The sequence below is a fragment of the Tamandua tetradactyla genome, chromosome 7 (genome assembly GCF_023851605.1).
Source record: "Tamandua tetradactyla isolate mTamTet1 chromosome 7, mTamTet1.pri, whole genome shotgun sequence".
NCBI lineage: Eukaryota > Metazoa > Chordata > Mammalia > Pilosa > Myrmecophagidae > Tamandua > Tamandua tetradactyla.
Window position 1 is genome coordinate 47096497 of NC_135333.1, and position 268730 is coordinate 47365226.

General features: G+C 40.2%; 1 protein-coding gene and 1 pseudogene across 2 annotated transcripts; both read left to right on the top strand.

The window, feature by feature from the left end:
* The first annotated feature begins 19514 nt into the window (after window positions 1-19514).
* FAM171A1 (family with sequence similarity 171 member A1) lies at window positions 19515-164643 on the top strand. Of its 2 annotated transcripts, none has more exons than XM_077169329.1 (8): window positions 19515-19635; window positions 96184-96411; window positions 102796-102888; window positions 113662-113820; window positions 119046-119222; window positions 156007-156123; window positions 159009-159123; window positions 159740-164643. In XM_077169329.1, the coding sequence occupies exons 1-8, from the start codon at window positions 19539-19541 to the stop codon at window positions 161439-161441; spliced, it is 2688 nt and encodes an 895-aa protein (XP_077025444.1). In that variant the 5' UTR covers window positions 19515-19538; the 3' UTR covers window positions 161442-164643. The 2 variants fall into 2 exon arrangements, with proteins under 2 accessions (XP_077025444.1, XP_077025445.1); XM_077169330.1 differs by lacking the exon at window positions 19515-19635 and adding an exon at window positions 93030-93233 and having other exon boundaries at window positions 159740-164642.
* Window positions 164644-261203: 96560 nt separating this feature from the next.
* LOC143690437 (potassium channel subfamily K member 1 pseudogene) lies at window positions 261204-263041 on the top strand (annotated as a pseudogene).
* Window positions 263042-268730: the final 5689 nt, after the last annotated feature.

The following is a 268730-nucleotide window of genomic DNA, read 5'->3' on the forward strand; positions in this document are numbered from 1 at the left end:
CAAACAGATATTTTCACTCTTATATTCATGGTTGCATTATTCACAATTACCAAAAGATGGGAGCAATCCAAGTGCCCATGAACAGATGAATGGATAATCAAAATGTGGCATTTACATACAATGGAATATTATTCAGCCATAAGAAGGAATGAAGTTCTGATGCATGCTGCAACACGGGTGAACCTTAAAGATATCAAGTTAAGTGAAATAAGTCAAACACAGAAGGACAAATACTGTAAGATCCCACTTATGTAAAATTAGCAGAATATGCAAATTCATAGTCAGATAATAGAATACAGGTTACCGGGGGGGCAGATAGGTTAGAAGAATGGGGAGTAATGTTTAATTGGTATGGAATTCTGTTTGGGGTGATGCTGATGCTTTGTAAATGTATGCTGGTGATGAATGCACAGCTTTGTAAATGTAACTAACACCAGTGAATTGAATATTTGAAAAGGCATAAAAAGGGACATTTTAGGTTGAATATAAATTATCACACACACACAAACCATAGAACACAGAGTGAATCCTAATGTAAACAGCAGGCTAAAGTTAATAGCATAATTATAATAATAATATTTCATGAATTGTAACAAAGTTATCATCTTAATGGAACATATTAATAATAGGGAAAACTATGTGTGAGAAAGGGATATATAGGAACCCTGATCTTTACACACAATTTTTCTCTAAGCCTACACGTGCTCTAATTTAAAAATAAGAAAATTAAAAATAAGATAAAGAAATGAAGCAAAAAATATATCCCATTAAAAAACCAACATAAAAGAAGAAAAAAGCTTGTAAAAAAATCCTGCTGTTCTCAGCTAATTACTATCACACATTAAGGTATGTGGGTTTATTTTTCTATAGATTTGAAAAATGTTTACTAAGATGGAATCATACAGTGCTATTTTAAATGCTTTTTTCACTTAATACTATGGCTAGATTTCTATGCAACAAAGATCAATTTACAGCATAATTTTAATGCCTGCATAATATGTCATGGTAAAGTCATATCATAATTCATTTAACTGAACTCAGTTGATAGACTTCCATTTTTATGTTTGCTGTAGTAATCATTGCTGCACTGAATATTCTGGGCTTCTCTGATTATTCTCTTGAAATAAACTCCTAGGGAGAAAACAGAATATGCAAGTCAGAAAATAAAATACAGGTTAGCAGTAGCCAGGTAGGCTAGAAGAATGGGGAGTTAATGTTTAATTGGTATGGAGTTTCTGTTTGGGGTGGTGCAATGAAGCTTTGATGCATATTGCCAACCTATATGTGTCTTTCCTCATCAATAAATATTTCCAGCTTCAATGTAATGCCTCAATAGTATTCCATTTTAATAGGAATGTCATAATTTATTTCATCAATTCAACATTTAAACTATTGCTATTTTTTTCCTTTGCTGCAATGTTATAAAAACAAACAAACTTCCTGGACTGGACTGATTATTTTATTAGAAAAAATTTCCTAAGTGAAGTTATTGAACCAAAGTATGCAATTAAAAAAAAAGTTTTAATATGCTTGAAATTTTGCTTCAGTGTACACTTCCCTTGGAGATAATCAAACACTTGACAATTGCAGCACATCTGGATTCCTGGCATGTCATGCCTGGGTGTCTCTAGTAGAAAATGCTTCAGCGGCTATCTGCATGACCCCCACACCCATGCTCTCCTCTCCTATTGGTCATGAGGAAAAGCACTGCCATGCACAGTTATCTCCCCTGCTCCAGTAGTAGCAACAGGTGTCTGTTGCTGGCAGAAGCCTTTCTAGCAAGCTGCTTTCAAAAAATAAAGTCTGGGATGTTTTCTTACTAATTTCCTTGTCTACTGTTACTTTGTTTCATTTTGTTTATATGTTTAGCTTTGAGCTTTTCATTATGAGAACTTGCCTTGTATGTTGCTACTGAGTTGGTTTTAGGGAAGTATTTCTGGCCCAAGGTCCTTAACATTGCACTCGGAATATTCTTTGCTTATTTTCATTTCCATTTTAACTGTGAGGCCATCCAGGGAAGGGTACCCAACATTTGAGCTTCCAGAGTCTTTACAAAATTGTAACAAACGTTTCTGTTATCCAGAAATGCAAGGAAAATCACTGCAAATCACAACTTTCTGTTGTAGACATGAATGCTAGGATGTTTATTTTAGATTTCTAAATGTCTTTTCCCTTTTATTTCCTATGCCCCTGCCCAATACTGACTTGAAGAAGAAAATGAGACTGCTTGCCCTGGGCCAGATGTTTAAATGGACAGGGATCCTGGGAGCTGTGTTGGAGGCAACCCTGGGGAGAAACAGCAGCCTGGTACTCAGGTAGGTCTCTGCTACCGAGAATCAGATAACCAGTCTGGAGGTCAAAAGCCACATGATCATTAATTGACTGCGGGAACTTACCTCCTGTGCTCTTAAAATCTCCTCCAAGAAACATCTTGTTGCTGGTTGCATGTAAGAATCAAGGTGACTCATGAGTTTAGGTCTCTACTGTGGGGATGACAGCAGTTCTCCCTTATCCTACCATTAGGTGAGCTACCAGTGTAGCTCATCTTTTCACAGCATCCTTTTTGGTTTTGCCACATTGTCTGTCAGTGCTTGCTTTCACCTCATATTACCTGGACACAAGAGTCATTGGGGGTTTTTGTGGTTTGGAGCTATGTACCCCATTAGAATATGTTCTTAAACTTATTCCATTCCTATGGGGGTGAACCCATTATTACAGAGGACCCTCTGATGAGGTGACTTCAGTTAAAGTGTGGCCCACCTCAATCAGGATGGGTCTTAATCCTATCACTGGAGCTTTTTATAAGCAGAATGAAATTCAGAAAAAGAGAAATAGAAAGCCACAGAGGGAGCAGCCAGAAGCTGAATGTCAACAGAACCCAAAAGAAAAGGGAGAGACCAGGAGACGCTTCCATGGGCCTTGCCGTGTGACAAGCTGAGGACCAAGGATCACCAGCAGCCAGCCTGTCACCACAGTCTCATGGGAGAAAGCGTCGCCTTGATTTGAACTTTATTTTAGCCTCAAAACCATAAGCTAACAAATTCCAATTGTTTAAATTGACCCATTTCATGGTATTTGCTTGAGCAGTCTAGGAAACTACAAAAGGATGTGGGTGTGTGTGGGGGGACAGATGTTATGATTTACTGGGTATTCATCTGGAAACTGCCTTACTTAGTCTCACCAATCCCCCCGATGCTGCCTCCAGGGTGCTGGTGTTTCCAATCCCCCAGTGGCCAATGTTTATGGTTCGCTAAAGTGAGCACTTTATACCTCAGTTTACTCTAAAGGTCCCGACCCGTGGATGTGACCTCAGAAGGATGAAAGAAATTATAAACATTGAGATGTTTACTGTCCTGATTAGCATTTGTTTAGGGCTTTGGGTTATGAAGTGCTTTTTCATACATAGTCACACATCACTTCAACAACCACCTTGTAAGGTCCTTGTCATTCTCATCTCATTCTTTTTTTCTTTTTAGGATTGCAGGAATTGAGTCAGAAAGAGAAAGTGACTTGGCAAAAGGCTTACAGACAATGGCAGGAAGATGGAGGGTGGGAGCTGAGAAGAACTTGAGGTTGTAAAACTTTCTGTGTGTTGTGGTCACTGCTGTGAAACATGATTCTCGTACTGATTAGTTCAGCTTTGCCTACTATTTCCATTTGGTGGAGGGGAGGTCTGTTCTCAATTCTATTTTCTTGGCTATTAAATTGCTGCAAACCAGAATATTTGCTTAAATATTCAGATTTCTTCTTATATTCTTCTTAAATTCTCATCATAATTCAGTTTTTACCTTCATCTTCATTCCTGTGCATAAACATACCTGCTTGTTGGCCAGCTATAGAAAACTGGGGTTCTTTTTAAATGGTTCTATCTCCTATCACATCCTCTCCACTAACCTGCCTCTTTCTGTGTTTCCGGCACAGCAATAAATAAATATATCCTGAATTATAGTGGCAAAATCTCATTCTGTCCTTTTTCCTTTACAGATTTTCCTTTTGCCCCCTTCTCTTTTAAAGAAATTTGCTCCCATCTCAGCCCTCAGATCTCAGAACAAATGGTTATCTTAAAGATAAATTAAAAAATTATAGGAAATATTTTGTTTGCATCCTTTATTCTCTCTTAACCCTATGGTTTAATATCAGCCAACTTAGCATAAGGAGTTTTTCTAAGTTTTACTCCTTCTCTTAGTTTTCCAGGGCTGCTATGACAAAGTGTCACAAACAGGGTGGCTTGAAATAACAGAAATTTATTGCCTCGCCATTCTATCACACACACACACACACACACACACACACACACAAAAGAAAGAAACAAACAAACAAAAACTATCACATGTCACCAAAACCTATCTGGGTAGTACCTACCTGCAAACAGTGTTATGCTGTAACCATAACTGTGCCGTTTTATTCCATACAAATACAATTCCTTTATTTCCTTCCACACCTCCCAGATGTGGACCAAAACCTTCACAGAGGATTAAATTTGTGACTTTGCCTTTCTTCAATGCCAAACATAGCAGCCGTTGCCATGAGTCTCCTATTCTTCTCTTGTTTGTAGCTCTTTGCTGATTAGCCCTTCCTTCCTCTGTAATAGACGCTTTGGAGACAGGAAAAATAGTAGTTTCCTGTTCCGCCTCAACTGTTTATTATGTTTAATTAACTCCTCTCTGGTGATTTCTATTTTTATTGGACAGGATATCATTCATATTTGAAAACTTAAGTTTTCGGCTGTAGTTGAATTCTAAAATATTTACCAAATCAGGTCTATTTTTCCACGGTCTAACCCACAAATAAAACAGTGACTATCTTTCCATTACCCAGAAGGCAGATGATGGTGAGTTGCAAATAAGAACAAAATACATTACATACCCACTCTGGAAGTAAAGGGCAGGTATTTCACTACTGGTCTCTGTGATTAATATGTATATATGAAAAACTGAAAGTCAAAACTATGTTAGGCAGTTCAAATTTCAAAAAATAATAAAAATTTAGGACCTAGCACTCAATGATTCAGCATATTTTGAGATACTTCCTTTACCCCATAGGAAGAAAGCTTTAAAGCAGAAGTACAGCAGGTCCCAAGTTGTTGTTTTTGCTCTTATGTCTCTCTCATATGCTTATCCACATATGAAACATCTTGAAAGTGCCGGAGTTTAGGCTTCCAGGTGTTGCTCTCCACTGTGGAAACAGCCACAGTCCATTGGCATGGGGACATTAGGAGATACCACCTCATCCAGCAAACTACAGGCACCCATTATCCCTGTCCTCTAACTGTATCAGTAAGATTCTTTCAGATGTAAGTAATAAAAAGCCAAATTCAAAATGGGTCAAGGAAAAAGGAAAGGAGTTTAATAGTTCAACAAGTAAAAGTGTAAGGAGAGCTATCTTCAGGCACTGGGTGGATTCAGGGGCTTCTCTCACTATCTCCATTTCTTACTTCTGCTTTACTCATTTTGGAGTCCATTCTTGTGATCTTACCTCATGGTGCCAGAAGGGCTGCCAGCAGTTGTGGGCTTATATCCTTTCCCCTCATTAGTTCCAGCTAGAAATAGTCTGTCTCACTCTCAAGAGTTTTCAATAAAATAAAGTTCTGGAATTGTGTCTGACTTAGACTGATCATGTTCCCACTTCTGAACTGCAGCTAGAGGGCGAGGTGTACAGAAGTGATGGTCCAGCCCTAGATAACATGTTCACACTTGGAGCCAGCCCTAAACTACATGGACTGAGAGAAGAGTGAAAGTAGACCTCTCTGTTACCAAAGACAGGGAGTGAGTGCTGGGCAGGCAGAGCAACAAACACTCTGGAGCCTCAGAGGTGAGTAGTCTTACCTGGAGGACCAGCAGCTGCCTCTATGGTACAGAAGTTGAACAGTTCATGCTGAGAGATGCAGAGTTATTCCAGAACTTCTGAGGAAGATTGAAATTCTTTGAAGATCAGGAGAAAGCAAGAATCAACTCAGCCAAAGAAGGTTACCCTCACCTGCTTTCCTGGGTGACTGATGCTTGCATGTTTAAAGCTTATGGGTAACTCCTCAATTGCAAATTATTCCCACCAAGCTGAGTGGGAAATTGATCACTATCTTGCCCTGGTTTTAAAATATTTTATGCCTAGGCAAGTTTTACAAAAAGCTTAACCACGGGTTTATTTGGTGTGTGAGTGTTTGGGGAGCAAAGCTGGTAGGAATGTCCTGGAAGTCCATGATAAGGTACGCTGTTAAGAGTCACATTTGCAATTTTGTCACCCACAAACACCAGCTACTAGATTCAGGTCTTAACCTAGACTTCACATAGTTTCAAGGAAAAGAAGAAAATTAAATGCTTTATTTCCCATCACACTCCTTGCATTCCAGTTTTAATTTATAACTGTATTAATTATGTTATTTGTAAAAGAACCGATTTCAAATTAAATTTCCCTCCTGGTGACCTTTTTAAGATGGAAATAATTGACATATTTTGACAATTTAGCTATTTTGTGTGTCACAAAATTATAAATAAATTAACACTAAAGACTCCATATTGTGGGGCAAATGCCTCTCTTACTTCTGACTTTCCCACTGGCCAGCAACTCTGCACCTTGCTGAATAAGATCTTGCTAGTCTATCAGTCCATTATCCATGCCCTGGGCTATCTCTTCTCCTTCTGAGATCTGACCACTTCACAGGACTAGAAAACAAGTCTGGAGATGATTGATTTCCACCTCCGGTGGCCCAGGAGGCCGTTGCTTCCCTCTTTCCTGGAGTCCTCCATTCCCACGGAGGTGATGGTGGCTAGGGAAGATGCTGGGGCACACCTCTCCTGGGACTGCTGTAGGCAGAAGAGCTGGTAAAAAACATCTCATTATGATCTGGATGGTTCAAGACCACAGAAGTCTATGTTGCAGGGACAACCAGCAGCTCCTCGCAGCATGGGTTTGAGGTGAAGCAGAGCTGGCCCAGCACTCTTCAAGAGACTTCTGGTCTTCAGAACAATTCTCCACTGTAATAATAATAACCAGAAAGAGAGAGCCATTAGTTGAGCCAGGCAATGCCCTAAGCCTGTAGACACCCTAACTTCTTTGACAGAGCCATCCCATGAGACAGGGGCTTTTATTTATTTATTTTCTCTATGCTATATGGCAGGGGGTCACATTTCATTCTTTTCCCATGTGAGTATCCCCTGATTGCAGCACCATTTGTTGAATTTTCATTTGTTTGGCTTTTTGTTTGTTTGCGTGTTTGGGAAGTGCACGGGCTGGTAATTGAACCTGGGTCTCCCGCATGGCAGGTAAGAATTCTGCCACTGAACTACCCTTGTACCCCAGGGACTTTTATTTTTATTGTCATTTTACAAAGGTGAAAAACAAGGCAAGGAAAGATGTATTAACTTGCCAAGGGTGACACAGCTGAGATTCCAGTCCAGTCAGCCTGAAGTCAGCACTCAGGTGTGGTGGCAGATTTAATCCTGTCTCTACAAAGATATCAAGTCCTAACACCCTCCCACCTCAGGTGGGTGTGGACTCATTTGTAAATGGGATCTTAGATGAGGGGAAACTAAATCAGGGTGGACTTTAATCCATATGACTGAAGCCCTTAAAAGCAGAGGAAATCTAAGGCAGAAACAGACATGACTGAGCAGGAGAAGAAAAATCTAAATGAGGAAACAGAAGGCAAATGGCCATATGATGGAGGCAGAGATTGAGAGATCTCCAGCAAATCACTATCAGGATGTTTCAGATGTCAGACAAACCATGACCTGTCAATATTTTGCTTTTGACCATGACCTGTCAATATTTTGCTTTTGGACTGCTAGCCTCCTAAACTGTGAGATAATAAATTCCTGTTATTTGAGCCAACCAGACTGTAGTTGTCATAGAAGCCCTGGCAAATGAAGACAGGTATTTAGCCACCGTCTGCTGTCTACCTCCAGATATAGAGGGCTTACTGCTCATTGCACTGAGTGCTTCTGAATAGGATTCCCAACTAGTGAACCATATTTTTAGGAAGATTTTGATCTTGGGGTGGATGAAGGGAAAGACCCTCAGTTGTGGAATTTTTTGATTTGTTTAATATTTGTGTAAGCTTAGACATCTGACCCTTGAATGCTCCCATTTGAGGCTTTGCATGCAGAATTACTGGACATCACCTGCCAGAATGTGCAGTGAGAAACCCAGGCTCCCCACATAGCCATACCCTATTCTTCTCCCCTAGTGACTATATCTCTTTAGGTCTCTTCTCCCACCACCCCTCGCCAGAACAGATCATCCTCCCCAGGGAAATATACTCAGGATGCCTGCTTATAGAGTTTCTGCCAACACCCTCACACCAGATAAGGGCAGGTTCTCAGGAGGGGTTTGCACTGACTAGTGGTGAGGACAATGATCACTGTCACACAGTGTGGTACCTCATACACTATTTGAAAAGAAACTGGTTTTTTGCTTGTTTGTTTGTTTTTTGTTTTTGGCATGGGCAGGCTCTGGGAATCAAACCCGGGTCTCCGGCATGGTGGGCGAGAATTCTGCCACTGAGTCACCATTGCACTGCCCAGAAACTGTTTTGAATTAGACAAAATTGTTGATGGTATATAACAACTTTAATAACAGCTGAAAGAATAATTCTTGAGTAAGATGATATATGCGCCATAATCTAGGATTTCCCATGACATTTTACAGAAATATCTCTAGGATTGTCATCTAATCTGAAATATTTTCAATCAATCAACTATATTTTTATCAGTCAATAGGTAAGCCAATGGCAATACTGAATGTTAACTGTGAGCAAGGCATCAACGAGACTTTGAGGAAAGCAAAAGATGTAGTAGAGAAGGTAACTGCAAGGAACTTGTAAGTCTGGAAGACAAGAAATGGTTGTGGAAAAGTTCGCACTCAAATATAATATTTTGGATTTATTTCAAATGACTGAAGAATGTCATCTTTTGCAGAGAAGATTCTGGAGAGTTGTTCCATCATAAATCTTTACCTTAATTTCTTATGTCACAACCTAAGAATAGTCATTTACTTAAAATCTGGCTCTCCGTGTGTATGTATATCCATGTGTATGGCTGTACATGGGCTCATCTATATGTACAAAGCACTTATTTCCAGCATGCAACAGCATGTGATTGTCATGAGAACCAACTATACAAAAGATGAGGAGGGGAGTGAAACTTATCTGCCAGAGAGCAATGAGGACCGAGGAAGTCATGGCAGAGGTGACAGTTGATCCACGCCTCAATGGATGGGAAGGGTTTAAATGTGCTGAAAGGAATGGGAAAGGCTGTCCAGGCCCAGTATTGACATCGGCAAAGTTCTCAAGGTGGGAAGACTCAAGGTCAGCTCAGGGTTCAGGAAGTAAAGCCTGCATAATGAGATATGGTCTATGTAGGGTAGAAGTGTGGGCAGGTGTAATGGAGTCAGACGGGAGTAAGTCTTGAATTTTTAGAGTTTGAGTCCATGGTAGTGACTCAATAAATGCTTGCTAATTCATTAATTTAATGTAATGGAGACATACTTATACAAACTGGAAGGAAATAATTCTTCAAGGTACAACATGATTTTTCACTCCAGTCAATAGTTATTGGGCAACCACTTTGTACTAAATATTTTTTTTTAGGTCGAGTATGACAGTGAACTGGACAAAAGCCCAACTCTCATGGAACATATATTTTATTATTTATGAATAATAATCATTATTAATGAATAATTAAGATAATCCTGGGTAGTAACAGGTGTTTATGAAGGCAATAAAATAATAACAAATAATTTGGAGGAGGAAAATGAGGGTGACTTTAGATAAGGTGGACAAACAGACCTTTGAGGAGTTGATTAAGCTAAAGGTCTGAAGAACCATCAGAGTTATTCCTGCACTGTGGCCCTACTCTGAGGGTCCCCACCAACTCCATCTTCAGTGCATCCTGGCAGATACAGAAAGTGCAAGGGGCAATGCTGAACTCTTGCACAGAGTGGTGCCTCATCATTGGTCTTTACAGGTGACCTCAGGCTGCCCATCATTCTTCTATAGGTTCAATGTTCCCATCAGTGATGTGGAAGGGACCAACCTGTTCATTCAAGCTCCTTTGAGTTCTAACATGGCAGGGGAACATGACTACCTGTAGTAGTTAGGTTCAGGTGTCAACTTGGCCAGGTGATGATGCCCAATTGTTTGGTTGCTGTGGATTTAAATCATCAGCATGTGAAACTCATCTATGGCTGATTACATCTGTGGTTGGCTAAGGGAAGTGTCTTCCACAATGAGTGACATTTAATTTAATTAGCTCGAGGCTTAAAAGAGATTGGTCAGAAAAGAGCCCAGCAGAGTTCAGCACAACTTAGCTCAGAGTTCAGATATCACTCAGAGCTCAGAGCTCGCTCAGACCCAGACGTTTGAGATGCAGAAAGGAATCACCCCAGGGAAAGTCATTTGAACCCTTAAGCTGGAGAGAAGGTCAAAAAATGTCACCATGTGCCCTCCCTTGTGACAGAGAAACACAGATGAATGCGAGCTAACTTTTCTTTGAAGAACTGTAAGTTTATAACTAAATAAATCCCCTATATAAAAGCCAGTCCATTCCTGACGTATTGAATTCTAACAGCATTAGTAAACTAAAGCACTACCTTGCATTTCACATTTAGACATAAAAAAGATACTGGAACAATCATAAAGGGACAGCTGGGAGTATTTATCTATCTATATTTTAAATGCGTCATGCCGTTGCCTTATCACCTTCATGGTTTCTGATGAGAAATCAGTACTTACTCTTATTGAGAATCCCTTCTATGTGCTGGATTGGTTTTCTCTTACTGCTTTCAGAATTCTCTTTTTATCTTTGACATTTGACGTTCTGATTAGTATGTGTCTTGAATAACTCTATTAGGATTTATTCAGTTTGTAGGATATTCTGCTGTGTATCTTGGATATGTATATTCAAATCTCTCATTAAGAGGGAAATTTTTGCCATTATTTCTTTGAATATTAGTTATGCCCGATGTTCCAATTTGAAACTGTTGCCACATTCTTTAATTCTCATTCAATATTACTGAATGGGATCTTTTTGATTAAGTTCCTTCCATGGAGATATGACCCATCCAATTGTGGGGACTTTTTGATTAGGTGATATCCATGGAGATGTGTCTCCTCCCCCTATACAAGGTAGGGTTGCTTACTAGAGTCCTTTAAGAGGAACCCTTTTGGAAGAGCAGAGCCAACACAAGACCCAGAAGTTTGCAGATGCAGAAAGAAAATGCCCCTGGGGAAGCTATTTGAAGAAACTGGGAGAGAGAGCTAGCAGGCATCACCATGTGCCTTCCAGCTGATAGGTGTTTCAGACCCACCAGCCTTTCTTGAGTCAAGGTTATCTTCCTCTGGATGCCTTGGTTAATGGACATTTTTTCTGGCCTTAGAACTATAAACTTGTAACATAATAAACTCCTTTTTTAAGAGCCATTCCATTTCTGGTATACTGCATTCTGGCGGCTTCAGAAAACTAAAACACCTCCTTTCCTTTATCTTTTCTTTCTAAAACACCCATGACAAATATGTTTGTGCACTTCATGCTGTTATTCATTTCTCTGAGATCTTTTCTCCCATTATTTTCTTTCTCTGTTCTTCTGTCTATATGATTTTGGATGCACTGCTTTCTAATTTGCTGATCTCTTCTTCTGCTTGTTAAATCTCCTGTTGTATGCCTCTAGTGTATTTTAAATCTCTTTTATTGTGCCTTTCATTCCCATAAGTTCTGTTATTTTTCTTTACATGCTTTTAAATTTTTTTTATACTCCCCCAGTGTCTTCTTATTATATTTTATCTCTTTAACCATATTTTCCATCATATTCTTGAATTGATTTATGAAATTTGTTTGAACATCTTTGATTAGTTGTTCCAAATTCTATGTGTGCTCTGAAGTTTTAATTTGTTCCTTTTACTGGGCCATATCTTCCTGTTTCTTAGTATGGTCTGTAATTATTTGCTGATAGCTAGACATCTGATTGTATTAATGTATTTACTCTGATGGTCAATTTCTCTCTCTTGCCTAGGGTTTTATTGCTGATTGGTTTTGTGTGAAGGCTCTTTTTTGACACTTGATTCAATTTATTCTGGGCCTTTAGAATTTCCCATGTTTAACTGATCAAATAGGGCCAGGGATCCATGAAAGGGGTACAGACCAGGACCAAATGGCTTGGAGAGAGGTTCAGAAAAGATGCCCAAAAGCATTTTTTGTTTGTTTGTTTTTTGACTCCCATAAACTGTGATTTCCTTAGCTGCTAAGCAGATTTTGGTCTACTGCAAACCTTTCCCCCACACCTTAGTGAGGAGTGTATTTTCTCAACCTCTGCCAAGGGTGGGAAATAATGGCCATAGGGGTCCCTGTTTTGGGTGGGCTAGAGCAGCAATTTGGAGCCCAAACTCAGCAGTCCGAACTCACTGCATCAGAACCCATGCTCAGTACTTGACCATGTTTCCCTCCTGTTCCCAGGGAGGAAGACCTTCATGCCTCTCACCAATTGTACCAAGCTGCTTGCCTAAAGGGTAGGGGATGAGTGCTGGTCACTGCTGCAGGAGTGGTTATTTCACAGTCTTTGCTGTAGCTTCTCATTCTCCCTGTCCCACTCTCTCCTGGATGCTGCATGGGGCTCCCCTGGTTTCTGGAGCCCAGAGCCATTGATTCCAACAGTTTCTGCCTTTATACTGGCTGCTTTTGTAGGAGGAGTGTGTCCCTATATCTTCCTATTCCATCATTTTCTCTGGAAGCTATCTAGAATATTATTTAAAATGACATTCCCAGTCTTTCTTGGAGTTAGGCTACTGGATATGAGTTAAATTCTGTCAGGTAGGCAACCTTGGTAAAAACTTGGAAGGTGAAACTGAGAGAGGGCGGCCTCCCCGCTTCTGGCAAGGACTGGCCTGGATCTGCTGTCTGCAGCAGATTTCCAGTCTTAATGCTGACATGGAGGTGGAGAGAAGCAAGGCTTCCCAATCTCCTGGCAGCGAGAGGGTGGGTTCCATAATTCATTGTTTACAGTGGGGGTGGGTTCCATAATTCATTGTTTACAGTGGTAGCCTTCATTCCCACTCTGCTGACTGAGGCAGAGGTGGCAGCTCCTCATAGGCTGTGCTGTCCTGGGAGCGTCCTTGGATTTCCAGCCTTGGGATTTTCTAAGCACCGAATCCCCTGCAGAAAATCCCTTTGTGCTTAAAATTTTAGAAAGGTTTCTGTTTCTATAACTGACCCCTGCTGATGGAGGCTCTAAACTCCATGACGAAAAAGGAATATTGTCTCAGGCCTCGGCTATTAAAGTCTTTTATTTATTATTCACATCTTTTCCCCAAATTCAGTAGAAACACCCATTGCTCCCAAGAATTGCAGCTCTCTAGACTAAGAATTTCTCTCCTGCCCATACCACTACTCTCCAGAATAAATTTCCCTTTAGTGAAGGTACAGATTGTTTGGAACTATTTGCCGTACTTTCAGACACATTACTGGGTAAAGGGATTAATAATCAGAATTTATAAATATATGTGTGAGCCCTGAAATCCATTTGCAAAACTAAAAACTCTTACATCTGTGCAGAAACCCAAACTTTTCAAGTATTATGAAGGAATGACTTTTTGCCCTCCTGTCCCTTTTCAAGCAAACCATCCATATTCATGCAGTACTTCCCAAATAAGAAAGAAGGGATTTTCTTTCTTAGGAGACCAAGTTTTATTTGTACTTTTCCTTCCTTCCTTCCTTCCTTCCTTCCTTCCTTCCTTCCTTCCTTCCTTCCTTCCTTCCTTCCTTCCTTCCTTCCTCCCTTCCTCCCTTCCTCCCTTCCTCCCTCCCTCCCTCCCTCCCTCCCTCCCTCCCTCCCTCCCTCTCTCTTTTTCAGTTCACCATCTGAGGATTTTAGAAGAATATATGATAGTGTTACCCGAGAGGAATACTTTGGTGAAGGAGTGGCGAAAAGAATTTCGTTGGTCTTGCAGGTAGCTTTCAGAAATCAGCTTTATTAAGCAAGGACAGGTATCACAGGCACAGCACCCTTTCAGGTGGGCTCAGCCCAAGCAGGCTGGCCCCTTCCTCCCAGAGTTACACCTTTTTCTACTGCAGTGGTTGGGCACAGTATGCATCCTTAGGCTGAGCTGGCTTTATGTACTGCACATGCATATGCTGAGCGGGCCTTATGTCTCTATACTGTGCATGCTCCCCTTTGCTCCCCCTTGCAATAATTGACTTAGTCATCTTGTCCCTTGACGAACTGTGCGGCTCAGTGGTTTGGCTCAGAACGTTCTATCTCCAGTCTCAGCACGAACCTCACAGCTCCCACACCTCGACATCCTCCTCCATCCCTCCCCTACCTATTTTCTACTTAACAACAGGGGACAGGACTAGCACAGTCTACCACCTTTCCTTGGGACCCACAAATACATCCTGTTCTCTGGGCCAGATGTGTGGATCTGGAGAGATAAAACCCAATCCCCTAGTAGATAAGGGGTCTGACCACATTCCTTTTTCTATTGTCCTGAGCCCATATAAATATTCACTAGAGACCGTCTGATTAAAGTGAGCATGTTTTACGACATCTGGCTCACAGCTCAGTAATATATAGTGAGATAGATTGTCCCTGGCAAAGAGAGTATGGGTTCTCCACTACAGCAGCACATGAGCACAAAAGCGGGGTGCTGTGCATAGAAAGTCTCCCTGCATTGCCAAGGATTGAGATCCACTGGTCATCGGAAACTGGCACATGCTAGTGAAGCTGACCTTGCTCTGTCTCTTCTCCATAATGTTCTATCCAATGCTGCGTGAGTTGTGCTTCTGTTGGCGACCCCAGCATGGGCCAACTATGGGTGGTTCCCCTAGGCTGAGATCTTCTGACGCTCTTGCCACCCTCCACATGGCGAGATGCCACCCTGGAAGTGCTGATAGATGTCTCTATGACCAACAGAATTAAACTATAAAACACTTATTAAAATTTTCATGGAGCTTTAAAATATATCTGAATGAATTTCTTTGCATACCCTAAGGCTTTGTATTCTTCACAAGACAGTAATAGAGCATTCAAAGGCACTTCTGGTTAAGATTATGCAGAGAATTTCAGAGATGTACCAGCAATATGGCACATCCACCACTTTGTTTTACACAGAAAAATGACCTCTTCTGGCCATCTGTATTCAAAGCAAACACATCCCAGTCTTATTTGCCTAGAAAAATCACCTACTCACACCCATTCCCATGTTTCTGGGGACTGTAATGAAAGAGACAGAGGACACCCTTACTTTAGTAATTAAATAGGACTTAGGCATTAAAAAAAATGTTCTGGCAGCAGGTAGCTTTGGGTTAAGAGCATCAAAATTAAAGAGAGGAAGTGAAGAGAATGGAAAAAAATAATAAACAAAGTAGCACTCAAAGGCAGAAACTGTAAATTGATGGGCAATTAGGGAAAATTAGGGCCTCTAGCACAGTGACATTCCTTCCACCCCTCCCACCCCCCCTTTCCATTGTTTTTCAACCACAAAGCACAAGTTTAGTGCAAGTTAATCACTTTCTCCATTACCTTCCTCACTTTTTCATAAGTCCATAAGTTTACCATGAAAAATAAAAAAAACTTTCAGTTCTCTGCCTTGCTTAAACATCCCTTCTAAGATTCCTAAGGCAGACTTGGTAGTTACAGGGAAACAAGTCTTCCAGGGAGGGTGTGGAAGTCACAGGTGAAAAAGACTTCTCAGGAGGGTATGGAAGTCATAGATGGACATGGCTTCCAAATTTACCTTCTTCCAGCCTTCCTTGTCTCTGTGATGGTAACCGGATTGGGTTGAGCTAGAAATTTCCCCTTGCTCCAATGGAACAAACTCACCAAAAAAAAAAAAAAAAAATTGCCAAGAAATCCAATTCTCAGATATAACTCTAGCTTCTGAATATTCTTTCCAATAGCTGTGAGTCCCAACAAATCATGCAAGGCTTCTGAAATCACACTACCAGAGATTCACACAGGTAGTTTGCTAATGTACATTTGCAAATGTCACCTGAAAGTGAATCAGACATTCATTCACTGAATTTTTTTCCTTAAGAAGATGCCTCTGTTATCTGAGAACCTGAATGAGAGAAGGGAAGTTGTAGAAAAGAATGATGTCTAACAAAGAGTGCTCTTGTTGGGAGATCACAAAATCACAGAAACTGACATATGTGTCCCGAAACAGAAATAGAGAAGGTAGGAAGATTAGTTAATTTAAACATATTGATCCTTTTACAGCAACTTCCTTATCTCTTTTTCTTTTCCAACTAGATGGCAAACTTTTCCTGGGGAAAAAAAAAGCTAAGCCCTAGCAGTTTCCACCTTTGGCTACATTTTATCTAAGTTTAATAAAAGCCCATACAGCAGAAGTAGAAATGCCTACTGCACACTTTCCATCTGTACAATCCTCATAACAATTCTGTGGTTTCCTGGAAGCTGCTCACTTGGGCCTGGTGGAGGGTTGAAGGTGAAATGGGAGAGAGGTCAGGGAACTGGGGTCCGAAGGAGAAAGGTGTAAAAGGAAGGACTGAACTTCCAGTCGTAAATTCAGACAATTAAAATTCCACTGTAAGAACACCATCCTCAGGAAAGATTTCAATGGAATAAAGTAATCTTAGGCTAAGCAACCTTGACACAGAGCCTCTGAAATTAAGTTCCCTGGAAAATTCAGACAGGAAAAGTTCAGTATATGGCATCACTTCTTTTTGCAGGGGGTCCTCTAAAACCATGATCAAACACTGTACCGTTAAGCAACTTCTAAGCGGTTTAAAATGAGTTCAGCATAATTCATCTTTAGTCAAACAAAGTGAAGTTCCATGAGAGCAACAGGAAGCCTTCCACAAGGAAAGAACACTTCTGACTTTCATTGTTCTGAAAACACTGCGCCTCAGGCACAGAGTTGGTTTTTTTTTCCCCGTAGGCACTAAGTGGGCAACCGGATACAGGAACAGGAGAAAAGGCAAACCATTCTTTTATTCCAGCGTAGGATAAATGTGATGATTTAATTCTTGCATAATTCTGGGTACACATATGCAAATGTATTATTTATGTGATTTAACAGAAATTGTGCTGGCTTAGCCTTTCTCCAGGAACTGGAAAATATCCATGTATTGAGGGAATGCACATTCAAATAAAACACAGACAGAATTTCGGATTTCATCTCTAGAGTCCCAGCCCTCTTCTTGACTTTGGGCCTGACTTGCAAAGCATACAGTGAACTTTCTGTTTTATAGTATGCATCTGCATCATGAGAGAGGGTTGGAGGTACTGACACCAGTTATCAAAGCCTTAGTACTCAATGAAAAGACATAAACATCTTTGAATGTGCCATGGAGTCCTCAGAAGTTTTGCTACACAAACACAGAATAATGTTGACAACTATCATAGCTGAGCATCTACAGTGATGATTGTGCCCAAACTTGATTTGACTAATCCTGTGTTTATTAAGGCTTCTCCCTCCCTTAAAAGTTCAAAATGTTTACATTAGCATCACAAACACCAATGATTTAAGTGAACACTAAGGCGTAGAAAAATAGCATAGGACAGGGTTGGGGTTTTTCCTTGTTTTTTTAAGCTTTTTATTTTGAAATAATTATAGACTCACAAGAAGTTACAAAAATAGCACAGAAAGGTGCAATATATCCTTCCTCAAGTCTCCTCCAACTACCCCTGGCATCCTCCAATTGCAACATATAAATAACTATAGCGCATTATCAGAACCAAGATATCACATTGGCTTCATACTATTAAATAGACTCAGACCTCACTGGGGTTAGATCAGATTTTTAAAACAATTTGGACACAACTAGAGGTAACTTGAGTCATTTGCAAGAAATTTATTCTTGGAGGTAACATGGCATAGGGAATTTGAACTTGCTGTCATCAGATCTGGATATGTTAGGCACATTATTTAATTTCACTGAGCCTCAGTTTGTTAATCTGTAAACAGGAATAATAACTCCAACTAGAAACATTGTTATGAGGAAATATCTTGAGCCCAATGAGTGGCATATGTTAAGGACCCCCAAATTATTAGTCCCTTCTTCTCTCATGAGACTAGACCTTTTGTCTCACAGGGTTTTGTGGGAGGCAAGCAACCTGGTACTTGGTTATTTTTTGTTCCAGATAGTCCTGTTCCTTTTAACCAACATTCTTGACAATTTCCAAAGGATTTGAGGATAGAGATTTCAAGTCCAGGATGGGTTTAATGCCATTTCTTTCTCTTAAAAGCAGACTCCTATCTCCAAAAAAGTGACTTACAAACTGCAGGATCACCCTGCTGAGTGAAATCAAGCTCCAGAAGGCAATCGAACTGGCCTGGACTCTACGCTTCTGTGGGCCAGAGCCCAAGTTGAAGGTGAGTGCTGAGCGGGACAGGCATCTCATTGGCTTTCTTCTCCTGCTCTGAGGCAGACTCTAGAAGGACCCCAAGGCTGTGATGCTAGAGTCAGATGGAAGAAGGAATCAAGGATTCTTTATTGTGAGATGTCGTTCTGCCTTTCTGACTCCCCGCTGCCCTGCCTGTGCAGATGCACAATTTGCCCTAATGGTAGTGCTCGTCCTGAGGGTGACTACAAAGCCCACCTGGGCTTCTCCACCTCCCAGTCCCTATGTACTCACATGATCTGTCTAGTGTAAGACAACTGAGCAAGTGCCAACATTCATCCTCTTCTTGGTGCAGTGATTCTTGCTCAGGGATTCCGTTCTTGCTGAGCTTTAATGTACCAAATCTTTAACGCGCCAGGTCTATCCTAGGTAGCACCAGTGCACTGTGGCATGGATAGCTGCAGGATCGCGCACTGCTGGGGAAATCGAGGAAGGTCACAGCTCTCGAACACCAAGGCCTTTGAGGACTTCAGGTAGTCAAGTACGAAAGACTCCGTCCTGAAAGGCAGGTTCTTTTCAGGGGAGGGGCCTGGAACCATCTGGGTATCTAAGGCGGGCAATCTTAGAATTTCTGCTCTCAGAAATGACACATCCGGAGCGGGTCTGAAGCCTGAGCTTGCGGTGGAAATGGAAGGATAACCCTGTGAGCCCGGGTGGGGAATCTGGGCGGCGCCCACCCCTCCCCCTGCCTCGAGGTTCCCACCCGCCCCCCATGCACACATCCCCGCGTCCCCCGCGCAGCCCCATCCTGCCCCCTGCACATCCCCACGCGTCCCCTGTACATCTCCCGCTTCCCCTCCTCCGCGCATCCCACCTTCCCCGTTGCGCACACACGCACGGCCCCTTCCGCAAATCCCCCGCACTTCTCACCCTTTCCACCACCCCTCTGCCACCTCCCGGCGTATCCGCGTCCCCCGCTGCGAACATCCCCGCGGCCAGCAGGCGGCACCACGATCCGGGTTTCGGCGACGCGGCTAGGGCAGGGGCTAGGACGCTAAGGGGTTAAGTCCTTGGACAGGCGGCCGCGGCTCCTCGGGGAAGCCCGCCGGGGAGCGCCAGGCGGGGTGGGCGGAGGCGGTGGCGGGGGAGGGCGCGGGGGGCGGTGCCCCGTGCTCGCAGTGCCCGTCGTCCGCGGTGGCGGCGGCGGCGGCTGCGGCGGCCGAGCCCGCCCGGGTCCCTGCGGCGCGGAGATGAGCGGGGCCGCTGTGCTCCTGCTCTGTCTGCTGGGCTGCACCGTCTGCAACGCGGCGGCCAAAACGCCGCGGGAGCCCCGCGCAGGAGCGCAAGGTGGGCGGGGGCCGGGGGGGGGCAGCCGGGGGGAGCCAGGCCCGGGGCTTTTGTGTGGCGGGGAGCCGGCGCGGAGGCGGTGGCGGGGCGGCCTGGCGGAGGGTCTCGGCCGGTGATGGGCCCTGCCTGCAGCCCGGGGCAGGCTCCGAAGCGGGCGGCGCTACCCGGGGGCCGAGGGCCGGGGCAGATGCTCCTGGGGCTGGGCCAGGGGCACCAGCCCTGTGCCGCCTCGGAGGTCTGGCTGGGAGCCTCCGAAGGGCCTTTGCTTTACCCGGTGACATGGACACGCGCGCGGCCCGTGGCCTCCCGCGCCCGGCGACAGGGGCGCCCGGCGTTGCTCCCGCCTGCGCCCCTGCGGCTCGGAGAAGTGCGAACCCCCGGGCTGCAACTGGCTCTTTGTTGCGGCAGCTGGGGGGAGGCGAGGGGCTGCCGCCGGGGGTGTCCTGCGCCCCGGGACCGCCGGGCCAGGCGCCGGCCTGCTGCAGTTTGGGAAAGTTTCGGGGTCTTCTTTCCCCCTCCCTCTCCGACGTCTTTTCCAGACTGAAGGATTTGCCCGGCGGCCCAGGAATTATCCCCGGAAGGGGAGAAAAAAAAATGGAATGGGAGGCCCTAGTCACTTAAAAAGAATCATTTCCAAGGCTATAGGTTGCCAGCGCTTGCCTTTTGTCTAATCCTCGGCCTCTGCAAATCTGCTTTCCAGCCCTGGTAGTAACGTGGTCGCCTCTGAGAATGGTCACGAGCCTGTCTTTTGTTTTTATAGTCAGGATTTATTTTGGGGGGAACCCTGAGGCTTTCTTTGCACGCTTTTGGGGGGACAAAATCGAGCGCTCTCTGGTGCCTGCCTTTCTAAAGGAAGACTCTGTCCACCACCCCACCGCTGGGGGGCTCGCGGGGCTCTCTAGTGGGCTGCCCAAGGGAAGTTTGCCTGTCCATCCCCAAAACTGTTTACCCGTGGCCTGTGCCCTCAAAAAGGTCTGAGTCCTATAACGTCTGTCCTGCAGACCGAATGGTCAGGAGCGCTCCATCCCAGTGCCTGGCTTGGACGTTGCCTTACTTCCCTCCTGTTCTTCTGCTAACCCTATTCCCTTCTAACAAATACTCAGAGCTGGGTCCTGGGTGCAGAGAAGCCTACGCTTTGACTTCTGGTGTGGTGACAGAGAGGGGCGGCTTTGCTGATAATCTGTTTGGTTTTACTTTGTTACCTACCCTTTGAATTAAAGATTTTCAAATCCATCACTTGCCAGTCGCTGGTATCTCTTTAAGGCATTTGATTATTCTATAGCTATGATATAATATATGACCATTGTGAATTGTGTATAAATATAGTAGAAGGGGGGATAATGGCAATGTACAAGAAGACACGTATGTCTCTGCATGTGGGAAATGAATGTTTGGGCCTTAGATAAACTATTGAATTACAGCCTTTTCATCAATACTCTACTGCTCTGTGATTTCAGCTCTTTTAGTGAATATATTTGTGCTCAAACCCAGCCATTAATTCCAAAAAACAGGTTACATTTTTTGTTTTGCACTTGAAACCGCAATCTATAGAAATACTAAATTCATGCACTTATAAAATAGGGGAGAAATGGCTTCAATTAAAAAAAATGAGTCTTGAAAAACCTATGAGGTTGAAGTCTAAGACTATATTTTACAGGACAAACTAAACTCTTAGAAATGGAATGGTCTGTGAAGTGGGGGGAGAAATGGGCCACCCTTGCAGATATTTGTTCCATGGCTAGGAGCATCTTAGTTGTGATGTAGTTTGAGTTGAAGATGGAATATCCTGGAATGTATACCCCCTAGATTCCTTGATTATTTAGGGAAAGGATAGCTCATAAAGAGCTAAACCCAGGGGCTTAATCAGAAGTCTGGTTCTTACTACCTGGCACTTGATAGGGGATGGAAAATTTCCCTTATGACATTTGAAGGTCATCTTCAACCCACTAAGTCCTTCAGACCATGTTGACACCTATCACTTTCTATCTTAGAGCTATTGGATTCAATACGTCTTCTCTGCTCTTCTTGGATTGTGTGTAGAATGAAGACAAATGCTAGGCTGATTGAACTTTCTGTTCTCCACAACCGTTTGTGTGGTTTGCACATCATTGGTGCTCAGGTAGTGTTAAACGGGTGAAGAGTTGAAGATACATATGTGATGGCGCAAACAGCAGTCCTCTTCATTGGCATGTGTTGTAAGAAGAAAGATTTGATATTTACCTTCTCGGAAACTTAATTTGTAAATTTTGCTTTTGGTGTAGTAAGTGTAACTGAGTTGTGCTTTGAACATCCATTGTACACACACAGACATTGTGCATCAACGGGTTTGGATATTACTCTGTAAAAACTACTTAGGGACCTTGAACATATGGAAATCATAGACCATTCAACTAGATTTCTGGAACTAAATGACACCTTTATTAAATGAATTTTTACTACATCATCTGAAGAGACTAACATCCTAAAGTTTCCTGGCATTTCTTTATTGTTCATGTATTCAAGATAAAATATAATGCTTGGCTTCAGATTCTTCTTACTATAGCTGCTTTGAATTGCAGAGTGATTTCAGATGCAACAGTTAGTTGTCACAGTGAGGCTTTGCTTTGAAAATCATGAATCTAAACTAGATATAGTGCATATTTTTCTTGAGTGATTCATCTAATCATGTTCCATATTTTAGAAGTTATTCTGAAATATTTATATTATTTCACTTTTTTTCTGGGAATTTTGCAGAAGCTTTTACTCAAAAGTATTGACTAATTTTGGCTTTCAACCAGTCTTTGGAGGTCTGTCATCTTCACATTTGCAATACTGTGCATTGGGGCTAGCGTGATAGAAGGGGTCTCTTTGGACATCAGTGGGCTGTGCAGAGGTATTATAGAGGGGTGTACATTTGAAGCCAAGAACATTAGGGGCAGAAAGAAAGAGGTCAGAGCTAGGTTAAGGAATCTATGTTCACTTGGATATTGTATGATCTTTATTTCACTGTTCATTATCTAATAGTAAAGTATTTTGCAATCATATGCTAACATTTTGTTCATCACGGATAAACAACACTCTATCATAATATTGGCAGTGACTGATTGGCTTTCTGTCTTTTCTACCAGAGCCTGTTGTCTAATTTCAGTTACTGGAACTCTGTGATCAGTTGAAAGATCAATCAGGAGGTCCTCCAACAAGTATAATTTCTGCTCACATTGCATTGAGAGTATGACATCTAAGTAAAACTCATGGTCCGGCAACCTGGGACATGGCAGGATGTGGACTTGCAGAGGCTATGAGGCTTCCTTGCTAGTCAGGTGTGAGAACTCTATGCAGAAGCAGCAGCAATATAGGGAATTCTGACAGTCTTTGAGATGACTCAATTTATTTTGAACCAATGACTGGTTTCTCTGTAGATGTAACTATATGTATTTGTTATTGTTAGCAAAATACTATGTTTACTATTTTTAGAAAATATTAGTTACTAAAAAAAACATGGAATAAGTTGGACTAACATATATGTATACTATTAAATATTGAAGGGAGATTTAGATAAGAATTATTTCAGAGACCTGAATAGATGAGTTCGTCCTATGATCACAGCTATCTTGTGCATTTCAAGATAGAATGTGAAACATTTTTAAATGAAAATTATCGTACATATTAGTGGTGCTATTATAGTTTGATCAACTTATGGAAAAAATTATAAATGTCAATGTCACTAGATTTCACCAATACAAACTAAATTAATTAGTTCATCAAACATGGAACCAAATGTATTTTTAAGGTATTTTAAAAATTAAGCTTCAACACTTCGAATAGACCAATTGGTTGTACAAAATAATATTTTAGGAAATTCTACATTTGATCCAGTAGCATGCCCTGCATCAAGAAAACCATTTTTTAAATAAAATCGAATTTTAAATTAGCAAAACTTGAGAAAATTGATCACTTTAGGAAGGGCTGCAGTACTAAGTTGCCTTAAAATACGCAGTTCATTCAGCATATTTAAGATGATTCTACCTACCTCTATTCAAACCTGTTTCATTTGCTGGCTCCTCTTCCTTCTGATTCAAGTTTAGTGTGCAAACATTTGTTCTTTTTTCTCTTTTTTACCTCTTATAGAACTTTTTAATCCTTGCAGATTCCAGTAATTAACCCTTTCCATAGGAGTGGCTCCAGCTTTTCTACCTGCATTTCAATTTCAGTGCACAGGCTGTTCCTCAAACTCACCTTCACACCTGCTTCTCCTGGCCAGGGCACCTGCTTTTTTTTTTTTTTTTTTCTTTTAAATATTTTTATTGAGACCTATCCACACATGTACATTCCAGCCATATTATATAATCAGTGGTTCACTAGAGCATCATAGTTGTGTATTCTTCACCATGATCATTTTTAGAACATTTGCATCACTCCAGATAAAGAAATAAAAAGAAAAACAAAGAACTCACACATCCCATTACCCCTTACCCCTCCCTCTCATTGATACACAGTATTTCAACCTACCCAATTTTTACTCCTTGTCTCCCCCTATTATTTATTTATTTATTATCCTTATTTTTTACTCTTCTGTCCATACCCTGGATAAAAGGAGCATCAAACAAAAGATTTTCAGAGTCACATTGTAAAAGCTATATAGTTATACATTCTTTTTCAAGAATCAGGGCCATTGGAACACAGTTCAACAGTTTCAGGTATTTCCCTCTAGCCACTGCAATACACCATAAACTAAAAAGGGATATCTGTATAATGCATTTGAATAACCTCCAGGATATCCTCCTGACTTGAAATCACTCAGGCACTGAGACTTTATTTTGTCTCATTTCTCTCTTTCCCCTTTTGGTCAAGAAGGCTTTCTCAGTCCCATGATTCTGGGTCCTGGCTCATCCCCAGAAGTCAGGTCCCACAAAGCCTGGGAGATTTATTCCCTTAGGCGTCATGTCCCATGTAGGGGGGAGGGTAGTGAGCTTACCTGCCAGATTGGCTTAGAGAGAGAGGCCACATCTGAGCAACAAAAGAGCTCTCTGGGGGTGTCTCTTAGGGCTTATATTCTCCTTTGCAGGAATAAACTTCATAGGGGTGAGCCCCAAGATTGAGGGTTCAGCCTATTGAATTGGTTGTCCCCACTGCTTGCCAGAATAGCAGGAATTCCCCAGATGGAGAAGTTTAATATTTCCTCCTTCTTGATATTACTAACTAGACTCAGAATCTGGGAATCCCCTTAGATCCTCTCTCTTTCTTGCGATCCAATATTAAGTAATCAAACAGGTGCATTTATCCAGCATCTGGAAGGACCTTGGAGATCATTTACCCTACTTGTTATGGATACCAGGGAACCTGGTCTGGGAGAAATAAAGTGACCTAATGTATGGCTACTTTGTAGCACATAGACTCTATAGTTAGAAGACTATTGCCCCCATCCCCTGATGTCCATGTCCTAATCCCTGAAACCTGCGACTCTGTTAATTTACTTGGCAGAAGAGACTTTACAGATGAGATTAAGTTAAAGATTTTAAGATTGGGAGATTATTTTGGATTATCCAAGTGACCCAATGTGACCACAAGGGTCCCTACAAGAGGGAGGCAGGAACGTCAGAGTCAGAAAAGGAGATGTGATGGCAGAAACAGATCAGAGTCAGAGAAATTTGAAGATGTTTCCCTGCTGGCTTTTGAAGATGGAGGAAGGACATCATGAGCCAAGGAATGCAGGCAGTTTGCAGAAGCTGGAAAAGGCAAGGAAATGGGCTTTCCTTTTAGAACTTCCAGAAGGAACACAGCCCTGCCAACATCTTGACTTTAGTCCAATGAAATTGATTTCAGACTTCTGATTCCAAAATGCTAAGATAATAAATGTGTGTTGTTTTAAGACAGTAAGTTTGTGGTAATTTGTTACAGCAGCCTAGGAAATGAATACCGTAACCCCCAAGAATGAAAATGAGAAGCACCCACATGCTCCAGGTGAGGACCACTTCTCAGAACCAAGCTACTCAAGATACCATTTGGCTACACATATGGAGTTCTTGCATCTGTTTAATGAAATTCTGACAGTCTGGAGCTATGACAGGGATTCTCTAAGCCCTCTGTCACCACCATCAAATAACTGTTTTCCATCCAGAGGAGACCAGTGGGCTGTGGCTTTCCTTTTGTTTGTAAGCAGGATACATCAGGGCCTCTGTGTTCCTCCATAGTTGTGTCCTGCAAAGAGTGTGACCTTGCAGCCTCTTATGCCCTGCAAAAGCCATTCTTAGGAATCTTGCTTGCTTGCTTTTAAGTTTTGCTCTAATTGTGTTGAAACAAATTTAATGGTAACTGAATGACCAAAAAGAAAATTGAAATTGGATGTCACCATGGTTCCCCAGTGCTTTTATATAATGTGAAGATAGGGACTTTCCTGCTCCCCCAACTCAGAATGGCCTCCCAGTTGATTCAAGGGCTCAGCAAACTGCCACGAAATATTTCCACCTCCATTAGGCAAAGGATTCCCACTGGCTCTGGGGCCAAGAGCCATTCAGACCATTGAAGAAGCCTCTATTCTAACATAGGCAGGAGCAGCATGAGAGCATCTGGGTGATGCTGACACTGCACTTCTAGGGAATAAAGAGTCTCATTGGATTCAACAGAGAAGTTCAGTGTAGCCCAGTGAGTGGAAGCATGTGAAATTGGGGCTGGCGCAGAACAGCAGCTGAGGGGGATACTGGTGATTTGATAGACTATTTTAGGGACAAACCTGACGGGCTGGGGACACAGAGGGAGAAGGATAATGAAGTGTCCTGGCAGGGATCTGAACTCAAATGGAGAGAAGCTTGAAACTCCTCAAATTCAGGGCTTTGTCCAAAAGGTAAATAAATTAATGGAGAAAGGAAGGGAATCACCCAGTTATTTTAACACCAGAAAACTTGCTTACTTGAAAGGCATCATGTCTTCATCTCATGTTATAAGCATTCATTCATTTCTTCCAATTTGCACTCAGTGTAAACTTTATCCCTCACCAGGTACTTGCTTGAATACAATGTGTCTCTGTTTTAAGTCTGTTCTTTCAACCCTTTCTCTTTTCCACATTCTCCCTCTTCAAGCACTGTCTGATCCATGTCTTGCCTCTGCAGAAAGACGTGCCTTATTTTCTCGTTGCCCAAACTATGAAGTCTGAATTACTTTCTGGCCCTTAACAGCTGTGTGCACCTCAGCCTATCTCCTTTGATTCCCTAGTTTAGATTGGCTTCCTATCTAATGGATAGGCTTCCTATCTAATAGCCAGGCCATCCCATTCATCAACCTCTGGCTGATGCTGGTGCATCCCAATTCCCTTTAGCCGCCATTGTACTACTTTTTTCTGCTCCTAAAATCCAGCTACTAAATATTGAGTGTCTTCCATGTGAAGACACTATGCTAGATACTTAGACCAAAGGAGATAGTGGTTGGGATAATATATTTTGGTGTTAGCTTGTTGTTTTTTAAAAAAACAAACTTTTAAGTTTGAAACAGTTTCAAACTTACAGGACAGATGCAAAGTTAATTCAAATCCCATACAGAGAATTGGAACACCTCCTCCCCCAGGTACCCAGATCCACCAATTTTAACATTTTGCCACATTTGCTCTATCATTGTACCTGTCCATCTATCAATCCATCTGTCCATCTATCTGTATCTATATATCTATCCTAACCTATTTCCCTATGTGTTTTCTTAGTATTTGAGAGTAGGTTATGTACATCATGCTCCGAGGACACATAATACTTCCGTGTACATTTCCTATGAACATGTGTAGTCCATCTCCAAACCTAGCAATACAGCAATCCAATGCTGTGGATCTCTCTGATTTCCTCTTCTGCTGGGTTCCTCTGATGCCAGCCAGAGCAAGTTCTCTGCTTTTAAGGGCTCCTGTGATTAGGTTGGCTCCCCTGCCTCAGCCGTACGCACACCTAGATAATCTAGGATCCCCTTCCTGCTTTAAGGTCCAGAACCTTAACAATCTCTGAAAAGCCCATTTTGCCACGTATCATAACGTGTTCACAGGTTCCAGGTTTAGATCGTGGGCTTCCTTGGGGGGCCATTCTGCCTACCACAATGTGGGGAGTGGATCATGTCACCTCTAGTGGGCAGGGGGTTCAGGAAGGCAGGTTTCCCTACGGTGGACTGTTGAGGAGGGGAAGGATGGAGACTGCTAAGGGTGTTCTCTAGGGAAACCTTGAGAGTCTTTCCTTCCTAACCTGAGACTTTAAAGCTCTGAAATGGACAGATATATGAGGAAAACATAAGGCAGATAATGCAGTACCAAATGTTGTATTTAAACTGTTTTTTGTATTTTTACTCTAAGAACATAGAAGTGGAGCTTATTTAGATAAGTTAAAGAGTTATGATTTATTCAGTGCATTGAATGGTAAATATTTCTGATATCCCTCTTAAATTTAAAGTTAAATCACTGTAGTGGAGACAGGCACTCTCAGCTTCATTCACCTAGGGCATTCATACATAATAATGATGTTTAGTAAGTTTTATTGGGTGCCTACTCTATGTGGGGCACCATGCTATGTACCTTAAGTACTATCTTATTTCATGTGCACATCAGTCCTGTGGAGTAAATATTCTCATTTTACGAAAGAGGATTGGGAGGCACAAAGAAGTCCTTTCACCCTCTATGGCCAAAAAGAAGGAAGAGGCCAGTTCTACCAGGAGGTTCTCTGACCTCCACTCTCATGCTATACTGCTTTGTGACCTGGAGAATTAAATGATGATTTCAAACAGATTTGACCACCATGGCATTTTACCATTATAAAAAAGGACCTTTTAAAGGACCTAGTAGTTTTCATTAAGAAAGGCAAAAATACTCCTTTGTGTAGTCACTATTTGTCTTCTTTTTAAAAGAACATTTGTAGGTTTATGGAAAAATGCTGCAGGAAGTACAGAGTTCCTATATACTCCCCTTTAACAGTTTTTCCTATTAACATTGTGCATTAGTGTGGTACCTTTGTTACAGCTGGTGAACAATTATAATTATGCTATTAACTTTAGCCCACTGCTTACGTTGGAGTTCACTCTTTGTGTTGTACTGTTCTCTGGGGTTTTTTAGTGGCTTATCTACAACCTTTCATATGTACAATTCAATAATGTTAATTACATTCAAAGAGTTATGTCTCCATCATCACCATCCATTACCAAAACTTTTTCATCATACCAAACAGACTCCATACCAATTAAACATCAACTCCACATTTTCCTCCTCCACCTAGCCCCAGAAGCTTCTATTCTAGTTTCTGACTTTTCTGCTTATTTCATATCAGTGAGATCACACAGAATTTGTCCTTTTGTCTCTGGCTTCTTTCACTCAATATGATGTCTTCCAGATTCATCCATGTTGTAACATGCATTGAACTTCATTCCTTTTTATGGCCATAGTATGTACCACATTTTGTTTATCCATTCATTGACACTTGTGTTGTTTCCATATTTTGGCAATTGTGAATAATGCTGCAATGACTATTGTGTGCAAATATTTGATCAAGTCACTTCTTTCAATTCTTTGGGGTATGTACCTAAAAGTAGGTTTGCCAGGTCATATGGTAGTTCTATACTTAACTTTCTGAGTATATAAACTGTGTTCCACAGTGGCTGCACAATTTTACATTCCTACCAATAATGTACAAGTATTCCTGTTTCCTTACATTCTCTCCAATACTTACTTTCTGTTTTTTTTAAATAGTAGCCACTCTAGTGGGTGTGAAATGGTATCTCATTGAGGTTATGATTTGCATTTCCTTCTTGGGTAATGATGTTGAGCATTCTACCGTGCATTTATTGGCCATTCTTCTTTCAAGAAATGCATATTCAAGTCTTTTGCTTATTTTTAAAATCAGGTGTTTTTTTTAATGTTGAGTTGTATGAGTTCTTATATGTTCTGGTTTTGAAATGCTTTGCTTTCTCCTGTTCTGTAGGTTGTGTTTTTACTTCCTTGATTAAGTCCTTTGATGTACAGAGGTTTTTCATTCTAATGAAGTTCCATTTATCTTTTTTTCTTTTATTGCCTGTGCTTTTGGTGTGAAGACTAAGAAACTACTATCTAACTCCAGGTCCTGAAAATGTTCCCCTATGTTTTCTTCTAGGAGTTTTGTAGTGTCTGCTCTTATGTTTAGGTCTTTGATCCATTATAACTTAATTTTTGTATATGGTATGAATTAGGGTCTGTCTACCTTCATTATTTTGTATGTGGCTGTCTAGTTCTCCCTGCACCATTTGTTGTAGAGACTATTCTTTTCCCATTGAGTAGACTTGGTACCCTTGTCAAGTTGGCCAAAGGTGTGAGAGTTTATTTCTGGACTCTCAATTTGATTCTGTTGGTTTATATGTCTGTCCTTGTGCTAGTACAATGCCGTTTTGATTATTGTAGCTCTGTAATAAATTTAAAAACCAGAAAGTATCAGTCCCCCAACTTTATTCTTCAATATGGCTGTGGTTACTGGGACCCCTTACTCTTTTATATGAATTTGATGATTATCTTTTTCAGTTCTTTGAAGAAATCTGTTGGAATTTTGATTGGAATTGCTCTGAATCTGTATATTGTTTTGATTAGAACTGACATCTTAATACTATTTAGTCTTCTAATCCATTAATATGGAACACAAGCCAGAGATTCTCCCAATCTCCCAATAAAGGGGAAAAAATCCTTCCCTTTATTTCGGTCCTTAATATCTTTCAGCAATGTTTTGTCATTGTCCATGCTTGGTTAAACTTACTTCTAGGTAATTGATTCTTTTGGTTGCTGTTGTAAATGGGATATTTTTCTTGATGTTTTCTTTGGATCATTCATTAATAGTGCATAAAAACACCACTGATTTTTGTGTATTGATCTTGTTCCCTGCCATGTTGCTGAATTTGTTTATTAGCTCTGGTAGCTTCCTTGTGGATTTTTCAGGATTCTTTGTGTATAGGATCATGTCATCTACAAATAGGGAGAGTTTTACTTCTTCCTTTCCAATTTGGATGCTTTTATTTCTTGTTTTTGCCTAATTGCTCTGGCAAGAACTTCCAGTACAGTGTTGACTAACAGTGTTGACAGTTGGTGGTGCCACTAACAGTGGGCATCCTTTTCTTGTTCTTGATCTTAGAGGGAAAGCTGTTAGTCTTTCATCATTGACTATGATATTAACTGTGAGTTTTCCATACATGTCTTTGAGCGTGTTAAGTATGTTTCTATTCCTAGGTTTCTGAGTGTTTTTATCAGCAAAGGGTGCTGAAATTTCTCAGATGCCTTTCCTACATCAATTGAGATTGCCTATTTGTCTTTGAACCATGGAAAACAACCTGTAGCAGTTATTTACTGCATAGCTCCTAAGTACAAAGCTCTAGATACCTGATGTGGGATCTGGATAAGTATGAGAGACAAGAAGCTTGCGCAAATAAATAAGAGCTCTTGAGGGAGGTGCAGGAGAATAGGGTAAGATTTGGGGTTACACCCAGTTGGGACTGGGAAAATCTCTGGCTTGTGTTCAAGGCCATTAATATTTGGAAAGCTGTTTGTATAACAAGAAACTTGTTTGAACCCAGCAATTGGGGAGTTGGAGATAGGGAAGGATGTGGTTTTTGCAAAACCATGATTCAGATTTGTTAGGCTCATAAAACATAATGAGATGTCCTTATTCTCCTTTTGGCATGAAGTGAGGGCTTTATTCACTCTGAAGTAAGTGTGAAATATTTATTTAGTATTTAGGCTTGCAAAAGTTTAATCATTTCTCTCTTTAAAAAAAGGCTTCTTAGTTTCTCTTTTGCTTATACAATGATCCAAAAATTTAGTACTTTAAAATTATCATATTTTGGAACTACAACGGGATTTCCAACTTATTTTATGAAAAATTTTAGTCATACAAGAATGTTGAAAAATTTTACAGTGAATACCCATACCCACCCCTTAGATTCCATAATGAACATTTTACTGTACTTGCTTTTTACTTTTCTGTTCACATACAAATGCTTTTATCCATCAGTCAGTCCATCTTCTATTTGGATACATTTTTTTTGTATGCTGTTTGGCAGGGTCACGTTTCATTCTTTTTCCATGTGAGTATCCCATTATTGCAACACCATTTATTGAATTTTCGCATGTTTGGTTTTTTGTTTGTTTGCTTGCTTGCTTGCTTGTTTTTGGGGAAAGTACTTGGGCCGAGAATCAAACCCAGGTCTCTTGCATGGCAGACAAGAATTCTACCATTGAACTACCCTCATGTCCCCCTCTATTTGGATACATTTTAAAATATTTTTCAGATATGTCCATGTCCTTTTCCCTGAATACTTCAGCATGTTAGTCTTCAATATTTGTTTATTCTTTATAAAAATTATATACAAGGAGATGTGCAAATCTTGACATATGCCAACACCTGTGTAACCCAAAGCCCTGTTGATATAGAATATTTCCATTGCCTCAGAAAGTTTCCTCATGCCACTTCCCCATAGACCTCTTCCCTTTCCTCTCAGATGCAACCACACTTTATTTTTTCCTCCGTGGACTATTTTTTTTTTCCCATTGTAGAACGTCACATAAATGAAATAATACAGTATGTGTTCTGCACCTGTCTTCTTTTCACAGACCATCGTGCTTTTGCAATCCATCAGTGTTCTTGCATGTACAATAGTTTGTTTATTGGTATTGCTAAGTAGTCTTCCACTGTAAGGATATTCCACAGTTTATAAATCCATTTTGTTCTTGATGGGCACCCAGGTTATTTCTGGGTTTTGGCTTTTATAAATACAGCTTCTTTGAACATTTTTATACACATCTTGCAGGGAATCTGATTTTCTTTTCAATGCATTTCAATGGCAGTGTCAGGGTACATACTAAATGCTCAATATGTGAATAAAGGAATGAGTGAATGAATGAATGGTTATCTAGACAAATGTCTTCATTTCTCTTGGGAAAATATCTAGGAGTAGGATTGCTGGCTCATGGTATAGGTAAAGGTTTGTATAGGAAACTGCCAGACATTTTTTCCAAATTGATTCTATCATCTTATACCATCATCAAAAGCATGCCAATTCTTGTTATTGCACAGTCTCATCCACATTTGGCGTTAGTCTTTTTAATTTTGAACATTTTGATGGACAGATTTGTAGGTATATGAATTAATAAACAATAAAGTGCATGAATTTTATTTTCCCAATATAAATGGCTTTATTTTTTTGAAGTGTTGAAGCATTTTTAGAAATCAAAGTTGAGGTTTCACTATTATGTTTTTGTGTATTTTCAACAATGTTTTAATGCAAACTTTTAGTTTTCTTTCATATTTTATTAAAATCTACCATGTGACCAAATTATCTTTCTCTTCAATGAGATGTAAAGTGATATATAGAGCTATTTTATGATATACCTATCAGATAAACCATGGTTTGTGTCAGAGGAGGCATCGGGGTTGGTGTAGAGGGAATGAGAGAGAAAGAGAAATTAAAAATAACCTTCCAGATTCCAGGTTATACAAGACCATTTCAATGCTTATTCTCCCCTTTAAAGAAAACCTAAAGGTAAAAGCAGGTTGGCAGGTGTAAGTGTTGGATCTGAGCGGCTTTTAGAAATTACTTGGGACACTTTTTAACACTTTTGGGTCATTAGTGTATTGAGTCAATTCCTAAAGCATTCTAGTAGCCTTGAGATGTTAATAAAGATTTAAAAATATTACCAAACTCAGAACATTTGAATAGTTTTTGAATATACCCGGAGATGGTTTGCTGTAAAAAGTGAAATTCCTTGAGATTTAAAAAGCTCCCCCCAAAACGTGGGATATCGTTTAGAGAGTTAAGCAAGAGATGATTGTTTCCTTATTTCCTCCCCTTGTGCCATTAATCTGTTGTCTGTTGGCAAGTTTTAGTAGCAGTTGGAGTTTTATTCTAATAGCAGTACCTATAGTAGAACAAAAGTTGATGAAAAGAGAGCATTAGAAATAAAAGCAAAGCAAGGTTTTCAGTGGGAGCCACAGCCCACTCAGGTTCTCTCTGCATGAAGTACCAGTGGAGAAAGCACTCCCACGGCAGTTGGTATTTCCCTGGGCCTCTCCCAGAACCTTTCCTAGTGTCATGGCGAAGCAGCCGGCAGACACATGGCCACGTGCTCCAATTCTCACCCAGAGCTTCAGAGAGTGGAAGGGACCTAGGGTGCCCAGGGGAATAGGGTTTGTGCAGGGTTCCTCTGTGATCATAGCCAGCCCTCCGGCTTGGAGGGTGTGGGCTTGCTGTGTCTCAGTGCCACGCTTGGCTGCTGCTCAGAAACTGCACACCTGCACCATTCGTGTCCTGCAGGTGGCTTTATGAGGGCAATTTTGATAACTTATTAACTCTGAGTTGCGTGTGAGCATGTAAAGCTTTTTCAGAATTTGGTATTTCAAATGCATGTGCACACACTCATGCACGCCCATGCAGCTGAGCTGTGTTAGAGACCCATGTTTGGGATGGGAAAGGATGAGGGTGTTTAGAAGCTGTTTTCTGGTGAGAAGAAATGACAGCTGTACAATTTCCCTATGTATTACTATTGCCCTTTTGGGTAGAGGTATTTCCCAGTATCCTTTGTCAGGATTCTTTGAACTTCTACCTACACAGATAGTGGCATACCTAGTCATTCGGTTGTTTATGTTAAAATGGAAATTTCATCAAAGGAGGGTTTTTTCACAAACTTAAAGCATTTTCTTGCTTTCATGCTCTTGAGATATGCTTGCTCAGTCCAATTCCTGAATATGGAAGGTTAGAGCCCACATTATTTAATGTTTTTTGTGACAAAAAGTCATACTCTGGGACTTGCTGGTTGATACCTTACTATGTAAATATTTTTAGTATTAAGAAAATGCATGGCTATTCCTAGTTAGGAAAATAGCCCAGTGTTAGATAATGCAAATCTGTTACTTCCAAATATTGTAGTAAGAAAGGACAATATATGCTTCTTCAGGATGGAATAAAGGAAATTACTTTTGCTTGCTATCATTTGATTATTTAAAATCTTCCCATCTAATCAGAGATTGGAAATGATAGGTTGTTAGCTGCTTCCTTTAGAACAAGGCTTTTTACTTTCTGCTTGGCTGATAGATACCTTTTCTTTGTTACCTGTCACGGCATCAGTATTTTTACATAAGAAGGAGATGGAAAAGTTCACGCACTCACTGCGTGGTGGGGTGAGGACATAGTAACTTTGCAGTCTGGTTGAGCTTGCAGCCTGCCTGCTGAGGCACAGAGAACCCTTCACAGTGTGGCTTTGACTCAACATGCCACATCCCCCCATCTCCCAATCGTCTAAATCTTCTATGAAGTCCTTGGCCACTAAATGACTTCATCTGGCACACAATGCATCTATCCAGTGCACAGTATTATGGTACATTCTTTTTCCTTTCCAATAAACATACGACTGCTCCATGAAATTAAACTCAGAGCGTGATCCTTTTAGCGCCTTCACCTCTTGGCAGAGCAAGCTTTTAATGTAGCTTTTAATGCACACCTTGTATTTTCTTTAGAATCAATTCTCATGCTATAATTTGGGTTTTCGGTTGGATTTAAAATTGACAAAAGGCTTTCATTGTGTACTTTCCCTACTACATTTGAAACAGTTTTCTTTACCTTCCTGAACCTCAATCGCTTTTGTGTCTCTTTGTGTTAAGCTTTTTATTGAAGTAACATTTTAACCACATTCAAGTGTACAATTCAATGATATTAATTACATTCAAAATATTGTGCTACCATCGCCAACATCCATACCCAACTTTTTCATTGTCTGAGACAGAAACTCTGCACCCAATTAAGTTAGCTCTCCTTCCTTCTACTTTGGCCCCTGGTAACCTGTAATCTACTATATATCTATGGAATTTGCTTATTCTGACTATTTTGTATGACTGACATCATGCAATGTTTGTCCTTTTGTGTCTGGCTTATCTCACTCAGTGTAATGTCTTCAGAGTTCATCCACATGGTAGCATGTATCAGAACTTCATTCCTTTTTATGGCTCATTTGCCTTTTTAAATTAAAATATATATATACTGCCTATACTGTTATGATGTTTCTTTCAGTATCTTGTTGAAATCTATTAGAGGCTTTATTAAATATTAAATATATGCGTTCTAAATCAATACATGTTAAAGGAGTCCATAAATGCTAAGTATATGTGTGAGTGGGGTTCTTAGCATTCACCTGACGGGTATCCTTATGTACACTCATTAGATTACATTTTGTTAATGAGGTGGGGCTGTGCCCTGCTAAGATTTTCCTATTTTCAAACTCAGACTTCTTAGAGAGATGCTCATAAGACAGCCTGTGTTTGGCGATTGCCCCTGGTACTCACACTCAGTTTCTGCTGGGATCTCTGTGCAGGGGGGCTCTAAAATAGGAGCTACCAGGTCTTACTGCTCCCTGAACCAGCTCATGTTCATAAAGAAGTCAGCATTACAGGTCGCTCCTTAGGGGGCAAGCACTGGGGATGCAAATATAATGAAGACACACCCCTGACTTTTCAGGAACTCAAGCTCCGATGGGTGAAGCATAGATAAATAAAAATAATTAATGTGAAAAAATAATTAGTGTGAAAAAGCACTGTATGGGTGCAGAGGAGGGTGACTGGCTGTTTGGGCAATTGAGGAGGCTTCCTGGGGCTGTGGCCTGGGACTAGGGTTTGAAGGCTAAGAAAAAAGGAGAAAGGAATCCATAGCCCAGGCTCCCATCCATATGAATTGTAGCTTTTGGTGGGGCAAAAGATTAATAGCATCATCCACAACCAAGCCTCCTAAGTTGATTTATAAAGGACAAGATAGTGTTGTCTTTAAAAAAATTTTTTTTTCCAAAATTATCAGCGGCATTGCTGAGCTTGCTAGTAAGCACCTGTCTCCCTGGGAACTTGATGGACCGAGCTGTTAGTCTATGTCTGTGACCTGGTTCCCATGTCAAATCTGTCTTCCTCTCCAAGTTGTTATAAGTCCTCTTTCCAATTTATTCTGTTTGATTGGTTAATCTTCAACCACCTGTCCCAACATCAAAGGATTCTGCTTCACCAGTCTAACTTTCCCCCACCCTAGCCCACTCTGCTAATCTCATGTCATTTGCTAGAACACGATTAGTGTCTTTGTTCCTGATCTCCTTTACTTTCTTTCCCCGTTCTTGCTCTTGCTTTTTCAATTAAGTTAACAGAACAGTGTCCACTGCACTACAATCAAAAGGGACAGAAAGTTCATCCTCTTTCAGAGAAATTTCAGCTGAGGAGAAAATATGAAATTGTTAAAAAAAATGACCACGAATGCCCAGATCAGAGCTTACATCAGAGTTATTAAGTATTTGGTGTTCATCTTTCCAAGTCCTGTAAGTGTTCAAGATAAGGAAGTTGATATCAAATATCCTAGTGATGGGTGGGAGTGATTTCATTCCTGGTAGAAAAGGCACCTCCTGTAAAATCACTGGAAACTAGAAAGAAGTGACCTCTTGGCATTCAGGAGTGAATTGGAAATGCTTATAATGCTCTTCCCTTTTCAGGAACCGAAATGGGAGGAGCAGAGTGTTGCAGGGAGAACCCGTGTCTGCATACTGTCATTCACTCATTCTCAGGGTTTTTTTGAATGCCTCTGTGCCAGTTTGAAAGTATTATATATCCCTGAAAAGCCATGTTTTAATCCTGATCCCATTTTATAGAGGCAGCCATTTCTTTTAATCCTGATTCAACAATGTAGGCTGGAATTTTTTATTAGATTATCTCCATGGAGATGTGACATACCCAATCGTGGGTATTAACATTTGATTAGGGTGGGCCATGGTGGCTCAGCAGGTAAGAGTGCTTACCTGCCATGCCCGAGGACCCGGGTTTGATTCCCGGTGCCTGCCCATGTAAAAAAAAAAAAAAATTTTTGATTAGATGGAGTTGTGACTCCATCCATTCCAGGTGGGTCTTGATTAGTTTACTGGAATCCTTTAAAAGAAGAAACATTTTGGAGAGAATCAGAGCTGACAGAAACGATAGAAATGACAGAAGCTTAGAAGCCTCAGAGCCGAGAAGCTTCACAGCAGAACTGACACAGATGCAGACACTGGAGAACAGAGACACGGATATTTGGAGATGCTTGGAGCCCAGCAGATGTTGCCATGAGAAGTTAAGCAAGCCAGAACCTGGAGAGAGCCAAGGGAAGTCAAGAGATGAAAGCCAACCCTGGAGAAGCAAAGTGAGGAACCTCCATAGAAACAGAGGCTGAAAGCAACGGAGCCAGGAGCAAGGGACTAGCAGATGCCAGCCACATGCCTTCACAGCTGACAGAGGTTTTCTGGCCCATTGGCCTTTCTCCAGTGAAGGTAACCTCTTGTGGTGCCTTAATTTGGATACTTTCACTTCCTTAGAACTGTAAACTTATAACTTATTAAATTCCCCTTTATAAAAGCCATTCCAGTTCTGGTGTATCATGTTCCTGCAGCACGCAAACTAACACACCCAGCATAAAATACGTACATGAACATGGCCCTTCCAGAGTTTACAATTAGTGGATGCAGTTAGCGGTTTAGTTTTTTAAAAGGAGCTGAATGGAATTGCTGTTCCAGATGGAAAACTAAGGACATAGCTCTTGTAGAACACCTGACTGCAGTATGTGATTGTTTGCCTATAATCTTGTTCTAGGCTCCATATGACAGTCCTTGCCCCTTCTGTGTCGTTTTAATTACATGTCATTATTCTAGATAATTATCTAAGTGACTTCCTAGCTGGTTATGAAAACACAGGTTTGCTAACAAGTCACTTAACAACTGTGACAAAAAAAAAGAAAAAATATGTAATATCTAAAATGGAACATAAAAAATATTTCCCACTTCCCTTCCCCTATTAATGTAAATAATTTAAAATTGATGCTACTTTAGGTGGGAACATGAGGCTGAACAAACTACTTTTATAAATGAAGGCTTATAAATAAAGGGAACAGCTCGGTTACTTTAGGGAAAGAGAGAAAACAACTGAAAACTGTTATATAATGAAATGTACCCTAATGAAAGGAGGACACTTGCTTACTCTCCATGCCTGTGGGTGTATGGTGACGGTACAGGAACCAAGCCTGTCTTGTTCTCCTGGACACTTTCATGTTTAAAGTTGTAAGGTGCATCGTAACCCCCTGGGATCCTGTTAAATGCAGATGCTGATCCAGGAGATGCACAGATCACCCCTGAAATGGCAAGTGCAGCCCCACAGTCCCTATCCTAACGGAGAGAGACAGAGGTGGGAAACCACACCGGGCCTCTGGCTCCCTTCCTCTGCTGCTCCCACTCCTGCTGACAGGCGGAGGAGGTCTACATTGTCCTTAGGTTTTAACTTTTCACTTTAAGAAAGCTTCCTAGAAAATTCATTTCCCACCTTATTCAAAACCTGGCTTTGAGCAGGTTATTGAGGGCGGGGGTGAGCACGTCATGGAAAGGCTAGTGTATCTTTTTCTAGGTAAGCAGTCCCTTGGTTACTTCATTCCTACAGTAGAAATATCTATCATGTGCTTATTGTGTATGTAATAAAACTCTTCATGGCTCCTTGTGCTCCCAGTTGAGGATTTGTGGTTCTGTTATCTTCAGTCCATTTTTGGGCTGCCTCTAATCACACAGCACATATTTCCGGCCTGATGAAAACCAGTTTAGGGCTCAACAGCACCACTGATTGTGAACTGCCTTTTTGCTGCTTTTTCTTTTCAAATGGAGTGCTGCTGTTAATCAACTGTAACAGTTGACAGTGTTTATCAGGGTTTGTTACTGTGATTTTTAGTGTTGTGCATATGACATCGTGCAGAGGTCATTTATGGCAGGCTGTCTGGGGCTCATTTAATAAATAATTGTAGATTGTTAGAGATGCAGCATCTCTACTTTTTTCTTTCAGTTTTTTGGTTTTTTTTTTTTTTAGGAGTAACTCATTTTTAGAGTTTTGCATTATTTTATTAAAAGAGAGGCAGTTTTTTGCACATGTCTAGACCCAGCCCGAAGACTCTGCCAGCTACTCCCAGCTTCTTGCCCTCTTCTTTCCATGCAGATGGTGGTTCACGCATCGCCGAGGCAGCAGAATTAGTGGGTAACCTTTTAGTGATTTGTCTCCCTGGAGATTCTGGGTTGCCTGAAAAGTCCCAGCAGAACTTGAGGATAATGATGTGACTCCTCTTTCTCGTTGGCCGGGTTTTTACTTCTGTTTTTCAAATTTAAATGAATGAAATAGAGTCCCAGTACCATTCCTGTTGAAACATTCATTTTCCCACACCTTCTGTAGAAGAACCAGTCTCCAGATACAAGTTGACTGGAAATAGAGGAAGGATGTTCAGAAAAGGCAGCTGCAGCGCTAGCTCAGCCCATTTAAACTTTCCTGTATGAGCAGTTTAATCAGCATTTCCCTGCCCGCAGCCTGTTGGCTTCTTGTATAGATCTAGAGTTCTCCCACCGTGGAATGTACCTTGAGACAGCCTCTGTGTACTTATAGCCCTCCCCAGCTAGTAATTTCTTTTCTTCCCTTTGCCACTGCTGTGTACAGCTCTCTGCTTGTCACTGACAAATTCCTACTGAAACCCTCTTCTGTCCCTGTCATTCCCCAGGAGCCCTTTTTGCCAAATCCAGCAGGTGTTTCTCGCTCAGCTCTCCCCTGACACTGTGCCTCTTCTTCCATGGCAGGCCTCTGCCTCCTGGTGCTCCCCTCCTCCTGCCAGGACTGCTGTGTCTTAGTCCCCTTGGGCCCATCCTCTTCTCTGCTTCCCCAGAGTCCTGTCACTGGCCTCCCCAATAGCAGCCTCCCTGCTCAGTGGCTTCTGTTTCTAGTGGCATTCTCGACCCAAATCTCTCTCTCCCTAGTTGTTGGGGATTGAATCCCATCCCCCATAAAGACATTCAAGTCTTAATCTGCGGTCCTGTGGGCATTAGCCTATTAGCAAAAAGGAACTTTGAAGATGCTATTAGTAATTAACCTGTGGACTCATTTGTGAATAGGATCTGAAGATCCTACTTAGATGAGGCAACACTGAATCAGGGTGGCCTTTGGATGGAGTCTTTACAAGCAGAGGAAATAGGACACAGAAGTAGAAGCCAGAAGTCAGTGGAAACCAGAGGCTATGTGATGCCTTGTGACACCGTGTCACAGAGTGTTGCCTGACTGCTGCAGACTCTGGGAGAAAGCCAGCCCTGCTAATAATCATGATGTTGGACGCCCAGCCTCCAAAACCATGAGCTGATAAATTCCTGTTCTTTAAGCCAACTCACTAACTATGCAGCATACCCAGACCCCTCTCCAGAGCACCAGCTGTATTTTTGCCCTTTGCTGATGTCTTCACTTGCGTGTCTCCAGCTATCTCACTGTGTGGGTGAGGCTCCCCCCTGCCCATGTCTGTGTGCATAACCTTTGTTATTATTCAGCAAGTATCTATTGAGTGCTTGAGTGTCCCAGTTGGTGTCTCAAGGGTACAGCAGAAAATCTTGTCCTGACACTTAACCACGTTGTATTGCGATTCTGTCGTGCATCTGTCTCCATTGAGGACGAATGGCCTCTCACCCAACTGGACCTGTCAGTGTTTACTGAAAGCAGAGCTGATCCTCTCTCTCTCTCTTTTTCTCCCTTTTCTATTGCATGTCCCTCCTTCCGGCATAGGAGCAAAAACAGGAAATAGAACTTGCTAATTACAAGATTAAACAGATAAAATTTCATCATCATTTTTGGTTTCTACATACAGTTTAAATTTTGTGTGTGTGGCTGATGCAAGGTGTGCTTTGAATGCTTGTTTTGTTTTGTCAGTTAGCTCAGCTGCAGTCAACAACAGAAGTTCACTTCTGCTGTGTCCTTTGTTCAGAGGGAAAAACACAGTTCTTTGAAAACTCACTGAGAGAGGAATAGTCGGCTTATTTTGAGGAGACTCTCCACAGTGCATCCTTAAACTGGAGGAACAGGGCATGGGCATCTAGCTTGGGAAGGTGTGATACAAGTTGTTACAGTGTTGCAGCTTGGAGAGATGAGCTCACAGGGAAGCCAAGCCTTCCATCCCTGAGTCTTCTTGCGGGTTTTGCAACTAGAGGTCATCTGGAGTTTGTCAGGTTAGTCCATCAATTATTTATTAAGTATTCCATTTGTTAGGCAGAGAGGGCAAACTACGCCCTATGTTCAAGATGCTACCAATCTTGTGGGGGAGAAAAGCATTTCCAGTGGGTCTTAACCCAGTATGGAAACTATGAAATTACCTGGGGTGCTTTAAAAACTGCTCTGGCACCCAGAACCACCCAGGATTCTGAGCCAGTCAGTCTGGTGGAAACTGAACTTAAGTAACATTCTAAGTTCTCCCCATGCCTTACAGCATCAGGGGTTGTCGTGAAATGCGGCACTCCAGTGTATCATAGGACTGGGTGGTAAGTGCCAGAACCTTTGGAAGAAACACAGGACGGGTTCAATTCAGGGCTCAAAGGTGAGGTTTCCAAGGTTCTTTCAGTTGTGGCCAAATGATCAGAAACCCATATGTGTATACTCCATTTTTAAAGTCACAAGAAAGTGTGCTTAGAGGGTCAGATTTGCATACAATCATCTTCAGACCTGAGTTACACGTCTGTGGATGCTGTCTGTGCCCATGCTTGTTTTCCACTTGTCATTAATCCTTCGTGCTGATGTGATTTTAAGTTTTCACCTGGATAGGTGAAATGATGACATGTAAGCACTAATGGATAAAAGCTTAGCTGCAGTGAAACTTGCTAATAGTTAACAGGCTGCTGGTTAGACTCTCTTCTAGTTAGGGTGTTACCCAAGTAGGTCCACAAAGCTATCTCTCTTGCTAAAATTCTCCAGAGAGGCTACCTCAAGGGTAGAGCGGGCTGGTTTGGCTGGCAGCATGCCTGAGGTTTGTCGCCACAGGTCACTGTTTTTCGATGTGAACGTGGAGGACCTCCTACGTCAGAATCCAGGGTTGCTTGTTAAATATGCACCCCTCTGGAGGGTATGGGAGGGACAGGGTCTGTATCTGGAGAGTCACGGGTACTAAGAGTTCAGTAGGTAACCCATGGCATTCGGGTGCTGAGATAAAGCCTTTCAGAAACAAACCCCTGTGCTGGGTTAGACTGTCCATTTGGCAAGGACAGACTGTATTGTTTAGCCTTAACTTTCTCTGAAGTCAGGCAGGGGTAAAAGCTGACCTTTGTATCCAGATGAACATGTGGACTCTGACCTCCTCACCATTGCAGAAGGACCCCTTTCTCCCTGTGGTGTGAACATCCTCAGAAGTCCCAGATTTCTTGGTGGGATGAACACCAGGTCCGTCCCCCTGCTGACCACCTGGACGCAGCTTGTCATTTTGCTCTGCTGGAATGGTATCGCTTTTCCCTCTTTGATACTTTCTCCATATGGCTTTGAAGGCAGCTTGATTTTTCACCATGAGCCATCTTCCATATTTACTCTTAAATAATTCCATGTACCTCATCGTAAATCTTCATTATTGCAGAGTAGAACTGAAAATAGATCAGTGGCTATTAACAGCAATTGAAAAAAAAATGTAAAGAAATTTGAATAAAGTCTTCAAATTTTGTATTTTGAAGGTATTTTATTTTAGCCTTTGCTAATTTGGATTTTGTAGTGATTTAGGCAGAGAATGTCTTCTAAAGTTTATCCTTCAGTCTCTTGAAAACAGAATTTGTTATACAAATTATAGTGTGAGTCAGGCAGCTCTCAAACAGGACTTTCAGTAAGCCAAGCAGAGATGCTTTGATATTGAGAATGGAATATTTGGGGACTTTCCCCAGTTTGCACTGGGAACTATTATAATTTTAGATTTTTCCTCTGACAATTTTTTTCTTAAACCTCCAATCTATGCTGCTTGTCTCTATTGGAATCTCTAATAGGATGAATCCTATCTAACCCCAAATCAGTACAGATTTCTCTGCAAATCTTAGGTGATCTGACACAGGAAAAGTTTGGGATCTAGTGACATAAATAAGATTGATGATTTAAAAGTGTTATTTTGAAGGACCTTATGTACATTGAAAATGTTAATGTGGTTGCAAATTAGAAACCACCCCCGTTCTCCACTCACACTCTTCCCTATTGTTCTAGATTTTTCTCAGCTGTCATCTCCTCTCACATGCCATTCACCCTTCTCTGTGGGCTCCCCCAGCCCTTGCAAAACTTCCATTGTATCACCTGTCAGGGTGTGCAGGCAGGTGGCTCTCCTGCTCAGCCCTCATGTCCAGATACACCCACTGTAAAGACTTGCAGAAATGCTTACCCCAAATCCATGATCTGGACTAACACCCCACTTATGACACATGCATAAAGTGGGCACAAACCTGGGTGAGAGTCCGTAAGTGGGGTGGCGAGTCCCCGCTGTCCTGGTAGGACCCCGATGTGGGATATTTCAGCATGCGTAGGACTTCAGGGTGCTTGGATGTGGGGCCGAAGGTGAAGTTGGCATGGACATTGAATGGTCACTAACCACATGGCTGGCCTCTGGCATTGTGGATTCAGCATTCGAAATTTGGTAATTCAGGTGGAGCCTGACGTTCTGTAATGTGACAGAATTTATCATTTATTGAGGTGGAAACTTCCATTTTGTATGAGCTGACTGGTGTGTGAGACGCTGACCAGCACCTGCCAGGGAGGCCAGCGATGCCCTTGCGTCCACATCGCTGGGCCTCTTCCTTCCAAGTCTTCACAGGCTTTCTCGGGGTTGCTGGCAGCCCCCAAATCCCTTCGTACCTTTCTCTAAGATTCTCAGGGATCCATGAATCCATACTGTGCTGGTTTGAAAGGATGTATGGCCCCTAGAAAAGCCATGTTTTAATCAAAATCCCATTTCATAAAGGCAGAATAATCCCTATTCAATACTGTATGTTTGAAACTGTAATCAGATTATCGCCCTGGAGATGTGATTTAATCAAGAGTGGTTGTTAAACTGGATTAGGTGACAACATGTCTCCACCCTTGTGGAGTCTTGGTAAGTTTTTGGTGCCCTATGAAAGAGGAAACATTTTGGAGAATAAGGAGATTTGGAGAAAGCAGAGAATGCTGCAGCACCACGTAGCAGAGTCCACAAGCCAGCTACCTTTGGAGAGGAAGAAGGAAAACGCCTCCCGGGGAGCTTCATGAAACAGGAAGCCAGGAGAGAAAGCTAGCACTTGACACTGTGCTCTCCATGTGCCCTTCCAGCTGAGAGAGAAACCATGACTGTGTTCGCCATGTACCTTCTCACTTGAGAGAGAAACCCTGAACTTCATCGGCCTTCTTGAACCAAGGTATCTTTCCCTGGATGCCTTTGATTGGACATTTCTATAGACTTGTTTTAATTGGGATATTTTCTCAGCCTTAGAACTGTAAACTGGCAACTTATTAAATTCCCCTTTTCAAAAGCCATTCCGTTTCTGGTATATTGCATTCCAGCAACTAGCAAACTAGAACACATGCTGATGGAAATAAATGATTGAATGAATAAATGAATGAGGAAGAAGAGAAAAATCTAGGCAGAATTCCAAATAATTTCTGTGGATGCTTTGCCCTAAGAAAGGGGAGCACGGTGAGTTCTGAGGAGTGTTGCATGGCAGGGAGGAAAAGCATAACTCCCCAGTGGATCAGGATGACCAATTCACAGCTGTGGAAAGCAGGCTGATAGCATGTGCCCTTGATAGGATTGAAGAGAAGGGCATTTCATCTCTGAGGGCCTCTTCCCAATAATCTATAGCTCTCATCTAGTCATGAGAAAAGAGTCAGATAAACCCAAATAGAGATGCATCCTACATAATACCTGATCCTTCTCAAAACCGTCAAAAACAAGAAAAGTTGGAGAAACTGCCATAGCCAGGAACAGCCAGGGGAGACATGATGACTAAATGTAATGTGATGCACTGAATACAATGCTGGAATAGAAAAGGACATTAGGTAAGAACCGAGGAAGAATGAATAAAGTATGGACTTGAATTAATAATAATGTATCAATATTGATTTATTAATTGTAACAAATGTATCATTCTAATATAATATGTTAACGGTAGGGAAAACTGAGTGTGGGACACATGGGGACTCTTTGTGTTATCATCTCAGTATTCCTGCAAATCTAAAACTGATCTAAAGTTAAAAGTTTATTAAAAACATAGAATGAAATAATCCCAGGAAGAAAGCCAACTGTTAGAGCTGGTGACCAAAGTGAGGACTCTTAGAAGGTGGTGCTTATTAGCTAAAAGTACAAGTTTTAGGGAGAAAACAAATCATATTTGATTTTTAGGGATCTTATTTCTATCGGAATATATTCCATACAAATGTCTTTGGTTTCCTTTATTTTGATTTCACCTGAGATTATATATAAAATTCTAAATATCTATTGAAAAGTTATTTATTTGTGGCATTAACAAGAATAATAAAGGCAAAAAATGTTTAAAAAAATCATTAGTCATGGCAGCAGAAAGAAAAGCAGAAGGATAATTAATGACTTTGCTAATTGCTGTTTCCTCTATTAATTGGCATTCATTTTTTAGTCTGACGTGGACATAATGCATTTATTTTATATCTATGGTGAAAGAATTCAAAACAAGGACTATTCTCCTCAACTGTTCCAGGTCTGAATTAGAAGATGATGACATTCTGCTAGTGTTTGAGACATGCTATTTTAGGAATTTAGAATGCTTAGCATTTTCTCTGTAATAAATTCATTTTCTGAATATATGATGTTCAGGTGAGGGCTTTTACCCCACCACTGACCCTCTGATGATCAGGTCATACTCATCTGAGTCAGATCTGAGGATTAATTCCAAAGGGAACCTTTCAAAAAACAAAAAACATTTAAAAGGGGACTGTTTATGTGTTCTGTTTACTAAGAACAGTGTTTTGGTTTTTAAGTAGAAGCTCATTTATTTAAGACCATGAAAAGTGGGTCATAATAACCTCGAAAGAGGTTTTTTTATTAATCTAAATACTGTTTTTCTTTTTTTCTTCCCTGTTTTCCAAAAAAGCCCTTGATGTATTTCAACTAAAGATACACTTTGGATACCCTGTTCAATTTAAATCACATTTTATGGTGATATTAACTATAATTTTTTTTTCTGGAAAACCAGGAGAGTTTAAAGATCTAATATTAAGCTACAAATAAAATATCATTTGCTTGTAATTCTTCTTTAGGAGTTCATCCTCAGCTATTCCTTTGACCCCCTGAAACACAAACCTGAATTATGCTATAAAGATGACATCAAGTAATCTCATTGTAGTTCATGAGGTAACGTAAGGTTCTAGTGAAAAAAAAAAACTGTGGTACCATCACCACCATCCATTAGCAAGACTTCCCATGGCCCCAAACAGAAACCTTGTACCCATTAAGCAATGACTCCCCACTCCTTCCCCTTGCCCCAGCCCCTGGAGCCCCTAGTATTACTTTCTATCTCTATTAATTTGCTTATTAGTATTATTAATAGTTAACAATTATTGTGTTAAATATATTACATGTAATTTTTCCTTTTAACACTAATGAGAGTCAAAACTTGCTCCTGCTGGGCTCAGTCTCTGCATTGGGCGTGCATATCCCGGTCTGCTGGGAGCTGCCAGGCCGGCTTTCTGGGGGCAGCAGGTGCAGGAAGAGAGGGAACTATGCCCTTCCCATCTTTTCTGCTTGGAGGCTCTTTGTGAAGCCTGACACTCTCGGTCTGAGGCTTTTGACTAGGAAATGACAAAAGGCCAATCTGCCAGAACAGCTGGAAAGAACCAGATTTTGACAACGTTCTTTAGCAGCTCCGGCAGGCCAGCAACTGATGCCTCCAGACTCCTTTGTTCTTTGAGAAAATAAACTCCTATTTGTTTAAAGCACTCGTAGGCTGTTTTGTCCTACTTCCAGCACAGAGTATCCCTAACTGATGCAGCTAGATTATCCCAGTTTTACACTTGAGCAAAGTGAGGTTTATAGAACTGGAACAACTTTCCCAGGGGCACATGGCTGTGAGTGCAGAGCTGGAACTTCTATGCAGCTCTGACCCCAGGCCGTTTGCACTTATCATTCAGATCTTTCCCTGAAGATATACAGACTTGGAACAAACCAAAGGATAAATGTGCCTTTTCCCCAGGTGCTTGCATTAGCTTTAGGGAAATGTCTTCTGAAACCTGTCCAAAGCTGTGCCTTCATTTTTAACCAAATAATTGATATTCTGATAGTGCACCCAGATGCTGACCCAGGAGAAACAAAAGCTGTGGGAGTCCAGCCAAGCCAGGTGCTGGCAGGTTGTCCCTAAGCTTGGCTCTCTGGATCTGGCTGTGGCACTGGCACCTGGAGCAGCCCTGCCTCCTCTCGGGTGCACCCATCCCCAGCTGCTCAGCATTGAATGGGAACCTGGATTAAACGCTGCTCCTGCTCCCTAAACACACAGACACTACAAAATCTGGGGAGTTGAGGGTTTTAAAAATTATGACTTAAAGAAAAAACAGGGTGGGAAGGGTTTTTTTAAAAAAACATAGTAACGTATAATATAAAATTTCCATTTTAACCATTTTTAAGTGTATACTTCAGTGTTAATTATATTTGCAATGCTGTGTCACCATCACCACCATCTATTACCAAGATGTTTTCATGATCACAAATGGAAGCTCTGTACCCATTAAGCTGTAAATCCCTACTCTTTCCTCTGGCTTCTGGTAACCTCCAGTCTACTTTCTATCTGTATTACTTTGCATATTTTAAATTTGTTATATACGTGGAATCATACAATATTTTTTCTTTCGTGTCTGTCTTATTTCACCCAGAATCATGCTTTCAGGGGTCCTCCATTGATGCATTTATCAGAACTTCATCCCTTTTTATGGCTGAATAATAGTATCATATGTATATACTGCATTTTGTTTATCTGTTCACCTCTTCATGGACACTTGGGTTGCTTCCACCTTTTGGCAATTGTGAATGATGCTGCTATAACACTGTGTACAACTATCTGTTAGGTCCCTGCTTTTAGTTTGTTTGGGTAGATATCTAGGAGAGGGATTGCTGCATCATGTTGTAATTCCATGTTCAACTTTCTAAGGTACTGTCAGATTGTTTCCCACAGTGCCTGCATCTTTTCAAACATTCCCACCTGCAATGCAGAAGGGCTCCGATTTCTTGGGAAGTTTTTGTTTTTTGTTTTTTTTTTTAAATTTCGGCACCTATCTGGCCTCATGGGTGCTGTGCTTAGGTCTTTCCAGCATTCGGTCCAAGTGGGCCCTGGAGAAGACAGCAAGCACTGCTTCAGCCTGGGTGTTTTTTTGTTTGTTTTTTTCAGAGAGAGATTTCATGACCAGAGCTAAATATATTACAGGAATGAGAACGTAGAATGTGTCCACCATACTTAAAAAGTCAACCTTGGAGAACAATTCCCATATTCTTGAGAGTGAGGAGCCCATTTCTTATTAAAACGTTTGAGGAACCCCCATAGCAATTGCATAGGTAGGATTGTTAAATAAGGGGAAAGGTGAAAGTCTTGCAAAAGTAATAACACTTTACATTTAATTGACATTTCATTAACTAAAACTGTACTTCCCTAGAGCTGAAAACAATGGGAGGACATGCCTAGAGAGTCCGTCCATTCTAAGAGAATTTCTTGTCACAATATAGGTCACATTCATTTTAAAACACTTCCCCCTTTCATTAATATTAAAATGGAGTACAAGAGTTGCACGTGAAAATCAAAGAAATAGGTGAAACATTTTCCAGTTCACAGGAAGTGTATGTCGTAGTTTTGCACTCTTGCAAACCCTGTCTTCTGCCTTCCGGCAGCCCCTGATTTCACAGCATCAGCTCTGGAGTTTCCCTTTGTTATGGAGGTCAAAGACATTTTCCTGATAAAACCGCTCTATTGGCTTCTCCTTGTTTTGCCCAGTCTTCAGCCAACCTTGCCCCAGGAGAGATTTACACAAAAGACTGATGTCCCCAGTCAACCTGAATGTGACAGGTGCCACCAGATGGTGGACGCACACCCTGGCTGGTCCATCTGGGTTTTCCTCTCACTCTGCTTGCAGTGTGCCCTGCTGTGAAGCCTATCCTTCTCACTGTTGCCCCCTTCTGCCCCAGAGCTCAGTCCTGGGATGAGGGTGTGAAGCAAAGATCTCAGAGCTGTCACTCACTGGGGCCTCTGAGACCAGGTGCTCTCTGAGCGTCTGACTGTTGAGTAGGAATCCCAGGGCACTTGCAGAGATTAAAAGAACGTTTCCCATGACCAATCAAGGTAAATAATGAAAGCTTGAACCAGAAACAAACCTGGGTCTAGGTAGAAGAAGAAAAGGAATCTAATGTTTGTTGTTATAACATCTTAAGAATTTATTCCTACTTCCTCCTTTACTTTTTAATCCATTTTAGAGAAAAAAAAAAAAACCACCCAGTATATCTAAACACACACTTTTCTTCCTCTTTGATGGAAATGAAGATACAGAGCTTGCTTTTATTGAAAAGTTGATCTCACTTGCAAAGAATGTGTTCTCGAGTCTCATGCACAAAAGAAAATAAGGTTGAGAAACCCTTGTCACTTTTGAGTCATGTATTCTCCAACTCTTAACATTATTGCTAACTAGAAGCACAGGTCCTGTTAAAATGTTCCAATACTGTTTAAAATTTAATTATCTCCTTTGGCTGGCATTTCGTTTTCCTTAACTTTGAAAATCCAAATGAGGTGCTTTAGGACTGTGGATTTTTATTTTTTTCTTTATTAGCAGAAAACCTTTCCTTCTGTGGAAACATTTTGAAGAAATAGATGAAAAGCAGTGCTGTTTAGTGTAAGGTTATTATTAGTTCAAATGTGTATTGTTTTCTTCTTATAAAATAAATGAGAATACTGTTAAGTTGAGGTAACATGTTTGAGTGGAGTTTTAGTTTGCTAATGCTGCCAGAATGCTGTATACCAGAAATGGGTTGGCTTTTATAAAGGGAGATTATTAAGTTAAAAGTTGACTGTTCTGAGACCATAAAAATGTCCAAACTGAGGCACCCATTGAATCACTTGACTCAAGAAAAGCTGGTGGTGTGCAGAACAGCTCTGTCACCTCTGGGAGGCCATGTGGCTGACATCTCCTAGTCCTTTGGCTTCTGGTTTCATACAGCTTCCCTGGGGGCATTTTCTTTCTATATCTCCAAATGTCTCTGTATCAGCTCTGAGCTTTATCCAAAATGGTTCCCTCTTAAAGGACTCCAGTAAGTAGATGAAGACCCCCTTGAATGGGGGGGGAGATACATCTCCATGGAAACCACCAAATCTGAAGGTCCCACCTATAATTAGGTGGGTCACATCACCATGGAAAGAACCTAATCACAATGTCCTACCCTAAATAATAGGGTGTTCCTAACCACAAGACGAGGTTAGGAAAAAGAGCATGGCTTTTCTGAGGTACATAACAGTTTCAAACCAGCACAAGTGGGTATGTTGGTTTCCTATCATAGAGGTTAAATGTATTTTTCACTGGACCCTGAGGCAAGATTTTACAGACTCCCCAATGTGCATTGGAGAGCACTTCTGGAAGTGGTGTTCCTGAGCCAAGGGTTTTGAACTCATACAATCTTCTAGGAACATTCTTCGGTATAAAATGCATCCAACCATTTTCTGAAAGCAGACAACACATCTGAAACTGTTTTGAAGGCACAAGGTGGTATGACTGAAACTGCTTTGGGCTTTTTAAAAGACCTGATATTTCAGTGCTCATGTTCACATATTGGGGCCTCTCTGAAGTGACACCTTAAAAAATGACCCTGTTAAATGATCATGGTTATGAATATACTACTGTGTGATGATATTGTGAGCCATTGATTCTACACCATGCATGGAACATTTGTATGTTAACAATGTTCATGTTTGTATGTTGTTTTGGTTTGATAAAAAATAAAATAAAAAACAATGACCATGTTTAACCCTGTGATTCCCAGATATACTTGTGCACCCTCCCCTATCCCAGACTGCTCTTACTGGGCTGGGAACACACAGTAAGGAAACACCATTTTGAGGATTTAAATCTTACTTTTATGTGGCGCCTTTAAATATATTGTTAAAATCTGTAAATGCACTGCTGCGTTTGGTAAACCATTTAACTATTCTTAAGAATGTAAGGAAAAGTAAGGCTAATAACTAGTAATTAACCACCAAGTATTTTCATTTGCTTTGTGGAGTCTAGGAAAATAGCTGCCTTGTATCTCCCATAGCTTGGATATAAAATGAAGTTTTTGTGGATCAGTATTTAAGATTTACGAGGCTGCTAGCCCCTGATCTCACCACTTCCTGTGAAGTATCTGGGGAGAATTTACCGACCAGTCAGTACTTTTCTCTGATCACAGAAAGAAGTTCTGACTCTGAGGTTGGAGAATATTTTCTCTTTTTTGACTGTAATCCTTATAAAATGTGGTGGTCGTGGTGAGTGCTATGAAGTGTTAGAAAAACACCTCGTTGCAGCCAAGGCACTCTTCAAGGGGGTACGCAAAGAGAATCCGCTAGATTCATGGAGGCCAGAATGGTGGAGTTGTCAGTATCTGGGCAAGTTATCTGTGTGTCTGGGTGTCCTAGGGCAGCCATAGCAAAGGGGCTGGCTTAAAACAGCAGAAATGTATCATCTCAGTTGAGGCCGGACATCCCAATCCAGGAGTCGCCAGGGGCGTTTCTCCCTAAAGTCTGTCCAGTTCTGATGGCTTTCCCACAGTCCGAGATGCCGTGGCCTGAGGCATAGCTCTCTCTGCCTCTGTCATCGCCTGGCTGTTTTCGCGCGGTCTGTCTGTGTCCTTTCCTCTTCTTATAAGGATACCAGGTATGGATTCATATTCAGTGATAACGTCTTCAGAAATTCTTTCTCCAAGTAGGATCATGTTCAGGGGACTGGAGGCTAGGAATTATCGCTCATGTCTCTTGCGGAGGTGGGGGAGGAGGGCGGACACAACACTTTGGGTTAAGGAAAACGCGGGAAAGTCAGGAGCTCTGGGGCCTGGGAAGAGGGACTTTGGATATTCAAGGAGTCAAAATAGGAGAACCTGGGCTAGGGGTTTTGGTGGGAAGCCTGGTGATGGTGGAGCACTGAGCTTTGAAATAGACGCCCAGGAGGTGGGGATGATGTGGCTGCGAAGCTGTTCAAGAGAGATTTAAAAACAGGAATGGCTCCAAGTTCCAGGCCCCAGAGTTGGAGCCAGCAGGAAGATAGCCTGAAAGCTGAGAAGGGATGACCAGGAGAGAAGTTGTGGATTGCAGAGTGGATATCGGAATAGTGAGTCCTAACACACCTTGTGGGGTTGCTGTGATGAAAAATGAAAGTGCTGTCCAGTGCTGTGTGTGGTGGGTGCTCATGGGTGAGAGGCATAGCTCTGTTTAGAGGATGGACCCACTTGCCTGGGACACCCTTCAGAGGGTTGGTTCACTTCTCAGCACCACAAATCCTGTAGGATTGAGGAGTGATTCCAATCTGTTCCTTCTTGCCCATCTCCATGCAGATGAGTCAAAATACTTTGCTCCCAGCTTACTCCCAGTCCACCCATTTCCCAGGTCAACTTTGGAAAATAATTCTGTGAAGACGATCAGGAGGGAGGACAAATTGCAGTCAAATCTCTCCTGATAACTGGAGAGAGAGCAGTCAGTTGCTTCAGGACCACCGCCACAGGAGGGCAGGGAGCCTCTATAACTGGGTTTGTAGAAAACTGCTGCATTTATGAATCAGTTACTAACATTAACTCTTTCAAGCTGGTAAGTTGCATCTCTCATATGAAGGTTTTATATTTGTATAAATACCAGCACATAGGATTTTAAAACTCTTTATATATCAAGCAGAAGAAAACTTTACTCAGCCAGCACCCACATCAGAATTTTTCCTTCTGTAGAAGAATGCTGCCCCATCTTAAGCAGATCCCAACCAGAGTTAAGTATGAGAAACTCAGTGGTTTGTAGTTTGGGAATTACTGAAACTGAGGAAATCCCATGTAAATAAAGTATTCTATCTCATCCTGTAATGGATAGGTTCTGGTGTCAACTTGCCCAAGTGATGATGCCTAGTGGTCTGGTCAGGCAAGCACTGGCCAGACCATTGCTGCAAGGATATTTAGTGCTGGCTGATAAACAGTAAGTCGATTGCATCTGTGGCTGATTACATCTGCCATCAACTAAGGTTTCCCACCAGTGAGATAATCCAAGCAGTCGAAGACTTGTTATGGGATAAGAGAGACTTTTTCACTGCTTCGTCAGTCAGTAAGCCTCTCCTGTGGAGTTTGTCCAGACCTTTCATCAGAGCTACCCGCTTCACAGCCTGCCCTGTGGATTTTGGACTCTTCCATTCCCATGGTTGCATGAGACACTTCTATAAATTTCACTTTTATACATACCTCCTGTTGCTTCTCTTTCACTAAAGAACCCTGTCTAATACATATGCAGTAGAAAAAAAATGTCCTGGACTGGAGGTTAGTTATTCCTCTAAAAAACTGACCTTAAAATAGAAATACCTCAAAATGCTATTTCTACCTTTTTGGTAATAATATTTACCAAGGTTAATATTTGGTAATAGCTCAAGATAATAATATTGAGCTCTTTCTTGTATCTTGCTTTTGTTTTCTCCAATATAGAATCAGTCCATTGGTAAGCATCCATGTGACTTTTAAGTGTAGGGCTCTGGAACCAGGACTGTAAGGAAAGCACGTGTTCTTAGAGGTATATTTAATACTCAGACGCTAGTTGTTCCATTTTGGGGTTGTCTGTAGTCCCTGTTTTTCAGTCTTTGCTCTCATACAGTGTCTAAGGAACACATCTTTGGTGTCGGTGTGGCCCTTACGAACTTTGTCCCTTTTCACAGGCAGGGATGCTTCTAGTACTTTGGGGAAGCAGGGAGGTAGCGCAGAAGGCCCTTGGATGTGAGTTAGAAGGCCTGGGCCTTCCAACAGGCTCCTCAAGTTCTGTGAACTTGAGAAACACACTCGCCTTGTGCAGACCTGAGTTTCTTCACTTGTAATCCAGGCCTGATAACGCCCCTGTTGTTGCACCGGATTCTTGCTAAGTTCCAAGGCGTCTTTGCCTGTGAAAATCTGCTGCAGAGATTTCATCTGCTAAGGTCCGTAATGAGTAGTTTTCAGGCAACAGTGGGGGAGGTTAATAAAAGGCCCCCTGTGGGTGGCATCCACATTTGTGCCAAAAATAATAAATACACTGAGATGTTTTTGCCTTGTTGGACTGTTCTTGTTTTATTATTAGGTTGATCTTATTAAAAGTGACGGGAAGAAGTTTTGCAGCAATTTGTGGAATCTAAATATCTGTCAGCTCTCTCCCCTTGACTAGTCATAGAAGAAGCATTTCTGCTTTTTCTCTTTTACTTCCGGTTGCTTGTTCCGTGGCTCCCAAAGAAACGGCTTTATTTACATTAGAAAATATTAGGGAGGCATGATTGACGATGGAGTGAAATAGTGCCATCTGGATCAGACTGAAGTTTATCATTTATACTGTCTTAGAAGGGAAAAATGTTAATTTTTTGTGTCAGTTTGGCCAGGTTTGGTGAAAGCTTGTTTGGTAAGACAGGTGTTGCTGTGGAGGTGTTTCATAGGTGGGATTAGTATCTGCAATCAATGGAGTTTAAGTAATAATGTGGGTGGGCCCCACCCCATCAGTTGGAGGCCTTAAAAGAACTGAGGGTTCCAGAGAGAAGAAAGTCTAACTCAAGCCTACACCCTTTACACTTCCAGCCTGCTGGTCTCCCCTGTGGATTTTGGACTTAAGATTTCAAAAACAACTTTTAATATATATGTACATGTATGCTGCTATTATGCTTTACTTGAGAGTCCTGACTGATACACTAAGCAGATTAAACCTGGAAACAACACTCAGCAAAATGTAGTGCCACCGTATGCGATAAAGCAGATATTATCGTAACTGCATCCTGTGGCAGAAGTCTTTGGTGAGTAATAAGAAAGACAACTCAAACCCAGCTTAAACAAGAAAGGGAGTGCAAGTTTATGAAACTAAAAAGCCAAAAGGTGTAGCACCGCTTCTGGCAGATCCTGATGTGGCTTGGCAATGTCACTCTCTGCTCTCCTCTCTGTGGTGCCAACCTTACTCTAAGACTGGTTCCCTTGTGATCCTAAAATGGCACCCAATAAGTTGTAGGGACCACATGTGCTTTATCCCCCACACTCCCAGAAAAAGCCCCATCCTTCTTTCTTACTGGATTGACTAAGACAGAAATCATGTTGGCAAAGGGGATGGGCCATGCTGATTGGCTTCTGCAGATCACAGTCTGAAGTCAGGGGGAATCCCAAATGGAAACTGGGACTCAGCCAGAAAAGGTCTCCCAGTGGACCCCATCTTCTCGTCATAACTTCTTGTTTGTAAACTTGTAGTTTTAGTTTAAAAACTAAACTCACATTTGTGAGCATTTTAAACTCATAAACGAAGACTGTTAAAAAAAATTGTCATACATGATTTTTCATCTTTTTCTTGGCCCTGGCATTGTGGTTTCTACCTTGTTTCCTGCATCACTTCCCTAGAGGACATCCTTCCACCCTGACCATGCTGGAATCTCTCAGTGACGGTGGTTTTTTCAATGCTACTTACTAGTTTCATGACCATGAATTACCGAACCTCTTAGCCACAGATTCTTTATGTCATTTACCCTCCTAATGGGGTTGTTTGGGATATTCACTGAGATGACAGATCTGTGAAAAGGCGAAGTGCAGTGATGTACCTGTGGTTTCTGTTCTCTCTTCCCCTTTGGTGAGAGGCAGGGTAGGGACTGGCCAAGTCTGTCGGTGGCCTGGGGGATGCCTGGAATTGCTGCGTACTAAAATTTGGGGTGGAGATGCTTGCCAAGGCCTGAGCGGTTTGAAAACCAGCCTGCCAAATCCACTGGGCTAGACAGAAATTAGAGCCAAAGATAAGTGAGGAATTCAGGGAAGTTGATGACAGAAGTAGCAAGACACCCATACTACTTGAGCTCAAGGAGCCCCCAGCTGAGGCTAATTCTGCCCCAGAAGAGGCAGGGAGTTACATAAAGACACAGCACACAGCTTCAGCTGCTCTTTGGGGCATCTGTGTTGCTGTCCTTACAGCATTAAATTCCAAGGTACTTGCCTAACTCATTCAAAATACCCTTCCTGATGAAAGCCAATTTAATACTTAATTTTGAAAAATATTTGTCTTGAAGGTTGCAAAAGTACGTGGTAGATTTACACAATTCATACATAGTTATTCCTGTCTAACTATTCTGAGGCAAGTTTCCTTTCTGAGAGAGGGAGAGTGGCCAAATAGGGCATCTCTGATACTCTCAAAGAAAGAATAGTTGTAGCCAACACCTGGAAGCCCTCAGTTTGTACATGTGAATGGGTATGGCGTGGAAAGGACCAGGATTTTTTTCAAGGTTACACCGCTGGTGGGGTGCAGAACATAAGAAGCCTGCTCCTGAGATCTTGATCAGCAAACTCTACCATCGCTAGCAACTTGCTCTCATTTAATTTTTTTAAAGGAATGCTTGATCTGAAGCTTAGAGCTGATGTTGATATTTGATCCGTACTTAAAGGAAGAGAAGATGGTCCTCCCTTTCATAGACGTTTGTGCCACATTCTAGGGGTGAAAAACCACTGTGTGTGCCTGTGTCTTCTCGACCAAAAAACCAAGAAGAGAAGGAAGCCCTCATTCCCACTAGAGGCAGCCATTTGAGACCTACTTTTAATTACTTACTGAGCTGACTTGAACAGAAGAACCAGTGAAAGGGCGGGCTCACACAAAAGGCAGGGAGAACATAAGCCAGTCCTCAGTTAACTCTTACTAGCTATTAATAGAACACAACATAGAAGAATCTAAACTTTCCCAACAGATAAATTAGGAAATAATTAATGCAGTGGAAAATGAGTCTTTCCTTTACTGAGCAGTTCATCATAGATTTCCTAATATTGCACCTCCTCAGTGAATTTACAATGTGATTTTATGTAGATATGTTCAATCTGTATGTGGCTAGGGTCAGAGATGGAGTTTACGAGTAGGAGTCTGATGTAATAATTGTTGAAAACTGAATCTGAAAAGATAGAACGGTGGGGTTGTCTTCTTACCTTTTAGGACTCACCCTCATGCAGGTCACAGTGGAACAGCATTCACCAGTGGGATTCAGAACAGCACCAGCACTTGTCCTGCCAAAGCCCTCCATGGATGGAGATGAGCATATAGTTTGGAGATAAGAAATGGAAACGGGTACACAGTCAGGGATTTGTCCTCTTTGGAAGCCTAATTGCTCTTGATGGCTTCCACAGAATATTAAGTTTTTGCGAAGCTCTTGAGTTCCATCACCATGGGAAAATTCTGATATAGTGTGGAGGGGGTTGGGGTGGGGTATGGGGTTCACAGTGTTGGGTTAGATTGGTCTGCAACGGGGGCAAAGAGAAGTCTGGATGAGGAAGGCCTGAAGGGACGGTGGTATTTGGACCAGCAGAGCGGAGAGGAGAGGGCAGAGCAGGGCAGGAACTGGGGACAGGCAGGGAACATGTTGGGGTGCAGCTGGCGGGAAGTAAGTCTGTCTTGGCCTGAGCAGGCAGGGACAGGCCCCGAGGAAGCTGTGATGTCAGAGGGTGTTGCGCTGGAAGGTGATCTAGTCAATCTTTTGAAAGAAATCAGAAGCAGATGCAGGCAATCAATGTTACAAAGCAAACAGTCATCCTTAGTTCTGTAAAGAAGATTGAGGGGGATGGTCTTTAAAAGCTAGGAGTAGTCTACGTCAAATTGTTTCATAAGTGTCTTTAAATGTTCTCTCTTCACGTAAGGAAAGAGAGACTGGAACCTGCAGGCAGTGCTTTAGATTTCACAAGGAAGAGGACATAAAACTTCCAGGCAGCAATTGCACACTTGAAATAAAGGAAGGCTGTGGCCCCTCATCAAAAGTGTGAGTTGGAAGTTAAATGTTTCAGGTATTTATATGCATTTGTTAGCATGTAAGAATGGCAGCTTACCAGAGAGACCCCCAGATAACAGGCAGGGCTTTCTTTTCTCTCTGGGCAGTGTGGTCTGCAGGGCTGTCTGGGGACTGTAGGCTCTGCTCCTTTATTGCATCCCCATTCCCTTGGCCAGGTTCATAGTTGGCTCCCACCACCTGTCAGGGAAGGAGTGGAGAGCACTCATCTGGGCTTGTTGTTTTATTAATTGCAATAACATGTATATAACATAAAATTTTTCATTTTCACCATTTTCCTGTGTACAGTTCAGAGACATTAATTACGTTGTGCTACCATCATCACTGTCATCGGCATCTGATGTTAACCAGTTTCTTCCTATGTGTCATTTCTCATTAGACGAATGTCATAGGGGCTCTGCCTCTAACTTTCCTTTGAGCTCTGCACTCTCAGGCTTAGGGTTTGGTAGATGAGGCAGTGCAGATACTTTTACTTGGAGAATGGTTCGAGGTGCAAAGGCCTTGATTTAATGTGGGCTGCTCTCTCTGTGATTCCTTTTTAAATCTGTAATGAAATTGTGGTTCCTTTCATGGCAGCAAGGATATTGATAGGCTGGTTTGCCTTCCTGTTCCTTTTTTTGTGGACTCTCCCCCTAACCCCTCCAATCTGAGACTTATAGACCCTGGCAGTTAGGTAGATTTTAAGACTGTTGATAGAAAACCTCTTTTAACATTCCTTGGGGTAGATGTGTCTTATGTGAGTCAAGCCCCTATTGAAAGCAAACAGCATATCTTAGCCAGGTATGGTGGACATGGAGAGTGTGTGAGCAGGGAGGGTGATGGAGGTCAGTCCTTGTGTAGACCAGAGATGGCCCAGAGTTCATGGACTGCCAGGGAGAAGGAAGTAAAATTTTGACCATTAACTGTATGTTATTCCCTGGGAATGCTTTATATATTATATATAAAGCTATATATTCCCTGGGAATAACATAATTGGTTAGAATATATAAAGCATGTTTTCCCAAGGAAGAAATATAAAGGACCTATTAAAGAGTGTGTCATTTAAGGATGAGAAAAGGACCTGCATTGCCCCAGAACAGGGTCTACCATTAGTGACCTGCTCCTGAGGGAGTTTGCTCCTCAGCTTAAGTAACTTCTTCTTCTCTGAGGAAAATAATGGAGAGGAATAGACAGTTGGGTCCCAAGTGAGCATGTGAGTAGATGCCCAGGTATTAAACTCCATGATAATCCAAATCAAACACCACGCATATTAATTTCCATCTCAAATCTTACACATTCTGGGTTGGGGGTTAAAATTCAGATCTACGTCACTGTTGCTCAATTTGTTTGCTATCTGTGGTGGTTTGGAGCTCCATGCCCAAAAAACCACATTCTTAAACTCAGTCCATCCCTGTGGGTACGGACTTCAGATAAGGTGTGGCCCAGGATGGGTCTCAAAACTATGTACTGAAGTCCTTATAGGGAAGGTCACAGAGAGAAAGCCACAGAGGGAGCAGCCAGAAGCTGAAAGTCAATGGAACCTGGAAGAAAAGGGAGAAGCCACTATGTGCCAAGGATTGCTAGCAGCCAACCCCAGAACTCCTGTCTTTGGGAAGAAAGCATCCCTTTGATGGAGGCTTGATAGGGATTTCTCCTAGCCTCAAAACCGTGAGCCAATAAATTTCCATTGCTCAAAGCCAACCCATTGCACAGTGTTTCATTTAGCAATGAGGAAACTAAAACCATCTATTTATGAATTCCAAGAATTATAGTCACATTATGGTCCTCTTGCAAAATTGATTGATTGGTTTTTGAAATGTTTTTTTTGCTTCCTGTGCTTTATGCAGGTTTTTTCCATCTTACATTTTTACTAATACTGGAAGTAGACGTTTTTCCTGGCAACAGGATGGCTCATACTTTTAAGCTGTTAGCATTGCCTTTCAGGATTTTTTTTATTATTATTTGTTGAAACTAGACTCAATACCATGTCACCTTGGAATCCTAATAGCATGTTCCTTTCTTCTCAAAACTCAGAGGAATATCATGGGCCCTCTCATGAGTCTCTTCTGATTGTGGCCATAGGTACCTTGGCTTATTTTAGCCTGATGCCATTAAGCATTGGAGTCCTATAATTAGCTCTCCTTTTTCTAATTCTCTATGGACCACTGTTTTGGTTTACTAAAGCTGCCAGAATACAGAATACCAGAAATGGATTGACTTTTATAAAGGGGATTTATTAAGTTACAAGTTTCAATTGTAAGACTGTGAAAATGTCCAAATTAAGGCACCAAGAAGAGGTTACCTTCTCTCAAGAAAGGCTGATCACATCTGGCGTTCTGTGTCCATGGGAAGGCACATGGCTGCAATGTCTGCTGTCCTTCTCTCCCAGCTGCTGGGTTCACATGGCTCTCCCAGCTCCTTCTGTATCTCCAGCTGTCTGTGTGTGAACATCCCCCAATATGTTCTCCTTTTAAAAAACTCCAGTAAGCTAATTAAGACCCACTTTGAATGGGTGGGGTCACATCTCCATGTAAACAAGCTAATCAAGAGGTCCCAACATCTCCTGGAAACCACCTAATCAAGAGGTTCCACTCAACAGTGGTTTTCCCCCACATGATTGAATTAAAGAGCATGGCTTTTAGGGGGTACATAACAGTTTTAAACCAGCACATTGACCAAGCAAGTTTCTAATTCTAAGTTGGCTTCTTGGATAGATCTGCTTTTACGGAACAACCAGTCGTCCAATGAAAGTACTACCATCTTAACAAAAAGGTGTATTTTTCATCACAAGTTAATACTTTGGTATTTTGGTTTTGTATGTGAGTCTTGGTCAGATCTTCTTCAGGACTGAAGGCCAGATGCAGATACAGAGGTACATTTTCCAGAATGAAGCCCTCTCTGGGAGACTGCTTGGTGGACAACTTATCTGCCACTTCTGGAAGAACCTGGCTATCCTCCTTGTTTTCCATTTGAAATATTAATAGTTACTATGAAAGGATTTTGGCAATAGCAACTGATAGTGCCAATAGGGGATTATGAATTTGAAAGTGTGAGGCTTAAAGATAATCAACCAAAGCTCCACTGGTACCCAGCTAGTTTGGATCAGCAGAGTAGAAATCCTAAGGCTAACTTGTCTAACATGGATGGAGCATGAAGAGGAATTAAAATAAAAATCACCTTTTAAAATGCATTTAAGATAAATATAACTAGTTGAGTATTGGAAAGAATTGTGGAAAAGAAAACATGGTAATGAACCAAACAGAAATCCCTTGGCAGCTGACTTTCTATCCAGCTGTAGTCAGTTATTGAACGGCTGACAAAGAAAGCAAAGCACTATTTGTCCCTTTAGAACAATTTCGGAAAGCTCCTTTAACCCTCAGTGGTATGTTTCTGCAGCCTTCTAATCTCTGCAAAGGTTTTAAAAGATACATTAACCTGAGTTTGTATCAGTTCTGAGGTTACCACTGAGACACAGAGACATAGTTGATATTCGTGTGTAAGGAATTATAAGTATTAGAGTTTTATTTCCTGGAAAAGTTTGCACCATGTCACATAATCTTATATGGCTGCCTTGGCTTGTAGTTGGCAATAATGTCTACTATTACTTTCTCAACTGCATGATAAATAGTGTACGATAAAAATCAGAGCTAAATGCATAACTGAAGAGCTGGAAAGAATTATCAGGGTAATTTATATTCTACACATTTCATCCTACAGAAGGTCTGTTTCGGGGTAGTTTTATGCATTTACAGTACTATTAAGTGTAGTTAGTGTGATCTTTCTTTTTTGACTAGAGGCAAACAGAGAAACCTAATATTTGAATGTATCAGAATTTTAGACTTAGACAAATTAAAAATGTTTGTCTTTTGGCTTTTTTTTGTGGTGTTTTCCAAGAATGTTTTTATTTTATAAAAGTTATTCTGAATTGTAAGTGCACTATATGACTGAATCAGCTTTAGTGAAAAAGGGTTTTAAAGCATCTATTTGGTGACTTCCAAGACCCCGAAGCTAAAAACCATGGATTGCTCAGTGTTATGTGCTTGTAAGAAGTAATTCTGAGGGTGTCATTCGATGATGTGAGTGAGAGGACAGACAGCCCATTTGAGGAGAACTTATTTCTTAAGACCGTTGGACCCAGATGTGTGTTTGTTTTCAGTAAATCACAACCTGGGTTTTGATGGAGTTTCACATTTCTCTCATTTACCCAACCAAACATTTTCCTACAAGAAAGTAATGTGAGCTACCTGATATTTAATTTTACCTTTCATTTAAAGCATTTCATGTTTATATTTTGAATATTCAAAAAACATGTATATCTATCTAGATTATCTTTTTCAAGTAACAAAGTTGAACATTCAAGCAAATTATGTTATATAGTTATTTTGAGTCAGGCTGCAAATGGATCAAATGTAAAGTAAACCAGCATGATTGGGACAGAGGTGCTGGATTTGACTTCCAAGATCAACACAAACACCTGCCCATATTACATCACCATTGGCCTCTCTTTCCAAAAACAGTATCCACTCATCGTATGAGTTTAGGAAAATTAAAAGTGGGCTGAATTTCGTAAACGCTTTCATACTTTTCATTGATAATTTTCAGTTCTCTATTAATGGGAACTAGGAGATTGTTTCTTGTGCTGTATAGTATAAAATGGTTGATCTAATGTAAAAATTTAAGTAACTTCAACTGATGTTCTCATTTCTTTGATTGGGAGGGCTACTGCATATGAATATTTCATTTGTGTTTTGTCTTCCTGAAGTTCTTAGGATGCGGAACTGTTTTTGTCTTGTTGTTTTTTCTCCCCTTTAGGAAGGGTCTTCCCATGTGTATTGAAAACCCCTGGCCGTTTCTTACTTTCTATTGGAGGAAAATATATCCTTTTTCTTTTGTGGTTGTCTGAGTTTACCAGAACTGCTACAACAAATATCACACAATGGGTTGGCTTAAACAACAGGAATTTGTTGTCTCATGATTTTGGAGGCTGGAAGTTCAACACCAAGGACATGCTTTTTCCCGGAGTTTGGAGAGTTTGGGTTCTGGCTTGACTTCTGCCTCCATCACCACCTCCTTCTCTGGCTTCCACGGACCTCTCTGCCTTCTCCTACCTGACCTTTACCTGTCCATATGCAAATTTCCCTTGCTGATAAGGACGCCAACTATATGGATGAAGGCTCACCCTGATTCAATTTGGCCTCATCTAAATAAGATCTTAGGAGATCCTACTCACAAATGAGTCTGCACCTTAACTAATAATAATATATTCAACGATTCTATCTACAAATGGTTTCACTCCCACAGGACCAGGGTTAGGACTCAAACAAGCCTTTGTGGGGGACATGGTTCAGTCCCTGCAGTTCCATAGGGGGACTGTTGAGTGACCACTTGAAGGAGAAATGAGGCAGAAATATTGTGACTCAGCTTAATAGATGTCAAATCTGCAAGCCTGGGTATAGAAGTGGACATATTGACTGTCCTTCCCAAAGTCAGTTTTGAGTCTAGATCTCTCCCCAGAGGTGTTCCCACATCCTAACATCATTGGTTAATCTCTGAAGGCCTTGATGAGCTCCTGTGGGTGGAAGCGGTGGTGGAGTAATCAAACAGTGACTTGCTGGGTCTTCTTGATGTTTCTCTTTCCCTTTTATCCCCTCTGAAGCCTTTTATCCATCTTGGAGCCACAGAAAGGCCTTAGAATTTTTGTCTGGTGACCGTCAAAGTCAGCATATCCAAATGTTCTAAGAAATTATCATGATGGTGAATATGCAACTATGTGATGATATTGTGAATTACTGATTATATATGTAGAACGGAATGATCGTATGTTAAGAATGTTTGTGTCTGTTTGTTATATTTTTTAAAACAATTAAATAAAAAAAAATCAGCATATCAACTCTTCACCAGGAACAATTTGGAGCTGCTTCTCCCCTCTTTTTTTCTTCAATTTTATCGGAATATATATTCACACACCATGCATACCATCCCAAATATATTATCACCGGCTCATACTATCATTACATAGTTGTCCATACATCCTGTGATGGATTCTACAACATTTTCATTACTCCAGAACAGAAATAAGAATAAAAAATAATCCAAATCCTCCCATAACCCCTATACCCCCCATTGTTGACCCATAGTATTGGTGTAGTAAATTTGTTGATGAAAGACTATTAAAATATAACTATTAACTATAGTCTGTAGTTTGCAATAGCTATGTTTTTTTTCCACATACCCCTTGTATTAGTCACGGTTCTCTAGAGAAACAAAACCAAAAGGAGAGATCTGTAAATATGAGATTTATAAAAGTGTCCAAGCAGCCATGGACATTCAAGAGCCCAAAATCCATAGGGCAGGCTGTGAAGCTGGCAACTCTGATGAAGGGTCTCGATGAACTGCACAGGAGAGGCTTGCTGGCTGAAGAAGCAGTGCAAATTCTCTCTTCTTCCTTAAAAGTCTTCAACTGACTGGATCAAATCCAACTGATTGGATTAATTCATTTGTGTGAGGCGCGCCTTTAGTTGATGTAATCAACCGGTGATTTTGTAAACTAGCCTTTGTGTATATCAACCAGCCAAAAAATATCTTTGCCACAACACTTAGGCTAGTGCTTGCCTGACAGCTGAGCATCATCGCCTGGCCAGGTTGACACCAGAACCTAACCATTACAGCCCTCTATTTTTTTCTTTTTACATTTGTGGCGGTTTATGCAAGAATTTACTTACATACGTGACTTTAAACAATCACTTTCAGTCAAATTCACCTACAATATGTCACTATTTCTTATAATCCCAAGAACAAGCTACTGTCACCTTTCTTCATTCACAAATATTTAAGTTCAACCTTGTTAACAATTCTGTACATTTTAGGCAACCACTCCCCCTTCTCTATTTTCTATCTATCTCTAGGTACCCTGTAATCTACTTCTTTATTTTATGACTCATCTAACCATACACTGGCTAAAGGGGTATCAGTCACAAGGTTTTTACAATCACATGGTCACAAGATAAAAGCTATGTAGTCATACCATCATTATCAACAATCAGGGCTACTGGGTTGCCATTCAACAATTTCAGATATTTCCTTTTGGCCATTCTAATATGCTAGAAACTAAAAAGAAATAACAATATAATGATTCAGTAGTGATAATCATTTCTTAAATCTTAACTTATCTGTTTCAGCTCCTTCCTCTCATTTAATCATTCTCTCAATCTTCTGGGATTCCTGGGCAATGACCATTTTAACTTCTTCATGTTGAGAAGGGGTGTTGACATTATGGAGTAGGGGAATGCAACTGGTTAATGTACTTGGAGAGACTGGTACCTCTGGGTTTCAGGGCTTATCTGGCATAGGAGCCATATGGAGACTTTAAGTTTCTGTAAAGATAAACTTATATTAAGACTTTTATAGAGTCTTAGATAGAGCCCAGGGTATTCTTTAGCATTTTCAGCAGTACTGTTGGTTGGGCTTGGCATACTGTGGCAATTTGTAATACCTTGCTGAAGCTCCAGAAATGACCTCTTCATTTTATTTGAAATCTCTTAGCCACTAAAACCTTATTTTTTACATTTCTTTTCCCTCTTTTTGGTCAAGAATGTAGCTAGCTGCCTTATTCTTTGCTTTAGCCACAATGACAATGAAATAGTGATCCATAAGTTCTAGGGGTTCCATCTGACAGCAGGCAGTGGGGAGCTGCCTACAATAGCAGCCACACATTTAGAGCCCCATAAGGTCTTAAAGGAATGGGAAGAAAACAAAAATATTGAATACACTTAAAAGAATATGCATGAAATGAAAAAATTAAGCATGTTCTAAACGAAGAAAAAAAAGAATGTGTGTACCTCAAAACTCCTAAAAATAACCAACCACGTCAGTATTTTGAACTGATAACCAGCATTCAGTGACAGGAAACACTTTATGAACCCAGCTCCGAGATCCCTGTTCTGCAGGGCCTGGCGGAGTGTCTTGGAGGACATGGACCGCTTGGAAGAAGCGAATGGATTTATCTGCAGGAGGCTGGAGCTCAGTGCCTTTTCTTTAGAGCTGCTTGTCACCTTTCTCTGGGTGACAGTAGGGCGAGGTCATTGATCTGAGTAGCCAGTCCAGAAGGGCTGAGCTGGACCTCAGGCCCATCTGAGTGGATTCCCTCATCACTTTCTGTCTGCAGATCAGTTTGTTTGGGGAATTAAGGAGGAATGTGTCTTGGGCATCTGCTGTTCTTCCTGAAAACAAATCTAATCATATTGCTGTCCTGCTAATAATCTTTGGTTCTCCCTGTCACCTAGATCACTGTCTCTAAACTTCTCTTCTTTTTTTAATTGGAGCAGTTGTTGGCTTACAGAAGAATTGTACAGAAAGTGCAGAATCCCCATATACCCCCCATCAACACACAAAATTTTCCCTATTGTTAGCGTTTTCCGATAATGTAGCTCCTTTGTTATAATTTGTGAAACGTATAATGATTATGCTATTACCTTTAGCCTACTACCTATATTAGGGTTTACTCTTTGTGTCCTACAGTTTTATGGGTTTATGTAGATGTGGTAACTTATATACAACCTAAAATTTCCTTTTATTCCTTTCAAATGCATAATTCAGTGGTGTTAAATTACGTTCACAGAATTTTGCCTCCATTGCCAATGCTTTTCGATCATCCAAAACAGAAATTTTGTACCAATTTAGCTCATTCCCCTTTACCACTTGGCCCCTGGTAACCTGTATTTTAGATTCTGACCCTAAGAGTTTACATGTTCTGCTTATTTCATATCAGTGAGATTGTACAATGTTTATCCTTTTGGATCTGGCTTATTTCACACATGTCTTCGAGGTTCATCTGTGTTGCATGCATCAGAACTTCAAACCTTTTAATGGTTGAATAATATTCCATTGTGTTATAACCCACATTTTGCTTCTCTATTCATCTGTTGAGGGACAGTTGGGTTGCTTCTACCATTTGGCAATTGAGAATAATGCCACAGTGAACTTCGGGTGCAAATATCTGTTTGAGCCCCTGCTGTCAATTCTTTTGAGTGGCTCTAAATTTCTTGGATTGCATACCTCTAGCAATAAAATTGACCATGTACCCCTAAAATAGGTATATTTATTTATAAATTATGTTGTATTATCTACATAAAATATTCATAAAACCTAATTTTAAATGTCTATAAGTGGTTTTACTGTTAGCACCCACTGGCCTACAGGGTAGATAAGCCCATCCCTGTGGCATGACACTTCTCTAGCAAGGCTTTGTGGTTGTGCTACCCCCCTGTACTCGTGCAAGCCTTCCTGACTCTGCTTTCCTAAACCCTCTGCATTTCTCAGATGCCCTTCTTTCCCCATGGCCTCCCTCTTCTGCTCTCTTAGCCAGAGAAGGCCTGCTTTTCTTCCTTACGCAGCCATCACCACCCTGTAATTTTTCTTCAGCTTCCCCCAGGAGATACTTGTTTACACAGCTCTCTGTTCTCCCAGACACTGAAAATTGAGTGCACAGGAGCAGGGTTTAAGGAACCAGCTTAAATGGGACGGAATATTTACTCCAGCATCGTCCATGCCTGCTCCAGGACCTCAAAGGGCCAGAGCATCTTTTCTTTTGCTTTCTGCAGTAAATGCTTGAGTGGGTCTGGGGATAATTTCTTAAAAGTGGAATTGTTTATCACAGCACATATGCGCTTGGTATATTGTTAGGTTCTGCCAAATTGCCCTCCAGAGGGGTTTTACTCATTTCCATTCCCACCAGCAATGAATGGAAGTACCCATCTCACCACAATTAGGCTGACCCAGTGGGTCATCCAACTTTTGGATTTTTGCCAGTCAGAGAGGTGTAAAATGGGATCTCAGCCTTTTTCTAAGAGTCTGCTTAGGCCTTCCCTCATATCAAGGGTTGGAAGAGAGAGCTACCAGGTCTTCAGGGGAAGGCAAGCCTCCTTCGGGCACCCTGTACCCACCCTTACTTGATCACTAATGCGGCATCCTGCAGGCCAAATGTAAGTGCCCAGTTTCTTGGAATTACGCCTATCAAATGCATCAAGTCACATAGAGAAATGCTCTCCTCCAATGAGCAAGGCCAGAGAAGAAACCCTTCCCTTAATAAATACCAACTAGACAGTTTAGGAGGATGCCAAAGTACAGAGGCATGGGGACAACTGCTGGGGAGCACAGAAACCACAAGCCACCCTCTGCTGGGGCCACTTTCTGGGTGGGGCCTACACAGCCCACAGGCAGCCCAAGTAAACCAAGGAATGCCTGTCATTCACAGCAGATAAATCTCTATGCACAAGGGAGCTCACGGTAGTAAAAAACTGGAATCAGCTTATAGGTCCAAAATAGTGATTAATTATATATTATGATATATTCATCAGATAGAATGTTAGATCCTCCAACAGTGAGATTTGATGACAAGGGAAAATATTTGTGTGCTAAATTTAGGTTAAAATGTAAAATGGTACATGTAGTATAAGCTTACTGCTCTATGAAGAAAAATTGCAAAAGTAGGAACAAAATTGAGAAGAAATTTGCCAAAATAGTTAGATTTAGTTACCTCTGGAAAATGAGGTGATACTTGCGTGGTTTTCCCCCCTACTTTATGAGTTTTTTTTGTGTTCTGTTTTTTTTTTCACAGTAGCTATTCCTTACATTTAGGGTCAGGGAAAAATAAGGTAAACATCCTGCACCTTCCAGATCCCTTTTGTCCCCAACTAAAAGGACATCAGAGCTGCTTAAGGTCAGAGCTAGGGGCTGAGGTAACCTGGGATACTAAGTTTGTCTCAAGGAGGGGAGGGGATGGCTTGGCAGTGTGATCAACTTCTCAGTGGTCCTGGTTGATTAGAGAATGTGGTAAATTCTTTTAGTCAAGAGGGGTATATCCTGAAACCTTTGTGAATAAGTCCATTAGAATAATGGGATGATGTGGTGTTGTACTGGTTTGAAACTATTGTGTACTCCAGAAAAGCCATGTTCTTTAATCCTGATTTAATATTGCTCAGTGGGATCTTTTTGATTAAGTTGTTTGCATGGAGATATGACTCACCCAGTTGTGGATGGGGCCTTTTGATTAGGTGCTTTCCATGGAGATGTTTCTCTGGCCATTCAAGGTGCATCTTCATCCACTTACTGGAGTCCTATAAGAGGGAACCATTTTGGAAAAAGCTGGTTTCCAGAGCCAACACAGACAGAGATGTTTGGAGATGCAGAAAGAAAATACCCCCAGGGAAGCTGTTTGAAACCAGAAGCCAAAGGACCAGCAGATGCCAACCACATGCCTTCCCAGCCATCAGAGGTGTTTCAGTTGCTATCAGCCTTTCTTGAGTCAAGGTATCTTTCTCTGGATGCCTTAGTTTGGACATTTTTATGTCCTTAGAACTGTAAACTTGTAAGTTAATAAATTCCCTTTATAAAAGTCAACCCATTTCTGATATATTGCATTTCTGGCAGCATTAGGAAACCAAAACAGATGTTAAAGGTGATTTTCCCAGTGCCCTGTCACAGGCACTCTCTCTGTGAATGCCCCAGAAGATTCCATCTTAGAGAAGGAAGCTCAGCCCTCCACAGATGTTGACATTTCTGATGATGATTATCACACTTAAACATGGCAGCTGTGTGCTAAGGCAAAAACCTAAAGGCACTCACATACCAAATCATGCAATTCACCCCCATTGCCCAATGTTTTAAATACTATTACTGTACCTGTTTTGCAGATGGAGAAACTTAGACAGTGAGAAATGAGTTAGCTTCCCCCAGTAGCAAAAATGGTAAATGGCAGAACAGCTTGGCTCCAGATCTGCTTTTGACTATTCCACCATGTGCCTTTCCATTATTACATGGTCTTAGTGGATCAGAATAGGCCAGAGCACAGGGGGACTCGGGGAAATGCTCTGTATTTTCATTGTGGTGGTGGTTACATGGATATAAACATTTGTCAGAATCCATGAACTGTACCCTTAAGATGGATGAAGTTCGTTGTAGGTAAATTATACTTCAGTAGAGTTGATTTTTAAAAAAATACATGGCTGAGGATGACTCTTTCCCTAATTCCAAATGGGAGTCTGAAAATACACCATTCTGATAGGAGGAAGGAGAAGGCCATTCCCAGAAGAGAATGGAATGTCTTGAAGAGGCGAGTGTCCTGGACAAGGCTAGCTCAGCTTTTCCCCTGCTGCAGGTCATGCTTAGCTGTGGGGCAGGTCGCCTGGGAGGTGCTGCTAGCCTGGCTTTTCTGGGCACATTAGAGAAGGAAGAGGTATATTGCTCTGAGACCTTTCTCCCAGGCACACAGAAACATGGTATCCCAGTGGTTCCCTTCTTGAGGTTGAGATGAAATGCCTCAATCTGCCCCAGAGGTTAGGAGGGTGGCAAGGACCCCTGAGCACTTTCCTCCAAAATCAAGTTGAGTCTTGCAGAACCCTCAGCCGCATTGTGCTGTAGGTGTTGGAACCAGCAACTGGCTTCCTGATGCCAGCCTCCCTAGGAGCGTCACACCCATTCCAAAGTCTTGGAAATGGGCAAAACCACAGTAGTTACCATCTGCAAGCACCCGGGTCTACTGAGTTTTCAAAATCAACATTTGGTCTATCAGCTAAATGAAAGACTTTTCAATGGACATTTCTTTGCCAGACGTGACAAATCTCAGTGAGAGGGCATGCCAAAGCCTGTGTTTTCTTGGCACTGTGCATGTGACCTTCCTTGTGAAACCCCTGCCCAGTGTACAGGGATGGTTGTTCCTGTGGACAACCATGGTCAGAATCCCAGCCATCCACCCCTCCGTGTCACCAGGTCTGAGCCATGGAAAATGACTTTTCCGGATTTGATCAGGAAACACATTGTCAACAGGAAAAATCTGCCAGTGAGACAGAATAGGCTTTAGGGAAGATCACTGGGGGAGAGACCAGGTTGGACATGTGTTGTGTTCAGCCCTTTGACTGAGGAAATGGACCAGGGACAAGTCCCACTTGTACAGAAGATGGGCTCTGTGGAAGTACTGTTGGGTTCTGGCAGGATGCCAATAGCTCTCTTGATTGTTTCTACTCACACACTTGTGCAAATCCCAAGATGCTTTCCATGCATGCATTTTGGTTTTTTTCTCCTAATTAAGAATGACAAGTATGAGTAACGTAAGGAGGATGTACCATGGAGATATATATTTTTCTTCACTCTTGGAATGTTTATTGATGCATCTTAATTTTCCTTTTAGTTTGGCTATACTTAATTATGAAAAGACTTAATAGTAAAACCACAAAAGTTAAAAAAAAATCTGCAGAGGTCTGGGTCTACTGTGATTTGAAAATGATCAGTTCCTTTGTTATAATTGTTAAAGCATATGGAATTGTTTTATATATTTTTAACTTCTAAGTCTTGACAGGCTGGCACTTTAGAAGGGAGGATGCATTTTAAACTTTGACTCTCAAGGCAGGGTTAGGACCAGTGGGGGAGACAAATTTACAGATAGGAAATCTTAGGTCAAGAAGAGAAAGGATTTTCTATCATCCATGGCTGTCCAGGGGTGGACAGGCTGGCTGCCCAGTGTGAGGAAAGGGACAGGGACCCTAGAACATCCCAGCCAGGAGCACTGGAATGCTGCCTGAGCAAGGCACCCCAGGGTCTCTGCCAGAGGCCCAGACCTGGCATGGAAGGAAGGGAGAGTGTTGGAGGGTGGTGCCTTGACATCTTCAGTGGGAGTTAGACCAGTTTCAGGGCGGAAAAGGCCTCCCCTCCCCACTTATGTCATCAGGAACATCTTGTCCCCAAACAAAAAACACACTGAGTTTAGTAGTTGATTTTTACAGTAGTTGATTTACATTCTGGTGCTGAATTTTTTTTTTTTTAAACTAACAAATAACTCCATGTGCAGCCTGGAGTAGTTTGGAACCCACAGTTTGAGTGGCCCAGTTGGGATGCAGAGAGACAGAGGAGGGTTCCTGAGAAGGGGGGGCCCGAGACCATCTTGTGTAGCCTTCCCACCTCACCCTATCCCCTCCCGCCCCCTTGCCTTACCTCACTTCTTCTCACCTCACCATGACCTCACTGTAACCTTTGCTCCCTCCTCCCTCACCTCAACCCCACCGTGCCCCTGTCCTCGCCCCAGTGACCACCATCCTGTCCCCCCACCCTATCCCACGGGCTCTAATGAGCAAGCTACACTTTTACTTAGCTTAAGCATAGCTTTTTTTTTTAAGAAAAGATTCTATGGCTAAGAAATAGTTGAAATCTCCCCTCATAACATACTTCATAGTTCAGGGACAAGGGGGCCCAGGGCCTTCGAGGTGGGACTGTGCCTGCCGGCAGGAGCTTACCCAAATTCTAACCTCATTTCTATTTGAAGCTTGGAGCGTGATTTCTTCTCCATCCTTCCTCCCAGTGAACTTTTGTAAGAAGGGGGGGTCTTCAACTTCTTTTTCTCCTGGGACCTGAGTCTGAGGCAGCTTTGGTATAGCAGCATATGCACTTGACTTAGAACATGTGATCCTAGCTCCACTGAGTACCCCAGGCAGGTTGCCCTCCGAGCTTATTTCCCCATTTGAAAACGAGGCTGACCTCACCTGCCCCGCAAGAACATAGAATGACCCATTGACACAATGTGAGGGAGTGTGCTTTATGACTGCAAAGTAGAGCCCCCGTAGGACATGCCTTCAGGTTTCCAGGGCGTGCCAGCCTCTCCCCGGCTCTAGCCCTGTCTGGGCACCGGCTGTCAGAGATCGCACTGTAATCAAAACCACATCTTCTGCACCACGCAGGAGAGGCAGGGGCTACCCCCACAGCTCCCTCTTTTCCTGGGCCTCGGAACTTTGTTCTTTAGGGGTATGGAGGACTTAAATGTAAAGCCGAGGAGCCTCGTTCTTGAGGATCAAGAGCACCCACACCCCCAACCCCACACCTGGAGGGGGATAAGACATCTGCCCCTAAATATAAATTGGAGCCATCCAGAATTCTAGAGCACATTTAAGGGGACCCCTAGGATGCGTGGGGGTAACGCAGTATTTCTACCCTGTTTTAGGACAGGAGAGAGATCATATCTGTTCCTACACATTTGCATGGAAGAGGCAATGGTTCCTTTAAATGCCTATAAATGCCTTTCCCAATTGTATAGCAAAGGGGGTCAAAAATAAATAAAAGAGAATATGGGTTTCTTTTTTTTCCCTCGCTCCCTCCTCTCCATTTAATTGAAATGCTAAATATAGATGGAAATTTTTGGAATGCTGCGTTGAGAAAGGAAGGTACCATATTTATGCATGCCCCCTATTGTCTTATAAAAATACAAACGTCTGCTCATTTTTTTAAAACACAAATGCTTAGCCTCTAAGTGGCCCCTTTTTTTTCTTTCTTTCTTTCTTTCATTTATTTATTTATTTATTTATTTATGTGGACAGGCACTGGAAACCGAACCCCGGTCTCCGGGCACGAAGGCAAGAACTCTGCCTGCTGAACCACTGTGGCTGCCTGGCCCTTTTCTTTTTTACAGAGACAGGCAGTATTCAATAAAGAACATTAGGTTCACAGTCATGCGATTAGTAAACTGAGATTCAATTTAGGGGATTTGATTTCCAGTTTACATAATCACTTTGGGAAGTTATGAAGAATGTGTTAAGCTTTTTTATGTCATGAGCTTTGGATTCTTTAATTGTGATTTTAATCTTGGTTGTCTGGTAAACAGTTTGAGGATTCTTGTGCAAAAAGTGCACCAGACAGGAGAGGTGGGGACTTCACCCAGTGTTGTATAGATAGGTGACATACTGTATGTATACTTACAAATCTGAGAATATAGTGTATATTTGTTTTATTTTTAGTTGTTTTTAAAAGATGCATAAATGAATAAACAGCTTGGATTACCACTTTTCACTTGAAAAAAAAAAAAAAAACAGAAGACAATTGTAAAGTTGTGTTGTCTGGGAGAATGAGGAGAAAACTCTCTCCAGCTGCTTGGCTCAGCCTCTGCCCGCCACCCTTCCTGCACTCCTCAGCTTCCCTGTTCATAATGCCAGCTGTGCCCTCCTTTCAGGCTCCCTCTCTGCCCTCTCACACCAGAGCTCACCTGGCTGGATGCCCAGCCTTCTTTCCAGGCAAAGGGAGGTGGAGCTGAAAGGAGACCCTGGACCCCAACTGATGCTTAAACCCAATAGATCTTCATCCCAGAAGAAATATGGGGAGAGCTTTTGGTGAGGCGGGGGAGTCACTCTTTCTGTTATCATAAACTAAGGTTAGTAACATCTCTTCTGCCTTGTATCACAAGTGTATTATAAAAATCAAGTTAAAGAACCTGTATCATAGTTAGTTGGTAGCTGTTACAGCCCACAATCAATTTTATGCTACTCTTTTCCACCAAATTCTTCATTCCCCAACTCTTTCCCTGGATCCATGCCTGCCCTCTGCAGGGATTGCTGTAGGAATGGGAAACGGGTCATTCTTCTGCATATTTGGTCTTTCAGGGCCGGAAAGAAAATTTAGCTACCAAGTATAATTGACTAATTAAACACAGTCGCCTTTTACTGTCAGGCTGGTGGTCCTAGATCCAAAAGAGCTTACATTTGTTCCTCAAGTACAAAGAGCCCTCCAAAACTGAGCTCATGGTTTACAAACTAAACATAGCTTTGTGTTCTTCTCTCCGTCTTTCTAATTGAAAATTTACCCGATCATTAAGTAAACATAATTTGAGGACAACTGAAAGTTTTCTACATTAACATATTAATAGCATTTGTGTTTTTAATTAATGCTTTCTTCTTCACATTGCAGAAAGAAGGCATAGAAAATGCAGATTTCCTTCCAGCCTTTAGAAGTTAGGTATGATTAGATTCTTCACCTCCAAATATTTTGCTAGATTTTTTTTTGTATGTGGATTCAAATTCACATACACCATTGAGAATCTCATTTTATACCTGGAGAATTGTTAACTGAGATGATGAATATTATGATTTGCTTTAGGGAGCATAGGTTCAGCTTACTTTGAATATTGGTCATTTCAGTAAACATGTGAATTATAAAATAAGATAAACTAGATTTCTCGTTGTTCTTAATTTGTGTTATATTCATGTTTAAGTTTTATACATCTGTCAATTTATTGTTTGCAAGTTATATAATTGTAGGAAATGAGCAAGAAATCTGAATGCCCAAAATATAAAGTAGGACCAAGCTTTCAACAAGGAATAGCTGTTTGTTTTATGATTATTTTTGTTTTTGTAAAATTGAAAAACTAGAACAGTTATTTATAGAAATATTGATCCAAGTAGACTTTATAGAGATAACATGTCTGAGCAATTCCATATCTTTAAAAACTAGCTTCCTGCTTTTAAAAACTAAATGTTAGCAGATGTTTGTCTTTTTATAAGATTTTCTCTTGAGAACCTCCCCTAGCTTTTGTTAACTTTCACAATGAATTAACAGTTTTGCTTTCTGGTATTACAGTATACACCCTTCTTAAGTAAAGTAAAGTCTGTGGACTCTGATGGTATATAAAAACTTACTTGGAAGCAGCATATAAATGTATTGCTTCTGGATTGTGTACATAACAACCCCTAATTTTGAAAGAGTAATGTGTAGATATGGACAGTATGAGAATTACAAAGATGTTTAATGTTTTTTAATAACTCAGAGTAAGTTTCCATTACCCCACATTACCTACTGTCTACTAAGTAAGTTCTTAGTACTTATTGGTTGGTTTGTTGGAAAGGACATATCACAATAAATTGAATGAATATATTCACAGTTTTTGTAGTAGTTGTTGGTTTTCCCCAATTCTTTTCCTATTTTACATTGAAATGTTAACTGTTTAATCCTGGGTATAGCCCATTGGTTCACTTGTTAGAGCCCCATGTGTGTTCTGACAAGGGCATGTGTTCATCCCCACATCTGGTCCACGTATGTGGGACCAGGCAAGTGAATGGGCAGTTGTGGGAGTTTATGCCAATTCACAACTTCCTGAAAAACACATCGAAACACTGATAGTATCATCCTTGCACTCCAGGGCCAGCACATGTAGGCAGGAAATAGACAGTTCCCTGGGACTGAGTTAGCATGGGCACTCCTAAAATGTAATAACCCAAAACCACAGAAGACGGAAGCTTTAGGGTGGATCCCAGGGTTTGGGATTGTGGCAAGATGAAGAGTCTTGTTCTCGGAAGCATGGCCTGGCAATTGTGTTTACATGATGGATGTTTGCTAGATTTATTGCCAGAGAAGGCAGATATGATCTTTAAGTGTGCAGAAGACATGGATCCAGAAGTAATCACTGGTTTTCTGTGTGCAGATTGTTGTGCTGAAGATACAGTTTTTAACCACTGCCCTCATTTATATTTTTTGGGTCATCCTTGAAAGTCTTTGCCACAAATTAGGTAGTCTTGACAGTCTATTTAAAAAAAAAAATCTAATCCTAAAAAAAAAAAAAAAAAAAACTGTATAAACGACTCTAAATTTACTGATATTGGTGACAGGATGACCTAAACATTTTTTTCTCTGCATGGTTTTAGTATTCTAATGTGACTTTTACAAAGAAGAACCAGAATACTCTACCTGTGTCATAACCTAAGTGAACCATGTGAACTTAGGTCCATCGCTTAAAATTCTGATAAATGTATGTCCAACTATGAAGCTGGGTGCTAACCCAAGCAAGAAATGAATAGTCAATTTGTGAATTAAAACCCATGTTATAGTTATCATATTATACATTGATTATGCTTTATATGGGTGATTCCTTTGCACTTTGCTATCCAGCTGTCAGTCCCTTCCTAGGGGATATTTTGAGAATATCCAACTATCAGAGCCTCTGCCCAGGCTTCTTTCCTAACTTGTGTTGAAAAAGGGTCAGAAACTCAGGTTTTCTTCCTCTGCTATTTCTGCTCACACCTTCATGCTTGTTCGCACATGTGGATACATATGCACACATGTAGATACATGTGCACACATGTACCAGCCAGCTCTCTCTGTAATCTTATGCTGGGCTTCAGCAATGATCTCCTACCTGTCCAGCTACAACTGCCTCCCTGTTACAGTCCATTTTGCATGTAGTTCTAAAATGAATCACTTTACTATCCTGCTCAAAAATTTTTAATGACTCTCTGCTGTTGAAAGGTGTAATTTTTCATTCATCTCCTGAAAGGTTTGGTTATTGATGGATGTCTAGAGTCTGGAAGGTAGCATGGAGGTTCACTTGATTGGATACTGGATCCTCCTTTGTGTTTCCTTGACAAAGCATTTTCTTCTCTCTCTGCTTGAATGTCTTCTGGGATATAGAACTTACTGTTCATTCACGTAGTGTAAACTTTTAGTTCTTCCTTGTAGCAAGTGTAAATATAGCTAGTTCTACACCATAGAACTTTTCCTAAGTGAGGAAAAACTGAGTTACCGCCTCACCCATCTTGGTAAAGAACTAGCTGTGTAACCTTGAATAAGAACCTCAAGCTTCTCTTCTGTAAAACAAAGGGTTAGAGATTATTGCACGCACTAGCCAGCAGCCCATTGCTTCTTCCTTGTGGGGATGGAGCATCTGACACTTCCTCCAACTTTTTCCCCATTCCAAGTTTCTCTAGGTTCATATTCCTGGTAGGAAGGTGTGCTATCTGCCTGGGAACTGACTGTAAATGGACCAGCCCTCTCCATGTGCTTAAGTACAGGGAAAGCCTGTCAGAAACAGTTCATACTGAACTCTTAATGCTTGCACTTTTCTGCCTGTGCTTGGTTTCCTCACCCCTTTGGGTGATCTGCTCTCTTTGGGACATAATCATTGGCCCTGCCAACCCAATAACTGAGTTCTTGGTCAGAGCCAAATGATGATTCAGTGTGGAGTTTATATCTGTGAACCACTTGAAAGGTGGCATGTAATAATGCCTTTGTGAAGGAGAACTAAAAGTAGCATTGATTTCCAAGTAAATGACAAAATATGGCAGAACTAAGTTGTAGAATTGAAATGGAGTTGGCAGTGAAGAAGTGTGTGAAACTCTTATTTTTCAAGGCAAGAGAGGAAAATAAAATCCTTTGATTGAAATTGTTGCCGGTACATGCATTATAAAGGTTAAAATGTGAAAGTTAATCCCTTTGGCACAAATTAAGTACTGGTCTATAAACTTAAATGGTGTGGAAAATATTATATATTGGTGTTAACTATGAAAAAAATCATAAGAACTAGTACTTTGCTATTGAGAATAGTCAGAATTTTTTTCCCTCAAATGAGGGAGGACATTTAAATTGTATTATGAAATGTAATTTCTTAGAAAACTCCTATAAATTGGATTTCATAAATACTTGTTATTAATCAGAATATTATAAGGCTTTGTAACATACAAGAATGAGCATAGTTACCATACCATCTCATTAGTACAGTATTTATTCAGTTATAAAAGGCAGAATCCATATTTCACTACACAGATATAAATTTTTAAATTATAAAATGAATAGCAATTGACAACCAAAAAGAATCACATACTTTTGATTCTTTTTTGTCGTTGTTTGTGATAGCATAATGAGGATTTGCAACACTTAAGGTTTTAAAGAGTGCTGTAAAAGCAAACAAAACATCCTCTAATGCTTGGAGTGGCAGACCCTCAGATTCTGCTTTGCCTTCCTTTTCTCCTGTGGGGAAGGCTGGTCCCATGCAGAACACACTAGGATGACCATGTTAACCTAGTAGAGCAGAGTGGCTGGTAGGTAGAACAGGCTGTCTAGGAAGAGTGGGGGTGGTTAGAACTGCCAAGAGAAAAAGGAAACCTTGGCCAGTTCGAACAAAGGGCCATTTAAGAATTTGAAAATCCACTCATAAAAGGGAAAATTCATAAGCCAGAAATTATTATCCAAATCTGGGATTGTCCCTCCTCCATTGTTTCTCCTGTACCCTCTCTTAAGGCCTCCTGCCTCCACTTCTCAGACCCTAGCTCATTCCTTTCTGGTCTCAGTGGCTTCTTAATTCCTGGAGTTCCTTGAGTTCCTTAGTGGCTCTCAGGAGCTGTGAACTGGGGATTTGCCCTACATGTAAGACAGCACATTAGGCTGCCCTTATGGATGCTGATAGGAGACACAAAACTTCTGGGTCAGAATGGACTGTTCATTACTCACCTCAATAGCCAGAGCATAAGCACTCCTCTTTTGGTTCTCCAAGTTCCAGTTCCCACAGGGCAATGCAAAGCAGACCAGATGGTGCCTTCATACTCCGTGGGTGTTGTGGCAGGAGAGAAACCCTGAGCTTAGGGGACCTAAATCTTTTATAGTGGGCAGTAAGATTCCTTGCTCTTTGCTTCAGAGGGAGATATTATCTTGTTCTACCACTATAGCAAACATCCTTGATAAGACAGTCTGGGAGATGTACAGAAACACGAGAGACTCATGGAGAATTGTTTCCCAACATAACTGTTGTTTTAGTAGTTTCCTGGCTATCAAAAACAAATACCATGCAACAGGTTGCCTTGAACAATGGGAATTTATTAGCTCACAGTTTTGAGGCTAGGAAAAAGTCCAAATCAAGGTGATGCTTTCTTCTCGAAGGCTGGAGTTATGGGACTGGCTGCTGGTAATCCTTGTTCCTAAGGTCTGTCAAATAGCAGTGCACATGGCAGTGTCTCTTGGCCTTTCCGTTCTCTTCTGGGTTCCATTGACCTTCAGCTTATTGCTTACCATGACTTTCTTCCTTCTGTGTGAATTTCTTTCTCTTATAATGGACCAGAAGAATAGGATTAAGACCTATCCTGATTGATGTGGGTCACTCCTTAACTGAAGCAACCTCATCCAAAGATCCTACTTTCAGTAGGTTTGCAGTAATGAATTGTCTGGGTTACATCACTCCAAACCATCACAAGTGGCTTCTGCTATTCCACAGCTTTTTGTATCCTTGGGAATTGTTGGTGATGGGTGTGAATAAGAAAGAAGAGTCTTCCATGCATTCTAGGCAATCATGGTCAGCTTCTTTTATGAATCTTTTCAGGAGGTGTTTTGTAAACTTTCTATAGACCCTTGGTAATCCTTATTAAGCAATCAAATATTGGGAAGCAATAAGCTAATATTAACAATGACTGACAGTTATTAAACCCTCACTGTGTGCCAGGCCATATGCTAAGCACCTTATACTTGTTATCTCATTCCACCTGTATGAGATTTTTAGTAGGATTATTATTACCCCATTTTTAATTGTTGGGGGAACTCTGGTTACGAGCATTAAGCAACTTACCCAGGGTTACACAACCATTAAGTGGCAGAGATGAGACTCACACATGGGCTTGTCAGAGTCCAAGACCCTGTGTTGTGTCAGGCATGCTGTCTTTCCATTTCTAGTTTCCTTTCATTGAGAAGCTTTTGGAGAGGAGGCAGTAGTGGTGGTGATTTTGAGGTTTCGGTTAACCAAGTAAAGTCAGTGAGATGCTGGCAAGGAGGCAAGACCAGAAATAACTTTGTTTTATTTAGAAACATCACCACCCAACTGCCAACAAATCCTACAGTGCTTTCAAGGCAGTTGATATCCCTATTTTATGGAGGTTCAAGGAAGCTGATGGGCTCACCCAAAACCATACAGCTGGTACATGTGGAGCCTGAAAAGCGTGTCCCAGACTACCTGGCTATAAAATGAGCATTTTTTACAAACTCCCTAGTAGTCATTAATGTTCATAATGAAGACCCTAAGTGCCCTAAAATATTTGAGCTTCTTCTGAAACAGCACTATATATGCATATATAAATGAAAATAATTATGTTCAGTGTCACTTGTTAAATATCTCTGTTTCTTTGGAAATATAAGCATGTGAAATTTCATCACTGCATTCACTAAATTTCAACTGTTTCAAACTTTTCCTTTGTTTTCTAATCCTACGCATGTCCAAGAGCATAAGACACTTGGGCCATACCACTTCAGCTTGCTATTTTTTTCCTGTTTCTTTAATTCTAAAAGTAATCAATGAAGCAGCTTCCTCATTGCTGACTCCTATGTGACAGTTTCTAACTGACCTCTTCCAAAGAGATAAATGATTTGCTAAAAAATAATCACAATTAAAGTCACAAGCCTTCTCTATTCAAAATAAATGCCATATGCTTTTGCTCTTGGCCTACCACTAGACAAAAAACTGTTTAGAATGTGTATCTGCAGACACAGGTGGATATGGAAATACACACACAAACACATGTGGAATTTTCCCCCTCCAGTCATAAGGTTTCCTTGGCAGCCACCCCACCAGCATCTTCTAGCAGCTCTTTAAAGCTTGGCTAATGTGTGAAAGTTAATTTTATAGGCATGCTTAATATTGCTCATTAACTTAGCAGTTCCCAGATTCTCCCAGATGCTCTTAAGGGGATTTTGTGCTTTTGTGAACATTTTAAAACACTGAAGAAAATGGAAGCATTTTAAAGTGGTTTCTCGTAGGGATGTCCTTATGAATCCTTGTAAGTGTTATCCCACAGTATTTCATCATCAGAATTCTCTTATTCAATAGTGATGGGTACCCTGTGAAGCTTAATAACCATATTAATCATATTTATATTTCTGGGTTATGGTAGTCATATGCCTTACCACATCTGAGAAGATTGAGGATTTTTTTGAAAAGTTCTTAAAAGATGGGACCACAGATTTTTCTAGCTATAGTTAGCATCATTTTGGTATTCAATTACTGCATCAGTACTTATTTCTTTTGAACAATCAAAATATTATTTTATTTTAAATTGGCTTGAATATTTTTTTGGAGAAGAAATTTCCCCCCATAAGTAGGCATACTTTCATATATACATATGAAAGTATATATACATATAAACATATAAACATATATACATATAAAGTACTATATGAAAGTACTTTCATATAGTACTTTAGAGCTACATGTGATTCTTGATACCATATGAACAGGGTTGCTGTCTGATGTGTATCTGACAAGGCAACAATGTTTCTTAGGTGAGATCATCAGAACATTGTTATAAATTTTACTGTGAACTCTCAATTATGTATGCAAGTTGCACAATTGTGGCAGATAATTCCAGGAGTACTTTTTCTAACCCCTTGATTTGCTGCAAGAATGTAATGACTTTGTAGTTCTGTATGCCTCACTGTGCATATGGCACCATCCCCAGAAAGTCTCATTTGTGCCAGGTGCTAAACAGAGAATGACTTCTGCTGCTTAACTTGTGAATGGATAGATAGGACTTAAAAGGATTCTTTCCCCAAAAGCTCGAAGAAGCTGTTGGTATTTGAATATTATGTTCTCCATTTCCATTAAGGAGTAGAAGAAAATAAAATCAATGCGTGTGTCTTTGTATATATCCTAATTTCCTTCATTGTTATATCTCTCTGGATGCTTTTCATTGTGTATTTCAATGTTCAGCATTCTCCATGATGGTGGTTAGAAGGTATTGTTAATGGGATGATCATCAGTTTGATCTGCATGCACATTTCTTATAGAGAGGGGAGAAATCCATTCATCGCCCAGAGATCTCCTGGTAGCCTTGCTGAGACAAAGTATATGTATGGGAGAGACAGAGGGCCGAGGGGATTTAGGAGAGAGTTTATAGTATGCAGACCCTGCTGGGACTATGAGACTGAGATGGAGGAAAAGTTTAAAGCACATGCCCTGCAGTTGGTGGTCAACCGGTATCAGCAGCTGAGTAAAGAGCACCCGTCTCTTCCCTTCCTTATTCCACATGGAAGCTGTAACTGTTGAGTCTACCTCATAGCCGTCTTTTCAGGAGGATCAGAGTATAAGTCAATGGTCAGAGATCACAGAGCATGAAAAAGGCACAAAATGGTATTCTAAGTTCCCAGGCTACAGCAGCAAACTTAAGTGTTGTCAACTCAACAGAGAGGTTTTAGGGAGGTTCTTGGTACAAACAAGAGCAGAAGGTAAGTGAAAGCAGAGGGTTTAGGGGCTGATCACTGTATGGGGAAAGTCTCCAAAGCCTGGCAGATTTGTCTCTGTGAATTTGCCCACGTTTGTCCTTTCTCTACTAGTGATGGAACAGAAGTTTTGCCTTTGCAGAACACCATATTGAAGAGTACTTTTAGAATTAAATGCACCCAAGGATTGCCAAATGCTTTAGTGCAGGTGGAAATTGCATGTGATGGAATCCTGAGAAAGACATGTTGTATCAGGTTTTTATTGAGCAATATTGTGTATTTTTAAAAAGTATATAACTTTCTTGGAGGACATGATTCATTAAATTCTGAGAATAAAATAAAATTGAACAATATAAAGTGCATATTTAATGTGTGAAACTGGAGAAATAAATTACAGGAAAACTCTAGTATAGCAAAAGTGCATCCTAATTGCATCAGATTAGAAAGCAAAATGAATCTCTTATGTTTATAAGAGAAATGAAATAATTAGGCAGAAAGTTGCCTCTTAAACTGGAAGACAGATGTGGATGAAGGTTGATAAATATAAAGACATTCCAGACATGCCAGTATTTAAAATGGTAGCACCAAATAGCGTGGGGGTAAAATCTCCTCTGCTTTGGAAAACTTTAAATACAACTTCTCATTTGGAAGACGTTTTTAAATTATCAAATAACCTCTTATTGCGTTATTTAAGACATGAGAAGCCATAGTAACTGCCCAGAATATGGGTTAAATATCACTAATCATAGTGCTGGAGGCTAAGTATAGCAGCTTGCTTTCCAGCTGCTCTTTTGACATTAAGTGGTCCCAGAAGTCCCAGGCAGCTTCAGCTGAGAGCCTCTGCCTCATCACCTGGTGGAATTGGGCTTTCTTTCTGCAGGGCCCTTGATGATCACTTCAGCAAATGCTGGGTTCCCAACGTGGGGTGTGGTGGGGAAGTTGCTGTGGAAATGAACACCTCTAAAAAACAAGAGGACAAAATTAAAATCCCAGGCTAAAGGCCAATTGGACAGATGTAAAAGAGAAAGAGAAGTGGGCAAAGGAGGCCAAACACTTTAACAGAAACAAGCAAACCACACACACACACACACACAGTCCAGGAACTTCCCTGTCCCTTCCAAGATAAAGCCAGAGTTAGAGCAGAGAAGTATAGGATGTTCAAAAACAGGTGAAAGTTGTTCTCACCGCTCTATTCCCAGCAGAAACCACAAAGGACTTTATGTTCCGGAATATTCCATGTTAGCATCTCATTTTAAGAGAGAGATTGAGAATGTTTGCTTTGGAGTTTGGATAAGAAGTTATAAAATAAGTGTGTTGTCATTTGTAGAAAAATAGCCAAAGGTATAAACTATCATTTGAGATGGAGGGGGAGAAGAAAAGCAGGTGTGCTTTATATATGGTCTTTCTATGTTTTCAGGCAGTTTTGTCAAATATTAAGGGGGGGGGTCTTGCATGTGCCTGTGAGTTTTGCCTCGTAATTCCTTCCTTCTTTCCTTGTCATTATTCCTTCTCTGAGGTACCTTCTCCAGAGCTAACTGTTTGAAGCAGCCTGAATGCATTTAATTCTAAGTCCATGGCAGAGAGAAAGGAAATGACTAAAAGATGATGTTGGATAAGATATAGTATTCAGTTTTCTGCCCACAAAACGGATACTGTCTGTAATGACTTAAAATGGAATCATTTGTGCCAGTCTTCACGTTTGCCAAGAGTGAAGGAGCTCTGAATCATGAAGAGGAAAAGTTCCTGAGCACTTGTTTTTTCTTTCTTGGCCCTGTTACTGGCTGAAAATTTGAAAAGGATGCTCTAGAGGTGATGGCTGCATTCCTGATGAAATAATTCGCTGAGTAAGAGTGTGTGGTGAGAGGCCTGGCACATACTCAGGGCCCATCCACCTGGAGGAGGTGGGAAGAGGAGTAGCCCAGAATTGTATAGAAAGGGGCACCACAGGACAGCAGGAGGGCCGTGGCTCCAAGGGGATACTCCTCAGTCCTTGGAAAATGGTACAGACCTGAGGAGTGAAAATGGCAGCCTCACTCTAGTTACTTTAAGTAGAAAAGATGTTTATTAAAGCTTCTAAACAGCTCCCAGAATTTCTGGGAGCCAGAATGGTGCCCAAACCAGATGGAGGACGATGTCCAGGTTACTGCCTCCTCCTGTCCTGAGTCTGCACTACAGCTCCCAATCAGGTGCCTGACCTGGGGTTCCCTTGGTCAGAAAAAGCACCGGCTTCTTTATGTGGCTGTTTTCCAAATCAATGCAGCACGAGGCCATCAGATTAGCAGAGCCAGAGTCCATTCCACATCTTAGCCACGAGGGAGGCTAGGAAAACAAGTTTTTGGCTTCTATTGGAGGCAGAACACATGATGGGGGAGCATTCCTCAAAGAGAGGAGGGTGTTCAAAAGATGCTGGTTGGCCGCCCAGCCTGACAGATGTCTGCTATGTCACTCATCTTCCCAGGCTCCCCATTCTTCCCGTCTCAGCTTCAGTCTTCACCTCCTCCAGAAGCATCATCCCACTGAACTAAATTAATCAGTAAAAGGGCCAGGGTGTAGCCAGGAGCTGACGTCCATTCTGGTTCAACATACTCATGCAATGCTCTTTTTAAATATTGCAAATGCCATTCCTGCTTCTATGGAGGCTGTCAGTTCTTAAACTCCAGACCTCATTTAGTCTGTTCTTTGCGCTATTTTTTACTCTCCTCCCCAGTTTAGCCGTTTTTGCTTCCTAGTTCATTGTTTCACATGCATTGATCTTACCTTCTCCCCCTCAAAACTGTAAACTTAAAAATGAGGGCCATATCTGTTTTTCCCCTTCTTTTATTAATCTCCTACAGTAACTAACATCATGCTAAGCATACAGTAGCCGATTAACAAATGTTTTTTGGTTAATTACAGTTCTTTCTCTATGTATAGATATATATCTCTCTATGTAGATATAGTTAATTAATGGTTGTTAGTTATCAAAGAATTGATTAATAATTTTCAAATAAATTTTGATATCTACTTAAAGCAATAATGATGAAGAAATAAATGGAACAAAATACCAGGGATACTTAGGCCATGTACCTGGTGATGTCCAGAAGTGCTTATTTGTGATTGGTTTTAGTGATTCATTCAGTACATTTATTGAATGAAGAAAAAGGGACAGACAAAATAGCTCCTTGTAGCTTATATTCTGGTAGAGTGAGACTGTTAAGAAACATATACATTATAAGCATGTTAGGATTGATAAGTGTCATGTATAAAAGAAGAAGCAGGGCAGGATAATATTGGAAGTGCAGGGTGGGGTCAGTATTGACTTTTTCAATAGGATGGTCAGAATTGTAAAAAAAAAATGTTTTAGGCAATCAGAAAATTGAGCATATGCTGAGTAGAAGATTATATAAGGCAATTGATACTTTAATTGGATGTGATATTAAAAGTCTTTATTTTGTAGAGTTGCAAACTGTAATATTTATGTGGAAATAATATGATGTCTGGAATTTGCCTCAAAATGCTCCAGAAAAAAAAAAAACACAAAATGAGAGCAACAACGTGAAATAAGGTAGAGGAAGAATAGATGAAACAAGAATGACAGAAAGCTGATGATATTTGAAATTTGTTTATGGGTACAGAAAGGTTCCGTGTACTCTTTTCTTCTACTTTTATATATCTTGTAAATTTCCATAATGCAATTTTTTTTAATGTGGGCAGTGTAGGCCTCATTGAGGAGGTGACATTTGAGCAGAGACTTAAGAAGGTGAGGGCATTTGCCACAGGGAAGGGTATCTGGGGTGGGCAGCCTGCCAGGTGAGGGCACCATCAGCACAAAGCAGGGTCAAGGAGCCCTGAACTCCTGTGATTCCCTGAATAGGGGACAGTGTGGGAAATGAGGACAGGGTGGGGGTGGGGGGTCATTTGATGGGGTGGGGCCCTCTGAAGCCTGCTCAGGTGTGCTTCAGTCATGCTCAAGTAGATGTTCCTGGGAGTTCAGTGAGCCATTTGGATGCCCTGGATTCTTGACACAGATCCTGAGATGAGAGTTTGTAGTATGTAATCAACCCTGTCTAAAGGAACGTGGAGGGGTTCTGTCTGTGCCATCCAAAGTGGGCTCCCCAACCTTGCAGGGCTATTGGGATCCTGAAAGTGCCTCTTGCAACCAAGGAACTCAGGTTTTAATTCTGTTTCATTTTAACTCATCTAAGCTTACTTACACGTAAGTACCCATACACGGCTACTGGCATTGAAGATGGTTAGTTTTGCTCCAGTGTTCGTTCATTTTGCAAACTTTTACTGAATCACAGCTGGCTCTGGGTAACAGGCTAGGCCTCAAGGTTATAAACATGAATTTTAGAAATGAGACTCGACTGTTGAAGGGTTCACAGTTCCTCTGAAGAGTGGTAAGTGGGTGGGCTGAACCTCCAGGCATGAGGGCCTAGGCATAGAACTCCAGTGCTTGGATTTTTTCCCCTGGCTCCTATGTATCTTTCAGGCCTGAATTTAAAAGACATTTCCTTGGAAAGCACCCCCCCCCCCAAACACCCCATCCAACACCACAACACACACAGTCTCTGTTATGCTCTCTTGCAGTACCTAGTTTTCCTTTGGGGCTCTTCTCCCAGGTGATAATTATATTTTGGTATGTATTTTTAGTTTTTATGTTAAGTTTTAAAATAAAACTGAAAGCTCAGGATGAGACCTGTGTCTTCTTTGATCACCACTGTACACCCACACAGTAGCTGTTCAGTTTCCCATCAACTACGACAAATACCATACAATGAGTTGGCTTAGCAACAGGAATTTGCTGGCTCACAGTTTCAGAGGCTAGAAGGCTGGCTTCCTCCCTGGGGTCCGTACCTTCTGACTGGCAGACAATTTTTGAGGTTCCTTGGCTTTCCCATCACATGGCAACGCACATGGCAGTGTCTTCTTTCTTTTTTGGGTTCCATTGACAGCCAGATTCTGGCTGCTCCCCATGGCCTCTCTTTCTATAACCAATTTCCTTTGCTTATAAGGACTCCAGCCACGTTGGATGAAGGCCCAGCTGCGTTCAGTAAGGCCAATTAACCAATAATACCTTCAAAGATCCTTTTCACAAATGGGTCCACACAAAGGCCCAGCAGTTGGGACCTGAACGTGCCTTTTGTTGGGGACATGATTCAGTCACCAACAGTAGTCTAAAATAAATGTAGGAGAAAAGGAAGTAAAAATGAGCAGCATCAGTCAGTCCACATATATAGAAGAGTTTGTGGGAACAAAGATGAGGCCCATTTAACCCGAGTTGAGGAGGGGCTAGTGAAACATGAGCTGTTGCTTGAATAAACCTTAACTGGGACTTTTAACGAATGAACAGGAACTAGCAAAATGAAAATGAAGATGTAGAAAGACATTTCCTGTAAAGATGAGAAGGAGCAGCAGGAGAATCAGCCTAGATGAAATGGACAAGTTCCTCAAAACACATAACCTAAACTTACTCTAGAAGAAATGAGGAGCTCAACAGACCAATTACAAGTAAAGCAATTGAATCAGTCATCAAAAACCTCCCAAGAAAAAAAAAGCACAGGAACAGGTGGCTTCACAGATGAAGTCTACCAATCATTCCAATAAGAATTATACCTGTCTTGCTCAAACTCTTCCAAAAAATTGAAGAGGGAACATTATCTAACTCATTTGATGAAGCCAGTATCATCCTAATGCCAAAGTTAGATAAAGATATTATAAGAACAGAAAGTCACAAACATATTCCTTTAATAAATGCAGATGCAAACATCCTCAAAAAATATTTGCAAATCAAATCCAATAGTACATTGAAAGAATCATACACCAGAATCAAGTGGGTTTCATTCCAGGTATGCCAGGGTGACTCAACACAAGAAAATCAGTTAATGTAATACATAATATTAACAAATCTAAGGGTAAACACATGTGATCATCTCGATTGACACAGAAAATTCGCATGACAAAATCCAGCATTCTTCTTGATAAAAACACTTTGAAAGATAAGAATAGAAGGAAACTTCCTCAACATGATAATGGGCATATATGATTTTTCAGTCATCTGCAAATACTGAAAGCTTTCCCTCTAAGATCTGGAACACGAGAAGGTTGCCCATTGTCACCACTGTTATTCAACATTGTGTAGGATTTCTGGGTAGAGCATTTAGGCAAGATAAAGAAAAGGCATTGTAATTGCAAAGGAAGAAGTAAAACTTTCAGTATTTGCAGATGACGTGATCCTATATATAGAAAACCCTGGAAATTCTACAACAAAGCTATTAGAGCTAATAAATGAGCTCAGGGAAGTGACTGGATATAAGAACAACACACAAAAACCAGTAGTGTTTCTATACATTAGTAATGAACAATCTGAGAAGGAAATCAAAGAAAAGAATCCATTTACAATAGCAACTAACAAGACTCTAATATTTAGGAAAAAATTATCCAAGGATATAAAGGATTTATACACAGAGAACTACAAAACCTTGCTAAAAGAAAGCAAAGAGAACCTAAATAAATGGGAGGATATTCCTAGTTCATAGATTAGAAGACTAAATACAGTTAAAATGTCATTTCTACCCAAATTGACATCAATGCAATCCCAATTAAAATTCTAACTGCCTACTTTGCAGAAATGGAAAAGCCAATTATGAAATTTATTTGGAAGGGTAAGAGGCCTGAATAGCCAAAAAAAAAAAAATCTTGAAAAAGAAGAACAAAGCTGGAGGAATCACACATTCTGACTTTAAACTTTTACAAATTTACAGTGCTCAGAAGAGCATGGCTCTGGCATAAAGATAGATATACTGACCAATGGAATTCAATTGAGAGTTCAGAAATAGACCCTCACCTCTATGGCCAATTAGTATTTGACAAGGCTGTCAAATCCACTCAGCTGGGACCATATCGTCTTTTTAACAAATGGTGCTGGGAGAATTGTATATCCACAACTAATGTTAACATTTGTATATACAAATATTAACTCCAAATGCATCAAAGACCTAAATAAAAGCACCAAGACCATAAAAATCCTAGGGAAAAAAAATGTAGGAAGAATGTTCAAGATCTTGTGGTAAGCAATAATTTCTTAGTTTTTATTATACCCACAGTACAAGCAGCAAAATTATATAAATAGAACCTCCTCAAAAATTAAAAACTTTTGACCTTCAAAGAACTTTGTCAAGAAAGTGAAAAGACAGTCTACTTATTGGGAGAAAATATTTGCAAACTTCATATCCAATAAGGGTTTACTATCCAGAATATATATAGAAATCCTACAACTTTACAATAAAAAAACAAACAACCCAATTAAAAAATTGGCTAAAGACTTGAATGGACATTTTACCAAAAAGGAAGTGCAAATGTCTAAAAAGCAGATGAAAACATGCTCGACATCACTAGCTATTAGGGAAGTACAAATCAAAACCATGAGGTATCATTTCAAACCTACTAGAATGGCCACTATTATAAAAAACACTGTAAACCACAAATGTTGGAGAGGTTTCGTGGAGAAATAGGAACACTCATTCACTGATGGTGGGAATGCAAACTAGTGCAGCCACTGTAGAAGACAGCTTGGTGGTTCCTCAGGAAGCTTAGTATTTCCATATGACCTGGAAATCCTGCTGCTTGGTATATGCTAAGAAGAACTGAAAGCAAGGTTGTCAAACAGACGTTTGCACACCACTGCTCATAGCAGCATTATTCACAATTGCCAAAAGAGGGAAGCAGTCCTAGTGTGAATCAACTAATGAATGAATAAACAAAATGTGGTCTATACATGCTATAGAATAATATTCAGCTGTGAGAAGAAATGAAGTCCTCATGCATGTGGCGATATATATGAACCTTGAGGATGTTATTTAAGTGAAGTAAACTAGACAGAAAAGGACAAATAGTGTATGATCTCACTAATATGAACTAATTATAATAAGCAAATTGATGGAGTTAGAATCTAGAATGTAAGTTACCTGGAGATAGAAGACGGGTAGAGAATGAGAAGCTGATGCTTAATTTGTGTAGAATTTGTGTTTAAGTTGATTGTAAATATTTGGAAATAGATGGTGGTGATGGTAGCACATTATTGTGGGTGTAATTAACAGAGCAAAATTATGTTTGTGAATGTGGTTGAAAGGGGAACCTTTGGGTTGTGTATGTAACTAGAGAGAAAGTTATAAGAAACATGGGTCTGTATAACATAGTGAGCCCTGTTGTGGGCGATGCCTGTGGTTAATTGTACAAATATAAGAATATTCTTTCTTGTAGCATAGCAAATGTATATCACTGTTATAAGGTGCTAATAATAGGGCGGTATGTGGGGAAAATACACCTAATATAAACTATGGACTATAGTTAACAGTAGTATTTTAAAATTCTTTCATCAATTGTAACAAAGGTACCACACCAACGCCAAGTGTCAATAAGAAATGGGAATGTACATGGGAATGTTGTATTTTTTTACATGACTTTTATGTAAACCTGCAATTTCTCTAATTAAAAGAAACAAGACAATATTTAAAATAAAACATTACGGTAATTGAAAGAAACCAGACACAAAGTGGTACATATTGTATGACTTCATTTGTATAAATGTAATTATAAGTAAATCTATAAAAACAGAATTAGATTAGTGGTTATGTATGGCTGGAGAAGAACAGAGGAATTGAGAGATGAATGCTAAATGGTATGGGGTTTTTCTTTTTGGAGTAATGAAAGTGTTCTAAAATTGCTTGTAGTAATGAATGCACAATCTGTTATGCAAAAGGCCATTGATTGTACACTTTGAATGGATTATATGATATGTGAATATGTATCAATCAAACTTCTTTTAAAAAAATAAATGACCCATTTTTTTGTAGGGCAGAGTTCCTAAGACTAATAAAGAATTTGAAGTTAGCCATTAACTAGTTTCAGCCCTTACATTTGTAAATCGTATCGGCTAGACTCTTGTTGAAAGATAACTTGTTTCCCTTCCTTTGGGCTTACACCTTAAGTATTGAAATTACAGCTCTGCCTCCTTTCCTTTCTGACTACATTCTCCTATTGAAATAATGATAACACTGTCTCCTTTTCTGCTTTGAACTTGTTATCTAAAATGACCTCATCTCCCCTTGCTAAAATCCTTAAAAACCTTGAACCCCCTAAACTTGGAGAGACAGATTTGGGGCCGATAGGTCATCTGCTCTCCTGCTCCACACCTAGTAATAAACTCTTTCTCTCTTTGAAAAAAAAATTTAAAAATAAATAAATGACCCAAAATGTGAACTACAGGATACAGTTAATAGCATAATTATAACAATATTGTTTTATCAATCCTAACAAATGTACCACCTTAATGCAAAATGTTAATAATAGGCAAAACTGTATGTGTGTGTGGTGGCAAGCATATATGGGAACTCTGTGCTTTCTGCATTATTTTCTGTAAACCTACAACTTCTCTGATATAATAGTAAGTGAATTAAACCTAGAAAAGTTTACAAATATATACTGAAATTCGAATTTCTGATCATTTTTATGAGACACAAATGTTATTCTTATGATTTCTTTCCCCAACTCTTTAAAGTGTAAAAACAACCTTTAGCTCTTGGAGCCTACAAACCCAGGCATCAGGCCAGCTCCAGTTGCTGCCTCCTTCGTGGGGGATGGAGGGGCATCCCTGAGGGATGGAGGGAGGTAGGCAATGGTCGGGTAGTACTTTGGATGGCTCCCCCTGGTTTCCAGGTAGAAGAATGACAGCACAGTGTCAGTTCTGTCAGGAGGCAGCCATGTGGGTGATGGATGCCAATGTCCTGAAATAGCGTGACTTTAACAAGATTGGAGAAAAAAGGTGTGTTGTGAGATACTTATTGTGGCATCATAATCAACAGAACGTGGTGATGGATGTGCAGAGTGGGGAGTAAAGAATTCTGCCAGACTTTGATTGCGGTGAGGACCCTTAGGCTCACACTGACCAAGGAAGAAGTGCATGGCTTCATGCGCGTTTAGGTCTTGGGACCATTTATAGGCTGTTCCTCTTATCTGGAAAATGTGGGCAATGTTAGCAAATTGTGGTTCCTAGTCATCAGATTGCTCTCCTTGTCATCTTATAGTGGGAATAATTTTGTCATTGAACAGGTAATCTAAGTGTCACCCTATAAAAATGATACCCTGGTTGTCTGTGATAATTGCCTAACCACGTTGACATTTTCCACATCCTATCACACCGAGAGAAGTAGCTAAGTAATCTCTTTAGAAGTATATAATTGCAGAACATGAACTAAGCTTCCCATATTGTCTGAGAAGAAATTCAAATGGTAGAAACTAGGGTGTGGATGATAGTAGAACTCCCTCTTGCTTGGTTGACTCGTGAATCCTTTAGCTTTTTCCACATCTCGGCTGTGTCATCCTCCTCAGCCAGCAGAGAAGAGAATGCAGAAACTTTGTGATCCCAATTGTTGGTAAATGTTACATTACCATAAAATTGCATACATTATCTATGCAGCCCTAAAAAAGCCACCCTCCCACGTGCCATTCTAGAGGGTTCTGGTACGTGCATATTAATGAGAGCTAAGCTAATTTATGGCATAATTTAGCACACCAAAGGGTGGAGGAAGGTCAAGTTAAAAAGAAAATGCATGTATAGTGGTATATCCTGCATGTCTGCATTAAGGTAGCCCTAGTCCAGATTCAAAAAGACAAATGTGGTATGATCTCACTTATGTGAAATGCCTAGAATAGACAAATTCACAGAGACAGAAAGTAGATTGCACATTACTAGGGGGCAGGGAGGTGGTGAGGGGAAGGGGCAGTTATTGCTTAATAGGTGCAGAGTTTCTGTTTTGGATGATGAAAAATTGGGGGAATTGGATGGTGGCGATGGTACAAAACATTGTACATGTAATTAACATCACTGAATGATACATTTGGAAGTGCTTAAAGTGGGAGTTTTTTAGTTGTTTATATGTTACTGCAAGAGAAATTCTTTAAAGAGATAACTAGTAAAATTAGGGAGCTTAGATATTTTGTATTTTGTAATATCACGTCCTTAGTTTTCATGATGTTGATTTTCTCCCTCTCTTCGTATTGTTTTCCTCCTCCACTATTATGAAGCACCATGTTCCGTGGTTGTGTGACTTCCTTTTTCTTTGTGAAAGATTTTGAGAGATTTCTCTGGTGCAAATCTGTAGGAATTAAGTATGGGATTCTTAAGCTATCCTCAATGGTCATGCAGTCAGAAATGTATGGGTCAGTCTGTGGGGAAATGGCTGACCAGCTGGGATTTGAAGTTTCCTTTAGTGTCACAGGATGAGTCGCTGACAGGTTACTAGGTGTAATTTCTCAAACCAGAAGAAATTCTTGTCCCATTCATCCTGTTTCTGGAGCCCAGCTCCCTTGTCTGTGCCCTGTCCCTGGTACCCTCAAACACTATGGCTATCTAGACTGTTTTCCAGTCTAACGGCTGGAGTAAAGCCCAGAGCAGCCAGTGTCTATGGCACGCTCACTCTGTGCTTCCACCTGGGCCATCTCCAGTAAGATATGATGCTCATGCACGCAGTTTACAGATGAGGAAACTGAGGCCCCAGAGGTGGATACTTGCTTGAGGCCAGATGACTAGTGCTTGGCAGAAGTGAGAGTAACATTTAGAGTGTGAATTGCAATAGAACTCGAGGGTATTGCAGTAGAACTCGAGGCCATTGCAGTAGAACTCGAGGCCAGCTCCCCGGCCCAGTCCATCATCAAGAGGGGCCATTCGCCCAGTCTCCTCCCTGGGGAACAAGAGCCTCCCCATCCTCCCCTGCTTCTCCTAACTTCCTACCACATTTTACCAACAGGGCTTGCAGATCTGAGGCCTGTGGGGGGCCAGCTGGACTCAATGTCTCGGGCACTATTGGGGCCCTTCATACCTTGCAGAAAGGACTCAGAGCAGGGGTCAGCTTGGAATTGTTCCTCCATGTTGTCCTTTAATTGGTGTCCACTGCCTTGCAGAGTCTGTCCCACCTGGTCTTTCCTCTTAACTGGATGTTCAGTCTCTGCCTTACCTTTCTCCCACTCACTCTCCACTCAGAGGCAGATGTTTCTATAACACAGATGTGATTCTCACATCCATTCTCTTTAGGATAAAAAATAGAATTTCTAGGTCACCTACAAAGCCTGCCTGACCTGGCCCCCACCATGCCTCTCCAGCCTTATCTCTCACTGCTTCTCAAATTCCACATCCAGCTCTTCAGAGTCCATCCCAACTTCTGCAACGAATTTGGCTTTTTCTTGTCTCTGAGCCTTTGCACATGCTGTTCCATGAATGATGTCTGCATCATGCTTCCCCTCAAGCATAGCATCTGCCTGTTTACTCACCTGCTGTCACTCAATCATCTTTCTTCTTCACTGCTGTGGTCATATACAGTTACTCATTGCTCTAGGCACCAAGGAAGAGCTCAGTAAAAACTATTGCATGGGTAAATGAAAATTATCCATTGCATTTTAATTTTTTCAACATTGATTTGTTTTGTCCAGTTCCCACATTGAGTCTCTGTTTACCTGTTTGGCCAATATTACTGACTGGGCTTTATCAAAGTCTCATCAAACTTTCACTTCTTATTTTTTAATTCTTCTAGTCTTCTTTTGCCCCACTCTGTTGTCCCTTCCCTTTATAGATATGTTTTACAGTTTGTCACGATTACCAGCACAAAGAACCTTGGTGACTTAGCTCCGTGTCTACGGGTACTGCTGAGACCTGGCTGCAGAGCTAAGCACATGCACATCCCTTCTGGATGGACGCTTTCCAGCATTTGTGCATAATGCTGGGGAGGATAAGAAGAGTGCTGTTTGTTGCACAGGATCAAAAAGGGATAGGCTTTCCTGTGGGTTATTTGTTTTTGTGAAAAGGAAAGTGGCTTGCAAGGGGCAGTGGTTTGGAAGAAAATATGAAATCCTGTAAAGTAAAAAGGGATCTCTAAGAAGAAAATTTCCCTGGTTAGAATGTGTGACCAGGTTTTCTTTGCATGTTCCTATCATAATTGTAGCAGAATCACATTTACAGTTTCCCAGCTTATAGCGCCTGTTCTCTGTGGTCTTTTCCCTACTCCAGAGGTGACTCTGAAGGTGCATGTCAGCGATGCCAGCACCCACCAGCCCATCTCAGATGCACTCATTGAGATTTTCACCAACCAAGTGTCTGTTGCCTCCGGCACCTCGGGGACAGATGGCGTCGCCTTCGTGAAGTTCCAGTACAAGCTGGGCAGCCAGCTGATGGTCACCGCCTCAAAGCAGGCCTACGTCCCAAACTCTGCCCCATGGAAGCCAATCCGACTACCTGGTGAGGCTCTCTTAGTCCTATTAGCTCCCTCGCTCAGTCCTGAGAATTAGCTCCAAGCTGGTGATGGAGTCAGTCGGGCATTCAGTACAATATTTAAGTTTATCTGCTTTGCCTTTTGGGACCCCTGACATGAAGAGAAGTTGGGATCAAATTCTTTATGAGCAGGGTGGGGTCCCACCTGGTTATACATACACAGCGGAGTCAAGAACTTTGGGTTTCTGCTCCTTTCCCCAGCATCCCATCTGTTCCATGTGGGTTCATACAGGAAAGATGGGATTTGGGCAGTACCTCTGACAGAGCTTCTCCCTTCTTCACTCACGCAGGAAACCTGAGAGGTGGGGAGGGATCACAAGGTTGTTTTCTCTTTTCCCCTCCTGTTGACTCACCATGGGCCAAGGATGTGGCCTGACAAATTAAGTTTGGGATAGGGTGGTGGGGAGCAGCAGTTAAGCCTCCTTTCCTCATCTCAGTTCCGTCGAGAGCCCAGACCTCATCAGATATCAGCACCGACATTCCATGAGCAAGATGGGGACCTGGAGTAGGAGGGAAATGCTCCTGGGACAGTGCAGAGTGTATGAGCTTTAGAAACCCACTGATCTGGGTTCTTGGCCCCCCATATGCGATCACACCCTTTGAGCTTCAACACCAATCTCTGGAAAACAGAGCTAAGACCAACTTCTAGAACAGTTTCAATTAAAACTTAGTTAACATGGCTGAAAACAGAAAACTGATATGAGGGCAGATAATCTGTGATGCCACTTACATGAAATATTTAGAATAAGCAAGTTTATAGAGATGGAAAGTAGATTAGAGGTTACCAGGGACTAGGGGGAGGAGGATAGGAAGTAATTGCTTAATGGGTCAGAGTTTCTGTTTGGGGTGTTGGAAAAGTTTCATTAATGAATGGTGGTGATAGTGGTACCACATTCTGAATATACTGAATGCCAGTGCATTGAGCACTCAAAAATAAGTTTTACATTGAATATATGCTACCACACTACTAATTTTCTTTTTTTGCATGGGCAGGCACCAGGAATCAAACCCGGGTCTCCATGGCCTGTCCTACCACACTAATTTTTTTTTAATTATTTTTTTGCAAAAAAAAATTATTTTTAAAATATGGAATAATTTACAGTGCCTGAAATATAGCAGGTGCTTATTAATTGCGTGGCCCCCTAGCACCATGCATGCTGGCAAATTGCTGATGTCGTGCTTGTCCCTGTCCACTGGGTGGGCCCCTGCCTCCTCAGGGAGCTATGGAAGCTGAGTGCCTGGAAGTGTGCGTGCCTCACAAAACCCAGGTGTCTCTTGATTCCCCATATTGTTAGGTCTGTTCACACTTATTAAGCACCTACTGTGTGCCTGGTGCTGTCTTAATCACCAAGATACAGATCTAAAGACACAGAACTTGCTCCTGTGCAGCTAGTTTAATGATTTGAGTTCAGACACAGAGCGGTTCAGCCCATGGGGGGAGCACTTGGTGGGCCGATATAGCCCCTCTTTGTGGGGTGCTGGGGAGGGAGTTGGGTAAGCCAGGTGAAGGAAGGCTTTCTGGAGGAGACCAGGTGGCACTGAGTCTTCAAGAGGGCTAGATCTTAACCATCATCAGAAGATGCTTGTTAAAACATGCAGATTCCAGACTCAACCTTTTGATCTGAGGAGGCTGGGCTCAGGAATCTCTATTTGAACAGTACCCTCATACCCCCATACACACACCTGCAGGTACTTTTGAGTAGAAGTCTTACTAACCTTAAAAACCTGAGACCACTGTCTTTATGAACATATGGGAAGGGGAGTTGATTTCAACACAAAGGAGGAGATGATTCAGGAAAATATTAGAAAACAGGGATACACTTGATAAATACTTAGCAGGCAAAACCAGAAGTCCTTGGGGAATGGATGAGAGCGAGTTAAGGGAGGGGAGGAATCAGAGGAAATATGAGCTGGTCTCAGGTTTCTGGCTGGCAGTTGAGCAGATGGCACCTCCCAGGGCGGGTGATGGTCTGGGAGACCTGCCACATCCCAGCTCATCCAATGGAGCCCAGCCCATCTGATGGGTGTGGAGACCTGTCACATCTGAGCCCTGAAGTTATCTGAAGGATGCAGAAGGCTAAGGAAGGCTTCCCCCTCCCCTCGGGCGTCCCTCTCCCCAGGGCCTGGCTCAGGTAAGGGGGAGGGCTGGGGGTGCTGAATGGAGTTCCGGAGATGGCAGGGGAGGAGTAGGTCTCAGGGTCCGAGGGATGATGAGCAAAGTTTAGGGCACCTGGGGACACCAAGCACATGTGCTAGGGCTTTAGTTTGAAATAACAGAGGCCTGAACTAGAGGTTATCCTATAGGGGCCATCAGCAGTGTTGACGCCAGAGTCCAAACCCTGAACCCTGATCATTTGAGAAAAAGCAGCCATTTCCATAATACCCATAATACCCACGAAATGAGTCCAATCGTCAGCCGATATGGTTGAATTGGAAGGGCTTAGGCAGGAATGAAGTCTCCCAGGGTCTGGATCTTCCTGCCGCCTGCTGGCCCCACCCGTGAGCTTCCAGCGTAGCTTTCTGAACCTGTAGTCCTTGCCTCTAAATTAATTACTTGAACAGTTTTCCAGGACCCTCCCATGTTTCTGATTATGTTCTTCTCAATATAAAAAGATACTCTTAAATGAAATCTAATAGAAAATGGGACGAAAATTTAGACAAGTCTGCGGTGAAAATTGCAAAGTAATCATTGTTTTCATGCATGCTTTTGGAAGTCAACACATTTTTGGAATTCCAGGTGATTAGGGGCAAGGAAGAGAAAAGAGCTCAGAGCCTTTTCTAAAAATGAAACTTTACTTTGTGCATACGATGTTTTTGTTTGCATGTGCATCCTTAGGAGATTTGGAAGTGGATTCCTTGATGGTAGTTCCTGGAGCATGTGTTGACTTTTTCCCTTTAAAGGAAGGTGGTGTAAATTGAGGGGGTGGGAAAGGGTATGCGGTGTAAGGATAACAGCCCCCTTTTGCTATAAAATATGTAATCTGTCCTAGTCATTTCCATCACCATAGCCATTGTCCTGTCCATGCCTTGGACTCTTGCACGGGCCTCTGGCTGGGTCTTCTGCCACTGATCTGCCCTTCAAACCACCCCCTACACTACTGAGAGTTAGTGCCCTAAATGCATCTAATCATGCTACACACCTGCCTGGAATCCTTCAAGGCTGAATACAAGGCTCAGCCTAAGCACATAGAGCCTCCTCCCGCTGGCCACTTCCCCCTGCATTTCTTATATTCTGGCCTCCCCCAGCAACTAGCTGTCTCTGAAGGAATATGACATCATCTTCCCCTCTCTGTGTATGTTCCCCGTCAAGCTCATCTGTCATCCTGAAATCCCGGCTTGCCTGTTCTCTGCCCCAGGAAGTCTTCCTCATTCTCCCAGGTAGAGTGAGGTGTTAGTTTCTCTCTACCTCTCAAATAGCAAATGTGTACTTATATGAAAAGAACCTGCAGACACCAACCAGTACCCTCTCTAAGAAGAGTCAGAATGCCATCTGCTCAGAGGCCTGAGGCCGCTCCACTGCTCTCACCCCTCCTGCTCACAGCTGATACTGGGTCTTCAAGCCTTCTTGTCCTGTGTCAAAAGCCTATACCGTTGCCTCGGCCACCACCCGCCATAGTGACTATGGGGAAGCATTTTTCCCTGAAAGAAAGGGAGTTTGAAAAACAGTTTGTCAGAGAAGGTGCCTTATGTTTGGAAGAACTGAATGTTTAGGTTAGAAATGTTTTCAGAACACCATGGGGTGGTCATAGAAGACAACACGTCTGGGGACAATGGATCCTGGGTGATTTCAGGGCTCACAGTCCCCCAACACCCAGGGAACACAGTGACTCTGGGAGCTCCTAGGGGAGCAGGTAGCCTCGGGATCCACACTCAAGTGGCTGGTGGCTTGGAGGTGAAGTGAACCTGGAGATTGCAGCTTTGCCCTTTCCTTCCCAGCACTAAGTGCCCATGCTGTTTCATATGAGGACCACCAGGTACCATCAGCGGGGTGTGTGTGTTGGGGGGGATTGGGATAGGAAGAGGCAGGAAATCTGGAGAGCCTTTGCTGTGACCAGTTCTGATTCTACCTCCCCCAACCCAGTATGAACTCTTCTCCCAACTTTGAACTCCAAAGTGTATCCTTCTTTTTTGTGTGTTTGAGATATAATTCACATACCACAAACTTCACCTTCTTAATGTTTACAATTCAGTGGTTTTTAATAAATTCAAGAGGTTGTATATTCACCACTATCTATTGACAGAACACTTTCCTCACTCCAAAAAGAAACCCTGTGCCCATTAGCACTGACTTCCCCCAAGGCCTGGCAACCGTTAATCTACTTTCTCTCTATGTGGATTTTGTCTTCTCTACATATTTTGTGTAAGTGGAATCATATACTATTTGCTTTTTTTTGTTTGGCTTATTACACTCAGCACAATGTCATCAAGGTTCAGCCGTGTTGTTGCATGCATCAGGACTTCATTCCTTTTTACAGCTGAATAATATTCCATTGTATGGGTATATCACACTGAGTTTATGCGTTTGTCTGTTGGTGGACGTTTGAGTTGTTTCTACCTTTTAGCTATTGTGAATAATGCCATTGTGTACATTTATGTACAAGTTTCTGTATGGATCTACATTTTAATTTCTCTTGGGTATATACCTAGGAGTGTACTTACTGGGTCATAGGATAACTCTGTATTTAACTTTTTGAGGACCTGCCAGACTGTTTTCCATAGTGCCCGCATGCGTTCTTATCTTATGGCACTCACCACATCCTGCTTGTCTTAGCAGCTGTTTATTGGGGGCATTTTCAGTTTGCTAAAGCTGCTAGTATTCAATATACCACAAATGGATTGGCTTTTACAAAGAGAATTATTAGGCTACAAATTTATAGTCTTAAGGCCATGAAAATGTCCAACTTAAGGCACCAACAAGAGGATAACTTCTCAGAAGAAAGGCTGCTGGCATCCAGGGTTCCTTTGTCACATGGGAAGAGGCATGTGACAATGTCTGCTGGTCCTTCTCTCCAAAATGTCTCTGTGGGCATTTCCTTTCTCTCTTAGCTTCTCTCAATTCCTGTGGGTCCTTCTGGCTTCTCTTGGGACATTTTCTTTCTGAGCTCTCTCCCTCTCTGAGAGCTCTCTTAAAGGACTCAAGTAAAGGATTAAGACCCACTTTGAATGGGCAGGGTCACATCTCCATGGAAACAATCAAAAGTTCCCACCCAACAACAACTCTGCCCCCACAAGATTGGATAAAAAAAAGCATGGCTTTTCTGGGGTACATAACAGATTCAAACCATCATATAGTCCCCTTCTAGGGCATAACCCTTAAAGGGCCTAACTGTCTTTACATTTCTTTATCTCTTCCATGTGGGATCTAGCACTGGGCCTAGTATGTAGTGGCTCTGCGTAAACTGAATGTTGGAGGGTGTATGCGCAGATTGGGGTCCCCTTTCCCAGTCCCCAGCGCACTGTTAGGGAGCCAGTGTTAAGTCAATGATACCATTAGCCCTTGCTATTGCTCATTCCTGATATTTTCCAAGAAACTTACCTCTTAGGCCTCACTGTCTTCTTGTGTCACCCAGAGGCTTGGACTGGACAGTGTCTTAAATGTCTCAGCCAGAGTCTATGCAGCATGATGGTTGAGAGGAGAGAATGCAGGCTCAGACTGCCTGAGTTCAATTCCTGGCTTGGGCACTTCGTTTTCTCACCTATAAAATGGAGATATTAAAAGTATCTATGAGTTATTTTGAGATTTAAATACATAATCAAAATTAAAGTACTTGGAACAATCTCTGGCTTGTTGGCAAGGGCTCAGTAATGTTAGTGATTATAATCATTCCATAATGTACTTATTTATTTTCTCTTAAATTCGTATGTTCTACCCAGGCTTTGTGAAGCTTTTAGTTGGAAGTCCAGGTACTGAAGCAAGAATTTGAAAACAGCACAAATTCTATAAACATCTTATTAGTTCCCATGGTATTCTTTCACCCTGGGGTACATACATTAACTTAAGCACATATTTTATAAGTCTCTCTTAATATTAGTATCTAATGCTATATATTACCTGTTCATACAGTATACACACATTATAACTTTTAATATATTCCTAATGCAAGGAAGTTTGGGCACTCTATTAAAAACTTCTAATGGTCAGAAAGTTGACTATTAGTAGGGCAAACAGTTGTTGTATGAGAGATTACACCACTTTCATAGCATATTCGAAGTCTTTTGTTGATCATTATAAAAATATGTATTACTGATTGATCTGATATTAGAGAATACCAAGAACTAGTGCCAATGGGAACAGATTGTGTATTTTCGACTAAGTGTAAAAAGTCCCATCTACCCGTTTTGTTTCTGCAGTGTTCTCCTCCCTGAGCCTTGGCCTGCTTCCAGAGCGGTCCGCCACTCTGATGGTGTATGAAGATGTCGTCCAAATAGTCTCAGGATTCCAAGGTATGCTTATTTTCTGAACAGACAGGGGAGGAGAAGTGGGGGGGACTGTTAGACTCTCATGTGGGATTGGCATATTGCCAGACAGGGATGGTAGTGAAGTATCCGTGGTTGGAGTGTAACATCTGTTGTTCCTTTGAGTGCACAACAGGTATGAATTTTTATTAAAAATTGTCATCTGATTTCTTTAGGTGTGGGAGAGAAAAAGCAAGGACTCCACGCTTTCTCTGACACCACATCTTACTCCTCTCTGAGGGGAGAGGAAATTAATACTCTTTAGGACAGAGGCCAGGAGGCCTCACTTGACAGTGGTCAGGGCTGTTCTCTTAAAGGTTAATAAGCAATCTTGATTGTTATTTTGTTTTGTTTTTTGTTTTTTGGTGTGAAACCCAGGAATGAATCAGTCCCCATGATTTTTCAATGTCTCACATGTAATATGCCTGTAAGGGATCTAACACATTCTGATTTGACTCACTGTTGCTCTTACAGGGAAACTGATTCAAAGGGCTTGGGGAACTTGCCATTGAGTTGGTTTTGGTGTTAGAATTGGAGATAACACTTGCTAACATGTATTTTTGTGCTAAGATCATTTTATTTCAAGTAATGGACCTAATAATGGTAGTTCTTTTCGTGTGCATTTTGACCATTTGTGTATCTTCTTTACAGAAGTAGTTGGCCCATTTTTAAATTGGGTTGTTTCTCTTTTTCTTCTTGAGTTGAAATGTTTCTTTATACTTTCTGGATGTTAAATCCTTGTCAGATATGTGGTTTCCAAATATTTTCTCCCATTGTGTAGGTTGTCATTTTATTTTCATGATAAAATCAGAGGCCTCATGTATCTATTTTTTTTTCTTTTCTTGCATGTGTTGTGGTTGTAAGGTTTAAGAAACCATTGCCTACCACAAGATCCTAAAGATATTTCCTTATGTTTTCTTCTAGGAGTTTTATACTTCTGGCATTTATGTTTAGGTCTTTGATCTGCTTTGAGTTGATTTTTAAATATGTTGTGAGGTAGTGGTTCACCTCCATTCTTTTGCAAATAGAAATCCAGTTTTTCCAGCACCATTTGTTTAAGAGACTATTCTTTCCCACTTGAGAGGTCTTTCCCCCTTGTCAAAAGTCAGATGGCTTTGAATGTGAAGAATGATCTGAGCTCTCAATTCAATTCCAACGCTCTATAGTTTGTCCTTGTGTCAATACCATGCTCTTTTGATTACTGTTGTTTTGTGATAAGTTTTAACACTAGGAAGTATGAGTTCTCCAACTTTGTTCTTTTTCAAGATGACTTTGGCTATTTAGGCTTCTTATCCTTCCATATAAATTTGATAATTGGCTTTTCCATTTTTGCAAAGAAGACTCTTAGAGTTTCGGTTAGGATTTCCTTGAATCTGTAAATCACTTGGGGTTGAATTCATATCTTAGCAGTATTTAGTCCTTCCAGCCATGAATAATGTCCTCCTTTTCATTTCTGATTTTAGTTATTTGTGTCCTTTCACTTTTTCCTCAGCAGTTCAGCTAAAATTTGTCAATTTTATTGATCTTTTTGAAGAACCTGCTTTTGATTGTTGTTGTTGTTGTTGTTTTGCTTCTGTTTACTGTTTTTTTTCCCTTCCTTCTGCTTACTTTAGGTTTAGTTTCCTCTTTTTTCTACTTCTTTCTATTTTGAAATTATATCTCTGATTTAAAGTCTTTTTTGTATTTTAACAGAAGGCTTTAGAGCTATGCATTTCATTTTAGAACTGCCTTTGCTGCATCCCATCAAATTTAATATGTTGTATTTATATTTTCATTCACTTGAAGATATTTCCTAATTTCCATTGTGATTTCTTCTTTGTGCCACTGGATGTTTAAGAGTACATTGCTTAATTTCTACGTATTTGTAAGTTTTCCACCTATCTGCTTTGGATTTCTGTCCTTATTTCACAGTGATCAGAGAAGATACATTGTATGATTTCAGTATTTTTTAATTTATTGAGACTTGTTTTGGGACCTAAGATATGGTCTGTCCTGGAGAATGATCAAAGCGCACTCGAGAAAAATGTGTATTCTGTTGCTATTGGGTCAATTGTTCTATATATGTCTGTTAGTTCTAATTGATTTAGAGTATCATTCAAGTCTTGTACTTCCTATTATTCTTCTGGCTAGATGTTCTATCCATTATTGAAAGTAGGGTAATAAAGTCTCTTGTATTAGTGTAGCGCCATGAATTTTTCTCATCAAATCTGTCAATATTTGCTTTATATATTTTGGGGCTCTGCTGTGAGGTGCATATATATTTATAATTGTTATGTCTTCTTATTGAATTAATCCCTTTATCAGTATATAATGACATCTTTGTTCCATGTAACTGTTTTTTGACTTTATCTGATATTAGTATAGCTACCTAGCTCTCTCTTGGTTACTACTTGCCTGATCTATTTTTTTTTTTTTTTTTGTCACTCTTTCACCTGCAACCTCCTTATGTCATTGAATGTAAGGTGACTCTCTTATAGAAAGCATATTGTTGGGTCTTGGTTTTTTTATCCTTTCTGTCAATCTCTGCCTTTTGACTGGAGAGTTTAATCCATTTACACTTTCAGATAATACTGATAATGCAGGACATTCTTCTGCCATTTTGCTATTTAGTCTTTGTAAATCTTATTCCCTTTCGGTCCCTCAGTTCTCCCATTAATGATTTATTTCAGTTTGCTAAAGCTACTGGAATGTAATATACCTGAAATGGAACAGCCTTTAGAAAGGGAATTTATTAAGTTGCAAGTTTACCATTCTAAGGCTGTAAAAATGTCCAAACTAAGGCATCCAGAAAATGATACCTTGATTCAAGAAAGACCAGTGAGTCCAGAACACCTCTGTCAGCTGGGAAGGCACAAGTCTGGCATCTGCTGGGGTCTTGGCTTCTGGTTTCGAACAGCTTCCCCAGGGGCGTTTTCTTTCTGCATCTCCAAACATTTGGGTCTTGTGTTGACTCTGTCAGCTCTGAACTCTCTCCAAAATGTTTTCCCTTTTAAAGGATTCCAGAAAATCTAATCAAGACACACCTTAAATGGGCGGAGTCACAGCTTCATCTAATCAAAAGTCATACCCACAGTTAAGTGGATTATATATTCATGGAAACAATCTGATCAGAGGGTTCCACCCTAAGCAATATTGAATGAGGATTAAGAGAAAATGACTTTTTTGGTACATAACATTTTCAAACCAGCATGTGCCTACTTTCATATTTATTTGATTTTTTTTTATATTGTACCATATTGAATCCCTTCTCATTTTTATCTGCATATATTTTTCATGTATTTTCATTGTGAAATCTAATATCCTAAATATACAACAATCGTATTTGCATTGATACCAACTTGAGTTCAATAGCATATACACATACTGTTCCTATATCCCTCCATCCCCTCATCTTTTCTTGTACTTGTTGCACATTATGTCTTTGTACATTATATGGCCAAAATCATAGATTTATCATTACTTTTATGCATTTGCATTTTAACACCTCTGTTGGAGGTCTTTATTTCTTTATGCTGCTTTAAATCACTGTCTAGTGTCCTTCCATTCCAGTCTGAAGATTTCCCCTTTAGCATTGCTTATAGTGCAGGTGTAGTGGTGATGAACTCCCCAGCTTTTCTTATCTGATGTCTTAATCTTCCCTTCATTTTTGAAAGAAATTCTTGCTATATAAAAAATTCTTTGTAGGCAGTTGTTTTCTTTCAGCACTTTCAGTGTTTCAACCCACTGCCTACTTTCCTCCATGGTTCCTGATGAGAAATTGGCACTTAATATAATTAGTACTCCAATGTACAGCAGCTTTCAGAACTCTCTCCTTGTCCTTTGCATTTGACAATTTGATTAATGTATTATAAATTGGGAATATTTTTCTCCAAGTTTATCCTATTAGGTGTTCTTTGGGTTTCTTGGGTGTGCGTAACTTTTGCTAAGTTTGGGAAGTTTTCTGTCATTATTTCTTCAAATATTTTGCACCTTTCTCATTTTCTTCTTCTGGGACTCTCAGAAAGCATTTATTCGTACATTTGATTGTATCCCAGAGGTGTTTTAGGATATTTTCACTTCTTAGATTTCTTTTCTCTTTCTGTTCCTCAGCCTGACTCGTTTCTCTGGTCTTGTCTTCGAGTTTCCTAATTCTTTCATCTGCTAGCTCCAATCTGCTATTGAAACCTCCTGGGAATTTTTCATTTCAGTTATTATAGTCTTCAACTTCAATACTTCTGTTTTTTTCCTTTCTAAAATTTCTGTCTCTTAATTGAGATTCTCATATTGTTCATTCATTGTTTTCCTGACATCCTCTTGTATTTTCTTTCATCTCCTTGAGCATATTGAAAATCAAGTTTTAAAATTCTTTGCCCCATATATCTACTAGTCTGGTCTTCCTCATTAATGTTTTCTGGATTTTTATCCTATTCTTTTGGGTGGGCCCTCATTTTCTGTTTCTTTGTTTGTCTTTTCATCTTTTTTTGCACACTTTAATATTTTATAATGTTAACTCTTGGATTTATTCCCTAAGATTTCTGTTTCTTGAGCTTGAAACCAGCTTGTGACATGACCGAGATTTTCTCGAGTGCTATCCCTCCTATCAGGAAGGTCTGCCCAAAGTGAATGCAAGTACAGGGTCTTCCCTGTCTTTTCTGACTCTGTGTCTTATCCTGTGCTTGTGCTTGCAAATGGCATAGGAAATCCCTGTTTACAGGAGTTTGAATATCCCATTTGCTTCCCAGGAGTCAGACCTTCTCCCTTTTCTGGGTGTTCCACTGTGGACTTAAAGCAGGTAAGCCTTTGCCCAGGGCCATACATCTCAATTGTTTCTTGCACTGCTTCCCTTGTCTCGACCTGCTTTTATCCTAGAGGGCAAATTCTGGGAAAGGGTCACACCACAGAAGAGTTTCCCAAGTCAGCCTTTCCCAGCCAGAACAAAGGGGGCTCTGGTCACCTACAGATTGCCCTGAGGAGGGGCTGAGACAGAAGTCAGGAAGGGTGCCAGAAACTTCTTCCATGGCTCCCCAGTTCTGCACTTTCTTGATCTACACAGCAAATGCAGCCCTTCAGCTGTCCTCTACAGCTCAGAGGAAGCTTAGTGTCTTTATGTCTCCTCCGCTGCCTTTGTTCAGGGTGGGTTGAAAAAATGGCTGCCCTCAGAGCCTGACTCCCAGTGATCCAAAGTAAATCAAAAGCCGTGATTAGCCCAGCCCACCCCAGAACTTGGGCAAGTAGATTTTTATGTACCTTTCTGTTACAAGCAAGCAATGCCGGGGCTAGATCCCTGCCTGCCATGAGAGTAGGAGAATGGGTGACAGTAACTACCATATAGAGAGAGCAGTTTTATGATATTTACCATAAGTCACCAACTTCTTCCTCTTGTTCTTCCCTGGATGCTGTACAGTATACTCCTGGACTCCAGAGTTTAGAAATAGTTGATTTGGATGGTTCGTGCCTACTTAATAGTTATTCTGGTGGAGGAACTGATTCCTAGAGGTCCCCACTCCACCGTTTTCTCCTAGAGTTCAATGATAGATTTGTTGAAGTGAGGAAGTAGTTATGCTTCTTCCTAAAGCCCTCACCAGAATGAGAAGATTTAGCTTGTAAAATCTGGCTGAACCACCCTGGTCTCTATCAGAATCCAGCACAGTTGAAGATAACAAGAGACTAAAGATTGTAATTAATGGCACAGATATGTCACAATCACCCTTCTATTTCAGGGTGTAGATTAGGATATTCAGAGCCCCCTTTAACCTGGAGAGCGAGGCACTTCCAATGCCACATGGAAATTATGAATTGCCTGGATGAGGTTTCTTGTTGCTTTAGAGTTCAAGACCTGCCTTGCCTTTTCCAAAGCTCTGAATACATGGAGCCTGGAGGTCCTATGACCCAGCCTTGTTGGACCTTTGCTGGTTCTGATCAGGCAAAAATATCCAAAGAAGGAGTTTGACCACCATATCACAGTAGATGAATCACCTATATAGCCTGGCTGCCGGTCCACTCCTGTGATTCTTTTCTTTTACCCACTGCCCTCATCTACCTCCACAGCCTCCCAGACCTTATGATGTGAACAGATACCCCTCCTCCAGGCTCAGCCTCTGCAGCAGCTCTGGCATCTCTGTCCCCCAGTGCACTGACCCCCACTCTCCTACCTATCCTATTTCCCTCCTGTGCTGTGTCTCCCCACCCAGCTCGTATGTCATGATCCACTGCTAGGATAGCTCCCTAAGAGATGCCCTCAGCTGACCTGACCTTCACTCCCTCTGTCATCTCTGCCCAGCTCAATAAATTCCGACACTGGCTTGACCCTGACCCTATATGGCCACGCCAGAGCCACCAAGTGTGCTGGGGAAAACCTGGCTGCACAGACAATATGCACATCTTGGTCATGGCCAGAGACCTCTTGTGGGTGCCCAGTCCTGCAAGGTGGGGGATGTGCCCTAGAGGCTTATTTTCCCCCTTTCTGAGGTGCATTTTAGATTATGTGTAGGTATGCAAACAGAAATGTTGGAAAGCCACTTCAGGCATGGAAAACAAAATGCACATATAAAGGAGAAATAAAGAGCTACGCAGTCCTGTCTGACTAGGGGTAGGGGCTGACTGGCAGTAAGCAGAGCATCTATTTCAAGGCAGCATGATGTGATAGGAAGGGACACAGATGTTGGGATGAAAAGAATTCTGTTCTGCCTCTTGCAAGCACAGGGACTTGCCTGAAGTTGCCTTATCCATAAAGAGGGTGAGAGTTGCTTCCTCAAGGATTGTTGTAAATATTAAGTGAAGTAATATAATGCAAGAACTTTATAGATGTTAAAACACTGGTCTGTGCCTCTCACTCAGAAGAGAGTAGGTTGGGTCTATATTGGTGTCTTACGCTTTGATGTCATCGTCATCTTCATCATCAGTGTTAATTTCTTAAGTAGTGGGGACGCACTGGCAGTTTCTGGGCAGGGAAAGTACATGATCAGAGTAGCATTTTAAAACAGTCTGGCAGGGTTTCAGGGGATGAAATGGAAAGGGTAAGGCTGATGCGGAGGGGCCAGTTGAGAGACTCTTAGTTTAGGCAAGGGGTAGTGTAGATCCTAACAAAATTAGAGGCAGAAGGGGAGGAGATGTTGGTCCTAGAAATGTTGTCAAGGAAAGATTAGCCAGTCTTGGCACTTAAGTGAATGTGTAAGATAATAGGAAGATAGAATCTAAAGATGATCAGGAATGAAATCTGGGTGTTGGAAGAATGAGGAATTGTTACAGAAAGAGAAGGTGGATGCTGACTACAAGTGTCCAGGGCATCAGCGTTTAGTTGGCAGAGAGCACTGCAGTTCAGGAGCTTGGGCAGCAGTTCAGGCCTGGAGAGGAAGATGGCATCTGAGCCTCTGACTATGGAGAGGTCACAAAGGGAAGAGTACATACACAGTAGGGGCCATTGTGGCAGACTTTTAGGAACTGAAGAGGTAGGAGGAGAAAGAGAGTAGCTGCAGAGGAAAAGGTAGACAGACTCTGGAGGGAATCAGGGTGCAGAGCTGTGGATGCAAAGAAGTGGAGGTTCCCACTGGGGGCTGAGCAGTATTGGTCATTATGAGGAGATTGGCAATGAGCATGAAGGCTGAGAAGTGGATATGGCATTTGCAGTTGCATGTTTGTGACTTCCCTTTGAAGGGGCAGTGTGTACTGTGGGTAGAAGCCAGACCAGGGAGTGGGCTGAAATGAGAGGAGGCAGTCACTTATGGGAATAACAGGGTTTAAGTAATGTCACATTGTTATTTTTCTAAATGGAGAAGAAATGACTATATTTGTTGGTTGGGAGGGAAAGCCTATTGATGATGAAGGCAAGGGAAGTTGGTTGAGCCAAGACTTGAAATAAATGAGCAAGTAAAAGGTAGGAGGGAGCCTGGGGTTGGGCTTAGCAGAAGTAGAAACACTTTTTTGCTGAGAGACAAGTGCTAGAGGGTAAGAGGGAAGTAGACAGTTTTAAAGTGCAGAGGGAATAAGTGGTGGCTCTTGATTTTCAGTAAATTAGGGCTGAATATTTGGCAGGGAGGATGGATTGATGAATGGATGGATGGACAAATAAATGGATGGACAGATAAATGGATGGACAGAGAAGAACAGAGGAAATTTGAAGCAGCAGCTGTGGTGAATGTGGGAGAAGATATCCAGAGATGAAGATACCCAGTCCTCTCTTGGTCACCCCATCCCCACCCAGTCATAGCCCTTTCTGAAATATGTACTGTTTAGCAGCATTAATACATGAAGTTAGGCTTAAGAACAAACTTCTCCCCTAATCCCACCCTTGCGCCACACATACACATTTAAGGTTTTGTTTATACTATAGCTTAGAATAGCTTAGACTCATAAATTCTTCAAAGTTTCTTTGGTTACTTTATCAGTCATGGGCTTTGCCTGTCCTCTGTAGGGGAGTGTCTGTGTAGGGCCTGTCCTGGTGGGGCACAATAGCTGAGCCAGCTGCATCCCTCCTAGGAAATCTGCTCCATCCCCAGCAGGTAGATCCCGATGTATGGTCAGTAATCACATTGTCCTGTACCAGAGAGAGAGAGAGAGGCAGCAGGGTTGGGGGAACAGACCTGGTAGGAGTGGGGAGAGATAGGCATCAGAATGAGTGAGTGCTAGAGAGTGAGAGGAGGACTCTGAGGTGGTGACAGCCGTGGTTCACAGTTTTTCAGGTCCCATGCCAACCCCCATGAAGCTACTTGGCCCTGAGTTCAATATGACTTTCCCCTGTCATTTTCAACACTCTCCCCCTAGTCTCTTGATCTAGTTTAAGTAGGTTTCTGTCCCTAACCATCAAAGGAGGCTTGAGAAGATGCTGGCCTTCCTTTGTCCCATGGGCCTTTCATGGGCCTGAAGGGTCACACGCATCCCGGCCAGAGCTGGATCAAGACAGAGAAAGCGAGAAGTGCTCAGCCTGGATTCTGCTTTCTGCCTTGACCCTCAAGAATATGAGCTGCCTCCTTGCCCCATCCTGACAAGTACACCTTCCCTACCTTCCGATTAGCAAGGTGCTTTGGAAGTATGGGTAACATGATGAGAATGGGGAAAGGGGACTAAAGCCCCAGAAAGTCCCATATCACTGAGAAAAATCGGCAGAAGGCAATGACTATTGTCATGAAGTTGGGGGTGATCTGATGAGCAGGAAATGGCAACTTGGACTCTCAGTCTTGGGGCAGTGTGGACAAGGCAGACATGGGAGTAAAGGCCAGGAGAAGTAAGTTGCTCTGAGCAGAACCCAGCTCTCAATGATCATGGAGCTGGAACTTCAGGCAGACAAAGGAGATGATGAGAGCACAAAATCATAAACATTCCATAAAGTCAAAGAGAAGAGGGGCAGTCTGAGAGTTGAGATGTATGTGCATGGACATGGATTGGTTTTAGGGATGAAATGCAGGACATTGAGGGTCTGGAATTGAACCAACCCTGTGGACAGGATTGTTGTGACCTTTGGCTCCTTGCTCCCATCAGCTTCCGTCTCAGCATGTGTTCTACACGGTGGAGAACCAGTCATCTGAGGGGTCTAAGCATGGCTTTTAGAAGGTAGAGCGAGCCCCAGGACTGTGCCACGTACATAGCCATGACTTCCCCTGATGTCTGTCCTGTGTGGGTGGCATATCCTTGGAGCTACATGCCTTCATCTGCCGTAAGGAGGATTGGACTAGTTGGCGTTCCACTTCCCTCGAACTTTCTTATTCTAGAATGCTTCTAAATATGTTTACCCCATCCTCCATAAATTCTCTGACCTAGGATTTAAGCACATGGGAGGGGGTGTAAAGGCCACCACCTCTGGGCAGAATAGTTGTATAAGGGCTGCTGCTGGTTGAGGGACCCCAGGCAAAGCACCAGGGAGACATGGTCAACCACAATCCTAGGTGGAATGGCAGCAACCAGATGTCAGGGGGTCCATTACTTTGGTGGTATCGCTGCATACTAATGCATTTTTATGGGTCTTTGTATTGATGATGAATTACTCAGAACCTTTTCACCTCATGGTGACAGTTCCCAAAGCATCAAGTAAAGCAGGTTCAGGCTTTACCATCAGAGCAGCTTGGGGAACTGGGGAACAAAGTAAGACCACAGAGGGCATGATGAGGAAGTTGTCTGTCCAGGCCAGAGCTGACCATCCTGCCTCTAGGGGTGGAGTTTGCAGAGGGAGTCTAATTTCAAGTCTCATCATGAAATCCACAGCATAATCTGCCCCTGGCAGAACACAACTGTCCAGAATAAATGAGGCCGGAATGTCAAACAGGAGCCTCCACAGAGAGAACAGCGTTCATTACTGCTGGTTCTCATTTGCAGATCTTCTCAGGCTGAAAAGCCAATTCCTTTACAACATTTCAGTTTGATCTGTAAAGTTCAACCAGATTTTACCCGGAAGGTTAAGGACATGTTTGTAACATCAGTCAAAGGATATCTCTTGCATTTGTTTGTGCAAAGAGATTATCATCTGCTTGTTCATTTGCATGAATTTTCTTTCCCAAAGCATTGCCTCTATCTAAAGGCAAATTCTGTGCAGGGAAAAGCCTGCTCACAAATAGAACTTGGAAGGCTTTTTGTTAAAAAACCAAATAACATCCTGTGTCAAAACAACTGTGACAATGGGCTATTATTTCTCTCCTCATAATAGCATGTTGTCACATCTCTGCGTCCGGCCTGAATGGGGTGATGTGGGAAGGGGGGGAGCAGCATGCTGAAAGCTTAGAGGGTAATTCCTGGTCTCTGTTGTCTCTGAGTGAACCTGCTCCTCCGGGAGGTAACACAGGTGAATCTCTGCAGGTGCCCGGCCCCAGCCACGTGTGCATTTCCAAAGAAGAGCCCTGAAGCTGCCAGAGAACACCAGCTACAGCGACCTGACCGCCTTCCTCACAGCTGCCAGTGCCCCTGCCGAAGCAGGCAGCTTCCCTTATCTGCGAGGACTGGATGGAAACGGAACAGGTACTGTGCACTTCTTACCTTCTGAGCTGTGGCTTCTGTGTTCATTGTTGTGGCTGGAAGCACCAGTGTACAAAGCGAGAGACCTGACTGTTTCTCAGTAGAGTTCATGTCTGTAGAATGTGTCACCTCACTCATGGGTATTTTTATAAAATCATAGTGAATTTTAGTGACTTTGTCTCCTTGAGCCTGTCTGCAGTTCCCATGTGCCTTGCAAGAGGATTGCATGTGACTCTGAAGAACACCTTCTCTGAGTTCCTTTGTTAGACTAAATATATTCAATTCAGAGCAATTATCATTGCAGTTGTATTTTTGAAATAGCATAAGGTCAGAGCTGTGTATTTCCTGTCCTTGGCCTTCCCCAACTCTCGAGATAGGTGGCTGGTATCACACAGCCTGCCTAGTACCACACAGAGAAACACATGTCCCAACTGGGAGGGGAGGCGTGGAAGGGGGCTTAACCCAAGTCCTACACTCAGAGGTGAACCCATGGTCCCTGCAGCCCCACCTCCAGGTCCCGCGGGCACTCACAGCAGGAGGAGTGGTGAGCCACTGCTCTAGGTCATCTAGGAGTTCTTACCTCTTGCATGTCCCCTCACTTGCATTCTTTGCCTTAGCTCTGCGATGAGCATCAGGCTTTGGAGGTTGACTGTGAATCCTCTTCTGAGAGCTAAGTCAGCTCAATCATTGTGAGCCTATCCTAGCCTGATACAAAGAGTCAAAGGTCAGAAAAATTAAAAAACATCAGCTCAAAGCTCCAGAACCATGCCATATCCAAAAAAGACCTGCGAAGTATTGCCTTTAGCCTGTCAGACTCACATCTGACAGCGCAGCCCTCAGGCACCCAGAGCTAAAACAACCCCGTCCTCATTGCTCTCCAATGAGAGGTGCCAGGAGTCTGCAATCTTAGTTATATATTGTCTTCCCCTTTTTTTTTCTGCACTTTAGACTAGAGATAGCGTAGAATGGAGAGGGCTGTCTGGGTTAAATCCTGCTAGGTGAATCAGTTGTTGGCTTTCCTAAGTACTCTGTTATCTAATTTCATGTAATTTTCCAGTGCTTTCCATAAACCAATTATTCTAAAAAAAGATTTCTAACCTAATACATCTGGTCTATTCTGGAATGTTAATACATTTCTGGTTAGGGATTAAGAGGGCCTGGTAATTTACTGCTCACCTTTCTTCCCTCTGGAGACCTGTTTTCAGAAGCATCCCTTCTTCCTTTGATGATGTAACATGTAAGTAATTTGCCATCCTTAAGATGCAGAGTAGTAATATCAAGGAAGCATTATCAAAAGAAAAAGGTTGTTTATTCTTCAGAAGTGCAGGCCGGGGAGAAAAGAATTGTCTGTGGGAGGACAGTGATGTCCAGCCTGAGACATCAGAAACCCTCCCTCCAGGCTCACTGTGACCGCTGCAGCCATAAAGCCCCAAACTTGGAGGGACTCCTAGGTCCCTGCAGCTCATTGATTCCTCTAGGCCCCACTTCCAATAGCTGTTGAATAAATTATGAAATCTGAGAAGTCTCCAAAAGAGGAACACATTGATTTTAGAAGCATTTGTTTTGTTTTAAAATGACTCAGTTATTTCAGAGGGAAGAGAGAAGGCCTTTGGAAGGTTGCGCTAAACTTCTTTTCCACTGAAATAACTGATCAGTTGACCTAGAAAGAACCAGCCCTTCTCCAGTCCTGAGGGAGAGGCCTTCGCCCTGGGGTTTCCAAACCCATTTTGACCCCAGCTGCTCATCAGCTAGGGATCCATCTGCAGGTGCACTTGGTTTATAGCTTATCTTTGTCCCTCAGTTATTTTGTACCCTGTCTTATCAAAGGTATTTAAGAGATACCAGCCTAGAGTAAGAGCCTGGATGAAACCTTTTTGTGAGTTGTGAGGTGACTGGTAGCAACTGGGGCTCAGTGAAGGTGAACAGAGGCCCCCAGGTGAGTGGAAGGAGCTTGCAGGGGGTTTCCTCAGTGTGTCCGAAGGGGGATTGTGTCCAGTTTGGAGGGTAGGTCCCAGGGTTGAATGGGGAGAAGCGCAGACATATGGCCATTCTGGTGACCTCCCACCTGCTCTTTCTGTCCATCTGCTCCATGATCTGCTTTCCTTGCAACTCAAGCCAAAGGCACCTTCGTAGCATCTGGGCTGTGACATTCTCACAGGGCTGTTTTTAAAAAAGTATGTATTTATTTTTAGTTGTGGTAAATATACATAACATAACCATTTTAACTGGACAATTGTGTGACATTAAGTACATTGACAGTATTATGTAACTTTCACAGTGACCTATTCCAGGCTATTTCATCATCTCAAACCAAAGCTCATGCTTATTTAGTAATCACTCCCCATTCCCTTCTCCCCACCCCTGGTAACCACTATACTTCTGTCTCTATGAATTTGCTTATTCTAAGTATTGCATATAAGCAAGGTCATACAGTATTTGTGCTTTTGTGTCTGGCTCATTTCACGCAACATGATATCTTCAAGATTCATCCATGTGGCAACATATAATAGCACTTTACTTCTTTTTTACAGCTGAAGTCCATTGTGTGGGTATACCACAGTTTATTTATCCATTCATCTGTTGATAAACACTTGGGTCTCTTCCACCTTTTGGCCATTGTGAACAACGCTGCGATGTATGCAACCACACAAATATCTGTCTGAGTCCCTGCTTTATAGTGCCTTTAGGTACATACCTAGTAGTAGGATTATTCAGTCAAATGGTAATTGAATGGTTAACTTTCTGAGGAACTGCCAAACTGTTTTCCACAGCAACTACACCATTATGCATTCCCATCAACAATACACAAGGGCTCCTATTTCTCCACATATTACACCCTTATTAGATATATGGTTTCCAAATATTTTCCCCCATTCTGTAGATTGTCTTTTCATTTTCTTGATAATGTCCTTCAATGTGCAAAAGTTTTAAATTTTGATGAAATCCATTTTATCTTTTTTCTTTTGTTTCTCATGCTTTTGGCATAAAATATAAAAATCTATTGCCTACTGTAAGGTCCAACCTCCTTATGTTTTTTTAAATGAGAAAAACATACCACAGAGATAACTTGCTGGGGTGGAGAGAATGTGGGTGCCATTAGTAGGAATCTGGAGATGTAGCTAAGAGGAAGAGAGGTGGATGAAGAGACAGAGTGCTTTTCTACCCACATACTGCCTCCTTTTCAGACTCCTCCCTTGGGTTTGATACAGTACTACCTAATTAAAAACTTTATCCCTAAGCACTTTATGAGGGTTTGCTAAGCAACTTAATTTCTCTATAATATCAAGATATATCTCACTGTGTGGTACACTGTGGGCATGGCACAGTGAAGGCATGGTGCAGGGTGGACGTGACGTGGTGTGGGCATGGCATAGTTAAGACATGGTACAGAGTGGACATGGCGTGGCATGAGCTTGGCACAATGAGGATGTGGTCCAGAGTGGATGCAGTGTGGTGTGGGCGTGGGATAGTAAGGATGTGGTCCAGAGTGGATGTGACATGGTGCAGAATGGACATGATGTGGGTGTGGCACAGTGAGGACATGTTGCATAGTGGACTCAGCATAGTGTGGCTGTGGGACAAGGAGAACATGGTGCAGAGTGGATGTGACGTGGTGCAGAGTGTGCATGACGTGGTATGGGTGTGGCACAGTGAGGATATAGTGCAGGGTGGACACGATGTGGTGTGGGCATGGCACAGAGAGGACGTGGTGCAGAGTAGACAAGATGTATGGGCATGGGACAGTGAGGACATGGTGCAGAGTAGATGCAATGTGGTGTGGGGGTGGGATAGTGAGGGCATGGTGCAGAATAGACGTGACGTGGTACAAAGTGGACATGACATGGTATGGTTGTGGGACAGTGAGAAAATAGTGCAGAGTGGACATGATGTGAGGTGGGCATGGCACAGTAATGATGTGGTATAGAGTGGATGTGACATGGTATGGGCATGGCGCAGTGAGGACATGGTACAGGGTGGACCTGGGAGGTGTGAGTGTGGCGTGTGTGGACATAGGCGTGATATGGACGGGACATGATGTGGACGTGGGACAGTGTGGTCATGGTGCAGGTGGACGTGGCACAGGTTGAGCAGGGTGCGACATGAACATGGCACATTGTGGACCTTGGGGGCAGTTCCCAAATTAAGGTTACAGTCCAGAAGATATTTTGATCAGAAGCGTGATAAATTCTAGAATTTGATTTTCTTTCTTCTAAATGAAATGGCCAGACTAAAAGATTCCTAGCTTGAATCTATGTTTTCCACTTGGACCTTTTGATGAACTCTCTGTTCCCTTGCCTTGACCTTCATTGAAAACCAAAGACAGGAGTAAACATAAAAGACTGCCATCATTTGCTGTGAAGAAATTACTCTGTGAGTGGGCTAGCTATCATTAAAACTCTAAAATTACTAGGCTCGCTTAAAACATTTGAATTCAGTCTTAATTGCAGGTAAGTACATAAGTAACTAAATAAGAAATCCAATAATGTCCTAATGTAACTTAGAAAAAATTTTCGTCACTATCTTTTCTTTATTTTGTTCAAGAAAAGTTTGAAATGAATGACAAATATGTTTTAAAATGAAATCTAAAATGGATTGCTGAAGTGTATAAATAGCACTCTCATAAGCATTTCCTAACCTATCTGTAAAGCAGACAGTCCTTTAAGCATTGGCATGGATAAAAGGCCTTTAATGTAGAATAATTGGTATATTAAATTCCTTTTAAACAGATCAAAATAACAGTAGCAACTAAAATAACTCATAAATTTTTCAAGCCCAGATTTTTAACAGTATCCTTTTAGCAGAAGTCCTTTAATATTTTGAAGTAGTCCTTGAAGAAATGTATTATTTAAAAAAGAAATTTAAAAACATTTCAATCTAAAACATTTCATTTTATTGTGGCAATCTGCCAAGTAATTAATGTGAGAAGGTATTTTCAGGGATTTCCTCACCTACCCTGTAACAGACAAGCCAAGCCCAGGAGATAGACTGGGCAAACCTGCACCGGTTCCCAGCCCTCCCCCTGGGTGGTGTCTGCTCTCAGACCAGCTATCACCGCCTCGGTTTTTGCATGTGTAAAATGGGACATTTCCTGCCCCAGAATTTGCCGTGAGGATTACTTATGGAAACTGTTCGGCGCAGTGCTCCTTTGGCAGCTGCTTAGCGAGCTGCAGCTGTGAGCCTCCACCGTGTAGGAACTCTCTGTGACCGAGGGTGCCTCTCCCTTCCAGGAAACAGCACCCGCCACGACCTGAGGCCGGTCGCAGCCCTCAGTGTCCATTTGCTCAGCAGCGACGGGACGCCGGTGCTGGTGGATGGTCCCATTTACGTCACCGTGCCGCTGGCCACCCCGAGCAGCCTGAGGCACGATGCCTACGTCGCAGCCTGGCGGTTTGACCAGAAACTGGGTAAGCAAGAGCCCCGGGCCGTCTGAAGTCCGCGCCTTCATCACAGAGGCGCCTCTCCCTGGAGAGCCACAGGTCTCTGCGGCAGTGACATTCGCGTCTCTGCGGCAGTGACATTCACCCCTTCACGCCAGGCTGGCCACTCTTTGGAGTCTGGTTTTTTTTTTTGTTTTTTTTTTTTCATTTTTCCATTTAATACAAACTACTTTAAAGAAAAGCATCTTTAAAGGTGATGAGGGGCTAAAATTCTATCCATCATCTTCATCTTTTTATTCTTTAGAAAGTTGAACTCTCTCGGTCACTTGGTTTTCTATCTCTGCTTTCTGAAAAAAAGGAGAAGCATTTGTCGATATTATACGAGAAAAGAAAATAGGAATTGCCCGCCATCCTGCCACCTAGAGATAACCACAGTCAGTGTTTTGAATTATACTCTTCCCCTTGTTTCACATTGCATATGCTATTAGTTATTTAATACTGCATAACAAATTATCCCACAGTGGAGCAGCTTAAAGAATAAGCATTTATTGTCTAACCACTCCTGAGGAGGAGTCAGGAAGGCAGGCCCAGCTCAGCCGGGTGGTTCTGGCCTTATGCCTCTCTGCAGTAGAGCTGGCCAGGGGCCCTCATCTCCTCGAGGTGCAGCAAGAGTGGCCTTCCCAGCCCATTCACACAAGTGTGGGCAGGGGCCCCGTTGCCCTCCAGAGGGCATCGTCCCAGCCAGTAGCCCAAGAGAAAGTCATTATTTCATGACCTACTCTGGGAGGTGGCAAACCCTCCTAGCCTGTGATCACGCAGGCCAGCTCAGTGTAGTGGGGAGGAGCTACATGCCAGAGTGCCGTCAGGGGGCCTGGCTTAGAGGCTTCCTGCCACACAAATGTGCTTAATTGAAGTGGGATCATATGTTGTAGGTGGTTCTTTAATTTGTTTTTTTTTTTTAGCATGGGCAGGCACCGAGAATTGAACTCGGGTCTCCAGTATGGCAGGCAAGAACTCTGCCTGCTGAGCCACCGTGGCCCGCCCTTTAATTTGCCTTTAAACATCATTATTTTCCCAATCTTGTGTTATTATTCTGCAATATCAATTTTCATAAGCTCATAGTCTTCAGTTATACGGCTGTATCATAATTTGGTTACTTAATTCTCTACAATGCAAAACCAGTGCTGTGATAAATATTTTTATAGCTAAATCTTTATGCACATCTGTGATTATTGCCTTGGGATAAAATTTTGGAAAAAGTGAAATTGCAGAGTCAAAAAATATGCAAAATGTTAAAGTTTTTAATACATATTTCCAGATTTCCAACCCCCCACCCCACCCCATCCCCTCAGAATGCCTTACCATTTTCTTCTCATAACAACAGTTGGGGTGTGCTTCAGCTTAGGGTTTTTATAGCATGTTGGTTCCCCATCCCATGAAAGTCGAACTTGAAAATCCCTAGCTTCAAATAGCCCTAATGGGAACTTTAAAACCATTAGACCATGCATAACAGTTATCAGGAGATGTTTGATATGTCAAGTGTATTTTCAAAGATACCACATTCCTTGAGTGGGTCAAATTATTGTTCTGGGAGTTTATATGTGTAAATAAACACCTGTTGGTTTGTGTTTTTTGGTTTTTGTATGTTTTTACTCTCTGAAGAACTCCTCGCAGCCTCCATAATTATTGGTGGACCATCAGTTCCACCCGAGGTTGTTCCGTGGGCCGGGAGGCTGTGCTGGCTCTCACTGCCCTGTGTGTGTCATGGAGTGTCTCCTGCGGTTTTGTGACCTCTCAAGGCGTTGTGGAGGGACATAAATGCTCTGGAGCTAACAGAGAAAGCAAACCAAGGGGCATGTGCCCGTGCACAGGATTCGGAAGGCAGGAAAGGAAATGGACGGAGAAGCCAAGAGAGAGAGTCGGAGGGCAAGGGAGATAGGCTTGCATTTGGTGTCCTGAAAACCGGGGTCTGTCCTGGCCGTGCCGGGTCTGATAACTCAAGCCCTATGGTAAGCACATCGCTTACGCCTATATCCTCACTGGCAGGAGACTCACTTGTCTCCCGTCTTCATGTCTGTTTTGACTCTCTGCATCACCCCTCCCAGGTGTCCCCAGACATGCTCAGGTCTCTACTCCGGATGGGCAACATAGCAGAGGGTAAGAGCAGGGACTCTGGAAAGAATCCCAGTTCTGCCACCCACTGCTGTGTGGCCCTGGCCCAGTGACTTGTCCTCTCTCTGTCAGTTTCCTCATCGGTGAAATGGGCATAGTAATAGCACCTAACTGTTATTATTTGTAAGAAGCTTAGAATAGGGCCTGGTTCATAGCAAATCTACCTAAATGTGTGTTGAGTCCATTCTGTGGAAAGTTTTCCCTCCTCAGACCATCTAAACCACTTGCCAAGGTTCCCCTTAGACTAGATATCTAGAAAGATAATTCTCCATATGTTACTTCCATTTCTCCACCCACTGCAGTCCAGCTTTCACCATCCACGCTCCTGAAACAAAGGTCATGAAATTCATCAAAAAATCCAGTGTGCTTCTCTAAGGCCTTGTCCTCTGACATTTCTGCGGCAGTCAGTGGTTTTCCTTCTCTGCTTCATGTGCTCAGTTCTGTGCCAGCTCTTCTCTTACTTCCTTTGCTGTTTCTGGGACATCTGACAGCTGCCCCCATGCCTGCAGCTACCTGTGATGCCAACAGTCTATTAGACACCTCTTTTTGGATCTGCTACAGGAATCTTAAATTCAGCAGTCCCAACTCTGAGACTTGCCTGCTCCCATACTCTGACATCTAAACCAGCTCACTTCTGTGTTAACTCCTCCAGACCACCAAAGTGGAAACCTCAACGTTACCCCCAATTGATTCTTTGCTTTTGCCATGTCGTGCCACCCATGGTGGCTCCGTCACGCAGCCGTGCTCATACTGACTCAGTATTTCTCACACATCCCCTCTGCTCTGCTCTCGGCCTCCTCTACCTCAACTAGAACCATTGCTTCTTTTCTGGCAATCCCAGCAGCTGTCTGACTGCCTTCTCCCTTTCCTTCCTTCCACTGCTGCCTGGGGTGTCTTTCAGAACCACTTTCCTGTGAGCATGTCGAAGAGCTGAAGTTGCTCTTGTGAAGAAATCCTGCTGCCCTCAGCTGGGCACATGGGTCCCTTCAGTGCTGTGCCTGTCTTTCTGTCCCACTTCATTTCCAGCCACCATCCTCCCACACCAACAATTCTAACTGCCACTGACCCCACTGTTCCTGACGAACAGAGGACACCTTGTTCCTTATTGCCTATCTCCCCATCCCCCAAACAGTAATCCATCCCCTCCTACCACATCGCCACCCTGCGATGGCCCTAGAAGTGTATGAGATCATGCTGGGCCATTACTTAATTGCTCTCTGGATCCTCTCTGAGCCATGTTCATCCTTGGGTCCTTGGGACCAAGAACAGTTCCAGGCACAGGTGAGGGACCCTCTAAAATATCTGTGGGATGACTGAGCCATGGGGGGACCATTCAGATGTTTTCAAAAGTTAGAGCAGTTCAGGATATACTGATGCAGTGTTTGTGCTTATGGCAGCCGTTTACAGAGACTTGGCCTTCAGAAATACATGAGTATGTACATTTGGTAATAGGATGTATACTTAGGGCTGTTGTTTAGAGAGAGAAAAATTGCAGTGGATTTTCTCCATCCTGGAGCTTCCATCTCTGCTGTCGTTTTTCTCCTGCTCCTTCCTGCCTCCTCTTTTTTAAATGCATCTATTTAAATATTAGCAAATGGGGCTGGGGCTATAAAGGTTGTGCTCCTAATTTGATCTAGCTTCCTCTGGGCATTCATATATTTTGGTTTGTACATAACAGTGTGGCCCAGAACTAGAGAAGCAGATCCTTTTTCTCAATTTATTTTGTATACAGTTCACAAATAGCTTCACAATTTATTTTTTAAGAAACTTTGATATATGTGTTAGGCTGAAAAACACCGCTTTCCCCAAATACGTCCTGATTGCCAGGACCTCTGTCTGCGCTGCCTTACATGGTGAGTAAATGGAATTGTGTACCCCTCAAAATGGAATTGTGTACCCTCAAAAGACACGTTCTTAGTCTTAATCCATGTCCTGGGGGTATGAATCCATTTATAAAGTTGATCTTCCAGTTGAGGGTGTCATTTATTTTTTTTGTATGCTATATGGGAGGGTCACATTTCATTCTTTTTCCATGTGAGTATCCCATTATTGCAGCACCATTTGTTGAATTTTGTTTGTTTGTCTTTGTTGGTTTCTTTGTGTGTTGGTTTGGGAAGTGCATGGACCAGGAATCTCACCCAGGTCTCCCTCATGGCAGGCAAAAATTTTATTGCTGAATGACCTTTGCACTCCTGAGAATGTTATTTTTAGTTAAAGTGTGTGCAGCTGAAGGGGAGGTCTTAATCTGCATTACTGGAGGCCTTATAAAGAGAAAAACTGGGAGCCAGAATCAGAGGAAGGCACATAAGGAGAAGCCGGAAGTCAGCAGAAACCAAAAGAGCAGACACGAGGAGTGAGAGAGTACTGTTCTCACCTGTCAGTGGAGGCAGAGACGCAAGCCGAGGAGCCCCCAGGATGACTGCAGCCAGTGCCAGAACACCACAGCTCAGAGACAAAGCAGCGCTTCTCTGAGCCATAAATTCCTGTTGTTACGCCAAGCCATTGTGTGGCATTTGTTATAGCAGCTGGGCAAAATAAGACACCTGGCAAAAGGGACTTGGCAGCTATGATTAAATGAAGGTTCTTGAGATGGAGGATTTTCCTGGATCCTGGTGGGCTCCATATAATCCTTATAAGAGGGAGGCAGGAGGGCCAGAGTCAAGAAGGAGATGTGATGATGGATGCAGCGATTGGAGTGATGCCCTTTGAAGATGGAGGAGGGGGCCGAGAGCCAAGGCAAGGGGTCACCTCCAGAAGTGGGAAAGGGGGAGAATCTGGTATATTCCTCCAGAAGGAACTAGCTCTACCGACACCTTGACTCGAGCCCAGTGAGACTGATTTCAGACTTCCAGCTGCTAGAACTATAAGAGAATAAGTTTGTGTTGTTTTAAACCACTAAGTTTGTGGTAATTTGGTATAGCAGCAAATAGGAAACTAATTTTTAATTTTAATTTTTAAACTAGTTTAAAGTAAACTAAATTGGTGAAATCAAAGAAACATACATTGCTATGACGCCTCTAAAACGTAAGTTATGTGATTCTTTATTTCCTCTCTGGAAATAATTCCCACAATACTGAAACTTTTCTATTGGGAACTTTCATAGTGTAGTTGATCTACTTCCATTTAATTTTTTTTAAAAAAACCTAGCATTTACTGTGAAATGTTTAGCAGCCAAATTCTTGGCTTTTACAGATTATATGTGTGCAGAGAAAAGCCAACATTTGGATAGTCATTCAAAAATAATCAAATGAAATAAAATCAGAGTTCTGAAAACTTTCTCTTTGAGATTGGACAGACATTTCAAAGAAATTGTTTGTTCTAAACTCAGTAGAAACCTACATATTTCATAAGCTTCCTTACAATTATTGCACTTAATCCATAATATCATTATTTAAGTCAAAATTAAAATATTTTTTATTTTATTTAAATAAAATATCCAAAGAGAGTATTACCAGGTCAGAAAAAAAAATTGGAAGGAATCTTAAGCACATAAGACATTTACTAACTAGTTGCTATTTATGATTAATTCTAGTATGATAATCACTTCAAACCAGTTTAACATTTTAAATTATATACTTTTGAGGTAAATCAAAGTAGTTTTCAATTCCAAATTGTTTAATAGCCAGAAATAGCAATTTCCATTAAAAACTTTTCTTCTAAATCAGGGTCAACAAAGTATGGTTTACAAATTAAGGCTGTTTTTACATTTCCAAATGGTTGAAGAATAATTTTTTATAACACATAAAAAGTATATGAAATTCAAATTTAAGCATCCATAAATAAAGTTTTTATTGAACCACAACCACATCCACTTGTTTACATATTTTCTATGCCAGAGTAGTTAGCATTATATGTCCCCACAAATGAAAAATATTTCCTCTCCAGCCTTTAACAGAAAATTTATGAGCCGTGATCTAAATGCCTTCAAAGGGGGAGCCCAACAATGTACCTATTTGAAAGAACCAACCACATAGGATCACTGGAGAGCAAGCTTGGCTGTGCTTAGCACTTTATTTTGGTCTGACCCATGTAAAAGGAAGAACTTTCCCATGAATATACATGGTGCCAGCTGTGTAGTTCTGGTACATTGTGTCATTTCCCTTAGCATCAGCTTCCTGCTCTGCAAAGTGCAACCAATACCAGTCCCAACCCTGGTAACCTCTCAGAGTTATGGTGAGAATCAAAGTAAGATAATGCCTGTAAGCGTGGCAAAGACCTCCTTCACCGAACAGTGCCAGCTAGACTCAGTAATTCAGGAGGCCTTGGTGACCTCGCTGTTGTTTTAGTGTAACTTGTCACCAAAGTATGAGTTGATGTTCCCATTTAGCAAAAATCAAAACCAAAGATAACAATTTGAAGATGACTTTTGTATTTTCTGTAAAACCACTTTTGAGGCTATTTTTCATTATGGAGTTTTGTGCTCCATATAAAAAGTCCAACACCATGTTCTTTTTAGAATATAGTGCCAGGAAAAACACAAAGTTGTGCCCTAAAGGGGTAGGAGGTTTCCTTGTATCAGAAATAGCCATTGGGTCACCCCATTTTCTTTTAGACTTTTGATCATAGGGTGCATATTAATGTACCCCATTTCCTGTTCAGGCAAGTTCCTGCGTTGGTCTGAAGTTCTCTGTCCAGTGCAGTAGCCACATGAGCCAGGTAGAGCTCTTGAGTGGACACTTGAAATGTGGCTAGTGCTTTTAAGTGTAAAATACCCACCAGATATCAATCTTAATATGAAAAAAAGAATGTAAAACATTACATTGATTTTGGGGGGATACATGTTGAAATGATAATGTTTTGGATATATTGGGTTAAATAAAAATTTTTAAATTAATTTCACCTGTTTCTTTTTACTTTTTAAAAGTAGCTACTAGAAAATTTTTAATTGCATTTTCAGCCACATTGCATTTCTGTTAGAAATGACTCTTAGAGAGTTTGTAAAATTGCTCCTGTCCTCCTTCATTAATGGTGGTTTTATTTCCTTTTTTAATTTTAACATCCTTGTAGCTTTTGTATTGTTACAAACCCACCTCTAATCTCTTGCAAGCAAATAATAAGTTTTTATTCTCCATAAAATCACAACCAGAGGCTGTGGTTGTTGTAGTTACCAGAAATTGGTATAATAAAGATGGATGGGCTGACAACTTGCTATCAGCCAGGAAGGAGGCTCCCTTTCCCCAGAGGGTAAAGCCCTGTTAAGCAGACATAAGGGAGCAAATGAAAGTGATGATGCCACAATCTAGCTGATGTAGGGAATGGAGAGAAAGCATATTCTACATTCTGCAAGGAGAAACTGGGGTGCCTGGCGCAGCAACAACTTCTGTATTTTCTGCTGTCCAGAGAGCCAGCCTGCGTTCTTGCCAGTTGTCAGAATTGATCCCCAGAGTGACCATAAACCTTCATTGTAAGGCAAGATTTCAAACTCTGCAAAAGAAAGGTGTAGTTCTTTTGTAGTTTGATTGGTCTTTTCTTTGAGTCAGTGTTTTCATTCTAACTCAAGTACTTTAATCCTTTAATGCCAGATGATTGAAAGTTTACTCTTAGGGGGAAACCTGTGTTGCTACTTTTCAAACAGAGTAGAGTCAGTATTTAATGCTGTCATCTATCACAGTTGTTACTTTTTAAAATTTTTATTTTGAAATAATTTCAAACTTAGAGGACAGTTGCAAAAATAATATGAAATCAGGATGGGACACAGTTGCTCAGCAGGCAGACTTCTCACCTGCCATGCCGGAGACCCAGGTTCATTTCCCGATGCCTGCCCATTCAAAAAAACAAAATACAAAATCAATTCCAAGAACTCCGATATACCTCCTACCCAGATACCCAGATTTACCAACTCTTAATATTTTGCCACATTTATTGTATCATTCTGTCTGTCTATTTTCTAAACATTTGAGAGTAGGTTGCATACATCATGCCCCTATTAGTAACAAACTGCCTCAACTTTTATTTATCCAGGAATGTCTTTAATCTTTCCCTCTGTTTTGAAAGATAGTGTGCTGGGTGTAGGATTCTTGCAGTTTGTTTTGTTTTTTTTCCTTTCAGCACATTAAATATGACATCTCACTGCCTTCTTGTCTCTATGGTTTCTGATGAGAAATTGGCTCTTAATCTTATTGGATACATCCCTTGTACATGACTGTGGTAGTTAGATTCAGTTGTCAACTTGGCCAGGTGAAAGCACCTAGTTCTGTTGCTGTGGACATGAGCCAACGGTAGGTGAATCTCATCTGTTGCTAATTACATCCGCAGTCGGCTAGGAAGCGTGTCTGCTGCAATGAGTGACGTTTAACTTAATTGGCTTGTGCTTAAATGAGAGAACGCAATGTAGCACAGTCTAGCAGCTTGGCATTCCTCATCTCAGCACTTGCAGCTCAGCCTGGGCCCTTGGAGATGGAGAAAGAAATCACCCCGGGGAAAGTTGTTGGAACCCAGGGGCCTGGAGAGAAGACCAGCAGAGACCATCCTGTGCCTTCCACGTAAGAAAGAGCCTCAGTGGAAAGTTAGCTGCCTTTCCTCTGAAGAACCAACAAAATAAATCCCCTTTTATTAAAAGCCAATCCGTCTCTGGTGTGTCGCATTCCGGCAGCTAGCAAACTAGAACAGAGTTGGTACCGGAGAGTGGGGTGCTGCTGCGGTTTGCAAATGCCAGATCTGTTGGAACTGTGTTTTGGATGGCTAAGGGGAAGACTTTGGAGGAACTGTGAAGAGATTGATGGAGAAGTCCTGGAGGGCTTGAAGAGACTGTTGGTGTAAATGGAACCACCGCCAATCTTGACAAAGGAGGACACAAAAGGGAGAGATTGGAGTTTGCAGAGTGAGAACCATGGAAGTTCAGGTCTGAAGCCAAGAAACCTCGGCCAGGAGAGTGGACCCACCTGTATGCGTGGAGAGGGTGAGTTTACCCTGAAGGGCGAGGATGAGTCTCCCCTCTCATTGCAGTGGAAGAGTTGTACAGCCTCAGGCCTTGGAAAAGGCGTAGCACGCTCCTTGGGGGACTGGGAGAGCCTGGCTGCCACCATGTGGAGGGGTTGAGCGTGCGCCCCAGAAATGGCAGAGAGCCCAGGGGTGGCCCTGATGCCTGGAGAGAGTGGAGCCCAGAGGTGGTCTCCTCGATGTTCCCCGAGGTTGATTTGGAAAGAGGCCGGCCACTGCATAGGCCCTTGGAAGGGGTGGGACTGCCGCTTTCTACAGCCGAAGGATAAATGACTTTCAGACTTGGAAATCCAATGGTGTTTGCCTGCAGATCTTCCTTCCAATTTCTCCCTATGGAAACTATCCTCCTTTGCATATTGGCACCGGACTTATTTTGAGATTCACAGGTCCACAGCCAGAAGAGAATATTTTGCACCTGTTTAAGGTGATGTGAGTAGCTGCCAAGTTGACAAGGGGTGGACATGTGGTAGTTAGATTCAGTTGTCAACTTGGCCAGGTGAAAGCACCTAGTTCTGTTGCTGTGGACATGAGCCAACGGTAGGTGAATCTCATCTGTTGCTAATTACATCCGCAGTCGGCTAGGAGGCGTGTCTGCTGCAATGAGTGACGTTTAACTTAATTGGCTTGTGCTTAAATGAGAGAACGCAATGTAGCACAGTCTAGCAGCTTGGCATTCCTCATCTCAGCACTTGCAGCTCAGCCTGGGCCCTTGGAGATGGAGAAAGAAATCACCCCGGGGAAAGTTGTTGGAACCCAGGGGCCTGGAGAGAAGACCAGCAGAGACCATCCTGTGCCTTCCACGTAAGAAAGAGCCTCAGTGGAAAGTTAGCTGCCTTTCCTCTGAAGAACCAACAAAATAAATCCCCTTTTATTAAAAGCCAATCCGTCTCTGGTGTGTTGCATTCCGGCAGCTAGCAAACTAGAACAATGACGTATTGCTTCTCTTGCAGCTTTTGGGATTCTCTGTTTGTTTTTGGAATTTGAGATAGATTACAATGTGTCTCAGTGTAGATATGTTGGTATTTATTCTGTTTGGAGTTCACGGAACTTCTTGAATGTATATATTCTTGTCTTACATTAAAATAGGGAAGTGTTTAGCCATTTTTTTCTTTCATTATCTGTCCCTTTCCCTCTTTCTAGAACTCCTTCAAGCATATATTGGTATGTTTGATCGTGTCCCACAGGTCTCTTAGACTATGTTCATTTTTCTTCATTCTTTTTTCCTTTCTGTTGCTCAGATTAAATAATTTCAGAGGTCTTATCTTCAAGTTCACCAATCCAGCCTGCTGTCAAACCCTTCTAGGGAATTTTTCATTTATTGTGATCTTCGGCTCTACTGTTTCTGTTTGGTTCTTTTTCTATCTATTTGGTTCCTTTCCTGATCTATCTCTTTATTGACATTCTTTTTTTGTTCAAATATTTTTTCTATTTCCTTTAGTCTTTTGTCCATGTTTTCCCTTAGCTCTTTTGTTATATTTAAGAAAATATTTTAAAAGTCATTGCCTGGTATGTCCAAAGTCTTATTTTCCTCATTGATGGCTTTTAACACTTTATCTTGTTCCTTTGCATGGAACATCATTTCCTGTGTCTTTCTATGTCTTATAATATTTTATTACACCCTCAACATTTTGGTATTTTAGTGTATCTCTGGAATTTAGTCACTGAGGCATCTATTCTTTAAGCTGGTATCTAGCTAGTGTAATGACAGAGATTTCCTTGAATGACAGTAGCTAACAAAAAAAGGAAAAAACATGTTTACCAGTCTTTACAGTTTGTCCTTCTGCAAGTGGCTCTTCTGCAAGTGGCTGTCCTTTACAGTTTGTCCTGCCTAACAATAAGTTTAAAGAACAATAAAAGCATAGTACCCTCCTGGTCCAGGTAAAAGCATAGGACCCTCCTGGATTTGCACACATATCCCTAGAACTTCTCCCATTTACATGGATCTGAATGTTCTTTTTCCCTAGGAATTAGTCTTTCCTCCTAGTCCTAGGTTCTTCATTGTATGGTTCCAAGCCAAAGGAACTGCAATTTGATAGTTCTCCTATAGTGCTGTAGATGCCCTGTAAGCTACCTCCATGTTTGACAAGTTCTAGGATGGGGAGCCTGGGATGAGATGAAACCTGTAGAAGTTCTGTCTCAGCCTGCAATGAGATTGGCACAGACACGCGTGCTCCCTAAAATGTGCTCAGAGGTTACTCTGCTTCCTCCAGAATGCGAACCAGGACCCCACCCACTGCACAATGCCAGAGGTGGGGGTGGGAATGGGCCAGCAAGAGCAACACGAGATTTTTCTACTGTTTTTAAATTGCCTTTTTCTTGATTCAGTGTTTTCCATTATTGTACCCTTAAACTGATTTCTGGAGCTTTAAGAAAGGTGGTTCTCCTGGTTTTTGCTTGTTCCTTAAGCTCCTATAGGAAAAGGGAGCCCTAGAACTCCTCACTCTGCCATCTTGGCAACATCCTATAGTCACAGTTGTCTTTTAATTTTTCTTTTGAATGGGGCAAAGAATTTCCCTTTATGGAAATTAGCATCTCCATATTTCAATCTATATATTCAACAGAGAGTGACATAATAAGATTAACATTATCTTAGAATATAATTAGGATGGATTTTATTTAGTATGTTACAACAGCGTGAATTGGTTAATTGCTATGTGTACACTCAATACAAATGATTTTATGATCCACCATTTGCATATACTGCAGTTATGTGCATAGCTGAAGATATTTTGGTAAAATGCCAATTGATTTATAGAGGAAGGAAGACTCAATTTAGTGATCTGTCTTTTCTTTTGAAGAACCAGCAGAATTCTTATGATTTGCTAACTGTGCTCTCTCTTCAGAAAAACAGTGTTTTGCCAGGGTCTATGTGCTGGTGTCAGGATGTGTAGAGGAAGTGGGACAGTGAATATATGTACCAAGTAGTCAGTCATGTACAGGGCAGCTTTACCTTAGAAAGAAGGAGTTTTCTTCCCAGCCTGGAGTCTGTGACTGTGTTTAACTGAGGTTTTCTGGATAGTAAGAGATGATTACATTAGCCTCCTTTTATAGGTGTTTACTCTTTCTGTAACCTGTAACTGGGACAGCAGATGGCTGTCTGATATACGGGTTGCCAGACAGGTCTGATTTATTGCCCTGGGGAATGGTTACTTACGAACAAGCAAATCAGGTCAGTGGCTTGAATGTAAAGTGACCTCAGGCAGTGAGTTGCAAAGAAATCAAGATTTGAGATCCTGTGTTGAATACATTTCTGCAATTTAATGATAGCTTAGGTTACTTGATTAGAATGCTCTTATTCTAATAACAATGCTCTTATTCTAACAAAAGCACATTCTGAGAGTGAGGCTTCCTCATAGAATCCCATTTTAACAGCCTTCCCAAAGCACAGCCTGGGGAGTGTGTGTGGGTTGCTATAGAAATGGTGGTTACTGAACCGGCTTCTTCTCATGTATGGTGTGTCTGCATCAGGCACTCAGGACTCCAGATCATGACTAACCTGTAGTTGGCTTCAGATGGTGAACAGTACTGCTGGCGTGGTGCTCATGTCATTGTTCCTTTTAGGTAAGTCACCGTAGCTTGCCCTGGAAGGTAGAGCTCGATTTAAAATATAAAATTCAGTTTTGTTCTGTTTTTATTTCCCTGTTTCTCTAGGAGTAAGGATTCTTAAAATGCTAAATTATGTTTATAGCTTTCAGAAAATGAAAATAATATATGTTGAGCCACATATCTAGGTGGAAGGTGGCAATTGGAACACTGAGGTGTAGTCATTGAATTAGAAAGAAAAGTTTCACAGTAAATTCAGCTAAAGAAAGGTGGTAGGAAATTGCATCTTGGGCATGCCACACTCAAAGGAAGCCTTACCCTGGCCATCCGTATGTCATCAGATACCACATTAAATTGATATTTTTAACTTGAATTTTATTTTTAAACTATATTGTATTTAATTTACATTGTGTTGTTTCTGTTTCTTTTGTAAATGTTGCTTGTTTTATATATTTTTATATGAGCTGAAGTTTGTTCTATTTTAGGACTTATTTAACATATATTATGGTTTTTAAAATAAGGTCAATACTTTGTGTGAAATTTTTTTTCTTTATAAAGTGGTTTAACCATTAATAATTGGTTTATAAAAGATAGCCCTGGTCTGGTATCCACTTTATGCATGGCTTCAATAACACACCAGATATAATCTGGGAAATCCTGTAGAAAGGTTATTTCATCTTTTGGAATAAAATTCTACCTCCTAATAAAATTCCACCACCCTTCAGCAGGGCAACAGGGACTCAGTCCTGAGCCCACGTTTTAGAGAGCCTTGCACTAGCCTTCAAAGGCATCCACCAATCCAAAGGGTTATGCCCATCTGGGATCTGAGTCCTTTTTATAGACCGTACTCCAAGAACCCAAGCCCCCGAATTCCCTATCCTTAACAGGCCTAAGCCTGCTCCTGAGAACTCTTCTCCAGGTCCCTCCCAGAGGGCACACCTCCCCATCCCTATATCCATCCCAAATACACACATCCCATGTTCACACTCCATGAACATACATCCTGTGTGTATACCACCAGACCACAGTGTGGTCAAGCGCACATGTTGGCTGGGAAATGAACTTGGAAGTTTGGGATGGGAGTCTACCTACATGCACACAAAATCAGGCTGGCTCGAGAAAGGAGTAGGTAGTTAGAAGCTCTCCCATGCCTATGTTCCAGCAAGAAACTGTGAAGAGTCCACAATCCTGGCCTTCCAGGTCATAAACATGTTGTGGTAGGAAGATAGACATATTTTATTTATCAGTTTGATAGTTTGCTTTATAGCTTTTAACTTTTAAACATTTAAATGTATTATCTGTGTTTCCTTTTGTTTTGAGTCCTGACACTGTTAAAAGTGGGCCTATTCTTGGGTAAATTACAAATATCTCTGGACCTAATGGTTCCAACCTCAAAAATTAGATGTGTAATACCTTCTTTGCAAGATTGTGTAAGACTTACATAAGATATTGTACCTACTGAAGTGCCAGGCACATATTAAGTTCTTAATATCTGAGTTATTTTTCCCCATGTCCTCAAATCACCCCTTGTGATGGTTAGTCTTATGTTAGTCAACCTGGCTAGGCTATAGGATTGAACTATTCCACCAGATACTAATTTAGGTGTTGCTGCAAAGGTATTTTGTAGATGTGGTTAACATCTACAATCAAGTGACTTTAAATAAAGAAGGTTATTTTCCGTAATGTGGGTGGACATCATCCAATCAGTAGAAGGCCTGAAGAGCAAAAACTGAGGTTTCCTAGAGAAGAAGAAATTCCACCTCAAGCCTGTGACATAACTCCTGAGTTTCTAGCCTGCTGTCCTACCCTTCAGATTTTGGACTTGCAAGCTTCTCAATCTCATGAACCACTTCCTTGAAATTAATCTCTTTCATAATTGTGCTTACTGATTCTGTCTTCCAGACAGAATTAAGTTGTGTACGCACGTGTGCTGACAAACACACTCAGAACAAACAGCATGTCCAAGTGTGCTTCTTCACAAGGCATCTACAAACCTCTGCATGGTTTTGCAGATTGTTGTACCTTTGCTTGCTCTGCAATAGGAAACTTAGGTGGAATTGCACATAGCAGCCCAAGCATTATTTGAAATAATTATTTGAGTGCACTTTAAAGTTTGCCTAGATTGGGAGTGGGGGTGGGTGGGTAGAAAAGTAGGGTCACAACTTAGATCACTTGGAAAAGGCATTTTTTTTAATCTTCCTCATTCAGAGCCAAGTTTATCCATTGGCAATATGAAGTTGCTATTAGCCAGCATTTTTTGTTACTCTTCTCAAGGTGATCCTGTGAGGCAGGTGCTGTCCTTTCTTCAGAAGCATGCTAGTTCATTGCCTGTCTCCCTCTTTTAGGACAATTGCTTCCCACTTATAGGGGCCTTATCTGACTTATTTTGTCATTGCTGTATCCCAAGAGCCTAGAACAGAATAATGTCTGGGTCAAAGAAAATGTTCAATCAGTATTGGCAGAATGAATGAATTATTCAGTTTTTTTCAAGAGAAGCCAAAAACAGAATTCCATAAGAAGTTCTTCAGTTTTTTTCATATTGGCAATACATTCAAACATAACAAATACCTGCAAACCAACCATGTGGGCCAAACAAAACATGTCTGGGAAAATGGGTTGTTGTTTTGCATTCCCAGATCCAGTCTGTTATTCCATTAAGCCACACTAAATCTTGGCACAAAGGCAGAAATACACAAAAATCATCTAATGAACAAGGAAGAGGGTATTTGATAGCATATGTCTTGTAAGACGGCTAAGCAGTGGCATGTCAGAGACAGCAGCTTGTTGGTCAGAAGAGCCTTTGGAGAGGTGAAATTTGAGCTGAGATCCCAAAGACATCTGGGAGATTAATATGGAAATATCTTGAAGGTAAAACATTCTGGGCAGAGAAGATGGTCAATGCAAAGGTCTTATGGTTGGAACCAGCTTGGCCACACAAGAGTAGCCAGCTCAACCAAGTAGCCCTGGCCCTTTCAGCAAGAGCACACCATCCTGTCCCTTCACTCACTGATGTAACCTGCCTGCCTCCTGTAGGCATTTGAGTTGCCCACCTGGCCTGTAGTCTGCCAAGTGACTAAATGAATTTTTTATTGTGGTAACATATATACAACACAAATTTTTTCAGTTTAGCACTTTCAAGCATGCACTATAGTGGTATTAATTACATTCAGAATGTTGTGCTATCATCACTACCATCCATTACCAAAACTTTTCCAACACCCAAAACAGAAACTCTGTACCCTTATGCCTTAACTCCCCATATCTCCCTCTTGTTACCCCAGGGAACCTGTAGTCTACTTTCTCTATGAATTTGCATATTCTAGTTATTTCCTTTAAGTGAAATCACACAACATTTGTCCTTTTGTGTCTGGCTTATTTCACTCAACATGATGTCTTTATGGTTCATCAGGACTTCATTCCTTTTTACAGCTGAATAACATTCCATTATATGTATATACCACATTTTATTTATCCATTCATCTTTTGATGGATACTTAGGTTGCTTTCATCTTTTGGTTACTGTGAATAATGCTGCTATGAGCATTGGTGTATAGATATCTATCCATGTCCTGCTTTCAGTTATTTTAGATATAAAACCTAGAAGTAGAATTGCAGATCATATGGTCATTCTGCATTTAACTTTCTGAGGAATCACCAAATTATCTTCCAGGCAGCTATACCATTTTATAGTCCCACCAACAGTTAATGAGGATTCCTACTAAATGATGTCTTGAATATACTAGAAATATATTCCAATATATCCACCCAATTGATGCATTATGGTGACTTTATAGAAAATGGCATCATGGATGGTGCGATAGTGGCTCAGTGGCAGAGTTCTTACCTGTCATGCCAGAGACCCAGGTTCCTTTCCCAGTGCCTGCCCAGGCAAAAAAAAAAATGGCATCAGGATTTTCTAAAAGAATAGCCACACCCTCAAAACTGCAGACAGTCAGGAGCTCTGTCCTGAGAGTGTGGTCAACAAATGGATGGCAAGAGCTTTCCCTGGAATCTTATTAGATGTGCAGAACCTCCACTTTACTCCACATTCAAGGAAGTAGAATCCACATTGTAACGCAAACTCCATTTAACAGGCATTGATTTAGAATATCTTAAACCACATCTGTCCATATGCTCATAAAATTCTCTGTGCTGCTATCCTTCATTCTGAGCTGAGGATTAGTGGACAAGCCACCCATGGTCTTTGGTCCCCATCCAATCCATTCTGACATGGAAGGTGCCAAGATGGATATTAGGCTTTGTGGAGAATTGTCTTCTTGAAAGTGGACATAGAGTTGCAAGATGACTAAACAAAATTTCTCTCCATATGGGGCTAATTAGCCTGTACTCTGATATTACTCTCTGGAAATTTATATATACCTATTGTAGATTCAAAATTCTTTCATTAACTTTTGTCATGCTATTATGCATCATAATATCCTGGCTACCTCTTTAAACCATAAGTTTTCTATGAGAATCTTTATGGTCTTCCATTACTTGCTCTTTTTTTAAAATCTATTTTCAGTGAGTCTTGTGCTAGTTCTCCTGCTAAAGCTTTAAGAAAAAAATCAGTTGCTTAAATTAAAATTATTTTTAAGAACCTGTTTCTCTAAAACTACCCTAAAAATACCCAGGGAACATGTTGCAGCTGAACAAAGAATTTATTTCTGCCTTTAATTTTTAATAATTCAACATATCTATGATTTTATATGTCAAACAGAAGGTTGTTGGTTATAGTGAGTCGCCCTTAATTTTTATTCTTGTTTAAATCCATCCTATGAAATGCACTTGCTCAAAGTTGAGTCCAATTATCTGCACATAAACTTTGCTCTTCAATTTGATTGCTTTCAACAAGAAAGAGGAAATGAATGACCACCAGGCAAAGACTTTACCATATAACTAACAAACCCCATAGATTTCTTGGAAAAATAATTCCAAGAGAAAAAAACACAGGTATTCCAATTTGTAGACTTTAATTTAGAAAGAGGAGGTTACTCTACAATATCAGAAAAGTGGAAACTGTCATTTTTTCTGCCATACATGCATCAGGCATGTAGCTAAAGGGTTGATGGATTTTTATAAAAAAGGTGTGATTTTAGAAAATAAGCCAGTTTTGTTAAAGCTTTCAATAAAATAGACCTGGATGCTTCTAAATGTTCAGTTGGGAGAAAATTATAGTAGAGGGTATAGCTTAAGATAATGCAGATGAAAGCCCTAAATTTTTAGGGCTTTCAGTCATTTGGTTTAGAGAAATCCAGTTATCTTCAGGGGTCTGGGTAGACCCTAAGACTAAAAATAGCACAATAATAATAATAATAATAATAATAATATTAATAGAAAGCACTTGTTGGTCTGAGAGACACATCCCCCTTAGGAAGACTGTCCGTCAGACTAGCTAAGGCCCACTCTGCGCTACCCATCCAACCAGCCCCACTGTAGCCAAAACAGGAGATGGCAGTGGCACACCTGGTTTCTGTCCCATTCCAGACTGTCTCACTACAGGTGACCCGTACCTCTCATCATAAAGGCTCCCAAATATTTCACAGTAAAAATGAGGGGTGGGAGTGGGAATGACTATATTTCACAGTGTCAACCTTTTAATTGATATGATTTTTCCTTTATATATCTATTGAAGTAAAAGACACACATGCGTATATACACTATAAAATTTGCTGTATATATTAACTACTTTAACTGTATAATTCAATGACAATTCATTCTACCATCACCACTATCCATTACAATAAATTTCCCATCACCCCAAATACAAACTCTGTGCCCATTAAGCAATAACTCCCATTCTCCCCTACCCCCAGCCTCTGGTAATTTCTTCCTTATTCTATATATTTCATTTAAGTGAAATCATGTATTTGTTCTTCTATGCCTGCCTTATTTCATCCAGCATAATGTTTTCAAGCTTCATTCATTTTGTAACATATTAGAACATCATTCATTTTTTTCTTTTTTTGAAAAACTTTTTCTTTGGTAACATATCAGACTAAACTTTCCTATTTTAACCACTTTCAAGTATACAATTCTGCAGTGTTACATTCACAATATTGTGCTACAATCACCAACATCCACTACCAAATCTTTTTCATTAACTGTAATAGAAACTCTATACCTCTTAAGCAATAATCCATACTTACCCTCAGACCCAAGCCCTGGTAATCTGTAATCTACTATTGCTATGAATTTGCTGGTTCTAGCTTGTTCTAGTTTTATTGTATGATATAAGTGAGATCATATAATATCTGTCTTTTTGTGACTGGCTTATTTCACTTAACATGATGTCTTCCAGGTTCATCCATGTAATGGCATTTATCAGAATTCCATTGCTTTTTACAGCTGAGTAATATTCCATTATATGTGTATACCACATTTGTCCATTCATCTGTTGATGGATTGCCTACACTTTTGACTATTGTGAATAATGCTGCTGTGTACACTGGTGTACAAATATCTTTTCAAGTCTCTGCTTTCAATTCTTCTGGGTTTATACCCAGAAGTGGGATTACTGGGTTTGGTAGTTAGGTTCAGGTGTCAACTTGGCCAGTGGTAATGCCCCATTGTTCTGTTTCTGTGGACTTAAATCATCAGTATGTGAAATTCATCTATGGTTGATTACATTTGCAGTCGTCTAAGGGGAGTGCCTTCCACAATGAGTGAGGTTTAATTTAATTAGCTGGAGGCTTAGAAAGAGAGGTCAGAAGAGAGCTCAGCGTGCCTCATCTCAGCACTTGCAATTCAGCCCAGATGTTTGGAGATGTAGAAAGGAGTTGCCCCGGGGAAAGATGTTGGAACCCTGAAGCCAGGAGAGAAGGCCAGCAAAAGTCACCTTGTACCTTTCCAGGTAACAGAGAGACTCAGATGAAAGCTAGCTTCCTTTCCTCTGAAGAGCTATAAATTTTTAACTAAATAAATCCCCTTATTAAAAGCTGATCCATCTCTGATGTGTTGCATTCTGGCAGCTTTAGCACACTAAACCCTGGTCATATGGTTAATTCTATGTTGAGCTTTCTGAGGAACTGCCAAACTGATTTCCACAGTAGCTGAACCATTTTACATTCCCACTAACAATCTGAAAGGATCCCAGTTTCTCCTCATCCTCATGAACATATTATTTTCTGTTTTTTTCTTTTGCTTTGTTTTTTAAAAATAATTATCCTGGTGGGTAAAAGTGGTACCTTGTAATGGATTTGGTTTTCATTTCCCTCATGACCATTGATACTGAGCATCTTTTCATGTGTTTCTTGGTCATTCGTAAATCTTTTTTGGAGAAATACTTTTCAAATTCTCTTTCTATTTTTTTCTTTAATGATTTTTATTGAGATATAATCATCTAAAGTATACAGTCAGTGGTTCATAAAGCTGTACATTGATCATTACCATCAAATTTTGAACATTTTCATTACATTTATATAAAAGTAAAAAAAAACACCCAAAACATCCCACGGTCCCCATACCCCCTATTGTTTATTTATTTATTTATTCATTTTTTTTCTTTCTCTCTGTCCATACACTGGATAAAGGGAGTATCAGTCACAAAGTTTTCACACTCACACATTCACACCTTAAAAGCTCCCTAGTTATTCATCATTTTCAAGAATCAAGTCTATTGGTTTACAGTTCAGCAGTTTCAGGTCTTTCCTTCTAGCCACTCCAATACACCAAAAACTGAGAAGGGATATCTATACACTGCATGAGAAAAATCTCCAGAAAGACTTCTCAGCTCTATTTGAAATTTTTCAGCTACTGAAACTTTGTTTCATGTATCTTCCCTTTTTGGCCAAGGCCTTCTCACTCCAATGATGTCAGGGCCAGGCCCATCCCAGGAGTCATGCCCAATGTTTCTAGGGAGATTTACACCCCTGGGAGTCATGTCCCATGTCGGGAGATGGGCAATGAGCTCACATACAGAGTTGGCTTAGAGAGAGAGACCACATCTGAGTAACAAAAAAGTTCTCTTGGTGTGACTCTTAGCCATAATCATAAGTAGGCTTGGCTTCTCCTTTGCAGGAATAAGTTTCATCAGGGCAAGTCCCAAGATCAAGGACCTCTTCCATCAAATTGGCAGTCTCCAATACTTGCAAGAATATAAGGTCTTCCCCAGGTGGGAAAGTTTAATATTTCCACTTTTTTACTCAGTCGCTCAAGGGGAATTTGCAAATACTTTTTAATCTTCTGCCCAGCTTACTCTGGCATGTATTGGGGCATCACACCAATCTGTACAAACCAACAAGATACTCCCTATTCATGGTTCCATGTAATTATGGTATTCAAATAAGCTGACCATACAAATTAAATTAAAAACTGTGCTAAAAAAATGTGAATTTTGAACCAAATAAACATCTCTTCCTTTGACCTTACATAGAAGTTGAAGTTTTAAAATATGGTCAGTATCATCCTTTACCCTTTAGTCTGGTTTACCTTAATCCTGCCCAGATCAGCTTCATTCATATCTCTAAATGAAGTCTGATCACTTTTTCAGTGATCAGTTTTTAACAGTTGCTGTATGGGGTAATGCTGACTTTCATAGCTTCAAAACTCTAGATCTGTGTCTCAAGTGTCACACAATTACCCAAAGTTCCATAGAATGACTAGATTGTACAAGGGAGCCCAGCGTCTCAGAATTTAGAAATAATAGTTTCAACTCAGGAATAGATGTGAATTGCTGTAAGAGCTTGCAATCAAGGAGTGTTTACAATAGGCCTTCACCTGATAACCTATGCTCTCAATTTCTCTTTTCAGAGTTTGCACATTATAGTTAGTTCATATTCATGACCATTATATTTATCTTTTCATTTCTGGCTTATTTCGGTTAACTGACTGTCCTCCAAGTTCATTCACCTAATTGCAGGCCTCAGGACTTCATTTCTTGTTACAGCTATTCTTCGCCTCTATCCATTACAATTCAGGAACAGTACCACCATAAAAACCAATGTACAAATGTCCATTCATTTCCCCACTTTCAGTTCCTCCAAGTATACACCTATCTACAGCGTTACAGAATCATATGGCAACCTCACTCCTTTGGAGCCACCATACTGCCCTCCAGAGAGACTGCACCACTCTGCTTCCCTACCAACAGTGAATAGGTACATCTCTTCACATTTTCTCCAGCACGTATCTCTCTGTTCATTTTTAGACAGTTTTATTCATACATCATACAATCCAACCTAAGTAAAAAAAATCAGTGGTTTCCAGTATAAGCACATAACCATGCCTTCACCAACACAATCTATATGAGAACATCTCCATTTCTTCTGCAAATAATCCCATATCCCTCCCCCTTGTCTCCCTGCTTATTGGCATTTACCTTTGTTATATCACCTTGTTATATTCAGTGGAAGCATATTACAATGTTGTTAACTATAGACCCTAGTAAGCCTTGATTGAATTCCCCCCACCATATGACATCCCATTTTAAGAACCTTGAAACACTAACATTCATTTGTTCTCCCTTATGCAAAAACATTCTTAAGTTATGCCACCCCAGCCTTTATCCTCTACCTTTTCTTCTGGTGTCATACATGCCCCAGGCCCCCTCCTACAACCGTACTCACACTCAGCTTTGTTCAGCATACTTATACTGTTGTGCTACCATCAGATCACGTGCTACCACCAAATCACGTTGTGCTATCCATTTCAGGGTCTTTATAATCAGTCCTGTTGAACATTCTATATTTCTTCAGCATCAAATGCCAATCTCTATCCTGTTTCTGTCTCCTGATAACCTGTATTCTCAACTTTAACTCTCAAAGCTCACTTTTTATTGTTATTTCAGCATTTGTCCTTTTGTTTCTGGCTAATTTCACTCAGCATAATGTCTTCAAGTTTCATCCACGTTGTTACATGCTTCATGACTTTATTCTTATAGCTGTGTAATATTCCATTGTGTGTAATATACCATGGTTTGGCCACTAATCCGTTGATGGACATTTGAATTGTTTCCCTCTCTTGGCAGTCATAAATAATGCCACTGTAAACATCAGTGTGCAAATGTCCATATGTGTCCTTACCGTTAGTTCCTCCGAATATATACCTAATAATGAGATTGCTGGATCATATGGCAATTCTATACTTAGCTTCTGAACTACCCATTTTTAAGGCAGTCTTATTGAGATAGAGTCAAATACCATAGAATGCATCCAAACTGTACAATCACTGGCTTTTAGTAAAATCACAGTTATGCATTCATTACAATAATCAATTTTAGAACATTTTCATTACTCCAAAAAAGAAAAACTCCATGCCCCTCAATCCCTCTACTTCTCTAGCCCTACGTAACCACTAAACTAATTCTGTCTCTATAGATTTACTTATATTCCTATTTTATGCAAATGGAATACTATAATATAACGTAACATAATATAATATAATAAAAATATTACTGTTAACTATAGTCCATAGCTTGCGCTAGGTATATTTTTCCATATACTACCCTATTAGTAGTACTTTATAATAGTGATGTACATATAATTCATGAAAGAACATTTTTTATTTGTGCTATTAACGAGTTCTTCTTCACCATAATATACAATCCCGTGTTTTATCTTCTAACTTTCCTTCTAATAACATACGCAACCCAAAACTTACCTTTTCAACCACATTCACCCACATGATTCAGCACTGTTAATTACACTCATGACAATGTGCTACTATCACCACTTCCCCTTTGCAAATATTTACAATCGACCTAATAAGAAATTCTGCACAGATCAAGGATCAGCTCCCCATTCTGTATCCCCATCCTATCTCTTGGTACCCTAGATTCTATATTCTAACTCTATGAATGTAGACAGTTTGCTTATTATAATTAGTTTGTATCAGTGAGATCATACAATATTTGTCTTTTATGTCTGGCTTGTTTAACTCAATATAATTTCCTTAAGGTTCTTCCATGTCGTTGCATGCAGCTGGACTCGATTCATTGTACAGCTGAATAATATTTCATTGTACGTATATACCACATTTTCTTTATACATTCATTGGCTGATACACACTAGGGTTGCTTCCATCTTTTAGCTTATGAATAATGCCACTATGAACATCAATGCAAAAAGTCTGTCTGAATCCCTGCCTTCAGATTGTCTGTGTATATAACTAATAGTGGGATTGCCAGATCATAAGGAATTTCTATACTTAGCTTGATGAGAATCTGCCAAATTGTCTTCCACAGAAGTTACAGCACTTTATATTTCCACAAGCACAGAATAAGTGTTCCTACTTCCACATATCCTCTCCAACACTTGTAGTTCTTGGTTTTTATAATAGTGGCCATTCTAGTAGGTATGAAATGATATCTCGTGGTTTTGATTTGCATTTTCCTAATAGCTAGTGATATTGAACATCTTTTCTTGTGCTTTTTAGCCATTTGCATTTTCTCATTGGAAAAAAATGTCAATTAAAGTTTTTGCCCATTTTTTAATTGGGTTGTTCATCTTTTTATTGTTGAGTTGCAGGATTTCTTTATATATTCTGGATAGTAAGCCCTTATTGAATGTGTGGTTTCAGAATATTTTCTCCCTATAAGTAGGCTGCCTTTTCACTTTTCTGACAAAGTCCTCTGAAGTACAGAAGTTTTAATTTTGAGCAGGCCCCATTTATCTATATTTTCTTTCAATGCTTTGGGTGTAAAGTCTAAGAAAACTCTACTACCACAAGGTCTTGACAATGCTTCCCTACATTTTCTTCTAGGAGTTTTGTGGTCCTGGCCCTTAAATTGAGATCTTTGATCCATTTTTGTGTAAGGTGTGAGATAGGGGTCCTCTTTCTTCTTTTTCATATGGATATCCAGTTCTCCCAGCACCATTTGTTGAATAGACTGTCTCTGTTGAGTGAACTTGGCAGGTAATTGGCCATAGATGCAAGGGTCTATTTCTGAACTCTCAATTCAGTTCCACCGGTCAATATAGCTACATTTATGCCCATAGCATTCCGTTTTGACCACTGTAGCTTTGTAATGTGCTATAAGTCAAAAAGTGAGAATTTTGTTCTTTTTCAAGATGTTTTTGGCTATTTGGAGCCCTTTACCCTTCCAAATAAATTTGATAATTGGCTTTTATATTTCTACAAAGTAGGCCATTGGAATTTTGATGAGAATTTAGTTGAATCTATAAATCAATTTCAGTAAAATTAGCATCTTAACAATATTTAGTCTTCCAATCCATGAACATGAATGTCCTTCCATTTAGTTAGGTCCTCTTTGATTTCTTTAACAATGTTTTGTACTTTTCTGTATACAAGTACTTTACATCCTTGTTTTTAAGTTTATTCCTAGATATTTGATTCTTTATGTTGCTATTGTTGATGGAATTTTTCTATATATTCTCCTCAGATTGCTCATTACGAATGTATAGAAACACTACCAATTTTTGTATTTTGGTCTTGTATCCTACCACTTTCATGAACTCAGTTATTAGCTCTAGTAACTTTGTTGTAGATTTTCCAGGACTTTCTATATATTGGATCATGTCATCTGCAAATGGTGAAAGTTTTATTTCATCTTGTCAATTTGGGATGCCTTTAATTTCTTTTTCTTGCCTATCTGCTCTAACTAGAACTTCTAGCACAATGTTGAATAATAGTTGTGACAGTGGGCATCCTTGTTTTCTTCTCAGTGTCCATGGGAAAGCTTTCAGTCTTTCACCATTGAGTATGATGTTAGCTGTGGGTTATTCATCTGTTCCTATTTTTCAATGTGTTTTTATCAAGAAAGGATGTTGGGTTATACCACTACCTTTTTTTTGCATCAGTTGAGATGATTGATTTTTTTTTATATTGAACCACCCTGGCATACCTGGAATAAAACCCACTGAGCAGGTGTATAATTGTTATAATGTTTTGTTAGATTTTGTTTGTAAGTATTTTGTTGAGGATTTTTGCATCTATGTTTATTAGAGAAATTGATCTATAATTTTCTTTTCTTGTAGTATCTTTATCTAGCTTTGGTTTTAGGGTGATGTTGACTTCATAGAATGAGTTAGGTAGTGTTCCCTCCTCTCCAATTTTTTGGATGAGTGTGAGCAGGATTAGTGTTAATTCTTGGAATAATTGTAGTGTTCACCTGTGAAACCATCTGGTCCTGGGATTTTTTTGTTAGTAGTTTTTTGATGACTGATTCAATGTCTTTACCTGGAATTGATCTGTTCAGGTCTTCTATTTCTTCTAGAGTAAGTTTAAGTTGTTATGTGTTTCTAGATACTCATCCATTTCCTTTAAGTTGTTCCAGTTTGTTAACATACATTTGTTCATAGTATCCTCATGTAATCTTTCGTATTTCTGTGGGGTCAGTAGTAATGTCCTCCCACTCATTTCTGATTTTATTTATTTGCATCTTCTCTCTTGTTGTCTTTGTCAGTCTAGCTGAGGGTTTGTCAATTTTACTGATCTTCCCAAAGAACTAACTTTTGGATTTGTTAATTCTATTTTTTTTTCTCTATTGTTTTTATTTTCAATTTCATTTATCTCTGCTGTAATCTTTATTTCATTTCTTCTACTTGCTTTGGGATTAGTTTGCTGTTCTTTTTCTCATTCCTCCAAATTTGCAGTTCTTTGATTTTTAGCTCTTTCTTCTTTTTAATATGGGCATTTAAGTCTATAAGTTTCCCTCTCAGCACTGCCTTCGCTGCATCCCATAAGTTTTGATATATTGTGTTTTTGTCTTCATTCATCTGAAGATATTCACTGATTTCTCTTGCAATTTCATCTTTGACCCACTCATTGTTTAAGAGTGTGTTGTTGTGTAACTTCCATGTATTTGTGAATTTTTCCAGTTCTACTCCCGTTTCAATTTCCAGCTTCATTCCATTATGATCAGAGAAAGTGCTTTGTATAATTTCAGTATTTTAAAATTTATTGAGACTTGTTTTGAGACCCAATATAAGGTCCATTCTGGAGAATGATCCATGAGCACTTGAGAAGAATATATATCCTGCTGTTCTGGGATACAGTGTTCTGTATATGTCTGTTAAGTCTAGCTTATTTATTCTATTATTTAAGTTCTCTGTTTTCTTATCGATTCTCTGTCTAGATGTTTTGTCTGTTGATTAGACTGGTGTATTATTATAGAGAAGTCTGTCTCTGTTCAGTTTTGCCGTATTTGCCTCAAATTTTGGGTGACTGTGGTTAAGTGCATATATGTATTTATGATTGTTTTTGCTTCTTGGTGGATTGTCCTTTTTTATTTATATATAATGTCCTCTTTGTGCCTTGCAAAAACAGTTTTACATTTAAAGTCTGTCTTGTCCGATCTTAGTATAGCTCTCCCAGCTCCTTTTTAGTTAGTGTTTGCATGGGGTGTTTTTTCCCAACCTTTCACTTTTGACCTATTTGTGTACCTGGGTCTAAGGTGAGTTCTTATAGACAGCATATAGATGGATCATACTTCTTTATCCATTCTGCCAATCTGTGTCTTTTGATTGGGGAGTATGGTCCATTAACAGTCAATGTTATTACTGTAAAGGCAGTACTTACTTCAACCATTTTATCCTTTGGTTTTTATATATCATATCTTATTTTAGTCTCTCTTTTTATCCTTTTAGTTACCCTTTCTGAAATTTTTCATTTTTATCCTTTGTCCAAGACCCTCTCTCCATTCTTTCCCTGTTAGTATTCAGGTAGGGTTAGGTCTCTCGTTAGCAAACTCTTTCTGTTTCAGTTTATCTGTGAATATTTTAACCTCTCCCTCATTTTTAAAGGACTGTTTTGTGAGATAAAGAATTCTTGGTTGGCAGTTTCTCTCTTTCAGTACATTAAATATGTCATACTGTTGCCATCTTACCTCTATAGTTTCTGATGATAATTGGCACTTAATCTTATTGAGTGTCCCTTTTATGTGATGGATCGCTTTCCTTTTGCTCCTTTCCAAATTCTGTCTTTGTCTTTGGTATTTGACCTTCTGATTATTTTATATCTCAGAGTATGTCTATTTAGATTTGTTCTGTTTGGAGTATATTGTGCTTCTTGAACATGTAAATTTTAGTCTTTGATAAGAGTTGGAGTATTGCCAGGCATTATGTCTTCAAATATTCTTTCTTCCCCTTTTCCCTTCTCTTCTCTTTCTGGGACACTTATCACATGTATGTTTGTGTGCTTTGGGCAGTCATTCAATTCCCTGAGACCCTGCTCTATTTTTTCTATTCATTTTTCTATCTGTTCTTCTGTCTGTAAGATTTTGATTGTCCTGCCTTCTGGTTTCTTAATTCTTTCTTCTGTCTGTTCAAATCTGCTGTTGTATGCCTTTAGTGTGTCTTTAATCTCCTCTATTGAGATTTTCATTCCCATGAGTTTGGTTAAGTTTCTTTTCAAACTTTCAAATCCAGTGTCTTCTTTTTAGGCTCATCCAGTGTCTTCTTAGTATCTCTTATCTCTTTAGCCATATTTTCCTTCATGTCCTTGAATTGATTTAGGATATTTGTTGAACATCTTTGATTAGTTCCAAATTCTTTGTCTCCTTGGGCTTTTTAATTTGTTCCTTTTACTGGGCCATATATTCCTGTTTAATAGTATGGCTTGTAATTTTTTGCTGATGTCTAGGCATCCGATTAGCTCAATGAGTTTACCCTGAAGGTCAGTTTGTCTCTCTTGCCTAGGGTTTTATTGTTAATTGGCTTTGGGTTAAGGCTCTTCTTTGACACTTGATTCAACTTCTTCTGGACCTTTAGAATTGCCCATGTTTGATCAGATCTTTTCAGCTCTTCTTCATGTGATTCTTACCCTGGATATGTGGTATAATTTATAAGCTTGCACTATTTATGCAGTGTTTCACACACACACACACACACACACACACACACACACACACAGGAGAAAGCTTCTTTCTTTTGTTCCTTTTCCAGGAATCTCAATCTGTTTGTTTTTGTTTTGCCTCTATAATTTTTTTTAACTCTCCTTTTGCTGCCTCTAGCTGTTTTTTCCTGGAGGGTAAATTCTGGGATGAGTGTCAGCCAAGAGAGGACTTACCCAACTCAGTATTTCCCAGCTAAAACAAAGCCAGGGACCTACAAAGAGGTGAGAGCAACTCCAGAGAGCTCTGGGGAAAGGGACAGGAAAGAAACCAAAAGCCTTTTGACAGCTTTCCAAAGTGTGCTTCCCTGGGTTGCCCAGAAGATGGTGCTCTTCAGAAAACTGTACCTCACAGCCCTAAGAAGGACCTGCATCCTGAAACCTCCATCAGCTTCCCCCTGATGGGGTGGGGTAGCAGCAATGGCTGTGGTAGTCCCTGTCCAGGGTGGGCTAAAACAGCCTTCCAGAGCTGGGACCCAGTGATCTAAATTTGTTGGTCAAAAGCTGTGATCGATATTTAGCCTCAAACACCATCACCCTCGTTATTGGGAAGGAGGGCTTCCATGTTCCTCTCCATCCACAGCAGCCAGCCAGGGACTGGACCCAAGGCAGCTCAGTTCGCGAGTGGGAGAGAGGTGCTGGCCATGCCCTGAGTTAATCACAGTTTTTCACCAGTTTCTTAACATCTTCATCCCACTCTTCTCTGGATGCTGTGCAGTGCTCCCGTGGCCTCCACAGCCCCAGTAAAGTGTTTCAGACAGTTCTGCTTGTGCACTAGCTGTTTTTGGAGGAGGACTGAGTCCTGGAGCTCCCTCCTCTGCCATCTTCCCTTATTTGGGTTATTTGGCTTTTTGTTGTTGAGTTGTAACAGTTCTTTAACTATTCTGAATACTAAACCCTTATCAGCTGTATGGTTGGCAATTATTTTCTTCCATTCTGTAGTTTGTCTTTTCAGATTCTTGATAGTGTTTGTCAACATACAAATTTTTAATTTTGATGAAGTCCATTTATGTTTTTCTTCTTTTATTGCTGATGCTTTTGGTGTCATATCTAAGAAATCACTGCCAAATCTATGGTTATGAGGGCTCCCTCTGTGTTTTCTTCTAAGGGTTTTGCAGTTTTAGCTCTTATGTTAAGTCCTTGATCTATTTAGAACTAATATTTGCATATGGTATGAAGTAGATGGTCTAACTTCATTCTTTTTTAGGTGGAGATTTGGTTTTCCCAGCACCATTTCTTGCAGACATCATTCATTCTCCAGTTAACGTAGTTCATTGTCAAAATTAGGAGAAATTAATTGAAATTGAAATTGTCAAAATTTTAAAATTGTCAGAGTTACTATAGATCATTGTCTTTGTTGAAAATGAGTTGACCATAGATGTAAGTTTATTTCTGACCTCTTAATTCTACTCTTTGGTCTATTGTCTATCTTTATTCCCTACCTCACTGTTTTGATTTGCTTAATACTAAGTTTTGAAATTGGGAAGTATATGATCTCCCACTCTGTTTTTCTTTTACAATATTGATGTGTAATTACATTTGAATTTGAGGATTGGCTTTTCCAATTTCTGCAAAAACAGCTGCTGAGATTTTGATAGATGTTGCATTGAAAATCACAGCAACAATACAGGTCTGTAGATGCCTTGGGTAGTACTGACATCTTAACATTAAGACATCCTATCCATGAATAAAGAATGTCGTACCATTTATTTAGGTCTTTTCAAATTTCAGTGTTCTATAACTTTTATTAGAACTGAATGATAGCCCATTGTATAGTCCATTGTTCATCCAATCATCTTTCAGACACTTGGGTTGTTTCCACCCTTTTGCTATTGTGAATAAGGCTGCTATATGAACACTGGTGTATGGTTTGAGCCCCTGCTCTCAATTATTTGAGGTGTATACCTAGGATTGGAATTTCTGGGTCATGTGGTAATTCTATGCTTAACTTTTTGAGGAACTGCCATGCTATCACCCACCATGGCCACACTGTTTTATATTCCCATCGGCAATGCAGGAGCATTCCAGTTTCTCCACATCCTCATCAATACTTGTTATTTTCTGTTGTTTTTTTTTTTTAATAATAACCAGATATGACTTTTTGAGTTAGGTTTTCTAAGTGGCTAGAGGATTTCTTCATGAACCCCAGTTCATAGACCTTGTATAATTCCTTCTGACCTCTTTCTAGAAAAGTATATCAGAATAGGTTAGTTGTGAGACGTGGAAAACCCAACTACAAGTGCTTAAACAAGGAAGCCACTTATTACTTACATGGCAAAGGAGATGGGAAGGTGGGTCCAGATTTGGCCCAGGGGCTCAGTGGTGTCCTTAAAGATTTGACCAGCCCCCGCCCCTGCCTCCTTAGCACTTCCTCAGCTCTCACAGTTTGGAAGCAGACACTGGAACTTACGTGCAGGGTCCTCTGATTCCAGGGAAACCATCCATGTGGTTAGTAACCCTGTACAGTCTAGGGCATGACCTACTCAGTGTCCCAAAACCTCCTGAAATGGTAATAAATCTCAAAGAGCAGTGACATGTGCCCCTGCATATTTGACTAATGTACTGGGCACCCACTTCAATTTATAACCTGCTTAAGTGTGGGTTTTCACTTGCAATTTCTATTTTAAAATAGTAGCATTCATAATATCAGGTTTCTCTGCTTGTTACCAGATGTTGAGCTGGGGTAGCTTGGCTGCTAAAATGGGGGCTTCCAGGCAGAATAATTGTGCTAGGCAATAAAAGAGAATAAATTTGTACCTTTCAGATTGTATTCTAATTAGGCATTGTAGTTCTGGCCCTTTTTCATGTTTTAGACTTCTTTCCCTTTTTGATAGCCATTTGTTAGATTTTTCAACTCACTTTTCTTTATATTTTGCAAATAAAAGTTGATTACATTGTTGCTTGGTAACAGCAAGAAAGTGGCAACCTACATGATTGCTTGGAGACCCCATCAGATTTTACAGGCAAGCATATGGCATGTCTTGTTCTGCCTTTCAATCACTTTGCATAATAATAATTATAATTAAATGAACCTTCCAAATTAAGAACTTATATTACTCTATACACAATGAGTCTTGCCACTTGAATACAAAACTAACTCATTTTCACAAGAAGAGGATCTTATTTCAACATGTTATTTATGCTTGAAAATATACCTGAAGCTTTCCATTCTGTACAGTTTAACTCTAGAAAATGATAATTCAGGCAAACGTTGGGGTGAGGTTGTGGTGTAGAAGAAACAAAGAAGACTGAACTTGGATCTAAATTTCTGTATAGGTTCTGGCCCTGCTCTTCGGCCCCTCCCATCGCCGGGTACATGATTCCAGGCACTTTCTAATAAGATGGGTTATTGCTTTCCCAATAGCAGCCTGTCCCAGGTGGGAAGTTGGGGTTGGTGGTGGGGACGCAGCAGAGCTAATAACAGGAACAATGACAACTGCAAAGGAAGAAAAGAAGAGAAACCCACATGGAGTCGTTCAGTGCAGGAACAGACATCTCTCTCTAGCCCAGGAAGGAACCTACAAAAAGTATTGGTATTTTAGAGCCTGTTTACAATTGATTCTAATTAAGACCCTGAGTCATCAAGAAAAATGAAAATTATGTTCAATTCTGTAAAGTAGGGCCAAATGATACTTGTTAGAATTTTTATAAAATTGCCTTTTCAAATTTTTGCAAATAAAACTCAAGTTATATAGAGGAGTAGATTCCAAAGTATATCCAGGAAGTATCCTGGAAATGAACATGGTGATGCAGGGGACAGGCGGGCTTTTTTCACCTTTGTGCAGGAAAGTGCTTCTTTTATCTGTTTTATATATTGGGGTCTGTTTCACTAATGTAAAATTTCACCCCTTGATGATGCCTGAAAGACCACTCTGTAACCTTATTTCATTCACTTTAATTTCTTCTGGGAATAGCCACAGTAGTGTGCCCGGTCAGAGCAAAGAGGCAAGTGAGCTCACCCAGCCTGCTCCCAAGGTGCTCAGGTGGCCACTGATGCCCACACAATGTAGCAGCACCTGGACCATTTCCTGTGGAAAGAAGGCAGCCAAGGCGAGTACAGGGCTACTGCCTCCCACCTTTAGCAGAGGACCCCCACCCTGTGATTCTGCAAGTCCTGGCCACTATCTCAACTGATTGCTGGTGAGGAGGGTGCCTAGGAGAGAACCAGAGGAAGTAGTGGTAAGGGCAGGTTGGGCAGCCAAAGGAGCAGTACAGGAAGGAAGTGAGTCTGAGGAAGAAGCTGAGCTGAGTGGCAGTTGTAGATCCCAAGGGAAGGGAGAGTAACTGGGACAGCCCTCTGTATATATTGGAGGCTGGTCACACCTGGTGGGCAATGGGCAGCCTGGGAACAAGCTGGAAAGCCTTGTGATTGGAGCTTTCTCCCATCTATGAGTGTGGCCCCTCCTTGGTGGCTCTGGGCAGGGCTGAGGTCCCCATGCAGATGTCAATAGCCTGATGAACAACTGTCATCATATGACACTGTCCAACAGGAGAGACTGTACAGGACTTGTTTGTTCTGCTGCTCTGGATCACTGGTCAAGAACCTCACACTAGTTCCCCAGCCTGTACGTTTGGTAATCTCTTCCTCTGGGTGCCCTCTCCTAAAGAAGCACTCAGCCCTCCCCCAGCACTGAGGTCTCAGTGAAGAGAAGCATGTGCTTCTAAAGTACAAGTCATTAATTCTTCTATTCCCTGTGGCTTTTGCCAGTAACAGCATGATCATCAAATCCCAAAACAGTGTCATATTTTATTCAGTGAATACATGTACATTGTACAGAATACTGGTGCCAAAATAAATTACTGCCTCCCAACTGGCTTCATTCCCTCTTGTTTGCAAGAGTGGAATCCCAATCTTAATCATGCTCCCATTGGGAGATCTTTTTTGCCAGCCACATCCAGTTTTTTGCAGATGCCTACCTGGTATTATTTTTTGGATTGCCTCCCCGGCTTTTGTGAGTTCTTGGTTACTACTGAGTGCTGTTTTAGTATGTTAATGCTGCTGGAAATATATCAGAATGGGTTGGCTTTTGAAAAGAAAATTTATTAAGTTACAAGTTTGCAGTTCTAAGGCTGTAAAAATGTCCTAACTAAGGTATCCAGAGAAAGATACCTTGACTCAAGAAAGGCCAATATGGGTAGGCTTATGGCTCATCTCTGCTGGTATTTTGGCTTCTGTTTTCAAACAGCCTCTCCAGGGGTGTTTTCTTTCTGAATCTCCAAATGTCACTATCTGCATCAACTCTGAGCTTTTTTCCAAAATGGTTCCCTCTTAAAGGACTGCAGGAGGTGGATTAAGACCTATTTTGAATGGGCAGAGATACATCTTCATGGAAACCACCTAATCATAAGGTCCCACCCAACAATTGGGTGGGTCACATCTCCATGGAAACAACTTAATCAAAAAGATCTCACCCAAACAATAGGTCTGCTCACACAAGTATGGATTAGGATTGAAAGAACATGGCTTTTCTGGGGTACTTAACAACCTCAAACCAGCACAAGTGCCTACTGCATGGATATTCCTAGGTGCTGAGAAAAGGATTATATAAGGCACAAGCCCACTCTTGGGAAAAAAAACAGGACATGGGAGAAACAGTTAGCAGGTTCAGGCAGTGTGTGACTTTGATGGTGAAGCAACATGTGGCCTTAGAGTGCAGGTCAGAGAGGGGCTCTATCTTTTGGAAGGTCTTGGGGAAAGCACATATCTTGACTGGAGTCTTGAAGAATGGGTAGATGGAAAAGAGGAAAACTGTGTGAGCATGGAGCAAAAATTGCCATCACAGACTGTGGGAAGTGTGTGTGAGAGGACAGGAAGGAGGTGGGGGTGAGGGCAGAGGGCATGCTGAGGGGCAGGTAATGAGAAGCAGCTGTGGCCACCTCCCACCTCGGCTCACAGATCCTCAGTGGATTCCTACCGCTGATATAGTTGATGCACCTCCAGGCAGACCCTAAACTACTTCCCGTCCTGGCCCAGCTGCCCCCACCTGCCCCTCAGCCCCATAACCAGGCATCTGATGTTCCCATGGCACTTCCCACACTTGTCCTTGTCGTTTCATTTGCCTGCAATGTGCCACCCTCCCTCAAACTGACAAAATCCTGCTCGTTCATCACAGTAAGACTCATCCTGAGGCTTTCTACACCACACCTCTCGGATGGGACTGAGAATGTACCCTCCCAAGTTTCCCCAGACAACCTTCACTGCTCCCACTTCTGCCCCCTGACTGCGGCCCTTCAGGGGGACCCCAGGGCCTGTCAGCACCCATGCAGGCAGCTCATCAGATAATGGCCAGATAGACCTAAATGCTGATGAGGTATTTTTAAAAAGTCTGTTTGCAGTTATTTTGTTGTATTGAACAAGCACATGGAACTTGTGCTAGGGATCTAGTCAGATGGTTCTGCCATGAGTGAGCAGAAATCAGGACTCTCTGTTTCCAGCTTTTTGGGTTTGAGTCAGCCAAGCTCAAACCTGCCCCCATTTGAAAAGCAGTGACTCAAGAATCTAATCTGGGCAAACTGCAAATCAAAGAATTTACGGTTGCTTCCTGCTGATGCTGAGAGCTGATAGCAGAGCTGCTGTGGGAACATGTGGGAGTGGGGATGGTAGGTAAGTCATCAGCGCAACTGTGGGGTGTCCCAGGGCAGGGATGGGAGCAGCCCCCCAAAAGCCACTCTCCACCTGCAGGGAAACCCCTTTCATTGATGTCTCTGTTTCCTCAGGAGCCTTGTAAGTGCTAAGTGATGCCATTAGGTTATAAACAATGTGGGTTAGTGTTGCTCTGGAGATGAGTCTGAATCAGGCATCCTTATCCGTGTTCTCATTTTAGAAACCTCTAACTGATGTTGCATTCTAACCTGAACTGAAATCATCTGGAATCCTGGACAGCTGTGACCTGGCCGGTTGCAGAGGGAGGTCAGAGAATGCAGGGCTCTTGTTCACAGCTGCCTGTTATCATCCCCCTCTGTTTACCAGCTATTGGGGCTGAGCAGGGAGATGCTACAGAGCCAAGGCTGGACCGTTGCTGCGGAGATGAGGCTGGACTGCTGCTGCTGTGGCACCTTAACACCCAACCAGAGCTGAATGTTGCTATGGCAACTGGGAAGCTCTACAAGCAGCCCCAGTATTGTTTCCCTCAGGGGGAAAAAATTCCATTCTTGCCACCTCAGGGGTATGGGCACACAGGAGAGGCAAGGATTGGGAGGCCTGGGGGTGGGATGTTTGGCATAGAGTTGGTCCATGTGAGGTTCAAGGGCCCCTGGGTCACCCACATGGCCTTTCAGTGACAGGTGGTTGTAGGAGCTGCCCTAGTGTAGGGGACTGCTGGGCCACCTCTCAGTCAGGGCGGGTATGGTAGTGTGAGGGGTATGTCGGGAGAGGGGGGCAGCCAGAATCCTCCCTTGTCTTCTGCTGACCCACAGCCCCTACAGGCCCCAGACATGGTTCTGCAGGTGAACCAGGTCAGAGGGGCCAGTGAAAGTCGTCCTGTGTGGGCCATGCAGCTGGACAAGCTTGGCAAGCTCATCTTCCCCAGTGAGGCTTCTCCCAGAAAAAGTGGAGAAGCCATCAAAAGCTGGGAAGGTTTTATACTCAGTGCAGCACAGCGAGGCCTGGTCTTGAGGTCAGGTGAATGAGTCTCCTTCCTGCTCTGCCTCTTACTTTTGAGTGTTTGGGTAACTCACTGATCTCCAGTTTCCTCATCCAGAAAGGGGAAATCACTCCTACTCTGTAGGGTTATTGGAAGAATTTTAAATAATGACCATGAAATACATGTACTAGAAGAGGCTGATACGTAATTGGTGCTCATGCATGTTCAATACTGGTTATTCTTTAAGTAATAACTGAAAGAGTGTAAGCCTTAAGTAAGTCACTGTTTTCTCAGCATAGAACCAGGGGGAAGCTGAGCCTAGTGGAGCCGAATTTGCAGGAGTGGGACCAAGGAATGTATATTTTAAAAGACTTTCCTAAGTGATTCCAGCATTGCTGTTCTGTGTCCAGAAATTTGCTCATTTATCTGGGAATAAAGAGGATGAGCTGCACCGGATTCCCGCCCCCCCCCACTGCCCCCTTCTTTCCACCAACCCCTATGAGGCTACTTTCATTCTACTTCTAAATCAAAGGCTTCTGATAAAATTACCTGCATGTGAAGGAGGAACGTTTCATAAAGTTGCTGAAAGTAATTTAATTGGGAAGGCCAAAGGAGACTGAAACTGTTAACTTTTCCTTGAGGAAAATGGAACAGAAGCTGTGCAGCAAGCTGTATGTGGTCTCTAGATGACAATTGGGTTATGCTTAGGGTGACTTAGGTATGTGTAAGCTGTAAGTAGGAGATATGGCTCACATGTAGCTGAAGTTCTCTTCTGAATCCTACAGGAACGTGGCTGAAAAGCGGCCTGGGCCTGGTGCACCAGGAGGGCGGCCAGCTCACGTGGACGTACATCGCCCCACAGCTGGGCTACTGGGTGGCAGCCATGTCCCCTCCCAACCCAGGTAACACAAAGCCAGCGCTTGCAATGATGTGGATGGTGGCTTCTTTGTGGATTCAGGCTAAGAGTACTCTTAACAGTAACTTCAGCAGGGAGAGCACGTCTTACTCAAAAGTGGGTTTTTAAAAAGTCCCAAAATCAAATGATGAAAGTAAAGTATTTCATGGAGGTGGGGGAATTCTGGTCAGAACTGGAATAAGGCATAGGAAATAGTCTTGTCGCTTGTCCCCATTTTGCTGGGGCAGCTGCCATAGGGGATTCTTAATCAAAAACCCCCAGAGGTAGTTAAGACCTCCTTCTTCATTCCTGAAACAGCTGTGGCCTTGTGTAAGCGACTGTGTGGGGAAAGGCACGCAACACAGGGGCCAGTAGGAAACCATCCTTGGGGGCTTCTTGAGGCTAAAAACTTGATTTGGTATTTTTAAAAGATTTAAAAACAAAACAGTGCTCATTGTATAAAAAAATACTCATCTCCATTTAGGATATGTGGATGAACTCCTATTTTTCAGTGTGACTAAAAGTTTGTTTTTTTTAGTAAATGCATTGCCTTGATTTATCCTAATGAGTGTTGTCTTACAATATAGTTATCTTAGGAGCATTTCTCCCAGTAATGGCTTCCACCCTCAAAATGCCTTTAGAATCATTGTCACTTGGACTGTCTTCATTAATAAATATCTTCATTGCAAATCTTTACCCTCTGAGGTTACATTTCATTTTGTAGGCACATCTAAAAGACATGCACATCCAAGTTGGGTGATTGAGCTAGGTCAAAATGTGCTGTGATTAAAGCTTGTTCATTGTAAATTTTAACCATGAAGGTAGTTCCAGTGTAGGAGTGTGAAATACTTTAGCAATGGAATTAACACTGAAATTAGCACTTCAACTCCCAAAGGAACGTGTTTGATGGTGGCCATTCCTATAGGTGTATTGAAAAATCTGTCGTGCTGACTTTATATTTCCATATTGAGACCCTTTACATTTCACATCTGCATTTCAAGAGCATGAGTTTTCCTTTATAGTGTTGTTATTGTGGAGATGTAAACATGAATCAAGTGGAGATTCTCCAAATCGGAAATATCTAGAATATGACAGAGGGAAGGAAGGAAGGAAAAGTAGAGGTTACCATGCCCAGGCCCTGACGCTAACTTCTGTTTCAGATATATTTCAAACAACCTTGGGGACCAGTTCTCTCTTCATGTGACAGATTAATAAATACTTTGTAAAGAGGAGACAGAGAACTGCTAGATATGGGTCTGCTGGGAGCCTCCTAGCAGTGAAGTAAGAGACAAAAACACTATAAAAAGCACACACAACACAGTTTCTGATGGCATTTAATGTCAGGACACACAGCCTCACAGCACCACATTGTTAAAACAAATTGCAGTGTTATCATGCAGTAATGCTCTCAGTCCAACAAAAAAAAATTAGAGTTTTTTCCTTTGATTCTCTGAAAAAGAAGTAAGTGAAGTGTGGCCATGAATTATATAAATCTCTCCATTGGCAGAGGTTAAAATCACAACATTTTAAGTACTTTGGACCAGGCCTCAGTTATTTGGGAATTATTTTCACAGATTGCCCAGGTTTCTTGGTGACTCCTGACAAAGCATTGCCTCTATCTGGGGTTGTCTTTGTCTTTGTGTAGAAAATTGTTTCTCTGAGTGATGAAGACATATACAGTGTCAGTTGTTTTTCTCCCATTTTTTAAAACATCAGCCCCACCCTCCCTAGTCCATTGGAGTTCATTATGTTCAGGGGAGAATGGTGTTTTTGACTTAAGTAATTTCACGCCTTTAAAACCTGTAAACATCCTTGGGTTTATCTAACTCTTCAATCAAGAGATGTCTCTTTGAAATGATTTTTGAAGAAATCTATGTCTTAACGTATAAGAGGTAAGCCTCTGGGTGTTTGGTGTTTAGGGACCATGGTTGTGAAATAATGTGACACCTCCAATCCTTCCTTCCCATGTCTGCCACGCCACCTGACACACCAGTAAGTGCCCAAATACGTGATTTGGGGAGATTTTTCCGGTTCTTGTATATTTTTGTAGGTGACTTTATGTAGATTCTTAGCACTATTGAACTAAAGAATCTGTCTTAAACTACCACTTAGAATTCTTTATGATGCATATTGAAAAGAAAATATTTTTAACTCTGGGAACCTGGTCTGAGCTCACTTTCTCAAGTTCTGCAGAGGCCTATGGCCTCGTGTGGCCAGCCACTTTGACAAGGTATCATAGAGGGAGATTTTGTTTTTAAGAAAGGAAAGCATTTTAGTAATAATTGGCACCCTATGATAAGTGTTGATTTTATTTTTAAGTCATAGTAAGTTTATTTCATACATGTAAACTGACTCATTTAAACAAAGTGCTCCCACACACACAGTCTATGGCCCAGGAAAAATGAGAATATAATCTTTTAATTTTTTTCCCTGCAAAAACATTTTTTCCCTATCAAATCTCCAAATAATTCAGACCATTAAACGTTCATATGTTGGATTGCACAGGTGATTCAGTTGTAGAACGCTCGTCTTCCATGTGGGAGGCCCGGATTCGATTGCTGGACCATGCACCCAAAAAAAAAAAAAAATTTCATATGTTTAGAATGCTGGACATGCCACTGAGGGAAGCTCTCTTTTCAGCTATAGGGGACCCTGGACACATTGCATTTGTGTGTGAGGACTCCAAATGCTCTTGGCCACAGATGCATCAGTCCCTTTCTATTGAATGAAGTTATGGGATGCTGCAAGTCCATCTCTGAAGTGTGTTCTGTCTGCCATGGCTTCTGCTCCAGCTGGGAATAGTGAGGGAAAGATGTTAAGCTGACAGTTAATTATTGCTTTCTTTACCTAAAGGTCTTCACCCATCTAAAATGCTGTTTTCTGTCCTACCAGGTCCCATTGTAACACAAGACATTACCACCTACCACACGGTGTTTCTGCTGGCCATTTTAGGGGGAATGGCATTTATACTCTTGGTTTTGCTGTGTCTCCTTTTATATTATTGCAGGTAAAGTTTTACCATTTTGGCAATCCCATTTTTAATTTAGAATGTCTTGTGCAAGGCTTGAGGCTGAGATCTTTTTTTTCCTTTTCCTAACTGAGATCTTTGTTTTTTTCCTCATGAAAAAAAATCCAAGAACTGAATGTTTGTGATGTCAATTGCAAATGAATGAGTAGGATGTGTGAGGCACGCTGTATATGACATTGCTTAAAAGGGGGAGTTATAAAAAAGGCCTGACAATCGTCATAGAGCCTGGTGATTCATTTAGATGATTCCTAAGCACTGACTAAGAGGCTATACTCTCAAGGACAAAGAAGAACTATTCTTATTTTGATGCATGTCCGTTCAGTTTGCAAGAATGATTGTCATCAACTCTTGGGGAACCCTTTGGTGAATAACTTGTCTGTACTTAGGAAAGCCAGAGGATGAAACCCCCAGATTGTGCTCAGAATTAAAAGAAGGGTGAGGGTCCATCAGGGCAAGAAGACCCCCAGCTGCTGCTTAGTTGTTTGTTTTGTTTTCCTTCTTTTGGATATTGAGCTTAGGATTTTACTTGAAACTTGAAGGGTTCCTGGTATGAGACTCTTTAATCTTTGGATTTGGATTGTATTTCTCATCACAGGAGGAAGTGTTTAAAACCTCGTCAGCATCATCGAAAACTGCAGCTTCCTACAGCCCTGGAGAGTTCCAAAAGGGACCAGGCGACATCCATGTCACACATAAACTTGCTGTTTTCCCGACGGGAGTCAGAATTCCCTGGGACACTCTCCGTCACCAGCCACAACCGTCCCAGTGCCCCCGGCACAAAAGAGCTGATGAGCGGGGTCCATCTGGAGATGATGTCGCCCAGCGGAGATGTGGACATGCATACACCCATGCTGAAACTCTCCTACAGCACCTCCCAAGAATTCAGCTCTCGGGAGGAACTTCTCTCTCACAAGGAAGAGGATAAAAGCCAAATCTCCTTTGATAACCTGACACCAAGTGGGACATTAGGAAAAGACTACCATAAATCTGTGGAGATTTTCCCCTTGAAATCAAGAAAGTCTATGGAACGAGATGGCTATGAGTCCCCTGGCGACGATGATTACAAGAGGAGTTATAATCCTGTGCTCTCACAGCCTCTATTCGAAAAGCAAGAGAGAGAAGGGCAGGCATCCATTAACCATATATCCACAGGAAGCAAACTCACCATTCAGGAACATGTGTACCCCACTCCTTCATCTCCTGAGAAAGAACAACTGCTGGACCGCAGACCTACTGAATGTATGATGTCACGATCCGTAGATCACCTTGAAAGACCTACGTCTTTCCCACGGCCGGGCCAGTTGGTGTGCTGTAGTTCCGTGGACCAGGTCAATGACAGCGTTTACAGAAAAGTGTTACCTGCCTTGGTCATCCCAGCTCATTATATGAAATTGCCAGGGGACCACTCCTACGTCAGCCAGCCCCTAGTTGTCCCAGCTGACCAGCAACTTGAAATAGAAAGACTGCAGGCTGAGCTCTCTAACCCACACATGGGACTCTTCCCACACCCCTCATCCCAGATGCAAGCCCAGCCCTTGTCTTCCCAGGCAGTTTCTCAGCAGCACCTGCAAGACACAGGCTCCCGGGAGTGGGGGTCCCAGAACACAGCCATGTCCGAGTCCCTGTCCATCCCAGCCTCGCTTAATGATGCAGCCCTGGCTCAGATGAACAGCGAGGTCCAGCTGCTGACAGAAAAGGCTCTGATGGAGCTGGGTGGGGGGAAACCCCTTCCCCACCCCCGGGCATGGTTCGTCTCTCTGGATGGGAGGTCCAACGCTCACGTTAGACATTCCTACATTGATCTCCAAAGAGCTGGAAGGAATGGAAGTAACGATGCCAGTTTGGATTCTGGCGTGGACATGAATGAACCAAAATCTGCCCGGAAAGGAAGAGGAGACCCTCTCTCTCTCCCACAGATCCACCCCTCCAGCCAGGAGCTCCAGCAGAAAGAGTCGCAAGCCCCAGACAGCACAGCCTACACACAACTCGTGTATCTGGAGGACACGGACCCCAGCGGCAGCGAGTGTGGGACCGCCGTGTGCACCCCCGAGGACGGTGCCCTGCGGTGCTTGCTGGAGGGATCTGGTCGGAGGAGCGGCGGCCAGTTGCCCAGCCTGCAGGAGGAGACGACCAAACGGACTGCAGAGGCCCCCCTGGAGTCACTGCCCAGTCCTGATCGCAGATCTGCCCCTGAGGAGGAGGAAGATGAGGACGATGACGACGACCAAGGAGAAGACAAGAAAAGTCCCTGGCAGAAACGGGAGGAGAGGCCACTGATGGCATTCAACATTAAATGAGCCATCGCGGAGCTCCCAGCTGTGGACCAGAAAATTGCCAAATATTCTTTCATATGGAAGCGCTTACTTGTTTGTAGAAGAAATCAAACTAGGGGCGCGGTGGGAAGTGAACTTACACTGCATTACTATTTTGCTGTGTAAGTGTTAGAAAGGAATGAAACGTTATCACTTGAAAAAGGCTGATTTTTGGGTGCCTCCCAAGAGGGGGCCAGGAGTAGGGTCTAAGTTTTATTCCACATACTTGATGTATGTCCACCAACGACGCTGAGAAACCACATGATGTTGCTAATTTTTTACGATAACCTCAATTCTCCCTCAGATTATGGGAACAGGTGAAACTCTTTTTGCATTGCTTGAGTCAGTTTTACCATGATAATGCTACTGTAAAGTTATCGAGAAGTTAAGTTGGCACTTTGTGCCTAACAGTATGCATTATCGCAAAGGAAAGCTATGCACTGCTGCTTTGTAGTAGGATTTTGCTTATATTTTGCTTTGGTTAGAATTTGGTTTCAGTTGGGCCTTTTTAAAAATATGATTTGCTTATAATGATTTTAATCTTTCGTTCTGATCTGTTCTGCTTCTCCGTGGTTTCTTTCAATGTCTCCCTTCAGGAATTCCTGAGAGTCACCTCTTAACAGTCAAAGCCTTTCAATGAAACCGTTACAGATTTTTTTTTTCTTTATCAGCTAAGAGTCCTATAGTTCTGATCCCATTAACTCCAAGTGCCTTTTTTACAGTGACAATACCACAGTCCCTCATTTTTTGTTTGTCTCAATTCCTTTCATTGAACTGCCTGGATTTTATAAATTTATTAAATTGAACCCCTCTTCAAGCTGCATGATGCCAAGTGCCCGTTTGTGCTCTGCATCCTCTGTCTAATGCAGTGTGCTCTAGTTACACGTGTGATGTGGGTTCTGTTAGCTGATGTAGCCTAGAGGACACTTTAGAGACCACCCACCCTGCCCCCACCTTTTTGGCCACTAGCCGCTGGTGTGGTTTTATTGGCTGTCTGTATATACGGATATGTATTAACTCCGAAATCCTATGGGCTGAGCTTGCTCACCAAATGTGGAGTATGTATGGTTTGAGCAAGTGGCCTGAATGTGACTATGAAAAAGAATCTTATGTACTATCCCAAAGTGCCAGAATGACTCTTCTGTGCGTTCTCCTTAAAGAGCTGCTTGGTAATCCAAAAATGAAAATTCAAAATAAACTCTGAAGAAAAAACTATTGCATGGTCATTTTAATTCGTTCTGACTTTTTTTTTTTTACAATTGTTATTAAGAATCTGTTATTCATTCGTTGGAGGTCTGAAATACTGTTGGGCATGTACTTAACTACATAGACATTAGGAGTTAACACTAAAGGTAAAATCTTTAAAATCCACCTTTGTGTTTAGTTTTATTCAGGAATACAAAGTAGCATTTTGTCGTGTTTCAGGTCAAGAAATTGATATTTCCTTTTGCATTCAATATTGATCCATCTTGGAACAGCTTCAAGAGGGTATCATTAAAATGACCAGAACCTTCCCCAATGTGTAAAGCGCCTCATCAAAATCATTAATGGGGATGTCGGAGCATAGGACAGATGGGCAAAAATAAATTGTTAGCTAACTAGGGTTACAGACATAGCTTCCTTACAACATCTTGACTCGTATTCTGTGCAGGCACAAAACTAATACAGTGGATTTTTATTACTTTCCTTCTCAAATGTTGATGTTTATGATCTTACTGAAAGGGGGGAAATGATTGAGAGGCGCGTGTGTTGGGGCAGCTGGTTGTGGCTGAATCAGTAGCAGCACGTTTGGGAGTGAACAGTCTCACCAATAGGTGGCAGGTGAGCCCTTCCAGTCTTTGCCTAGACGCCACAGAGGAATGGTTTGTAAAACTAAAAAAAGAAAGTTGTCTCTCAGAGAGTACCCAAGAAAAGTACCATATGACCTCCCTGCTTCACAGATCCCAGCCGCTGCCACTCCACCTAAGGCTGCTGCCAATGGAATCCCTCCTTAAAGCATCTGCTTCCAGAAGAGCCTCCTTATTGCATGTTACTGCTAATCCGATTATGAGGATTCTAGCAGGAAGATTGGTCTGCCTCATGAAGCAGGACATCTCAGTGGCCATGATTTTGGAAAACACAGAGCAGCTTGCAAGACACCGTGGAGAGGCATGGCCATGGGTTTGCCAAAAGGGACTTGGCTTCCACAGACATGAACCTCACTGCATTTCACAGTTGTCTAAGGTGAGGCTCCAAGGTTGATGTGTTTGCCCAGGATGCCAACAGCGATTACCAAACCAGAATTGAGCACTGGGACTGCAGATTCAAAATAGTTCTTTGGTTTTTCCCTCCTGCCTGGAGAGGTATGAGGGTCAAAATACATCAGTGTTCCGAATTAGTTACATTGTTCAAAGAACTAAAGCCATACAGGCATCTAACTTGTACCACCTCCAGGTGGGTTTTCAACTACCTGGAAAGGAGACATCCTGGGTGTCTGTTTTCTTTTAATCTAGGTAAATAGCCTCAAGTGCCAGCTCTGGGAAGATGGAGGCATGTGGGAGGTACACAGCAATGGATCAGACTCAAAGTGGGCAAAGAGAACACAGATGTTTGTTGAGTTGCTACCTTGCACACAATGTGTTGGACAATAGTGTACAGGTTTCTCAAAATCTGGTGAGCCAGGTACAGTTATTCTCTTTTGCATAGCTAACTAAAGGAGGCTCTCAGGTAATGAAGGCCACTTACTTGGAATCCATGGTGTACTAGGAAATGCTGAACAACCAGCTCTCAGGGAAAGAATGCTCTTAAGTTTGCTCTAAAGTTTCCTGATAAAGGATGCACAGTACAAGGCTTACAGATAATGATAAAATCCATAATGCTCTTGGCTGTAACCTCTGTTTGACAACTGAGTATCACAATATACTTCCGCGGCTTTTGCCATAGGCAGCCTATGGTTGTAGTTGAAAAAGAAATGTCATTCTGAGCTGAATATTGGTTGATATTTTTTACATTGATGATTTAAGGTGAAAAGGAAATGACGATGATGTATTCCTTCGTCAGTCATGGAATGACTTCTTTGCTGAATCAGATGATAGTTTTCAAATGCTAGAAGACTATTTCCTCAATTTTTTTTCCTTTTCACAGAGTTATAACTCTAGACATAAGTTATAGTTTTAAGTTTGTCTGCATCATTAACATTTTCCCCATCACTTTCTTAAATTGTAAAGTAAAAGTAATAGATCACACCCTGATTTACAGCATTTACCAATTTCCATGGTGTATAAACTCCCACCATGGCCAATTTCAGGCAACCAGTCATATACTAGGCAGTAGCACACAGTCGTATAATATTTCTACCATACAGACAAAACAGAAGCAAATAACCTCAGAAGCAGATAGTAAATCAATTACAAAGTGATGAGTTTTAAGTAATCATTGTTTTTGGTTTTAATGCAATTATTGAATTGTAGACATATCATTTAATTTTTAATCATGACTGAGTTCAACAATTGGCTTGCAAAATTCCCCAAATTTTAAGTCCTCTCTCATAAGCCAACTCTAGTGCATCACTGGCCAAACAAAACCTGATCTCTTGTTTTTTTTGAAGCTTCACATGGAAACCCCTAATTGGGACAGAAAAATTGAGGTGAAATTGCTCAGCAGGCTTTAGAAGCCACTTGGCAAGTATGAGATGGCAGTGTTCCTAGGAAGAAGAATCACAGACCTTCCCTGGGTCCAGAGCTGGCTGTAGGAAGCGAGAGGGATTCTTAAACATGAGCGAGTAGAGGGGCAGCAGCGTTTCATTGACAGACCCAGTTCTCTTGGAACTGTATCTGATACAGATTAATACAGATAAATGCAAAAACACACCAGGCACCCATCAAATAGGACCAGAGTTTATACAAACTACCTAGAAGAAACAAACTCATAGAGACAGATAGTAAATTGCAGTTTATCCGGGGCCCGGGAGGTGCAGGGAAGAGGGAGTCACTGCCTAATGGGTGCAGAGTTTCTGTTTGAGGTGATGAAAAGTTGGAGTAATGGATGGTGATGGTAGCCCAGCATTATGACTGTAACTAATACTGCCAAATTGTATGCTTGAAAGTAGTTAAAAGGAGAAATTTTGAGTTGTGAATGTTATTATAATAAAAAGTTAAAAATGTTTTTAAAAATGGAACCAAAGCCAAAAAGGAAATAGACCATAAAGGCTAATTAAAGTCAAGCCATGAACATGATAAACTATATATGGTTCCTTGCATTCATCTCTTTTAAATTTTATTTTTATAGGCCTCTGTATTTGCAGGACAGAGGGATAAAAATGAACATTTTTATTATAGTCTCTCTCTCTCTGTCTCTCACGCACATACACACCGCTACCCACACAAATCCTCTCTAGAGGGGAGGGGGCAGCTGTGCATAATTTCCAGTAGAAGTTCCACAATTCATAATTCTGTAGTCCCTGTTCCTGAAGAACAGACCTCATCTATACTGCAGAGTGACAGTGGCCCTCTTTGTGTCACCCCAAGGAGAAAATGGGGCAGCGAGACTGGTGTGGAGATATTCTGTGAGTAATAGGTCTGCCTCTGGTCTAGAAATGTGTTTACTGTCCACATAAATACAAACATAAAATGTGCTCGTCTTTCTTCCCTTCTCTCCCTGCTCCATTGCTAAACCAGACCAGGACAGCCCCTGGTCTCCACTGTCCTGCCCTAATCTGCACAACAGCAGTGGATTTTCTCCCTAATGGGCTGAAAGGACCAATTCCTTAGACCCAGGGGTTTCAAGCTAGGCACGAAGCAGGAGATCAGAGGCCCTATCGGCTAAAAATCTGTCTCCCCAAGTCTGGGGAGTTCAAGGTTTTTATGGATTCTAACAAGAGGAGATAAAGTAATTACAATTTCAATAGCAAGTATGAGTGGAAAAGAAGAGAGACAGGGTTACCATCTCAGATGTAGGCAGAAACACTTTACAAATGTAAAGGAGTGAAACTGCTGGAACAAATTAATGGATGGTTCTGAGCTGATTCAAGTTCCTCCAATAGTATTATGGGTGGGGCTTGCCCTTACAAGTTCCTGGAGTTAAAAAAAAAAAAGATAAAGGGAGTACCTGCTTTGCAATCACAGAAGTACAAGATAATACATCCTAGAATAGAGTAAGCAGATGATCAAAAACTATTGGCAAAGTCCCTTGAGGGAAGGGAGAAAAAATATAGAGCTATTAAACTTTACCACTGGGGAAACCCCTGATACTGTGTCAGACATTAGGGACACCTAAATCAATAGGCCAAGGCCCTGATCTTGAGGCTTGTCCTTGTGAAGCTTATATGCATAGTGGAGAAGCTTAACCTACCTAAAGGCATGCCTAAGGGTTACTTCTGGAGGACCTCTCTTGTTGCTCAGATGTGGCCTTCCTCTCTCTATGCCCAACTCTGTAAGTGAAATCATTGCCCTCCCCCCTACATGGAATATAACATTCTGGAGTGAAAGTCTCTCTGGCGATGTGGGAGATGATTCCCAGGGATGAATCCTGCCCTCACACCATGGGATCAACAATTCCATCCTGACCAAAAGGAGGAAAAGAAGTGTAACAAAGTATTAGTGGCTGGGAGAGTTCAAATAGAGTCAAAAGGCTACTCTGGAGGTTACTCTTACAGAAGCTTCAGTTAGACATTACTACCTATCATAACTTGCCAAAACCCAACCAAAACCATTCCAGCTAATCCTAAAGAACACCTAAGGCAATACAGAAGATTCTACAAAGGTTCCATCCACTAGGGTAACTCCAGAAATCTACAACCTCCAGATGGATCCCTGGAACAGATAAGTCCTGAAACCTAGAGGGCCCAGCCTCTCCAGAACATCAACTTGTTTCGTCTCCCTACCTCATATTATTGACAGCCCCTTCCAACATGAAAATTTGAATGGGCATAGCCCAAATACCCCTAAAGAGTGGGATAGAAAGATCAGGGGTGATGGTGGAGTTATACAGAGAAGATAGAGTTTAACAAACGAATATGATGCTGAATCATTAAACTGATATTTCATTTAGTCTCCAGTATCTTAGAGCATCTAGAACTAAAAACCTAAAATTGTGCAATTGTAACCCATACCAAAGTCTGAAATCTGTTCAACCACTAACTGCTGTGCTGTATGCTGAAATGTACTACTTTTTTGTATATATGTTATTTTTCACAAAAAAGAAAGGAAAGGCCAATTTGTGATGATAAAAAAATATTCCTTCTAGCCTCCTATATTCTGGAGTAGCTAGAAGGAAAAATCTGGGGGAATAGTATAGTAGCCCATGACTAACTCTGGCATCTGTCCTATAACTGATTATTGAAGAGTGCTTTGAAAATTATTGCTTTTTTCTCTCTTTGCTTGTATATACATTAATATTATACAATAAAAAGTTTTTTAAAAAGTACGAGATAAAGGCTTTTTGCTTGTTTTTTAATGTTTTTTTATTGTGAAATATAACATATATACAAAAAAGCAATTGATTTTCATGTATATTCTAACAGGTCATTATAGAGAACAGATTTTGAAGCTTGGTATGGGTTTCAGTTAAGATAAAGGGTTTTACAGTCATTACCAGAGATTAGGGCAACTGGTTCAGAGATCTCAGGTGTTTCCCTTTGTCCACTTCCACACACCAGAAAGCAGAAAGGAATAGTTATACAATGACCCAGTAGTCACAATCATTTGCCAACCCTAACTTCTTGGTTATAGCCTGTTCTAGTTTGCTAGCTGCTAGAATTCAATATACCAGTGAACAGAATGCCTTTTAAAAAGGAGAATTTAATAAGTTGCTAGTTTACAGTTCTAAGGTTGAGAAAATGTCCCAATTAAAGCAAGTCTATAAAAATGTCCAAATTAAGGCATCAACAAGAGATTACCTTCACTCAAGAAAAGTTGATGAAATTCAGGATTTCTCTCTCAACTGGAAAGGCACATGGTAAATATGGCAACACCTTCTAGCTTCCTCTCCGGGCCTCTTGCTTCATGAAGCTCCCCCAGGGGCATTCTCCTTCATCTCCAAAGGTTGCTGGCTGGTGGACTGTAGTTCTTGTGTCTCTGCTGTTCTGACATTCTCAGACTTTCTCCAAAATGCTTCCTCTTTTAAAGGATTCCAGTAAAATAATCAAGACCCACCTGGAATGGGTAGAGTCACATCTCCCTCTAATCCAAGGTTAATACCCACAACTGGGTGAGTGACGTCTCCATAGAGATAACCTAATCAAGTTTCCAACCTACATTATTGAATAGGGATTAAAAGAAATAGTAGCCCCCACAAAATTGATGAGGATCAAAACATGGCTCTTCTCGAGCACGTATTCCTTTCAAACCAGCACACAGCCCCACCCTGCCATCAGTGAGATGTACAATCTGACCCACACCTGGTCTGCCACCACCATACTGGACAATCTCCTGTAGTTGCAAGGGAGAGAGACCCAGCTTAAATTACATGAAAGACTCCACTGTTAAAAGGAGATTTGTAGGGCTGGTAATGCCACATAGTAAAAAATTGAGGGCCCCAAACCACAAAAGACAGAGCGCTAAGATAGCTTCATCAAGGGGCTCATGTTAGAAAGAAAGCCATACCTGAAAGAGAATAAACTCTCACCCAATTATGGAGAAGAAAAGAATTTATTTACAACCTTGCAAGAATGGGCACTCAACCAAAATGTGGTGTCTAGAGCACCAAGTGATAGACTGTTACAGATTTTATACCTTCAGCCTAACATGCAGGTCCCTCCCCTGTTTCTGTGCTGATTGGATACTCCAGAGGTTACAATCTATCTGGATAGTCTAACTAATTCAAATTTCCCACCGAAGATTAAAGCTTTTGATTATGCTTTACATTTCAGTGACCCTGCCCATTATTTATTTAACTTGTTTTTACCTATATAAGGATTTGGTGCCAATTCTAGGTTTGCATCAGAGGCCCTCTTCTTTCCCTGCCTGCAAGACCAATCTGAGCTGTTTTGCAGCCCTTTGTTTAATTAGTCCCATTTCTCTCATTCTGCACCATTTTGTGTGAAAGCTAAACTTCACTTTATTCTTACACTTCATATTTACAAACTCCTTTAAAAACACATCATGTCATTTTGATCCTCACAACTGATACTGGACAAAGCGGTGAATTCTTCGCCAGATGTGCTCAAATGACCAATTCCTGAGACACCGAGGTTTCAAAGAAAGAGTTTATTGTGAGGCAAGAAGCAGTAGAGCAGATGTCTTATCAGCCCAAAAATCTGTCTCACCAAGTTTAGGGGGTTCAAGAATTTTATGAAGTCTAACAAAGAGAGGTGAAGTCATTACAATTTCAATATCAAGTGTAAAACAGAGAGGAAGGGGGAACGAGTTATCACTTTAATAGCAAATGTAAGCAGAAACAATTTACAAATGCAAAGGAGTGAACCTGGGGCTGGAACCAGTTAATGGCTGACGCAGAGTCCTCCATTAGCATTAGGGTGCTTGCCCTTAAATTTCTAAAGTAAAAAAATGGACAAAGGCACAAGATCAGGATTTTTACAATTATTCTGAGGGATCAAGGCAGCTGTATCAGTTTAGAGATTTCAGGTATTTCCTCTCTGCCTACTCTAATATATCGGGAGGAGAAAAGACTATTTATATAATGTTTCAGTAATCATATTCATTCATTAACTCTTCAGTTACACAATCATGCTGTTAAATAGCTAAAACAGGTGATGTTAATCCAGTTTTGCAGCCAAAGACACTGAAATGAAGTGTGTCACCCAGATAGTGAGTGGTAAAACCCAGGATCTGAGCTGGAACCAAATGCTCTTCCCGGAAGAACAGTATGCCCCCTGCCCCCAGCTGCACACAGGAAAAGATTGAGGATGGAAATGGCCGCTAACATTCAGCACTTCCTGTGGATCACCTCGTTCTTTCCTACCAGAACCTGAAGAGATCACAGACAAGTAAACTACAGAGCCAATAAACTTAGGAGTCTCTTTGCTGCTCTGCAATGTTTATTAAATAGTGTTTCTATAGAAAGCTGCAAAGGTTGTTCCCTATAATGCTAAAATTTTGAAAAATAATATAATGCAATTATAAATTCTTTCAAGAAACATGGTGATGAATCCTGGTGTTCTAAGAGCCTTAGAAAGAGAGCTCGATATCTGCTCCCCAAAGTGGGAAAATTTTGAGTCATTCCTTAAAGGCCAGAGGAGATGAGAAAGTAGGTTAAAGAGGGGCGAGATGTGATATGGTGGGAAATTTCGTGTTTGATATCAGCAGACACCCAAAAAGGGCACAACAATGAAGAAATAGAGTAATTAATTGGAGTTTAAGAATAGCTCAAATTATTTGGGAAATATATTACAGTTTTTCTTCAAAAGGGCCCAGAAAGACAGTTTTTTCATTTTCTTGAGTGAGGAAAGTAGAATGTTTCTCAGCAAGGTGGTTTGCCTTTTTCTGGATTGAAAGGTAAAAGAAAACTGGAGAGAGGCACCTTCAAGTAAGAAACAGCACAGAAGAACAAGTTCTTGGCCACAGAGTACTTTCAGAAGAAAGTTTTTTTTAAAGAGGTTATTATCCTATAATGTTGCAGCTAACTCTTCTAAAATCAATACTGAAATGAAAAAGAGAATTAATAAATAAATAGCCAAGGACATCATGGCAAACTGCAACGAAGTTTGAAATTAAGCAAGCATTAATTACTTTTTAATCTGACTAGAACTATAGTTGTTTCTTCTAGTCCTTTGACAATTTTAAGAATGTACCACCCTCATTTTTTTGTGTTTTATTTTATTTTATTGTGGATGTGACATATAGTATGTTTATGCTATATAAATAAAATTTTCCACACTAACCATTTTTAAGTGTACATTTCAGTGGCATTATTTACATCTATAAGGTATGACCCACTATCAAAACTTTTTTCAGTGCCCCAAATGGAAGCTCTCTATATGCATTACCCAATAACTCCATTCCCCTTTCCTCTAAGCAACTGGTAACTTATAATCTATTTTCTGTTCATACGAATGTGCTTATTCTAGATATTTCATATAAGCAGAATCATACAATATTTATCTTTTTGTACCTGGCTTATTTCACTTAGCATAAAGTTTTCAAGTTTCATCCATGTTGCAGCATATATCAGAACTTCCTTTTTATGGCTGAATAATATTCCATTGTGTTTATGTACCCCATTTTATTTATTCATTCCTCTGTTCATGGCAACTTGATTTGTTTCCACCTTTGACTATTGTGAATAATGCTTCTATACACATTGGTGTATATGAATCTGTTTGAGTCCCTATTTTCAATTCTTTGGAGTAGAATTGCCATGTCTTATGGTAACTCTATGTTTAAGTTTCTGAAGAACCACCAAACTTGTTATCTGCAACCATTTTACATACCCAACAAAAAGTGCAAGAGTTCCAATTACATCACATCCTGCCAACACTTATTTTCCATTTTTAAAAAATTAGTAGAAATCCTTGTGGGTATGACATACTTTTAAATGTAATTTTTTGGGGGGAGAGGGTGGTTAGTAGGATAAAACTTGGATCATCAGGAAAATCTAAGGGTTGGAAAAGTAAACACGCATGTATATGTCCAGAGACCCACATGTTTAAGAAATATGGGCACTTGAGCTAAAATTTTAGGGTACTGAAGATGAAAATCAAGGATGGAAAGAGAAAATTTAGTTGCTTATAAATAACAGAAACTCCATCCTTCATTTCTTTTGTATCCTGCTCAGAGCTTCGTACAGTAGTGCAAGAGAGAAAGTGGGTGTGATATATGGGCCATGAGGCACATAAAGACAGTGTATGTAAGAGCTCAATAGAAATACTAGCTGATAAATACATTTGCAAAGTATATATATATAAACAAAGATAAAAATAATTAATAAAGGAAATTTTAAAAAAACAAAGTTACTGAACTTTCCTCTAATAAAACAATAAGTTATTTGGTAGATGAAAAACTATTTGCTAAGCTTCTCATGGTTACTCGTTTTCCTTTGCATTCTCAGATATGGTACAAAAATGATGTTTCTTCTCATGTGTTTGAAGAGAAATTTTCTATGTCTCTTTCTGCCTAATAATTCCTTGTCTGATAATGATTCCCAATAAGCAGGATGGAGCCCAATAATAAACAGAGTAGACCCCAAAAATAAACAGGGTAGACCCAAACAATGGACAGGGTGGACCCCAATAGCCAGGTCTCGATTGGTCCACAAAAGAGCAATCTGAGCTCTTTTCTGCCATGGTAGATTGAGTGATATTCATACAGTATATACCCTGAGGTTGTTAATGGTCATATTATTGTAATTGCATGGGCAACCCCAGTAGCCTTCCTGTGATGTCCCATTTTGCCTCAGACAGCCAGGCTTCATGAAGAGAAAATGAACATGACATGCCAAGAAGAGATGAGAGGATCTGTGTTTTGTACCCTGGTTCCTGTTGCTTCAGAAGTTCAACTGTATCACTGTCAATCCCGTAATTCTAATAGTGGACCCAGAAATTACCCCTTTGCTTTCAGCTAGTTCAAGTTTTTCATTAGCATCCAACAGATCCCTGATAATACAACCAGAAATAAAACATCTCACTAACTAGATGTAGGCCAATAAACCAGTCAAATGAAAATAGGATATCTACTTGTATTGTTGTGCAAACATGTTACAACTTAGACATGTTTGTGCTTGAAAAAGTAAATTAACTGGAGTATATACTTCCAGAAGTTTTTTTTTGTGTTATTTCTGAGAGCATATGATAATTTTTATCCAAGTCCTGGTTTACTCATGCTACCCAATTACTACATTCGTAGTCACCATGGCAGCAATCATAAGTCACCTTGATAAAACAACAAATTCTTATTTTGCTGCATTTTAGATGTTCTCCGTTCTATAAATGTGATCTAAAAACATGAAATTTCTTGATTTCCTTTGCCTTTGAATTATAATATTTTCCCAGGATAGATACAGAGAAGGTACATAAGAGTCATGAATTTTGTAAATGATAATTGAAATTACTTTCCAATTCAATTCAAGGAAGACACAACCTCTGCCCTTGATCTTAAGAAGGGAGTGAGAACAAAGATTTTCATCAAAGTCGAGATGCAGAAATGGTCTGATTATACTAAGGTAATAGAAACTTTTTATGTGAATCTGCTCTTTTAAACCCCATGTTTGTGCTAATTTGCTTTTTAAATTTTTTTAGAAAATTTCCACTTACTCTTCTTTTTAACTCAGCTTATTTCTTTCATGCCCTAAACAAAGCCTTCTGCACACCTATAAACTTCTGTACATCTGTAAAACTTCAGTACATCTATAAACTTGCACATGTGAAACTGACTATGATTGCACGTTGCCTTAACATACACAAATTCTATAAGCCAAAATGACAGAATAATAAACATAAAAATAAACTCATCTGACCCCAGCTAGTATAGATGCTGTGCCTGCTTGAAACTATTATGTACCCCAGAAAAGCCATAACCTTTAATCCTCATTCAATATTGCTGGGTGGGATCTTTCTGATTGTTTCCATGGAGATGTAACCCACCCAATTGTAGGTGGTAACTTTTGATTAGGTGATTTCCATGGAGATGTGTCTCCACCGATTCAAGGTGGGGTTGTTTACTGGAGAAGTTTAAGAAGGAATCATTTTGTAAAGAGCCCACAGAGCTAACAGAGCCCACACAGCCAGAGACTTTTGGAGATGCATAAAGAAAATGGCCCCTGGGAAGCCCTTGAAGAAGCCTGGAGAGAAAGCTGGCAGACGTCACCACATGCCTTTCCAGCTGAGAGAGAAACTTCGAACATCATCAGCCTTCTTGAACCAAGGTATTTATCCCTGGATGCCTTAGTTTATACACTTTTATAGCCTTGCCTTAATTTGGACATTTTCATGGCCTTAGAATTGTAAATTTACCACTTAATAAATTCCCCCTTTTAAAAACCATTCTGTTTCTGGTATATTGCATTCTGGAAGCTTGCAAACTAAAATAGATGCCAATGAAAGCTCTCATTTCAGAAATAGGTTCCTTTCCTGCTGAGACAATGTCCAGTATGAGTTAATTGATATCTATTTGATGAAGATGATAAATAACTAGAGGCTAGCCCCAGGGAGATCACAGAGGGGGTGAGACTTGGACCCAGCTTAAAAGTCAAGTGAGAGAGTTTTCAGAGAATGTGAGGTCCCTGCATTGAAGAGGGCAGGAAACAACCCTGGGGGCATAGTAAGGTTGTCTTTCAGACTTGTTTGCCAGTACTCCCTGTCTGGTGCCTAGTTTGGATCTCTGAACATGTAGTTTTTATACCTGAGATGCTAGATTGATATACCTTGAAGAGATAGAGCTGAACCACTGCATGAAATCTGGAACTTTGTAATTTACCTTGTGTGTTCAAATAGAATAGTTTCTTAACTTAATCTTCAGGGACGGGAGCTGTCAGATGATATCTACTATTTTGTACATGAAAATCTCTTGGCTTCCAGGAATACGACAATAAAAATGAATGTTTTTTTCATTTAGGAATAGCCTTTGGAATATTAGTGTGCCCCAGTACATTTTCTCCCTCTGTCCAGGAGTCCTGTAACACTGACTTGCCCAAGGAATTCAGGATTCCAGAAATCTCTGATTGGTTAAGTCACTGCATTCTCAGGGTGACTATTCTCAAGCATGATTATCCATTATCTGTTTCATTTGATAAAGTCATGCTCAATTGTTTCAATATGTGACTCTAGAAAGAAAATCATGCTGTTGCATTTTGTCATCTATTCACACTGCCAGTGTGCTGACAATGGAGGAAAAAATAGGAAGATGATTCTATCCTTGCCCCTTCATCCCAGTGTGATCAGCCCCACTAAAACGCTTTTAAATTCTTTAAAATAGATACAAATAGAAAATTTTAACCCAAGAATTCACTATTAGCATTCTTGCTTCAGGTTATGGAACAAATCCAAGTTATGGTCAAATCTGAGTGGCCAAAAAGGAGTACTGGCTCCTGTGGAAAGTTCCAATTTCCTTGTCACTGAAGCTGCAGAGATCCAAGGGATGCTGGCCCCTTCCTGGGTGTGCCGGTTTGAAAGGATTATGTACCTTAGAAAAGCCATGTTTTAATCCTGATCCATCTTGTGGAGGTAGCCCTTTCTTTAAATCTCTATTCAGTACTATAGGTTAGAAACCTGATTTGATTATCTCCATGGAGATGTGACACACCAATTGTGGGTATTGTGATTAGAGGGAGATGTGACTCCACCCATTCCAGGTGGGTCTTGATTAGCTTAATGGTGTCCTTTAAAAGGGGAAGCATTTTGGAGAAAGCTTGATAGCCACAAGAAGACACAGAGCCCACATAGCCAGAGGCCTTTGGAGATTTAGAAGGAATATGCCCCAGGGGAACTTCATGAAACAAGAAGCCTGGAGAAAAAGTTAGCAGATGTCACCACGTTTGCCATGTGCCTTTCTAGTTGAGAGAGAAACCCTGAACGTCATTGGCCTTCTTGAACCAAGGTATTCTTCCCTGGATACCTTAGATTGAACATTTCTATAGACTTACTTTAATTTGGACATTTTCACAGCTTTAGAGCTGTAACCTTGCAACTTATTAAATTCCCCTTCTAAAAAGCCATTCTGTTTCCGGTATATCACATTCCGGCAGCTAGCAAACTAGAACACTAAAGGATATCATCCTTGGTTCTTCTAATCAGCTTACAATTTTGCTGGGGAAACAAATACACATATCTTAGAAATTAACAGTGTAAGCATTTAGGATGAAAGAGGTTGATATTTACATGAAACTCTTTCGCCGCATAAGATGTTTGAGTTTAAGCTTACTTCACACTGGAAAACAAGAGTGAAGAATAATTTAAGCTTCATGCAGGAATTAACTCTAGAAGATTGTGGAGTTGGTTCATGTCTTCTGAGTTCTGACTGTTGAGATAAGGGTAAGCATATTTGAAAAACATATTCTATGCCATGGAATTACTTAAAGTGGGTGTTAGCTGCCTCTGTGAAGTGGCTGCCTAGCATAGGGAAGGCAGTCTCTGTCCCCAAGGCAGAATTGAGATCTTGTGGAGATCAGGAGCAGATTTAATTAGGGCCTCCACCCCCCATCCCAACCCCCCGCCCCCGCCACACACACACAAGACAATCTCAGGAAGAGCCTGTGTAGCAGTGTTTTACATGAAAAAAAAATTGTCTTTTACTCTCATGAGACTGAGCTTTAAGAAGAATCCTTTGAATGAATTAGAAATGGAAAGGACTTCCCCAAAGTCAACACTGGTATAATAGGTGCAGAATTTACAAAGGGGAGTCTGGAAACTGTTCCATCAACTCTTCACCCACTTGAAGAATATAAACGGGCACTAGAGGGGAGAGCATGTTGGAGGATTTCTTGCAACAAAGCCATGCTGTGAACTCCAATTATGCAGATGATGAGACACAGCCCAGGAGCAAGGCAGACTGGGTGAACTCCCCTCCTCCATGGGCCAAGGCTTAAAAAGAAGTGAGGGCAACTACACTAGGCTGGAGGACACGTAATGCAGAGCCAGGCTTTTACAAGCCCAGTTGAGTGCTTTCTTGTTATACTTAGAGTTTGTTTCTTTTAACTTCCACTCAATACCATGACTTTGGCATTTCCTGTTGTTAAAAATGATATTCTGGTAAAGAGATGGTTCCCTGGGACTTATAGTGTTTGGCTTCTGTGGCAAATAGAATCGTGCCCCACACAAAGACATGTTCAAGTCCTACCCCCAGTCCTGTGGATGGGAACCCATTTGTAAACAGGATCTTTGAAGATATTGCTATTATTCGTTAAGGTATGGACTCATTTGTAAATAGGATCTTCGAAGACCCTTCAAATGAGGCCAGATTGAATCAGGGTGGCCCTTAATCTGATATGACTAAAGCCCTGGTAAGCAAGGAAATTTTGGAAGCAGTCAGTTAGTAGAAGCCAGAAAGAGATGTCAAAAAAGGAAAGAGATATCCTGTGATGGGGACAAAGATGCCTGTACAACCCAAGGCATCTTTCCTTTCCAAGGAGCCCAAAGGATTGCCAGGAAACCAGCACAAGAAAGCTACAGACTCAGGGAGGAAGGATGACCTGTCAATACCTCCAAACTACGAACCAATGAATCCCTGTTGGCTAAGCCAATCAAGGCGTGGTTATGTAAGTTGTCAAAAACTACAATTTCTGACACCAATTACAATACTACAGTAACTCAATTCAATTCAATGCTTACTCTACCTGGAATTATGCCACACTCCACAGGATAAGGACAATCTTCTGTAAGATTCCCCTTCAGGCACCAGGTGCAAGTTTGGGAGCCCAATCCACCCATACTTCTAACCAAATGGCTACAAATTCAGGAGTTCCTACCTCCTCCTACCACCCATCTTGGGTTCAGTAATTCACTAGAATGACTCAGAACTCACGAAAATTATAGTTTTATTATTATAAAAAGACACAAATAAGAAGAAGTCAAAAGAAAAGACATACAGGATAAGGTCTAGAAGTCTCAAATGCAAGCTTCTGTTACCAAGAAAGGGCTTGCTGCCCAATACACACAGAGGTCAATATCACGACATCAGGATTTTGAGAAAAGAAAGAGCTTTAGTGTGAGGTCAACCTGCATGGAGACAGGAGTCCCACCCTACCCCTGGCTCAAATCTGTCTGACCGAGTCTAAATAGCTTAGGTTTTTTTTATGGGATTTAATCAAAGGAAGGTGGAGATGGTGATGTTATTTAAGTTGGACTATACTGATTGGTTATTATTTGGTTTTCATTAATAGGGAGTGTGCAAGTGCCCTTGATAATTGGCAAAAGCCAGGTAAGCATAAAGTGACTGTAAAATAGAGTGTCTGGTTACAGCAGTATTGTAAACTGCACAGTTAACATAAGATAACAAGTAAAGGAATGGAAAAAAGCTAAAATAACATTTACAATTACAAGTAAAACCACTGTAGTCAGCAGTTACACTTCCACGCCCTTTCCATGTGGGATCAGAATACATCAGACACACACCCTGCACACACACACACTTCACCCCAGCCCCCCGCCACACACACAGTCCCAATGCATTTTCTGAACCATGGAAGCTCATTCCTGAGTTTATATGGGGTCTCATTATGTAGGTATGGCTGATGGGACCAATGCCCACATGATTGAACTCGATCTCCAGCCTCTCTGCCCTCCCGAAGTTGGGGAGATGAGCTAACATGGACTGACATGGGCTAAGATGTACCTCAAAATCCCAACCATGGTTGGTCTTTCTGGTGTGGTCAAACCCCCAACCAAAGACTGTAGGTGTGGCTGGCCCCTCCCTGTAACTATCAGATGTGGTTCTGGGCCCACTATGAAGAAGAAAGATACTCCTATGATAGGAAATTCCAAGGATTCACAGTCTGCTTCCCAGGAACCAGGGACAATGACCAGTCAAATATTTCATTATACCACAGTGGCATTTCTGTCTTAGTAGCCCTGGCAAACTGAGATTGCTTCCTACTCTGATTTTGTTTTTAACTCTTTTGGTTGACCCAGATCATAATGTCTCCTAAAATAAGAAAGGGAAAATGAAAGAACCCCAGGAAAACGTTCTTAAAAACAATCTTAACTTGCTCATATTTCCTTTTACATACATTTATAATATTTGAGGGTACAAGTAAGTTGATTATTGTACCCACTAATGATTATTTTTCCTGTAATTTCTGTTTCTTCAATTCTCAAAGTGATGAGTGTTTATGTTATTCAGGGGCACACTAGTGTTCATGAGGGGAAATGCCAAGCTGGCCAGCCAGTCTCCTCACATTTCTCTGCTCTATATACTAAGTGCCTCATGGAATTTTTAAAAAATAATTACATTTGAAAACTGTTGTCCTAAGCAAAGGCAGCAGGGATTTGTTCTTACCTACTGTTGTTGTGCTTTTTATGAAATATATCAAAAGAGAAGTGAGTGGAAGGAGGAGATGGAGGGCAGTGACAGCATCCAAGGTAAAGAAATTGGCTCCCCAGCACTGGTGTGGAGACTCATGCTCTGGAGGAAGCCACAGTCTCTTCTGGAATAGAAGCTCTCAAGGAAAAGATGGGGAGAGCTGTTTAAGGGATTTAGAAAATCAGCTTCACCAGCTGCCCTCATATCTGGAACTTAGAGGAATAGGAAAAGCATGCTAAAAGAGAGAAAGAAGGTGGCTGTCTCCAATAATGGACCCAACAGTGATGCAGTCACAGAAAGTGGAGCGAGAAGATCCCCAGAGGTCAACCAGACAATCTCTGTATCTGCTGATCAAACAGGATGCGAGATTGAGGTTGGGTTCATATCCATACCTAGAGACAATGGAGCTAAGAAGGGCCCACACTGAGTCCTTCAAAAACACATTTTCTATTCTATAGATAGGAATTATTTTGAGGACCTTCAAAGGCAATACATCAAGAACATAATATAACTGGTGACTCTTTCCCCATGTTATTTGCCCTAGATATGGATACCCTGGCACAACCTATCCAAAGCATTCAACACTGAATATGTCAGGGGAATGATGGTGAAAATACATCTGCAGAAATTACACATTGCTATTTTAAATTTGAATTTGCATTGATCTGTTGCTTGTTCCCTTCTTTGTTGGAGAAGGTGTGTGAATTCTTCAATAACCAATAATTTCCTGTTGAAATTATTAGGCTTAATCCACCTTTAGCTTTCTAGTTTTTAACTGACTCCTCTTGCACATACCCAAATCCTTAAAGGTGATATAGTTGGGGATAAAGTCTCTTAATAGCAAAGTGTGTTATTTTAGAACATTAAGTGTCACTTGATACGCAAAGGGATTTATCCAACACCAACTATGCAATATGCATGAAACAAAGTCCTGGAGACATGGAGATAAATATGTCAGGATTCTATCCACATGGCTCACTCATCCAACAGTCATAATACAAAGTGTAGAGGGCTATTATGAAGTCTGATTGTGATTGACTCACCTTGTTGGAATGCCAAGAGTTAAAACGTGTTTCAGCCTGTGGATTGGGACCTTCATTTTGAATGTTGTTATGCCATGCTGATGCTCAGAAAGAATTGTGAGGTTTTGTTGCTGTTGTTTATTGTGTACCATATATATCATGTAGAATTTGCCATTTTAACCATTCTTAAAATATGCAATTCAGTGGCATCAATTACATTTACAATGATAGACCACCATCACCAACATCTATTTCCAAAATTTTTCATCACCTCAAACAGAAAGTCTGAACGCATTAGCAATAATTCTCATTGTCACCTTCCTTAACCCTTAATAACCTCTAATCTGCTTTTGTTTCTATGAGTTTGCCTATTCTACACATTTCATATCTAGATGCATAGAACAATTGTTTTTTTATGTGCAACTCATTTCACTTAGCATAATGTTTTCAAGGTTCATCTATGTTGTACTATCAGCAGTCCATTCCTTTATTTTGTAAAAAGATATTCTGGTGTATGGGTAGTGTACATTTTGTTTATCATTCCTCTGTTGATGGACACTTGGGTTGCTTCTATCTTTTGTCTATTGTGAATAGTGTTACTATTGCTTTTGGAGTTGGCTGAGCTCAGAATACTGAAAAAAAGGCTGTGACCCAAGAAAAGGGGCACAGAGAGCTGGATACCAACTCCAGCTCATGATTGGTGAACATGGAAGGCTGGGATCAACTCTGAGAACAGATTTTTTTCCTTACTTCCTTCCCTCTTTCCTTCCCTCCATTTTTAAGCAGACCACCAAAGAAAGCAACAGGCATTCTCAGTTTTCAGCTCTGCCCCAGGCAAGGGTTGAGTTAAGGAATGATTGAGAAACAAAATAACTAATCCAGTGAAGAAGATAGTTCCCTAAAGGATGCATCTTCTCCAAGAAAAGAGGAGTAGGATCCAGTACAAGTGGTGGCTCTCAGTCAGAGAATTTAGATACCAGGGGCTGAGATATCAGCAACAGTTTCAATCTAGTGGAGACTAGCCTAACTCAAATATGCTCCAGCAGGAGGGATCGTGGGGCTGCTTGAGTGTACTGTAAAATTTCCAGATTGCAGGGAACAGGGGGCTAAAGAATGGTTCCTCTCCCTTAGCCACTTACAAAAAAAGAGAGGGGGTCCAGCACAGGTGGCAACCATTATTTAGAGAACTCAGACCCTAGGGCTGGAAAACAGAAACAGTTTAAGCCCACCTTCAACCTTAGGTTCAGTCTCAACCATGTCCCTGGCAGGGGCAGGATCTATGAAGAATTAAGGCACAGTATCATTGTAAGCAAGTGGGGAGCAAGAGACTGAGAAGTGCAATCTGCTGGGTCGGACAGGAAAAGCACAGAATTAAGAGGCTTCACAAGAAAGAATGGCACCTTGCTGGGTCTCATCCCCAAGGAACCTTTAATACTGATTACACCACTTTCATGACTCCTGGGCCTGTCTTGTCTGGGAAAATCTGACAGGGGTCGATCTTATTTGGGTAGACCTTCCTCTCAGAGCCAGACCCCTAAGTAAAAGTTGCTAGAGGTAATGAAAGAAGTGTTAAAAATATATAGAGGCAACAAAACAAAACAAACAGCAGATCAACAGATGCTGAGGAAGAAGAAGGAAGAGGGAGATTATTCCTGGGAGTGACAAAATGCATGCACAAAAGGGACAATCTCAAAAATGTCAATATAGGCAAAGCAAGAATTGTAAGAGTTGAAAAATTCTGTTCAGTTCAATAGAAGCTATGCAAGAGGCCTAGAATAAGTTTAACTTTATGTCAAAGACAGAGAACAAAGCCAACCAATAAGAAAAAACCTAGGCAAAACAAAGAAAATGACCTCCAGAATAGACTAATTAAGAAAATCAGATGCCTAGACACTAACAAAAAATCATGATTCACACGAGGGAATATGAAGATATGGCCCAGCCAAAGTAAAAAACTTCAACTTCATATGAGAAACAGGAGTGGAAACAACTAAAGATGTTCAAACAAATCTTCTAAATCAATTCAGTGAGTTGAAGGAAAATGTGACAAAGAAGATGAAGAATATAAAGAAGACACTGGGTGAACATAAAAAAGAACTTTAAAGTTTGCAAAAACAAATGGTAAGAGAAGCAAGATGGCAGCATAGGGAGGTACGGATTTTAGTTAGCCCTCTAGAGCAGCCAGGGACTATCTGAAGCAATGCTTTGGGAGATATCCATGACTGGACACACATCATACACCTGTCTGGAACGGATAGAAGGGTTGAAAACACAGCACAGAACTGTATAGGACAAACACTACATATGGGGAAGGATAGGAAAAATATAGAGACTAAAAGCTTCACAGAAATATCTGACAACATGCTGGACCTCATCCCAGAGAAACTTGATAGTGATTACACCCTCCTCTTGAGACCGGGGCCTATCTTGTCTTGGAAAAATCTGATTGGGGTCTAGCATATCCAGGGAGAACATCCTTGAAAAAAAAAAGATTCCATTTAGGCAAGCCAAGAGCCAGAGAAACAAGAGCAAAAAAAAATTCTGAACAGTAAAATAGAAACTATGCTAAATGTCTAGAATAAGTTTAACTGAATGCCCAAAAACAGATAGAGAACAAAGACAACCAATAAGAAAACCCGAGGTAAAAGTGTGAAAATTAACTCAGGAATAAGCTAATCAAGGAAATCAGGTGCCGAAACGACAGCAAAAATGTACAAGCCATACTAGGAAAAATGAAGATATGCCCAGTCAAAGGAACAAATGAACACTTCAAATGAGAGACAGGAGTTGAAATAACTAATTAATGTTCAAACAAACATGTGAAATCAATGCAAAAATCAAATTAATGAGTTGAGGGAACACATGGCAAAAGATATGAAAAATATAAAGAAGACATTGGGTGACTGTAAAGCAAAACTTGAAAGTTTGAAAAGACAAATAGCAGAATTGGGGGGATGAAAAGCACAGTAGAAGAGAAGAAAAACACAATGGAGACTTACAACAGCAGATTTGAAGAATCAGAAGAAAGAATTAGTGAACCAGAGGACAGGACATCTGAAATCCTACACACAAAAGGACAGGTAAAAGAATGGGAAAATATGAGTCAAATAATTGAATGAGAACATGAAGTGCATGAATATACATGTTATGGGTGTCCCAGAAGAAGATGAGAAGGGAAAAGGGGCAGAAAGAATAATGAAGGAAATAATCACCAAAAATTTCCATCTCTTATGAAAGACATAAAATTACAGATCTAAGAAGCACAGCATACCCCAAACATAATAGATCCAAACAGACCTACTCCAAGACACTTACTAATCATACTGTCAAACACAAAAGACAAAGAGAGAATTTTGAAAGCAGCAAGAAAAAAAGTGATCCATTACATACAAGGGAAGCTCAATAAGATTATGTACAGATATCACAGCACAAACCATGGAGATGAGAAGGCAGTGGTATGATATATTTCACATATTGAAAGAGAAAAACTGCCAACAAAAACTCTATACCCAGAAAATCTGTCCTTCAAAAATGAGGGAGAATTGAAAATATTTTCAAACAGTCACTGAGTTCGTGAATAAGAGATCTGTTCTACAAGAGACACTAAAGGGAGTGCTACAGGCAGATAGGAAAAACCAAGAAAGAGAGCTCTGGAGAAGATTGTAAAATTGTAAGGGTCAAAAGAGAAAAAAAAAGAAGATATGACACATCAAATCCTAAAGAAAACATGGTAGGAGAAATTAGTGACTGACTTTACAGTAATAACATTTAATGTTATTGGATTAAACTCCCCAATCAAAAGACATAGACTGACAGAATGGATTGAAAAACAGAACCCATCGATATGCTGTCTATAAGAGACTCACTTTAGACCCAAGAGTAAAACTTGATTGACATGGAAAGGTTGGAAAAATATGTTTCACACAAACAACAACAAAAAAAAGTGGGGGTAGCTATATTAATATAAGACAAATTAGACTTCAAATGTAATACAATTAAATGAGACAAAAAAACACTATGAATTAATAAAAGTAACAATTAATCATGAAAACATAACAATCATAAATATTTATGCTCAAGCCAGAGTGCCCCAAAATACATGAGGCACACACAGACATCACTGAAGGGAGAAGTAGACACTTCTAAAATAATAGTTGTAGACTTCAATACACTGCTGCATTAATGGAGAGAACATCTAGACAGAGCATAAACAAGGAAACATACATATTGAACAATTTGAAAAAATAAAGACTTAAAAGATGTTTATAGAACATTATACTCCACAACAGCAAGATAAACATTTTTCTCAAGTGCCCATGGGTTATTCTCCAGGATAGACCACATATTGAGTCACAAGCAACTCTCAATACATTTTAAAAGACTGAAATTAAGCAAAACACTCTCTCAGATCATAATGGAATGAACTTGGAAATCAATAACAGGCAGAAGATTGGAAAATTCACAAATATATGGAAGCTACATAACACACTCTTAAACAACCAGTGGGAGGGACTTCCTGGAAGATGGCGGCTTAGTAAGACGCGCGGATCTTAGTTTCTTCTCCAGGACAGCTACTAGGGGAGTAGAAACGATACAGAAAGCGCCCAAAGCCACAACAGAGATAAAAAAGACAGCGTACCCCATCCTGGAACGGCTGGCTGGCTGAGAGAAGCAGCTTGGGTGAGATCGCCGAGGCACGCGGGCCTCACCGGGCGGGGCGGGAAGTGGCCGGAGTTACTCCCTTCCCCCTTCCCGGGCCGGCTGGGAGAATTGGAGAGGTGGTCCCCTGAAACCAAGGCGGCTGGCGCCCACACCACGCGCAGCCCCCCGGACCAACTGAGAGAATTGGATCGGAAACCCCCAGGCCGCGGAGAACGGTGACGGGTGGGGGAGGCCCCTTCCAAACCCGTGACTCCCGGGGAACGTGCACTCTCCCGGGTGGGCTGCTGCCGCTGGCACCCTCCCGCCACGCTTGTCGCCCCGGGCCGACTAGGAAATTCGGATGGGCTCTTTCCCGGGCTGCGGCGACCAGCAACCCTCCCTGCATTTGGACCCCGGGCCGGCTCAAGCCGCTTCGGCTAGCGAACCCCCTGAACGGCGAGAGTTTTCCAAAGTTTAAGGTCCCACAGCACCTTTTACTGGTGGGACCCGCAGACAAACGTGTGCCACGAGCGCCACCTACTGGGCAGGATAAGAAAAACAGAACCCAGAGATTTCACAGGAAAATCTTCCAAACTTTTGGATCCAATACCCAGGGAAATCTGTCTAAATGCGCAGACGCCAACAGAAGATAACGGATCACGCTCAAATAATTGAAAATATGGCCCAGTGAAAGGAACAAACCAATAGTTCAAATGAGATACAGGAGCTGAGACAACTAATGCTAAATATACGAACAGAAATGGAAAACCTCTTCAAAAACGAAATCGATAAATTGAGGGAGGACATGAAGAAGACATGGGCTGAACATAAAGAAGAAATAGAAAAACTGAAAAAACAAATCGCAGAACTTATGGAAGTGAAGGACAAAGTAGAAAAGATAGAAAAAACAATGGATACCTACAATGATAGATTCAAAGAGACAGAAGATAGAATTAGTGATTTGGAGGATGGAACATCTGAATTCCAAAAACAAACAGAAACTATCGGGAAAAGAATGGAAAAATTTGAACAGGGTATCAGGGAACTCAAGGACAATATGAACCGCACAAATATACATGTTGTGGGTGTCCCAGAAGGAGAAGAGAAGGGAAAAGGAGGAGAAAAACTAATGGAAGAAATTTTCACTGAAAATTTCCCAACTCTTATGAAAGACCTAAAATTACAGATCCAAGAAGTGCAGTGTACCCCAAAGAGATTAGACCCAAATAGGCGTTCTCCAAGACACTTACTAGTTAGAATGTCAGAGGTCAAAGAGAAAGAGAGGATCTTGAAAGCAGCAAGAGAAAAACAATCCATCACATACAAGGGAAACCCAGTAAGACTATGTGTAGATTTCTCAGCAGAAACCATGGAGGCTAGAAGACAGTGGGATAATATATTTAAATTACTAAAAGAGAAAAACTGCCAACCAAGACTCCTATATCCAGCAAAATTGTCCTTCAAAAATGAGGGAGAAATTAAAACATTCTCAGACAAAAAGTCACTGAGAGAATTTGTGACCAAGAGACCAGCTCTGCAAGAAATACTAAAGGGAGCACTAGAGTTAGAACCGAAAAGACAGAAGAGAGAGGTATGGAGAAGAGTGTAGAAAGAAGGAAAGTCGGATATGATATATATAATACAAAAGGCAAAATGGCAGAGGAAAATATTATCCAAACAGTAATAACACTAAATGTTAATGGACTGAATTCCCCAATCAAAAGACATAGATTGGCAGAATGGATTAAAAAACAGGATCCTTCTATATGCTGTCTACAGGAAACACATCTTAGATCCAAAGATAAACATAGGTTGAAAGTGAAAGGTTGGGAAAAGATATTTCATGCAAATAACAACCAGAAAATAGCAGGAGTGGCTATACTAATATCCAACAAGTTAGACTTCAAATGTAAAACAGTTAAAAGAGACAAAGAAGGACACTATATTCTAATAAAAGGAACAATTAAACAAGAAGACATAACAATCATAAATATTTATGCACCGAACCAGAATGCCCCAAAATACGTGAGGAATACACTGCAAACACTGAAAAGGGAAATAGACACAAATACCATAATAGTTGGAGACTTCAATTCCCCACTCTCATCAATGGACAGAACATCTAGACAGAGGATCAATAAAGAAATAGAGAATCTGAATATTACTATAAAGGAGCTAGACTTAACAGACATTTATAGGACATTACATCCCACAACAGCAGGATACACCTTTTTCTCAAGTGCTCATGGATCATTCTCAAAGATAGACCATATGCTGGGTCACAAAGCAAGTCTTAACAAATTTAAAAAGATTGAAATCATACACAGCACTTTCTCGGATCATAAAGGAATGAAGTTGGAAATCAATAATAGGCGGAATGCCAGAAAACTCACAAATACCTGGAGGCTCAACAACACACTCTTAAACAACGATTGGGTCAAAGAAGAAATTGCAAGAGAAATTAGTAAATACCTCGAGGCAAATGAAAATGAAAACACAACATATCAAAACTTATGGGATGCAGCAAAGGCAGTGCTAAGAGGGAAATTTATTGCCCTCAATGCCTATATCAGAAAAGAAGAAAAGGCAAAAATGCAGGAATTAACTGTTCAATTGGAAGAACTGGAGAAAGAACAGCAAACTAATCCCAAAGCAAACAAAAGGAAAGAAATAACAAAGATCAGAGCAGAAATAAAAGAAATTGAAAATATGAAAACAGTAGAGAAAATCAATAAGACCAGAAGTTGGTTCTATGAGAAAATCAATAAGATTGATGGGCCCCTATCAAGATTGACAAAAAGAAGAAGAGAGAGGATGCAAATAAATAAGATCAGAAATGGAAGAGGAGACATAACTACTGACCTCACAGAAATAAAGGAGGTAATAACAGGATACTATGAACAACTTTACGCTAATAAATACAACAATTTAGAGGAAATGGACGGGTTCCTGGAAAGACATGAACAACCAACTTTGACTCAAGAAGACATAGATGACCTCAACAAACCAATCACAAGTAAAGAAATTGAATTAGTCATTCAAAATCTTCCTAAAAAGAAAAGTCCAGGACCAGATGGCTTCACATGTGAATTCTACGACGTTCCAGAAAGAATTAGTACCAATTCTCCTCAAACTCTTCAAAAAAATCGAAGTGGAGGGAAAACTGCCTAATTCATTCTATGAAGCCAACATCACCCTCATACCAAAACCAGGCAAAGATATTACAAAAAAAGAAAACTACAGACCAATCTCTCTAATGAATACAGATGCAAAAATCCTCAATAAAATTCTAGCAAATTGTATCCAACAACACATTAAAAGAATTATACATCATGACCAAGTAGGATTCATCCCAGGTATGCAAGGATGGTTCAACATAAGAAAATCAATTAATGTAATACACCATATCAACAAATCAAAGCAGAAAAATCACATGATCATCTCAATTGATGCAGAGAAGGCATTCGAACAAGATTCAACATCCTTTCCTGTTGAAAACACTTCAAAAGATAGGAATACAAGAGAACTTCCTTAAAATGATAGAGGGAATATATGAAAAACCCACAGCTAATATCATCCTCAATGGGGAAAAATTGAAAACTTTCCCCCTAAGATCAGGAACAAGACAAGGATGTCCACTATCACCACTATTATTCAACATTGTGTTGGAGGTTCTAGCCAGAGCAATTAGACAAGAAAAAGAAATACAAGGCATCAAAATTGGAAAGGAAGAAGTAAAACTATCACTGTTTGCAGACGATATGATACTATACGTCGAAAACCCGGAAAAATCCACAACAAAACTACTAGAGCTAATAAATGAGTACAGCAAAGTAGCAGGTTACAAGATCAACATTCAAAAATCTGTAGCATTTCTATACACTAGTAATGAACAAGCTGAGGGGGAAATCAAGAAACGAATCCCATTTACAATTGCAACTAAAAGAATAAAATACCTAGGAATAAATTTAACTAAAGAGACAAAAATCCTATATAAAGAAAACTACAAAAAACTGCTAAAAGAAACCACAGAAGACCTAAATAGATGGAAGGGCATACCGTGTTCATGGATTGGAAGACTAAATATAGTTAAGATGTCAATCCTACCTAAATTGATTTACAGATTCAATGCAATACCAATCAAAATCCCAACAACTTATTTTTCAGAAATAGAAAAACCAATAAGCAAATTTATCTGGAAGGGCAGGGTGCCCCGAATTGCTAAAAACATCTTGAGGAAAAAAAACGAAGCTGGAGGTCTCACACTGCCTGACTTTAAGGCATATTATGAAGCCACAGTGGTCAAAACAGCATGGTATTGGCATAAAGATAGATATATCGACCAATGGAATCAAATAGAGTGCTCAGATATAGACCCTCTCATCTATGGACATTTGATCTTTGATAAGGCAGTCAAGCCAGCTCACCTGGGACAGAGCAGTCTCTTCAATAAATGGTGCCTAGAGAACTGGATATCCATATGCAAAAGAATGAAAGAAGACCCATCTCTCACACCCTATACAAAAGTTAACTCAAAATGGATCAAAGATCTAAACATTAGGTCTAAGACCATAAAACAGTTAGAGGAAAATGTTGGGAGATATCTTATGGATCTTACAACTGGAGGTGGTTTTATGGACCTTAAACCTAAAGCAAGAGCACTGAAGAAGGAAATAAACAAATGGGAACTCCTCAAAATTAAACACTTTTGTGCATCAAAGAACTTCATCAAGAAAGTAGAAAGACAGCCTACACAATGGGAGACAATATTTGGAAATGATATATCAGATAAAGGTCTAGTATCCAGAATTTATAAAGAGATTGTTCAACTCAACAACAAAAAGACAGCCAACCCAATTACAAAATGGGAAAAAGACTTGAACAGACACCTATCAGAAGAGGAAATACAAATGGCCAAAAGGCACATGAAGAGATGCTCAATGTCCCTGGCCATTAGAGAAATGCAAATCAAAACCACAATGAGATATCATCTCACACCCACCAGAATGGCCATTATCAACAAAACAGAAAATGACAAGTGCTGGAGAGGATGCGGAGAAAGAGGCACACTTATCCACTGTTGGTGGGAATGTCAAAGGGTGCAACCACTGTGGAAGGCAGTTTGGCGGTTCCTCAAAAAGCTGAATATAGAATTGCCATACGACCCAGCAATACCATTGCTAGGTATCTACTCAAAGGACTTAAGGGCAAAGACACAAACGGATATTTGCACACCAATGTTTATAGCAGCGTTATTTACAATTGCAAAGAGATGGAAACAGCCAAAATGTCCATCAACAGAAGAATGGCTAAACAAACTGTGGTATATACATACGATGGAATATTATGCAGCTTTAAGACAAGATAAACTTATGAACCATGTAATAACATGGATGGACCTAGAGAACATTATGCTGAGTGAGTCCAGCCAAAAACTAAAGGACAAATACTGTATGGTCCCACTGATGTGAACGGACATTCGAGAATAAACTTGGAATATGTCATTGGTAACAGAGTCCAGCAGGAGTTAGAAACAGGGTAAGATAATGGGTAATTGGAGCTGAAGGGATACAGACTGTGCAACAGGACTAGATACAAAAACTCAAAAATGGACAGCACAATAATACCTAATTGTAAAGTAATCATGTTAAAACACTGAATGAAGCTGCATCTGAGCTATAGGTTTTTGTTTTGTTTTGTTTTGTTTTGTTTTGTTTTGTTGTGATTTTACTATTATTACTTTTATTTTTTTCTCTATATTAACATTCTATATCTTTTTCAGTTATGTTGCTAGTTCTTCTAAACCAATGCATATGTACTAAGAAATGATGATCATGCATCTATGTGATGATGTTAAGAATTAATGATTGCATATGTAGAATGGTATGATCTCTAAATGTTGGGTTAATTTCTTTTTTTCCGTTAATTAAAAAAAAAAAAGAGAAGGGATAATTGGAGCTGAAGGGATACAGACTGTACAACGGGACTGGATATAAAAACTCAGAAATGGACAGCACAATACTACCCAATTGTAATGCAATTATGTTAAAACACTGAATGAAGCTGCATGTGAGGTATAGGTTTTTTGTTTTTGTTTTGTTTTTTTTTTCTTTCTATTATTGTTTTAATTCTTATTCTGTTGTCTTTTTATTTCTTTTTCTAAATCGATGCAAAGGTACTAAGAAATGATGAATATGCAACTATGTGATGTTATTAAGAATTACTGATTGTACATGTAGATTGGAAGGATTTCTAATTGTTTTGTTAATTCTTTTTTTAATTAATAAAAAAAAAGGAAAAAAAAAAAAAAAACAACCAGTGGGTCAAGGAAGAAATTGCAAGAAAAATCAGTAAATATCTCAAGGCACATAAATATGAAAACACAACATATCAGAACTTATAAGATGCAGCAAAGGCAGGACTGAGAGATAAATTTATTACCTTAAATGCCTATATTTTAAAAAGAGCAAAAATCAAAGAATTAACTGTTCACCTCAGGGAATTAGAGATAGAACAGCAAACTAACCCCAATGCAAACAGAAGGAAAGAAATAACAAAGTTTTGGGCAGAAATAAATGAAATTGAGAACATGAAAACAATAGAGATCAAGGCTTTTTGAGAATATCAACAAAATTGATGGCTCCTTAGCCTGGCTGATGGAAAAAGAGCATACAAACAAAAAATAAATGAGAGACGGGACATAACTTATGACCCCATAAACACAAGGGAGATAATGAGAGGATACTATGAGAATCTATATGCTAATAATCTAGACAAGTTAGATGAAATGGGCAACTTCCTAGAAAAGCAAGAACAACCAACACAGACTCAAGAAGAAATAGGCAACCTCAACAAATCAATCACAGGTAGAGATTGAATCAGTCATCAAGAAGCTCCAAAAAAAGAAAGGTCCAGGACCAGATGGCTTCACATGTGAATTCTACCAAGCATTCAAGAAAGAATTTATAACAATTCTGCACAAAATCTTCAAAACAGCTGAAGAGGTGAGAAAGCTACCTAAATTAGCTACATAAATAAGGTGAGGCCAACATCACCTTAATACCAAGCCAGACAGATATTACAAGAAAAGGAAATTACAGACCAATATGTTTAGTGAACATGGATGCAAAAATCCTCAACAAAATATTTGCAGATTGAACCTAGAAGCACATTAAAAGAATTATGTACCATGACAAACTGGTATTTATTCCAGGTATGCAAGGCAGTTTCAACACAAGAAAGTCAATTAATGTAATACACAATATCAATAAATCAAATCAGTTAATGTATTAAACTGCATCAATAAATCAAATTGGCAAAACCACATGATTATCTCGATGAGTGCATAAAAGACATTTGACAAAATTCAACATCCTTTCTTAATGAAAGCACTTCAAAAAGATAACAATAGAAGGGACTTTCCTCAACAAGATAAAGGGAATATATGAAAAACCCACAGCTAACATACTCAATGGGGAAAGAGGGAAAGCTTTCCCACAAAGATCAAGAAAAAGAAAAGGATGCCCTCTGTCACCACTGTTATTCAACATTGTGCTGGAAGAGTTCTAGCTAGAGTAATTACACACAAAAAAAGAAATAAAAGTCATCCAAGTTGGAAAGGAAAAAGTAAAACTTTACTGTTGACAGATGACAGGATACTATATGTCAAAAATCCAAAAAAAAAAAAAAATTATAGCAAAGCTACCACAGCTAAGTTAAGCATATATGCAGACAGATATACCCAGCCTAATAACCAAATTAAAATACCAGAGAAGGCACAGACTTTAGAACAAGTAATCAAAGAGGTTCATATAACTCTACTAAATAAAATCAATGAGATGTCTAATGGGATAAAGGAGATCAAGAAGACACTAGAAGAGTGTAAACAGGAATTTGAAAGACTGCATAGACAAATAGCAGATATCACAGGGATTAAAGATGCCACAGACCAAATAAAAAATATACTCGAGACACAAAACAACAGATTTGAAGAAGAAGAAGAAAGAATAAGTGAACGAGAGGACAGGACTGCTGATTTCAAACACTCAAAACAGCAAATGGTAAAATTTTTTTTTAAAAAGGGGGGGGTAATTTGAATTGAATCTTAGGGAAATGATGCACAAAACAAAGCACACAAATATAAGAATCATTGGTGTCCCAGAAGGAGAAGAAAAGAGTAAAGGGCTTAGTAAGATTGGTTGAGGATAAAAGGCGGAAAATGTCCCAATTCTTATAAAGGGCATAAATGTGCAAATCAAAGAAACTCAATGAATTCCAATTAGAATAAATCCAAATAGACCTTCCCCAGGACATATACTAATCAGTCTGTCAAATGTCAAAGAGAAGCAGAAAATCCTGAAAGCAGCAAGAGAAAAGCAATCTATTACATGCAAGGGTAACCACATAAGACTGAGTTCAGATTATGGAGGAAAGAAGGCAGTGGCATGATATATTTAATATCCTGAAAGAGAAAGACTTCCAGCAAAGATTTGGTACACAGCCAAATTGCTCTTCAAAACTGAGGGAGAGAGAAAAATTTTCACACACAAACAAATCCTGAAAGAATTTGTCAATAGAAGACCAACCCTACAGGAAGTACTAAAGGGAGTTCTGCCAGTACTAAATACTGGCAGTAATAAAATTGGTGGGTGCTAGCAAGACTGACAAAGAAAAAAAGAGAGAGGATGCAAGTAAATAGAATCAGAAATGAGAAAGGGTGCATTACCATGCACCAGACCCTGAAGAAATGAAAAAAATTACAACCATCTGCCAACAATCTAGACAACTTAGATGAAATTGACAAATTCTTGGAAATACACAAACAAGCTACACTGATTCAGGAAGAAATAGAAGATCTCAAAAGCCAAGCATAAGTAAAAAAAATTCAATCAGTCATCAAAACTCTTCCTACAAAGAAAAGAACAGGACCAGATGGCTTCACAGGGGAATTTTATCAAACACTCCAAAAAGAACTAACACCAATCCTGCTCCAACTTTTTCAAAAAGATCAAGGAAAAAGGAACCTAATTCATTTTATGAAGCTAATATCATTTTAATACCAAAACTGGGTAAAGATGCTATAAGAAAAGAAAACTACAGTCCAATCTTCCTAATGAACATAGATGCAAAAATTCTCAATAAAATATTAGCAAATTGAATCCAACAACACTTTAAAAGAATCATACATAATGACTAAATGGGGTTTATACCAGGAATGCAAGGATGGTTCAGCACACACAAAAAATCAATTAATGTTATACAGCACATTAACAAATCAAAAAGAAAAAATCGCATGATCTTCTCAATTGATGCTGAGAAAGCATTTGACAAAATTCAACATCCTTTTCTGATAAAAGCACTTCAAAAGGTAGGAATCAAAGGTAACTTTCTCAATATGATAAACAGCATATATGAAAAACTGATAGCCAGTATCATACTCAATGGAGAGAGACTGAAAGCTTTCCCCCTAAGATGAGGAATGAGACAAGGATGCCCTCTGTCACCACTATTATTCAACATTGAACTAAAAGGTCTATCTAAAGCAACCAGACAGGAAAAAGAAACAAAAGCCATCCACACTGGAAAGGATGAAATAAAACTTTCATTATTTACAGATGACAAGATACTATACTTGAAAAATCCTGAGAAATTTACAACAAATTAACTTAACCTAATGAAAACCGATTCAGGGGGGTGGTGGGATATAAAATTAATGTGCAAAAGTCAATAGTGTTTCTATACACAAGCAATGACCTAACTGAGGAATCAGTTAGTGAAAAACCTCCATGCACAATAACAACTAAAAGAATGAAGTACCTAGGAATGAACTTAAATAGGAACATAAAGGACTTGTACACAAAAAACTACATAACATTGCTAAAAGAAATCAAACAAAATCTAAATAGGGGAAAGATGTTCCCTGTTCTTGGATAGGAAGGTTAAATATAGTTAAAATATCAATTTTACCCAAATTGAATACAGGTTGAATGCAGTCCCAATCAAAATTCCAACAACTATTTTAAAAACTTGGAAAAGCTTGTTCATCTGGAAGGGAAATATACCCTGAATAGGTAAAAGCATCCTAAAAGATGAACAAAGTGAGGGGGAGGTAACACTCCTGATTTTAAAGCTTATTATAATGCTACAGTGGTCAACTGCAGCATTTGGCTGCTGATATCCAGTTCTCTTATGCCTTTTTATTGAAAAGTCTGTTTTGTCCCAGTTCAGTGGATTTGTGAAGCTTGTCAAACTTTCACTCTTGACTTTATCAGTTGGCAAATACTTCTATCTTTGCACCAGTACCATGCTGTTTTTTTTATGTTATAAAAATACTTATTTGTTAATGTTATAACAAATGTTATATGTTCTTCTAGTTCTAGTTGCTACAGCGGTGAACTAGACCTTCTAGTTCAATGTTGAATAATAGTGGTGACAGAGGGCATCCTTGTCTCATTCCTCATCTTAGGGGGAAAGCTTTCAGTCTCTCACCATTGAGTATGATGCTAGCTATGCTGTTTATCATATTGAGAAAGTTACCTTTGATTCCTATCTTTTGAAGTGCTTTTATCAGAAAAGGATGTTGAATTTTGTCAAATGCTTTTTCAGCATCAATCGAGATGATCATGTGATTTTTTTCCTTTTGATTTGTTAATGTGCTACATAACATTAACAAATGTAGCATTTTTTATAACATAAAAAAACAGCATGGTACTGGTGCAAAGATAGAAGTATTTACCAACTGAATAAATTCAAGAGTGAAAATTTGACAAGGTTCACAAATCCACTGAACTGGGACAAAATAGACTTTTCAATAAATAGGCATAAGAGAACTGGATATCAGCAGCCAAAGAATGAAAGAGGACCATTACCTTACACCCTATACAAAAATTAACTCAAAGTGGATCAAACACCTAAATTTAAGAACCAGTACCATAAAGCTTCTCGAAGAAAATGTAGGGAAACATCTTCAACACCTAGTAAAAGGAGATAGCTTCCTTAACTTTACACCTAAAGAACAAGAACAAGAGAAAAACTAGATAAATGGGAACTCCTTAAAATCAAATGTTTCTGCACCTCAAAAGACTTGGTCAAAAAGATGAAGAGGCAGTCAACTCAATGGGAGAAAATACTTGGAAATCACACATCAAAGTTTTGATATTCTGTATGCATAAAGAAATAAGACAACTCAACAGTAAAAGAACAACCCAACTATAAAATGGACTGTTCTAGTTTGCTAGCTGCTGGAATGCAATATACCAGAAATGGAATGGCTTTTAAAAAGGGGAATTTAATAAGTTGCTAGTTACAGTTCTAAGGCCGAGAAAATGTCCCAATTAAAACAAGTCTGTAGAAATGTCTGATCTAAGGCATCCATCCAGGGAAAGATACCTTGGTTCAAGAAGGCCAATGAAGTTCAGGACTTCTCTCTCAAGTGAGAAGGCACATGGTGAACATGGTCAGGGCTTTTCTCTCAGCTGGAAGGGCACATGGCGAGCATGGTGTCATCTGCTAGCTTTCTTTCCTGGCTTCCGGTTTCATGAAGCTCCCCGGGAGGCGTTTTCCTTCTTCATCTCCAAAGGTCAATGGCTCATGGACTCTCTGCTTTGTGGTGCTGCTCTCTCTGAATTTCTCATTCTCCAAAATGTTTCCTCTTTTATAGGACTCCAATAAACCAATCAAGACCCACCCAAATGGGTGGAGACATGTCGTCACTTAATCCGGTTTAACAACCACTCTTGACTAAATCATATCATCCAGGGAGATGATCTGATTACAGTTTCAAACATACAGTATTGAATAGAAATTATTCTACCTTTTATGAAATGGGATTTTGATTAAAACATGGCTTTTCTAGGGGGCATACATCCTTTCAAACCAGCACATGGACTAAAGATATGAATAAGCATTTTTCTGAAGAGCAAATGCAGATGGCTCAAAAGCACATGAAGAGTTGCTCATTTTCATTAGGTATTAGGGAAATGCTTATCAAGACTTCAATGAGATACCACCTCACACCTATAAGAATAGCTGCTATTAAGCAAACAGGAAAGTACAAATGTTGGAGAGCATGTGTAGAAACTGGGACACTGTTGCACTGCTGATGGGAATGTATAATGGTACAGCCACTGTGGAAGATAGTCTGGTGTTCCTTAGGAAACTAAATATCAAGTTACCCTATGATCAAGCAATAGCACTAATTGGTATATACCAGGAATAACAGAAAGCAGTGACACAAACAGACACTTGCACACCGATGTTCATAGCAGCATTATTCACAATCACCAAAAGATGGAAACAATCCAAATGCCCATCAACGGACAAGTGGATTCACTAAATGTGGTATATACATATGATGAAATATCATGCAGCAGTAAGATGAAATGACATCCTCAAGCACATGACAAGGTGGATGAACCTTGAGAACATAATGTTGAGTGAAATAACAAATGGACAGATACTGTATGACTCCACTTTTATGACCATAGTAAAGGTAAAATCAGAGGTTTATAATATGGAATATAGGGGACTTAGAGATACATAGAAGCTGGAGATGGGTGAATGACTATCTAATGAGATTGAACTCAAATGTAAGGGAATAGATAGAAGTGAAGGTGGCTCACTAGTGGTTCCATAAGTAATATTACCATATTGAAGGTGAACATGATTGAAAGGGGTTGTATCGACATGTGTCCCACTGATTAACACTTCAAATATAAATAAGTTCTTGCTCAAACTACTTCAGATATATGAATCTTATACAAAGAGTGTTTAAGTTCAGGGTACAGGGGGGAAATTGCTATTGCATGCTATAGGCTATGTTTAACAGAAAAGCATCAGCAGTACCACAACAACAGCAGAGGTAAATGACGGGGGTGGGACAAGAGTGAAGGGGACATTCAGACTTCCTATTTGGTAAGGGTGTGTTTATAGGTTATACTTCTTTGGGAACAATGAAATTATCTAAAATTGTGGACTTTGGGCATTATACATGATGCCTAATGAATGCAGGTGGCTGAAAGATGCACTGACAGAAGTAGATTGGTGAACAATGGTATATACATATGATCAAATATTATGCTAGTACAAAAAGGAATGAAGTTGTGAGGCATGCAACATTGTGGATGAACCTGTGGGATATTGGATGAGGAAAATAAACCAGAAAGAAAAGGACAATTATTGTATGGTCTCATTTAGAAAATGCTTATAAGAAAACAGGGGCCTAGATTTTAAGGTCTTATAGCAGTCCTATGTAGTCCAGAGTGGTAATTACTTTAAGATTTTGAGAAGCTGTTTTATATGTGTATAACCTGGTACTTAGAGGTAAGAATGAAGCTGATCAGGTTGAGATTAAGATAATCCAGAACACAGGGGTAAGGAAGACATTGTCTATATTCTAGAACCTCACCTATGCTTTGGGACCAAAGGAAGAAAGTTTTAAACTTTAGAAAATTTTAGAAAACTTTAGAAAATTTAAAACCTAAATTTTTGTCGCACATAATCTAACTCAACCTGTCTAGCCATCTTAGTTAAACAATTGAAATGCAGGGAGCCCAGAATAAGAATGAGGTCCTTTAATCCTGTGTTCTAGTTTGCTAGCTGCCATAATGCAATATTACAGAAACAGAATGGCTTTTAAGAGTGTGAATTTATTACGTTGCAAGTCCATGGTTCTAAGGCCATGAAAATGTCCCAACTAAAGCAGGGCTATGGAAATGTCCAATCTAAACCATCCAGGGAAAGATACTTTGGTTCAAGAGGGTTTCTCTCTCAACTGGAATGGCACATGACAACATGACAGCCTGTGCTAGCTTTCTCTCCTGGCTTCTTTCATGAAGCTCCCCCAGGGGCATTTTCCTTCTTCATGTTCAAAGGTCTCTGGCTGTGCAGTCTCTATAGCTCTTTCCAAAATGATTCTCTCTTAAAGGGCCCCAGTAAGCAACCCCATCTTGAATGGGTGGAGACACACCTCCATAGAAATCATCTATTCAAAAGCTACCACCCACAATTGAGTGGGTCACATCTCCACGGATAATTTTTTTAAAAACACCCTGCAATACTGAATGAGAATTAAAGGACATGCTTTTCTGGGGTCCACAAATTCAAATCAGCGCATCCCAAATAACTTACTGTAATGCCTAGATACATCCTAGAATATATTAAGCAGATAATCAAGAAGTATCGGCAATGTCCCTTGAGGGATGGAAAAAAAATATGGAGTTATTAAACTTTACCACTGGGGAAGCCCCTGATACTGTGTCAACAGTAGGGACATCCAAATCAATAGGCCAAGCACTGATCTTGAGGCTTACTCTTGTGAAGCTTATGTATGTAGTGGAGAAGCTTAGCCTACCTGTAGGTATGCCTAAGAGCTACTTCTGGAGGGCCTCTTTTATGGCTCAGATGTGGCCTCACTCTCTATAAACCCAACTCTGCAAGCAAAATCATGGCCCTCCTCCCTACATGGGATGTGACATCCAGGGATGAAAGTCTCCCTGGCAGCATGGGAGGTGACTCCTAAAGATGAGTCTGGCCTTGGCACTGTGGGATCAACAATGCCATCCTGACAAAAAGGGTAGAAATAAATGTAACAAATAAGGTATCAGTGGCTGAGAGAGTTGAAATAGAGTCAAGAGTCTACTCTGAAGGTCACTTTTATGCAAGCTTGTTAGACATCACTACCTTTCATAACTTGCCAAACCCTAACCAAAACCATTCCAGCCAATCCTAAAGAACACCTAGGGCAATATATAAAATTCTACAAAGGTTCCATGCACTAGGGTAACTTTCCAGAAACCTACAGCCCCCAGATGGGTTCCTGAACCAGATAAGTTCTGAGGGGCCAGCATCTCCAGAACATCAGTTAGTTCCATCTCCCTACCCCATGTTATTAACAGCCCCTTCCAATATGAAAATGTTAGAATGGGCATAGCCCAATGCCCCTAAAGAGTGAGATAGAAAGATAAAATTTGATGGTGGAGTTATACAGAGAAGGTGGGGTTTAACAAATAAGTATGATTACTGAACCATTATATTGATATTTCTTTTAGTCTCCAGTATCTCAGAGCAGCTAGAAGTAAAAACCTAAATTTCTGGAATTGTAACCAAACTCTGAAATCTGTTCTACAACTAATAATTGTGCTGTGCTTTCAAATTTATTGTTTTTGTATATGTTATTTTTCACAAAAAAGAAAAAATTCAAATTGTGATGATAAAAAGAAAATATTTATTCCTTCTAGCCTCCAATGTTCTGGAGAAGGTAGAAGGAAAAATCTGATGGTATGGTAGCCCATGATAAACTCTGAGATCTGTCCTGTAACTACTTGTTGAAAAATGCTTTGAAAACTGTTGCTCTTTTCTTTTTTTACTTTGTATACTTGTTATATTATACAATTAAAAAGCTTTAAAAAATCAGTTATAATCTCAGCAGCTAAAATGAATCCTTAAAGTAAATTAGTGGATGCTTAGGTTTAATATTTGAAACATATTCTCTCTGGATGTCCAAGCTATTTAGGTTACAATTTACCCTCGTTTCATTGTATTCTAGACTGACATGATCAAGAAATCAGAAAAGGCTTCTCTGCTTATGAGCTTTTCAATAAACCAGTGATCCTCATGAGAATGAACATGTCTTGGTAACTGAATTATCAAATCTTTTGGGGATAAAAATGGTTACTAGAAAGCTTTAACTTTAAAGAGTGGAATATATAACAGTAAGAATAACCCCTGTCTCTTGCAGAATGTCAAATCTTTTAACTGGTATGGGGCCAAAATACTCCAAAAGGAAAAGGATATCAGATATTTTAGTAATAAACCATCCCCTTATAAAAAACATCCATACTGTTTCTATATATATTAGTAATGAGTAATGTGAGGAGGTAATCAAGAAAACAATTCCATTTACCAAAAGAATCAAATATCTAGGAATAAATTTTCACATGGCCACAAAAGACCTATATGCAGAAATCTAGAAGAAAGTGTTAAAAGAAATCAAAGAAGACCTAAATAAATGGAAGGACATACTATGTTCATGGACTAGAAGACTAAATATAGTTAAGATGTCAATTCTATGGACATTTGCACACTGGTGTTTATAGCAGCAGTGTTCCTGATCCACGATGAATGGAGGTGGTCTAAGGGTTCAATGATTGATGAATGAAAAGGGGAACTATGGTGTATACATACAATGGACTACTGAGTGGCCAGGAATGAAGCTGTGAGGCATGCAACTTCATTAGGTGAATGAACCTTAACAGCTGTATGTTGAATGAAATGTCAAGGAAAAAAGACAAATGTTATCATGCCTCAATCATATGGACTAACTATAATATGAAAATTGGTGAACTAAAGTTGAGAGAATGGGTTGTCAGGTTAGGACTTATTGTAAAGGGTCCAAGATTGTAAGCTCTTATGGGAGTCACCTATATTCATGAGGTGTAAACATTAATTATACATTCTGAGAAACTGAGCTGTTTGTGTATAATATGGTCTTTCCCAGAAACTTTGGGTACTTATGTGATACCTGAAATTGAGAATCGAAGCTCTGAAGCTATCAAAGTGAGCAGTACCTGACACAAGAAGTGTTTAAAAAGTTGAAAAAAGGATCAAACTTCAACTAGATTTATGAATGAAGCTGATTTACATATGACTAAGGTATACTAAAAGACTGGGTAAAAGATGATATCGTCCATATTTTAAAACCTCAACTTCTGGGTGATACTAAAGGGAGAGATGTTTATTTGGTGCAAAATTTATATTTTGGGTAGTGCATTTCCTAATTTAACTTTTACAGTCTGTTTAGTTGAACACCGTAAGTACATGGAATCCTGAATAAGGAGTGAGATTTTGTTGGTTTGTTCAGGTTACTGAGATGCTACAATAAATCCCAGAGCAATTTGGGCAGTGACTAAAAAAGTATTTGCAAAATCCCCTTGGGGGAATGTCATGGTTAGGAACATGTGTCAACTTGGCCAAGTTGTGGTAGCTGTTTATCTGATTGGGCAAGTACTGGCCTGTCTGTTGCAATGAGGACATTTCATAGGATTAGGTTATGATCACCTCAGCTGCATCCACAGCTGATTCCATTTGTAATCAGCCAAAGGGGAGTGTCTTCTACAATTAGTGATGCTAAATCTAATCACGGGAAGCCTTCTGAGGAGGACTCAGAGGAGACAGGCCCCATTCCTGCTTCAGCTGGTGAGCCTCTCCTGCGGAGTTCATCCAGACCCTCCATCGGAGTCGTCGGCTTCACAGTCTGCTCTGTGGATTTTGGACTCTGCATTCCTGTGGTCATGTGAGATACTTTTATAAATTTTATATTTGCAAGTGTTCACTGTTGATTCTGTTTCTCTAGAGAACCCTAACTAATACAGAGAATGGGAAGAAAGGAGGAAATATTTAACTTCCTCATCTGATCTGAAGAATTTCTAATACTCTCACAAGCAGTGGGGGCAACTAAATCAATAGGTCAAACCCTTGATCTTGGGGTTTGTCCATGTGAAACATACTCCTGCAAAGGATAGGGTAAGCCTACTTAAAATTAGGCCTAATAGTCATCCCCAGAGAATGCTCAGATGTGCCCTCTCTCTCTAAACCAATTCACTGTATGAATTCACGGCCTTCCCCCCATATGAGTTATGACTACCAGGAGTGTAAATCTCCCTGCCAACATGGGACAGAACACCTTGGATAAGCCAGGACCTTGCATCATGAGATTGAGAAAGACTTCTTGAACAAAAGGGGGAAGAGAGAAATTAGACAAAAGAAAGTTTCAGTGGCTGAGAGATTTCAAATAGAGTTGAGAGGTTATCCTGGAGGTTATTCTTATGCATGATACAGTTATCCCTTTTTAGTTTATGGTGTATTGGAGTGGCTAGAGGGAAGTACCAGAAACGGTTGAGCTGCATTCCAGTAGCCTAGGTTCTTGAAGACAATTGTATAAAGATAGAACATTTACAGTTTGACTGTGTGATTGTAAGAAACTTGTGTCTTATGCTCCTTATATCCACGGTATGGACAGATGAGTTAAAAATATGGATATAAATAGATAAATAATAATAGAGGGGACAAAGTGTAAAATAAATTGGGTAGATGGAAACACTAGTGGTCAATTTAAGGGAGGGGTAAGGTATAGTATGTATTTTTTCTTTTTTCCTTTTATTTCTTTTTCTGAAGTGATGCACATAGTCTAAAAAATTATCATGGTGATGAATACACAACTTTGATGATATTATGAGCCCACTGATTATACACCATGTATAGAAAGAACATGTGTGAAGAAGGGATGGTGAGCACCAAAAAAAGCCTGGTAAATACAAACAGAAATCTAAATAAATATTGCCTGTATATATATATGTATATAAGATGTCAATTCTACACAAATTGATTTATAGAATCAATGCAATGTCAATTAGAATCCCAAAAAAATTACTTTACAGAAAAAAGAAAAACCAATAGCCACATTTATTTAGAAGGACAATGTAACCTGAATAGCTAAAAATATCTCAAGAAAGAGGAATGAAGTGGGAGGTCTCACATCACCTTATTTTAAAGCATACCACAAAGCTAAAATGGTCAAAAGAGCATGGTACAGTCATAAGCATAAATATACTGACCAATGAAGTCAAATTCAGTGTTCAGAATTAGACCCTTTCATCTATGGACAATTGATCTTTGATAAGGGCATCAAGGTAACTCAACAGGGACAGAGCAGCCTTTTCAGTAAATGGTTTGGAGAAGTAGATACCCATATCCAAAGGACGAAAAGAGGACCCATATCTCGCACCTCATAAAAAAACTAACCCAAAATGGATGAAAGGCCTAAATATTGGAGCAAAGACAATAAAACTTTTAGAAGAAAATCTAGGGAAATATATAATAGATCTTTTGACTGAAGTTGGTTTCTTAAACCTTACACCCTAAACACAAGCAATGAAAAAAGAAATAGATAAATGGGATCTTCTCAAAACTAAACACTTTTGTGCATCAAAGGATTTTGTCAGGGAAGCTAAAGGGCATGCAATCAGAGACAATAATTGGAAACCACATATCAGATAAGGGTTTAGTATCCAGAATATATGAAGATGTTCTACAATTTAACAAAAAGACAAACAGCCCAATGAAAAAATGAGCAAAAGTCATAGACACTTTTCTGAGGAGAAAAGACAAATGTCTCAAAAACACATGAAAAGGACTACATCTGTGAACCTCATGTGGAGGTACAGAACCGAGTTTGGGGGCTGTTCCTTGCTGGGATCAACAAGACCACCCAGGTGAGTCCCCCAAATCAGGGATTGGGTGTGTTAGGACAGGACCTCAAAGTCCTCAGACTCAAACAAGCAGGAGCTGAATTCCTGGGCTCATAGAGGCTAACCTAGACTGCCTGTTAAGAGAGTCAGGATTTTGAAGACCTGAAGTTGGAATCAGGTCCCTGTTGTCCTGGGGTCAGTGCTCATCCAAAAGCCCAATCCCTCCATGATCTTCCCACCCAGATCTTCTTGGATGTAGCTAGGAAAGCTGTGGACTCTGGATTTGAGACATCAGGATACTGAGCTCCCACATGGTCACTCTTGAAATTTCTCTTTGTCTCTCCAGAGGAGGGAAGGGGCCCATAAAGCCAAGAGCTCTTTCCTCCCTAGATATCCTGAGGGGAGATGGTCCCAATCTGCCATATCTGGGTCATGCAATTTCTCCAGCCCTCAGATATGCTAGCTGTTCCTTCACCAAGTCTGGTGGACTGCTGCCTAAATCACTCTGAAGTTCAATCCAGACATTCCAGAACTTCAGCCCCCTCCAAGGTCTATTAGCCTACTTTCTCCTTCCACACCTATTCTCTGTGCAACAGCCAGAAAATATTCAGTAGAAAAAATCTGCTTGGGCCTTCCCAGCTCCCCATTGTTATCAGTTCCTTAATGATCATGCTTCCCAACCCCATCTACATTTTTCCACATGCTGTCCCCTCACCTTATCTAAAGACCTTCTGGCTCTAACTCCTATATCCCCTTTCTTAAAATATTGGATGCCTTTCCTGACACTTCCCACCCTAACTGGTACTTGGTGAGAGTCCTTTGGACTGGAAGCTCCATGATGGCTGGGCCAGGTTTGCTTCCATAATCCCAGCACCCAGCACAAGGCTTGATATATATCACCAATAAATACATGTTGAGTGAATGAAACAATAAAAAAAAGAAAGAAAAGATGCTCAACATCACTGGCTATTAGAGAAATGCAAATCAAAACCACAATGAGATATCTCACACTTACTAAATAGTCATTATAAAAAATAACTATAGGTGCTGGGGAGGATATGAAGAGGCACACTTATTTACTGTTGGTGAGAATGTAGAATGGTGCAACCACTCTGGAAAGCAGTTTGGTAGTTTCTCAGGAAGCAAAGTGTAGAATTGCCATATAATCCAGCAATTCCATTACTAGGTGTATATTCACAGGAACTGAAGGGAAAGACACAAACAGGCATTTACACAATGATGTTTATACTGGCATTATTCATGATTGCCAAGAGATGGTAACAGCCCAAATGCCCCTCAACGGTAAGTGGCTAAAAAACTGGTATATACATATGATGCAATAGTACACCTCTGTAAGACAATAAAGTCGTGAAGCCTGTAACAATGTGGATGAATTTTGAGGACTTTAGTGAAACTAGCCAGAAACAAAAGGACAAGTACTGTACGGTCTCACTAATATGAATTAATATTCATGAGAGAACTTTGAGAGTTAAAATTGAGAACACTGGTTATCAGGAGATAGAAAGAGGGTATAGATTGAAGATTTGATGGTAAAGGAGTACAGAATGCTTAACAAGATTGATTGTAAAGATCCAGAGATGGATAACACAATGCTATCTGATGGTAGCACAATATTTTAAGTACACTGAATGAAGCTGAGTGTGGATATTTTTGAGGGAAGAGCGCTGGGGATGTGTGTGATAACAGAGGGAAAGATAGACGATAAAGACTGGGATGGTATGGTGAGTGACACATGGAGTGAAAATGATGGTGATTAAATGTACAATATAAGAATGTTTTTGCATGAAGGAGAACAGATGAATGTCAACATTGCAAGGTGTTGAAAATGGGATGGTATATGAAAGGAGTACAATTGATGCCAACTAAGGTCTATAGTTAACAGTAACATTGTAATATGCTTTCACAAAGGCAATATGCCAAAGCTAAATATCAGTAAGGGGGGGATATGGAGGAGCAGTTTGGGTTTCTTGGCAGAAGAAATGGAAATGCCCTCATATAGATTGTGTTTAAAAATGAACAAAGAGATGCAAGTGGTCGAGAAAATGTCAAGAGAGAACACTGTACCTACTGTCTGTTAGTAGGGAAATAGAGTGGTGCAGCCACTGGAGGGCAGTGTGGTAACTCCAGAGGAGGCTAAGAGAGGTTGCTGAATGATCCTGCAATCCAGTAGTTCAGTGTATACTTAGAGGAATTAAGAGCTGGGACAGGAATGGACATTTGCACGCTGGTGTTTATGGCAGCATTGGATGGAGGTGGTCTAAGGGTACATCAACTAAGGAATGGAAGGGGAACTGTGGTGTATACATACAATGGACTATTGAGCAGCTCCAAGAAGGAAAGAAGTTGTAAAGCATGCAACTATATGAATGAAATTGAGGAAAATATATTGAAGGAAATGTCAGAAACAAAAAGAAAAATATTATGCCTCCCTCATATGGACTAACTATAATATTCAAACTCTGAAAATTGTATTAAAAAATATAGTTATCAAGTGAAGATCTATTGTAAAAGTTTCCAGATTGTAAACTCTTACAACAGTCACCTCTATTCATGAGTTGTAACTGTTATTTCTAAATTCTGGAATGCTGATCTCTTTTGTATAACCTGGTCATCCCTGAAACTTTGGGTATCTATCTGACACCCGACATACAGAGCTAGAGTTCTGCAACTCTAAAGTCAGCATTACCTCATACAGCAACTGTTTTAAAAAACTGAAAAAAGTGATCAGACTTCAATTAAAGATATGAATGAAGATGATCTGGGTAGGATTATGGTAAATAAGACTAAAGGGTAGAGGATGATATTGACTATATTTTGAAACTTCAGCTTCTGTGTGAGACTAAAGGAAAAAAATGTTTATTTGGTGGGAAATTTATATTTTCAGTAGCTCACTATCTAATCTAACTTGTATGGTCAGCTTATTTGAACACCATAATTACATGGAAACTTAAATAGGAAGTGAGAGTTTGTTGGTTTGTATAGGTGGGTGTGACGCCCTGATACATCCCAGAGTAATCTGGGCAGAAAATTAAAAAGTATTTGCAAGATCCCCTTGAGGGAGTATGGTAGAATTTGGAAATATTAAACTTTCCACCTGGGGAAGACCTGATATTCTCACAAACACTTGGGATTGCCAGTCTGAGGGGTCAGGCCCTTGCTCTTGGGACTTGCCTTTATGAAACTTATTCCTACAAAAGTGAAGGTAAGACTACTTATCATTATGCCTAAAAGTCACTCCCAGAGAACCTCTTTTGTTGCTCAGATATGGCCTCTCTCTCTCTAATCCAACTCCTGAGGTAAACTCACTGTTTTCCCCCCTGCAAGGGACATGATTCCCCTTGCTGGTAACAAGGGACATGACTCCTGGGCATGAGCCTGGCCTTGGCATCACCAGATTGAGGAAGTCTTCTTAATGAAAAGGGGGAAAGAAATGAAACAAAATAAAGTTTCAGTGGCTGAGGGATTTCAAATAGAGTTGAGAGGTCATTATGGAGGTTATTTTTATGCAGTGAATAGATATTCTTTTTCAGTTTTTGGTGTATTGGAGTAGCTAGAGAGAAATATCTAAAGTTGTTTAACTGTAATCCAATACCCTTGATTCCTAAACAAAACTGTAGAACTATATAGCTTTTAAGGTATGACCATGTGATTGTAAAAACCTTGTGACTGACACTTGTTTTATCCAGTGTATGAACAGATCGGTAAGAAAAAAGACAAAAAAAAGTAAATAAATAATAAGGGACGTAGAAGGAATGGGATGTTTTGGGTGTTCTTTTTATTTTTATTTGAAGTAATGAAAACATTCAAAATTGATGGTGGTGGTGAATGTAAAGCTATATGAGGATATTGTGAACCACTGATTGAAACTTTGGATGATTATGATATATGAATATATCATATATCACAATAAATTTGCATAAAAAACAAATGACAGAATTTATGGAACTGAAAAAGTGGAGACTATGACAGCATATTTGAACAGGCAGAAAAAAAATTACTGAACTACAAGACAGGGCATCTGAAATCCTACAAATAAAAGACTAGATAAGGAAAATAAAGGAAAAATATGAGCAAGATCTCGGGGAATTGAATGACAACATGTAGCGCACAAATCTGTGGGTGATTCATGTTCCAGAAAGAGAAAGAAAGGAAAAAAGGCAAAAAGAATAATTGAGGAAATGATCACTGAAAATTTTCCAACTCTTATTAAAGACATAAAAGTACAGGTTCAAGAAGTGCAATGTACTCCAAACAGATCGATCCACATAGACCTACTTCTAGAGACTTACTAATAAGATTTTCAAATGACAATGATAAAGAAAGAATTCTGAAAGCAACAAGAGAAAAGTGATCCATTACACACAATGGAAGCATGATACGACTATGTGTGTATTTTTTTTCAGCAGAAACCATGGAGGGGAGAAGGCAGTGGTTTGATATATTTTAAGATACTGAAAGAGAAAACCTGTCAACCAAGAATCTGATACCTGGCAAACATGTCTTTTAGAAGTAAGGGAAAGTTTAAAATATTTACACATAAACAGACACCAAGAAAGTTCACGAACAAGAGACCTGCTCTAAAAGAAATATTAAAGGGAGGGCTACAAACAGATAGGAAAAGACAGGAGAAAGAGGCTTGGAAAAGAATGTAGAAATGAGTATTATAAGTCAGGGTAAAAGGAGAGAAAAATAAGATATGGCATATGAAATCTAAAGGAAAAAAGGGTTGAAGAAAGTACTGCCATTACAGTAATAACATTAAATGTTAATGGCTTAAACTCCTCAAACAAAAGACATAGATTGCCATAATGGATAAAAAAGAATAGGATCTATTTATATGCTATCTACAAGAGATTCACTTTAGCTCCAAGGACAAAAATTGCTTGAAAATGAAAGATCGAAAAAAAATATTTTATGCAAACAACCAAAAAAGAGTAGCTTTACTCTTTTATTAGCTGCACTAATACAAGACAAATTGGACATAAAATGTAAACAATTAAAAGGGACAAAGAAGGCCACTAAATTTTAATAAAAGTGACAATTCATCAAGAAAAAAATCATAAATATTTATGTACCAAATCAGAGTGCCCCAAAACACATGCTGCAAATACTGAAAATACCAAAGGGAGAAGTAGACACCTCTACAATAATAGTTTGAGACTTCAATACACTTCTCTCATCAATGGATAGAATATCTAGAGAGAGAATCAATAAAGGAATAGATATCTTGAATGATATGGTAAATAAACTAGACTTAATAGCCATTTATGGAACTTTCCACCACACAACAGCAGGATAGACATTTTTTTCAAATGATTATGGAATATTCTCCAGGATAGACAACATGGTCAAAAAGCAGGTCTCAATAAGTTTTAAAAGATTGAAATTATACAGAACACTGTCTTGGATCATAATAAAGTGAAGTTGGAAATCAACAATGGTGGAGGGCTGGACAATTCATGAATATACGAAGGCTGAACAACACAGTCTTAAACAATCAGTAGGTCAAGGTGGAAATTACAAGGGAAATTAGTAAATATCCCAAGGCAGATGAAAATGAGAACACAACCTATGAAAACTTATGAGATGCAGCAAAGGCAGTGCAGAGAGGGAAATTTATTGCCCTAAATACCTATATCAAAAAAGGAATAGGGCAGACCACTGTGGCTCAGTAGGCAGAGTTCTTGCCTGCCATGCTGGAGACCCAGGTTCAATTCCCAGTGCCTGCCCATGCAAAGGAAAAAAAAAAGAGGAGAAACAAGAGAAAGAACAGCAAACTAACCCTAAAGCAAAGAGAAGGAAATAAATAACAAAGATTAGAGCAGAAATAAATGAAATTGTGAACATCAAAATAATAGAGAAAATCAACAAAGCCAGAAATTGGTTCTTTGATAAAATCAATACAATTGATGGACCCTTAGCTATGCTGACAAAAAAAAAAGTATGCAAATAAATAAAATCAGAAATGGGAGAGGGGGACATAACTATTGATAGTGCAGAAATAAATGAGATAATGAGAGGATACTATGAGCAATTATATGCTAACAAACTTGAAAACTTAGATGAAATGGACAATTTTCTAGAAAAGCATGAACAACCAAGAATGCCTCAAGAGGAAAGAGAAGACATCAACAGAACAATCACAAGTAAGGAAATTAAATCAATCATCAAAAAGCTCTCAAAACAAAAAAGTCCAGGGCCATCTGGATCATAGAATTCTACCAGGCATTGAAGAAAGACTTAGTACCATTTCTGCTCAAAATCTTCAAAAAAATTGAAAAGAAGGGAAAGCTACCTAACTCATTCTATGAAGCCCACATCACCTAATACCAAAGCTGAACAAAGACACTACAAGAAAAGAAAATTACAGAAGCACCTACTTAATGAATATGGATGCAATTTCCTCAACAACTTGCAAATCGAATCCAGCAGCATATAAAAAGAATTATACACCAAGACTAAATGGGTTTTATTCCAGGTATTCGAAGGTGGATCTACATAGGAAAATCAATTAATGTAACACATCACATCAAAAAATCAAAATGGAAAAACCATGTGATTATCTCGATTGGTGCAGAAAAGGCATCTGACAGAATTCAGCATCATTTCTTGATCAAAGGATACGAACAGAAGGGAACTTCCTTAACATGATAAAGGGAATATATAAAAAACCCACAGCAAACATCATATTAAGTGGGGGAAAGTTTTCCACTAAGATCAGGAACAAGACAAGGATACCAGCTGTCACCATTGTCATTCAACATTGTGTTAGAAGTTCTAGCTAGATCAATTAGACAAGAAAAAGAAATTAAAGACATCTGAATTGGAAATGAAGAAGTAAAACTTTCAGTAATTGCAGATGACATGATCCTACATGTAGACTATCCTGAAAAAAAAGCTACAGCAACACTACTAGAGTTATTAAAGGACTACAGCAAAGTGGCAGGATGCAAAAATCAATAGTGTTTCTATAAACTATTAATGAACAAACTGAGGAAGCAACCAACTAAAACAAAATTCATTTATAAGAGCAGCAAAAGGAATAAAATATCTAGAAATAAATTTAACCAAGAACAAAAAGGCCTATAAACTGAAAACTGCAAATATAGGTAAAGGAAATCAAGGAAGACCTAAATAAATGGAAGAGCATGCCATGTTCACGGGTTAGAAACTAAATAGAGTTAAGATGTCAATTCTACTCAAATCAATTTATAGATTCAATACAGTACCAATCAAAATCCTAACAACTTACTTTGCAGAAAGAAAAACCAACAATCAAATTTATTTGGAAGGGCAGGGTGACCTGAATAGGTAAAAATATGTTGAGAAAGAAAAATAAAATGGGAGATCTCATACTACCTGACTTTAAAGCATATTATAAAGCTAAAATGGTCAAACAGCATGGTATTGGCATAAAGGTAGATATACTGACCAATGGAATCCACTTGAGAGTTCAGAAATAGACTCTCTTATCTACAGACAATTCTTTTTTTTTTTTTTTTTCATGTGCGGGCACTGGGAATTGAACCCGGGTCTCTGGCATGGCAGGCTAAAAATCTGCCTGCTGAGCCACGGTGGCCCACCCTAGACAATTCACTTTTGATAAGGCAGCTAAGTCCACTGTCCTGGGACAGAGCAGCCTCTTCAACAAATGGTGCTTGGAGAACTAGATAGCCATATATAAAAGAATGAAAGAGGACTCATATCTAACACCTTATACAAAAATTAACTCAAAATGGATCAAGGATTTGGACATTAGAACTAGACCATAACATTTTTAGAAGAAAATGTAGGGTAATAGCTTAATGATCTTTTGGTAGGAGGTGGTTTCTTAGACCATACATCCAAAGTACAAGCACTGAAAGAAGAAAGAGATAAATAGAATCTCTTCAAATTGAATAATTTTGCATGTCAAAGAATTTGCATATCATGAAAATAAAAAGGCAGCTTATGCAATGGGAGACAATATTTGGAAACCACATATTTGATAAGGGTTTCAAATCTAAAATATATAAAGAGATGCTACAATTCAATGACAGAAAGACAAGCAACCCAATTTTAAAATGAGCAAAGACCTGTCTAGCACTTTTCCAAAGAGGAAAATAAAATGACTCAAAAGCACATGAAGAGATGCTCATTTTAATTAGCTATAAGTAAAATGCAGATTAAAATTACAATGAGATACCACCTCACAACAATAAGAATGACTGCTTTAAACAAATAGAAAACTGTAAATGTTAGAGAGAATGTGTAGAAACTGGGACATGTATGCACTGCTTGTGGTAATGTATAATGGTACAGCTGCTATGGAAGTCAAATTTGGTGGTTCCTTAGAAAAATAAGTATTGCGTTTCCCTATGACATGGCAGTACCACTATTCAGTATATTTCCAGATGAGTTGAAAGAAATGACACACAGACATTTGCACACTGATGTTCATAGCAACATATGCACAATTACCAAAAGATGGAAACAATCCAAGTGCCCATTAACAGATGAGTGTGTAAACCAAATATGGTATATACATACAATAGAATATTATTCAGCAGTAAGATGAAATGACATCCTGAAGCATATGCCAACATGGATAAACCTTGAGGACATAATGCTGAGTGAAATAAGCTAGACACAGAAAGATAGATGCTGTGTGATTTTGCTCTTATGACCTTGTTCATAAAACTCAGAGGTTTATCATGAAGAATATGGGGGACCTAGAGAAACACAGAAGCTAGAGATGGGTGAATGAGGTTGAACTTAAATGTAAGGGAATGGACAGAAGTGAGGCAGCTCATTAGTGCATCAATAGGTAATATTGCCATGTTAAAGGTGAACATGATTGAAAGGGGTTGGATAGAGCCATGTATCTCACCAATTAACACTACAAATATAAATAAGTTCTTGCATGAACTACTTCAAAAATATGAATCTTGTACAAAGAGTTTATAATATCAGGGTACAGGGGAAGCTACTATTGCATGCTATGGGCTATGTTTTACAGGAAGCCACATTATCAATAGCCCTTTCCAACATGAAAAAGTTAGAATGGGCATAGCACCAACACCACTAAAGATTAAGGAAAAGATCAAAGGAGAAGGTGGAGTTATAACAGCAAAGATACTATTTAACAAATGAGTATGACTGTTGAATCATTGTATTGATATTTCTTTTAGTCTCCAGTGTCTTGGAGCAGCTAGAAGTAAAAACCTAAAATCTTAGAATTGGAACCCATGCCAAACTCTGAAATCTGTTCTATAACTAATTGTTGTGGTGCACTTTGAAATGTATTGCTTTTTTGTGTACATATTATTTTTCACAGTAAAAAAAAAAATACCAAAAAGCCAAGAAGACATCTAATTTTTCTCTGTATTCCCTGCATCCCAAATAAATCTTATTTGGAATTGCTCAATAAATGTTTGATGGATTTGCTGCTTTGAAAGGATGTATGTCCCCCTGAAAAAGCCATGTTTTAATCTAAATCCCATTTCATAAAGGCAGAATAATCCCTATTCAATACTGTATGTTTGAGTCTGTAATTAGATCATCTACCTGGAGAGGTAACCCAATCAAGAGTAGCTGTTAACCTGGATTGGGGGAAATATGTCTCCACCCATTTGGGTGGGTCTTGATATGATTCCATGATACCTACAACCATGATACCAAGATACCCACAACCTCCATCCTCGACATGCCCAACCACATCCTGCTTGTGCACAAGCCCCCATCCAGCCACACAGACCACCCATCTGCTTCCTGCCATACCTTACCTCTGTGCTGCCCATGCCACACCCTGCTCCTGTGCTCCAAGACCTGCCTGAGCTGTACCCTGCCCCCACCACTCCTGCCCCACAGCTCCACAACCCTACATCCACAATCCTACATCCCACACCCCATCCTCACAGGTACTAATGTAGTGCCCCCAACATGTGCCTATACTTGCATCACAACCCATCACTGCACTGCTTTGCCCTGCCCAGTGCAACACATCCTGCTTCACATTTGTCCCATAAATAAAAAACTTTAGACTACTTTAGGAAATTAACTTTCAAAGTAACCATATCAAAACATTTCCATGACTCAAAGGCAACAGAAGATCACTAGCATATCAAGATGCAGGCAGGTGTAACCTAGCCTAATGACCAAATTAAAACACTGATGGAGACACAGACTTTGTAACAACTGATCAAAGATGTTCATATATCTCTACAAAGTTAAATCAATGTGATGGCTAATGACATAATGGAGCTCAAGAAGACACTGTAAGAGCATAAAGAGGAGTTTGAAAGAATAAAAAGAAAAATAGCAGATATCACAGATATTAAAGATTCTGTAGACCAAATAAAAAATATACTAGAGATATACACAACAGATTTGAAGAAGGAGAAGAGAGAATAAGCAAGCTAGAGTACAGGACAACTGATTTCAAACACAGAAAAGAACAAATGGCAAAAAAGATGGAAAAATTTGAATTGGATGCCAGAGAAATGATGGACACAACAAAACACATAAATATAAGAATCATTAGTGTACCAGAAGGAGAAGAATACAGGGATAGTGTGATTAGTTGAGTATATAATGGGAGAAAACTTCCCAACCCTTATAAAAGACATAAATATGCAAATCAAAGAATCCCAATGGGCTCCAAATAGAATAAATCTAAATAGGCCTACCCCAAGACACAACTAATCAGTCTTAAAATAAAATCCTGAAAATGGCAAGAAGAAACAATCTCCTACATGCAAGAGAAACCACATAAGACTAGGTTCAGACTATTCAACTTGCCCTATGGATGTGAGCAAGCAGTGGTATTATATATTTAAGGTCCTCAAAGAGAAAGGCTTCCAGCCAAGAATTCTGTACGCAGCAAAATTGTCCTTTAAAACTCATGGAGAGGAGAGTCCAAAATGGCAGCTTAGTGAGATGTGGAATTTAGTTCATCCTCCAGGCAACTAGTAAATACCCAGGAACAGTGCAGAACAACTGCTGGGGCCATATCAGTGAGGGGACACACAGCATACACGAGTCTGGACAAACTGGACCAGCTGCAAGCCTGCCTGGAATCGTGAGTCCCCCAAGCCATGGAGGCCAGTGCCCCTCCCCCACAGGCTGGTTCCCAGAGGGGAAAGGAAAGAGACTTTACCAACAGCAAGGGGCTGAGTTCAACCAAGCTCCAATTGTGGAATTAATTAATTAACAAATTCTGACTACTAAAAATAGACCCCCAGCTTTTACTTAGGTTGCTTTTACTCAGTGCACAATGGACAGGACTGATGAAAAAAGCAAAGAAAAGAGAAAAACAGAGGATTTTTTTTTATATCAGAAAGCACAAAGTACTTGAAAGGGTCTGGGCCTTGAAGGAAAGAAGGGGGCACATAGGACTTGGAGATACATAGAGCAACATACCAATTTAAGCTCTTGATTAGCAAATCCAAGAAACAGTGGTCCTGCTCTGAAAAGGGTTTTTTTTCCTTTTCTTTTTTGTGACTGTGGTTCTACAACTTGGCTGCTCTTTGTATACAACTGCAAGGCTTCTCAGGCCCAACTGCCCCAGGCAAGGGTGGAATTGAGCTTGTCTGAGAGACAAAGAGCCTTGTCAGGAGAAAGGAAGTAATTCCCTGGAGGCTGTACCTTCCCCAGGAGAGAGGTGGGACCCAGCTCAGGTGGAATACCTCCCTCAAGGAATTCAGACCCCAGGGTCTGTAAAATTGAAGTGATTAAAGCCAGCATACAACCTCTCCTCTGTCTCAATCATGCCCCCAGCAGGGAGAGTCTGCTGAAGTTAAAGGTACCACATCACTTTATGCTGGTGGGACCTGCAGGTAGGCAAGCACCACATACTAGGAAGGATAGGAAAAACACAGGGTCTAGAGGCTTCACAGGAAAATTTTTAAACCTGCTTGGTCTCACCTTCAAGGAAGACTGATGCAGGTGACCTTCTCCTGAGAGGAGGCCAGTCTGGTCTAGGAAAATTTGACTGGGGTCTATAATACCTAAGTAGACCCTCCTAAGGAAAAAAAAAAAGGCACCATACAAGCAGGGCAAGAAACAAGAAAACAAATACTGAAAAATTCTGATCTGTTAAACAAAACCTGAGCTAGAGGTCTAGAATAAGCTGAACTGAATGTCAAAGAACAGATAGATGACAAAAATCATCCAGCATTAAAATCCTAGATAAAAAAGTAAAAACAATCTCTAGAATGAACTAATTAAGGAAATTAAATGTCTAGACAACAGCAAAAATAACAAATCATATTAGGGAAATTGAAGATTTTATCTAGTCAAAGGAACAAACCAACAATTCAAATGAGATACAGGAGTAGAAACAATTAATTCAGGATGTTCAAACAGACATGGAAAATCTCATCAAAAATCAAATCAATAAATTGAGGGAGGATATAAAGAAGACAAGGGATGAACAAAAAGAAGAAATCAAAAGTCTGAAAAACCAAATCACAGAACTTATGGGAGTGAAAGGCACTTTAGAAGAGATGAAAAAAATGGAAACCTAAAATGTCAGATTTCAAGAGCAAGAAGATAGGATTAATGAACTGGAGGACGGGACATCTGAAATCTGACAGGCAAAAGAAAATATAGGGAAAAGAATAGAAAAATATGAACAGGGACTCATGGAACTGAATGACAACATGAAGTGTATGAATATACATGTTGTGGATGTTGCAGAAGAAGAAGAAAAGGGAAAAGGAGTTGTTCCAGTTTGCAAGCTGCCAGAATGCAATATACCAGAAAAGGAATGGCTTTTTAAAAGGGGAATTTAATAAGTTGCTAGCTTACAGTTCTAAGGCTGAGATAATGTCCCAATTAAAGCAAATCTATAGAAATGTCCAATCAAAGGTATTCAGGGAAAGACACCTTGGTTCAAGAAGGCTGATGAAGTACATGTGCCTTCATCTGAGAAGGCACATGGTGAGCACAGTCATGGTTTATCCCTCAGTTTGAAGGGCACATGGTGGGCACATGGCGAGCACAGCATCATCTTCTAGCTTTCTCTCCTGGCTTCCTGTTTCATGAAGCTCCCTGAAAGGCATTTTCCTTCTTCATCTCCAAAGTGCTGGTTGATGGACTCACTGCTTCATGGTGCTGCAGCATTCTCTGCTCTCTCTGAATCTCCATTCTTCAAAATTTTTCCTCTTTTATAGGACTCCAGAAACTTATCAAGACCCACCCAAATGGGTGGAGACATGTTGTCACCTAGTCCAGCTTAACAAACACTCTTGATTAAATCACCTCTCCAGGGAGATGATCTGATTACAGTTTCAAACATACATATTGAATAAGGATTATTCTACCTTTAGGAAATGGGATTTTGATTAAAACATGGCTTTTCTAGGGTACATATATCCTTTCAAACCAGCATAGAAGGATAAAAACTAATGGAGGAAATTATCACTGAAAATTTCCCAATTCTTATGAAAGACCTAAAATTACAGATCCAACAGAAATCCTAAATGAACTGGGACTCAGCATGAAGGGATTGAGGAAACCTCAACCAAAAGGGAGAAGAGCGAAATGAGACAAAACAAAGTGTCAATGGCTGAGAGATTCCAAACAGAGTCAAGAGGTTATTCTGGAGGTTATTCTTATTCATAATATAGTTTACCTTTTTAGTTAAGGTGTAGTGGAGAGGCTGGAGGGAACTGCCTGAAAATGCAGAGCTGTGTTCCAGTAGCCATGTTTCTTGAAGATGATTATATAATGATATAGCTTTCACAGTGTGACTGTTTGATTGTGAAAACCTTGTGTCTGATGCTACTTTATCTACTTTATCAACAGACCAGTAAAACATATGGATTAAAAATAAACAAATAATAGGGGGAACAAATGCTAAAATAAATTTAGTAGATTGAAATGCTAGTGATCAATGAGAAGGAGGGATAAGGGTATTATGAATTTTTTTCTGTTTTCCTTTCATTTCTTTTTCTGAATTGATGTAAATGTTCTAAGAAATTATAATAATGATGAATATAAAAAAATTGCAGATCCAAGAAGTGCAGCATACTCCAAACAGAATAGACATACTCCAAGATACTTATTAATCAGACTGTCAGATGTTAAAGAGAGAGAAAGAGAGAGAGAGAGAGAGAGAATTTTGAAAGCAGCAAAAGTAAAGCAATCCATCACATACAAGGGAAGGTCAATAAGACTATGCATAGACTTCTTAGCAGAAACCATGGAGGTGATAAGATGGTGGTATGATATATTTAGGATACTAAAGGAGAAAAATGGCCAAGACTTCTGTATCCAGAAAAATTGTCCTCCAAAAATGAGGAGAAAATTAAAACATTTTCAGGCAAAAATATCACTGAGAGAATTTGTGACCAAGAGACTGGCACTGCCAGAAACACTAAAGGGAGCACTAGAGACAGATAGGAAAAGACAGGAGAGAGAGGTGTGGAGAAGAGTGTAGAAATGAAGACTATCGGTAAAGATAAAAAGAACAAAAATTAGATATGACATATAAAATCCAAAAGGCAAAATGGTAGAAGAAGGTACTGCCATTACAGTGATAACACTAAATGTTAATGGATTAAACTCCCCAATCAAAAGACATAGACATGAAGAATGTTTTAAAAAACAGGACCCATCTATATGCTGTCTACAAGAGATGCATAAGACCCAAGGATAAACATAGGTTGAAAGTGAAAGGTTGGGAAAAGATATTTCATGCAAACAACAATCAAAAACAGAGCAGGAGTAGCTATACTAATATCCAACAAATTAGACTTCAAATGTAAAACAATTAAAAGAGACAAAGAAGGACACCATGTATTAATAAAAGGAACAACTCAACAAGAAGAAATAATGATCATAAATGTTTATGCACCGAACCAGAATGCTCCAAAATACATGAGGTAAACACTGAAAAGAGAAATAGACACATCTACCATAATAGTTGGAGACTTCAATTCCCCACTCTCATCAATGGACAGAACATCTAGACAGAGGATCAACAAAGAAACAGAGAATTTGAATAATACAATAAGTGAGCTAGACTTAACAGACATTTATAGAACATTACACCCCACAAGAGCAGAATACACCTTTTTCTCAAGTGCTCATGGATCATTCTCAAGGATAGATCATATGCTGGGTCACAAAACAAGCCTCAACCAATTTAAAAAGATCAAAATCATACAAAACACTTTATTAGACTATACAGGAATGAAGTTGGAAATCAAAACTAGGCAGAGGGCCAGAAAATTCACAAATATATGGAGGCTCAACCACACTTTTAAACAACCAATAGGTCAAGGAAGAAATTACAGAAAAATCAGTAAATATGTCAAGGCAAATTCAAATGAAAATACAACATATCAAAATATATGGGATGCAGCAAAGGCCATACTAAGAGGGAAATTTTTTGCTCTAAATACCTATATTAAAGGAGAAGAAAGAGCAAAAATTGAGAAATTAACTGTTCACTTGGAAGAACTAGAGAAAAAACAGCAAACTGACCCCAAAGCAAGCAAAAGGTAAGAAATAATGAAGATTATAGCATAATTAAATAAAATTGAGAATACAAAAACAATCAAGAGAATCAACATAACCAGAAGTTGCTTATATGAGAAATCAGTAAGACTGATGGACCCTTAGCAAGGTTCACAGAAAGAAGAAAAGAGAGGGAAGGGGAGACATAACCACTGACCTCACAGAAATAAAGTAGGTACTGAAAGGATACTATAAGCAACTTTATGATAATAAACTAGACAACATAAATGAAATGGACAACTTCTTAGAAAGGTATGAACAACCAGCATTGACTCAAGAAGAAATAGTCAACCTCAACAAATCAATCACAAGTAAAGAAATGGAATCAATCATTAAGAAGCTCCCAAAGAAGAAAAGTCCAGGACCAGATGGCTTCACACATGAATTCTACCAAACATTCAAGAAAGAGTTACTACCAATCCTGCTCAAACTCTTCAAAAAAATTAAAGAGGAGGGAAGGCTACCTAACTCATTCTATGAAGCCAACATCACCCTCATACCAAAGCCAGACAGATACTACAAGAAAAGAAAATTCTAATTAATATAGAGACAAAAATCCTCAACAAAATTCTTGCAAATCAAATCCAGCAACACATTAAAAGAATTATACACCATGACCAAGTTGGATTCATCCCAGGTGTGCAAGGTTGGTTCAATATAAGAAAAGCAATTAATGCAATACACTGTATCAGCAAATCAAAGCAGAAAAACCACATAAACATCTCAATTGATGCAGAAAAGGCATTTGACAAAATTCAACACCCTTTCTTGTTGAAAACACTTCAAAGGATAGGACTAGAAAGGAAATTCCTCAACATGGTAAAGGGAATACATGAAAAACCCACAGCTAATGTTATCCTCAATGGGAAAAAACTGAAAACTTTCCACATAAGATCAGGAACAACACAATGATGTCCACTGTCACCATTGTTATTGTATTAATTAGAGTTCTCTAGAGAAACAGAATCAACAGGAAATATTCATAAATATAAAATTTATAAAAGTGTCTCACATAACTGTGGGAATGTAGAGTTCAAAATCCATAGGGCAGGCTGTGAAGCTGAGGATTCTGATGGAGGGTCTGTACTAACTCCACAGAGGAGGCTCACTGGCTGAAGCAGGAAGAGTATCTTTCTCTTCTGAATCCTCCTTAGAAGGCTTCCAGTGATTAGATTAAATGTCTTCACTCATTAAAGAAGACACTCCCCTTGGCTGATTACAAATGGAATCAGCTGTAGATGTAGCCAATGTGATCATGATTTAATTCTATGAAATGTCATCATAGCAACAGACAGGCCAGCACTTGCCCAAACAGATGAACAGGTACCACTACCTGACCAAGTTGACATATGAACCTGACCATGACAGTTATTCAACATTGTGTTGGAAGTTCTAGCCAGAGCAATTAGACAATAAAAAAGAAATACAAGGCATCCAAATTGGAAAGGAAGAAGTAGAACTCTCACTGTTTGCAGATGATATGATACTATATATCAAAAACCCTGAAAAATCCATGGCAAAACTATTAGAGCTGATAAATGAGTACAGCAAAGTGGCACATTACAAGGACAACACTCAAATATCTGTAGTGTTTCTATACACTAATAATGAGCAATATAGGGGGAAATCAAGAAAAAAACTCCACTTACAATTACAACCAAAAGAATAAAATATTTAGGAATAAATTTAACTATGGATACAAAAGACCTATACAAAGAAAACTACAAGAAATTGCTAAAAAGAAATCACAGAAGACCTACATAAATGGAAGGGCATACCGTGTTCATGGATTGGAAGACTAAATATAGTTAAGATGTTTATTCTACCTAAATTGATTTATAGATTCAATGCAATACCAATTAAAATTCTAAAAACTTACTTTTCAGAAATAAAAAAAACAACAACCAAATTTATCTGGAAGGGCAGGGTGCCCTGAATAGCTAAAAACATCCTGAGAAAGACAAATGAAGTCCGAGGTGCATTACAAAGCCTCAGTGGTCAAAACAGCATGGCACTTGCATAAAGATAGATACACTGAGCAATGGAATCAAATAGAGTGTTCAGGTATTGTGCTGGTTTGAAAGGATGTTTGTCCCCTAGAAAAGCCATGTTTTAATCAAAATCCCACTTCATAAAGGCAGAATAATCCCTATCCAATACTGTATGTTTGAAACTGTAATAAGATCATCTCCCTGGAGATGTGATTTAATCAAGAGTGGTTGTTAAACTGGATTAGGTGATGACATGTCTTCACCCATTTGGGTAGAACCCTTACCGTGTTCACCATGTGCCTTTCCAGATCAGAGAGAAACTCTGACTGTGTTTGCCATGTGCCTTCTCACTTGAGAGAGAAACCCTGAACTTCATCGGCCTTCTTGAATCAAGGTCTTTCCCTGGATGCCTGTGATTGGACATTTCTATAGATGTGTGAATTGGGACATTTTCTTGGCCTTAGAACAGTAAACTAGCAACTTATTAAATTCCCCCTTTTAAGAGCCATTCCATTTATGGCATATTGCATTCTGGCAGCTAGCAAACTAGAACAGGTACAGACCTTCTCATCTATGGACAATTGATGTTTGATAAGGCACTCAAGCCAACCCAGCTGGGATATCCAGAACAGGCTGGATATCCACATGCAAATGAATGAAAGAGGATCCATATCTCATACCTTATACAAAAATTAACTCAAAATGGATCAAAGACCGAAATATTATATCTAAGACCATAAAACTTTTAGAAGAAAATGTAGGGAAATATCTTATAAAATTTATAATAGCTGTTGGTTCCCTAGATCTTACACCCAAAGCACGAGCATTAAAGAAAGAAATAGATAAATGGGGACACCTCAAAATTTTTACAGTAATAACTTTGAATGTTAACAGACTAAACTTACCAGTTAAAAGATACAAATTGGTAGCCAAATTAAGGATAAGTTTGTAACCCAGCTATATGCTGCTTACAAGAGACTCATTTTACACACAAGGATACAAATAGATTGAAAGTGAAAGGATGTAAAGACATGTCACACACAAGCTATAACCAAAAGAAAACTGCAGTAGCTATACTAATACCAGACAGAATATACTTTAAATGTAAAGACATAATGAGAGACAAAGAAGGCCACTATACATTAATAAAAGGGGCAAGTCACCAAGAAGAAATAATGATCATAAATATTTCTGCTCCCAATCAAGGAGCTCCAAAGTACATGAGACAAACTTTGACAAAACAGTTCAGCAATAGTAGTAGGAGACTTCAGTACACCACTATCCTCTACAGTAGAACAACCAGACAGGAGATCAACAAGGAGATAGAGAACTTAAACAATTTGATAAATGAATTAGACCTTGCAGACATATATAGGTTGTTACACTCCCAAACACCAGGATATACATTCTTCTCTAGTGCTCATGGAACATTTTCCAAGTTAGAGGAAATACTGGGGTGCAAAACTAGTTTTAGAAATTTAAAAACATTAAAATTATGCAAAGCACTTTCTCTGATCACAGTGGAATGAATCAATAACCGCCAAAGAACAAAAACTTTTACAAATATATGGAGATTAAATAACACACCTTAATCAGTGGGTCATTCAACATGATGTCCAATGAATGGAGGTGGCTGAAGGATATACTGACTGAGAAGTTGATTGGTGAATGATGGTGTATACATTTAACCAATTATTGTGCTGCTACACAAAGGAACGAAATTGTGAGGCATGCAACATTGTGAATGAACTTGTGGGACATTTGGTGAGGCAAACTAAGCCAGAAACAAAAAAGCAGATATTTATGGCTCATTTAGAAAGTACTTATAAGAAAGTAGGGGCCTAGATTGTAAGCTCTTATAGCAGTCACATTTAGTCTTGAGCAGTAATTGTTATTTCCAAAGTTTGACATGTTATTTTATATATTTATAACCTAGTATTTAGAGATAAGAAATGAAATCAATTAGGTCAGGATTAAGGTAACTCAAAATATAGGGATAAGGAACACATTGTATTTTAGAACCTCATCTACTCTTTGAGACCAAAGGAGAAAAGGTTTATTTTGTCTAGAACCTAAATTTTCTGTTGCACATAATCTGACTCAACCTACCTGTATTGCTCATTTAAACAATCAAAACACAGGGAGCCCAGAATAAGAATAAGGGCCTTTAATCCTGTATAGCATAATGCAATGCCTGGATAAATCCCAGAATATATTAAGCAGATAGTCAAAAATACTGGCAAAGTCCCTTGAAGGATGGAAGAAAAAATATGGAACTATTAAACTTTACCAACAGGGAAACTCTTGATACTATTATCAAGTGATTTGGACACCCAAATCACTAGGAACTTTGATCTTGAGGCTTGCTCTTGTGAAGCTTATGTATGTAGCAGAGAAGCTTAGCCTACCTATCAGGATGCTTAAGAGTTACTTCTGGAGGACCTCTTTTGTTGCTCAGATGTGGCCTCACTCTCTCTACACCCGATTCTGTAAGTGAAATCATGGCCCTCCCCCACTATGTGGGACACAACATCCAGGAGTGAAAGTCTCCCTGGGGGCATGGGAGATGACTCCCTGGTATGAGCCTGGCCTTGGCACCATGCCATGGGATCAACAATGTCATCTTAACCAAAAGGGGGAAAAGAAGGGTAACAAATAATATATCAGTGGCTGAGAGAGTTCAAATAGAGTCACTTGTCTACTCTGGAGGTCACTCTTAGACATTGGTACCTATCATAGCTTGCCAAACCAAAACCAAAACCATTCTATACAATCCTAAAGAATACCTAGGGCAATATATAAGATTCTACAAAGGTCCCATGCACTAGGGTAACTTTCTAGAAACTTACAACCTCCAGATGGGTTCCTGGACTAGATAAGTCCTGAAATGCAGAAGGGCCAGCCTCTCCACAGCATCAATTAGTTCCACCCCCCATTCCATATTATTGACAGCCCTTTCTGTATTAGTTAGGGTTCTCTAGGGAAACAGAGTCAACAGGAAACACTCACAAATATAAAATTTATAAAAGTGTCTCATATAACCATGGGAATGCAGAGTCCAAAATCCACAGGGCAGGCTGTGAAGCTGATGATTCTGATGGAGGGTCTGGATGAACTCCACAGGAGAAGCTTGCCGGCCGAAGCAGGAAGAGAGGCTGTCTCTTCTGAATCCTCCTTAAAAGGCTTCCAGTGATTAGATTAAGCATCCCTCACTGTATAAGACACTCCCCTTTGGTTGATTACAAATGGAATTCAGCTGTGGATGTAGCTGACGTGATCATGATTTAATTCTATGAAATGTACTCTTTGCAATGGACAGGCCAGCACTTGCCCAAACAGACAAACAGGTACCACCACTTGACCAAGTTGACACATGAACCTGACCATGACACCTTCCAACATAAAAAAGCTAGAATAGGCATAGCTCAAATACCCCTAAAGAGTGGGAGAAAGATAAAAGGTGATGGTGGAGTTATACACAGAAGGTAGGATTTAACAAATAAGTATGATTGCTAAATCATTATATTGATATTTCTTTTAGTCTCGAGTATCTTAGAACAGCTAGGAAAACCTAAAATTGTGGAATTGTGCCCGCTCCAAACTCTGAAATCTGTTCTACAACTAATTGTTGTGCTGTCCTTTGAAATTTATTCCTTTTTTGCATGTGTGTTATTTTTCACAAAAAAAGAAAAAAATTGATTGTGATGATAAATGCACAGCTATTTGATGATATTGTGAACCATTGATTGTACACTTTGGATGATTATATAATATGTGAATATATAATAAATATCAATAAAAACAAAAAATTAAAAAAAAAACACAAGGAGATACCATCTCACACTTATCATTATGAAATAAATCAGAAATCTAAAAGGGGCACAATTATTCACTGTTAGTGGGAATGTCAAAATTTGCAGCTGCTCTGAAAGGGAGTTGGCATTTCCTTAGGAAGCTATGTAAAAAATTGCTTTATGATCCAGCAATCTCATTACTAGGTATGCACTTGGAGGAACTGAAAACAGGTACATGAACGGACATTTACACATCGATATTTATAGTGACATTATTCACCATTGCCAATAGATGGTAACAGCCCAAATATCTCTTAATGGACAAATAGTAATAAACTGTGGTATATACTTAAGTTGAGCAAACTCTGAGAGTTAAACTTAAGAATACAGGATATTAGGTGTTAGAAAAAGGGTAGCGATTTGGCTTTTGATGCTGAAGGATTACAGAATGTTAACAAGATTGATTGGAAAGATTCAGAAATGAATAGCACAATACTGTGTGATGGTAGCATAATAAGTATAATGAAAAAAGTTGAGTCTGAGTATAGCTGAAAGGGGAAGGCTAGGGGAATGTATGATACCAGAAGGAAAAATGGAGGATAAAAACTGGGACTATATAACTTAACAAAACAGAGTTGGCAATCATGGTGATTAAATGTACAAGTAAAAGAAAATTTTTACATGTGGGAAAACAAATGAATGTCACCATTACAAGGTGATAAAAAATGGGATGGTAGATGGAAAAAATACAATTAATGCAAACTAAGTATCTATAGTAAACAGTAAATATTCTTTCATTAATTCTAACAAAGGCAATATACCAATGCTAAATTTCAATAAGTGGAAGACATAAGGAAGGCATAGGGGATTTGTTGTTGTTGTTTCTCCTTTTTTCCCCTTTTTCTTCTTCCTTCTTTGTGGAAGAAATGGAGTTGTTCTCTTTGAGGGTGTGATGGTGAATGCATAACTATGTAATTATGCCAGGAGCCATTGATTGTGGCTTAAGATGGATAGTACGGTCTGTGAATAAGACTATGTTTAAAATAAAAAGAAAGATGCAAATGCTGGAAAAGATGTGGAGAGAAAGATAAACCTATTCACTGTTGGTAGGGATGTAGAATGGTGCAGCCCTTCTGGAAGCCAGTTTGGTGGTTCCACAGGATACTAAGTATAGGGTTGTCATATGACCCTGAAATCCTGTTATTAGGTATATTCTTGGAAGAAATGAAAGCAGGGACATGAACAGACATTTGCAGACTAGCATTTATGACAGCATACTCATAACTGCCAATGAATGGAGGTGGCCTATGGGTACATCAAATGATGAGTGGAAGGGCAAACTGTGGTGTATACATATGATGAAACATTGTGCAGCTGAAGAAAGGGATGAATTCATGAGGCATGCAACTAGGAGAACGAACCTTGAAGACATGATCTTAAGTGAAATAAGCCAGAAATGAAAGGACAAATATTGTATGGTTTCACTAATATAAACTGTTAAAGAAGCTGAGAAAGATATCAGACTTCAATCAGAGATATGAATGAAGTGGATCTGGTTAGGACTAAGGTAAATCAGAATACGGGGTAAAATGTATTTTAAAACTTCAACTTCTGTGTGAGACCAAAGGAAGAGATGTTCATTTTGTCCAAGTTTTCTGTAGCACACTATATAATTTAACCTGTCTGGTCAGTTTATTTAAATAACTTAATTACATGAAATCTAGAATAGGAAATGAAATCTTGATATTCTGTACAGTTTAATGTAATACCTAGATACATTCCAGAGTATTTTAGGCAGAAAATAAAAATTATTTGCAAAGTTCCCTTGAGGGACTGGAGAAACAATGTTGAACTATTAAACTTCCCTACCTGGAGAATTCCTGATATTCTCTCAAGTTTTAGGGACTCCCAATTTAATGATCCAAGCCCTTGATATTGAGGCTTGTCCTTATGAAACTCATTTCTGCAGTGGTGAAGCTACGCCTACTTGTAAACCTACTTGTCATTATGCCTAAGAGTTATCCCCAGAAAACTTCTTTTGCTGCAGATGTGACCATACTCTCTAAGCCAAACTTTGCAAATAAGCTCACTACCCTCCCTCCTACATGGAACATGACTTCGAGGAAGGCAATTCTTCCTGCTAATGTGGGACATGACTCCCAGGGATTAGTCTGGCCCTGGCATCATGGGATTGGGAATGCCTTCTTAACCAAATAGGGGGATAGAAATGAAACAAAATAAAGCTTCTGTGGCTAAGAGATTTCAAAGAAAGTTGAGAGGTCATTCTGGAGGTTACTCTTATGCAAGCTTCAGCCAGATATTGCAAATTGCCATGGTATGCCAACCCCCAACCAACAGTATTCCTGAAAACCCTAAAGAGTATCTTAGGCTCTAAAACTCCACATAACTTTTACCTAGTAAATTTATTTTTTTTTTCAGAAATTTAAGGCCTCCAGATTGTTCCTATGCCAGATAAGCTCTGAAACACAGAGGTACCAGTCACTCCAAGAACATCAACCAGTTTCATTCCTCTACCCCATAAAGTCAACACCCCTTTCCAGCATGAAGAAGTTAAAATGGCCATTGCCAAGATATCTCTGAAGATTGAAAGAATGATCAAATGAGAGGGAGGAGGTGTAACTGAGAAATTAGGATTTAACAAATGATTATGACTATTGACTCATTATATAGGTATTTATTTTTAGTTTCTAGTGTATTAGAAAGAAGGAAATACCTGAAATTGTTTAACTGTAATCCAGTAGTGATGATCTTTGATAATGATTGTATAACTATATATCTTTTGTTGTGTGACTATGTGTATTAGTTAGGGTTCTCTAGAGAGACAGAATCAACAGGGAACACTTGCAAATATAAAATTTATAAAGTGTCTCATGTGACCGCAGGAACACAGAGTCCAAAATCCACAGGGCAGGATGTGAAGCCGATGACTCCGATGGAGGGTCTAGATGAACTCCACAGGAGAGGCTCACCAGCCGAAGCAGGAATAGAACCTGTCTCCTCTGAGTCCTCCTTAAAAGGCTTCCCGTGATTATATTTAGCATCACTAACTGTAGAACACACTCCCCTTTGGCTGATTACAAATGGAATCAGCTGTGGATGCAGCTGACATGATCATGACCTAATCCTATGAAATGTCCTCATTGCAACAGACAGGCCAGTACTTGCCCAATCAGATAAACAGGTATCACAACTTGGCCAAGTTGACACATGTCCCTAACCATGACACTATGTGAGCATAAAAACCTTGTGACTGACATCCCCTTTATCCAGTATATGGGTAGATGAGCAACAAAATAAATACATGCATGAAAATAATAATAACAGGCCAGGAATATGGGAGAAAATATTCTTATGTAAACTATGGGTAATTGTTAATAGTACTGCTTTAATGATCTTTCATCAATTGTAACAAATGCAACTACTGTTTAAAATAGTAGAATTACAAAATAAATTGTTATAGATTATAACAAATTTTTCACACCAGCACAAGTGGTGATGGTGGGGTGGTTTATGGGAATCCTGTATTTTATACATGATTGTTCCATAAAGTCACAACTTCTTTAATAGAAAAAAATTTTTAAGTAAATGAGACAATGAAACATAAGCCATTTCCCTCTACTGGGAGAAGAGCTCTTTCAGAGACTAGATGCATCTTATTGCTTAGAAGGTATCTGAGACCCATCTGGACCACCCTCAAGGCTTGGGGATTGAGATCCCTTTAAAAATCAATTTAACTTGGTAATAAAAATGCTTTGGAGCTAGATAGAGTTAATGGTTGCCCAACATTGTGATTGTACTAAGTACCACTTAATTGTACACTTTAAGCTATTTGGTTTTATGTGAATTTAATAATAATGATAATAATAATAATGAAACAATTTTTTAAGTTCCTGAGAAGAAATGTCTAGTCTTTGAGAATTTTCAATTGTGCGATGATGGTTATGAAATTACAGTTAGGCCAAAACCTTTATTTGCAAGGTTGTTTTCCTTTTGCTCACATACTCAATAAACAAGCCTTTTGTTTTTCTAAAGTCTGGTGCTAAAGAGTGCTTCATCTGACTCAGCCATTTGGGTGTAGGAGAAAGAACTAAAATTGAATGTCTGTAAATTATTCAAGTTAGGCCCCAAAAGTCACCCCAACACATCACAACTCTGAGAAATGTCATGACAGAAGTGTACAGACTTTTCTGTGGAGCATAACACACTGTAATACTAAAAAAAAAAAATGAGGTGTCATTTGAGCTATAAATACAAAAGGTAATTTAGTAAATTTTGATGGAAATCAAACTTCTTTTCTCATCTCTAATTACCCACAGCACGAAGGATTTATGCTAACATTCAGACATGAAGAACACTTTGTACTTATGGCAGAGAAAAGATTTGGAAAGAAGACAGAGCTCAGAGTGTTGGGGTGAGTCTTTTCTTCCCTCCCTGATCATCCACAGAGAGAAAGGGATTATATACATGTGTAGAGGTGCCTGGAAGGGCAAAATTCAGACTTAAGAAAAATGGAAGCTGCCGTTTAAATTTCCTATTTGCTTACTTGTAGTAACAGAGATAGAGACCTGGTACAGTAGGTTGAAAAGTGGCTCCCATGTCCCAGAACCTACGAGTGTGACCTTACTTGAAATAAAGATCTTTGCCAAGTTTCTTGTGATCAGATTAGCTTTAATTACCCAGATGGGCCTTAAATCCAATGAAAGCTGTCCTTATAAGAGACACCAAGGAGAACATAGAGGAGATCATGTGATGATGGAGACAGAGATTGGTGATGCAACCACAAGCCAAGGAACACATGGGGCCATCAGAAATTGGAAGAAGCAAGGAAGGAGGCTTCCTGGAGGCTTCAGAGAGGAGTGTTGATTTACCAACACCTGCTGCAGACTTCTAGCCTCTAGAATTGTGAAAGAGTAATGGTTTGTTTTGAGCTACCTAGTTTGTGGTACAGCCACAGGAACTAATATTCCTGGGTAGACCTCTTATTTTGGGAAGAATCACTTAAATTGTAATGAATCATGTAAGGCAGGTAGTGTCCACTTCCTGAGAGAGGGGTCCAGTAAGACATTTTCTCTTTTCTGTCCTAAGGAGGAGTCCTAATGGGAGTGGAGAGCCATACCCTACCCCTTCTCTGCAGTATTTAGAGTTCAGTAAACCTATGGAAGGACACACTGACAATGAAAAAACAAAAACATAGCAATAAGGGGTTACCAAGATCCTTGAAATGAAATGACCAGGGGACAAGCTGCTGCTGAGTCTGGAGCTGGGGATTGGGGAAAACTATATCCACAAAGACCAGAACCTCTGGCCCCAGGCTGGCTCCCAAGAAGGGTCCCCTGAGAGATTTTGGCATGCAGACCCTTCTGGTAGCAGCAAAAGGAATAGGCAGCACAGGGGCCTATTCTAAGGAGACCAGTCATGAGACTCTGAAACCTTCTCCAGTGCTATGTCTAAGCCACCCTCTAAGGGAGAGAAAAGTCCAGCCCTGGGATTTCTACTGCAGGGAGTGGAGCAGGGACAGGGGGGACTTGATCATGCTTCTCAGGCCACAAGGGGGTGGGGGTGGAGCACAGGGATACTATGGAGGTGGAAGGCATTATTGAAATTAAAGTCTCCTGGGACTCTGTAGACATAGAGGGATGGTAGATGTCTCTGATGGTATCCTACAGATGGAAACCCAGGATTCTAGGGTAGGAAGAGAATGATGCAGGCTCACACTAGTCTCTTCTTTGCACAAGCATGAAGTGGTCCACAGGCAAGGAGCCCATGGTTCCCAACTCCAGATGGCCATCTGGAAACAAAAGATGGCCAGTGCCAGTGATGCAACCAAGCAGATGTTGTTGTTCTCCTCAACACTCTCTCTGCCTGGAGTCCACCACTGATGCTGGCCTCCAGTTACCCATCCAAAGGCTCATTTCTCTCTTCTTGTAACCAAGTACAGCCACTTGTGGGGCAACTAGCCTGCAGGTCCTGTGAGAACTAGAGCCTAAGGGACAAACTGCATCTGCTTGGCAATGCCCATTGGCCTTTTGCCTAGAGAGTCAAATGACCCAGAAACTTAATAAGGACCAAGTTATGTTTCTCAATCCTGTCCTGTCTGAAACCTAAGTTGGGAATCCAGAACTTCAACTAGAAAGATCCTAAGCTAAAAGATGAGACTCTGAGACCCAAGAGCAAAGTAAGATGCAAGTTGACAAGGCTAAACTAAGAAGAAAGTAGTTCAGAGCCAAAACTTAAATGAAACTGACTTAATAGTGTAAATTTAACATGCCAAGTCAGAGCCAAGGTCTAGTTAAGAAGTGTGAATGCCAGACTGCATCCAAGACCATGGAGCTGGCTGGACTGCCAACTGATGAATCAGATATGGCATTTTATGTCTACTATCATCAGCTTGGTGACCTAACTCTTATTCATCTAAGAATCAAGGATCATTGACTAGAAGCTTGGAAGAAATTTAGCCTCTCTAAAATAAAAATCTGCCTTTCTGTATCTTTCCATCAGTCTTGGCTGTGTAAAAAGCAGCAGAAGGATCTTTAAGTGCTAGGCTTGCCCTCCTCTGCTAAAACCTGGAGCAGTCAAAGGCTCCATGTCTCCTGCCCACAGTGGAAGGATCCATATTGAATGAGATGGAGCCAAGCTGTGCCACACTTGGCATGGCTCTTACTTTCTGCATTCTGTCTTTGCCCTCAGATAAGCCCAGGCACTGAAAATCCTTCAAAAAGTAGAATGACAGCTATTACCCCTAGAGACAGAAAGAAAGAGCGAGGAGGCTAAGGGCAGAAGACTTGTATGGCAACTATAAACTATAACCTGACTTTGGGGAAAATAAATGAGGCAAAAGAGTGACAGAAAGAAAGGGCTCCATGTAAAATAATGGGAATGCAAAGCATTCAACTCCAAATTGACTTTTAAATTTATAGCTGAGGGGGGATTTTAGCTACTCTTACAGCCTAAATAACTACTCTTCTGTGCCCGAAATATGCCAAAACAGAGTTAGGATGATGATATACACTCCAATGTTAAAAGAATAGATAAAAGAACAAATGTACTAACCAATCAACGAAACAAGGAAAATTGTGTGACATCATCAAAACAGATCATCTTGAGAAAAGAGAAGAAGCCACTGAAGCCAGAAGCTAAGGAAACAAAACCCAGGAGAGAAGGACCAGCAGACATCACCATGTGCCATGTTATCTGACAGAAAAACCCAAGCTCACCAGGAACGAGTCTTCAGAGAAGCGGCTCTCCAACCACCACCGTGCCCTCTTCCACCTTCACCGGCTCCTCCAACACCGTCCTCGACAGCCTTGCCATCCTCACCTTTCCTCCTCCAGAACAGCTACTAGGGGAGTAGAAATGATACAGAACAGCTCCCGGAGCCACGACAGAGATCAAAAAGACAGCGTACCCCATCCTGGAATGGCTGACTGGCTGGGAGAACCCGCTCTGGTGAGATCGCCGAGGGGCGCGGGCTTCCCGGGTGGGGCGGCAAGTGGCCGGAGTCCCTCCCCTCCTACTTCCTGGGCCAGCTGGCAGAATTGGGCAGGTGGTACCCTCAAGCCGCGGCAGCTGGCACCCCCACCACGCACGGCCCCCCGGACCAACTGAGAGAATTGGATCAGAAATCCCCAGGCCACGGAGAACGGTGACCGGGGGGGTCCCTTCCAAACATGTGACTCCCTGGTCCGGCTGGGAACGGTGCACTCTCTCGGGCTGCAGTGGCTGGCGCCCTCCTGCCATGTTTGGCGTCCCGGGCCGACTAGGAAATTCGGACGGGCGCTCTCCCGGGCTGCGGCAACCCTCCCCACGTTTGGACCCCCGGGCCGGCTGGCACTCTTCCAAGCCACTTCGGCTGGCAAATCTCCCCCACGGCGAGAGTTTTCCAAAGTTAAAGGACCCACAGCACCTTTTACTGGTGGGACCCGCAGACAAACGTATGTCACGAGCGCCATCTACTGGGCAGGAAAAGAAAAACAGAACCCAGAGATTTCACAGAAAAATCTTTCAACCTGTTGGGTCCAACACCCAGGGAAAACTGACTAAATGCCCAGACGCCAGCAGAAGATAACGGATCACGCTCAGAAAATTGAAAATATGGCCCAGTCAAAGGAAAAAACCAATAGTTCAAATGAGATACAGGAGCTGAGACAACTAATGCTGAATATATGAACAGAAATGGAAAACCTCTTCAAAAACGAAATCAATAAATTGAGGGAGGACATGAAGAAGACATGGGCTGAAAAAAAGAAGAAATAGAAAAACTGAAAAAACAGATCACAGAACTTATGGAAGTGAAGGATAAAGTAGAAAAGATGGAAAAAACAATGGATACCTACAATGATAGATTTAAAGAGACAGAAGATAGAATTAGTGATTTGGAGGATGGAACATCTGAATTCCAAAAAGAAACAGAAACTATCGGGAAAAGAATGGAAAAATTTGAACAGGGTATCAGGGAACTCAAGGACAATATGAACCGCACAAATATACATGTTGTGGGTGTCCCAGAAGGAGAAGAGAAGGGAAAAGGAGGAGAAAAACTAATGGAAGAAATTATCACTGAAAATTTCCCAACTCTTATGAAAGACCTAAAATTACAGATCCAAGAAGTGCAGCGCACCCCAAAGATATTAGACCCAAATAGTCGTTCTCCAAGACACTTACTAGTTAGAATGTCAGAGGTCAAAGAGAAAGAGAGGATTTTGAAAGCAACAAGAGAAAAACAATCCATCACATACAAGGGAAACCCAATAAGACTATGTGTAGATTTCTCAGCAGAAACCATGGAAGCTAGAAGAGAGTGGGATGATATATTTAAATTACTAAAAGAGAAAAACTGCCAACCAAGACTCCTATATCCAGCAAAATTGTCCTTCAAAAATGATGGAGAAATTAAAACATTCTCAAACAAAAAGTCACTGAGAGAATTTGTGACCAAGAGACCAGCTCTGCAAGAAATACTAAAGGGAACACTAGAGTCAGATATGAAAAGACAGAACAGAGAGGTATGGAGAAGAGTGTAGAAAGAAGGAAGGTCAGGTATGATATACATAATACAAAAGGCAAAATGGTAGAGGAAAATATTATCCAAACAGTAATAACACTAAATGTTAATGGACTGAATTCTCCAATCAAAAGTCATAGAATGGCAGAATGGATTTAAAAACAAGATCCTTCTATATGCTGTCTACAGGAAACACATCTTAGACCCAAAGATAAACATAGGTTGAAAGTGAAAAGTTGGGAAAAGATATTTCATGCAAATAACAACCAGAAAAGAGCAGGAGTGGCTATACTAATATCCAACAAATTAGACTTCAAATGTAAAACATTTAAAAGAGACAAAGAAGGACACTATCTACTAATAAAAGGAACAATTAAACAAGAAAACATAACAATCATAAATATTTACGCACCGAACCAGAATGCCCCAAAATACATGAGGAATACACTGCAAACACTGAAAAGGGAAATAGACACATATACCATAATAGTTGGAGACTTCAATTCCCCACTCTCATCAATGTACAGAACATCTAGACAGAGGATCAATAAAGAAATAGAGAATCTGAATATTACTATAAATGAGCTAGACTTAACAGACATTTATAGGACATTACATCCCACAACAGCAGGATACACCTTTTTCTCAAGTGCTCATGGATCATTCTCAAAGATAGACCATATGCTGGGTCACAAAGCAAGTCTTAACAAATTTGAAAAGATTGAAATCATACACAACACTTTCTCGGATCATAAAGGAATGAAGTTGGAAATCAATAATAGGCGGAATGCCAGAAAATTCACAAATACGTGGAGGCTCAACAGCACACTCTTAAACAACGATTGGGTCAAAGAAGAAATTGCAAGAGAAATTAGTAAATACCTCGAGGCAAATGAAAATGAAAACACAACATATCAAAACTTATGAGATGCAGCAAAGGCAGTGCTAAGAGGGAAATTTATTGCCCTCAATGCCTATATCAGAAAAGAAGAAAAGGCAAAAATGCAGGAATTAACTGTCCACTTGGAAGAACTGGAGAAAGAACAGCAAACTAATCCCAAAGCAAGCAAAAGGAAAGAAATAACAAAGATTAGAGCAGAAATAAATGAAATTGCAAACATGAAAACAATAGAGAAAAATCAATAAGACCAGAAGTTGGTTCTATGAGAAAATCAATAAGATTGATGGGCCCTTAGCAAGATTGACAAAAAGAAGAAGAGAGAGGATGCAAATAAATAAGATCAGAAATGAAAGAGGAGACTTAACTACTGACCTCACCGAAATAAAGGAGGTAATAACAGGATACTATGAACAACTTTACGCTAATAAATACAACAATTTAGAGGAAATGGACGGGTTCCTGGAAAGACATGAACAACCAACTTTGACTCAAGAAGACATAGATGACCTCAACAAACCAATCACAAGTAAAGAAATTGAATTAGTAATTCAAAAGCTTCCTAAAAAGAAAAGTCCAGGACCAGATGGCTTCACATGTGAATTCTATCAAACATTCCAGAAAGAATTAGTACCAACTCTCCTCAAACTCTTCAAAAAAATCGAAGCGGAGGGAAAACTACCTAATTCATTCTATGAAGCCAACATCACCCTCATACCAAAACCAGGCAAAGATATTACAAAAAAAGAAAACTACAGACCAATCTCTCTAATGAATATAGATGCAAAAATCCTCAATAAAATTCTAGCAAATCGTATCCAACAACACATTAAAAGAATTATTCATCATGACCAAGTAGGATTCATCCCAGGTATGCAAGGATGGTTCAACATAAGAAAATCAATTAATGTAATACACCATATCAACAAATCAAAGCAGAAAAACCACATGATCATCTCAATTGATGCAGAGAAGGCATTTGAAAAGATTCAACATCCTTTCCTGTTGAAAACACTTCAAAAGATAGGAATACAAGGGAACTTCCTTAAAATGATAGAGGGAATATATGAAAAACTCACAGCTAATATCATCCTCAATGGGGAAAAATTGAAAACTTTCCCCCTAAGATCAGGAACAAGACAAGGATGTCCACTATCACCACTATTATTCAACATTGTGTTGGAGGTTCTAGCCAGAGCAATTAGACAAGAAAAAGAAATACAAGGCATCAAAATTGGAAAGGAAGAAGTAAAACTATCACTGTTTGCAGACGATATGATACTATACGTCGAAAACCCGGAAAAATCCACAACAAAACTACTAGAGCTAATAAATGACTACAGAAAAGTAGCAGGCTACAAGATCAACATTCAAAAGTCTGTAGCTTTTCTATACACTAGTAATGAACAAGCTGAGGGGGAAATCAAGAAACGAATCCCATTTACAATTGCAACTAAAAGAATAAAATACCTAGGAATAAATTTAACTAAAGAGACAAAAAACTTATATAAAGAAAACTACAAAAAACTGTTAAAAGAAATCACAGAAGACCTAAATAGATGGAAGGGCATACCATGTTCATGGATTGGAAGACTAAATATAGTTAAGATGTTAATCCTACCTAAACTCATCTACAGATTCAATGCAATACCAATCAAAATCCCAAAAACTTATTTTTCAGAATTAGAAAAACCAATAAGCAAATTTATCTGGAAGGGCAGGGTGCCCTGAATTGCTAAAAACATCTTGAGGGAAAAAAACGAAGCTGGAGGTCTCACACTGCCTGACTTTAAGGCATATTATGAAGCCACAGTGGTCAAAGCAGCATGGTATTGGCATAAAGATAGATATATCAACCAATGGAATTGAATATAGTGCTCAGATATAGACCCTCTCATCTATGGGCATTTGATCTTTGATAAGGCAGTCAAGCCAACTCATCTGGGACAGAACAGTCTCTTCAATAAATGGTGCCTAGAGAACTGAATATCCATATGCAAAAGAATGAAAGAAGACCCATATCTCACACCCTATACAAAAGTTAACTCAAAATGGATCAAAGATCTAAACATTAGGTCTAAGACCATAAAACAGTTAGAGGAAAATGTTGGGAGATATCTTATGAAACTTACAATTGGACGCAGTTTTATGGACCTTAAACCTAAAGCAAGAGCACTGAAGAAGGAAATAAATAAATGGGAGCTCCTCAAAATTAAACACTTTTGTGCATCAAAGAACTTCATCAAGAAAGTAGAAAGACAGCCTACACAATGGGAGACAATATTTGGAAATGATATATCAGATAAAGGTCTAGTATCCAGAATTTATAAAGAGATTGTTCAACTCAACAACAAAAAGACAGCCAACCCAATTACAAAATGGGAAAAAGACTTGAACAGACACCTCTCAGAAGAGGAAATACAAATGGCCAAAAGGCACATGAAGAGATGCTCAATGTCCCTGGCCATTAGAGAAATGCAAATCAAAACCACAATGAGATATCATCTCACACCCACCAGAATGGCCATTATCAACAAAACAGAAAATGACAAGTGCTGGAGAGGATGCGGAGAAAGAGGCACACTTATCCACTGTTGGTGGGAATGTCAAATGGTGCAACCACTGTGGAAGGCCGTTTGGCAGTTCCTCAAAAAGCTGAATATAGAATTGCCATATGACCCAGCAATGGTATTGCTGGGTATCTACTCAAAGGACTTAAGGGCAAAGACACAAACGGACATTTGCACACCAATGTTTATAGCAGCATTATTTACAATTGCAAAGAGATGGAAACAGCCAAAATGTCCATCAACAGAAGAGTGGCTAAACAAACTGTGGTATATACATACGATGGAATATTATGCAACTTTAAGACAGGATAAACTTATGAAGCATGTAATAACATGGATGGACCTAGAGAACATTATGCTGAGTGAGTCTAGCCAAAAACTAAAGGACAAATACTGTATGGTCCTACTGATGTGAACGGACATTCGAGAATAAACTTGGAATATGTCATTGGTAACAGAGTCCAGCAGGAGTTAGAAACAGGGTATGATAATGGGTAATTGGAGCTGAAGGGATACAGACTGTGCAACAGGACTAGATACAAAAACTCAAAAATGGACAGCACAATAATACCTAATTGTAAATTAATCATGTTAAAACACTGAATGAAGCTGCATCTGAGCTATAGGTTTTTTTTTTTAACTATTATTATTACTTTTATTTTTTTCTCTATATTAACATTCTATATCTTTTTCTGTTGTGTTGCTAGTTCTCCTAAACCGATGCAAATGTACTAAGAAACGATGATCATGCATCTATGTGATGATGTTGAGAATTGCTGATTGCATATGTAGAACGGTATGATTTCTAAATGTTGGGTTAATTTCTTTTTTTCTGTTAATTAATAAAAAACAAAGAAATCATCTTAAATTAATATTTTAAAAATCTGACTTCTCTGAAAATTGTATCAAGAGACTCATACACACTAGTAAGAGCAGTCAAATATTTGTATCAAAATTCCACTCTCCCTAAAAGCTTCTGGTTTACTTGATTTTTTATTAAAAGATCTATTGTCTCAGCAATAATTTTCAAGCATCACAAATTTCAAGGGCAGAATGAGGGCGTGGGGGATGCAAATGACAACATATTGCAAGTAGTGGAGGGGAGTCTTAATGCTTTAAACTTCTTAACATTTAGAGATTAGTTCATTTTATCATACCATCTGAATTTCTTAAGATTAGGTGTGGTTTTCAAAGATTTTGCTAAGAGTTGTGTATAGTTGAACATGAAGTCTTTCATAATTTTTTCTGTTTTGAAAAATAGTGTTTGACTTTTCTCCAAATACATATATATAAGAATCATGGAGTTGTGCTTGATCTCTGAAAGATATTTCTGTGAGTTTGCTTGTCCCAAATAATATACATAATTTTACAAAAAACTAAGGGCTAGCTATTAAAACATAAAGTATGACTGTAGGAGTTATGCAATCAGATATACCAGTTGGAAAATATATGAAAAGATATATTTAGTTGTGTAAAGAATTCACTTAAAATTTCACATTATGAATATTGGATGTACTTCAAAGTTTAAAATACTACTTTTTTTTGCACAGATACAACAATAATCCATATGGTTAGGGAAAAAAAGATCCTTCCTAAGCCATTCACTATTAATTATCATAACCGTGAAATAAATCCTTTTACTCAAGTAAAGGTACATTTTGCATTAATTGTTTAAATTGCTGGTTAAACTATCAGAACTGCTGTTCTGACTGGAAAGGTGATTTTAGATTTTATGTTGTCATCATGTTGCTCAGAGCCTTCCACGTGTCTTTAGATTCCCATTTTGGTTTCTCTACCTCCCTTCCCACATCAAGCTTCTGTCCAGTCCAGCTGGCCTCCTCCCCTGGACCACCAGGCTGAGTGTCAGATTTCAGTCTCATATCTCAGATCCCAGGGGTTTCTATTGGGATGAGTTTCCCTTCTTCTCTTCTCCCCAAAGACCAAAAGTGAACCAGCCTCTTGAGGCCCAATCATGTCCTACCAATTCTCCTAATGCCTTCCTTACTTGCTAACTGGTCCTCATGTTTTGATGTCCACTATATAACTTATGTCAATTGTATGCCCAGCTTTCATAACAAGATTAAACTTCTAGAGAGGAAGCCAGACCTTGTCTTCCTTTAATTCACCATAGGTGTCCAGCTATGATGTCCAACACTGGATTTGGTGACTAGAGAACCTGGGTTAAAACATATTGGACACTATTGCAATTGGACACAGCACTGAAGAGATTAAAGGTGAACAAGATATAATGACTGCTTGCAAGGAGAATGGAGTTAGTAAGAGAGAGGAGCAAACTGCTGATCAGGCTTCTTTATTTGGAGGACGTGTCTCAGCCAGTGTCAGGATGGTGGGGCGTCCTCTTCGGCTACTCATGATGACTAAGAACGTGAGGAACTACTGCCAGGACTCACAGGCACAGAGGGAATGGATGGCTGCTCAGGCCAGGACACCTCAGGCCAGGACAGCACAACTGGGTAACTGGGGTGACAAGTGAGAAGGAAGTCTGAGGCCACCAAGTGCAGGCTAATCTATTTTAAGGGTTTGACAAGAAACTGGGCATCAGGAAAGTAAAGAGTAGGGCCTAGGTATTTCTTGGCTTCCTGAGTCCCAGGCTGGAGTACTCACGTCTCTATCAATGAGAGCCCAGGGGATTTCCTAGAACTGGAGACCTTCAGGCAGCCTCAGAAAGCAGTGCAGGACTTCCCCAGTTGGTCACATGTTGAAATGCACATGTGGATGTTCCTCAAACAATGCACAAGGAGCAAACAATAGCCAAATTATCTAAACAGTATTCTTACCATGCACTCATTTGCCTCCTCCTCCCTCAATCTATTCTCCCCAAAAATAAAAATTAGAGCAGAAAATCATCAAACAGCAGAATTCAGTCAAGGGATGAGCTGAGGCCTCAGACCCATTCTCTACAACAAGGTTTCTGAGGACCAAGGAATGGACAAGAATATCTGAACTAAACTGTGATCTCTCCTTTGATAATTGTACCCTACCCAATCATCAGGAATTTATGAGTCAAATTCACTGAAATGTACAGCTCTGCCTTGATGCTGACTCAGTTTTTCTCTTGGTCTTTTTTTTTTCTTCTATTTCTCCTTCCTCTGCTAAATGAACAACAGGTCAAATTCCCTAAAGAGAGAATCTAATTTGGTGGTTCAACCCTCTTCTGGGTGATACTTTCACGCTGGGTGATTTCATGGTCACACTAGCCTAGTCATGCTATCTTGCCTACCTGGCAGGGACACGGGGGTAGGGCCGTTCCCTCTGCAAGGGGTTGGCGTATGGTGCTCTCAGCAGCAAACAACAGAACACCAAACACAAGGGACTTCAACACCAGGAAGTTGGGTAGGTCCTAGGTTTGGCTCAGTGGCTCTGTGATTGCACTGGGGCATGGGCTCTTTATATCCTTTCCCCTGCCAAATGATTGAATGGTAGTTGCAGCAGTTCTGCAACTGAAGGCACCATATCATGAGATTTTCCAGTGGGCACCTGGAAGGCATGACTTTAAGTCTCATTGGTAGAACTGAGTTACAGTCCCTCATTAAACAGTGAGACAGGACAGGAGAGAGAGTATCAGATATTCTCAGTGTCTCTAGGAAAATGGATTCTGATGACAAAGTAGAAGATGGAGGTGTATAGGTGAGTAAACAGACAACTACAACACAGTGCTGTGAGTGCTACCATCATCTTCTAAGATGTGATTTTGGGTAAGTTACATAACCTCTATGAGGCTCAAATTCCTAACATGGAAAATGAGAATGAAAATGCCTACATCACTGTGTTAGTTTGTTAGCTGCCAAAATGTGATATACCAGAATTGGAACAGCTTTTAAAAAGGCTAATTTAATAAATTACAAGCTTACAATTCTAAGGAAGTAAAAGTGTCCAAATTAAGGCACCAAAAAGAGGTAACCTTCACTCAAGAAAGGATGATTGGTCTGGAACACCTGTGTCAGCTGGGATGTTACGTGGTTGGTGTCTGCTGGTCCTTACTCCTGGGCTCTGTTGCTTCCAGTCTCTGTCCATGTGGTAGTTCCTCACTTTGCTTCCCTGGGACTGGCTTTCATCTTTTGGCTTTAATTGGTCCTTTCCAGTTTTGGACTTGCTGAATATCTCATGATGACATCTGCTGAGCTCCAAGCATCTCCAAATATCTGTGTCTCTGTTCTTATTGAGGCTACATCTGTGTCAGCTCTGCTGTGAAGTTTCTTTTGGCTCTTAGGCTTCTGTCATTTCTCTAGGCTCTGTTGTTTCTCCAAAATGTTTCCCCTTTTAAAGACTCTAGTAATCTAATCAAGACCCACCTGTAATGGGTAGGGTCACATCTCCATCTAATCAAAAGTTTATACCTACAATTGGGTGAGTCACTCTTCACTGAGATAATCTAATAAAAAATTCCAACCTACATTATTTGAATCAGAATTAAAAGAAACAGCTGCCTCCACAAGACTGAGTCAGGATTAAAACACAGTTTTTCTGGGGTCCATAATATTTTCAAACCAGCACATTACAGAGTTGTTGTTCAGATTAATAAGAATACGTTTAAAAGTCTCCGTTTTGATACTTTACATATAGTGAATAAACATTTATTTCTTCCTCTCTGTCACCTACAGAATAAATACTCATAGCTCAATAAAATGTTGCTTATGTGAACATTATATTCTTTTTTTTTCTTCCCATGAGCAGGCACCAGAATCAAACCAGGTCTCCAGCATGGCAGGTGAGAATCAAACCAGGTCTCCAGCATGCCACTGTCCTACCATCACTCACCCTATATTCTTAAATTTTGTTGGTTACTTGTAAAAATAATCAATTTGATATTCAAAGTGAAAGTAAACATGAAAAATCCATAGGCTGGCCTGGTACATGCAAGAAATTTATTTGAAATGTAATCATGGGTCACCATATTGAAAAGAAAGGTCAGTAACTACACTTGAGCATCTGTCATGGTCAGGTTCATGTGTCAACTTGGCCAAGTGGTGGTACCTGTTTGTCTGGTTGGGCAAGTGCTGACCTGTCTGTTGTGTTGAGGCTATTTCATAGAATTAAATCATGATCATGTCAGCTGCATCCACAGCTGATTCCATTTGTAATCAGCCAAGGGAAGTGTCTTCTACAATGATGATGCTCAATCTAATCACTGGATGCCTTTTAAAGAGGATTCAGAAGAGACAGGCTCTCTTCCTTCCTGCTTCAGCGGGCAAGCCTCTCCTGTGGCGTTCATCCAGACCCTCCATCGGAATCATTGGCTTCACAGCTTGCCCTGTGGATTTTGGGCTCTATGTTCCCGTGGTCACATGAGACACTTTATAAATTTTATGTTTGCAAGTGTTCCCTGTTGATTCTGTTTCTCTGGAGAACCCTAACTAATACATCTTGGTACCAAGAGTGGTTCTTAAGAAACAGAATCTTAAAAATGGGTTTTTATAGCTTGAGGGGTTAGAAAAGGTATTAACAGTATGTTTGGATGGTTGGTTGAAACATGGATCAAAAGGTGTCTGACATTACCTGAGGTTGAAGTGCCAGAACTGCCCTGGTATAATGTAGATGAGGGCATCCAGAGGCTTAGAGAGATTGGAATGTTAGAGTGGATTTATCATTCAAAGCCTGCTCTTACACCACAGGAATATCCGGAGGATGTACCATTTACCAGAACAGTGAGAAATAAATTTGTGAGACTTGCACCATCATCCCTGAAGAGCTCTGTAGTTGCACTTCTGTATACATCATATATTACTTTAGGAACTACTGTCACTGAGCTAGAATCCTTAAACACAATGGGGATGACTGGATTCCGAGTTGGCAGAAGCCAGGTGGCAGCACTTAATCGCCAAAGACAGTGTACATGTGGCTATTATAATAGACAGCAAACTCAGCAGGAGTCAAAATTAGATGACTCACAGAGATTTGTGGCATTGGATAGTAAATCATGGAGTGCCTAGAAATACAATGGAAGGGCAGTCTACTAAATTCTTGTTGGAGCTGTATAAACAAAAGAGTTCTAGGTCAAGTGAACAGAAGTCTAACCTGAATTACAAAAAGACAGAGTCATGGCCCCATAATCAATTTCCAGACTTAGTTTACAGACCCAGAGTCCCTTGAATGAAAGGGAGGCCAGGCCCCTTTGAGGGAGAACCCTGTTACCCTGCCACAAATTTATACTGTTAATCTTCCTCCAAGCCTTCCCCAAGGAGACCGATGGCCTTTTACCAGGGTAACTGTGCATCGGGGAAAAGGAAATGATCAAATATTTGCGGGATTATTAGACACTGGTTCAGAAGTGACATTAATTCCAGGGGACCCAACACATTACTCTGGTCCACCAGTCAAAGTGGGGGCTTATGGAGGCCAGGTGATCAATGGAGTTTTAGCTCAGGTCCATCTCAGAGTGGGTCCAGTGGGCCCCTGGACCCATTCTGTAGTTATTTCCCCAGTTCCAGAATGTATAATTGGTATAGACATACTGAGCAACTGGCAGAATCCCCACATTGGCTCTCTAACTCGTGCAGTGAGGGCTATTATGGTGGGAAAGGCCAAGTGGAAGCCACTAGAAGTGTACCTACTAAGCAAAATAGTAAATCAGAATTGATGCCAGATTCCAGGAGAAATTGCAGAGATTACTGCCACTCTTAAGGACTTGAAGGATGCAGTGGTGGTGATTCCCACCACATCCCCATTCAACTCTTCTGCTTGGCCTGTGCAGAAAACAGATGGGTCTTGGAGGATGACAGTGGATTATCGTAAGCTCAACCAGGTGGTAACTCCAATTGCAGCTGCTTTTCCACATGTGATATCATTGTTTGAGCAAATCAATACATCCCCTGGTACCTAGTATGCAGCTATTGATCTGGAAAATGCTTTTTTCTCAATAGCTATTAGTAAGGAACACCAGGAACAGTTTGCTTTCAGCTGGCAAGGTCAGCAATATACTTTTACCATCCTACCTCAGGGGCATATCAACTCTCCAGTCCTATATCATAATCTTGTTCGCAGGGACCTTGATTGTTTCTCCCTCCCACAAGACATCACACTGGTCCATTATATTGATGATATCATGTTGATTGGACATAGTGAGCAAGAAGTAGCAACTACTCTAGACTTATTGGTAAGGCATTTGCATGTCAGAGGATGGGAGATAAATCCAACAAAAATGCAGGAGCCTTCTAACTCAGTGAAATTTCTAGGTGTCCAGTGGTGTGGGACATGTTGAGACATCCCTTCTAAGGTGAAGGATAAGTTGCTGCATCTGGCCACTCCTATGACCAAAAAAGAGGCACAACACCTAGTTGGTCTCCTTGGATTTTGGTGACAACATATTCCTCATTTGGGTGTGCTACTCTGGCCCATTTATCGAGTCACTGGAAAAGTTGCTAATTTTGAGTGGGGACCTGAACAAGAGGAGGCTCTGCGACAAGTTCCGGCAGCTGTACAAGCTTCTCTGCCACTTGGGCTGTATGATCCAACAGATTCAATGGTGCTGGAAGTGTCAGTGGCAAATAGAGATGCTGTCTGGAGCCTTTGGTGGGCCCCTATAGGAGAATCACAACGCAGACACTTAGGATTTTGAAGCAAAGCCTTATCATCTACTGCAGATAACTACTCTCCTTTTGAGAAACAGCTTTTGGCCTGCTCCTTGGCCTCAGTAGAGACTGAACACTTAACCACAGGCCACCAAGCTACCATGATACCTGAGTTGCCTATCATGAGCTGGGTGTTATCTGACCCACCAAGCCATAAAGTTGGGCATGCACAGCAGCACTCTATTGTAAAATGGAAATGGTATATAAAAGATAGGGCCAGAGCAGGTCTTGAAGGCACAATTAAGTTACATGAAGAAGTGACCCAAATGCCCATGGTCTCCACTCCTGCCACATTACCTTCTCTTTCCCAGACCAGAGCTATGGCCTCTTGGGGAGTTCCTTACAGTGACTTGACTGAGGAAGAGAAAACTCTGGCCTAGTTTCCAGATGGTTCTGCACGATATCAGGTACCACCCGAAAGTGGACAGCTGCAGCACTGCAACTCCTTTCTGGGGTGTCCTTGAAGAACAGTGGTGAGAGGAAATCCTCCCAGTGGGTAGAACTTTGAGCAGTGTACCTAGTTGTTCATTTTGCTTGGAAGGAAAACTGGCCAGAGGTGCGTTTGTATAGTGACTCATGGGCTGTTGCTAATGGTTTGGCTGGATGGTCAGGGACTTGGAAAGACCATAATTGGAAAATTGGTGACAAAGAGGTCTGGGGAAGAAGTATGTGGATAGACCTTTCTGAGTGGGCTAAAAACATGAACATATTTGTGTCCCATGTGAATGCACACCAGAGGGTAAATTCAGCAGAGGAAGGTTTTAATAATCAAGTGGATAACATGACACGTTCTGTGGATACCAGTCAGCCTCTTTCCCCAGCAACTCCTGTCATTGCCCAATGGGCTCATGAACAAAGTGGTCATGGTGGTAGGGATGGAGGTTATGCATGGGCTCAGCAGCATGGACTTCCACTCACCAAGGCTGACTTGGCTATAGCCACTACTGAGTGCCGAATCTGCCAGCAGCAGAGACCCACACTCAGCCCTGATATGGCACCATTCCCCGAGGTGACCAGTCAGCTACATGGTGGCAGGTTGATTACATTGGCCCACTCCCTTCATGGAAGGGGCAGTGATTTTGTTCTAACTGGAACAGACATATACTCTGGATATGGGTTTGCTTTCCCTGCCTGCAATGCTTCTCCTAAAACTACCATCTGTGGGCTTACAGAATGCCTTATCCATTGTCAGGGTATTCCTCACAGCATTGCTTCTGATCAAGGAACACACTTCACAGCAAATGAAGTGTGGGAATGGGCACATGCTCATGGAATTCTCTGGTCTTACCATGTTCCCCATCACCCAGAAGCAGCTGGATTGATAGAATGGTGGAATGGCCTTTTGAAAACTCAATTATGGTGCTAACTAGGTGGCAATACCTTGAAAGGCTGGGGTAATGTTCTCCAGGAAGCAATATATGCTCTGAATCAGAGTCCGCTATATGGTGCTGTTTCTCCCATAGCCAGGATCCATGGCTCCAGGAACCAAGGGGTGGAAATGGGAGTGGCACCACTCACTATTTCCCCTAGTGATCCACTAGGAAAATTTTTGCTTCCTGTCCCTGCGACCCTGAGCTCTGCTGGTCTACAGATTTTAGTTCCAAAAAGGGAAGTAATTCCACTAGGAGAAACAACAATGATTCCATTGAGCTGGAATCAAAGACTGCCACCTGGTCACTTTGGGCTACTCATGCCCCTGGATCAACAAGTCAACAAAGGGATTGCATTATTGTCTGGGGTGATTGACCCTGACTATCACCCCAGGGGGGAAATAGGACTGCAACTACACAATGGAGGTAAAGAAGAGTTTTCTTGGACTATAGGAGACCCCCTAGGGCATCTTTTAGTACTACCATACCCTGTGATTAAAATCAATGGAAAACTGCAAGAGCCCAATCCAGGCAAGACTACCAATGGGTCTGAAACTTCAGGAATGAAGGCTTGGGTCACCCCACCAGGCAAGGAACCACGGCCAGCTGAAGTGCTTGCTGAGGGTAAAGGATAACATGGAATGGGTAGTGGAAGAAGATAGTGATAAATATGAACTATAACCACGTGATCAGTTACAGAAATGAGGACTGTGATGCTTTTTTTGCTCCTGTTATACTATTTAAGTTGTAAGATATCAAGCTTAAGAATGAATATTACCCAAAGACTTGCACCCTATTCTGGAGAGAGTTAATGTGTTTCTAGTTATGTGCAGGACAGTTGAATTTTGTTAGGTGAAAGGAAAAGAATGTGTGTTTTAATGTTTTTTATTTAGAAATTAGGTATGGTTTAAGGTTATATATATAGCTGCCAAGTTGACAAGGTGTGGACTATCATGGTCAGGTTCATGTGTCAACATGGCCAAGTGGTGGTACCTGTTTGTCTGGTTGGGCAAGTGCTGGCCTGTCTGTTGCAATGAGGACATTTCATAGAATTAAATCATGATCACGTCAGCTGCATCCACAGCTGATTCCATTTGAATCAGCCAAGGGGAGTGTCTTCTCCAATGAGTGTTGTTCAATCTAATCACTGGGAGCCTTTTAAGAAGGATTCAGAAGAGACAGGCTCTCTTCCTTCCTGCTTCAGCTGGCGAACCTCTCCTGTGGAGTTCGTCCAGCCCCTCCATTGGAATCGTCAGCTTCACAGCCTACCATGCAGATTTTGGGCTCTGTGTTCCCACGGTCACAAGAGACATTTCTATAAATTTTATATTTGTAAGTGTTCCCTGCTGATTCTGTTTCTCTGGAGAACCCTAACTAATACAGCATCTAACACATTTTTCACTGGATCATCTTAATAACCATTTTAAACCATCTCCCCAGACATGGAACCTCTGAATAATCTTCCAGTCCTTCCTGCAATTGGTGAATTGCTAAAGTGATTTTGGGGAGTGTACTTTTTTTTCATCCATGGTAGAGTCCATGATTCGTAATCACTTCTCATCTGAAATAAAACACATTAACTGTTAGTTTTGCTTCCAAACTCTCTTCTTTACAAATACTTTAAAACGTTGTTAAAATTCATTTCTCTAACCTACATTTCCGACACCATTTCTTCCACTGATGCATCAGCAGTGGTTTCAAATTATTCACATTCGATTCTGAGACTGTTCATCAAATTATCCCTGATCATATTACCTCTTGATTTCATTTCATTCCATTTTCAGATCCTTTCTCTGTCAATTTTGCACTTTTTAGAAAGACATTTGGTTTCCTTTTCTCTCCTCTGACTTGCTGTCAGAGGCTCTTGCTCTCAACCAAAGATCCAAGAATCCTTCCTTTCATTGAAAATCATCTTTGAGCTTACCTCCTCCAGAAAACTTATACAACAATGGTACAAAGTCACATCTGTCCTATAAAACAAGACCATTTGCACATTTGGATTTCAGCCAGGCTGAAAACAAATGGCTATAAACTAACTGTCTTTTTCACAGAATATAAGCTCTCCCATGCTTGGCTTCATGCCTAGTCTGAGGTAATTGTATGTATGCATCTATATTGTGTTTGAAAATGTTCAAAATATGTTCTCTTGCACCACATCTTGTATAACCTGAATAGACACTGAACAACTGAATGATATGGGTAGGTATGTGATATTGTCCCATTAGCTCTAAAGGGTGAACTGACTTGCAAAATCACAGCTAGCTAGGGCTGAAACTTGACTGCCCCTTGACCTTCCTCCATGAAGTCCAATGCTGTCTTTCTGTCTACCTCAGCTGCCCCTGTGGGATAAGTACGGAAATGTCCACCAAGATAGTGTGCCTTACTGCATTTATTATTTAATTTTCTGAGAATGGCTTACCAACCACGGGAGAAGTGAGGGTCAATACATTCTTCAAGTTTTCTTTCTCTAGAGCCCTTTATAATGATTTTTACTTGAAAATACTTATTGACTACTAAGGCTAATGTTAAGTTATTCCCAAGTATTACTATAACAAATTATGACAAACTCAGTCACTTAAAACAAAAGAAATTTATTATCTAAGAGTTCTGGAGACTAGACGTCCAAACATAAGGTATGGACAGGGCCATGCTCCTTCTGAAATTTCTAGGGGAGACTCCTTCCTTGCCTTCCCCAGCTTCTGGTGGCTGTGAGTGATTGGTAGCTTGGGCTGCATCTCTCCAATCTCTGCCTGTCTTCACCTGCCCTTTTCCCTGTGTCTCTGTGTTCCTGTCTCATCATTATAAAGACACCTGTGAATAGATTTAGGTCACACCCAAGTAATCCAGGATGATCTCATCTTGAGATCCTTAAATTAATTACATTGGAAAAGACTTTTTTCACCAACTACAGTTATATCCACAGGTTCTTGCAGTTAAGACACAAACATATCTTTTTGGAGCAACCATTCAACTCATTACAGATGTGGACTAGAGAAATCTATGACATGGTTGTGACTCCAAAGAGATTATAATGGGATTGTGAAGGTAAAACATTGTTAGGAGAAAATTTTTGCATGTAATAAAAGAAGGCACTAATGATCACTTGCTCTGGGCTATCTTTTCAAAGACGTTTATATAGTAAATAGAGACAGCGACTCTCACTGGAGCAATGAGTAGTCATACTTACTTCTCATTATAAATGATTTGGTTTCCTGAGCTTCTTGTAATATACTCCCATTGCAATGCAGCTATCCTTCTATGCCCTCTGTTTCACTACTGTAGGACCGGGAGTCAGGGAAAACTGACTCAAATATGCTGATGTACATACTGCTTGCTGTGCTGTGAGTAATAAAAACTTTTGACCCAGGAGTTTCATGCTCTCTGCTGAAAATAAAACTGTTCCAAGCTAGCTTGCAATTTGCATAAAGTCTAAGACTTTTGATAATCTTTGACACATACATATTGCATTTAACTATTATCAGTTTGAAATAAAAATCTGTATGCTGAGTCACAGAACTTATTCTCCCATCCTGGAGCTATTTCTTTAATGTCCACTCATACAGCTCTCAGAGAATTATATATGTGACCCTTTAGAACAGCAGCAGTAGTACAATTTCCTAAACGAGCTACAATACAATTCATTCAATTCAGTCAACTAAATTTTATTATGAGCCTGTTATAAAACACTGAATATGACAAGGCAAGGGGGAAGGGAGTTGGGGTAAAAAAGAAATGGAATCAATGAGGGGAAACAGGATCCCATTAGGACAACTGAGACCCATGCGGATTAACTAGAACCACTGTGAAATAACCAAGAAACATTAGGATCGACTGGGCCCATAAGGACTGACTAGGACCCAGGAGGACTATCTGGGACTGTGAGGATGAACTGGGATGATGAGGATTGACCAGGACCCATGAGTACATACTGAGACCATGAAGACTAATTGGGATGATGAGGGTAAATGGAATCATGAGGACTAACTGGGATGATAAAGACTAATTGAGGCCATGAGGATTAACCAGGATCATGAGGACTAACTGCGACCATGAGGGCTAACTACTACCTTGAGAACTAACTGGGATCATGAGGATGGATTAACTGGGACCATGAGGACTAAATGGGACCATTAGAATTGAGACCATGAGGACTAACAAGGAAAATAAGGAGTAACTGGCCACATGAGGACTAATAGGAAACATGAGGACTAACTGGGAATATGAGGACTAACTGGGACCCATGAGGACTAACTGGGGCCCATAGAGACTGACTGCCTCTATTTCTTACCAAATTCTAAACTCCCTGGGAGTTGACCTGCAGGAGAACTGACCCCCTTTGCCATGATGCTGAACAAACACCTCCCTGAGGACTCTGAAGAGCTGGAGGAGGATATCTTAGAGCAATGGAAGCTGCAGGTCTGGATGCTTCCCCAAGCCTAATAGGTGAGTTGAAAGATTAGCAACACCACATGTGCTGGTTTGAAAGGATGTATGGATCCTAGAAAAGCCATGTTTTAATCAAATCCCATTTTATAAAAGCAGAATAATCCTTATTCAATACTGTATGGTTGAAACTGTAATCAGATCATCTCCCTGGAGATGTGATTTAATCAAGAGTGGTTGTTAAACTGGATTAGGTGACGATGTGTCTCCACCATTTGGGTGGGTCTTGATAAGTTTCTAGAGTCCTATAAAAGAGGAAACATTTTGGAGAATGAAGGAGATTCAGAGAGAGCAGAGAATATTGCAGCACCAAGAAGCAGAGAGTCCACTAGCCAGCGACCTTTGGAGATGAAGAAGGAAAATGCCTCTCAGGGAGCCTCATGAAACCGGCAGCCAGGGGAGAAAGCTAGTAATTGATGCCATATTTGCCATGGTCCCTTCCAGCCAAGAGAGAACCCCTGACCCTGTTCACCATGTGCCTTCTCACATGAGAGAGAGACCCTGAACTTCATCGGCCTTCTTGAACCAAGGTATCTTTCCCTGGATGTCTTTGATGTGACATTTCTACAGACTTGCTTTAATTGGGACATTTTCTCGGCCTTAGAGCTGTAAACTAGCAACTCATTAAATTCTCCTTTTAAAAAGCCATTCTGTTTCTGGTATATTTCATTCTGGCAGCTACAAACTAGAATACCACATATGGACTGGCCTAGTGCTGATGTGCTGCCTTCACCTCAGAGAGTAATATTATGGCAGCTGCCTTACTTCCACCTTCCAAATTTTACCAAAAAAAGGTCTCTTGTAGCCTATACAAACCCAGAACTGTAAGGAAAATTCTGGAAAATGTCTTTCCAGTTTAGCTAAATTGGCCCAGTATAAAAGTATAACACTTCTGAATAACGTAATTAGGGGTCATCCTTGGGAGAAAATATTGTTAAGATAGAAAACCTACCAAAGTGATTTACAGATTCAAGATAATCTCAATCAAATTTCCAATGACCCTCTTTGCAGAAATAGAAAAGTCAATCATAAAATTTATATGGAAGACTAAGGGACCTGAAAAGCCAAAAATATCTTGGAAATGGAGGGAAAAATGGAGGAATCACATTTCTTCATCTTTAAACTTATTACAAAGCCACCTTAATAAAAAGAGCATGGTGCTGGCACAAGGCCAGACATATAGACCAATGGAATTGTACTGAGAGTTAAGAAATCAAACCTCATGTTTGTGGCTAAGTGATTTTTAAAAATATTTTATTGTCAAACTTTAGCAAGCAAACATACAAACATTTTTGACATTCAAACATTCTATACATGGTGTAAAATCATGGCTCACAGTATCATCACATAGTTGTATATTCATCACCATGATTTTTTTTTTAACATTTGTATATCTCCAGCAAAAGAAAGAAAAAAGAAAAAAGGAAAAACTCATACATACCATACCCCTTACCCCCTCTCTCATTGACCACTAGTATTTCAATCTACTCAATTTATTTTAACCTTTGTTCCCCTTATTATTTATTTCTTTTTCATCTATTTTTTTTACTCATCTGTCCATACTCTGGATAAAAGGAACATCAGACACAAGGTTTTCACAATCACACAGCCACATCATAAAAGCTATATCATTATAAAATCATCTTCAAGGAACATGACTACTAGAACACAGCTCTACAATTTCAGTTACTTCCATCTATTCAGAGGTTTTCACAATCACACAGCCACATCATAAAAGTTATATCATTATACAATCAGCTTCAAGAAACATGACTACTCAAACACAGCTCTACAATTTCAGTTACTTCCATCTACTCACTCTAATACACTATAAAATAAAAAGGGAATATCTATGTAATGCATAAGAACAACCTCCAGGTTAACCTCTCAACTCTGTCTGAACTCTCTCAGTCACTGACATTCCATTTTGTCTCATTTCTCTCTTCCCCTCTTTGGTTGAGAAGATTTTCACAATTCTTTGAGTCCCAGCTCATCCCAGGATTTCTATCCCACATTGCCAGGGAGGGTTACGCCCCTGGGAGTCATGTCCCATGTAGAGGGGAAAGGCCATGTGTTCATTTGCCATGTCAGCTTAGAGAGAGAAAGATGGCCAAGTGATTTTCAGCACAGGTGCCAAATCCACTCAATTGGAAAAAATAGTTTCTTCAATAAATGGTGCTGGGAAAACTGGATGTCCATATACAAAAGAATGAAGGTGGACCCCCTACCTCACACCATATGCACAGTAACAACCCAAAATGGATCTAAGACCTAAATATAAGAATGAGAGTTAGAAAAGCCCTTCAAGAAAAAATAGAAAAGTATCTTCAGGACCTTGTGTTAGGCCAAAGTTTCTTAGACTTTACACCTGAAGCACAAGCAACACACGAAAAATAGATAAATGGGAAATCAAACTTAAAAACTTTTGCATCTCAAAGGAGTTTATTGTAAGTGTAAGAAGAAAACTTAATCAATGGGAGGAGGTATTTGAAAACCACATCTTTAGTTTGCTAATGCTGCCAGAATGCAATACCACAGAAATGAGTTGGCTTTTATAAGGGTGATTTATTAAGTTACAACTTTACAGTTCTAAGGCCATGAAAAATGTCCAAACTAAGGTATCCAGAAAAAGATAGCTTGGCTCAAGAAAGGTCGATGACATCTGGAACACTTCTATCAGCAGGGAAATCTGGTCCTTTGGCTTCTGGTTTCAAACAGCTCCCCTGGGGTCATTGCCTTTCTGCATCTCCAAATGTCTCTGTCTCGTGTTGGCTCTGAGCTTTTTCCAAAATGGTTCCCTCTTAAAGGACTCCAGTAGGGTGAGCCATGGTGGCTCAGCAGGCAGAGTTCTTGCCTGCCATGCTGGAGACCCGGGTTTAATTCCCAGTGCCTGCCCATGCAAAAGAAAAAAAGAAATAGAAAAAAGGACTCCAATAGGCAGATTGAGACCCATCTTGAATGGCTGGAGCTACATCTCTATGAAAACCACCTAATCAAATGGTCCCATCCACAATTGGTCTGCCTTCAGAAGATTGGGTTAGGAAACAGAGCATGGCTTTTCTGGGGTACATAACAGTCTCAAACCAGTGCACCACATAACCTATAAGGGTTCAATAACCAGAATATATAAAGAAATCCTACAATTCAACAATAAAAAGACAAACAATCCAAGTAAAAATGGACAAAATAATTGAATAAACATTTCTACAGAGAAGATAAACAAGTGGCCAAAAAGCACATGAAAAGATGCTCAACATCAATGACCATTTGGGAAATGCAAATCAAAACCACAATCAAATACCATTTCACAACCATTAGAATGATTACTATTGGAGATGGAGCAAGACGGCTGTGTGGGGAGTTGTGGAATTTAGTTAGTGGTCTAGAGAAGCTAGTAAATAGCCACGTACTGTCTGGAACACAATTTTGGGGAACAGACACAACAGGAAACACATCATACACCAATCTGGAAAGGGTCGGAGAACTCAACAGGTAAGTAAAGCCCCCAAACTGCAGAGGCTGGCATTCCTCCTCCATTGGCATGGCAGGCTGTTGGAAACACTCCCCCATGGGAAAAAGAAGCATTCTCTCCCAGGAGCAAAGGAAAGTAGTTCAACCAAGCTCCAATTGCAGTTTTAATTAACAAATTTGTACTGCTGAATACAAGCTCTGCGCACAGATAAATCCAGAGAGCAGGAAAGTAACCCTGACAACTGATGAATTTTTTAAAGGAGGATTTTGGTTGAGACTTTGTCTGGGGTGGAAGGCAAGCTTAAGCTATTTCTGTTTTCTAGTCCCTGAGGTCTGAATTCTCTGAAGGAGGGCCACCATTTTAGTGTAGCTCCACCCTATTCTCTTGGGGAAAAATGCCCTTTAGTGAATTATTTCCTTCACTTGACTTGTTACTTTGTCTCTCAGACCTATCTTAATTCCACCCTTGCCTGGGTCAGCGCTGACAATCGAAAATGCCTGAGGCTTTCTCTAATAAGATACTCAAAATACTTTTAAAAAGGGGGAAAAGAGATAGAAAAAAATTAAAATAAAATCTCTTTTTAGATCCAGTTCCCAGCCCCTAAGGTTTGTCAGTCAAGAGCTGGAGTTGGTATATGGCTTTACATACTCCTTTTCTTGGGACACGGCCTTTGGAAAAAGGGACTTTTTCTCAGGGACTAGAAAACAGAAATAGCTTAAGCTTGCCTTCCACCCCAGACAAAGTCTCAACCAAACCCCTAGCAGGTTGAGAATTAAAAACAGCACACCGGTTTACACTGGTGGGGAGCTGTGCACTGATAAGCACCACCTGCTTGCCAGGATGAAACAAACTTCACATGAAAGTCAGCCAATCTGCTGGTATCAAGTTTTCCAATTAGACCCTCCTCCTGAGACCTGGGCCTGTCTGGGAATATATGATTGGTGTCAATCATATCTAGGGAGAACATCCTAAAAAAAGTTTCCATATAGGCAAAGCAAGAACTAGTAAAACAAGAGCTGAAAAGTTCTTGTCAGTTAGACAGAAACTATGCTAAAGGTCTAGAATAAGTTAGACTGAATGCCAAAGAACACATAGACCTACAAGTAAACCAGAAGATTTCAAACAACCTCCAGAATAAACTAATCAAGGGATCAGATACCAAGTCACAAATAAAAAACTTAAAAGTCATACTAGGGAAAACAAAGATATGATCCAGTCAAGGAGCAAACTAACAATTCAAACAAAATACAGGAGTTGAAAACAACTAATTAAAGACATTCGAACAAGCATGCCAAATCAATTAAAAAATCAAATCAAGTTGAGGGAAGATATGGCAAAAGAGATGAAGATATAAAGAAGACATAGGGTGACCATAAAGAAGAACTTAAAAGCTTGAAAAAACAAATGGCAGAATTTATGGGAATGAAATGTACAATAAAGAGATGAAAAATACAATGGAGACTTACAACAGATTTGAAGAGGTAAAAGAAAGGATTAGTGAACTAGAGGACAAGCCATCTGAAATCCTTCACAAATGAACTGTCAGGGAAGAAAGTGGAAAAATATGAACAAGTTTGAAGGAATTGAATGACCACATGAAACACACAAATATACGTGGTTGCAGATGTCCCAGAAGGAGAAGAAAAAGGAAAGGGGACAGAAAGAATAATGGAGGAAATAATCACTGAAAATTTCCCAACTCTTATGAAAGACATAAAATGACAGATCCAAGAAGGGCAGCATACCCCAAACAGAATAAATCCAAATAGACATACTCCAAGATGCTTATGAATCAGATTGTCAAATGCCAAAGACAAAGAGAGAAAGCAGCAAAAGAAAAGTGATCCATCACATACATGAAAAGCTTGATAAGAATATGTGTAGATTTCTCAGCAGAAACCATGGAGGGAAGAAGGCAGTAGTATGGTATATTTAAGATCCTGAAAGAGAAAAACTGCCAACCAAGAATTCCATGCCTGTCAAAATTGTCCTTCAAAAATGAGAGAGAGTTTAAAATATTTTCAGAAAAACAGACATTGAGAGAGTTTGTGAAAAGGAGACCTGCTGTACCAGAAATACTAAAGGGAGCACTACAAGCAAATAGGAAAAGGCAGGAGTAATAGATCTGGAGAAGGGTGTAGAAATGAAGACTATCAGTATGGGTAAAAAGAGAGAAAAAATAAGATATGATGTATCAGAATAAAGTCATGATGCATGCAACAATGTGGATGAATCTTAAGGACATTATGTGGAGAGAAATTAGCCAAGAAACAAAAGCACAAATACTATAGGCCCCACTAATATGAAATATTTATGAGTGAAATTTGGGAGTTAAACTTGAGAACACAGGTTATCAGGAGATACAAAGAGGGCAGAGATTGGGTATTTGATGCTCAGGAGTACAGAATGTTCAACAGGATTGATTATAAAGATCCAGAAATGGATAGTACAATAACCTCTGATGGCAGCACAGTATTGTAAATATACTGAACAGAGCTGGGTGTGTGTCAGATTGAAAGAGGAAGCCTAGGTGCATGTATGACATTAGATGGAAGAAAAGAAGATAAAGTTTGGGACTGTGTAATGCAGTGAAACCTAGAGTGGACAATGATGGTGGTTAAATGTACAAATATAAGAATTTTTTTACATGAGGGAGAACAAATGAATGTCAACACTGCAAGGTATTGAAAATGGGATGGTATATGGAAAAATGCAATCAATGCACACCAGCGTCTATAGTTAACAGTAGCATTGTAATATGCTTCTATATAGCAAAGCTAAATGCCAATAAGTGGGGGTTATAAGGGAAGGGCACGGGATTCTTGGGTTGCTATCGTTTCTCCTTTTAATTTTATTTTTACTCTTCCTTTTTTTGTCCTCTTCTTTTCTTGTGAAAGAAATGGAACTATTCTTATATAGATTGTGGTGGTGAATACATAATTATGTGATTATACCAGGAACCATTGAGTACTTACTTAGGAAGGATTGCATGCTGAGTGAATAAAACTTTTTAAAAAATAAATGAAAATTTGCTGGAGAAAATGTGAAGAGAGAGATGTACCTATTCACTGTTGTCAGGGAAGTAGAATGGTGCTGCCCCACTGGAGGGCAGTGTGGTAGTTCCACCGGAGGCTAAGTACAGATTGCCATATGTCATGGTCAGGTTCATGTGTCAACTTGGCCAAGTGGTGGTATCTGTTTGTCTGATTGGGCAAGTGCTAGCTTCTCTGTTGTGATGAGGACATTTCATAGAATTAAATCATGATCATGTCAGCTGCATCCACAGCTGATTCATTTGTAATCAGCCAAGGGTGTGTCTTCTGCAATGAGTGATGCTTAATCTAATCACTGAAAGCCTTTTAAGGAGGATTCAGAAGAGACAGGCTGTCTTCCTGCTTTTGTTGGTGAGCCTCTCCTGTGGAGTTCATACAGACCCTCCATCGGAATCGTCAGCTTCACAGCCTGCCCTGAGGATTTTGGACTCTGCATTCCCGTGGTCATGTATTTTACATAAAATTTTATAAATTTTATAAATTTTATATTTGTGAGTGTTTCCTGTTGATTCTGTTTCTCTAGAGAACCCTAATTAATACACCATAGGATCATGCAATCCCATTATTTGGTATGTTCTTGGAAGAATTGAAAGCAGGGACACTAATGGACATTTGCACACTAGTGTTTATGGTGGCAGTATTAACAATTTGCAATGGAGGTGGAGAACTGTGGTGGCGAATGGAAGGGTGAATTGTGGTGTATACATACAATGGAATATTGAGCAGCTGCAAGAAAGAAGTATTGAGGCATGCAAACAGGTGAATGAAACTTGAGGACATTATGCTGAGTGAAGTAAGCCAGAAATAAAAAACAGATATTATAATGCCTTACTAATATGGACTAACTAAAATGTGCAAACACTGAGAATTGAATTAGATAGCATAGGTTATCAGATGAAGGCTTATTGTAAAGTTACTAGACTGTAAACTCTTACAACAGTCACATCTATTCCTGAGTTTTAACTGTTATTTTTAAATTCTGAGATGCTAAGTTCTTTGTGTATAACCTAGTCATTCCCTGAAACTTTCGTTATCTGTGTGACATCTGAGACTCAGAGTGTTCTAGTTTCCTAGCTGCTGGAATGCAATATACCAGAAAAGGGATGGCTTTTAAAAGGGGAATTTAATAAGTTGGTAGTTTACAGTTCTAAGGCCCAGAAAATGTCCCAATTAAAACAAGTCTATAGAAATGTCCAATCTAAGGCATCCCGGGAAAAATACCATGGTTCAAGAAGGCTAACGAAATTCAGGGTTTCTCTCTCATCTGGAAAGGCATGTGGTGAATAAGGCATCATCTGCTAGCTTTTTCTTCTGGCTTCCCTTTACGAAGCTCCCCAGGAGGTGTTTTCCTTCTTCATTTCCAAAGGTTGCTGGCTGGTGGACTCTTTGCTTCTCATGGCTATGTTGTTCTGCTCTCTCAGAATCTCCCTTTCTCCAAAATGTTTGCTCTTTTATAGGATTCCAGTAAACCAATGAAGACCCACCCAAATGGGTGGAGACACATCTCCACCTAATCCATTTTAACAACCACTCTTGATCACTCAAGATCACATCAAGATGTCAGGGAGATGATCTAATTACAGTTTCAAACATACAGTACTGAATAAGGATTAGAAGAAATGGCTGCCTTTAAAAAATGGGATTAGGATTAAAACATGGCTTATCTAGGGTACATACACCCTTTCAAACCAGCGCACAGAGGTAGAATTCTACAGCTATGAAAGTCAGCCTTACCCCATACAGCAACAGTTTTAAAACGCTGAAAAACATATCAGACTTCAATTAGAGATATGAATGAAGCTGACCTGGTTGAGACTAAGATAAATCAGACTAAAAGGTAAAGGATGATATTGACTATTTTAAAACTTCAACTTTTGTGTGAGACCAAAGGAAGAGATGTTTATTTGGTGCAAAATTTGTATTTTCAGTAGCACACTATCTAATCTAACTTCTATGGTCAGCTTACTTGAACACCATAATTGCATGGAAACTTGAATAGGAAGTGAGAGCTTGTTAGTTTGTACAGGTTGGTGTGATGGCCCAATACATCCCAGAGTGATCTGGGCAAAAAATTTTAAAGTATTTGCAAAGTCCCCTTGAGGGAGTAGGGTAGAATGTGAAACTTCTCCACCTGGGGAAAACCTGATATTTTCACAAGCACTGGGGGCTGCCAATTTGATGCACAAGGCCCTTGCTCTTTTGAAACTTATTCCTGCAAAGGAAAAGCTAAGACTACTTATAATTATGCCTGAGTCACCGCCAGAGTGACAAAACAAACCTCTTTTGTTGCACAAATATGGCCTCTGTCTTTAAGCAAACTCTGCATGTGAACTCATTGTCTTCCTCCTTACAATGGACATGATTTCCCGGGGGATAAACTTCCCTTGCAATGTGAGACATGACTCTGGCGGATGAGCCTAGCCCTGGCATTGTGGAATTGAGAAAACCTTCTTGAAAAAAATGGGGAAGAGAAATGAAACATAAAGTTTCAGTGTCTGAGAGATTTCAAACACTATGGAGAGTACATTCTGGAGGTATTCTCAAGCATTATATAGATAATCCCTTTACAGTTTTTGGTGTATTGCAGTAGTTAGAGGGAAATACCTGAAACCAGTAGCCCTGATTCTTGAAGATGACTGTATAACTACAGAGCTTTTGTGGTGTGACTGTGTGATTGTGAAAGCCTTGTGATTGACACTCCTTTTATCCAGTATATGGACAGATGAGTAAGAAAATAAAGACAAAAATATATAAATAATAGGTGGGTAAAGGGTATGGGACATTTTGGGTATTCTTTTTTACTTTTATTTTTATTCTTATCTTCATTATTTTGGGAGTAATGAAAATGTTCAAAATTCAATAGTGATGATGAATGCACAACTATGTGGTCATGCTGTAAACCACTGATTGTACACTTTGGATGATTATATGGTAGGTGAATATACTCAATAAAATTACAGTTTTTTTTTTTTTAAAAGAATGGCTGCTATTAATAATAGATAATTAGGGAGGCGAAAGGGTGTGCGCGAAGGGTAGGGTACTTTGGCACAGGATAAGCTGGCACCTGGTCAGGCAGTTCAAACTTCAAGCTCCGCCCATGGGCGCGGCAGGGGAGGGATTTTCCCCCCATCCACGCCCCAGTAGGGCAGGGAGGTGGAGGTTGCTGGCTGGTCTGCAGCCTCCAAGACACCCCAGCAGGTAATCCGAGCTGGCCCAGGGCGGGTCCAGATGGCTCACCTAGGAGGGTGCGGGTGGTGGGTGCGCGCGCAGCTCGTGCAATCGGCTGGGTCTGCTGCAGCGGTGAGGAAGTTGCTGCAGTCTCTGGCCGGCAGCTCCTGTGTGAGCCTGGTGGAGCGACACCATTCAGCCTGGTACTTAGGCTTATTGGTCCTGGGCTACCTCGTGTTTGGCGCCGTGGTTTTTACCTCGGTGTAACTGCCCTACAAGGACCTTCTACGCCAGGAGCTTCTTAGGCTGAAGCGACGCTTCCGGGAGTAGCGCGACTGCCTGTTGGAGCAGCAGCCGGAAGAGTTCTTGGTGCGGAGACTAGAGGCCAGCAACTACAGCGTGGCGGTGGAACTGGGACTTCACCTCCGCGCTCTTCTTTGCCAGCACGATGCTCTCCACCACAGGTTATGGCCACATGGTGCCCTTGTCCGACGGGGTTAAGGCCTTTTGCATCATCTACTCTGCCATCAGCATCCCTTTCACACTCCTCTTCCTAACGGCAGTGGTCCAGCGCATCACCATCCACGTCACCCGCAAGGCTTCCTCTACATCCACATCCGCTGGGGCTTCTCCAAGCAGGTGGTGACCATCGTTCATGCACTGTGTCCTGCTTCTTTTTATTCCCGGCAGCCGTATTCTCCGTCCTGGAGAATATGAAACTTCCTCGAATCCTTTTATTTTTGTTTTATTTCCCTAAGCACCATTGGCCTAGAAGATTATATGCCTGGAGAAGGCTACAGTAAAAAATTCAGAGAGCGCTATATGATGGAGATCAAGTGTTACCTCCTCCTCGGCCTTATTGCCATGTTGGTAGTTTCGGAAGTCTTTTGTGAACTCCACGAGCTGAAAATTTTCAGAAAAATGTTCTATGTGAAGGACAAAGACGAAGATCAAGTGCATATTTTTGAACATGACCAGCTCTTCTTCTCAATCATAGACCAGGCAACTGGCACGAAAGAGGATCAGAAACAAAACAAGCCTTTTGTGGCAGCTCAGCCATCTGCCTGCCGAGATGGCTCTGCAAACAATTAAACAGAGAGTGTTGCTATGTTGTCTTAGAGCACCAGTGTGAGGGCAGTAAGTATTAGGCTTAATTTTGTTCATTTTTACGGGAATGTAAAAGCCAAGACCAGGTGACTTTAACCGGAATGTACTGTTTGTAATATTTTTAAAATAAAACAGAGCAAAGGAAGCTTTTACACTGGAAGGATACCTATATCTAAGGAACAGAATGTGTCCCTATAATTCACATGTGACCAAATTATCTAGACTTTATTTATGGAGAAGAATACTTGAAACAGTGCTGCTTTGCAGAGAGGAGGATTTTACACTTTAAATTGGAGGCTTTGGAGTTTGCATTTAAATCATTCAGCTGATGGCTAAATAAATTTTTATTTAAAAGCAAAAAAGAAGCATAGTGATGTGTTTTATAAATAGATTTATGTATATTTGTTTGCATGTGCCCTTCCAAAATAATTCCCTATGTAGTATCTAAGTTAAAACCTATTTATTATGAATAGGTAGCCATTAAATGTTTACTAAAGAGTATGAATATGTTTATATCCTGTACAGATACATTTTAGATCACCAGATCCCAGGTTACTTCTTATCCCAAGATTGCAGATATTTTTCCTTTTGATTTCTCTTTATACTAAAATAATCCAGAGTAACTGCAATAAGTAAGGAGAATAATAAACATAAGGGTGAATAACTATGGTTTTCTGCCATAATAAATGTTTCTACCCTATCACAATTGTAAAAAAAGAAAAAAGGGTAATTCCAAGTGTTGGAGAGGTTATGGATTGTTGGTGTGAATGTAAAGTGGTTCAGCAGCTGTGGAAGACAATTTGGTGATCCTCAGAAAGAGAGGTTTAGAATTGCATATGATCTGGCAGCCCCACTCCTGGGTACATACCCAAAGGAATTGAAAGCAGGAACTCAAACAGATATTCACACCCTGATGTTCATAGTAACACTACTCACAATTGCCAAGAGATGGAAGCAATCCAATTATTGTGAATTTGTGAATGGATAAATAAAATGTGATACACATACACAATGAAATATTATTCAGCCATAAAAAGGAATGAAGTTCTGATACATGAAACAACATGAATGAATCTTGAAGACATCATGTTGAGTGAAATAAAACAGACACAAAAGGACAAATATTGTGTAATCTCACTGATATGAAATAAATAGAATCTGTTGTCTCATAAGTCAGAATCTAGAATACAGGTTGCCATGGCTCAGGATTGGAGATAGAAAATAGGGAGTTAATGCTAAAATCGTACAGTTTCTAATTGGGTTGATGTAAAAGTTTGACAATGGATGGTGATGATGGTAGCACCACATTGTGATCATAATTAACAGCACTGGATTATATAATTGAATGTGGTCAAAAAAGGGAAATTTTTAGTTGTATATATGTTACTGGAATAAAAAATCATTTTTCTGTGAACCAACACCTTCTTGAATAAAAATTAATTGATTAATTTAAAAATAGGACTATGTAACATACTGTGAACCCTAGTGTAAATTATGGACTGTAGTTAATAGTACAATTATAAAAATGTTCTTTTATCAATTGTATTGAATGTATTGCACTAATACAAAGTGTTAAAAGCAGGAAGGTTTATGGGAACTCTATTTTATGCATAATTTTTCTATGAACCTACAATTTCTCTGTTCTAGTTTGCTAGCTGCTGGAATGCAATATACCAGAAACAGAATAGCTTTTAAAAAGGGGAATTTAATAAGTTGCTAGTTTGCAGTTCTAAGGCTGAGAAAATGTCCCAATTAAAACAAGTCTATAGAAATGTCCAATCTAAGGCATCCAGGGAAAGATACCTTGGTACAAGAAAGCTGATGAAGTTCAGGGTTTCCCTCTCAACTGGAAGGGCACATGGTGAACACAGTCAGAGTTTCTCTCTCATTTGGAAAGGCATATGGTGAACACAGTCATGGTTCCTCTCTCATCTGGAAGGGCACATGGAAAACACTGCATCATCTGCTAACTTCTTCTCCTGGCTTCCTGTTTCATGAAGCTCCCTGGGAGGCATTTTCCTTCTTCAGCTCCAAAGGTGGCTGGCTGGTGGACTCTCTGCTTCTCATGGCTATGTTGTTCTGCTCTGCTCTCTCTGAATCTCTCCTTCTCCAAAATGTTTCCTCTTTTATAGGATTCCAGTAAACTAATCAAGACCCACGTGCATGGGTGGGGACATGTCTCCACCTAATCCAGTCCAACAGCCACTCTTGAGTCACATCTCCAGGGAGATGATATAAATTTCAAACATACAGTACTGAATAAGGATTAGAAGAAATGGCTGTCTTTACAAAATGGGATTAGGATTAAAACACGGGTTTCCTAGGATACATACATCATTTCAAAACAGCACATTATCTAAGAAGAAAAATATTCATATTCATATTCTCTCACAATAGTAAAAAAAAAGATAATTACAAGTGTTGGAGAGGTTGTGGATAGTTGGTGCGAACGTAAAGCGGTTCAGGAGTGGTTCAGCAGGACTGTGTAACATATACAGTGAACCCTAGCATAAATCATGAACGATAGTTAATAGTACAATTGTAAAAATGTTCTTTTATCAATTTATTGATATATGGGGAAGGAACCCCATATAGCCAAAACCATCTTTAGAAAGAACAAAGTTAGAGGGCTTACATTTCTCGATTACAAAACTTAATTACATGCCTGGATGTATCCACAAATATATTAAGCAGATAATCAAAAAATATTGGTAAAGTTCCTTGAGGGATGGGAGAAAAAACATGGAGCTGTTAAACTTTACCACCAAGGAACCCCCTGATACTGTGTTAAACATTAGGGACACCCAAATCAATAGGCCAAACCCTTGATCTTGAGGAAGCTCTTGTGAAGCTTATGCATTAGCGGAGAAGCTTAGCCTACCTATAGGTATGCCTAAGAGTTACTCCTGGAAGGCTTCTTTTCCTGCTCAGATGTGGCCTCACTCTCTTTAAGCCCAACTCTACAAGTGAAATCATTGCCCTCCTCTTTATGTGGGACATGACATCTAGGGGTGAAAGTCTCCCTGGCAGCATGGGAGATGACTTCCAGGGATGAGACTGGCCCTGGCACCATGGGATCAACAATGCCATCCTGACAAAAAAGGGAAAAGAAGTGAAACAAATAAGGTATCAGTGGCTGAGAAAGTTCAGACAGAGTTGAGAGGCTTCTCTGGAGGTTGCTCTTACACAAACTTCAGTTAGACCTTGCTACCTATCATAGCTTGCCAACCCCCAACCAGGACCATTCCAGCCAATCCTAAAGAACACCTAGGGCAATATATAAGATTCTACAAAGGTTCCATGCACTAGGGTAACTTTCCAGGAATCTACAAGCTCCAGATGGGTTCCTGGACCAGATAAATCCTGAAACTTAGAGGGGCCAGCCTTTCCAGAACATCAGCTAATTCCATCTCCCTACCCCTTATTAATAACAGCCCTTCCAGCATGAAAAAGTTAGAATGGTCATAGCTCAAATACCCCTAAAGAGTGGGAGAAAGATCAAAGGTGATGGTGGAGTTATACAGAGAAGGTAGGGTTTAACAAACGAGTATGATTGCTGAATCATTATATTGGTATTTCCTTGGGTCTCCAGTGTCTTAGAATAGCTAGAAGTAAAAACCTAAAATTGCAGAATTGTAACTGATACTAAACTCTGAAATCTATTATAGAACTTAATGTTGTGCTTTGAAATTTATTACTTTTTTATATATGTTATTTTTCACAGACAAAAGAAAAAAAAGTCAGTTGTGATGATAAAAATTATTTATTCCTTCTAGCCTTCAATTCTCTGGAGCAGCTAGAAGGAAAAATCTAAGATGATTGTATGGTAGCCCATGACAAATCTGGGATCTGTCCTGTAACTACTTGTTGATGAGTGCTTAGAAAACTATTGCTTTTTTTCTTTCTTTGTTTTGTATATATATTACATGATTAAAAAAAAAAAACCTTTAATATAAAACTGCAGCACTATTGTCTCCACAGAGATGTGGTGCTCCCAGTTGTGGGTGTGACCTTTTGATGAGATTATCTCTGCAAAGATGTGTTACACCCAATTGTGACTGTGGCCTTTTAGTTAGATGGAGATGTGACTCTGTTTATTCAGGGTAGATCTTGATTAGTTTAGTGGAGTCCTTTAAAAGAGGAAACATTTTGTAGAAAGCTCAGAGCAGTGCAGATGCTTGGAGAACAGCTGCTTCAGAACAGACAGAGACATGGATGTTTGGAGATGCTTGGAATGTTGACAGAGAGAACAGATGCCTAAATATAGGGAGAGCCCAGCAGACATCATCGTGTGCCTTCCCATGAGATGCTAAGCAAGCCAGAATCCAGAGTTGTGCCCTAGAGAAGCTAAGTGAAGGCCCACAAATGTTTTAGAGAGGAAACCAGAGGAAACAGAGGCTGAAAGAATGGAGCCCAGTAGCAAGACTCTCTGCTTCTCCTAGCTATGTCGTTCTGCTCTCTCAGAAGCTCTTGGGTTTCTCTCTCTTGTCATTCTCTTTTATAGGATTCCAGTAAACTAATCAAGACCTACCTGGAATGGGAGGGGACACGTCTCCACCTAATTCAGTCCCATAGCCACTCTTGATTGAGTCTCATCTCCAGGAATATGATCTAATTAAAGTTCAAACATACAGTACTGAATAGGGATTAGAAGAAATGGCTGCCTTTACAAAATGGGATTAAGATTAAAACATGGCTTTCTAGGATACTTACATCCTTTCAAACTGGCACAATAAGCCAGAAAGAAAAGGAAAAATATTTTTGGTCTCTCTTATATGTAATAAATAGAATATGCAGATTCATAGTCAAAATTAGAATACAGGTTACCAGAAGTCAGGTTGGGTACAGGAATGGGTGGTTAATGCTTGATTGATCTCTGTTTAGGGTATTAGAAATATTTTGGTTTTTGATGGGAGTAATGGTAGCAAAACATTATGAATGTAATTAATGCCATTGAATTGTAAACTCAACAGGTGTTAAAATGGGAATTTTATGTTGCATATGTTTCCACAATAAATATGTTTTTAAACAATACAACAAAATAGTATTTTACAGAATAGATCACTATTTGGTAATTACAAGGAATGAACCATTAATACACACAACACCCAGATGGATCTTAAGGTCATTCTGTTTTGTAACCATCAAAGGGTCAAGTACTGTATGATTCTATTTATATAATATTCTCATAATCATAAAATTATAGAGATGGCAAGTTGCCTAGTGGTTGCCTGGGATTAGAGTTGTTGAAGTGGACAGGGATGGTTATGACTATAAAGAGGTAACCTAAAGGAAATCCCTGTTGTAATGGAAGGTTCTGTATCTTGATTGCAGTGATGGTTACAGGAATCTGTGTATGTGATAAAATGACATAGAACTGTATATGCATTGGACCAACATTCATTTCCTGGTTTTGATGTTGTATTTTAATTATGTAAACTGTAACCATTGGGGAAAACTGGATGAAAGGCACACTGGAACTCTGTACTACTTTTGCAACTTTCTGTTTCTATAAATATTTCAAAATAAAGTTTTTAAAAGTAAAATTTAAAAAAATAGAGAAGAACAGTGTGATTTAGATCAGATATGAAATGGGATTTAGATTAGATACGAAATGGGCTTGAACCTCATTTCAGGAATTTCCTGTGAGTTCATGTAAATCGTTTAATCTCTCATGCTGCTTTCACTTTCCTCACTGAAAGACAGGAATGGAATATCATACTTTTCAGCCTGCCATCAGCATAAAAATAACATGCATAAAATAGGTGCCTGACACACTGGGGGCTTTAATAAATGGTAGTTATTATTATTATTGTTAAAAATGGAAAATTGGATATAAAAATCATCTTTCTTCTCTTTTGTCCCACTTTTCTTTCAATTAGTGCAATGCACAGTTTGGTAAATAATTTTTTATTATTTCATAAGATTTAATAAACAATAAAAATAAATATTTTTATTTATTTTATTTAATTTATTTTTAAATAAATAAAAAATAATAATTTTTTATTTATTAAATCGCTGATTTTGCAAGGGTTCTTTGTTGTTAACCAAGAGACCATGGAGCTGTTGCATGTTCTAGATTTTGCAAGTGGCTGGTTTGACTGCATGTCAGATGAACCTGCCCCTCCTAAATCAGTTTACTTTTTCCCACTCATGTAAGGGTTCTCCATGAAGCTCAACCTAATGGTTCTCTGTGGGGAGCATCTTCCTGGGGTTTGGGACTCAGCACTTAAGGAAGCATACACCATGAAGTCTGTATTCACACCTCAGTGAACACTGAGCATTTGTTAGCCTTAATTGTAAAAGTCCAGATGAGGGGTTTATTTATTCTTTAGTGAGTTTAAGATTTGTTTGATTTTTATGTTTTGTGATTTTCCTCCTTAATATTTTGTTAGGAAAAATTCCAAACAGAGAAAAATATAAATAATTGTACAGTGAACACTCTTGTATACATTTATTACATTTTTCAACTGACTTTTT

Excerpts from the sequence above, each read along its gene's own strand:
- FAM171A1 (XM_077169329.1), top strand. The coding sequence starts at position 19,539 with ATGAGCGGGGCCGCTGTGCTCCTGCTCTGTCTGCTGGGCTGCACCGTC. Across the intron at positions 19,636-96,183 it reads GCCCCGCGCAGGAGCGCAAG|AGGTGACTCTGAAGGTGCAT; the intron begins GTGGGCGGGGGC and ends TCCCTACTCCAG. Across the intron at positions 119,223-156,006 it reads GCGGTTTGACCAGAAACTGG|GAACGTGGCTGAAAAGCGGC; the intron begins GTAAGCAAGAGC and ends TGAATCCTACAG.